The following is a 245,529-nucleotide window of genomic DNA, read 5'->3' as shown; positions in this document are numbered from 1 at the left end:
CCTCCTATTAAAACTCACATCAAGTCTTGCTGGGATGTCTTCACTAGCCAACAGTCTCAGCATTTAGCTCAGTCCATTCACACAGCCACCCTAGACACAGCGCTCTTGTAATCCCCATTTTACAGACTCAGAAACGGACACTCGGAGACGCCGAGTAACAGGCTCAAGGTCACACAACTACGCGGTGGACCTGGAACGTGAGCTCAAGACTGCCTGAACCCCTAAGCCCGTGGGGGCTTCGCCTCACATCCTGGCCTCAAACTGTGTTCCGTGACCTAAGGAAACTGCGCACAGTTCTAAGTCACCATGTTCCCCTCATGACAGGAGATGTTTCTTTTGTCCTCAGGATGGTGCTGCGAGTTCTTCCGTGAACTGTTCCCACTAAAGGAGAAATGAACTCACTGTGGCCTTATGCAGCAGAGCTCTACCGTGGAGTTTCTTCTACGCCTTGGGAAGAATGTTCCATTATGGCGTCATGGTTACCACGGCATCTCTCAGCAAACATTTAGACTTAAGAGAAAGAGCATGAAATGTGTGTTGCTACCTGGCCTTGACGAGGTTATTCTGGGAGATGCCTTTTGGGTATAGCTAAGAAGACTCTCCCTTTGCAAGATGACAAGGTCCTTGGTTGTAGCCACAGGCTACCTCCTGCTTACCTCCTGCCTCCCCTGATACAAGCTGCCTGACAGAGTGAGGTGTCTCCAGTCCCTCATACTGCCAGGATGGTGTCCTGGAGACTGCGCCTACTTTTCTTCCCCCATGTGCTCAGCTTGTGGGTCCAAGCTAAACCACTGGACAGGTTCTAGGAAACCATGTGGCCAGGCGGGAGCTGCTCTCCAGTTGCTGAGAGCAGCCTTGGCTTCATAAAACTCCCTGACTTGATGAGCGCTGACAACATCATGGTAAGATATAACTCCATAGAAATGCAGAGGGTTCACGGGCTGCTGCCATGGGCTCTCGGAAGAGATTCACCTGGTGGATCATGGTGACCAAAGAGAGGCAGTTTGGGGAAACGGAGTGTGGATCCTAAGAAACTAGTGGCCCCTGATGGTTCGGGCTGTGAGAACCCATCTGTCCATTGTTTGATGTTGAAAGTCCCACGATCTTTCCTGTGCATTTTCTTATTCTCAACCTATAGCCTCCCTGGAAGAACAAAGGAAATGTTTCCCAGATAAGGACACAATGGCCCAGATTGGTCACTTCCCTAGAGTCACCCACCTGGGGATTGGCAGGGGAAGGGCGAACCCAGATGCTTCCAGCCCGGAGGTGGTGAGCCATCTCCATGAGTTTCCCTGCCAGGCCATGACTGGTTTTTATCAGGGGCAGGAGCAGAGCTAGGAACTGGACAAAGCTATGGCTGCTCTCGACGGGGAGGGGACTGTTAAGTGACCTTTTCTTGAGGAGTCTGTTTCTAGTCACCCCAGAGAGAGAACACAGCAGCAGACAGAAGAAATGATTTCATCCAAGTCTAGCCTGGTGAACCAGTGATTTATTGGGGGTTTTAGTTGAGGGGTTACTTGTAAAACCATGAACTTTTAACAAAAATGTTAACTTTTCTTTTTGAAAAGTCCAATACTTTTGAAGGAAATCTCATCGATTCCTCTTTGATTATGTTTATGAAGCCAAGAGACTGCTTACCACCCCCAAAGATGAGGTGTTTGGGAAATCTGTTATTTCCTTCACTCTCCACGATATCCGATAAAAGAAAATATTAATTGACTGACCTTGCAAATAATCAGCTCTCCAGTGCCACGCTCAAAGCAGACATCACTAATCTAACCCTGCACCCTTCCCCTGAGCCTGAACTCCCTCCTTAGAATACTTCTCAGAATAGGCAGTCGTTACCAATCAATCAGTCATTTCACAAGAAAAATCCCATTTGTCATCTTAGGTCACAGAATAAAATCAAAGACCACTTTCTCCTTCAAAGAAAAGACAGATTTATTCAGCAGCTTCCAGCACTTAAAATGAGAATATATAGCATACTAGTCCAACTAACTCAAACTATCAATTTCCAAACTAAACACTGTAAATTATTTGCAAAAAAAGAAAAAATTATGGTTATGATTTATGGCTTAAAGTAGATAACATACTGATACTTGAACAAATATCAAGTTTGTTAGTTTGACTTTGGAATTAAACAGCTTGGAATTTTTTGCTGAAATATTTCAAGATTTTTCAGGCTATTAACAATCCCATTCCCCCTGTTTCTCTGGCCTGGCAACCTCCAGTCTACCTTGCATCCCTATGCATTTCCTTACATTGAATGTTCATCTACGCTAGATCATGTACTTCTATGTCTGATATATTTTATGTGGCATGATGATTTCAAGGCTATCTGTATTCCTGTGTGTATCAGTGCTTCGTTCCTTTATAAGACTGGCTAATATTACATGTATGGACATACATGTATAAACATAGATATATGGACATACATGTACTATTACCCACATTCATTCTCCTCTTATGAGAGGGCAGTTTCTACTTTGGGGCTATGGTGAATAATGAGACTATTCCTATCTATCTGACTTGGTTGTTGGGCCTCTTGTCTCTATGGAGTCACGTTTTCATCATATATGAGCTTTTCTGGCCATTGTTACCATGACTATCTTTACACCTTTATCTCTCTCTTTGCATTACACATATGCTGATTGCTTTGGTATCCTAGCTCATGTATCTTTGTTTCTCAGCCCTGACGATCTTGATTGATGTAAGTCAGCCAATCTTTTCCCTCGATATTCTGATCTGCTACCAAAATGATCTATGGAATTTTTTGGGTGGTGACTATGATTTTCTGCTCCAAATTCTTATGTGGGCCTTTTTTATGTTCTAGCTATTTATTAATATTATCTATCTGTTCATTCACTGTTCCCATAATTTCCTTTTCTATATTTAGTTCTTTGACTATTCTGAAAATAGCTAGTTGGTCTGGGGACTGTGGCTCAGTGGTTGAGCCTGGGTTCATCCCTAGCACTGTGTGTAGCCCCCCACCCACCCGCAGACCGTCCTTTCTTGGCTCTTTGTATGCCCCATAATTCTTTGAAAGTAGGGGCGGACTCAAATCAACTAAGACACCACAGAGCTGACCTTCCTGTGGGCTGGCTGGTTTTCTTTCTAGGCATTCTTCTGGTTCCTTTAAGACCTTGGTTTCCAGAGTTTTGAAAAACTTGATCCTAATGATTTTTACTATATTTTCCACTGGTTTTTATGTAAGGACAGACTTTAAAAATTTTTTTTTAAATTTATTCTATGTGATCTTTTAAAATTTTCTTAAAATTTATTCTATGTGTGGACAGACTTTTAAAGTTCCTTACACTGCATTTTTACTAGTTTGCTTTATTCACTGATTTATTTATATTGTGATAAATATACATAGAACCCCCTCATCAATTAAACCTTTTAAGTGGCAATTCAGCGGTGTAAACGTATCAGTGTTGGGGAATCATCACCACTGTTCTTCTCCAGAACATCCTTTTTCTGGAGCAGGATGTATGTATGTACCCTATGCAGTAGTCCCAGAGGGCTGGCCTGGAGCTCATGTAGACCAGGCTGGCCTCAAACTCGTGGTAATCCTCCTGCCTCTGTCTCTTATATGCCAAAATTACAGGTGTGCATCACCACACCTGGTTCCAGAGGTTCTTCATCTTTTAAAATGGAATTTCACCTATCAAACTGTAACCCCCAGCCCCTCTGTCAACAGGCGCCATTCTGTTTTCTGTTTCTAAGAATCTGGTTACTTGTGATCCTGCATATATGTAGATCCACACAGTATTTGTCCCTTTGTGTCTGATATTCCATTTAACACACTGTCTTTACTGTTCATTTGTGTTGTGCCATTTATCAGAATTTCATTCTCTCTCTTTTTTTAAAAATGTATTTGCATTGATGTTTTGCCTCCATGTCTGTCTGCGTGAGGAAGTCAGATCCCCTAGAACTGGAGTTACAGACAGTTGTGAGCTGCCATGTGGGTGCTGGGAATTGAACCCGAGTCCTCTGGCAGAGAAGCCAGTGCTCTTAACCGCTGAGCCATCTGTCCAGGCCCAGAATTTCATTCTTTATGTGTGTGGGGTGGGGGATGGTTGAGGTTCACATCTGGGGTCTTCCTCAATCATTCTCCACAGTATTCATGAGGCAGAGTCTCTCAGTCAAATCCAGAGACTACCCATGAGGCTAGTGCCCACAGTCAGCTTGCTCCAGGGATTGCCTTTCTCTACCTTCTGAGCCTTGGAAGCAAATGTGGGTCACCACAGCCACCAGGCATTATGTGGGCTTTGGACCTCAGGTTTGCACTTTATCCCCTGAACCATCAACCTCGGTGCCTCGTTCCTTTCTAGAGACCACATTTTATCCATTCATCACTGGGTGCATTATGGGATGTTTCCAGCCTTTGCCTATTGTGAATAATGCTGCTATAACTTTGGTGTATCGCTTTCTCTCCAAATTCTAGATTTTAATTTTGTTAGACATGTACCCAGTTACAGTTTATTTGCCAGCTTGCTTTGGAGGGAGAGTCTCATAATTCCAGGATGACCTTAAGCTTGCTATGTAGCAGCAGATGGCCTTGAACTCCTGATCCTATTGCTTCCTGACCCTTGCCACATTTATGCAGTGCTGGGGATTGAACTCAGGACTTTGTGTTCACTAGGCAGGAACCCTACCAACAGAGCTACATTCCCCAGCCCTCTGGCACATTCACAGACATATACACTGATATACACAGACATATATACATAAAGAAATAATAAAATAAATCTTTTTTTTAAAAAAAAAGATTCAAAAGCTGATAAGCCAATTCAGTAAAGTTGCAAGATCCTAAATCCAACATACAAGATGTATGGCTGCAGCTTTGGCTCGGTAGCTAAAGTGTTTCCTGTGTGAGCGTGGGTGCCTGAGTGTGGATCCCTAACGCCCTCATAAGACGTGGGTGTGCTGGTGCAGCCTGTCGTTCCAGCACTGGGGAGACAGAGACAAGAAGATCCCAGGGCTTGCTGCTCGGTCACTCTAGCCAAATCAGTGAGCTCTAGGTTCAATGGGGGACCCTGTCCCCAAAATTAATGTGGGGATCATTTGAGAAATACACCTGACACCAACCTCTGGCCTCCACATGCACACACAGACATGCGTGCATGTGTCTACACACACATTTTGACACACATGAATACACATACAAAGAGAAAACCAGCAGCATTTCTGTACAGTAACAGCAAACAATTGAACAAGGGAATCAAGAAAACAATCCCATCACAGTAGCACAGAGATACTCAGGGATACATTTAATCAAGAAGGCAAACTTTTGCCGACTAAAAGCCATGAAACCCTAATGAAAGAAGACACAAATAAGTGAAGAAATAGTCTCTGTTTGGGGGTTCAAAAAATTAATAATGTCACTAAAATGTCTGTGAGTCTTAATCTATAGATTGCAACTCTTATAAAAAAAATTAATGGATGCAGGTACGGCAACACACACCTTTAATCCCAACACTTGTGAGGCAGAGGCAGATGGACCTCTGTGTTTGAGACTGGCCTTGTCTTTAGAGTGAGACCCTATCTCAGAAAAAAAAATCAGTGTCATTTCTCATAGAAATAGAAAAAATCCTAATATTCAAATAGAACCACAGAAAATCCTACATAAAGCATTTTTTTTGCCCCAAAATAACAAAGCTAGAGGCCTTTCACTATTTGATTTCAAAGTATGCCACAAAGCTGTAGCAATCAAAACAATGTGGTGCTGCTGCAAGAGCAAGTATTTAGAATAGAATAGAGTCCACATGCATTTGTGGACCGTTGATCTTCAACAAAGCTGCCGAGGGAACACAGCGAGGAAACGATCCCCTCAATACACAGTGTGGGGAAACCTGGATATCCACATGCAGAAGAATCAAATCAGACCTTTTTCTCCCACTGTATTCAAAGGTAATTCAAAATAGATTAAAGCTTAAACATAAGACCTGAAACCATAGACCATAGTTTATAGAGAAAACATAAAGGACAGCTCACAGTTTAGGACTTTATGACACAGCTCCAAAGTATAACAACAAAAGCAAAAGTAGATGGATGGGCTGTGAGTTTTGAACAGTGCCAGCCTGTGGAGAAAGCAAGCGAGCTAAGAACTCTTGCAAAGGAAAAAAAAAAATAACAAACGCCGCCCCCCCCCCCCCCCCCCCCCCCCCCCCCCGGGGTGTGGGAGTGTCTGTTTGCAGGTGTGCATCTAGCAAGGCGCTAGCATTCAGGACACCTATGGAAGTCAACTCAATAGTCAGAAAAAATCATATTATTCAAAACAAATGGACTAAGAGCTGGGGCCATGGTGCATACCCGTAATCCCACCAAGCACGCAGGAGGCTGACTGCAAGCTTGACCTCAGCCTGGACTACATTGAAAGACCCTGTCTTTTTGTTTGTTTGTTTGTTTGTTTTTTGAGACAAGGTTTCTCGTGTAGTTTTGGTACCTGTCCTGGAACTCGCTCTGTAGACCAGGCTAGCCTCGAACTCACAGAGATCCGCCTGCCTCTGCCTCCCGAGTGCTGGGATTAAAGGCGTGTGCCACCACCGCCCAGCAAAAGACCCTGTCTTAAAAAGGGATAATACAATCTTAGCATTTTTGAAATGGTCAAAGGAGCTGGGTAGATATTTCTCAAAAGAAGGCACCCAAGTGGCTGGGGAGTATACAGAAACCACACCCAGCATCAACCATCTGTTAGGACAGCTGATTAAAAAAAAAAAAAACCAGAAGACAAGCATTGGTGAGATGAAGAGACAGACACCCATGTGCAGAGATGGAAGGGTTTAAAACGATGTTGCTATTTTGGAGAACAGTATGTAGGTCCCTCAAGAAAGACTTAAAAATAGAACTGTGCCAAAGAGGATGAAATCTGAATATCAAAGAGGTACATGCATTCCCCTCTTCTTGCAATGTTGTCCAGAATAGCTGCAATACGGAATCAACCTGTACCCATTTACAGATAAGTGGGCAATGGAAACATGGTATTCACCCACCCTGGAATATTACTCAGCCTTAAAGAAGGAAATCCTGCCATTTGTGACTGTGGATGAATCTGTAGGCCATTCTCTCAGAAATAAACCAGGCACAGAAAGACAGTTATGTCCTAACATTTATGTATGGGATTGGAAAAACTCACAGAAGCAAGGAACAGAATGGTGGATGCCAGGGGCTGGGGGTAGATGCCAGGGGCTGGGGAGAAAAGATAGGGAAATGCGGCACATGGGGATCAAAGCTTCAGCTGGGCAGGATGAGTGAGTTCTGAGATCCACAACGTGGTGGCTGTCACAAGCAGCAGTGAGTCCTGCACTTGAAAGTTGCTACGAGAACAGATTGTCAGCGCTTTAGCAAGTGAAATAAAGGATAACGATGCAGAATTAGGGACATGGTAACTAGCTTGTGACAATCCTTTTATAGCAGATATGTATAATAAAATATCATGTTAAGCTGGCTCAGTGGGGAAGTGCTTGCTGGGCAAACATGAGGCCCTAAGTCAGACTGTAGTACCCATGTAACAGCTGGGCGCAGCAGTGTGTGTCCTTAAACTCAATACCAAAGGAGAGAAACGGGGGCGCCCAGGGGCTCACTGGCCGGCCAGCCTAGGCTAAGCAGTGATCTCCAAGTTCCATGACAGATGCTGTCTCAAAAAGTAAGTTTGAGAGCAATAGCAGAAGACACCCAGTGTGGAGCTCTGGCCTCCACAGATGCACGCACAGGTGAGCACACCTGCACACATGCATACACAATACACACACACCACACACACTGCGGTGGTTTGAATGAGAATGGCCCACATGAGCTCATCTGTTTCAATGCTTGGCCCCCAGTTAGTGGAACGGTTTGGGAAGGATTAGTAGGTGTGGCCTTGTTGGAGGAAGGTGTGTCACTGCAGGTGAGCTTTGAGGTTTCAAAAGCCCCCACAACCCCCTCACTCTCTCCCTGCAACTTGTGGATCAGGTACCAGGTGTGAGCTCTCAGCTACTGCTCCAGCACCGTGCCTGCCTGCCTATCGCCGCACTTCCTGCCATGACAATAATGGACTAACCCTCTGAAACTGTAAGCCAGCCCCCAATTAAATGCTGTATTTTATGTTTCATTGGTCACAGTGTCTCTTCACAGCAATAGAAGAGTAACTAAGACACAGACGAAAAAAGAAACAACTTCTTGTCCACTATATATACACCCAGTGTGTGTGTGTGTGTGTGTGTGTGTGTGTGTGTGTGTGTGTGTGTGTGTGTAGATACATACATATGCAATTTTGTCACCTTCAAGCTGAGTGAAAAACAAAACAGAAGAGGAAAAAGGGATGGCTCTAAGTTAAAGAAAGGAAGGAGAAAAGGAAGGAAAGAAGAAAGAAAAAAGAAAGTTCACAGATGAAGGTGACGATCCCAATATGGCCCAATGAGGAAGTCCTTCCCCTTCTTATTGCTCTGAAGTTATCAGTAATAGAATTCTGGTGATTTTGCTACCAGTTCCGTGGATCTAACACTTTGTAGGTCCTTACGTGGCCTCACACCACACTTATTAATCTGTTCTTCTGTCAACCGTGACTTAAGATCCACCCGCTCCTTTCCGGTGCCACCACGTGGCCCGCCCTGTCAGAGAGCCTCCACTCATCCTCTTGCCGCCTTAGTTACTTCTCGTCGCTGTGATAAAGGACCTGAAAAATGCCTCTTTGAGGGAGGAAGGATTCTGGCTTGTGGGTCAAGAGGGTACAGTACATCATGCTGTGAGGTAGGGATGGCTCACGGCTGGGCAGCGGGAACATGTGACACTGGTCCTGTCACACGGGCAATGGGGAAGCAGGGCTTCGGATGGAAGCAGGCCCAGGTTATACCCCATAACCTCCTTCCCCATCCATCCACTTCCTCCAGAGAGGCTCAGCCTGCTGAAGGGGCCACAACCTTCCCTAACAGCCCCACCAACAGAGGACTAAGGGTTCAAACGCATGAGCTTCTGCAGAGCATTTCAAGCAAAAACACTTGTCCATGGAAATCTGAATTGTTGCCAATCCAAAAAAAAAAAAAAATACTAACGAATAATCCTGCAGCACATATGATCCCACAGGTCTTGGTGGGACCTCCATGTTCCATGTGATGGCATTGTTTTACTGGAGAGACACTACAACTGGTCTGTACCGGGAGTCTGTCTTCCTAGGTGGAGCTCTTTCCAGACACACACCAGCTTGTGTTCTGTTTTTCATTGTTAACAACCAAAGGCCTGAAGGAAATGGAACCCCCATGCTCTGCTGGGGCTGTGGGCTGCCCTACAGCAAGACTCCGATCTAGCTGCCCCTCTGCTGCTCCGGGTCTCTGGGACTGGCCATCGTCCAGTTCCACGTGGGACCTCATTGTTCCCAGAGGAGGTTTAGCGTTCCCTTAAGGGAGAGGCACATGGCACCTGGCCACCAGCTGGTGCTTTACAAAGGACACAAACTGCTACCCGCCCTCCCCATCAACTCCCACCCCGCAAGGATCCCTTTGCAAATTAAGTTGATGGCTTTGTGGCTAAGTTTTTCGTATTAAGGGTAGTAGGGCCAAAGACCATAGTCCCTGGAGGAGCCTTGCACAGTGCTGCATAGAGAGGAAATCTGCAGCCATAGAACAGGGTGCAGTTCAATGCCTGGGCCTCCAAAAGGCCATCCACTGTGGAGACAAGGACAGGAAGTAGAGCTGACTTTTTTTTTCTAAATACATTATGAAAAGATCACTTTAGAAAATGTCTGACGGTCTATACATAGCCGCACCTCCCATGGCAGCGAGTTAAGGATGTGGGGGTGGTGGGAAGGAGAAAGGGCTCTTTTATTTTTGGCTTTATTCAATTTTGTACTTTTCCTTTAATAAGCTCGTGTTGCTTTTTTATAGCAAGGGACATTTACAGGACACAAGCTGTCATCCTGCCAGCCTAGTGTCCAAAGCAGCCTAGATAATTTTAAGAACATTCTAGTATAAATAATTAGTAACAAAGATTAGTTCATGATTCAGAAAATCCATGCTGTCTTTAGCATTGATCAGTCAATAAAAATTTATGAATAAAAGAGTCAGGGGCCGGAGAGATGGTCCAGCAGTTAAGAGTGCATACTGATCTTGCAGAGGACCTGGGTTCAGTTCCCAGCACCCCCACATCAGGCAGCTCCCAACCCTGAGAACTCCAGCTCCAGGGGATCTGACACTTCAGGCCTCCACGGGCACCTGTGGACGTGCACACACCCACACACAGACACACACCTACATACAATCGAAAATAAAAATAGCCCAAGAAAAGAGAGAGAAGATACTTTAGGGAAGGCAAGAGTGATGCCAGGATGCCACAGGTCCCTCCGTGGGTCCCTTGTAGAATAAAGCCATGCAGGAAACATGCAGAGCTGCTGCCGGTCTAGCTGTTGAGATGCTGTGCCTTGCTGAAGACAGCCATCTTGGACCGCCTACCTCACCTCACTGAGACCAACAGAGATGACAGGAAATCAGGGATGCCTACACCTCACCCAACAGTTGCAAGAAATGAGGAAAGGCGAGAGGAGTGTTAGAATTCAGCTACTCTCAGTCAGGCACCACAGGCCTCTTCCTCTGCCTCCTTGCCTGCCACTCCCGCCTCTGCGCCCAGGACACCCCAAGACTTTCTGCAGGTCCTTACCTGCTCACTGTGCTCTGCCTCTGCAGTGTTCTGTCTCCTCCAGCCACCTTCCTCCCTGCTGCCAGGCACCTGCCATGGGCATCATGGTCTAGGACTTCCCTCCCCACCCACAGGCAAGAAGCAACTCAGAAGAGTCACCAAGTCCCCTGCCATCAGCAACTGCTAGCCTGCCCAGTATCACCCTGACCGCTCCCCTCCTCAGTCACCCATCTTGCCACACATCACACATCACCAAGTCAGAAGTGCCCGACATGGCCTCACATTCCTTCCCTTCTGGATGGCTCCCTACCTCTGTCCCCAACTCTCTAGTAATTCTGTATATTTCTTCAAGTCGTTAAGAATCAAATTCCATCACCACCATCTAAAAATAGCTGCCACTGATAATCAATACGCAAAAATGTCTTTTTCATTCAATTTCCACAGCAAACCCGAGAGCCATAGATACTATTATTACTGACATTTTATTAATGAGGAAACTGAGGCACAGGAAGGTTGAGATCCGGGATTGGGATCCAGGTCTCCTCACTTGAGTCTGGATGCAGACAGTGAACAGCGTCCGAACTGTGCACGTGTCTCTCATGTTGAAATAGGACAGTCCTGAAGAAAGGGCCGTGTATGTGGCCAAGAGCACAAGGAAAGGACAGAAAAGGAGCCGGAAAGGGACAGCAACAGGAAGTCTCCTGGGGATCATTTCAGGGGTTGGGTTGGGCACTGACACCCCCAAGCAGCCACACTTTCTTTCCTCCAACACGTGTTAATTGAGGGGCCGCTACATGTTGACCTAGCTCCGGATGAAGGAATCAAATAGTTTCCACCTGGGAACTTCCAATAGTCAAGACAGATTTAAAATATGCATGCTGTGCCTGGGGACATGCTGTAATTCCAGTCACTCTGGAAGCTGGGGCTGGACCCCTGGCTCAGTGGTTAGGAGCACCTGTTGCCCTTGCAGAGGACCGGGGTTTGGTTCCCACCACCTACATGGTGGCTCACAACTGCCTGTAGGTCCAGTTCCAGGGGACTGGAGAGCCTCATCTGAGGGTTCTGTGCACATATGCTGCATGTAAACTCAAGCAGACACATGAATGCACATCAAAAACATTTGAGGCCGGGCAGTGGTGGCGCACGCCTTTAATCCCAGCACTCGGGAGGCAGAGGCAGGCGGATCTCTGTGAGTTCGAGGCCAGCCTGGTCTACAGCACAAGATCCAGGAAAGGCGCAAAGCTACACAGAGAAACCCTGTCTCGAAAAACCAAAAAAAAAAAAAAAAAAAAAAAAAACCAAAAAAAACATTTGAGGGTTGGAGAGATGGCTCAGTGGTTAAGAGCATTTGTTGCTCTTGCAGAGGACCTGGGTTTGGTTTCCAGTACTCATATCAGGTAACTAACAACGGTCTGCAATCCCAACTCCAGAGGATCCAATACTCTCTTCTGGCATCTGTGGGAACTGCATGTACGTGGTACATAGACATGTAGCCCAAACACCCATATACATAAAAAAAACCCTTGAAAAAATAATGAAAACTGTTTTTAAAAGTTAATAGAGGGGGTACTGGAGAGAAGGCTCCACGCTTAAGAGTGCTTGCTGCTTTTCTAGAGAACCTGTTTGGTTCCATACACTTGTATAAATAAAAAGTAAATAGGAGGTTGCTGACACAGCTCAATCAGTGATGGAGCACCTACCTGGTAAGTACAGGCCCTAGGTTCAATCCTCAGTGCGGCAAAAACAAGACCCCACCCGCATACAGGTCCACTCCGATGTCCATGATAAGTGCTAGGAAGAAAAACAAAGCCCAGCCAAGGATGGGCTACATACAAGCCATTTTAGATTGCGGTGGGCAGCAGGGAGAGGCTGTGGGAACAGTCCCAAATCGATGACTTAATCTCTGGAGTAATTAGGTGATGGTGGCGGCTCCGACTTCAGAGGTCAGGGTGGGATTTATTGAGATGTGAAACATATTGGAAAGAAAAGCAGAAGAGAGAGGACCCAAGGACTCCAAAGGCAGAGCTGTCCTGACTCTGTTTTCTCTGTCTCGCCTTGTGACACCAAACCTGGCCTCCCGGTGCTGCGTACCTGAGGCTGACCTTGGACTTGGGTTGGTCTGCCTCTGCTTCCCAAGTGCTGAGATTACAGGTGTGTGCCACCATGCCTGGGTCGTGAAGTGCTGGGGACAAACCCAGGCCTTCGGACACTGGGTAATGAACGGCTCTAACTACATCCCAGATAGTAACTGGATGATGACTCTAGCTAGCTACATCCTGGCTCCTGGCCTGGTTCTTCACCACAGCACACTCATGCTGTGTGTGTGTGTGTGTGTGTGTGTGTGTGTGTGTGTGTGTGCGCGTTTCACTTAATAAGGTCTTGGATGATACCATTGAAATTATTTTTAATTTTTTAGGTTAGCATACAAAGTAGCAGTTCCAGCATGGCTTGCTCATATGTGTCATACTCTGTTCTCATTCATTCCCCTCCCCTTTCACCCCTCCCCCACCTCCATTCCTTTCCCAGTTAATTCCTGCTTCTACTCTCCTTCTGCGTATTGTCCATTACCCTCCTTGTTCCCCACCTTCCTTAAGACCTCTTCCTCTCCACTCACGATCTCTTTTCTAGCTTTCAACTGACAAACACACACATATAAACACACACGTGAGCTGGTGAAATCACGTGGTGTCTTTCTTTCTGAGTCTGACATGTTTTGTTAGAAGATGTCACGCAAGCTTCCAAAGGAAGGGCAACCAGATGTCATATCCAGATGTGACGCCTATGAATCATATTAAGAAGCGGCATGGCATGATAGCCCTAAGGCTGCAGCAGTGGCATGCATAGCTTGGCAGTAACCAACAGGTCTCAGGATTTAGACCTGATTAACGAAAGGGAAAGCATGCCCTGGTGCTGAAAACCTAGTTACCTACTCAGTGCTAGTTGAAATGGTTATTGGAAGAGAACCCAAAACCATTAGTAAACCATCATAATCCCTAACAACAACTATAAAAATTTATCCTTATATCCACAGATAAGTATAGTCTTCATGCCCCATTGAGGAAATTTCTCTTTGCAACAAATGGAGACCACTACAGAATACCACAACCAATCAGAACACGGAGTTGTGAAGCCCAGTCCCAATAGACACACATACAAAACACTCCTGCACCCAAGGCTCGGCAAACAGTGTGGAAGAGGGGGCAGAAAGACTGTAAGAGTCTGAGGATGCGAGAGTGTGCTGTGAGATTGTTGTCTTCTCGTAACATCAGAAGCTACACCCATAGAGTCTCACCAACGTGACTGCCCAAACATGAGCGGAACAAGGACACCAATGAATATGTTAAACGGGGGGTGGGTGGGTGGGGGTGGGGGTGGGGGATGGGGTAGGGTGGGGTAGGGTGGGGGGGACCCCATGAGGCCTCAACTCTACACAAACTACAGGCGACTGAGAAAAGGTAGGAGCAGGCGATGTGGTCTCCCCCAAGAAGAGCACACCAATTGTCCAGCACCAAATGGTCAACCCTGAAAACATACATACAAGTAACATTATGTAGACTGAACAGATTATATTTAGGAATATGTATATACATGTACAAATATGCATGCAGCAACAATTAGTGAAAAAATTGGCCATGAATTTGAAGGAGAGTGGGGAGGGGTATAAGGAAGGATTTGGAGAGAGAAAAGAAGAGAGAAATGTTGTAATTAAATTATAGTCTCAAAAAAATAAAAAGAAAAGCTGGGAAAAAAACCCCAACTCACCTATGAGGGCAAAAACATCAGAACTAACAGATCTCACATCAGCGTTCCTTCAGGCCAAGAAAGCATGGAATGGTATTTTTTCAGTCATCGAAAGCAAATAGCTGCCAGCCAAGATTGCTAGATCCTGAAAAGCAATCGGAAGTCAGGACATTTTAAGACAAGCACTGTCGGAAGCCACTCATGACCACTCGCCAGAACTGCAGAAGACTCTTAAATAATGTCACTGCAGAAAGGGGACGGCACGACCGGACGATGTGACCTACAGAGGTGCTTGCGTTTTATTTTTATTTTTCAAGATTTATGATGTATACAGTGCTCTGCCTGCACTGCAGGGCAGAGGAGGGCACCAGATCACATGACAGATGGTTGTGAGCCACCACGTGGGGGCTGGGAACTGAACTCAGAGCCTCTGGAAGTACAGCCAGTGCGCTTCACCTCCGAGTCATCTCTCCAGTCCCGGTGCTTGCATTTTAAATCAGGTTTCATTACGGAGTCCATTTTTCAGCTGAGTACGGTGTCTGTAATCCCAGAACTTGGGAGGCTGAGGCAGGAGGATCAAGGTCAGCCTGGGCTATGCCGTGAGACACTGTCTCAAAAACACAACTAGAAACCACTCTGCAGAGGACAAGTGAAATAAGACCCTGCTATAGAGAAGGAGGTGTAGGGGTGCAGTCACTGCTGTGGTGAGGGAGGTGAAGGTGTAGTGTGCCCACGATCAGTTCAGTCTTCACCCCTCCCGCCTTTTGTCTCTGTTGGGCTCTCCACTGAGGGAGAGGTACTGGGGGAGGGGATCACAGAGAAGGCCCTGGGGTCACTTTCTTCCTGGGGCCCCCTTTTGAGGAGGCCAGTGAAGGAGGGGGTGCTGAGAAGATGTCTTCCTCCTTCCTGAGGTGAAAGTGGGGTGCAAAGAAGTTTTTTTTTGTTTGTTTTGTTTTTTGTTTTTTTAACCTTGTATGGTTTTGGAAACTACAATTTGGAGAGGCCCAGTACACATCCCAGGGCAGTTCCAGAAAATAAGTTTTAAAGATGATTGTCAAAGCATGAGTTCATTCGACATGATCCCTGGGGCCCTGTTTTGGCAGGAAAGATAATTAAGCCTCTGTTTTAAAAGGTCACTTTTAGCAGGATCTGGTGGTGCACGCCTTTAATCCCAGTACTCAGGAGGAAGACAGGCGGATCCCTGAGTTCAAGCCCATCTTGGGCTACAGGGAGTTCTGGGACAGCCAGGGCTACACAGAGAAACCCTGTCTGGAAATAAAACAACAAAAGGTCACTTGTAACCAGCCCATGAAGTGAATGGCAACAGTCACATCAGCCTCATCCCGTGTCTATGGCAACAGACATCCTGAGCCGTGATTAAACATGAGTCAGGAACCACTGCTCTAGTCCCAGCAACAGCTACAAGTGCACTTGAGAACCCAGCAGCAAACCACATGTCCTTTCGGGACTTTACAGGGAACACAATCCAGTCAAAGCTGCTGTCAATCAAACCTGTCTGCTAAGGGAGTGGTCCCCAGAGGAGGTCGGCTCTCCACCCCGACTGCTTTCCATTCATGTGCTGCTTGTAAACTACAGCAAAGACGTGAAAGGAAATGATGGAATTGGCTTTGGGATCCTGTTTTTAATTCATTACTTCACTTTTGGGCATCTGTGTGTGTGTGTGTGTGTGTGTGTGTGTGTGTGTGTGTGTGTGTGTGTGCGCGTGCGCGCGCGCATGCATGTGCTCGGGTGTTGCCTGCACGCGGAAGTCAGAGGTCACCTTGTAGTTCTCTCCTACCATGTGGGGCCCAGGGGTGGAATTTAGGTCCTCATGGTTGGCAGCAGGTGCCTTTACCAACTAAATCATCTCTCTAGCCCCACATTTGGCATTTTGCTTGGGCTCTGGGGGCCAAATTAAGGGCATGGGACTTGTGCCACACTTTTACCTACCGAGCCATTTCCTCAGCCCATAGTTATGTATTTTTATTTTTCAATGATATATTTTCAAAAGCAATGTTTTTTTTTTTTTTTTTTTCAATTAGAACTTTTCTAAAATTCAGGGCAGGGAAGGGGTGGCTCAGCTGGGGTAAAGAACTTGCTTTACAAGATGAGGGTTTCACTTGGATCTTCATAACCCAAATGAAAATGCTGGGCATGGTGCCCTGGGCTTATGGGCTAGGGAGATGGAGACAGGAGGATCCCAGAGGCTTGCTGGCCTTTCAATCTAGCCTAATTGGTGAGCTCCAGCCAATGAGCAACCCCATCTCAGAAAGTGAATTGTGTTCCGGAGGATAATGCCTGAGGTTGTCCTCTGGCCTCCATGTGCACACACACACATGCATACACACTCACAGTACAGGCATGCACTACATACACACTCACAGTACAGGCATGCACCTGCATATACACTCACAATACAGGCATGCACCTGCATGAATACACATATGTAAAAAAGAAAATTTCTGAAATTCAGACAAATATCAAGAAGTACCTGAAATCCTAGCTGGGTTCTTTGCTGTTCATATATCCATATTATATAAATAACATTATATATATTATAACATTCAACTTAAGCATATAGTTTTATATTCTTTCTTAATCATCTGCTCTGAACTTTATTCCCTGTCATTATTCTTCAAAACTACATCTTTTTTTTTTTTTTTTTTTTCAAGACAGGGTTTCTTTGTGTAGCTTTGCGCCTTTCCTGGAACTCACTTGGTAGCCCAGGCTGGCCTCGAACTCACAGAGATCCGCCTGTCTCTGCCTCCTGAGTGCTGGGATTAAAGGCGTGCGCCACCACCGCCCGGCCAAAACTACATCTTTTAACAATGAGAATCCACTCTAAGTTATTCTTACACTTTAACTGCATGTAATGCTAACCCAGGGTTTTGTGCCTGCTAAGCACATGCTTAATCTCTGAGCTACATCCCAGCCCCCAGGTCAGTCACTGTTTGCTTTCTCTGCTGCATGGCTTCTCCTGCAGAGATGTGAGCAAATGTCTCTTCACCTCAGATAAGGCCCCCAAAACAGACCAAAGAGACGATGCCACAGGAGTCTAGTTCGATGAGCCACAGAGTTTACTGAGCCTGCTTCCATCTCCACAGGTGCAGGTTACTTACAGGAGCATGGCTTACAGGATGACTGGGAAGGCCCACCCCAGCATGGGTGATGACCCCCAGGAAGCCACAGATGGTTACCCTGGTCTGTGTGACTGGTACCTCCCAAGCCACATGACAGCTGAGAGAATTACACACAGCTAGGGAACAGGATAAGGGTGTGGGGAGGGGAACATGGGAGTGGCTGGAATCTCAAAAGTCTAATGACCTTCCTACCACCTCCTATGAGGGTCTGTCAACAGGCCCTATCTTGTGAGGGTCATGTCAGGGTCACTGGCACTCTAAGATTGTAACAGCTGAACTATGCTTGGAAAGCATTTCACGGCAGCCTCTTATCATGTCTCACATAAGAGGCCATTTATTTTTAGCCCCCAACTTTAGGAGGTGGGGCTCTTGGCATCTGCATTGTTGATCATACCCATTTAGAGCCTCAGCTGAAGCATGAAAGTCCACCTTATCTGGCTGTACGTGTAAAGATATTAATACACGGCAGGGAGTAACCAAGAGAAGGCCATGGGCACGCAACAGTGGTGGCAGCTTCCATCCACCTATTTTAGTCTTTTTTGGACCAGATAGAAAAAAGGAATAAGGCTATTAAAGATAAGAACAGACCAGGTGTGGTGTGGTGGCACATGACTTTATCCCACACTCAGGAGGCAGCGGCAGGTGGCTCTCTGTGAGTTTGAGGCCAGCCCAGCCTACATGTCCAGTGCCAGGACAGTCAGAGCTACATAGTGAGACCTTGTTTTGAAAAACAAAACAAATAAGGAGAAGGAAAAAAGAAAAAGAAAGAGAGAAAAAGATAGACAGAAAGAAAGAAAAGAAAGATAGAAAGACAGACAGACGGAAAGAAAAAGGAAGAAAGAAAGAAAGAGAAAAGAGAAAGGAAGGAAGACAAGGAGAATATAATTACTACATATTCTGTGCCCTGAACTGTCTTCTGGAAAGGATGGGCTTATTTTAAAGTATAAATGGAAAAAGTTCTAAGTGTCCATCAGTGGATCAATGGGTATGCCTACAATGAACTGTTACTTAACTTTTTTGAAAGAAAGAAATCTGACCATATACTACAACATGGATGAATCTGGAAGTCACTCTATAAAACAAGACAATCCTAGCTGGTATAGTGGTTCACACCTATGTTTGAAGCACTCAGGAGGCAGAGGCAGGATGAGTACCTAAATTCAAGGCCAGCCTGAGCTGAAGAATGAGATCCTGTCTCAAAAAACAAAACAACACTAAAAAGATAAATAAACCAAACAAATAATTTAAAATAAGGCAAAAGGGGGTGCTGGAGAGATAGCTCAGTGGTTAAGAGCACAGGCTGCTCTTCCTAAGTACCCAGATTCAATTTCCAGCACCCACATGGCAGCTCACATCCTTCTATAACTCCAGTTCCAGGGAATCTGACATCCTCTTCTGGTTTCCAAGGGCATCAAGCATTGTACATGGTGCGTAGACATAAATGCCTGAAGCTTTACTTAATCTTATCAATAAAAAACTGGGAGTCAGATATGGGGTAAAAACCTGAAAGATCAGAGAAGCAGGGGGACAGCCACAGTTGCTTTCTACCTCTACCATTCCTCATCCAAAAGAGAACGAGATTCTCTTTCAGCCCCGCCTTACCACTTCCTGTCTCCTCTCTCTACAGTCTCCAGACCCCTATGGGCTAATGTCTAGCTCTGCCCTCTGACTCCAAGCAAGCTTTATTTGTCAGAACACAATCAAAATATCCCACAACATTTCCCCCTTTTTGTCTAATAAAAAGTGAAAGTTTTAGCTAACATAGTAAAACTATATACAATAAGTACAATAACTATATGCAAATAAATACAGGCAATAATGACGTTAACAATGTTCAGTCCATTAGCATTTCACAAATTCTGAGAAAATACTCCATTATCTATCTTACCTTGGTGAGTCCAAAGTGTTGTACCTAATTCACTTCCTATCCTAACTTGCATTACCAACCCAAAACTATCTTTTTATGTCTCTCAACCTTATATACTTTATATATCTTTTGTGAGTTTTCTTTTCTGAATTCAGTAACAAGGAAAACTATAACTATTTAGTCTTCAACTCCATCAGAGACCTGAGAAGGATACAATATTACCTGATTACACAGGAACTGCAGAGCAAGTAACTTCTAAATCTAAGAAATGACAGAGACATTTGGCTGCCTGGACAGTCACCCAAGGTTCCTCTGCAATATTGAGGCATCCATTTTCAGCCTACAAGCCTAGAATATCTGACAGACTTTTCTGTGAAGCAGGAATTTTGAAGGACTGTCCTACCTTGTCTTGGCAAAGTTTGGCTGTCACTTTCTTTTGTGTCCTGCTTGTCTAGTTTGGACAGCATACTGTCAGCAATTGAGGCAAGGGCAGTTTCTTTCCCAGTGGCTAACTTTGCTACAATGAAAGCAAACTCCATATGGAGGTTCTTCAATGCTCATCATCCTTTTTGGGGGTAGACTGGTGCTGCCAGGAGCAGACATGTCTCACTGTTGTGAAAAGCCTTATGTTATTAAAATATCTTAAATGCTATATTCTGTAGATCTCTGAAGTGTTTGAAGACCTCCTGTCTATCTAAACTATATCTCTGTTTGACCTTGAAAACATACCTAACATGACTACAAGTTTGATTGTAATAGGTGACTATTAACCTGCATTTCTATATTATCCTAAATAGTTTGGAGTAATAACTTTCAAGGACTAGAAATTTACATTACATTGTTAAATGAGCTGTATAGGCACAATACCTTGAACAAGAGTAGAAACATATATACAGTATGTTCTAACAAAAATAACCTTAAGTTTGTATCAATATACAAAAATATCTTAAACAAGAGTAGAAACATATAATACAGTACAACAAAAAATATCCTCAAATTTGTATCAATATACAAAAATCCAAACCAATTATAAAATATTTAAAACTAGTAGTTGCATTTTTGGTCTAAAAGTAGATTCAATAATCTACCCTTTCATCCTATAATTTCTACACCCGCCCCACTTTATCTTTTCAGAACAAGATCCCTGAGTCTAATCACCTTTGTTCAGCTTTTTTCCTGACCATAACCAATAGCAACTTGTAACCAACCCCCTTAAACAATGACAAATATTCATAATCCACTGAATGACCCAAACCATCCCACCATACCTCTTGGGAATGTGGGCATTGTGTTCTTAAAATTACTTCCTGTTGTCTAGAGGCAACTGCATCTTTAGGGGACCCTGAAAAAAAAATTGGGATAATTGTCAAGTCCTGGGAAGCTAGCTGTATTATTTGTATTTCCCATTACAGTCTCTGTTTAATGGGAAAATGCAGATTTTATCTCAGGTCCTGGCTAGAGTAGTCTGTGAGGCTGGACTGTCTCAGCCACCTTGAAATTGTCCTGAGTAGTTTGTAGTTCAAAGCTGATCTTTGGGAGGTGTTTGTTAGCTTAGTGGTGTTACCATAGTCCCAGTGGAATCATTGTTGTGGGGCCCTGTTAGGCATGGTCTCTGTTATGCATGGTCATGGTTCACTGCAGAAAACTTAAATATTTTAAATGCCATATGCAGCAGATCATGAAGAGGTTAAAGAACCATAATTTGTTAAGTATATCCAGAGTACAAAAACTTAATTCCTAGTTACCTGATCGAGACTCAAACATGAAATCATGTACAGGAAGCTAGATGAAGCCTTTTTTCTAAAGATAGTTAGTACTCTATATATCATTAATATCATGACAAAAAGTTTAATATATATGTATATTAATCTTATAAATTTTGAGATAATATTTGTACCTTAAGAAAAGTTTTAAAGAGTCAAAATAAATACAAAGGATTATGAGATTAGTAGCAATCTCATAATTGGTAGCAATTAAATAGTCCTTTAATTTTGGTTTTTCTTCTGTCCCATATCAGATAGCTCTTTGGACATGAGACAGATTTTGGATTTTCCTTTGAACAAGCATGCTTGGGTTTAGAGAAGAAGAGCGCCACATTCCAACTCCAAAACCAGCTTTAATTTTTAACTGAACTGGGACTACAAAAAGACCATCTGCCTTATATGTCTGTAGAGAACAGAAGAAACAAACATTTGGGAAGATTTGTGAAATTTTATCCTGCTGGAGATGTGATATACCAATAGGCCAATTTACTCTTTTTCTTGGAACATTTTCTCTGAATGATTTATCCTTTTTCTTCAGATGTCTCATTTGTCCAGTGGTCTTCAGAGTCCTTAGCTGGACGCCTTCATTCTCCTGGAAAGACAAAAACAAAACCCTGCCCCAACCCTAACTTTGGGGAGTTCCCTTTTGGCAGGCTATATCTGATCGAATGAGAAGCATTTGTTAGTTTTATAAGTTAGTTTAGATTGAATGGTCACACTGTTAGATGAACTATTGCCTCTTCTAATCAAGAGGTCTCTGTTGTTCGAATCTAATCTTTATCAATTTCGATGGTATCCATAGCTTTTCTTCTCCTGTACAATGTCATTTATTCCGATTTTTAGTTTTGGTCTTTGATCATTTATAGAAGTTTGCCAAAATATTTGCTTTATGGTTTCTCCCAAAATTTTTGTTTTATCTTCTAAAGCTGTTCTATCATCCAGAGCAGTATGTTTTTTTTTTACAATAGTTTAAAATTTTTTACAATAATTTTTACATTACATCCTTTAATTGCTCTGAGGAGGAGTTTCCCCCATGGTGACAGGGAATGATTGAACCAAATTTGACATGGGGTCCTGCAAGAGGCCCCCCAAGGCATTTCCCAATGGCAAAGGGTTACCTCGTCTGTCCCTTGTTGATCTGCATTTGTTGACCCAATGTTGGCCTTTGCCGCACGTCTGAGTACTCCAGAAGGCAGAGGCCGTCAGTTTGGATTATAACTTGGAAAAAAACATCGTTTCTAGGAACGCCCTGCCTATAATCTTTTTGTAGGTGACCTGTTTACCACAATGAAAACATCTGACATTTTGGCTATAAATATGGGTGTCTTTTAGATTTTAACAAACGTATCTGGGTATCTCGGTGAAGCATGGAATGTCAAGTCATGAGGCTAGCCTATCTCCCTCTTTTGCTTACTCACAAACTAGGAAAGAAGAGGAATATTCAGCATTTCAAAGTCCCTAAAATGCCTCATTTCCGGGGCACTAGGCTACATAGCTTAGCGAAGAAGGAATTGCTTCCAGGGCCGCTGAATCTCCTGCCTCTTTCTCCCATGGACAGGTTAGAATGCTATCTCCTCCAGGGCCTGGAAGAAGCTGTAGGCGGTGGCACCCAGGAAATAAAGCAGATTATTGGCTATATCTGTCATAGTTGTTCTAAACATGGTATTCCCAAGTGAGCAGACGTGGAAAATCAGACTCAAGAATATAGCACCCATCTGAGCACGGTAGCACAGGCCTTTAATCCCAGCACTGGGGAGCCAGAGACAGGTGTGTTTCAGTGAGTTTGAGGCCAGCCTCATCTATGTAGAGAGTTCCAGGACAGCCATAGCTACATAGTGAAACTCTGACTCCAAACGAACAAAAAACAGTAACAACAAACCCGAGACAGAGCCCCGAGCTCAACAGCTGTGTTTTGTGACCCGCACATTAAAGTCATCAATGTTGGGTGTGAGGCTGAACATCTGGTTTCCATATTCTGCAGGTGTCTCCCGTGTTCGGAGTTCCCAGCGTGAAGCTGGATTAAGAGGCTGGAAACACTGTCCATCCGCACCGGCAGAGCAGAAAAGATGTTGCAAGCGAAGAGTCCTGCTCACCCCCAAATCCTACTCAGGTTGTTACCAAAGCGCTGGGCAAACAACGAAGAAGACGAAGAAGACGGAAGAAACACGGTTGGAGACAGAGGAACTTCTTTCACCTGCTCACCCCAGTCGGCGGGCGCTTGCCGCAATGATCATTTTGGACGGTAGGAGGCGATGTTGCCCACAACATTCCACACTCAGGCTTTCTCCAAGGTGCAGCCTGGCTTCTACCTTGATAATCCATAGCAGAGAAGCTATTTGCAGCTAGAGAGAGAGAACGTGCTCAAAAACAAACGTGCACTAGCTCCTGGTCCCCGTTTTTCGGAGGAACCATGAAAAGGAGACGGAAGGGGAGCTTACTGACTTCTCTTTTTTTTTCTCCCCTTCCCTCATGTCAAGCGATTTTCCATTTGCCTCCTCCCCAGTGACTGATACTGGGAGAAAGCCTGTGGCTATGACCATCCCTAGATGGCAGAGCCTAGAACGTGATTCTCCTGGCCTGGGTTGGGGTGGCGCTTCCAGCCACGTGGCTTCCCTTGCTACCTCTTGTAGACCAGAGTGAGCCGCTGCGTATTGACCAGACCCTATTTCAGTCCCGGCGTCTACTTGTGTATTGGGCTCAAAGGTTAAGAGTTCATTTAGTGGGGATTCTCTGTTGGTATATAAACAAACCCTCTAAAAATTAGACACCCCGGTGGCACAGAAAGGCAGCAGAAGATTATGCCAGTCTCTAGAGAAACTAATTAAGTTGGCAAAGAAAACCCTTGGCAGACACGGCATTTAAGCCTGGCTCTGTTCATTTGATTCTCCAAAATTAATGTTTGTAAGCGTGTATTCTCAGTGAAATTCGAGGACATTCAAGATATTTCTCCTTTGGGGCCCTCCTCCACTCTGGAGTTCTTGTTTTTCTTTATGTTTACTCTGGGGGGAAAGAGAAATTAAAAAGTCAGGTGTGGTGGCATTTCACAGGAGCCCTGGCACACAGAGGCAAGGTGGGAAGATTCTTCAATTCAAGGCCATCTTGAGCTAACAGACTGAGTCCCTATCTGAAAAATAAAATAAATGAATAAAATTGGAATTCAACATAATAATTCCTCCATATTTATTAAACTCTGGGGCTAGAGAGATGGCTCAGTGGTTATGAATGCCTTACTGGTCTTGCAGAGGATCTGACTTAGTTCCCAGCACCCACTTCTGGTGGTGCACAACCCCATGTAGTTCTAGCTTCAGGGAGATCTGATGGTTCAGGCTTCCATGGGCACCTGGACTCATGTGCACATACCACGCCCCCCCCCCCACACATACTCACACATCCACATACCCCCTGCCCCTCCACTCACACATGCACATACCTCCCTCCCACACATGTGCACATAATTTAAAAATAAAAATATTTTTAAATCTACCTTGTAAAATAAAATATTTAATTTTTAATAATCCAGCATTTCCCGAGCATAGTAGTACACACTTTTAATCCCAGCACTGGGGAGACAGAGGCTGGGAGATTTTTGTGAGTTCTAGGCCAGCCAGGGCTACAAAGTGAGACCCTGCCTCAAACAAATTAAAACACAAAACTACCTTTCTTTCCTCCACTGATCTGAAATGCCAATGTTAATCTAAAAACCAATTGTGTATATTTGGGAAAAAGAAAAATCACCTCCGGGTTCTCTGTATTTCACACCCAAGATTCCCATGTTCAATCAAGTGCCAGCATTTATCTGCTTGATTCTTTCTTGCTTATTCTTTTTTTTTTTTTTGGTTTTTCGAGACAGGGTTTCTCTGTGTAGCTTTGCGCCTTTCCTGGAACTCGCTTTGGAGACCAGGCTGGCCTCAAACTCACAGAGATCCACCTGGCTCTGCCTCCCGAGTGCTGGGATTAAAGGCGTGCGCCACCACCGCCCGGCTATCTTGCTTATTCTTAACATGCCTCACAGTCTCATCCCTTGCATGCACACCTTGCTCTATTAAATTAGAAGCACTCTGAGGGAGGGGGGATGCTTTTTTTTTTTTAAATAACTTTTTAGTTCTGCAAGCTTTTCCTTATGGGGAGTTGGCATCCGGTCGGTATTTGTTCCTTGATTAAACTTGGAATGAATCGAAGGCTGGGTTGGTAAATTCACGACAGAGGTAAGCCTCTCCTTTCCAGCCCCACCCTCACCACCCACCAACGTGAAACTCCTCTCTTAGAGTTCTCTGTGTCATCCCTTTGGAGTCCAGGCTCCCGTAGCCTGCTCCCATTGCTTACCGGTTTCACTCCCATCCAACCTTCCAAGCATGGCTGTCTAGGTGACACTTATCTGCCGTGTCCCTACAGTGCCCATGGCCATCTCTCTAACAGTGACACATGGGGAGACACTCCACACACTGCTGAGAACAGCCTGAGGCGTGGGAGGAATTCACAGAATGCTTTTTAATTTTTGAAGCTGTTTTAAAACTCATCCTGTTTGGCCATCTGAACTTTTTTAATTTGTAAATTTTATTCAGATTTATTTTTAATTGTAATAAACATGTATGGATGGTGGTGAAGGGTGCAGAGCACATGTGTTTTTGTTATAGTTACAATCCGCAGCATCCCCAGACTCATGTTTTTGAACAGTTGGCCCTTAGATACATAGCATAAAAATTATCATCTAGATCATTTTATATGTATGATTCAGTGTCATTAAGAATGTATCAATGAGCCGGGCATTGGTGGCACACACTTTTAATCCCAGCACTTGGGAGGCAAAGCCAGGCGGATCTCTGAGTTTGAGGCCAACCTGGTCTACAGAGCGAGATCCAGGACAGGCACCAAAGCTACACAGAGAAACCCTGTCTCAAAAAAAAAAAAAAAGAAGAATGTATCAGTATCTTCTGTTTGTGACCAAAATACTTAACAGGAACAACTTAAGGGAGTAAGGTTTGTTTTGGCTCACGGCTTCAGGTGTGTTTCAGTTTATCGAGGCAAGGAAGGCAAATGGCAGGAGCATCCATAGTGGTGTGAGTGTGAAGCGGGTCTGGAAGCAAAGAATGGCCAGACTGAGGGGCAGGACTATTAATTTTCAAAGTCTACCCCTCGTGTCCTACTTCCTAAGTTAGGCTCCACCTCCTCAAGGGTCACAGCTTTCAAAATAGCCAAACACTGAAAACGCAGGTCTGTGGGGCATCCCAGATTCAAACCAGGATAATGAGTGCTCACATGCTGTGTGACTGTTCACACCCTCCACCTTCAGAACTCTTCTCTTCTTACAAAAATGAAGGCAGCTGGGCATAGTGTCTCACACCTGCAGCATTTTGGAGGTGGAGCGGGAAGATTAGGAGTTCAAAATGACATAATCAGCTACATGCAGAGTTTGAGGCCACCTAGGCTACATGAGCCCATGCCACAAACAAACCAAGAAAACCCGAAAGGCATACCAATAAAAAGAAAAAAGTCTCTCTATTCTTTATCTCCCCCAGTCCCTGACAACCAATATTTTTAATCTTTATTTTTATTTATTTATTTATTCATTCATTTATTCATTTATTTATTCTTTTTTTTTTTTTTTGGGTTTTTCGAGACAGGGTTTCTCCATGTAGCTTTGTACCTTTCCTGGAACTCACTTGGTAGCCCAGGCTGGCCTCGAACTCACAGAGATCCGCCTGGCTCTGCCTCCCAAGTGCTGGGATTAAAGGCGTGAGCCACCACCGCCCGGCCAGTCTTTTTTTTTTTTTTTTTTTTTTTTATTTTATTTATTTTAATTGTTGGAGACAGAGCCTTGTTAAGAAGCCCATGTTGGTCCTGGGTTCTCCCTTCCTCAGCCTCCACCATGCCTGTGTCTACTATTTATATTTTTGTGGCTGCCAATCACACTGCCCTCCTTTTCTAACCTCACATCAGCCATGGGGTTCCAATTTCTCCTTGGCCTCTCCTGTCTTTTACATTACAGTTTATCAAGAAAATAAGTGTAATATATTTCCTACCTGTAGGTGGCAGTACTTTAACACTCTGCATCATCATTAAAAGATTTTCAGAAATCATTTGCAAAATTATAAAACGTTTTATTATTAAAAAAGTCAGCCGGGCGGTGGTGGCGCACGCCTTTAATCCCAGCACTCGGGAGGCAGAGCCAGGCGGATCTCTGTGAGTTCGAGGCCAGCCTGGGCTACCAAGTGAGTTCCAGGAGAGGCGCAAAGCTACACAGAGAAACCCTGTCTCGAAAAACCAAAAAAAAAAAAAGAAAAGAAAAAAGTCAACTACACACAAAGGTGGGGGGTGTCACAAGGGGCCCCACTGTCTCCAACGGCCGCTTCAACCTTTGCTACCCTAAGCAGGCTGTTTCCTTAGCTTACTTCCCCTTCCATTCATCTAGGTTATTTTGAAGCAAATCTCAAACTACTATGAAATTCAAACAGAAGAAGTCATGACATCACTTTACAAGCGCCTAAAAAAAATTCCGGTGGCATCCACGGGACTCTGACACATAAAAGGACAAATAAGAAACCAACAAAACGCAATTGTCCTGCCACGAAGAGGAAAAGCATCGAACTCTATGTGCTTGTTTGATAACACTCGACCATCTATCACACGCAGTTGGAGGTTTATACAGACAGAGTGTGTGCAGATGATAGAAAGTGTGTTACTTTGATTTCCTTAAGTGATTGCTAAGTTAGAAGTGGAAGGGTAAGAAATGGCTGCAGAGAGGACGCATAAAAGAACAAGAACAAGTTAGAAGTTTCTGCAGAGCGAGCGCCAGGGTAGAGAAAGGGAATAGGAACAAGCCAGGGGAATGGAAAATTACTGACTTGTTAGAACAAAGCCGTGACAGCTGCTGGCTCTAAAATTAGGAACAGAGGCGAATTTCCAGAGCACCCCCAAACAACTCACAAAGGTTCAGTTCACCCAGCACCTTCCAGAGCAATGTTAACTCTCAAAAAGCGTGCAGGGAGCTACCGATGGGTCTCTCGGTCTGCAATACCTCCCTTGTCCAGTGCTTGCTGCCCGCTGAGTGCAGGACTATACCTCTCCAAAGGGGCCGCCCTGAAAGTTCACAGCAAGATGATTTCATCTCTAAAGATGTTTGTGTTTTCTGTGCTTTCCTCGGGCTTCTGTTTTCACAGACAATCCAAAAAAGCCACAGGTATTACTTGTCGTTATCCCAAAGTGAGGTGCGCTGTGACGACCACGGCGCCCTGGTTGCACCACCAGGACCATGAACTTTCAGGCAACTGGGTGATGTGTTTTTTAACTGTCTGATACAGAAATTTAGTCAGATAAAGGAAGAAAGAGAGCAGAAAAGAGAAAACAAGGAAGAAAAATTTAAAAGGAACCTTACATAAAGTTCTGTACCCAGGGCACATTTGTCTTTCGATAGCTAGAGGGTAACTGGAGGAGCCCATCAGTGTCTTGGTATACAGCATCCCACTGGGAAGTCAGCTGCATCACTGAGCATCTAACTCAAACTCTGGGATTCATTTGGTCACTGTCTAGCTCATAGATTCAGGAGCTGTTCTGGATTCCTTCCAAGTTAGAGATTTTAAATAATGTCTACAAGTCCTGCTTTACCCCCTCATCTAGACGTTACAGATGCCCCTGACCTAATAATGGGGTTGTGTCCGTAAACCTATCAGGAGTTGAAAATGCATTTAATGTACCAACCCCACGGGACACCCCAGCTTAGTGATGGGGTGTAGCATATCAGTTGACTGGGAGTTGCCATTCTCTGCCAACCCTTGGCATCGCAAGAGAACGCCATCGGCCCAGGAAAATTTCCTAATTCAAAATACAGTTTCCACTAAGGCATAACACTAATATATTTGTAAAGCCAGAAACTGGTAAGTCGTCTGAGGGTGGTTCTCGCCATCAATACTTAGAAGACCGAAGGAGAAAGGACATGCACTCACGTTCGGTCACACAGCAAGCTCAGGGCCAACCTGGGCTTCAGAGTGAGACCCTGTCTCAGAAATCCCCCAACCACCCAAAATCAATAGTCAGGAACCAGGAATTTTGAATGTTTGTAGAATATTAGCTTTCAAGTGGACAGAATTATCCTGGCACTCCAGAGTTCTCAATAACTGCTACATGGTAGCCTTAGTATAGAGATAGTTGGTGCAAGAAAACTAGATAAATCCGTGGATTTCATCCACTTATAGACCACCCAGGAGCCAGGAAGCTGAAGGTGCTCTTCCCTAACTGAAAGGAGTCATGACAGGAAGCAGAAGACCGTGATCTGTGCTTGGGGCTGTCAAATGATAAGAGGGAGAAGGTTCTAGAAGCACCACGGAAGGGCGGGTTTGAGAATCACCAAGCAGGAAGGGATGGCTCAGAAATGGTTTTGGTGGTGGTGAATGAAAGCAGTTAGAACACTCAGTTTCTCTTCAGGGGACAAAACACTTGTCAACCCCAATGTGTTAAGAAAGGTTCATTTCTCGATTAGAAAACTGTGGTTAGTGAAGACCAGGGAAAGAAAGGTTAAGCCTGGTCAAGGGAGAGCTTTTCAACTCTGACGCTGGGGACACCTGGGTCCAAGTGATTCTGTGTTGTGTTCTTCATAGTGGAAAGTTTCCCAGCACCCCTGACCTCTGCCCCCTGCCCCTGACCCCTAGGTGCCAGGGGCACCAGCTTCCTAGCTGTGACAGGCAGAAATGTCTCCACATATTTGCACATGGCTCCTGTTAGGGCCACTTCACCTGATGGAGAAACAGCGGTGTGCGTGTTCAGCCACCGAAGCGGGCACCACTCAAAACAGCTGGTTACATGAAGCAGAATCTGGGGCAGCATCCGAAACAGATGTTACAGAGATCAGTGAATAAGCATCTACCATGGCTCATTGGGGGAATTCCAAAAAGTGATCTGGGAGCTAATCATTCTTCAGTGGCCTAAAGAACGCAACGGCAACCGATCCAGGGCTTTGTAAGCAATGCCAGTCGAGCAAGGCTTTTTCTCTAAACCATACGGCAGTATAAACGAAACATCTTACAGGACTCCACGCAAAAAGTCAAAGTGCTGCAGACAACAGAAAGTGGGATGGTGGTGCCAGCAGCCGAAGACAGAAAATGCGGCAGTGATTTGGTGAGTAGGGTTTCTGTTTTGTGATATGGGAAGGGTGTGGCGGGTTGTTCACGTAACACTAGAATGTGCTGAACACTCCTGAACTGTACAATTAAAAAGACTAAGATGCTGAGTTTCATGGTCCATGTATTTTCTAAAAACAGCATATTGAGGTCACCCCGTTGGTCGTGGGAGGAGCGCACAGTCTCCAGACATTTAACCCCAGAGAAGGGCTCTGATTGGCCTGGCTTTAGATCCATCTGTACCTGGAGTAGTCAGCGGTGAACAGGATGGAGGGGCCATGATTTTCAGAGGCTGCAGGAGAGCAGGAAAGGCCAGATTCACACATCTGACCTGATTACTCTAGCCAGGAGTACGGAGCCCGTGATGCCAGCTCTCATGTAAATCACATGGCAGGTGTGGACAGAGAAGCATAATCCAGAAAAATGGAGGAGAGGGACAGGCAGACAGGACAGTGGTGGTGGCCCAACAACCATCACCGTCAATATGATGCAGCACTTCGTCTTCATTGTCCCCTGTTGTCACCGTCACCAAACTGGAATGGAATTGGCTACGTCCACCCAGGGCTTAGCAAGCCATATGCACAGTCACTGTGAAGTTTGCTGACTAGCTCGGGCTTCTGCAAAGGCAAGCCTGTGATTGAGAGAAGCAAAACGTATTCTAGGTAAGCCTGCACGTCATGAGCCGGGGAAGGGCTGGGGCTGGCGCAGTTGGCTTTGTTCATCACCCTATTAATAACGGCATTAGACATTAGGACACCACGGGCAGAATCACACCCCCATGGTCTTTGCAACTGATGAGTGAGACTGAGTTCACAACCAACACAGCTCCATTTTGCGGGGTCATCCCACCTCTGGGTGTCTCCAATGCCTTGCAAAAATGAATGCAGATGCCAAGTTCAGGATCTGTGTCTGGTAGAGGAGCAGACACAGGTGACTGAGAGGGAGAGAGAGCTCTCCCCTCCATCCCTCTCTCATCTCCTTCTCTCTCTCCTCTCCTTCTCTCCTTCTCTCACTTTTGGAGACAGAGTCTCACTATGTAGTCTAGGCTGGCCTCAAACTCATGATTCTCCTGCTTCAGTCTCCTGAATACTGGGTTTGTAGGAGTGCACCAAAGAAACAATGGCCTTCTGAGTGTGTGTGCACACGTGTGTTCGTTTGTGTGTGTGTGTGTGTACTCATATGGAGCCACAAGTCACCCCTAAGTATCATTCTTCCAGAGCCATCCAGCTTGGTTTTTTTAACACTGGGTCTCACTTGGCCTGGAACTTGCCAGTGTGGCTAGGCTGACTAGCCGGGGAGGATCCATGTGTCTCTACCTCCCCGGCACTGGGATTACAAGCACAAGTCACTACACTTGGCTTTCTACATGAGCTCTGGGGATTGAACTCAGGTCCTCACTCTTGCAAGGCAAGGACTCTACTGACCGAGCTACCTCCCTGTCCTGACTACCACCCACACCCTGCCGTCGTCGTCGTCATCATCATCTTCTTCCTCCTCCTCCTCCTGCTCCTCCTTTTCTTCCTCCTCCTCCTCTTCATGAAGGCATCTCCAGCAGGGCAATGAGACTCAGCCAAGCAGCCCCAGCTGCCAGATGTCACAGAAACAGCCACAGCTGAGCACGATGACGAAAGCCGCAACTGGTCCCTGCAATGAGATCCTCTGTGGTGGATGTTCCTTCTTCCTCAGCATTACTGGCTCCTCTCTGTCTCCGGCTTTCTGGGGTCACCTCCCACCCCATCTCCCCCACTGGCCTGCTTTCCGTCACGTGTCTCTTTTCTACCTCTCTCTACTGCTCACTTGCCGCCGTCAGTGCCTGATCGCTTCTTGCCATATATCTTCCAGCCTCTGCTTTTGCTATTGAGCTGCCCTTGAACTTTCCTGCTACATTCCCAGAAGCGAATCTGACAGGGCCTGCTAATCAACCCTGCTAAAGGGTGCATTTCTGTGGGTTCCTCTCAGGCTTCTGATGCTCTGTGGGTGGGCTGATCTCCAGTCAGCTCCTCCTTAGAATTTAGGCACCAGCAGGCCAGGGGTGGGATCTCATGGTGCAGAAAGGGGCCACCCATGGCTGCTGCCGCTGCCTGACTGGGACAGAGCTGCTTTCTGGAGGGATCAGCAGATGTGGAGGTGGGAAGGTTGCTGGAACCCATGAAAAAGTTCTTAGCCCTAAAACTTCCCTGTGCTGTGTTGTAGCCACTGTGCTGGGCACTTCAGGGACCCAGATGGGAAAGAGTCAGTTCCTACCTCCCTGAGCACACTGTGCACTAGGGGAACACATTATTATTCTACACAATGAAAGCAGGGGTGGAAAGAGATGATCTGAAGGGCTGGCAGGATGGGCCACAGACTAAAGAAAGCACGAGATGGCTTGCCTGTGGCGCACAGCCTTATGTATTCACATAAAAATAAATCTTTTGCTTAAAGTAGTAGGTGGGGCAGAGCAAGGTTACAGACGACCTTGAAAGTGTCTCCGCGTGGACACCAGAGGGTTTTCAAGGCGTGCCATTCTAGTGTCACTGGGACCATGTGGAGCCAGATCCCAGCAACTGTGGCTTTAGGGGCGTGCAGCTCACTGGTAAAGATCAAAAGAATCAGGGCAGAGGACGCAGAACCGGAGGAGAACCCCTGTCCGTCCGTGTGGGTGGGGGGTAGTGGACAATGACCGGGAAGGTGGAAAGACATGTTATAGGTCTAAGCCCCTCCCACCACGGCTGTTCCCAAAGCCATCTTTGCGTTGTTCCTGGGTCTGGCTTCCCATTAACTCTAGCAGTCTTCCCCGCCCTGCCCCCAACTCTGGCGGCTTTCTCACCAGAGCCCTAAACTCCTGTTCAGCTACTGCCGGGTCAGATGAAGGCGTGGACACCAGCTTCAAGATCACCACCAAGGACTTGGAGGAGAAGGCGACGTCGTGGAGGAGGCAGAGAGTGGAAGGGGCGCCCCTGCCGATGGGGACGCTAATGAGGAAGTGGGGAGCAGGAGGCTGAGGTGAGATAGGTGAGGGGGGCCTGGAGAGGACAGAAGGCTGAGGCAGCCACAGGCCAGCAGGCGGCTGAAGAGGAGGAGGAGGATGCGGACAGCGTGAAGCTGGAGATGAGGAGGATGGTCGGACAGCGAAGAAGGAAAGGTTAAACTTAAAAGGCCGCCATGGCTTCTTCACCCTCCACTCTCCGGTCCAGCATCCAAATGCTTTTGCCTGTGGGTGGAGACGCTGCCTACAGTGGGCAGTCCCACTGGGAGATCACACACACACACACACACACACACACACACACACACACACACACACACACACACACACACACACACACGCGCGCGCGCGCGTGCGCGATCCACCACCGCACCAAAACCACAACGCACATTTGCAACAGGGAGGGGAAAGGATCCCAAACCTCAAAGGTCCCGCATTTCTCCTCTCAAGCACCTTAAAGGGGAAATTGTATTTTTATTTACATTTTATGTTTTTATAATATTGTTAGAATTTGGCTATTATTTATGGTAACAGTGACCAAGCTAGCCTTCAGAGCATTCTCTGTCCTAATTCTGACTTTACTTGTCATGTGACCATATATAGTTTCAAAGGACAAAAAAAGTCTTGCTTTTTTTTAAAAGGAAAATCAACAACAAAACTAGCCTTATGGTAAACATTCTAATAACTTTTTAATAAAAGATTTTTTGTTTGTTTGTTTGTTTTTGTTTTTCGAGACAGGTTTTCTCTGTGTAGCTTTGCGCCTTTCCTGGAACTCGCTTTGGAGACCAGGCTGGCCTCGAACTCACAGAGATCCGCCTGGCTCTGCCCCCCGAGTGCTGGGATTAAAGGCGTGCGCCACCACCGCCCGGCTTAATAAAAGATTTTTAAAAACTGTGTGTGTGCACATGCATATAGGTATGTACACATGAGTGCAGGTGCCTGCTGAGGCCAAAGGTGTTAGATTCCCTGGAACTGGAGTTAGAGGTTGTGAGACTCAGGAACCGAACTCAGGTCCTCTGCAGGAGCAACATGCTCTTAACCACTGAGCCATCTCTCCAGCTCCGTGTGTGTGTGTGTGTGTGTGTGTGTGTGTGTGTGTGTGTGTGTGTGTGTGTTTACTTAGCTTTACCAAAAGTAGTTAGTTTGTATGAGATGAAAGATCTCTTTCTTTCCCTGTTTTCTTCATCTATGAAGTTGCTCTTTACCTATTTATTTTTTTGTCCTGCTTGATGCATGCATGAAGCAATGTCCAACAATAAACCATAGTTTTATTTTGCCAAGTTGTTCTAATAAAAAACAGATTTTTATCTCATTAGAACAGTTTTTGTTTCATGGCAAAGCTGAATGGAAAGTGCAGCTTTTTCCCATAAACTCCCACCCCCACATGCAAACAGCGATTATTGAAATCTCACAACAGAGCGCCTGTTTCTTCCAGGAGATGATCCTCCAGTAACACGTCTCTGTTGCCTACAGTCCATTGTTGCCAACAGGATCAACTTGGCTTCTGGACCATCTGAGGCTTTTGATAGCATCATCCCAAGTGGTTTCACTGCCCTGAACCCCGCTGTGCTCAGTCTCAGACTCCTCCAACCTATGGAAACACTACTGATTTGGGTCCTGTTTTCACAGTTCTGCCTCTCCTACCCCAAATATCAACTGCAATCACAAACTCTGGCTATTTTGCCCTGGGTTGGCTATTTTTACTTGGTTATACGTGTTTAAGGCTCTGTTGTGTCTCCTCATGATTCCATAGTTATCTCTTCAGAGCATAAACCATAACTACAGTCTCCTGCATTATTGGAATTTGAGTATAAATGCAAAAGGAATTAAGCTGGGGGGGGTGTCACAGCACGTAGAACCTGGCGGAGACCCTGGTGGAGACCCTGGCGGTGACTCTGGTGGAGACCCTGGTGGAGACCCTGGTGGAGACCCTGGCGGTGACCCTGGCAGAGACCCTGGTGGAGACCCTGGTGGTGACCCTGGCGGAGACCCTGGTGGTAGGCAGGGTCACCAGGGATGATACATGAACTAGAAAGGGAAGTGGGGGCAAGGGAAACTTTTACCTCCCCAGAAAGAGAAGGAACCAAACCCGGCTCAACAGGAGTGGAAGGCAGTGGAAAAGGTGAGGAAGGACACAGGGAGAATGCTCTCCCCTAACTCCGCAAGAGGAAATATCAAGAAAAACAGGCCGACAAACAGCATCAAAGGCTACAGAGAAGCCAGCCCTGGCTATATCTGTAAAGGCTGGTGAGATCATAGGTGACATAGTGACATGCGGGGACTGAGGCCAGAGAGCACACTGCAGCATGCAGACATGTCAGTGTGAAGCAGGAGGTGGGCATGGCCGGGGAAGGCTCCACATCTGAGTACTCCACTCATGGTGAAAGACGAGGGGAAGCAATGGTTAAGGCCATATGGGGTCACAGGGATAATTCTGAACTTGCTGCTAAACAGAGAGATGGAAAAAAAAATCAAAATTCAGAGCATCCTCTTCAATTTTATAACACGAAAGCTGTCAAGTTAATGGAGCTTCCACAAATGAGTCAGACCTCTCTAGAGCATATGTTATTTGGCTCTTAGGTACGGGCCATGCCTCAGAAATACTGACAAAGAGCCACGTGGAGCCGTGTATTATTACTAAGCAGCACCTATGCATTGTCAGACAGTGACTAAGAGATTACTTGGGGGTGCACAGCTGGCAGAACAGCCGGAATTATGGAAGTAACGTCTCCCTTCGTGGAACTTCGCAAACCTGCATCTTAAAATGCAATGAGATTGTGAATGTGACCTAGCAGATTTATATATACCTTCCTTTGTAAAACCAGGGTAGGGGGGAAAACAGTATTGGTTCAATTACACAAATTCTTTAGCTCGTGAAATTGATTTTAAAAATTGGCATGCAGAGTGGCCAGAGTAGAGAAAACGGGACTATCAAGATGGCTTTGTGGATGAAAGTACTTCCACTCAAGCTTGATGACCCAAGCTCCATCCCCAGCATCTACATGGTGGAAAGACAACAGAATCTCCAAAGTTGTCTTCTGACCTCTACACATGCGCAATGGCATGTTCTCTCTCTCTCTCTCTCTCTCTCTCTCTGTCTCTCTCTGTCTCTGTCTCTCTCTCCTCTCTCACACACTAATAATAATAATAATAATAATAATAATGATGATGATGATGATGATGATGATGATGATGTTTTTAAAAGAGCGAGCCAGTGGGGGTGTACCTTGGTGGTAGAGCATTTGCCCAGTGTGCATAAGTCCCTGGTTTGATTCCCAAAGCGGGGTGGGGGGCAGAGACACTGAAACAGAACCTGCTTGAATTTTAGATCCTCTGCCGACCTCTCAGGAGCTGGGGAATCTCGGGTGGGTCACTTTATCATAAATGAGAAAGCAGCACCGAGCACAGCGGATACTAACACAGATACAGTAAGTTCACGAATACGTGGTGCTTGGCTCAGAGCGTGGAGGCATGGCCTACATAGCAAGATTGTCTTACAAACCAAAGCAAAAGAAACAGAAAGAATGGGGACGTGATCCTATCCTAAGCTAAAATCCAACTGTTAACAGACGCCAAGGAAGCGAATCTGTACACATCCTCCATCCCCTACACCAGAAGTTGGAAATACTTTTAAATGTTTTGGACTTAGGAAATCAAGTGCTTGGCTAAAGCCTTTTGCATAGTTTTTAAAGCTTTGATTCCTCACAGCAGGGTTTCCAAATACAACTGACATTCTGAGATGGGATTCCTCCTTATGGCTGACGCCATCTTCAACATCATCCTTCACCTCTGCCCACAAGTGCTGGTGACTGCGACCCACTTCCTCCTGTTTGACAATCAAATTTCAGCAAGCCCCTCCTCGGGGGAACAAGGTCGCCCCCTGTTGAGAACCACTTGCTAGGGTGGGTGATTTCCCAGGTTTTATTTGGTTAGTTGGCAAGTCTCAGTTTCATTTTTTTTTTTTCTTTTTGATTTTGCTTTGTTTTTGAGACAAGGTCTCTGCTAGCCCAGGCTGGCCTTGAACTCACAATATAGACAACCAACCCTGGTCTTAAACTCTTTATTCTCCTGCCCCAGCCTTCCAAGTGCCAGGATTACCAGTGTGCATGTCCACACCTAGTTCTAAGTTTGCTTTTTATACTATACATAGAATCCAGTTTTACTGAGCAATTCTGACTACAGAAGGTTTTTCAAACGTCTAAGTGGCTTTGGGAAGTCGAGGCAGGGGAATATCTGCAAAGCAGCTCTAGTCAAAGGAGAATGTTCCCAAAACATAATCTCTCACAACCCAGACATTTTTGAATTGGCAGGGCCTGAGACAGGGTGCCCCTCAGCTGGCCTCAACACGATCTGTTTCTATTTCTCCATACCCGTGTCCAGGGCCAGCTGCATCTGTGCTTGGTATCAATTACGGCAAATATTCAAGAGAGGAACCTGATGGGTCCAGCTCACTGTCCCAAACCACTCTCACGAATCATGTTTTCCTTTGGAGAAAGGATGGACCATCCAACCAGCTGTATCCAAGGCTAACAGATAACAGAAAAACAGGAGAAGCAAACGGGCACTCAGATGCATGGGACCCCACTCTGAGAGGCGTGATCTGAGCCATCTCCAAGTACACCTGTGTGATGGAGCGGCTGAGAGAAAAAGGCACACAGGCGTGAGGCATGAGTGACAATTGTCCCATTAGGCTCCACTGGGTTTGTTATTATTAAGGTTTTTGTTTAGTTTTAGATTTTAAGATTTTTTTGTTGATTTTTATGGTACTGAAGTTTGAACCCAAACTTTGTACTGTGTATGCAGTGCAGGCGCCCTACCACTGGCCTAAACACGAGTCCGAGGATTTTTAAATCCTTACACAGGTAAAATTTACCATTTCTGCCATTTTCATGCAGACAGCTCCGTGACTTGGTTGTATAACCTTTGCCACCCTCCACCTCCGGTACTGTTTTGTCTTTCCACACCGAAGGGTACCACCCACCAAACAGCAGCCCGCCCTCCCTTCTTGCCTCAGACCTGAAACCACTATTTTTTTTCTGTCTCCATGAACCCCACTGCTCTGAATACCTCATATAATGGGGGATCTTAAGCTATCTGACTTGTTTGTTTAAATCTGTGGTCTCATTCTGTCCTTGAGTTCACCAGGTAGCCCAGGTTGGCCTCAAACATGAGCAGATGCTCCTGCCTCAACCTCTCAAGTGCTCATTAGAAGTATTTATTCCTTTCAACTGCATATTTCACCCAATGCAGGGCCCTCAAAGTCAGTCATGTAGCATGTGCCAGAATATTCTTCTGGAAAATGCAGGAACATTCCATATTTTGTTTATTCATTTCATATGTCTATGAAAACTTGAGTGATTTCTACATTTTGGCTATTAGGAATTGAACTGGGTCATTTTTTTTTTAACACTAAAATTCCATGCCTTGAGGAACTCCTAAGTCCTGGACAGACTGGGACAGTTGGCCACCCTAGACATGGATCCAGCTATCAAACCTGAAGAAAGCTAGAAAACAGTGCAAGAGGGCAAAGATATCCAGCAGGCCAGCCCACCTTCACAGAACATGATTGTGCTGTTCCGGGAAAGGTGGCTCTTTCTGTAGAACCCGTGAGGACAGAGCAGGTTGGAAGGAGGCAGATGTCAGAGGTCTCCATGGGACCATCCAACTCTCAGTGACAGAATGATAGTATCTATTGTCCCAATGGGGTATCAAAGATAAGCCTGCCCTCTCATTGTCTGTCTGTCTGTCTGTCTTGCTCACACACACACACACACACACACACACACACACACACACACACACGGGATGGGGGGGGCACTCCCCCAAAGCATTCATTTTGCTCAAACCTAGCCTTACTCATAAATACCAAGGTATGTCAGAGATCAAACCCCTACAAAACAGAAGGGCTTTCTGGTACAGACAACCTTATTAAAAAGTCCTGCATACTCAGGAAATATGAGATCTGTTTCTTCTCCCATGTTCTTGTGCATTATTTCTTAAACACGCTTGCTGCTAAAGGTTCTACATTTTTAACGTGGTTTTGTTTTTGCTTGTTTGCACTGGATCATTTGGAAGCAAACAAAGCTCAGATTCTGGCCTTCAGTGTAGGGATTTTGGTTTCACCAGAGTCTGCCAGGCCAGGCTTGTTTTCCAGTCTGTGGTTGTGCGGCAGATTGGGGCCGGCAGGTTTTGGGGAGGTGTAATGTTCTATTTGTATTGGTTTCCTAACTGCCAGTGCTGGCAGATTTGGACATTGGTGGCACCAGGAATGGGTGGAGGGAAGGGGAGTATTTTTAAGGCACTTGATCTGTTTATTATGGAATTATACCACTTTTTTAACCTTGGAGTTGAAAATTCTTTTAAAAATTTTGTCATTAAATTTGTTTGTGTTATTTTGTGTGTGGGTGTTTTGCCTGCATGTGTGTATGTGCACCACATGCATGCTTGGTGCCCACAGAGGTCAGAAGAGGGCGTCAGATCCCACAGAACTGGAGTTACAGATGGTTGCGACCCACCATGTGGGTGCTGGGAATCGAACCTGCGTTCTCTGAGTAAACAAGTGCCCTTAACCACTGAGCCATGCCTCCAGTCCCAAGTTTTAAATATCAACTTTGACACATTGTCTTTGGTTTGCTGGCAGTGTTAGTTTCAAGTATTATTATTATTTTATTTATTATTATTATTATTATTATTATTGGGTTTTTGAGATAGGGTTAGTTTTGGTGCCTGTCTTGGATCTTGCCCTGTAGACCAGGCTGACCTCGAACTCACAGAGATCCACCTGCCTCTGCCTCCCGAGTGCCGGGATTAAAGGTGTGCGGCACCACCACCCGGCTCAAGTATTATTATTATTTTTTAAAGATTTATTTATTTATTATCTATACACAGTGTTCTGCTTGGTTGCATGTACCTGAACACCAGAAGAGGGCACCAGATCTCATTATGGATGGTTGTGAGCCACCATGTGGTTGCTGGGAATCAAACTCATGACCTCTGGAAGATCAGCCAGTGCTCTTAACCTCTGAGCCACCTCTCCAGCCCCCAAGTATTATTTTTTTAAATAGACTTTTCAGTTAATTTTTTTTTTAGTTTGTTTGTTTCCATTAGATTAAAAAAAAAAACACCTTTATCTTCTACAGAGGTCTCACCAAGAACTATCAGGTGAGCAGGGGAGGCATAAAAAGCCAGAACGTGGTGATGATGACTCAGTCTGACTGCTGTAAACACCAGTGAGGTCCACATTTCCAAAGATGCAGCAGCTCTCGGTAGGCTTGCTTCGAGGCTTGGATTAGTCAAACAGGTGTTCCTGGGTCCCTTCTGGAAGCAAGGATTGGCCTTCCCTTCAGCACACCCTCCAGCTCAGGGTGTTAATCCACAAGAATACCGACATGGCTGAGGCTGAGGCTGACTTAAACGGTCAAGTTATATGTGATGATATTTTAGAAGATAAAGGCTCCCTGGGGCTGCACCGCCTGGGTAGCTTGAAGTGGAGTCATGGGGCTATTTATCAGCATCAGAAAGTGGGCAAATGCACCTCATCAGTTCATGGGGTCTGGTGAGGCCAAAATACACAGGGAAGTTATAAACTAAGAGACTCAGGCAGCCCCCTTTTTCTCCAGCCCCTTTTGAGGGGTCTTGCTATGTAGCTCAGTTGTCCTTTTTTTCATGATCCTCCTGCCTCAGTCTAGGGTTACAGAAGCACACCACCATGCCCATTACTCAGGTGACCTTTTGAGGGTCATGCACAAGACTGGCACCTGCCCAGGATTCTTTCCCTTCCTCAAAGTCAAAGGCCCGATTTTCCTGAATGGGAAGAGCATGTTCTTTTTGGTACATGAATAAACTGGTGGTTTATGTGTTCCCCTTTTGGCTGATACAACTCCGCCCCCCCAAAACCCTTCAAATTTCACATTTGCTTTATTTTTAAATTTCATAGGATTTTAAAAGTATAAAAAAAAGTGGAGACACAAATTAAAAGTTCAAATCTTATAAAAATGTATATGGTTAAAAGGAAGTCCTCTTCCCTTTTGCCCATATTCTCTAGAGGAAACTATGGCTTCCATTTTTGCTAATATCTTCCCAGAAGTATAACGTGCAAATACAGGCATATTTATATATACAACTGCCATTTTCATTGTTTTGTACCTTTACTTTTTAACTAATATTTTAAAAAACATTTTTTGTTTACATACAAGAAAAAGCACAGATTTTGTTCTACTTCTGAAACATATCCCTTTTCAACTTTATTTTGAGATAGGTCTCACTAAGTTACCCAGATAGACCTTACACTTGAAGTCCTCCTGCCTCAGCCTCCTGAGTAGTTAGGATTACAGGTCTGCATCACCAGGCACATTATAACAGCTTACAGAGCTTCATACATCATAAGCAAGATGTTAACACTGATACATACAATTCATCCATCTTGTGAGAAACATTCACAAGAAACATTGTCCTATTCACGGATGCTTGGGAAATTGTCTATTTGAAGCTATTTTCAATAGTGCTTACGAATGCCTTTGGATGAGGACATAGATGGACCACTTTGGGAAGGCGAACTGCTGAATCCCAGGGTGGGTGGTGGCTTTGGGAGATACAGCTGACAGTTTTCCACAGTGGTTGACCACCCTATGCTCCCATGAGCTGTGGAGGAGTTCCGCTTGCTTCACGGCTGTGCCAGCTTTTCTGGCCTCCTCACCTTAATCCTTTAACTATCCTGTGGGTGGAGCTGCCTCTCCTCTCCTCTTTTTCAGTGCGTGGTCTCAAACCCAGCCCCCACACAGACAAGGCAAGTGCCATATCCCTTACTACGTCCCCAGCCTAGGATTTTGACTTCACTTGCATTGCCTTGGTGACTAATGATGCTGAAGATGTTTTTATAGGTTTATTTTCCCTGACTTTATTCTACACTCTTTACTGTGAACAATTTCACATACCAAATGTTGAAAGGATTATATAGTGAGCCTCCATCTGCCCAGATCCTAGTCGTTGATAACCTTTTGCAATATTCTCTCCCCTCTTCCCTCTCGATCAATCTTGATCATTCTGTTGACCACTGTTAAGTAAGTTTCAGTCATGATGACACTTGATTCATCATTGTCCTGGGAAGTTCTCCTAGAAAGAGGCCCTGTTCTCCATAACTACAAAATCATGAGTGCATCGAACACAATTAACAATAAATTCCTTTAAATGTCATGTGCTAGTCCATGTTCAAATCTCCCAAAGTATGAAAACTATTGATAATCATTTTTTTTCTTGAAGCAAAGAGGGTTGGTTGGTTCATTGTATTTGTTACACACCCACCCACACACATATCTTTAAACAGACACCACCAACACCACCCATAACGTTGACTTTCTTAAGGGCCAAACTCTACCCCAGTTGTCTATAAACAGATTTTTATTTTGAGACACTGTCTTATGCTATATTCAGATTATCCTCAAACTGAAACTTGCAAGCTACCTGCCTTAAAGTCCCAAGTACTCTATCACTAAGACTGGCTTAGGAATTTTAAAACATACATGTTCTAGAACTTTGGTGGCTTAAAATAGTGATATTTTTGGCCGGGCGGTGGTGGCGCACGCCTTTAATCCCAGCACTCGGGAGGCAGAGCCAGGCGGATCTCTGTGAGTTCGAGGCCAGCCTGGGCTACCAAGTGAGTTCCAGGAGAGGCGCAAAGCTACACAGAGAAACCCTGTCTCGAAAAACCAAAAAAAAAAAAAAAAAAAAAAAAAATAGTGATATTTTATTTCATGCTTGGTGGATCAAGAATTTTGGCAGGGTTCAGGCAAGCCGTTCTTCTTTTTCCAAGACATGATGAGAATTAGTTGTCAGACGGATGGGTCTGGAGGTGTAAAACAGCTTCCCTCCTGTCTGCCACCTAAGTTGTGATGGAAGGAAGCATGGGATTGGCGGACGCTGCTCAATGGAATATGTCTTTGCGGCCTCTCTAGCATATGGCATCCTAGATGACAACTCACAACTTCAGGGAAGAGCCTGTCTGGGACATGACAGAAGATGCATTACATCTTATATTTACCTCGCCTTAGAATCCACATCACCCCTATCACTCTCCATGTTCAAAGGTAGCACAAAGCTCATCCTAATGCAAATGACTGACAGCTTTGTTAAACTTCCATGTGACCATAAATGATCTGTCTTTCACTCATATGCAAAATTCACATTCTCTTGACTGGAGAGATGGCGTAACAGTTAGGAGCATTTGCTGCCCTTATAGAGGACCCAGGTTTTGTATCCAGTATCCATATGGTGGCTCTGGTTCCAGGGAATCTGACACCTTCTTCTGACCTCAGGGACTAGGCATGCATGTGGCACACGTACAAAACATGCAGGCAAAACTTTCATACACAAAAAATATAAATATGAATCTTTAAAAATCCACAGCTTCTTTCATGAGGATAAGTGACCTGCAAAAGCCCATGTGTTGAATGTTTGGTCCCTGCCTGGGGCACTAGTGAGAGGTGCTGCAGCCTATAAGAGGTAGGATCTGCCGAGGCATCTTAGATTAGTGGGGTATATCCAACACAAATAACAATTTATGATGAATTTCTTAATGATGTCTTAAGGAGATAGTGAGACCCCAGCCCCTCTTCTCCCTCTTGTCCATGTCTTGACCATGAAGACAGCAGCTTGTCTCACTATGGACTGCTGTCATGATGCACTGCCACCACTGCTCAAAGGAACAAGGCCAACTTGCCGTGGACTGAAATCTCTAAACTGTAAGCCAAAATAAACCTCCTCTCTTTGGAAGTTGATTATCTCTGACATTTAAAAAATGGTAATGGGAAGCTGACTGGTTCATAAGTCCTGTAAAATCTCATCCCTTGGCAACATCAAGCTCATGCTTTGGGACAGTCCTTTCCTCACAGGGTCCTCTGCAAAGTTGCTATAGGAGCACATCCTTAGGAATCTCAAGAGCACTGTGGTTGAGCTGAGAAGCTGGTATAATAAAAAGCCGAATGGCCAATAGCTAAGCAGGAAGTATAGGTGGAATTTCCCAGGAGAGAAAGGAAGAGGAGGAGGAATCTAGACACGCAGGAGATGCCAAGAGACACGGAGAGGAAACAGGAGGTGTAAGATAGAAGAGAGGTAATGTCACATAATAGAATGTAGGTTAGTATTAATGGGTTAATTTAAGTTATAAGAGCTAGCTAGAAACAAGCCTAAGCTATAGACCGAGTTTTCATAATTAATAGGAAGTCTCCACATCATTATTTGGGAGCTGGCTAGTGGGACAGAAAAAGACTCAGTACTGTGTGCATGGGTATACACACACACACACACACACACCAGCACACATGGGCAGGTCGGAGGACAACTTGTAGGAGTTGGTTCTCTCCTTCTATCACGTGGGATCCCAGGGCTGAACTTAATCATGAGCTGTGGTGACAGGTGCCTTTACCTACTGAGACATCTCACCCATGCCGATGGTTCTTCCTTAAAGCTTTCATAAGCACTTGCCCATCTAGGGTAGAATTCACATTGCCTTCTGAGCCTCCACATCATTTTGGACATGACTTTCACTGTCACGCTCCCCTTGGATACTGACAGATTCCTTCACAGTCCAGAACTGTCACACCCATCCTTGTGCCCACGTTTGCAGCCTCAGGGCATGTAACAAGCAACTGAACATCTTGATGAGCGAAGGCATCATTTTCTTCTCAGAGAAACAAATCTGCTTACCACCCTTCCCATTTAAGAAAGTCTGGCCATCCCATAGATTAAACTGTAACATAGATAACCACAATAAGATCGAACTATAGGAATGGGGAGAGGTACTTTTGTGAAACTATAAACAGAGAAAAAGGAAAGTAGGATTAACATGTGCCTCTATTATAGTGATAGCAATAGATGCTTCTTTGCCAAGTGAAGAGGGTGACGCACAAGATCTCTCTGAATAAATAAGATGGGTTCACAATTTCATTAGTACTGCTGAAGACCGTGGGAAGAATCTAAAATCAGCACTACCCACACAGAAGGTCGCATCATGCCCATCAATTTATTCTGATCTTGTGGAAGGCGTTTTGGAGCAGGGCTTAAGAAATAGCTCAACCAAAAGAACATTCACATTATGTAAAAATGAGCCCCGCTGATTTTAATCTATTAACCTTACATAATAAGATTTCAAACATAGCACTCTCATTTCATGATACAAAAAAAAAAAATACCTTAATACAGTAATTTGTTCTAATAGGTGATAAACTCTACCTGATAATTTGCAGGGGGATAAAGTTGAACAGCAACTTCTCACCTTTAAATGCATTGAGAAACCTGAGTTGGAGAGGAAGCCAAGAGAGTAGCCAAGTCCAGAGCAATGACAGTCACAGATGATGGCGGCTTTTAAACAAGCATTCAGTGAGTGCTTGCTGTATGCCAGAAGTCATTTGCGGCGCTGAGGATACAGGCGTGAACAGACACGGTTAATGATCAGTTTTTGAGCACTTCCTGTGGGCCTGGGCCTGGCAGCAGAGCTCTGTGCAAACAGGCTCATTTGCTCTGTCTTCCCCGAGCTACTTCATTAAGCCCAATCTTACAGACACTGACGGAAGCCGCTTCCTGGCAGTCACAAAGGTGTCTCAAGTGGTCGAGGTTAGACACCAGCTGGTACTGATGAGTTCAGAGGTCACACAGCAATCCAGTGGAAATGGACCGTCTCACGGGAGGGAAAGAGCCATTTACACATGTAGTCACTGTTGGCTGAAGCGCTCTGTTTTCACAGTTACTGCAAAACCGACATTCAGCATGGCCGTGTCTCAGCTTCAACTCTATAGAAGTTAATGGAGCCCAATCAGTGGACTGTTTCATGGCTTGTGGGTCTAGAGAAACACTCGGGACTTAGCCTGTACCTTGGCAAAATATTTTTTAACTCCTGATTTCCACATCATTTCTTGCTGTAGGAGTCACTAATAGTAAATGCCTAAAATACACTTGGCAGTAGGGATACTGGGATGGGGAGAGACTAAAAACCTTCCTGCCCCTACCGCTATGGAGCTAACACTGTGAGAAGGGTAACTGATTGAAGCACTAAGATATAGAAAATATACAGTGTATTGAGAGTGATGGGGTGGTGGGGAAAAGGGAGTTTTCAGTACATTTTGCAGCGCTGCAGCAGAATACCACAGACTGGGTAATTTGTAAGGAACAGAAATGTATCCTTTCACAGCTCTGGATCCTGTGGGGTCCAGTTCAAGGCCTCAGGGGCTGATGAGAGCCTTCTTGCTATGTCCTCACATGGAAGAAGGCAGAGGAGAAAGAAGTCATGCCCATAATCCTTCTTATTCACTCATGAATCCATTCATGGGGACCGGGCCCTTGTGACCTACACACCTCCCAACAGTGTTGCATTGGGATTAAGTTCCAACCTATGCATTCTGAGGACACATTTAAAACATAGCAGGTAAATATGAAACATGAGCGAAAAGTAATTAGAACTGTAGCTGGAGAAGGCTTCATTGAGGCAGTGGAGTTTGAAGAAAAACCTGAGAAGAAACCAATCTTGTGGGAACGCAAGAGAAAGACAGTCCACACAGTAAAACAGACGACTGCAGAGTCCCGGGGAGTGAATGTCTTCGGCCTCTCAACAACAAAGTGGAGGTTATGGACAGAAACAAGACAAGACAGACAGCTAATGCTTGGACTAGGTTTGCAAGTATGTTCAACCTGCAACCTGAGGCCCACGTACAATCACTATAGCTACAAATGTGGCCCAACACATCATAAACTTAATTAAAACTTTATGAGGTTCTGGCCACTACTTTTGTGACTCAAAATGTGAGGTCCTTGGGTGTAACTATTGAAGCTAATGATGACTTTTTGCAGCATCAAAGGTTGGACACACCTGCCGGAGTGATGGGAAATGACCAGCTACTAGACCTTCTGTGACGGCGAAGGCAACTTCTGTGGGTGGGCCAGTGCCCACCTGGGAATAAGAATTAGGAAGGGATCAGGAAACCCTGCCAAACTCTAAGGATGGAGCCCCGTGCGTTTCTCTTTCTTCCTGCCCCCTGGGTCCTCCATACCCCTTGGATTTGGGTTTTTTTTTCACCTGCAGTACAACTTCCCCACTCAATGAGAGAACTGTAGACAGCTCTGGCATTCAAAAGAGCCGACTTAGCGGAGTCTAGTAATGAGATCTCTAATCCTAGCACTCTAGAGACAAGGCAGGAGGATCATGAATTCATCAGCCTTGGATACATAAAAAGAAACCTGTCTCAGAAAAAATAATAAGGCAGAAACAAAATACAGACAAAAAGCAAATTTAGAGTCAGGGAATGTGGCTCAGTAATAGAGTGCTTGCCTAGCATGCATGAGTTCCCGAGTTCAATCCTCAGTATGGGACGCACACACACTTGCACGCATGCACACATACATACACACTCACCAGGATGATACAAACACTTGAAAACTGCTTGTGGTTTGCAAATCTAAAGGCTCTGCCTCCTGAGGTTAGGCCATGACCACTAAGGCAGCTCCTATCACGTCCACTGTGTTCTAAAGCACTGCTGCCCCCAGAGTCTGCGATTCTCAAATGGCTGGTCTGTTCTCAGGACCAGCAGACTCTGTCAGAATGCAGCACTGCAGTTCAGTGCGTCACTAACACCGCGAACACAATGTGCAGTTCATGCAGATCGAGGTCTTCTCGGCGCACTTCCGGTCTATTGATTAGTTGGCTTAAGAGCTTTCTTGGCTCTTAGGACATAAACCATAGACAGACTCGTTTTCAATAAACCATGTGCCACTCCATCGAAGGACTGGCTGTTTTTAGCATCACAAACTCAAACCTTCACTCTTTTCACTTTTCTGGTTTCTTCACGTGTTTACTAGTTTAGGAGAAGAGAGATTAAACGGAGTAACAGTACACAGCAGTGGATAGTTTCATCAGAAGCCAAGACATTAAGTGAGAAAAACAAGACCATCTGATTTCATCTTAATCCTTTCAGTATTAACATGGTGTTTGTATTTAAAGTCAATATTCTGGTCTCTGCACAAAAGTGATACTCTTGTGATGTGGTTAACTCATTGAGGGTTTTTTTTTATTTCTATGTAAAAGTAGCTTACAGTCCTCAGCAGTAAATGACCTATATTGCTTTCAAATAAACAAGTTCATATTTCTATCCCAAGCCATATCTGCTGCCATATCTCCCTCTCAGCAGAAAAGTATACATTATCACTATGGATTATGTTTACTTAACTTTAAAATTATATTCATTTGTGTGTGCAGCATGTGTGTGTGCAAGTGTGCATGTATGTGTGCATATGTGTCCCATGCAGAGGGGGTCCCTGCATGTGTCATATGGGGAAGTGAACTGCAAGAAGAAATAAGAATGGAAACACGGTGCAGATTGAAGATTCCGGAAGTCTAATACCAGGTGATCCATTGTCAGCATATTTAAAACACAGTACAATTTGGGGAAAGTTTCCAGGCCACAATCAGTCCAATCAGTCCAATTCCAGATGCACAATAAAGCCTAAGGTATGACTACATAGAGACTCTTTTACAGAGTACATGTAACCATGAGGGTTGGTTCTACAGCTGAAAGGCCTAGAATCTAGTGTGGTCTCTGACGACAGCACAAAGGTCAGAAGCCATAAAGTACATGTGACATCTCCCCTAAAGATGGGCTACGGTCTAGGGAAGGAAGAGTCTGGGATGATCAGTCTGAGGAATTTGGGTGAGGTCTGTCCCTTCAGAGAGCAGAAAGGTCACCAGGTCATTAACAAGATCCACTCTCAGCTTTCTGAATGGAATGCAGGCATTTGATTTTTATCTCCTCCATTGAGGAGATTAGCATTACTGATTCACTTAGTGCTTCTCTGTGAGTATCAGGACCCTCTGTGTTCCCAACACCATGATGAGGCATGTGTACAGGAAACATTGGCTTTGTGTATGTGTTAGATAAACTGCCTTGGGACATAGGCTTGGAATGGCTGATTTATAAACTAAAGGAATGTTCACAGGTACCTTGTTTGCTATCTCTAGGAATTAGCTAACTCTGAAGGGGTAATTCCTCCCCATGTTCCCAAGGGTCAAGATATCATAAAATACTGATGGTGGTAGCAGCAGAGTTGGCAATGGTTGGACTGTGTGACTGTTAATGCAGGAAGTAAATGTGACTTTGTTGTGTAAGAGAAGCATGGAGGGAAGCTAAGGATGATGATTCCATTCATACGATGTTTATGGAGACCAGCACTGAAAAACAGGGGGAGATGAATGTAAATTTCCCTGGTTTCTTATTACCACTGCCAATGAGAATTTTAAATATGGTAGGCACAATAGCAGTAACCCTAGTACCTGGAAGCCTGAGGCAGAAGACTCCTGAGTTTAGTGTCAGCCTAGGCTGCATACAAGATGTTGTTTCAAAAATATGGTAGGATATTATAAGTGAAGGGAAGGCAAGTATTATTTGAGGTTAAAATGGTTCATTTATAGGACTGATGAAAACAATTTTATTGCTGCCATCTCTAATACACTTTTCATTAAATACAGATATTCTTTGATCTACAGCAGGGGGACTTCTCAATAAACTTATCCTACATTGAAAACATTAAGTGAAAATATATTTTATCCTTTACCCTACAAGATATCGTAGTTTAACTCAGTCTGCCTCAAATGTCCTCAGGACACATTTGGACAAAATCATCTAACACAAAGCCCATTTTAAAACAAAACACTGAATAGCTCATGTTATTTATCAAATACTGTATTGAAAATAAAAACAGAATGGCTATATGAATAAGCTTTTGTACCATTGTAAAGTAAAGGTTGTTAGTGGGACCATTGTGAATTGGGAAGCAGCTGTACCTAAGATCTGGAGACATGCAGGAAATTGCCAACAGTGTCAGCACATGCCTAGCTCATGCGGAGTTTGCTTCTGATCCTGTCATGTCAGCAAGAATATTATTCATAATTGTTCTTAAAGATAAGGTCTTGCCATGTAACTCAGGCTGGCCTCAAGCCTGAGATCCTCTTCCCTCAGCTTCCCCGTTGATGGGATTCTAGGCATGTGCCACCATGCTTGACACTACCGGGATCTTTTAAACTAGCTGCCTAGAATAAATTATTTTAAACTGACTAGCAATGATTGCTAAAAGAAGAGGAAAAAAAGTAAAGAAAGTGGTGTAAATATTTTAAACATTCATTTAACTCAAGTATTTTGGCAAGAAAAAACAAGCGACTGTTGCTTAGCATATGTAAAGTTCTAGTCCGTATTTAGAAGGCTATTGCTTAAATATAGTGAATTATGTGAATACATTAACAAATTGTTTCATTCAAAACTAAAAAGGGATGCAAAAGATGAAAGTCATGCACACCCCCTTTCCTGTGTACACATTGCTCACAAACTCCACTACCCCAGGAATGCCCTTCCACAGTCGGAATAAGTTCTGCAGCACACCTCTCAACAATCCCCCTCAACATGCATCCTCGTGTGAGTAGTGCCACAAACCCTAGCACCAAGCAACCATGACCTTTCCTTGTTCTGGACCCATGATAACACTTGGCACTGGAAATCTCGCGGGTAGGTGGCTGTCAAAAGACTAACGGGACTAGTCTAATTTCATCTTTTAGGAACTTAAACTAAGAGCCACAAGAGGAATTTGTCAGTTGACAGCAAAGCAAGCTGGAAGGTCCTGGAAAGGACTTAAGATTTTGTCACTTTTACGTAAATCTACCACTCCATCCAAGTTCCCACCCCACCTGAACCCATACCCCACCAAAACACTACAAATACTTTGTAACTCCGCACACAGTTAAACATTCGGGCTAGTGCTTGTGTTTTCGTTTCTTTAGTTGTTTTCAAAGACAAAAATTAACCTATCAGTGAAAAGGTTGTAATAAAAGCAGATTTAATGAGGACTGGAGTGGATAGTATATAATGGTTTTATTTGAAGCCCCCAAAGATGTTCTTAAATTTTATGTATCTATTTAAAGGGCTGCATGAATACAGTCCAGTTAGTACAAATGCACACGGTCCCTTCAACGAAGTTCAAGCTTCTACACACGTCTCCCAGCCTAGGCTACCAGTTGCGGGAGAACTTCCGGCCGACTCAGCCAGGGTTTCCGCTCAGGGCGGTGACTCGGGACCAGAGCTGTGACTTCATCGATTGCTTCCGCCTGAGCAGCCGCAGGCCCGCAGGGATCGACTGCTCGGGTCTGGCGAGTCAGGCGCGGGAAAGCCGAGTTTGAAGCCGGTGGGTTCGGTGAGGCGGGCGGCTTCCTCACCCCTTGACGCTGCCGCGAGCAGCCATGTCGGAGGCGTATTCACCGGTGGAGTCCGGCGCCCTGGGACCCGAGGAGAACTTCCTGTCCTTGGACGACATCCTGATGTCCCAGGAGAAGCTGCCGGTGCGCGTCGAGACGTCCATGCCGCGCCTGGGCGCCTTCTTCCTGGAGCGGGGCGCGGACGCCGAGTCGGACCACGCGCTGCCGCAGGTGAGGCGCCCCGGGGAGGCCGCGGGGACCCCGGAGAGCTGCACAGCGCTCGGGCTGGTCCCCCGCCACCGCTGGATTTGTTTTTAAAATACCCCCCGAAGGTCTTGGCTTTCCGAACGCTGGAGGATTGGCCCCAGCTGAGCATCTCGGGGTCTTGGTTCTCTTCATGTTTTCCCTAAACAACTTATTTGAGGTTTGTAAGTCTGGGAACTGCAAATGGCCTTGTGCATTCTGCAAACTGATGGCAGTGTCAGCCGCCTGTTCCCAAGGGCCGATTATCCAGTGTGGGCGGAAGCGGGGCATGGTGGGGTGGAGGAGGTGGGTGTAACTTAACTGTGTGCTAAGTTACATCCTCTCACTTCGGCAACTTCACAAAGATTGAGGGGCTTGGCCAGGGTCCCACCGCAGTCCGTGGTGGCTTAACCAAGTCAGTCCTCGGTAAAAGGTTGCTCATTGTTCGGAATGAATGTGGCAGCTCCGTGCACTAGCCCCTTACCCTCCCATAAACCTACCAAAGACTGGGTGACAAGGCTAGGGGCCTCCAGTAAGTGGTAAAGTAGAATTCAACTAGGAGATTTCTTTTGATTTCTGGCCGGTCATTTCATCTTGTCATGTTTTCCAATTCTTAAGGCTTTGAAAACCGTAGACATTGGCCCTTTCTGCCACCTCTGAAGCCACCTGACTTCAGATTGATTTCACTTTGTTCTCTTCTACCAGCATCCAGATTGGTACTTACATATACATACCATAGATGGAGAATATTCAAAGAAAGTAAAAAAGTATATTCATTTACTCTGGAAGACTTCCACTTCTGTTTTTGTTCTTTGTCGTGTTTTTGTTATACTCTGTTTTCTGTCTTTATTGCCTCATGACATGAAACCTCAGCCTAAGCTGATCTCACAGAAATTGAGAGTAGCAGAATGATAGCAGAGGCTGGGAAAGTGGGGGCGGGAACTTGATTAGCAGATGTCACTCTGGTGTTAATTAAGGCGTCCCGGTGTGCTGCTGAGCAGGAGGGTGACTGTAGATTACAGTGAGGCACTTGCCCTTTTGAACAACTGGAGAAAGGATTTTGAATGTGCTCGCTCTAAAGAAATGCTGTTTGAGGTGGGTGGTTAACTTGATTTAGAGATTATACAATATGAAAGTGAATTGCAGCAGCATCTCGTACCCCTTAAACGTACCAGTTAAGAATATGTGAGTAAGGGCTGGAGGCGTGGCCAAGTGAGTAAGGTTCTTGCTGCACTGGCATGAGAACCTGAGTCTAGAGCCACAGGACCCACATGAAAAGCCAGGCATGCCTGTGTCTCTAACTCGGGCAGTGGCAGGGTAGGGGCTGAGGTTGACTGCTGTATCCCCAGAGCCCACTGACCAGCCAGTTTGACTGAAATAGGTAGTGTGGGGTCGGCAAGAGAGCGAACTGTCTCAAAGTGAAGATGGAGAAGTGAGCACAGAGAACACTGTGACAGCAGTCTCCGGCCTCCACACATGCCGTGTGTACCAGGTAGACAGTGTGCGTCTACCTGCCTACACTGACAGACACAGACACACACACACACACACACAGACACACACACACACACACACACAGACACACACACACACACACACACACAGACACAGACACACACACACACACACACACACACACACACACACACACACACACACAGACACAGACACACACACACACACACACACACACACACACACACAGACACAGACACACACACACACACACACACACACACACACACAGACACAGACACACACACACACACACACACACACACAGACACACACACAGACACACACACACACACACACACACACACACAGACACACACACACACACACACACACACACACACACACACACACACACAGCTAAAAAAGGTAAATGACAATGCAAGTCTGTGGTTCGCTTCTTCATGTCACTTCTCGGTCACCAGTAGAAGAGGCGGTATTTCCCAGAAAACAGGAATTTTCATTTTTTCCCCACATATACTGACTGTACCTTCGTTTCTCAACTCTGTGTTCTTGCCTGATGCAGGGCACAAAGCTTGAGCTTCCCTTGTGGCTGGCTAAAGGACTCTTTGACACCAAGCGGCGCATCCTTTCTGTGGAACTTCCCAAGATGTACCAAGAGGGATGGAGGACTGTGTTCAGTGCAGACGCTAATGTCGTGGACCTCCACAAAATGGGGCCCCATTTCTATGGGTTTGGCTCCCAACTTCTGCACTTTGACAGTCCAGAGAATGCAGATATCTCCCAGTCTCTGCTGCAGGTAAGTAGTGTGAAGTTTTGGGCTGTGCATATCTTAGCAGCCAGTGATGGCAGCTACCAGACATCGTTTTTTACCCCTTGTAGTAGTCAGGGTTCTCTAAAGGAGAGAGAGAGAGAGACAGACAGAGAGACAGAGAGACTGTGTCTATCTGTACATGGGAACTTAGAGCTGGAGAGTTGGCCCAGTGGTTAAGAGTACATACTGCTCTTTCAAAGGACCCAAGTTCAGTTCCTAGTACCCATATCAGGCAGCTCATAACCACCTGTAGCTCCAGCTCTAGGGTATCTGACACCCTTTTCTGGTCTCCATACACATCATGTACTCAGACATAGACACACATACATAAAAATAAATCTTAAAGTGCTGAGGCATTAAAAAAATTTTTTTAAGATTATAATCTAGTTACAACATTTCTCCCTTCCCTTTCCTCCCTCCACTCCCTCCCATATGATCCTCCCCATTCTCCTCCAAATTCATGGTCTTTTTTTCCACTAATTGTTATTGCATGCATATATGTATCTGTATATACATATATATTCCTAAATATAACCTGCTAAGTCTATATGATGTTTCTTGTATGTATGTTTTCAGGGCTGACTGTTTCAAAAAAATAAAAAATAAATTGAAAGAGTATCTGTGGGCTCTCAGATCAATAAAAAGCTTTTAACTGGAGAAGAAAAAACAACTATTAAGGCGATTTATTAGATTGGCTTACATGATGTGGTCTCAGAAGTCCAACAATGGCCGTGTCACACCAAAGAGACTAAGAATCAGTAGTTGCTCAGTCCACAAAACTGGATGTCTTAGCAGTCCCAATCTGGTGCTAAAGACCTGAGGATTCTCAGAGAGCTGCTGGTTCTAATATCAGCTAAGGAATGCCACCCCAACAGGGTAGGCAACCTTGCAAGAGTGAGGGCAAGCAGACAGAAAGCATTTTCCTTCTTCATGTCATTTCATCTGAGTTGCCCCCAGAAGGTGCTGTCTACATTCAGGGTGGGTCTTCCCATCTCAGATGAAGCCAGTCCCTCATAGGAGTCCCTAGCAGCTTGTAGCTCAGTTGACTCCCGATCCAGTCAAGTTGACAACTAAGAGTAGTCATCACACTTGGGGAGACGTGTGATCCATAAACCTGGTTTGTGGGTGTTCTAGGGTGGCCTGCACTTCCGTTGTGTCTGCCAGTTTTTTTTGATTGATCCAGGGATGTAGACCAGTGGTCCAGTGCCTGCCTCTTATAATGTGAAATAAAACCTATAAAGGTTTTACATGATATATCCTGGAGGAGTGAGAAGAGGACTTAGGGATGGATATGATCAAGACACATGTATAAATTATCGAAGAATAAATAAAAGATACTGTATTGTTAAAAAGAAAACAACAGTTAATCTGACTGCTGTCAGTCACCTGACCAGGAGTCCACCCCAGAGGAAAGCTTGTTCACCTGAGGACCTGCTGAGGAAAAGGGAAGGACAGTTGCTCCTTAATAAGTTAATACATATACACCTTTCCCAGATGGTCTTCCTGTCCTAGAGCTTTGCCTTTTGGACACTGGCCAAAAAGCCACAGCATGTTTTCTCTAGCGCCCTGGGGTCTCTGACTCATCTGGAGTCCTTTCTACTTCTGCCATGCAGCTGCTTGCCAACTTCCATCGCAGAAGGCATGGCTTTCTCTCTTCCTCTTCTCCATCTTGCTTCCTTAGGCAGCTGCCAGGATCCACAGCTTGTTCTCCCTTTTGTTTTTCTCAGACTTTAATAAAATTGTCTCCAGCTTCAAAACAAGTGTTTTACACAATTACAGGGGCCTGTATAATGTTTCAATACCTGTATCTATTATATAATGTTTATGTCAGTTAAATATATGTATCTCTTCATTATTCATTCTTTTGTGTGTGTCTGGTGTGTTTACGTGTGTGCTCATGTTAAATGTGTGAGTGCAGGTGCATTCTTGTCCCGACACACATGGAGTGGTTAGAAGACAACTTTGGGTGTCAGTCCTCTCCTTCCAAGGTCTCTTTTGCTATCGACTACGCCAGTCTGACTAGTCGGTGAGCTTCCCGGAGTCTCGTCTCCCCTTCCATCTGACTATCAGTGAGCTTCCCGGAGTCTCGTCTCCACTTCCATCTGACTAGTCAGTGAGCTTCCCGGAGTCTCGTCTCCACTTCCCATCTGACTATCAGTGAGCTTCCCGGAGTCTCGTCTCCACTTCCATGTCACCACCGAAGCAATGACATTGCAGATGTGCAGTGCTGTGCCCGGCTTTTACATGGGTTCTGGGAATTCAGACTTGGGGCCTCACGTTTGCATGGCAGGTGCTTTCCCCAGTGACCTTCCTCCCCAGCCCCTTAATCATTTCTTCTTTAGCGTTTTGAAACGCACAGTTCATTATAGCCATCTGTAGGCACTTTATTGTGTGGTAGCACTCCAGAACTTCTTGTTCTTATCTGATACATTTAAAAAATGTATGACCTGCCTCTTCCTTTTTGTATTTACTTCCTAGGTAGGACCTAGGTTTGATTCCCAACACCATATGGTGGCTCACAGCCTTCTGTAATCCAGTTCCAGGGGGATCCAACACCCTTTTGTGGCCCCCACAGGTACTGCGCATATGTGGTTCACAGACATACATGCAGGCAATACACTCATACACCTAAAATCAATATAAAGGGAAAAAATTTTAAGTCTTACTTATTCTGTGGCTGTCTGATACCACAAAATTAAAGAAAGAAAACATTGCTATCCATTCAGTAAAAGCAGTTCATACACATACTGTAGACCAGAGGTTGAATTAAAAAACTGTAGAATGGCCGGGCGGTGGTGGCGCACGCCTTTAATCCCAGCACTCGGGAGGCAGAGCCAGGCGGATCTCTGTGAGTTCGAGGCCAGCCTGGGCTACCAAGTGAGTCCCAGGAAAGGCGCAAAGCTACACAGAGAAACCCTGTCTCGAAAAACCAAAAAAAAAAAAAAAAAAACAAAAAAAAAAAAAAAAAAAAAACTGTAGAATGGAAAGCTAAAAAAGAGGGAAGCATGCTTGTTTTCCCGAGACTTGGACCTTCTGTTGCTGGTTGTTTGAGACGGAGTCTCACGAAGTTACTCAGTGGCCTCTAACTTGCTCCGCATTCTAGACTGGCCTGTACTTAGGGTCCTCGGCCTCCGAGTAGCTGGGATTACATTCTGGGCCAATAGGCCCAACCCCCAGGACTTGTTCTTGAATAAAGTTGTCTTTTTTAAAATGAGTTGTGTGTTTTCTTTTTCTATCACTGCTTTCAAGTGTTTTAGAGTTGCTTCTAGATTAAATGATTTTTGCTGTGAGGCAGATGGAAACACTGGATCGGGGCTTGTGGTTTTTCCTCAGAGCTTTTTGATCTTACACATCTCCATCCTGCTCTTTGACTGAGAAAAATAGAAACTGAATCCAGTTGATTCCAAATCCCATCTGGTTGAAAGCTGTTCATTTTCATTTCTGTAGTCATTGTTACCAGTAAGGATGGGCCGTGCTTTTCCAGAGGCTTCTGTGTCCAGCCTCTTGCTGTGTCCAGCCCCTTGCTGTGTCCAGCCTCTTGCTGTGTCCAGCCTCTTGCTGTGTGCCTCACATATATTACTTCGCTGGTTTTAGTAACAATCCATTGGATTTCCATAACAACCTTTTTACTATAAAAGAAACAAAGGCTTTCTTAAGTAGCAGAGGGCACCCAAGCCTCCTGGGTGAGTCCTGAGACCAAATTCTTTGAAGCCATCTAAATGTTCCAGTATAGGGGCGGGATAGAAGGCTTAGTGGTAAGAGCACACATTGCTCTTGCAGAGGACCCGAGTTCAATTCCCAGCGCCCACTTCAGGTGGCTCACAGCTGCCTGCAACTCCAGCAACGTGAGGGCATGTGCAATCACATCAATATACACATATCCACATAATTGAAAAAATAACAATAATGCCATATATGGTGGTGCACACTTTTAATTCTAGCACTTGGGAGGCAGAAACAGGTAGATCTCTGAGTTCCAGGCCAGCTGAGGCTACATAGTGAGACCCTGCCCAATAAACAAGTAAATAAATGAACCTTTAACTGCTTCAGTAAAGCCAATACATGTGAGGGCCAGCAAGGCGGCTTAGCAGGATAAAGGCACTTGCAGCTGAACCCGATGGCCTGTGTTAGGTTGGGGGAAGGACTGTCTCCCACAAGTTGTCCTCTAACCTCTACTCACATACATGGTATCGCATGTGTGCTCCGTCTCCCCCTAAAAATAAGTTAACGGAAGGTTTTCAGTGTGTCTGGCTTTATGGGATGTGATATTGCCCCTGATTCTCTTACTCTTCTTCAGACTTTTATTGGACGGTTCCGCCGCATCATGGACTCCTCCCAGAATTCTTACAATGAAGACACTTCAGCACTGGTAGCCAGGCTAGATGAGATGGAGAGAGGCTTATTTCAAATAGGGCAGAAAGGGCTGAATGACTTTCAGAGCTGGGAAAAGGGTCAGGCTTCTCAGATCACAGCGTCCAATCTCGTTCAGAACTATAAGAAGAGAAAATTCACTAATATGGAAGACTGAACACGGAACAGCACTGCAACTTGTGGATTTATCTGTGTCCCTGATAAGACCTAGTTAACTTCATGGGTGACCCAAATGTGTGCTGCTTTTGACCTTCAGCAGGCTCCAAGCTTGGAACTACCTGGTTGGGGGCAGATGTGCATGCCCTTGATCCTGTTTGTCTTCCTGGACTTCAGTTACCTGCTATTCCACAGCAAGGCCTTTTGACCCAAGAATGCCACTGAGGAGGAGCCAGAGTCCATCTTAAATAAGGATCTTGGACATATACATGGTCAAGTTGGAACTGGGATTCCTCAGGTGTCTGGTCTTGTTGGCTGCAAAGGACAAGTACAAAGTGGGTCATCTCTGCCTGTTCATAAATTTCTCTTAAACTTGTTTGCCTTACCTTCCTCATGGTTGGACAAAGGACATCGTCCCCTCCATGCTGCCCTCCTGCTGGGACTTACCCCAATTTCCAAAACAGGAAATTGGGAGGGAAAGGGAAAGTCAGATGATGGCAGAGCAGAAAGGAGAAGACGTTGAGCTCTTGGGCCTGTAATCAGGGCTTTTGAACCAGAGTCACATCCTTCAGTCCAGCAGAGGGGCCGTGGTGTGTTTGTCAGTGGTCTCTGGAACACTGGCACGCTTGTTCCATTCCCCGTCTAGAAAGGCTGTCAGGGGGGTGTTAGGAGTTGGAAAGTAGTTGTTAAAGGGTGTTCACCAGCCTTTGTAATATCTGCATCAGGGGCTGACGCGTGAAGAGCCTCAGCTGAACAACAGCCTGGTAAGTGTTAGTCGGGAAGACTCCTTCTTTACATTTTTTTCTCTCCAGGGTTAACTACTGCACCATTAATGTAAGGAGGACTCCTGACCACTTACTGTTTAAAATTGCACCAGAGGGATGAGTTCTCCAGACCCTAGGCTATCACTGTCAAAAGCCTCATTTCCTAGGCCATTTGGATTGTCTAGTGGGCAGTTTCTCCATACCACTGGCCACCCCTGGTGTCCTGTAGCTACTGGAAAATATGTTCATTGTTATTACGGAGGGCTTTGGGTGCCCAGATCACACAGATATTGTAGCGGATACTTAAAATGACAGAGATGCGTGTAAGTGCCTGTCTTAGCACGGAATTGTTTTCATCATTTGACTTCATTTTAATTAAGTGATGGGCTTTGCATTTTGTATATGTGCTGTCTAGCTGCCAGGCTGCCGGGAATCAGCAAATCATCTAAGGATGTGTTCTTTGATCTTATTTGACTGTAATGCTCAAATCTGTGTTTCCACAGCTGCATTCCTGTTTGTACAATAGGCATAAATACCAGGAACATTTTCTGTAGGGAGTGTGCTCTGCCCTAGCAAAGTGACACTTCATTCCTACCACAGCTTTTATGCACATTCAGGGCCCAGGAACCAGGGGCAAAGAGTGTGTTAGCCTCCATTCTGGCGACTCTGCTTTCGCAGGTAGCTTTGTTTTTAAAGAGAATACTGAGACCGTTGATATATCTTTCCTTTTAAAAAAGCATAAAACAAGTTTCCTCAGAGGCCACGTATTCAGAACTTGTTTTAAATTTTGATCAGATTATATCATATACAGTTTTCAAACCCATGTTCAGTTACAGTATCCTTCAAGTCTGTCGGACTATTCGTCATCCCAGAAACCACCCCTCCCCAGTTCAGGTTTCCAGGTAATTGTTTAATTCATTCAAAGAATTGATTTTTTTTCCTCAAAAAGAATGAATTGTCTCAAATAATAAAGTGCTTCTTAAATTCAGAGAGTGAATGTGTGCCTTTTCTCCTTAGGGCTCTCTTCAGGTACCTGACCGTATTATAGACAGAAAACTTGGTTCACTCTGTAGGTTTCCCCAGGGACACATTGGGCTGTGAGAGGAGTGAGGCAAGGCTGTTTCTGAGTTCTTTCTGCTGTCCCTGACAGCTCCAGGCTTAGGCTGTGGATCTTTGTCTACCTTCTGATGACTCCCAAGTTCAGAGCTCTGGTTCAGCTCTCACCCTCTAATCCTAGACTCGTACCCAGCCACCTGTGTGGTGTTCACTAGCATCTGACAGATGGAATCATGGTCAGGACTGCGTTCCCAGTCTTAGCCCAATCCACCCTTGTGCCCTTTTCCTCTCTGTTGGTGACAGCTTATCTTTCCTTGTCCTTTGGCTCGGGACAAAAAAAGTGAGTACTAGGCTAGCCCTTCCTATCATTCTCCATCTCTTTTAGGCCTACCTTTAAGTAACTGACCGTCTTTCCTACCTCACCTGCCTGCTCCCAGATGGTCTGGTCCAAACATCAGATCCAATCGGCGTCTTTCCCACCTGAGTGGAAATGGCCACCCCGTCATCCTAGCAGTATTTGTTAAAAACTCTGCCTTTAGTCCACTGACCAATCATCACCTTTCTCACTGCTTCTGTGGCAGGAATAGTCTTTCTTATTTTACATAAAGATTCCACTCTCTCCCTAAGAATGATGAGGCTCTTGCACAGCTGCTCATTTCACATCGGCATCACGGAACCAGGGAACTGCTGTGTCCGAGGTAGTCACAGTCACACAGGAATGGGAAATATTAAGATCTCCGAGAGCTCGTTTAGGAGATGGTTTCAGAGCTGCAGAAATGTGGCTTGTCCTTAGTAGTCAGGAGCCCTGGGCTCAGTCCTCAACACTATTAAATCCTACATGGAATTTCTTGTTCCATCACCAATCTTCATGGAACTTCAAGAGGGCTTTTTAATCTGTATTCTTGAAACGATGGTGTTTGAGGCCAAGACTGTCCTTTGCAAAGAAAACTGGAAACTTATGTGTGTTTCTAGAAGTATTTTTGGTTTAAAGAGGAAAATATGTACTTCAGGGGTTTTATAGAACAAAATGTAGACTATATGATTATGAAATGACTCTGGATAAAAGTGCTTGCTGCCCAGGGTGACAGCTTGAGTCCAGTCCCCAGGGTCCACATGGTTGAAGGAGAGAACTCATGTCCTTAGACTGTCCTCTGACCTCCGCATATGCACCAAAGCCCATGTGTGTACAGCACACAAAATACATTTTAAATTTTTCAATGTAATAAAAAATTACTCTATGCACCATAGTTTCAACATTAGTTGTCTAGAAAGGTGAACCTTTTAACACGGACTACACGAACAGTTTTCTAAACGATGGTTAGGTGGGACCGGGGAGATAGCTCAGGCAGTAAAGCTCAGGCCTTGCCAACATTAGGACCTGAGTTTGATCCCCAGAAACCATGTGCAAATACCAGGCACAGTGGTTACACACTTGTAACCCTGGCATTGGGGGGGCAAAGATAGGCAGATCCTTGGGGCTCACCTACCAGGCAGCCTCGCCTACTTAGCCAGCTATAGGCAGTCTAAAGCCGAGTAGGAGGCCGGGCGGTGGTGGCGCACGCCTTTAATCCCAGCACTCGGGAGGCAGAGCCAGGCGGATCTTTGTGAGTTGAAGGCCAGCCTGGGCTACAGAGCGAGATCCAGGAAAGGAGCAAAGCTACACAGAGAAACCCTGTCTCGAAAAAACAAAAAATAAAAAAAAAAAGTACAGTATCTGAGGAATGACACCCGATGTTAACCTCTGGTTTTCATACTTATGTACACATATGCACATGTATCTGTATACACAAACATACACATAGAAAAACAGTGGAATTCTCTATTCCTAAAGAAAGGTCTCTAAAAGTTGGAATTCTATTGCTAACTATTGATATGCCCTCTTGAGTGACCTTCCTTTATAAATAGTGGATAAAATGTACCGTGAAGGGAGGGCCAGTCAGGAGAGCCACTGTGCTGGTTCCTCTTCTCATTGCTATGCAGGGTCGATTTTGACTTGGTTTAAGGGGACTGGGTGTGGACATGGCAGCAGGCAGCTCTCTGGCCATGGGGACATGCAGCTGGAACTCCCCTGGAAATGGAGCCTGACATAAAGCTCCTGCCAGCCCTCATTGACTGGCTTCCTCCAGTGAGTCCTGAAGATTCCGTACGCCCCCAAACAGCACCACCAAATGGGGACCCTCAGTGACCAGCTTCCTCCAGTGAGTCCCCACCTCCTGAAGATTCCGTACGCCCCCAAACAGCACCACCAAATGGGGACCCTCAGTGACCAGCTTCCTCCAGTGAGTCCCCACCTCCTGAAGATTCCATATGCCCCAAAACAGCACCACCAAATGGGGACCAAGAGTCCAAAGACGTGGGGCAGGTCACACTGAAGTGATACCATCTTACTAGAAGCAAGGGACGGACGGACAGACAGACAGAGCAGGAGGGCGGGCCTGCTTTGGTTTGGTCATTTCATGGGTTTTTTTGGCCTGCTGCTTGTCTGCCTAGTGAATCCAGCAGACAGTGTAAACCAAATGGTTTGCTTGGCAAGTGGCAGCATCCTCCATCCGGCCCTGAAGGCAGGAGAAGACAAGGAAACTTCAGGGGATGCAAGAAGAGAAAGGAGCCCCTTCTCCTGGAGTTGGATGAAGTCCTTCATCCACTGAGCCAAGAACTAAGGTACAACCAACAAACCTGCTTTGAAGATTGCCTGCAGAGATGAGATTCCCTTTCCTAAGATAGAACCTCAGACAAGGATGTTAGAAACAGTAAATAAAAAAGGTTACTTGGGGTTAGAGTATTTACGACTTTAGTTTTTTTTAAACCTAAGCAACACACCTCAAAACTGCCTTACAATTTCTTTTACAAAAAGGAAATGCTTAAAGAAAAATAAACCAGCTTGTATTTTTGTACTTGTTTTTAAGAAATCGCTTAATTTTCAAATCTTGTTTAAATTATTTGAGCAATGTAACTTCCAAAGCACAGAACTATAGACACGTGAATGTGGCTTTCTTAGGTGTTTGCCCATGTATCGGGTGTGTACTGCCTTTCTTTGTCTTCAGGAGTCTGCTCTGTGTCTAGGATACATACGGATGTCATTTTCCCTGGTGTCACGCTCTCAAATGTCCTCACTTAGATTTAAGCATGCACGTTGTTCCTTATCTCTTCTTAATAAACTCACTGACTCTGCTTCCCTCCGACTCATCCTGAAGTTCTTTCCTGTGCATGGTCAAGGATCCAGCATCATTTGGGTGGTGGTCCCCTAGGAGGAAACTCCAGAGTCTGGCAGCCATCCTGGCCTGTGTCTCCCTGCTACTGCTGATAGTTCCGCTCTCTATCCTGTTGCCTCCCTCCTCGTCCAGGGCAGGTACATGGTCTTTACTGTCCCCAGAAGGTCTCTACCTGCCTGCTTTTCCAAGATCAGAGTCGGAACAATTAAAGGTCATCATTTCATTAAACTACTTGGAAATAATTTTGAATTTATAGAATAATTGTAAACACAGAACAAAGAGTTTTCCTGTATTCTTTCCAGAATGTCTTTAATCATGGTACATTTTCAGACAAAGATGTTAACATTGGTACATGTTAAACCCCAGGCTTAATGCAGACTTCAACAAATATTCCACTAATGTCTTTTCTTATTTCAGAATCTGATCCAAAATCCTATGTTACACTTAGGGATCCATCATTTTAAAAGGTAAAATAGCATCAACATTAGGTCTATATTTTGGAAGTTCAGCTTACGGGAGTAGTTAAATTGCATAAGGCGGAGAAGGGAGGGTATCCAGGCCAGCTAACCCTATTTATTAGCTTATGGAACCCAGTGAACTCACCATGAAGGCGAAAAATACTCTTCACTTTTACTCCTAGTGCTTACATCTGACAGAAAAGGATAGCTGATTCTACTTAAAAGTTCTAGCAGTCTGCCTCCGACAGTTAGTAACTTAATTGTCTCTCCCTTTCTCTGCTGGCTCCTCGATAATTTTCTTGTGTCTAAATGAGTTTAGAATGAGCACGATTTTATATACCAACATTATTAACAAGTGTCGGCACAGCTCTGAAAATAGTGCCTGGGAGTCACTTGTTTCAGAACTCAGAACAGAGAGCCAGCTTCTGCTAGCTCCCACCCTCAGCTAATTACAAAAAAAAAAAAAAAGTTCCAAGCCCACATGACAACTTCAGCCCCAGTTTCATCCTGGGAAAAAAGCTAGCTCCACCACACAATTTGCACGACAAACTAAAGCTACCCCAAGACACTCTCTTTGGACACAAAAGAGTAACTGAGTAGCTAAGAAGCACAGGTTCAAATGCAGCAAAGGCGCACTGAAGGGAAATGGGGTTCGTTTTGAGTCCTGGAGACGCCTCTCTCTCTCTCCAAGAGCAGAACAGTTTTTAAACTTTCAAAGAACAGTCATTTTCTCAGCTCTTCGTGGTCACTCTTGCTAAGAAGGTAGCCCCAGATCCTCCGTTCATACTTTTCAATTCAAGATACCAGGTTTTAGTAAGATGCTTCTTTACAAGTAATGGCCAGTCCAGGAAATATTAGCTGAAGCTAATTAGCTCAGGCTTTGATTGATTTTTCAGAAGGTCCTACCAGCTGAATTCCTCAAATCATTCCAAATATTTTTAGTGGGCAAAAGAGCCATATGCCAATGATAAATTATGTTGCTGGATGGCCAGCCATGACTATCAAGTCCTTTGATTTTTAAAGGCTTTTTTAAAAACCAATAAAAATTAAAAACCTTATTTCATTGAGATGCTGTTGTTTCCATAGACCATTGCGATTTTAAAAGGCTTTTCTACCAACTGCAGATAAAACAAACCACGTAAAAACCATTTGCCTTGGGTTATTGTGTGTGCATCTGTAGAGAGAACAGAGTGTTCCGCTGAGCTAAATGGGGAAGAATGTATCACTGTGGAATTACAGCTAACACATACCCACCTCCTCCTTGTCATCCAAATGGGTATGGTGAGGTCCCTTGTGGTCCCACACTGCCATGCCAGTCTCCTGGGAGAGATGTTCTGTCTTTAGGACATCAAGAAAAAGAACTAATGTGTGGAGGCTGTGGAGGGCTTAACCCTTCCCAAACTGAGAGCTGAAGGGCCACTGGGAGGAGCTAGTGCAGACTGGTGAAAACACTTCTTGTTGGCTGGGTGGGATGACGCATGTCTGTAACCCCAGCGTTCAGGAAGCCGAGGCTGGCTGGAGGTTTGTAAGTTCGAGGCCAATTTGGGCTACCCTGTTTCAAAGAAGAAAATAGTAGTTTTTGTGTTTGATGCGTGCAAAAGAATATATGTAACTTATTTTTATGTTATGACATGTTATAATACAGTGGATACCCAGAAGTTTCCATTCCTTTCTAATACAATCATGCTCCGCCCCCCATTGCCCACCATGTTCTCCAGAGGAACTGTTCTTCTGGACTGTATGTTTCTCCTTGATTTTTCTAGTTGTTGAATATATTGTTTATACGGTCTGTGAAGATAATATACTCCCAGATGCGTCACAGATGGTGGGCTGGGGGCTCTTTTGCTCGGTCTAGATGGGAACGAAGGCTACATAAGGGGCAGCTCTCTCTGCTCTACTAGCCAAGTTCCAGAGGCTCAGGCCTCGGTCTTCACAGACATAGGCTTATGGCTTATACTGTCAGATTTTGGAAGCTGGAAGTGTATTGCTCCAGGAGCTCAAGGCAGAGGCTTATTGCTTTGCACTTTAGAGTGTCAATGTCCAGAGGCTGGAGTTCCAGCTCAGAGGCGTTTGTGTGTTGGGAGCGTGGCTCTTCAAACGGTGGCAGCCCTCTCAGTTCCCTGAGGGACCTGCTGCCCTCCTAGTCCCCGCCCCCCCCCCCCCCCCCCTCTGGTTCTTTACAGCCTCTTTCCCACAGTCTCAGCTTCTGGTAGACTCACCCTTGCTCACTTGCTGGAACTCTTCAGCTGCCTCCCTAGCATTACAGTTCAGGTACTGGACCAGTCCCGTATCAGGAAGTCCAGCTTGAGTATTGGCCCTCTTGGCCTCCACGGCACTTCCGTACCTGTAGCTGTCTCTTGCTGTTACTAGTTCTAAGCTCTGGGTAGCGGGACCCTCAGTGGCTGCTGCTTGTCCAGAACTCTGCCACCTTCTCTCGGCAGCTGTCACTACCAGGGCTGATAGCTCCAGGCTTTTGTCTGATCTTTGTGCCCCTACTCGGCCGTCTCTATGCATGAGAAGGACCATTTGTAGGAAAAGCCTACTTGAGAGAAGTTTTTTTATTGGAACCTGAGGTTGGCACACAGGGGGCAGAGCAAAGAGAGAAACCTCAGATTAACAGAGACTGGTGTGTTAGTTACGTCCTCATTGTTGTGAGGCTACCCAACAGAAGCATTGCGTTTTTGACATTTTAAAGTCTTTTTAAATTTCATTTTATGTGTATGAGTGTTTTGTGTGTATGTGCACCGCACGCATGCCTGGAGGTCAGAAGACACCATCAGATCCCCTGGAACTGGAGTTACAGATGGTTGGGAGTCACTGGTTTGGGTACTTGGAAATGAACCCAGGTCTTCTGCTAGGGCAACCAGTACTTTGAACGGCAGAGCCATCTCCCAGCCCCGATAGAAGCAAGTTACAGGAAGGACTTGCTTGGGCTTACAGTTAGTTTCATCATGGTAAAGAGGGCATGTGGAATTCTTGGCGGTGGGAGTGAGCAGCAGAGGCTCCTCGCATCTTCGTAGATCAAAAAGTAGAGAGGCGGGCCTTACCCAGGGCCATGTGGGGGTTCAAGGGCCACGCTGCTATTGGGTCCACACCAATCTAAGTGACCTGCGCTGCCACCCGGGGCCATGGTGTGGTCCAGGCCTGGGCTGCTGCTGGGGTCCATGCCTGGGTCCATGACCTTACTGCAGCTGAGGTCTGTGTTGATGTCCATGGCTCCTGTTACCACTGAAAGCAGTAAGGATAGGGCTGCACAGAGTTGGCTCTGTCCCTCACCAATCGCACCCCTCTGGAGAGTGGGCCCTGCACCTCCCCAGGCTAGCACAGTAGAGCTGTCCCTGCTGGTAGGGCTGTGGGTGAGCTGGCCTTGAATATGCGAGAGTGGGAGAGCTAGCCCCACGATCTGGCACACAGTGGCATGGGCGAAGGAGAGATACCCCCCTTGTTCCTTGTCCTTTGCCACCTACTGCAGGCCGGAAAAGCTGGTCCTGGGGTCACGAAAGTGGGAGAGCTGATCCTGCCCCTCACCAGCTGCAGCACTTAGGACAGTGGGCCCTGCACCTAACCTGGGCAGCGTAATAGAGCTGACCCCATTGATGGAGGCGTGGGTAATCCGGCACCATGGATATGCGTGGGAGATCTGGCCCCACCCTTCGTCTGCCATATGGTGGAGGGGGCGAGGGAGAGATGACCTCCCCCTCCCCCACCCTTCACTGCCTATGGCGGCTGTGAGAGCTAGCTGGCCCTGAGGTCATGAGAGTGGGGGGATGGGCTCTGTCCCCCACCCACAGCAGTACTAGGGAGAGAGGGCCCTGCTCCTTGCTGCCTACTGCATTGGGTAAGCTAGCCGGGTGGGCCAGTACTGGAGAAGCCAGAGGCCTGGAACCAGACCAATGACTCCCTGCAATGAACACTTGCAAGTAAAGATGTATAAACTAAAGGGTGAACTGTGTGACTCCCTGGGCCACACCACATCTTCCATGCCGAGACTTATTTTTATTTGTTTTTGTTGTTGGTGGTGGTCTGTTTTTTGTTTTGTTTTGTTTTGAGTTTTACTTTCAAATTTTGTTTTGGGGGTAGGTTGCAAAGGCAGAGGGCGGAAGCAGAGGATGGGCTGGGGGATGAGTGGGATCGGGAAGCATGAAGTGCAGTCCACCAAGAATCAACAAAACGTTAGAGAGGAAGAGGAAGCAGAGAGGGAGACGACAAGTGGAGCTGGACTATACATTTCAGGACTCACCCACCTGCTGGTCCCTAAATCCACCAGCAGGGACCAAGTCTTCAGACACAGGCGTGTGTGCAGGCCACTTCCGGTCACCCTAGAGTAAGTGCACACCCTGTCCATGTGGTGAGAAGAAGCTGTGTGTGTGTCACACTAGTGCACACCCTGTCCATGTGGTGAGAAGAAGCTGTGTGTGTGTCACACTAGTGCGCACCCTGTCCATGTGGTGAGAAGAAGCTGTGCATGTGTCACACTAGTGCACACCCTGTCCATGTGGTGAGAAGAAGCTGTGTGTGTGTCACACTAGTGCACACCCTGTCCATGTGGTGAGAAGAAGCTGTGTGTGTGTCACACTAGTGCACACCCTGTCCATGTGGTGAGAAGAAGCTGTGTGTGTCACACTAGTGCACACCCTGTCCATGTGGTGAGAAGAAGCTGTGTGTGTGTCACACTAGTGCACACCCTGTCCATGTGGTGAGAAGAAGCTGTGCGTGTGTCACACTAGTGCACACCCTGTCCATGTGGTGAGAAGAAGCTGTGTGTGTCACACTAGTGCACACCCTGTCCATGTGGTGAGAAGAAGCTGTGTGTGTGTCACACTAGTGCACACCCTGTCCATGTGGTGAGAAGAAGCTGTGTGTGTCACACTAGTGCACACCCTGTCCATGTGGTGAGAAGCTGTGTGTGTCACACTAGTGCACACCCTGTCCATGTGGTGAGAAGAAGCTGTGTGTGTATCACACTAGTGCACACCCTGTCCATGTGGTGAGAAGCTGTGTGTGTCACACTAGTGCACACCCTGTCCATGTGGTGAGAAGAAGCTGTGTGTGTCACACTAGTGCGCACCCTGTCCATGTGGTGAGAAGAAGCTGTGTGTGTCACACTAGTGCACAGACTGGAGCTCTGCCAGTCACAGGCTTGCTCGTGGATGTTTTCAGTCCCCTCGTCACTCGGTTCACACCAGGACCAATCACAAGCCTTGCGTTTCACCAACCACAGGCTTGAGTCACTGGGAGGTCCCCTTCCTGTCGAGGTCAGTGCACCTGGGGCAGAGCCTTCCAAAGCTGCGGCAGGGCCGGAAGGAGCCGGGACTTCTGCGAGGCCTGAAGCGCAGTGGAGGTTTGAGCAGCAGGGGTGACGGTGGTGGTGGTGACGGTGGTGACGGTGACGGTGGTGGTGGAATGGTAGTGATGGTGGTGATGGTGATGGTGATGGTGGAGTGGTGACGGTGATGACAGTGACGGTGATGGTGACGGTGTGATGGTGATGGTGATGGTGATGGTGGTGACGGTGGAGTGATGACAGTGACGGTGGTGACAGTGATGACAGTGACGGTGGTGATGGTGATGGTGACGGTGGTGACAGTGGTGACAGTGACGGTGTGATGGTGACAATGGTGATGGTGGTGATGGTGATAATGACGATGGTGACGGTGGAGTGGTGACAATGGTGATGGTGACGGTGGTGGAGTCCATTTCAGCTGACAGCTCCCTCCAGAGCAGCAGACACAAGAGCAGGTCCGTCAGGTCCGCACAGAGAGAAACTGAGGCCCCCAGCAGTTCCCAGCCAGAAAGCTTCGCTCACTTAAAACACGGGAAGGTGCTGACCCCACTGCAGAGCTCTTGCGTGACATGCACTAAGCCCTGGGTTTGAGTCCCAGCACCGCATAAAGCCAGGCATGGCGGTGAACACCTGAAATCCAGACCTCGGAAGGCACAGGACCAGAAGCTCAGCAACTACCAAAAGCTAAAGACAAATCTGCATCGTCTGGTTTTGTCTTTTTTGAGACAGGGTCTCACCTGTGGAGCTCAGCCTAGCCTTGAACCGGGATCTTCCTGCCTCAGCCTCCCATGTTGCCGAGAGTGCAGACCTGTGCCTGCAGGCCTGGCTTGTAGCTTGTCTTTTCATTTTCTTTGTCATATCTTTCGATAATAGACAAGTGTCTTAAAGAACAACTTTAGGAAACAGGAGGAAGAGAAGGAGGAGGGAGGCACAGAGTTTAGGGGAACCCCTAAGTATCAGGGTTGCTGATAATGGCGAGTGTTTATGGAGAGCTTATCCTGTGCCTGGCATTGCTCAACTGCTATAAATGTTTTCTCTTTACAACAACCCCAAGTTGTAAATTACTGTTTGAACCGGGCGGTTAAGTGACTGCCAGAGGTCTCAGCGACTGCGGCTAGACCTGGCTGACAGCTGGACTGGCCTGTGCGCTGGGCGTTTGCAGTAGCTCCAGGCCAGGGCAGCCCTTTCTCCTGACACCACAAACGTCTCCTGCTGGGCTCCTCCCAGCACAGCTCTCCAGGGACCACCACACTCGTTCTTAGTGGGACTCTTGCCGGGCAGTGGTGGCGCCCCCCTTTAATCCCAGCACTCGGGAGGCAGAGGCAGAATCTCTATGAGTTCAAGGCCAGCCTGGTCTACAGAGTTCCAGGACAGCCAGGGCTACACAGAGAAACCCTGTCTCAAAAAACAAAAAACAAAATATGGAAATCCTGGCCCAAGCTACATCCATCACATAGCCATTACCTGCGGTATAAATAGGGCTCCATTTCTGTTTTAAAACACTGCTCATGCTATTGACAATTCAGGCTCGTTCCTGAGACTGCACGTTGCTATTTTTGAAATGTTATTATGCGTGGCATTTTACCTCTGAGGTCTCTGGCCTATTTAATCTGATATCTCAATTGGCAGAACACTGAGGAGCCTCTGGATTTGATTGTATGTGTCTAATCTGCAGTCCTGGCTGTTACCAGAACTCCCCTGCCTACCTCTGCCTCCATGCTCACTCCCTAGTCCCAGCACAGTGAGGGAAGGCTCGCTATTGTGAGGAATGTGGTGCAGAGGAAGCAGGGCCCAGGCTCCGCTAGCTCCCTTCAGACGGACAGACAGACAGGGCCCAGGCTCAGCTAGCTCCCTTCAGACAGACAGACAGGGCCCAGGCTCGGCTAGCTCCCTTCGGACAGACAGACAGGGCCCAGGCTCGGCTAGCTCCCTTCAGACAGACAGACAGACAGGGCCCACCCAGGCTTGGCTAGCTCCCTTCAGACAGACAGACAGGGCCCAGGCTCAGCTAGCTCCCTTCAGACAGACAGACAGGGCCCAGGCTCGGCTAGCTCCCTTCGGACAGACAGACAGGGCCCAGGCTCGGCTAGCTCCCTTCGGACAGACAGACAGGGCCCAGGCTCGGCTAGCTCCCTTCAGACAGACAGACAGGGCCCAGGCTCCGCTAGCTCCCTTCAGACGGACAGACAGGGCCCAGGCTCCGCTAGCTCCCTTCAGACGGACAGACAGGGCCCAGGCTCAGCTAGCTCCCTTCAGACAGACGGACAGGGCCCAGGCTCGGCTAGCTCCCTTCAGACAGAGGGCTGACTGATTTCTTGCATCTTGTATGGCTTCTACTGGGAATAGACTAACAAGTCCTATTCAGTCACTCATCCATCTATCTATCCCCCCAGGCAGGGGCTTCTCTGCCTTGTGCCAGGGGTAGGTGTGGGGTCCACAGCTGGGGGGTGAAGTGGGGAATGGGTGCCTGGCCATCCCTCCTGTGTAACATGAACCTTAAAAGGTCTTATTAATAGAAAACCCGGAGCCAGATATTGGGGTGAAAGCTGAAAGATCAGAGAAACAGACCAAACCAGCCACGTTCTTACCTCTACAAAATCCTCAGCCTCCAGAGTGTGAGTTCCTGTTTCCTCACGCCTTATATACCTTTCTGTGTCCCGCCCTATTACTTCCTGGGGTTAAAGGCGTGTGTCTGTCCCGAGCAAAGACATGAGATCTCAAGTGCTGGGATTAAAGGTGTGTGTCACCACACCTGGCTCTGTTCCCATTGTGGCCTTGAACTCACTGAGAGCCAAACCGATCTCTGCCACCCAAGTGATAGGATTAAGGGTGTGAGCCACCACTGCCTGACCTCTATGTCTAATTTGGTGGCTGGCTCTGTCCTCTGATCCCCAAATTTACTAGGGTACACAATGTATCACCACACTCCTGCCCTTGTGCAGTTTACATTCTGTGGGGTGAGAAAGATGGTAAACCAGAGTGCAGTAAGGGGTATGAAGTGAATTAAATATGTGTGAAGGCAAACAGCTGGAGACATTCTTTAGATGATGAGTCGAGGGAGCAGTCCTCCAGGAAAGATGCAGGTCTGGCTGTATGTAAAGTCCCGTGGAAGACAGTCCAAGCAGAAAGAGTAGCCAGTGTCCGTTCTGGAACAAGAAAACAAGAGTCTGTGGTGTGGCCTGTTCTTGAGAAGGGGTAAATCAGGCCTGAGAGGTAGGGTGTGGATGGTGGTGACAGGTGAGGTAGTGGAAAGGCTGGATCCCTGAGGGATGAACAGGGAAGACGGGACCCTGCACCATTAGCTGTCATTTGGGAAGATGGGAGTGTTCCATTATCAAAAGCATGAGCCTGGCAGCAGCCAGATCATGGGTCCTGAGGACCTATGGCTAGAGCACCCTTCCAAACCAAGGCTAGGACGTGGGGGTAAAACATTTAAGCAAGCCGGGCGGTGGTGGCGCACGCCTTTAATCCCAGCACTCGGGAGGCAGAGGCCGGCGGATCTCTGTGAGTTCGAGGCCAGCCTGGGCTACCAAGTGAGTTCCAGGAAAGGCACAAAACTACACAGAGAAACCCTGTCTCGAAAAAACCAAAAAAAAAAAAAAAAAAAAAAAAAAATTTAAGCAAAAGCCACAGCCACGGTTCTCAAAGTGTCCCTAGCTCCATGCTACCTGTGAATGTACTGGAACTATAAAGCCTAGTGCTCTGGCCTAGACCTGCTGGCTGCCCAGAGCACACAGCCTCCTACCAGGAAATCAGAATTGCAAGATGTATCACTCCAAATGTGCCTTGCAGTCAGGAGGCAGATTCAGCTGGCGGGGCAGTCACCACAGAACGAGGACAGGACCCAGCTCACATGGGTTGAGCTGACCTCAAGCTGTAGAGACCAGACTGTGTCTCCACAGCTCTGGCAAAATGTCACACTTGACTTCTGTGTGCCTGGCACGGTGTGAGAGAAATACCCTGAAGCAGGTTGAAGGCTTCCAACCAATTTTGAACAAATCAGGCAAAGAAGGAGAGCGAGGTTATTTTCAACCACAGACTGGCTGCAGAGGGTGTTATCAAATTATGTGCTAAGAAAACCTGCCTTGGGGCTAAGACTAACCCCCGCCTTGTGTGTGTGTGTGTGTGTGTGTGTGTGTGTGTGTGTGTGTGTGTGTGTGCAGTCCTTTGAAAACAGTTCTGTGCCTTCCTAGCTAACAATGCAGCCCTCCTTCACAGCCTGCAGAACAACAGGCTTTGACACTTCCATTGTTCTAACAGAAACCCGTTAATGGGGTTTTAGTAAAAATAGAACTCAAATAGGCTTCGAGTTCCCTGTCTTTTGCAGCCAGAGGCACTGGCTAGAGATTCATCTCCACTGTGGCATAGCTGAGAGTTACCTGTGGGAATATGGTTAAGGATTCAGTATTGGAGAGTATCAATAAAACACAGGAAAGGGTGACTGTCCGCAGCAAGGCCTGTCCCAGACCCACCCACCTGCCTCCTTCATCCTGGGCATATTCTTGTCTGGCAGGAAGCCTAGAAGTAATTGGTTTCCCTCCTGATCTTTTTGTTCTACTTATTGATTGATTGAGATAGGGCCTCACTTTGTGATCTAGGCAGACCTGGAACTCACGGTTGTGCCTCAGTTCCCCCCTAGTGCTAGGAGTGCGGACATGTCTCCCCACACCAACCTCTCCTGATTTCTATCACTTGCCATTCTTGCTGTTCCAAGCTCTCACAGTGACTGTTGTTTGGGACACATTAATGCAGTGTGCCATAAGGTTGCACCAGTGTTTACATACCACATGTCCTCTCACGAGGGACTGAGCCTGTGTCTAATTCTGCCAGTGACCCAGATAAAGGCAGCCCATTTGCAGGCCAATGAGGGGACATTTTGGAGTTTGAGGGCTGGTTTTGGAATGTTGGGAATCATGCTAAGCAAGAGCTCTCTTCCTGAGCTGCACCCCAGCCCTGAGGGTGGCTTTCTTATTTTAAAACTCTATCATACTTATACTGCATACTTCAAATTGATTACATAAATAATACTTGTTTCTTCTTCTAAGGATTTATAAGACATCTCAAAAATCCAGAGTGAAAAAGAGGCCCCTTTGCCACCACCTCCTACCCCCCACACCCTCTTCTTAGTGCCTCTCTTGGGGTGATTGCCACTTCCTTCCAATCCCTCCCAATGCCTTTGCACTTGCACACACAAGCCTCCTGCCTGTGTAAGAGCCTGTCCTGTAGCCTCGATATGATACTCAGAGATCTCACTATCTTGTTTTGGATTTCGTTAAAACAGCTCCAGGGTTTGTCGTGGTAAGGTCACTTTATGGTCCTCTTACCTTCTATGAAGGGTTTGGACTCTGCATAAAATTCCACAATGCCACAGTAACTGCGGCTAGACTCACAGCAGATTCACATGCAAGGCTCTCTGCAGAACACACTTTTGGAAATAGAACTGATTGATGCTCAAAGGAAGTATGCATAACATTTGGATGGCTACCACCAAATGATCTTCTCAAAGGCTAGCTTCTTCTACTAAAACAAGTTCCTTTAATTACAAAAGTAATTCATCTTCTTAAAAATATGCAAGGAACACAAAGGCCAGAAGTTTTAAGATATCTGTAATTGCAAGTCAGATATGGTGGTACACACTATAATGTCAACAGGTAGAGGCAGGAGGATCAGGAGTTCACGAGGTCATCTTTGGCTAGATGACCAGTTTGAGGCCAGCAACCACGTGACTTCATCACCTAGAAATGGTAACTGCCAACACATAGTCTATTAAGCCTTTAAATGTAGCCTTAATGTAATGTAATTCTTTTTAGTACTAATATTTTGCAGTTAATATGTATCACAAAGATTTCCCAAGTCATTAACAACTCTTCCATCTTGATGGTTTCGGCTCCCAACATACTTTGGGACAAAGAGAGAAGTTTATGTGGAAAGAAGGAAGCTTTGTAGATTATTTTCAAAGGGACTAGAGAGATGGCTCCGAGGTTCAGAAAACTGGCTGATCTTCCAGAGGATCCAGGCTCTATTCCCAGCATCCACACAGAGGCGGCGTAACTTAACTCCAATTCCAGGGGATCTGCTGACTTCTGGCCTATGAGAGCACCAGGCACACCACAAGCATACAGGCAGGTAAAACACACGTTAAATAAAATGCTTAAAGATAGCTTTAAATAATTTAAAAAGACTGCAGAAGGCAACATTAATCCCTTCTTGGCTTATCAAAACCAACAGAGAGCACTGAAAATCCACGTACTTTTGTCTGTGGAGTATTCTGCAATCCTGGTTCCTGGGCATCTTTGGAGTTTGATAAAGCTGATGTCTTCCCAGCAATACCTATCAACATAATAAATGTACTTGGGGGGTGTAATTTCAGAATACACACAAGATATTTCGGGTCATAATCTCTTGTCCATACCGACACTTCAAACAGTTTTGCTGAAGGCCTCCATGGGGATGACACACAGCAAGTATGACCCACAGAACTTTGGAACGTGTGCGGGGTGGGTTTTTTTGTTTGTTGGTTTGTTTTGTTTTGAGACAGAGCCTTTCTATGCCATTCATGCTGATTCCAGACTCACAGCAATCCACTAGCGCTGGGATTACAGGTGTGAGCGCCATGCTGGGCAAGCCTGTCCTCTCGACTCAGTCCTAGGACTTGAGTCCTGGCTCCGGTTCTGGCTTCAGTCCCGCTGCCTGTTTCTGCATTTGGGAAACACAGACACTAATAAGAGGTTTCAGGGTTGTTGTGAAGTTCAGTGTGTTCATATGCATAAAGTGTTTGGGAGTGAGGCTGGCACAGGGTAAGTGGTAATTAAACGTCAGCTCTTATTATTTCCAGCATTTTGCCTTTGTAACATCTCTAACACTCATCTGATTACTTCTGAGGGATAAATTCCTAGAGGCGGAAATAGCAAGGTTAAATTGTTAGCCTACTTATAAGATTTTGAACATATATTATAAAACTTCTCCCTGAAGATTCAGATGCAGTAATATCCCAGGTCTGGGTTCCCAGTGGTCACCAAGTCGGTAAAGCGCGCCCTTGTAGAGTCTTGGCCATGTTTTCATTACCCAGTGCTAAGGATGGGAGCCAGCGTGCATGCAGAGCTGGCCAAGCGCTACCACGAAGTCCTAGCCTCAGCCCCTCGGAACTGTCACCGGGAAGGGAAGACAGTAAGCAAATTAAGTAAGTGACCCATGAGGTGGCCAGCGTTGGAGGGAAAACAGAAGCATGTTAGGTGGGGTGGCTGGGAGAAGGTGGTGGTTGTGGTTACTAAAGGACATGTGCAAAGGGTCTGGGGCAATGCTGGCCTGTGTGGGGGGTGGGGGGGCAGTGAGAGGACAGGGGGCAGTGAGAGGACAGGGGGGCAGTGAGAGGACAGGGGGGCAGTGAGAGGACAGGGGGGCAGAGCACCTACTGGGGTGAGGCCAGGCCCAGGGGAGCCTGAATGACTGAATCGAACTGCTATGGGAGCTGTCTGGAGTTTCCTAACTTCAGCCCTAGGAAAGATGTGGCAGGTACTCAGGACATGGGACACCCTGAATTTGTGTCTTCTGTGGTTAATCTGTTTATGAGCCCTAAGAGGAAGGGGCAGCTGTCACTGTCCTCCAGGAAAACCTGACATTCCCTGTTTTCTCAGGGAAGCGAGACTATTCAGATTCTTGCACCCCTTCTTTTTTTGCTTAGGACAGTAGGAGGGTAAAAATGAGCTGTTTGTTAGTCCCTGGGCTGTGTTCCCAGACAGCACGAGACAGTAACTCTCAAGCATTTGGGTCTGAGATGACAGCATCCAGATGAGGAAGGGCCCCTGAGCATGGCTCTTCTCCCCGGGCCTTCAGCCCCCGAGGTGTGTGAGTTGGCGTGGAGCTCAGGGGCCACAGTGCAGGCTGGCAGCTTGAGCACCATCACGGCCGATATAGGCAGCCTGGAATCTCCACTAATCACTCCAAATGGAGTGCCTGTGCCTTGAATAAGCTCGGGTGTGCCAGGGGCCTGTGAAGGATGAGACATAGAACTCAAATGGCTAAAATGAGGGGAGGGGAGGAGGGGAAAGAGTTGAGGCAGGGGGATGTACCTGTTGACACGGGGGTCAAAACCCAGCCCTAGCATGACAAAGTTCATCTACCTCTTGCCCAGTAGTCCTGTTTGTGGCTTCCCTTGGTGATATGTAATGGCTCACCCACTGTGTGGGTGTGGGTGCCCAAATGGAGGGTATACAGAAACTACCAAGAGGGGCTGCCACTTCCTGTGGAGAAGGAGGAGCGTTCTGCCTCCCAGGAGCCTGGCTAAGTGCCCCCAGCCTCCGGCTTCTTCACTGTTTGGGACTTCTAACCTCCAGGGCTGTAGCATTGTTGTCATAACCCACTTAATTTGTGGTTACTAGTTACAGACCCAACAAGAAGTGAGTACAAAAAATGGGAGGGGGTATGAAATTGGAGATTTTCTTAGTTCATTCAGGCTGCAGTAGCAAATATTACAGACTGGTAGTTTATACACACAGTTCGGCCGGCAAGATGGTTAGGTGGGTCAAAGTGCGTGTTGCCAAGTCCAACAACTTCAGTTCAATCCCCAGGCCCCACACAGTGGAACAAGATAACTGACTGCCACAAGTTATCCTCTGACCTCCATACATGTGTGTGGCATACCTAACCACAAAAATGGATAAATTAAATGTAGTTTAAGAACTACAAACCGCTGGGCATGGTGGCGCACACCTTTAATCCCAGCACTCAGGAGGCAGAGGCAGGCAGATCTGTGATTCAAGGCCAGCCTGGTCTATAGAGCAAGTTCAGGACATCTAGGGTTATAAAGTGAGACTCTCTCAAAAATAAAAACAAAGCAAAACAAAAACCAAAAAAAAAAAAAAAAAAAGAACAAACAAAAAACAAAACTAAATAGTATAAACCCCAGAAATTTACTTCTGTCTGTTCTGAAGCCTGACAAGTCCAAGGCCAAGGCGCTGACTGATTTAGTGTCTGGAGAGGGCCCAGCTCCTCATTCATTCCTCCTCACACAGTGGATATGAAATGCCCCCATGGGCTCATGTGTTTGAACACGAGGTCCGTAGCTAGTAGTGCTGTTTTGGAATAGTGTAGAACTTTTAGGAGGTGGAGTCTCGCTAGGGAAGTAAGTCACTGGGGGCGGGTCCTCCGGTCTTCAGCCCCACTTCCTGTCTGCTGCCTCCTGACTGCTGGCTGTGTGACATCCTCATTTCCTGCTGCCATGCATTTCCCCACCATGCTGAGATGGAGCCCTTTGAACTGTAAGCCCAAATAAACCCCGCCCTTAAGTGACCTCTTGTCACATGTGGGTCACAGCATAAATGAAAGGAACAAATAGATCTTTCACAGGTGCTGTGGGATGGTCTGTATGTCAAATTGCTCTGATTGGTCAATAAATAAAACACTGATTGGCCAGTGGCCAGGCAGGAAGTACAGGCGGGACTAACAGAGAGGAGAATTGAGAGAACAGGAAGGCAGAGGGAGACACTGCCAGCTGCTGCCAGGACAAGCAGCATGTGAAGATGCCGGTAAGCCACGCGCCATGTGGCAAGGTATAGATTTATAGAAATGGATTAATTTAAGATATAAGAACAGTTAGCAAGAAGCCATTAGGCCAAACAGTTTAAATAATATAAGCGTCTGTGTGTTTATTTTATAAGTAGGCTGTCGGACTGCCGGGGCTTGGCAGGATCCCGGAGAAAAAACTCCAGCTACACACAGGGGTGTTAATCCCGATCATGAGGTGAGTAGGTTTCAACGTGAGTGGGCGCAGGGCAGAGGCCACAGTCCATAGCACTGACTCCAGGGAAACTTGTTTCTCCATGGCTGTCTCCTACATGCCGTGTCCGCTCTGGTCACCTCGCTCCGGACAGTTTCTATGGGCCCACAACCATCTCAAATATCAGTCCCATCTTGCCCTGCACCACCAGCCCTTGGTGGTCCAGGCAGAGGAAGCATTCGGTTGAGTCTGGGGACCTCAGAGTAATCTGTGCTCACTCAGTCAGAAACAAACAGAACACCTACACCTCCACTCTGTCCTCACGCCATTGGCCCACGCCCGCTATCGTGGCTGGACTTGACTTTGGTCCCTCCTGCACCTCACCTATCTGAGTAGGTGTGAGAGGCTGGGACCGCCACAAGCCCCAGCCGGGTTCCGTCACCGGTTCACCTCTGCACTCTTGAAGATGGATGAAGAGGGTAGTTTTGAGCTCTTACATCTGTCAAGAAAGAGGCAGATAAAGACAGCATCATAAATAATGCAGAAAGTGAAAGCCTTTGAGTCAGAAATGGCTTGACGTCAGGGCTTTAATGAGTGACTGGGGCACTTTTAGTGACCTCTCCACAGGAGTGCTGGCTCAGCTCAAGGACGGGATTTATGACGGGATTTTCCTTAGTCATGGGTGCTGGGATGATCAAGCCAGTGAAGAGTCAACCTGGGTTGAAAGAGGTGGTGTCCTATGAGCCCACAGCCTTTGGGCTGATGCCTCTGCCAATCTCCTTGGACCCTGCCCGGCACACTGAGATCAAGCTCTCCAGGGTCAGTGATTCCTCAACACCCCAAAAAGAATAGAGTTGAGAATACGTGACAAAGCAGTGGTCAGTCACATCTGCCTTAGAGCTTTTGACTCTGTACAGCTCTGCATTCCTCTCCTAGCACGTTTAGAAGTCTCGCCAAGTCCCAAACTCACCACACCCTGTAGTTTACATGGTGGTCTCTGTTAGACAGGACCATTGCCACCCTATCGAGCGCCGTCTGTCGGCTTGTGTAACTCTGCACAGCCTACCTCGCTGGTCTAAGAGCTGCTCAAGCCTGAGGTTCCGTCTGCCTTCCTTCCTGCATCCCATGAACTTAGAGCTCAACTCAGCGTTGCCCAGAACTTGGTCCGCATCTGCTGCATGGAGAGCACACAGACCCTCTCTGCTCTGCAGTCCACTTGGGAAATATCAACAAACCATAAAGTCAACAGTTTTCAAAATCTCTCTCCATATGTGTGTGTGTGTGTGTGTGTGTGTGTGTGTGTGGTTTGAATAGGAGGTACAGCCTTCATATGTTTGAATACTTGGCCTATAGGGAGTAGCACGATTAGGAGGTAAGGCCTTGTTGGAGTAGTTGTGGCCTCGTTGGAGGAAGTGTGTCACTGTGGGGTTAGGCTTTGAGGCCTCATATGCTCAAGCTACACCCAGTGTGGCTCACAGTCTCCTGCTGCCTGTGGATCAAGATGTAGGTAGGGTTCTCAGGCCTTCTCCAGCACCATGTCTGCCTGTGCACTGCCATGCTATGTCACTACTTTATTACAGCTGTTAGCCCAAATTTTCTTCTCTCTTACCACTGAGTTCTGTTTTATTTTCAGGAGAGCCTTTTGGGCGTGATGTTAAATTTGTAACAGGTTCATAAAACAAGGCTTGCCTGAGGCTTTGCCTAAAGCACTAGATTTCTCTTTATGAATTATCCTTCTTTTTAATTTCAAATTACAGGAATTAAAATTATGCACCCCCTCTGCATGTTGGGGAGCAGAGCCAGGGCCTTGTATGTGCTAGACAAGTGATGCCCCGCTGAGCTGCATCCCCAACCCTTTATACATTGTTATAAATTTAAAACACTAGAAAATGAACAGTAAGAGAAATACAAGGAAGAAACTAAACATCTTTCAAGTCTAGCACCTGGGTGGAGTTGCTGTCGGCCTCTGGAGACACATTCCCCCAGCTGAAGCCAGCTGCCTCTTCAAATTTTTTTTGATCTGTTTATTATTTTCTCATACAGCACAGCCTGACCACAGCCTCCCATCCCTCCTTCTGCCAGTCACCACCGCCACCCCTGCTCCCCTCTCCCCCAGATCCACTCCTCCTCTGTTTCCCTTCAGAAAAGAGCAGGCCTCCCAGTGATATCAAGTGAACACGGCATAACAAGACGCAATAAGACTAGGCATAAGTCCTTTTATCAAGGCTGGATGAGGCGACCCTGTAGGAGGAAAAGGGTCCTGAGAGCTGGCAAAAGAGTCAGAGACAGCCCCTACTCCTACTGTTAGGAGTCCCACAAAACCCCCAAGCTACCTAACCGTAAGATATATGTAGAGGATCTAGTACACACCCATGCAGGTCTGTGACTGCCGCTTCAGACTCTGTGAGCCTCTGTGAGCCCTGCCTAGTTAATTCTGTGGGCCATGTTCTACGCCTCATTTTTTAAGATTTATTTTTTATTTGTGTGTGTGTGTGTGTGTGTGTGTGTGTGTGTGTGTGTGTGTGTGTGTGCGCGCCCATACGCATTAACCAAACGTGTATGAGTACAGAGGCCAGAAGAGGGTGTCAGATCCCCTAGAACTGGGGTTACAGTCTGTTGCCTGACGTGGTGCTGGGAACTGAACTTGAGTCCTCAGGAACAGCAGCAAGTGCTGTTAACCACTGAGCTCTCCAGCTGCCCAAGCTGCCTCTTCTGACAAGCATCTGATATAGTTTCTCAGGACTCGAGACGGGCCTCCATGCCCCACCTGGCTGCTGAGCCCAGGCACGTGGTCAGCCAAGGCCTCATATCTGTTGAGCTGATGCCACACCCCTGTTCCACCACCCTGGGTTCAAAGAAGAAAACAAAGATGGAAAACTACAGGCAATCAGTCCGGCGAGCAAGTTTTCAAAGCACACCCATTTTTGAAAACAGAGCTATTAAATTAGCCAAAAGGAACACACCAGACCCAGCAGAGTGAGTTCCAAATGGCTTTTTGAAATAATTAACTCAGACAGCAGAGTCCAGTACATTCACTATCAGCAGGAAGTGGTACAGGGCTGCAGACTTGAGGTGGCCCGAGGCTGTGCAGAAAAGGTGCTGGGAAGTCAGACATGGTGGCACATACCTGTAATCCCAGCATACAGGAGGCAGAGGTAGAGTCATCAATCCAAAGCCAACTCAGACTACACAGCAAGGCCCCATATCTCTGCCTGCTCCCCCACCAAAAAAAAAAGCTGGGGGAGTAGCTCGGTGGCAGAATGCTTACCCAGCGTGTACAAGGCCCTGGGACTGATTTCCAATACAAAAAAAAAAAAAAAAAAAAGGAAGAGGAGGAAGACGTACTGGCAGAGTATGAGGAAGGCTGTCCCATGAAGTCAGGCATCTCTCCGGGGGCTATTCAGTGTCAAGAGTGTGGACTTAGGCATCGAGCCTGTCTTTGCTCCATCACAGACCTCTCCAAAACTTTCTCACTCCTCTATGCCTTGGGTTTCTCATCTCTAAAATGGTGGTAGCGGCTTTGCGCAGGCGCACTCACCGTCCCATAGCCAACGAGGTTTATCTGGGGCACAATTATTACAGATTAAAATGGGGACAAGCTAAATAACTGCTTCATAGGATTGTGGCAACAAGCACATAAAACACTTGAGCTGATTATCACCCCAGTGAGTTTGTCGTGATGATTGTGGTTGCTCCGATGGAGAATGGTGTGGAAGGGGCTGACAGGATGGCTCAGCTGGGAAAAGGTGCCCGAGTTTGAGTCACGGGACCCACACGGTGGAAGAGGAGAGCTAACTCCTGCAAGCTGCCCTCCAACCACACACAGACCACGGCACACACGTGTCCGCACACATACATACACTCAATAAATTAATTAAGTCTAATAAAAATATTCAAGAGTGGGGTGGAAGATGAGTGGGTGTGTGTTTGTGGTCGCACAGCTTGATTTTAGCACCGCCAACATCACTGAAATGATCGGGACCTCACAACAAGGCAGAGACAGAGACAAAGCAAACCCAGCTGGCCTTACGCGCCTCACAGTCACAGCGGCTCCTGAAGGAACCAGATCTGAGCACTGTTTGCCTCTCACCTGGGAGGAGAAAGTGATCCCCATTACACTCCCAGCTGCAAGACCCGAAGAGGCAACACATTCAACCTTGAATGTTCAAACTCACCTCCACACATACGGCATGCACACTCCTTCCGAATGCACACACATACACACACACACTCATCTGCACACGGCCTACCCTCCACACACTGAGATGAGAGGACTTCCCTGTGGCCATGGCTTTGAAGGGAAGTGGGAGCTTGCCCACTGCGCCAGCTGGCTTGACAAAGGAGGAACTGTGTATCTTGTGTGTAGGAAAAGGGGCAGGTTGTACCATACATCAGCAGAGGAGGGGTCATGGAGGGCAGGGGAGGATGGCAGGGAAGGAGCTGCCCCTGATCCTCTCCAGAGGACACAGAGAGGTCACAGCTTTGGCAGGCAGCATCTGGTATCAGCAGGAGGCGAATAATTGGCCATAAATAATGTATGGGGTAAGCAGGGGTGGCTGGTGGAGCAAGCGGCAGCTTAGGCTCGGATGCAGGAGACCCCTGAGGGAATTCCCACTTTGGCCTTGGAGGCATAGTGCCTCCAAAAGACAACTGGACCATTCATCCTAGTGACCAGTCACTGTGAGGATGGCCAGACTCAGGGAGCTCTTGTCAACGGGAAGGCCTAGCTCAAAGTGAGGTGGTATTGTGGAGGAGAAAGAAATTTACTTTTCCTCTGCCCCTTGCCCCGAGTTCCCTGGCTGGGGTCCTGTAGATGATGCTTACCGAAGACGGAAGCCAGATTAGAGTGCACCATGGGAGGACTTGCAAATTCAGGTGGGTAGACTCGGGCTCACAGAGCATCTGACATGTTTTTAGGGAGTGATGAGACAAAGGGATAGGATTCTGGGAGACACAGTGGGAAGGCAGGTGTATGGAAGCATCAAGGGAAGATAATGCTACTTAGATTCACCATGATGCCTTGGTGGCCCCACTGTGCTCCGCTGTCTCCCTGATGGGAACTTTCACAAATGCAGGTCCTTACTGGCCGTGGTGCTACACCGTTCTGATCCCGGCACTCACAGACTGAAGCAATAAGATGTCAAGTTCCAGGCCAGTCTGCCTCTACATACCCAGACCCTGAAAAAACAAAGACAGACAGACAGACAGACAGAAAGGTCACAAATGTATGTCCTGCTTTAGGCAAACAGGAGGAACCAGAAAGCTTTCTATGCATTTGGTTCTTCGCAATCGTCAGCTCAAACTGATCAATACGCCAAAGCATATGTGTGTTGGTGGCGAATTTTGCTGTTACTGTGGTACCACTCGAAGATTGACATTGTCATGACTCTCGCACGATGGGCCTGACTGGAAGAAATGGAGACTCAGTTTGTGCTGGCTGTGACTGTGAAGACAGGAGGTGTGACACCCAGAGATGGCATACAGACCGGAGCCCAGGAAGTGACAACGTGCTGGCGCCCACCTGCTGGACCTTACTTTTTCACTTACCAGCAAGTTTCTGACCCTGTGTCCTCCTCCTTTGTGATCCACCTAACCCAACCCAATCCACTAGACTAATGGGTTTGCACAAAGACAAAACTATGGCCCTCCTTGAAACCTCTCAGTAGGCCCTTGATATAAAAAAATGTGGGCGGGGATGATCACTTTTTCTTATGTGTCTTTCTCGCTAGCAGTAACCCACTTCAAGTCAACCGTTATTTAATAAGTGGCCATTAAGTGATGAGAATTATGGTCCTTGGCATACAAGAGATGAGACACTATCTTAATTGTTTTTTATCATGGCTGTAAAAGAAATTACCACTTAAGAAGCTTAAAACAGCACACATTAGAATTTTTTTTATGTGGGGGCTGGAGAGATGGCTCAGAAGTTAAGAGTACTGGCTGCTTTTCCAAAGGACCTGGGTTCAATTCCCAGCACCCACATGGCAGCTCACAACTGTCTATAACTCCTGTTCCAGGGGATCCAATACCCTCACACAGACAATTATGCAGACAAAACACCAATGCACATAAAATACAAATAAATTATTTAAATTTTTTATGTGTATCAGTATTTTGTCTGCATGCATGTCTGTGTACCATAAGCACACAGTGCTGGGCAGGGCCAGAAAGGACACCCAGTCCACTGGGACTAGAGCTATAGACAACTGTAAGCTGCCATGTGGGTGCTGGGACCTGAACATGGAGCCTCTGTAAAAAGCCACTAGTGCTCTTAACTGCGGAGCCATCTCTCCAGACCCTGAGCACACATTTCTAAAGATCGTTTTGGGGGTCCTACATCTGAAATGTGTTTCTTCAAGCTGAAAGCATAGTGCCCCCTCATCACTTCCCTTTTGGAACGCCAGGAAAGGGTCCACACTTCAGCCCTCTCAGCTTCCAGTCTGCCCGCCCGCTTGGGCTCACGGCCCTGTCCTCCACCTTGAAAGCCAACGACTTTGTCGAACCAAAGCCCCCCAAGCTTCCCTCTTGTCCCACTCTTGCCTCTCTCTTCTGCTTTCAAGGACCCCTGTGATTCCACGGGCCACCCCGAGAACCCAGGATCATCTCCATAGTTTACATTCTTCCTCATGTGTTCACGTATGTTGGGGGGAGGCATGTGCCACTGTGCACATGAGGAAGTCAGAGGACAGCTGTGACGTCCCATTCCACCACGTGTGTCCTGGGGACTGGCCTCAGGTTGTCAGACTTGGTGACAGGTGCCTGTCTGCTGGGTCATCCATCTCCCCGGCTCCCTGTTTGGAAGCCTGCTGAGCTGGGAATATAGGCATGAAAGAAGTCCTGTGTTCGATTTCCCAGCACCATATAAACCAGATATGGCGGCCCACTCCTGTAATTCCGGCACTTGGGAGGAGGTGGACGCAGGAGGATCAGAAATTCAGTCATCCTCATTTACACAGCAAGTTTAAGGCCAGCCCAGAATACAAGAGACCCCATTTCAAAAATAAATAAACAAACCAGCTGACTGACATTTTCTTCTAGAACCTTCATTCCCTGGTGCCAACTAACACACAGCCACAATCCCGGGGGTCAGGCATAGATTGTGAGAGTGGTACCTCCCTCACACGGGTATTTTGTTTACTGCAATGGTAGCAAGCCTGCATGCCTCTTTACTCACTTATTCATTCTTCGATTTACTGAACAAACATTGGTGGAAGTCTCCCTGCAGGCAGGACTTTCCTTTGCTTCCTGTAAAGCCCCGAGCCATGAAGCCTGAACTGGTTGTTGATGGCTTGGCCCCTTGGATGCAGGCTGGGCAATGAGGAAAACTGAAAGGGATGGGACCTGAAGAGAACAGCTGGTCTACCCCAGAGTCAGCTTAGGGGACGGACCCAAGGCTCAGGGCAAGGACTTAGCCAGAGCCAGCGTACCAGTTAAACAGACTGCACAATGGCAGGGCCCAAGGGAAAAAAGGACACTGGCTTAGAAGAGGCTTCCCGAACTCATGGTGGGGCTGCGTCCCCAGAGACTGGAGAGCTGAAGATCACTTACTCGAGAATCCCCCGAAAACAGCAATGCTGCTCACTGCAATGCCTCTCTGTTCCCCGGGAAATCGTGAGCCTGACTTGGAGCTGCTCCCAGCACCTCACGAGAGCCTCGAACTGCCTACAGCCTGCCTAGGGAAACACAAACTCCAAAGCTCAGTGTTTACCAAACACACACTCTTTCTCAACACTTAAAAAAATCCCCATCACACTCTCCCAAAGAAGGGGACTCTGCAGAGATCTCTGACTCCACCCACCTCTGCTCTGCCATGTGCTGAGAACATTGGGGATCACTGTAGCCCTGAGAACACGTGTCCTTGGCTGATCCAGCCACAGGACTGAATGGATCCCAAGTCAGAGAAGTGGATTTGGCCGAAGCTCAGAGCAGGGTGGGGCTGTGACAGTGACAGCCCAAGAAGCCTGAGCCGTGGGAAGGGGCTCCAGCTCCTCGTGCCTCAAAACAGAGATTCTGCTGGGTGTGTTTTCTCATCGGGAAGGGGAGTAGCGTTGCTCTTCTCCATGGCTCACCCCTTCATCTTCCTTCTGCCTGATTCTCATCTGCTGGGCACAGGTGTCTTCCTAGAGTCACAGGGAGGCCATGGGAGCTGTGCTTCCGGTCAGTCCTGCAAGCTTATGCTCCAGCCAGTGGGCACGAAGGTGCAGGGAAGCCACCAGCAATGAGGGGTGCCTTTCTTTGACCCTGTCCTGCCTTCCAAAGGAAGCTAAGGCAAGGACACCTCTGCTCTGCTCCCTGTGACAAAGTACAGACTCATAAACATCAACTTATTTGACTCGGGTAAACGGGTCATGCCCAGGTCTGCACCGGTGTTGTTTTTAATATTTATTTGAAGGGATTAACAGGAAGCTGCAATAATAGAAGAGAAGCCTGGTGGTCTTACTCCTCATTCAGTGTCTTCCAGTGTTAATACTCTACATAACCATAGAACACGACCAAAGCCCTGGGCTTTTACACCAGGCTCTTTCCCTTGGATTCTCCCCAGAACCCACACAGGTGTGGAGACAGTCATGCTTTGAGCACACACTGGCTTTCAGATGGGGATGAGCTGGCGCTGACAGGTGGCCAGAGAACACATAACCAGACGAGGGAGGCTGCCGAGTGGCTCGCCAGACGTGTGCGCAAAGGCTTGGGTGGCGGGAGCTACTTGCAATATCGCTTGCAGTGATGAAAAACGAACGCAGCCTAAATGTTCAAGTACCAGGGGGTGGGCTAAGAAAATCAGGTGCACCCAAAGAAAAAGGAACAGTGCCAGCTGTTATAATTATATTAGAGGAGAATTTCTGTTATTGAGATAGGCTCTCACTTGGTAGTCTAGGCTGGCCTGGAAACCACGATCTAGTCCAGGCTGGCCTTGAACTTCTTTCTTGGCTTCCCAAAAGAGTAATTTATATTAAGATAAACATAAAATGGTAATGGTTATGCCCTGAAATGTTAATGCTGGCTTATACAAAAATTTTTAGACAAGGTCTCACTATCTATGTGTGTGTGTGTGTGTGTGTGTGTGTGTGTGTGTGTGTGTGGTGTGTGTGTGTTTGTGTGTGTGTGTGTGTGTGTGTGTGTGTGTGTGTGTGTGTGTGTGTGTAGATGGACGGAGGAGTGGACAGAGCTCTTCTCCATCACCCCCATCTGCTGACCTTCCATTTATCTGCAGGTTCAGCTGTCTCTCCTCCAGGAAGACCTTCCTGAGGGCCACAGCCCTTCCACGCACTCCAAGGTAACTTCAATTATACATCTGGACTGTGTCTTCCTGGTCCCCAGACTGTGAGCTGTCTGCTGGCTTCTTCCATCAGTTCATGAAGTTTAAAGGAAAGATCAGGGTTGGGTCAACTCTTATTTCCGGTGGACTCTGTAGCTAGCACAGGGCTTGGCACCAAGGGGTAAGAAGCCGATGTCACGAAAGGTGCCTGGCCACTGAGTATCCCGGGAGGGGAGGGGCACCTCTGCCTCCCCGCTCCCTGCTAAAAGATGACGTTTCTTGGGCCCCAGGCTCATCTGTGCCCTGCCCATCCCCATTACTTGAGTTCTTCCACTTGCTCCCAGTCATGGTCACGAGGGGACCAGAGAGGGATGGTGACTCAGCCCAATTCATCACCACAATGGAAAAACCCAGTCACCTGTCCTCCTGGCAGCAGGCAGGCACGGCGGCCAGCAGCAGCTTCTGCATCTGGAAGGGCAGCAAGCCACACTGCTTTGAAGGTCCTTTTGTCTTTCACCTGCTGGAAACAAGAATCAAGATGAGAAAACATGAGAGCACCACTGGGGGACACTTGGGGCTCACAGTGCAGAGCAAGTCTCGGGGACCGGGGACAACATGTAACTCTGCACCAGGATCCAAGTTACATGGCAGAGCCCACTTCCCTCTTCCTGGCTTCCCTTGCAGCTTTATCAGAGGGCCTGATCTGGGCTCCACCAACCAGATGTGCTCCGGGCTGTGAATTAGAAACGGAAACACAGCATCCATCCACCTGGTGAGGATGGCAGCCGCCTTCACTCTGCTTCCAAGGCAGCTGTAGTCCAGATGGCAGTATCCAGTGTCTGTGTCCACAGGTACTACTAGTCAAAATACCCAGGCCTGGGGACAGCCCTGACAGTGTTAGCACCAGATCAAGGCTGCCTGCTGATCAAGCCTGGCTCCTGCCATCCTGAGTGGCCAAATCTTTTACCTAAGTCCCCTTGTGCCCCACTTAACCAGAATAGATAGCTTCCTGCAGCAAACACCCTGTCTGACATTTCAGTCTGCTTTCACAAGAGAAAAATGGGAGCTTTCTTCTCCAGCCTGGGCATGGCACAGCCAGTCTTTTGCTTATTCTGCAGAGCAGTGACTGTTGAGGCATCTTCCAAGGAACTAGGAAGAAGGCCAAGGACACTTCTTAGGGGCACCCTGTCCCTGCACAAGCTTGGCCCTCTGCTGTGTTCTGCTCCCCTCTGTTAAAACCCCTGCTATCAAGCAGCCTTCAAGCGGCAGGCAGCCTCCACGGGGAACTGAAGATGAAGGACGCCGCTCAGCACAGGGACTGACTGTGGGTTCTCCTCTCCTGGCTCAGCACTAACATCCTGACAGTGTCTCGTCCAGAGCATCTGCTCCCACAGCACCCATGCTTGACTCAACAGTCTCCTGGGGCCTTCTACAATCACCTTTTTTCATCATCTAGCAACTTGCCACACTCTGGGGGTAAATGCAAATCCTGACCCAACAGAATGCTCACTTGAAGTTAACAGGTCATGGGAGCCAAGCAGATTGTATGTATCAGTTCAAGGCCATTACAGGTACTGTGCCTCACACAGACAGACATACCGGAGCTCTTGCCAGGAAGCCTTTTACAACCTCTAGGTCCTGTTTTCCTCCATCTCTAGGCAAGAACTTCAACACACTGGGCACGACTAGCCATTCAAGGGCCAGTGCAACACACACAATTATCGATCTAGGTCAGGGGGATCTTTCTCACGTTAACAACAGTTATACCTCCTGCTGATAGAATTCTGTGTGGCTGCTCGATGGCCTTCACCGTGTCAAGGGCCCACTGGGACTTGCTGAACATGTTTCTATCAGTCTGTGGACTTCTTTCTCTGAGAAATGCCCAGAAGAGAATGCATCCAAAACAAAGGAGGTGACACTAAGGGCTGTGTTCAGGAGGTATTCCCTAGGGTCCCCGTGTCAGGGCTCAGAACTTCAGGGGGACGACAGGCCAGTACTCGGGCTGCTTCCTGTCATATTTCTTGTCAAAACTCAACTGTATGGAAGCCTCGATCTTGGGAGCACTCATCCCGGCCTGGCTCTGTGCACCGGGCTTCTCTGATGGGGGCTTCACTGACGGGTGGTCGTTGTGGTACAGATCACAGTCGGTGTTCACAGAGCCACCCAGGCGCTCCACACCCAGATTTTGCTGTTGCCTTCGCTCTTCTCTGCGCTCCTCAGTCTCCGAAAAGTACTGGCGCTGCTCCTCGGTGATTTCCATATTGCTCAGGTCATCTGACTCTGCCTCCTGCGCTTCCTCTTCACACAGTGCTCCGTCTTCTCTTGTGGATGCCTGGGTCCTACTGCTGTCATACAGAGGCTGCCCAGAGCTTTCGGAATGTGAAGACATGTAGGGCGACGACTGCCAGGCCACGTGCTGGGCTTGGAAGGCTGAAAGACACCCAGCTTCAAAAGCACGAGGGCTCCAGGGAAGAACTGCTTGAGGCAAGAACCATGGGAGAATGAAATAGGAGACCCTGGATTTTCTGTAGGCATCTGGTGGCGGTGCATCCAAGCCATTGCATGATAATAATGTTGCCAGTCTTGTGCATATACTGGGTGAGAACATGGCTCTCCATCTTGATGTCATTATTGATATCTCTGATTGGAAAATCCAAGTAGGCATCTGTGGGCACAAGGCTCACACATGTCAGGCAGTGGAATGTCAGGCAGTGGGTATTTTATCCTGTGACTTGTTCTGAAATTCTCCAGAAGGGTAGACTTTGGAAAGTCTGACTCTATGAGGCAGTCATGATAATTTTATTATCATCATCCATAATAGCAGCCACTTATTGAACACTAAAACCATGTATCTGGCAAGACACTAACCATGTTCTTCATAGTCTATCATTTACTTTGGGGTGGTATGTATGTGTGTGGTACATCACCCGGCCCTGCTTGCCTCGAGTTGACACGGGGTGTCTCCGTTTTACTTACTGAGGCAATCTCGCTCAGTGAACCTGTAGCTCATCATCCAGCTAGCCTAGCCAGCAGGCCCCCACGGATGCAAGCCTTTGCCTCCTGAATGCTGGGAGTACAGATGGCCACTGAAGGGACTCTGGCCAGCTGGAGCAGGACAAGCATGGCTCCGGCAGGCCTTGTCCTTCTCCCTGATTCCTTCTGCCTTGCTAAAAACCATTGGAGTACATTCCTAAAGCTAGCCCCCAAGGTCTGTTCCCTTATTTGGCCACTTCCTCCTCCTGAGGCTGACCACCAAGGTCCAGCTATCAAAGTATTGAGGTCATAATCAATCAAAAACCCCCTCCCTTTGACTACCCTAATTAACATGTCCAATCAAAATTAAACACCTCATCCTAACACGGGGTTTCCCCTTGTACCTTTATAGACCGCCATTTTCCTGTGAGCCATGTCTCTCTCCTCTCTACCCAGAGGCAGTCCTTTGTTCCTCTGGGACAAATTCCCCTGCCCCCTCTCCCTCATTCCTGTCTCCTTCTCCCTCATCCTCTATCGCCTGTCTTTGTCTGTTATTCCTGCCCTCTGTCCCTCTGGGGCAAATAAATCTCCTTTGTGCCGAGAATTTGGTCTTGGGGGTCCTAAGCCACTACTTTCCCTGTCAGTCACCATGGCTGCTGGGCTTTATGTGAATTCTGGGGACCTTAATTCCGTTAGCAGGGCAAGCGCTTTATCCTGAGCCATGTCCTCTGTAGCCCCTGCCCCATCATTTAATTCTTACAGGAGTCTTCTGAGGTCAATTCCATCCCTGTTTCAGAGTATGAAGAGGCTGGAAGAGAGTAATAAGCCAGAAATCACAGGGGTGAAAATAACTAAATGAGCATACAGTGCTTCAAAGTGCGGACCCCTACTTCTACCTACAGAAAGAACCACAGCCCAAGGAATGAAGGACATTTCAGAGATGGTTCATTCTGTCACCAGACTGCCCCACCCCAGCTCTTTAACAAAGGAAGACACTAAGAGGGAGGGATTTCCCAAACCTGCAGAAACCAAGCTTGCTGCATTGGTCTCAATGCTTATCCAAAGCACCACAAGCTGTGAACAGGGATATGTGCCCCACCTGCAGCCATCAAAATCTCAGCAGCTTCTCCAGCGGGCAGTGCAGTTAATTCACTGACACTTCAGGTGCTGGCCACCTGGAGCCAAGGCCAGCGTCTCAGTAGTCCACGCTGTGCAGACACGGGACCCTCTCTCGGAGCCCGCCCGAGGTGAGGAGGTGAGGAGGTGAGCCGTGGCCGGGACGCTGCAGACTGCCTGGGTCTGGGCCAGGCTGTCGGTCTTCCCGCCGGGGCTCCCGCCCACTCCCACAGCCGGTGACAGCCCCGGTCCAGCCACCAAGCGGGACTCGCGGTTCGGCCCACGCCCACCCACCCACGTGGGCACGCCCCCGCGGCGCGGCGCCCCGCCCCCAGCTCCGGGGCTCGCTTGTGCGGGGGATCCTGCACCGCTCGTGGGCGGCGGCGTCCAGGCCCGGCTCCCGCCTGCGCGGCCGTGTCGCTCGGCAGCCTGGGTGAGTCGCCGCGCCCTCACCCCTGTCCTCCCTCTCTCGGTGCAGCCACACTGCAGCCCCGCACCTTCTTCCGCGGCCACCTCCCGCCCACGCGAGGGCGACGCCCTGTCTTCCCAGCCATCCATCCCTCGCCGGCTTGGCTGGGACCCCCGGAGACCGCGGGCACTTGTCCTGCCGGGGGCGGCAGGCGTCTTTATTCGCGCGGGGCCCCTCCCGCGGTGCCACACTCCCCCCCTTTCGGCGCTCACCCCGGCCAGGTGGCGGCGGGTGCCTTTTGGGGTGCGCGGCTGTGCCATTGGTGGATTTTTTTAAACCCTGCTGGAGGGGGCGGTGAGCGCTCCGCTCTCCCGGCTGCTGCTCCCGCCGCTCCGGCTCTCCCGCCGCTCCTCTCTGCGGCTGCCGCGCGCCTCGCCCCGGGCGGCCCAGCGCGCTCCTCCCCGGACGCCGAGATGAAGGTGCTGGGACACAGGCTCCAACTGCTGACAGGTACCCAGCCCGCCGCCGATCGATCGCCGCTGCCGCTTTCCGACTGGGAGCGGGCTCGAGGCGCGGTGGCCCGGGTTGGAAGGGACACTCCCGGGTGCGCGTTCCCAGTGGAGCGAAACCTGAGGCACACCGGGCTCTACCGAGTCCCCCGCGCCGGCGTCTGGGAGGGTGGAGCGCCTGCGCCGCGGGATCGCAGACCGCGGGAGAGGCCCCCGAGGTGTCCCGCCAGCGGAGCTCCCAGCAGCATCCCCCAAGGAGCTCCGGAGTCTGTCTTCCAATCAACTCTGGCGTGTCCCCCGAGAAAGCAGCCCTGGGCCTCCTGGGGGAGCGGGGAGAACCTGTGAAGGGCCTCTTCCTGCTCTCCTGTGATGGTCAGAACCACCTTTCTCTCTGGGGAGAAGTTTCTTGCTGGAAGTAGAGTCAAGTGGCCTGGGAAGGTGGAAGCTAGGTTAAATCGTGATGGCTGGGGCCATCCACCTTGGGGCCACCGGGGAGAAGAAACCAGATGTCCTGCTGAGGGCATCCTGGGGCCAGTGGCTGGAATGTCTTGGAGAAGATAGATGCCTAGAGGAGATGGGAAAGGGAGGAAGGACAGGGGCCAGGTGTCTGAACGGTAGATGCTCCTCACACGTGAAGCCCAGCAGCACTGGAGGCTTCTGTGTTCAGGGTGGAGGTGGACACCTGGGCTGGAGGTGACAGCCCCTGTCCAGACCCCATTGGACCCAGCTGGGCCTTTGTCAGGTGCTCCACCCATGTGTACCTGATGAACATATTCCAAGAGATGCCTTCCGACACCTGGGGTCCTGGTAGAACACAGGACCCTTGCTGTAAGGTGAGGAAGGGGCCGCAGCCCTGCGTGTGTACTCAGGAAACGGGATGAGATCAGGGGCAGGGAGCAGAAGGGTTCCAAGATTAGAGCAGGCGGCTGCTTTGAAAAGCACTGAAAGTAGAACTTTCTGTTCATGGAAAGGGAGGTCACATTTCAAGCTGAAGAGTCAAGGGGTGGTCTGTGTGTACCCTAGGGTGTGAGTGACTTGATCTGGGAGTGGCGTAGCACTGGAGGGCCTGTGTGTGTGTGTGTGTGTGTGTGTGTGTGTGTGTGTGTGTGTGTGAGCGTGTGTGTGGTAGGGATGGTGGTGGATGGAGTTACAGGAGGGAAGTAGGTGAAAATTTGGTCTGTGTGTGTGTGTGTGCGTGTGCGCGCGCGCGCGTGCATGTGTGTGTGGTGGGGTGTTAGAAGAGGAAAGTAGGCCAGATGAGGGTTTGGGCTGTATGCTAAACCACAGTGGGCCGTGCTGGGCTCATAGAGAAGGGCAGGTGGAGATTTCCTGGGGCCTTGAGAAGGGCAGGTGGAGATTTCCTGGGGCCTTGGAACCCCTGGCTGGGTGTTTTTGGCGCCCACCACCTCCTTCCAGCTTTTCCTTATGGCACTCACTGAGACAGACCTGGCCATTCACCTTGAAGAGAGCTGTAGCCACATTAACTTCCCCAAAACACTCAGACTGGAGGAGAGGGTCTGTGAAGCCTGGGGTTCAGAGTCCTGCTTCAGGGCAGAACCAGGTCCTCTCATCCCCATCTGGCCCTCAGAGGGAGTGGATAATATAATGATGGCCCCACAGTGGGGGTCTGGACATTGGTTCCGTGTGCAGGGTGCTCTCAGGCTCTCGGTGAGCTGGGGCAGGCTTTCTGAACCCTGGCCAGGTTTCCACAGGACTCTTACTGTCGTAAGCCCCCCAATGTGCTCGGCCCAGCAGTGGCCAGGTGTGGTGGCACACCTGTAGTCTTGTCACCCGGAGGCTGAAGCATGAGGATGGTGCGTTTAGGGCCAGCCTGGGCTATGCCATAAGTTCTGCGTCCCTTCTTGTTATCTCCCTCAACACCTCCCCTCCCCCAGCCCCCTTTGGTCTTCTTCCTGTCTCATAGGTTTGGATTCAAACTCTAGCCACAGATAGTAGTGATCTCAAACAGGCTGTTTAACCTCCAGCTTTTTTTTTTTTAAGACAGGGTTTCTCTGTGTAGCTTTGGTGCCTGTCCTGGATCTCGCTCTGTAGACCAGGCTGTCCTCGAACTCACAGAGATCTGCCTGGCTCTGCCTCTCGAGTGCCAGGATTAAAGGTGTGCGCCGCCACCACCTCGATACCTCCAGCTTATTGTCTCATAGAGACACCTAAGAGATGTCATGAGGTCTTCTGAGACAGAGAAGCATCTGGCAGGTGATCTACCTTGGTCTCTGAGCTCACTCCTCAGTGCCCTGAGGTCTCCTGTCCCCTCTTCTCCACAGTATCCAGTCCCCTCCAGGGTCTCCTAATCCCCTCATGGGCTCTCTGTACAGTAGGCCTCTGAGGACCAGGAAATCCCACTCCCTCACTACAGCCCAGCACCCCAGTGAAGCAGTGGTGTGTACTGAGATGAATGAGCTGGAGAAGGAAGAGTCGGGGTCCCAATTCCAGTCCCCAAAGGCAGTTCTGTGCCTCAGTTTCCCCTCAACAGGCCCACCAATGATCAGGCACTATTTAAATGTATCCTGTAAAACTGTGGGAGACACTCCATGACTATGGTGGTTTGAATGAGAACGGTCCCATAGCCTCATATACTTGAAAACTTAGTCCCCAGCTGGGAGGAGTGGGGTCAGGAAGTGGGGTTTCCAGGTCCTCAGATGTGGGGAGATGGACACTCTGTCCCACTGTATGGAAGAGAAGCTGGTACCACTCTCATGAAGAGCAAAATTGGTAGTGGTGTATCAGGTCGTAACAATGTGTGATTGTGCCCCTGCAGTTGAAGTTTTAGGAACAAATCAGGGTGAGCACAGAGGTGTCCACTGAGGACGCCTGTCATTATTCATTGGAGAAAGTGGCCAGAGCCAGTTTGAAGCAGCTGTGGACACATGCACTGCCAGAGGTGGTTTACCCGCCACACAGGTGTCCCCTGCAGACTGTGTGATGACAGGTATGTGGTGACAGGTATGTGGTGACAGTGGTGGTGACGGCTGGCAGGTATGTGGCATTCTCCGCTTGTTCGGGCGCAGTCTGAGGTGCCATCACGTGAGCAGCGTCCTTCCCCTTTTAAGGGAACTGAGGCACAAAACAGAAAAATCACTTCCAGGAGGTTACGTAGAGGACTGGCTGGACTTCAGCCAGGAGAGCTACTCTAGAGTCAGAGACGTTTCCTTAGAACCCCATTTCCTGTGTTAAAAAGTAGCATTTTCATTTTCAAGGCTGGAGCTCTTTAGCCCCAAAACAAAGCTTTTTCGGGGTGGTTATGGGCATTGAAAAAGCCATGGTGAGTAGATGGCAGAAATCACGGCGCCTTTCCTCTGTCTCCCAGGACGTACACAGTTTTTACTACTTCTTTCCTCATTTTTCTGGTGAATGCATGTTACATGAACATCAAGTTTACCTTTTTTTTTAAAGGCAGACTCTTTTGTAGCTCAGGTTGGCCTTGAACTTAGTATAAACTGAAGATGACCTTGATATTCGGATCCTCCTGCCTCCACTTCCCAAGTGCTGGAGTTATGAGAGTGTGCCACCATGTCCCGTTGGTATGGTGCTGGGGATTGAACCCATGATTTAAATTCACACCAGGCAAGCCCTGTACCAACCGAGCAGCATCCCCAGCACTTAAGTTCTGCTCTTGCAAACTGAGAACTAGCCAGGCATGACCGTTCACACCTGTGATCCTAACACTTAGGAGGCTGAGGGAAGATGGTAGGTTTGGGCTAGCCTGGGTTACAGAGGGAGATAGCCTCAACAAAAATAAAAATACAGATAAATAAAACTGAAAACTCGCAGATTCAGGAGAGAAGTGTGAGGGCTGTGGTTCCAAGGAAGCTCGTCCGGCAAGCTCAGAGAGAGTGCTAGATCTGTCTTGCTGAGGGGGAGATCTAGGGATGAAGTCGGTCTAAGGGCATGTGTGAGCTGGCCTTCCAGAACTGAGGGGGAAAAGATTCTGCAGCCAAGTGAGCATCCCAGGCAGAGGTAGAGCTACAGTATGCATTTTCCTACTTTCCGCCTCATAGCATAAATACATACCTCAGTTTCCCCTTTATGTATTCAGGGTGTACTAGCCAGAAGAATGGCCCTAAGCGGGTATTTTGACCTTAGTCCTTCGAACCTAGGAAGGTTAGCATACATACTAAAGGGACCATGCTGATGAGATTGAAGATTTCATCTGGAGAAAGTTCCTGGATTAGCAGGTGGGCCCTCTGTGTACCTACTCCCCCCTACCCCCCGTAAGAGGTGGGCAGAAACTGTCCTAATACAGAAACAGAGGCCCAGAGCAAGCTGCTCTGCTGTTGGCCAGGTGATAGGGAGGGCCACCGAGCCAAGATGGGAGGAGCACTGCCTGGAGGAAGGGAGGAGTCTGCCTCCCAGACCCCTTGACTTCACCCAGCAGTGCTGATTGCAGGGCTTCAGCCCTCCAGAACTGTGAGGGAGTCAAGTTCAGGTCATGAAAATTCATCTTGATGACGCCACCAAGATAATGAAGATTTATCAGACCTGGTACTGGAAAGTGACCTTCTGCGGAGAAGGTGGGCAGGTCCCTCAGGGTTGGGGACTGCCGGGATGCTTCCCATCAGCCCTGGCTGTATGACCTGGAGCTGAGCTTGACTGTACCCCGATGTAGTCCTCGGCTCAGCTGAGAAAGCTCCATGGAAGCCTGAATTGGCTGTGTGCATCCACCCTGTCTGCCACACCCTAGTCCCCTCAGGTACAGAAGAATGTGTACACACACACACACACACACACACACACACACACACACACACACACACAGAGAGAGAGAGAGAGAGAGAGAGAGAGACAGACAGACAGACAGACAGACAGACAGAGACAGAGAGACAGACAGACAGAGATAGAGAGACCCACACTCTTCCTGGCTCTTAAGCCTTTGAAGTCCAATCTTTGGATGAAATGTCTGCTGCAGAGTGACTGATGGAACACACATCTTTGGGACATACCAGCTTCTTCAGCCCACTTCAGGCAGGTAGCAGGGTTGGTACTATGCCTGTGGGTGTGCCCCATCCAAGGCAGGTGGGAAGAGACAGGGGCCTCAGTCACTTTGGAGGACACAGAGGAAATACTGGGTGTCTTTCTCCAGAGTATGGGCATGGCCCCATAGCTGAGTCTAGTGTTTGTAACCTTCAGGCCATACTCTGTATCCAACATTGTTTCCCCATGACTCTGGTGGCCAGACCTTGGGTACCAGAAATGGCTTTTAGCAGTGTTAACCCCTTGATACGCTGTGGTGGATGTGCCTGGTAGGCTGGGGTGGGGCCAGGACCCTTCCCGTGGTGAGGTGATCCTTGTAGATAATGCCCAAGCCTGCTCCTCACCCACATGGCAGGGTGCTAGGCTGTTGATGCCAAAGCCTTCCCAGCTGTGGGGTGCTCTCTGGCACATGACGGGGGTCAAAGTTGACTTGGGGGTTCACCACCATGGCTCAGGAGGCACCTTTGGCAATTCCTGTATTTGAAGAGCCCTGTACTGTCCTAGAGTGGATGGTGGTGTGCCCATTGGAATGTGGGGAGAACAGCCTCTCTCCAGGCCGGAAAGACCCCCTGAGCCCACTGTATGACTGTGTGTGTGGTTTCCGTAGGGACAGATGCTGAGCTTCACTTGGCCCTTTGAGCCCAGGACAGGGGGGACTTGGAAAGGCAAGTTGGGCTCCACTCTTGTTCATTTGGTTGTTGGGACCGGCAGATTCCTTAGGCCCTTCCTCATGACGGATCATCCTCTGATGCGCCCAGCAAGGAACTCTTCCCTGAGGATTCCAACAAAAGCCTGCTCTGAGTGGAGGTCCGGCCTCACCCTGAGCCCTCTCTAAGACGTGGCCGTGTGCCCCATCCACTTGGCTTCCATAGAACATCACTCTGGTCCTCATACTCACCTGTGGACTCTGTCTGGTCTCCGAGTTCATGTTGGAAGCGCCAGCCTCCCGAAGACCTGGGTACACACTCCACTCTTCTTCATTTTTCTGCCCTGTCTCTCCTCCACCTGGCCCATGTCTGAAAACAGACACCTTCCCCTTCCCCTGGCCTCTTCTCCCCAAGATTTTCCCAGTGACCCAGAACAAGTGTCAAGCCACCCTGCCCTCTGCCTACCCCCCCCCCCCCCCCCCCGTGTCTTTCATATCTGAAGGCCCTGCTGTTTCTGCTTAAAGCACCCGGCTCAGAGGGCTTCTTTCATCCCATCTGGTCTCATACTTTCTGTGTAGCTGAGGATGATCTTGAACTTCTGAACTTCGGCCTCTACCTCCCAAGTGCTGGGGTTATAGGAGCCACCTCGGGGCCCTGCCTCAGTTTCTCTATCAGCTTTCAAGGCTGATGTGACTGGCTCTACTCCGCCTTTTCTGCTCATGCCCTGTCCTCTCCCCCACTGCTCTGCTCCAATTGCCTGTTTCCTTTCCTTGAACCCACCAAGCAGACAAGCACTCACCTTTGACCTTGGTTGTTCCTCTATCTTGGATGCTCTTCCCAGACTCCCAGGCCTTCTTCTTGCCTTCCTCAAGCCTTTGCTTATGTCTCTTCAGCAAGGTGACACCTCTAACCACCCTGATTTAAACTGCAACCCCCAGTCCGCACTCTGTCCCTTCCGTGGCCTCCATCTGCAAAAGCACACAGATCTGACAGTTGTTTGCTCTGCTCCAGCCCCACACAGGTTGGAATCTGTTGTCAGTGTTTTCTCCCTAGTTCCTGAGACAGGGCCTGAAGCCTACAGGTCTCGTATCTCTTACATGACTGAGACCAAAGATGGTTCAGATTTCAGAGTTCTTAGAATTGGGGATGTTTGACTGTTCTCATGGAGCATCCCTGGCCACCGAACCCAGGGTCTGCAATGCTCAGATTAAAACTTTGAGTGTGGGGTGGGGTGATCGTGTGTGTGTGTGTGTGTGTGTGTGTGTGTGTGTGTGTGTGTGTGTGTGTGTGTATCACACGCCTTTAACCCTAGTGCTCGGGAGGCAGAGGCAAGCAGATCTCTGTGAGTTGGAGGCCAGCCTAGTCTACAGAGCGAGTGCCAGGACAGCCAGAGTTACACAGAGAAACCCTGTCTCGGAGAGAGGGAAAAAAAACTTAAAAACAAAACCTTGACTGTCATGTGGATGTTCAGAGAACAATAGACCTCAAATGATGCCCTCCAAAGTTTCCAAGTTTAACTGGATGAGGTGGCACACACATGTGACCGTCCCTGGGCAGCCGAGGCAGGATGGAGAGGTCAAGGTCATATCTCAGAGCATTGCAGGCCTTCACATTTGTGAGGTCCACCAGTGACCTGTGCCCAGATTATGTCTGGCCGGTGAATGGCTTGGGTCACCTGCTCACCACTGGGCCACCATCATCCCTACCTAAAGCACGTAGATTAAGGATTTCAGACCCTCCAAGGGAGGCATGGATGCTGCCACATGAGGAGATGACACAGGTGGCATCCTCCTACAGACCGGGCACTTGAGAGGAGGAGGCTGGCAGGTGGTTGGCGCCGTGCGGTCCTTTTCCGTGGGACATCGATTTCTAAAGTGCTAATTAAACAGGTGGTTTGGAGAGGCCTTGGTGAGGAAAATGCCCTTAGGAAGGTGTGTGTCAGCCTCTGTCCTGAGAGCGTGTTACAGAATCTGGGCTAGGGGAGGTCTGCTGCCTCAGCTTATCACCTTTCTGAATCCTGCACCAGGATCCGGGACAAGTGTGTCTTGGTTTCTGGGAAATTCGCCAGGCCGGGCAGACACAGCTGAGTTGAGTGGGATGCCTGTGCTGAGGAACTTTGAGAATCTGTGACGAAAGCGCCAAACGAAGCTTTGAACTCGGGTAGGTCGCGGTTACCCGTGCGGGTGCCAACCAGTGCAGTCCTGTGAGCTGTGGGCCAGGGATGGGAGCTCAAGACCCCCGGAGAGAATGTCAGCAGGGGACTGTTGTTGCTGTGGGGATGTAGTGGGTGGGAGACTGCCGTGGGCTGACTGCAGGACCAGGAGCATGGGCACTTCCTGTGTGCATGTGGAAAAGGCCCGCCCGTTCCCTCCCTGTGACCTCTTTGTGCATGTAGGGTGGGTCTCTTCGCCAAGAAAAATTGTCTCAAACGTACATTAGTGTCAACTGTATGTGACAGAAACCCGATGACAGTCACAGATGAAGCAGATTGTCCCCCTCTTCCACACGGGGCCTGGATTCCTAGTTACCTGTGTTGCTTGGGTGCTGCTCTATCTATTGCCCCTGTCATTCCTCGCATCCTGCCTCTGCATCCAAGGTGGCTGCTCAAGCTCCTGCCATCATATCTGCGTTCTAGCCAACCGGCAGAAAGAGCCAAAGCCCGGTTTATCTCGGGCCAGTGAGATGATGGTTCACTGGATAAAGGCATTTGTCGCGGGGCCCGATAACCTGAGTTCCAGCCACCGAAACCCGAGAACTGACTCCCACAAAGTGTCCTCTGACCTTCACAAGCAGGTTATAGCACGTGCACACCCATCCATGCACACACCAAAACAAAACAACGATATACCTCATCCTTAAAGAATGCTACGCCCAAGTCGCATGCTACACACTCAGATGTTACATCTCACGGTCATGAGTATCAGTCCCATTGCCCACCTGCTCATCTAAAATTCTGGGACCTCTCAGTGAGGAAAGGGGGACAACGGGTATCGGGTTGGCATCATCTCTGCTGAAGCGGGACCCTGCTTGGGCTCCACACAGTTGCTGCCAGTGGATGTGGTTAGGATTTCTGTTCCCTGTGCCCTGGGTCTAGGGACTAGAAGGTTCCTGCCTGGAGCTGTGTTGTCTAGAGGAACGGAGTCACACAGTGGTGCTGTGCCTCCACTTCCAGCTTCAGAGAGAGCCGCTGGCCATCTTGAGCGCATGCTTGAAATCTGGCCACCTCTGAGGCTGGGAGCACCCCACAGTTCATGGCAAGTTGGCAGCACAGCTCGGCTGCCCTTGCTGTCTCAGGAGCCTGGAGATAGTAGAGCGGTGTCAGCAGCACAGTGTGCTCTGGAGAATGCTGCTGCAGAGACCGGGATGGCAGGCGGGGACCAGCAGCAGTGAGAGGACCCGAGGCAGGGATTGGAGGGCAAGGAAGCTGAAGCCATTTATGTCCCCGTTTTCTTCGGAGGCCTGTGAGGGAGCTGGATTGTTTGTTTGGTTTGCTTTGGTCTCTCTATGTGGCTCTAGCTGTCCTGGAGTTCACTCTGTAGACCCGGCTGGCCTCAAATTTGCAGAGATCCTCCGGCCCCTGCTTCTGAGTGCTGGGATTAAAGGCAGGCACCACGCCCAGCCGAGGGAGCTGTTATTAAAAGTCAATCTTAAAGTTCCAAACAGTCCGCTGTGATTTCAAAGACAAATCCATGAGTGGTGAGAACTCACAATGGACTGGGAGACACCCCACAAGTGAGGACCAGAGTTCAGCCCCCCAGAACCCGTGGAAATGCTGCCATCTGTAATCCTAAGGAAGCAAAAAGATTTGCAGAGTAAGCTGCATGACTGAGATGGGAACTCCAAGTTTAGGGGAGACCCTACCTTGATGTGTGAGGTGGAGCACCATCAAAGAGAACACCTGATGTCACCTTGATCCTACACACACACACACACACACACACACACACACACACACACACACACACACACACACACGTCCCTCATCTTGTAGGCGACAATTCTAAATCTTTTTGTACCTGATGAAATAAAACATGATGGATCCCCCAGCATGCACAGGCCCCAAGTTTGATTTTCAGCACTGACAAAGAAAAGGATAATATAAGCCAGATTTCTCACCATTTGATAAAGGAAAGAAGCTCGATTAAATCTGTGGTGGTGTCCAACTGTACTTAAAGGAGTTAGAAGTCTAGTTCCAGGCTCCTTGTATGGTCACAGGAGGATGGATGTAGAGCAAACGTTCATGTTAGTACCGTACATCCCCTGGCTCTGGGCAGATAGGACCTGGAGCAGTGATACTTGTTTCCACATCCTGCTTCCTAAACCGCATCCTCTGTAACAACAGCCTGGGACCCTGGAGAAGAAGGTGCCATGGGGCATGCAGAGAACCCTAGAGAAGTATGTGCAGTGCCAAATGCAGCCGGACAGTTAGTGGTTGCTCAAAACGTGATGGGTTCGTGTTGAAAGGACAAAGTGCCAACTGAGAAGGGATGCGAGGTGGCCAAACAGAATTTATGTTCTGTGGAATCAATCTCTAAGAGTCTGTTGTGGTATGGTGAAATGATGGGATGGATAGCTACATGGAGGAGAAAGGGTAGCCCTTTCTCACAGACTCCCAGCTAGCAACTGGACAGAAGGATGGAAATAGAAAATTATCATTTGACCAACGCCACAGTAAGAATTGTGGACAAGAGTCATCAAGGGCTACTAAAATTAGCCTGGGAAAGCATGAGAAGAAAGGGGGTGTTGGCGGAGTACCTTCCTGTGTGATAACCAGTTACAAAGAGAGATAGTTCCAGCAGCAGAGAAGCCCAGCAGGTGACACCTCCCATCCACGATCAAGGTCGCCAGCCCCTGTGGCGGCGGCTCGGAGCAGCACCATGAGTCCACTGGCCAGGCAGGTCTGAGCCCGCACGCGGTTTCGCCTCTGTCCTTGCCCCAAATGCCTGACATTGAACCTAATCAAGATCGAGCACAGACTGAGGGCATTGTTCAAGTTCACTGACCAGACTTTCTTCCAGAGTGTCACAGTTAGGAAAAACCAAGGATGGGGCCTGTGCCAGCTGGAGAGTGAGGAGCCGTGACAGCCAAGTGTTACTAGGTCCTGAACCCCCGCACCCCAGCATCAGGCCTGCTGACAGCGCGGTACCCATGCTGTCTTTCATATCTCTTCCAACTATATTTGTGCCTCCATAGCATGAGACCATTGTGGGAAGCTGGGCCAAAGGTGTGCATGGGAAGTTCTGGAGTGTGTGTGTGTGTGTGTGTGTGTGTGTGTGTGTGTGTGTGTGTGTGTGTGTTATAGTTTATCTGTAAGATAAAGTGGGGGAAACACTATGGTTTATTGCAAGTGGTTTTTGTCCTCATCGATGTGTAAAATGTGTTGCCTATGATCCAGTGGTGTCTTAGAGGAGATGAAATTTGATATATGGAATAGAAACCTGTTTGATCACCTCCAAACCAACACCCTTCCTGACAGGTGAATTGTTACTTTACCTGGAGTCATGTGCGGATTTCGTTTTGATTTTGCTGACACAGGCACCTGCTTGGTGCATATTTCTTACATAAATGGGATTTTTTTTTTTTTTTGGTTTTTCGAGACAGGGTAAATGGGATTTTTTTTTTATACTTACTGTGTGGCACATCCTTGTCCCTAACTGTGTGTTTCAGAGTGACGCTGTCTTTTTTAGGGTTGCATGACATCCTAAGCGTGGGTGCTCTCTATGTAAGTGGTCTTCCGTTCTCGTGAACTGCTTGAGCATTTTCATTCTTCTAGCAGAGTTTGGGGGTCCTCAGATACGTCTCTCAGCACACCTATGGCATTTCCTTTAGGCTTTGTACCCAGCCGCAGAATTACAGCGTTGGCAGGCTACCAGGCTGCCCCCAGCAGTCCCCTCCCCGCCCTGGAGGCCTCACTGACAGGAACTAACATCGTCTTCCAGTTTGTAGCCAATGAAGAACATGATAATGGCTGGGGTCGGGGAGCAGACACTTGTAGGAACCCCGTGAGAAAGCAGGAGAGCAGGTCTCTTTCAGGTCTAGAACAAACCCAGGGGCAGCAGTTAGAGGGGAAACTGGAAAGCCAGCCAGAGAAGAAGCATCCTATGTCCTCAGGTCCAGCCTGCATCTCCCCAGGGAGGTGGAACCCCTGCTGCATGGGGACGTTCCCGGACCCTCCCCGGGTTCACAGCACCTTCCCTGGAGCACGCCTCTCCTTCCATGCTGTCTTCATTAGTGAGATGGAGACACTGAAGAAGGGTTCCCACCCTCTGTGGTCAGGATAGGGAAAAGGGGCAGGCAGCATCCAGGGGGGATGGCTCCGCCCCCTAATGAGAAGAAAGGGGGTGGTTCTGGGGTTCAGGGTCAGGTGTGGTTGGAGCAGTGGGGGACCCTGGACCAGCCACATCTGGAAGGGTGTTGGGATGTGCAGGTTTGGTGGCTGTCCTTGTGACCTCCTTCCCTGTGCTGGGGACCCCTCCCCCGAGGGCTGTTGGCCTTCTGGTGTTTGTTCATTTGGCTATTCTTGTGATGATAGGCCTTGTAACTGTCAGGAATGCAGCACAGCTGGGCAGCAGGGACTGGCCTTGATCTTGACTGGCCAGGTGCCCTCGTAGGTGGAAAACAGACGCCTCCCTCAGTCCTCTCTTCCGCCTTGGCGTCCCTGGAACACCTGGACGTCGTTTGTCGTTTGTCGCCTTGACGCTGCTCAGGTCTTGTGACTCCCTTCTAGTGTTTCTGGGTGGGCAGTTAATGGGCTCTCGGGGGGCAAGGAACACCCCAGGACAATGAATGTTGGAAGGAGTCCCACTGGGGAGACACTCTAAAATCCCCATATGTATCTCCAGCATCCTTCCCCTGCCTGTCCTACACTGACTGACAGGTCCACCTAGAAATAGCAGGGTGGGGCCTGACTAGTACTTGAGCGGGAGACAAAAGTCTAACGTTTCAGTTTTTCTTTCTTCCATGTGGTGCTGGAGACAGGAAGTAGAGATCCCCTCCGGATGGGCACCGCACAGCTACAGCCCAGCCCAGCATGGCCTCATGCAGCTGCGGTCTCTGCAGCCCCACCCCACCCCCTAAGCTTTCCATGGTGGGCAATGGAGGCCACAGCTCCTCTGCATGACAGCGGCCTCCTTGTGATCTGTCCACACAAAGCCGGGCAGTGAGTGATGGCGGACACTGCCCAGCACTGTAGGGACCATGGCGTGGCCTGACCACTGTAAGTGGGAGGGTTGGGGGCCACCCCAGCCCTGTTTCGATTGAAGGCTCCACAAGCCTCTAGGGAATGAGTGGTCTAGAGGAAAAAGAGCAGAGGGGAGAGAATATGGTGGCATTTTCAGGCCCCAGGGCTGCCTGTCATCCACCTGCTTCACTCAGATCTCAACCGGGCTCCACCAGGAAGACATACTTCCTCCACCACCCAGCTGCTGGGGGGGGGGGGGATGTAACCTCCTGAGGAAGAATGTCCTTTGCTGCCCTCAGGGAAATGTCACTCTAGCCTCTGCCGGACAGCGCCCCCTCCATCGTCCCCCCCCCCCCCCCCCCCCCCCCCCGCATTCTCCCCCAGCAGGCTGAACTGACCATCTCCCTAGGGCGGAGGCAGTCTGGGTTCTCTCATTATCTCTCCCCACCCCTTCCCTGCCACTCCCCCATCACAGACCATCTGTCCTTGCACTGCCCACCCTCAGCCCTTTTAATAGCACGGTCCCTAGAGAGACGGGCCTCCAGGTGGCTTCACAGCGGGTGGGGGAGGGCGGGACATCCCGGTGCCTTGAGATGAGGTGGGTGTCAGGGAGGCAGGTGGCTAGGAAAGTCCTAATGAGGGAGGTTTCTCTGAGGTGGGCGCCTTGCTGAGCTCCCACTGGGGTGGATGGATGAGTGCGCACACAGCAGACAGGAGGGGAGGAAAGGGCAGAGGGAGAAGAGAGGACGCCATTCTAAAAATACAGCCCATCTGCGTCGTGTGAGCTAGTTTCCCGGGAAACCTCTGGGAACACAAAGCTCAGCAGGGTGGCAGGGTGTGATCCTGTGGGGACCGAGGACTTAGGGCGGCAGGTCCTCCTGCCTCCTGGGCTGAGGGTTAGGACGAAGGCTCAGAGCTGCCACCTGGCCAGACATGGGCTCCATCCAGGCCTGGGACCCTCGACATCGTCGTTGTTCTGTAGGAGGGGCAAACAGGACAGGGTGGCTTCTGACCAGCCAGCTGCTGGGGACCCGCTGCAGCGGGGGAGGGGGAGGCTAGAGACACATTCATCCCTTCACCCTTTAGGTGACCCGGCATTAGAGTGTGAGCGCTAAGCACTAGGCATCCGGTCCGGGGCCTCATTTAGCCTCAGTCTCCTCACCTGACTTCCGGTCAGGGTGAAGTGTGATAGCGCAAGGAAAACTTTACCAACCTTGTAAGGAGGAATTGGGCCGGGCGGTGGTGGCACATGCCTTTAAACCCAGCACTCAGGAGGTAGAGGCAGGCCAAGCTCTGTGAGTTCTAGGCTAGCCTGGTCTACACAGTGAGTTCCAGGACAGCCAGGACTGTTACACAGAGAAACAGTGTCTCAAAAACAAACAAACAAAAAAACAAAAAAAACCTAAGCCAGCTTGGTCTACATGGTAGACCTGTAACTAGTTACAGATTAGCCCACACTACACAGTGTGAGACTCTGTCTCAAAAATTAATTACATTCTTTTAAAAAATGTCTCCCCCCTACACTTCAGAGTGGACACCATATTTTCTTTTTCTCTCATAAATTACATCCTGACTGCAGTTTCCCCACCCTCCCCTTCCCCTGATCCCCCCCTTTACCTCCCCTCTCCCCCAGATCCACGCCCCCTGCCTCCCCTCAGAAAAGAGCAGGCCTCCCAGGGGTATCAACCAAACACGGCATAACAAGATGCAATAAGACCAGGCACATAACACCACCTCAAGACTGGACAAGGCAGCCCAGCAGGAGGAAAAGGGTCCCATAAGTAGGCAAAAGAATCAGAGACAGCCTCCCCTCACCCCCTTAGGAATCCCACAAGAACACCAAGGTACTCAGCCACAGCATATATGCAGAGGACCTAGGTCAGACCCCTACAGGCTCCCTGGTCTCTGCAAGCACCTGTGAATCCTGGTTGGTTGATTCTGTGGGCCGTGTTCTCATGGTGGACACCGTATTTTCAGTCCTCACCAATCCCTCCAGAAGCAAGCCTGAAACTAGTTGTTTATTATGAATATTTTGTCAGGGTTTTACTGGGTATCTCAGAACTCACACCCCACCCCACTCCAACCCCCTGCCGTAGCTCACCCTCCACCCTGCTCCCTTTTGGGAACTGTGGATGTGATGTACAGCTTTCAGGATCTTCTTGTGGGACCATTTGAATCTCTCATACATGGTATGATACCGAATGCTTTTGGAGCTGCTTTTTAAAAGTCCTTACCTTTGTTGTACATGTGTGACAACATGCATGCAGAGGTCAGAGGACACTTGTGGGACCCGGTTCTGTCCTTTCACTGTGTGGGTTCTGGGAATTGAACCCAGTTGTCAGGTCTGGTGGCAAATGACTACCTGCTGAGCCATGTCACCAGCCCTGTGAGCTGCATTTTATTAATTGTTACACAGCATTTCCCTGTGATTTAAAGTCATCGTAGTCAGATCACCAAAGCGATGTGTGACTCTAGTGGCCCACTGGTGGGCTTTTGGCTTCTTCCAGCTTCTCTGTTGATGGTGACACTGTGAGCATTCCTAAGACTAAGCTATTAGTTACCTCCCTGGCTTTCTTCAGAAGTCTCCCCCAGTGAGGGGACTTGCTGAATCTGACAGTGTGAGTCTTTAGGATATATATATTTTTTTCTTTTTGGTAATCCATATTGGCTATACCCCAGCTGTATCCCCAGCCCATGGCTTGAGCCTTTTGAGGAATTTTCATTCATTTTTGCAAAACTGACCTCCAGGGTGGGGGAAAGTGTCAGTGTTTTTGTGGCATGCAAATTCAGAAAGTGCCAGTCTGGGGCTGGACATGTAGCTCAGTGGTATCATGCTGTGTGGTGTGTGGGGCTCTGGGTCCCATCCCCAGTGCCACCCAAATCCAGAAAGTGCTGCTCTGTGCTTCTGAGCGAGCACTGCCGACTTGTCCATGGTCATAAAGGGGGACAAATGAGTGTCTTAGTATTTATTCATTTGTTTGAGACAGGGTCTTAGTATAAAGTCCTGTGCAGACCAGGCTGGCCTCAAACTCACAGAGATCCACCTGCCTCCGCCGCCATGCTGTCTGAATTATCTCATTTTAATCTGAATTTCTTTTAGTATCTCTCTGTGTCTTGATGAGTGTCTAGTGCCAATCCTTGACTCTTTTCCCTCCTGGGTGTACTCTGGCCTCTGCCGTTATACCCAGGTGAGCCTCATCCTGGGTTGTCACTGTCCAGTGTTTGCTGCTGCACCCCCACACAAAGACACAGAGGGCAGATGTGTACCCACTGTATAAGGGTGACCCTTTCTTCCACCAAAGGTCAAAAGTTTCTACCTTGGGGCTGGAGAGATGGCTCAGAGGTTAAGAACACTGGTTGCTCATCCAGAAGTCCCGAGTTCAATTCCCAGCAACCCACATGGCGGCTCACAACCATCTATAATGAGATCTGGTGCCTACACATAATAAATAAATCTTAAAAAAAAAAAGTTTCTGCCTCTGCCTGAGTCACCCAGAAATCAGGGTGTGGGACCTTCTGATGTCTATAGGCTGAGATCACATGTGTCGTCTGTCCTGACCCACGCTGTGTTCAAGTCCCAGGAAAGAGCTCTCACTTCCCATCCTCTCCAGCTTCAGTCACTTTGAGCCCACTCTTCTGCCTCACAATAACCACAGAGTTTTGTTTGAAACTTACAGGAATCCTCTTGTGCTGCTTAGTTTTGCAAAACACGATTTTATTTGAAAAGAGCAAATACAATATACTATTCCTTGACATGAGCAGGTCTTGGAGAGAGATCAGTTGTGGTCACCTGGGGGCAGCAGCCCTGGCCTGTGATATCCTCACTGGGCAGCTTCAGAACAAGGCCCAACCTCATGTTCCCTTCTTTCTAGGGCTTCTGCTCCACGACATGACCATGGCCGGGCTGCAGGAGCTGCGATTCCCTGAGGAGAAGCCCCTGCTCCGGGGCCAGGATGTGACAGAGCTGGTGAGTCGCCCCTTCCAGGTCCTGGGGCCGTGTGCCACCTTGTGGTGGAGAGGGAAATTGCGTGTTTTCCCACAGTCTTGCCGGTGGTGATGGGGAAAACCTCCCCGTGAGCTCAGAGCCACCCAGAACTGATGGGTTCGTTTCTTGAGAAAGTTGCAGGGTCAGCCTGAGTGTCCATCCAGTGTGGCTGGGTGTGCACCCCGCCCACCTTGTTTTGCAGCTGGGATAGGCAGGAGCCCAGCACTTAGCACCTTCAGCTCTGTGTTTTATTTCCACCTACCTTCCCAGCCCCGGGGCAGAAGGAGCAGTGAGGATTGGGATCAGATGATTTAGCAGGGGCTCTGGGGAGTCCAACCGCGTGAGGCCACAGCCCTGCCCCTGAACAGGGCGTCGTTGGTCATTCAATGCATAACCTCGAGCAAAGCGCCCACTCCTGGGTTTTTTGAGGGTGGTAGCCTGTAGGGCCAGAGGTGAGCTGCATATTTGGTAAGCTCTTCATCCTCGGTTCCATTGCTCCTGGTCCACAGCCGATCCCCCTGCGAGGTTACCTGCAGGAGCCTCCTCCCCATGTCCTCATTTTTCTTTGTGCAGTACAACCCTTTAAAAATGCACACGACAGTCCTGTGCATAAACTTCCCAGTGGTTGCCGTCTCCCGCAGACTGCCATGGCCATTCCTGAGGCTAGGGGTATAGCCTCCTCTTTCCCCTGCCTCCCTCCTTCCCAGTCTCCTTGAGTGTTTCTGTCATTTCCCAGCTGCTTCTCTGCTGGAAGACATTAGCCCCAGATGACAGGGCCGGCTTCCTATTTTATTCTGGCCTCTGCTCAAGTGCTCCCCGGAAGCCTTTGCTGACCACACGCTTGTGACTGGCACCCCTCCACACTCTTTTCACTCCCAGCATGTGTCATCAGACCCTCACCCTGAAGCACGGGTCTGTCTCGTGCCCAGGTCTCTCCAGCCTCCTAGCTGCAATACCTAGCTGCCCCTTTCTCCTGACTCATGGTTCTTTCCTTCCTGCCCCTGGCAGCCTACCGCCTCCTCCTGCTGCTCCCGGTCTCTCATTTCATGCCAGGGGCCACCAGGGCCATAGTTTGCCACTCTGGCGTTTGGGATCTGTGTTTCAGACTCACGCAGAGCCTCGATCCTGAGTCAGCAAGAGGCTCTTGCTGGATACCTGGTCACCTCTGCTTCTGCTTTTTCCAAAGGGGTATTAAAAAAAAAAAAAAAAAGCCCAGTGTCGCCTCCTCGTGACGCCCAGTGAAGTCCTTGCGGTGTCGGTGGCTGCACGTTTGTCCTCAGTAGCTGCCCTTTCTCAGGCCGTGATGCTGGCGAGTTCTCAGCATCCTGAGGGCAGTGCCTGCCTGACCGCTTCAGTTTCTGAACGGCTGTACTTTGCCAGGTACACACTTTTGTATCCAGAGAGCAGTGAATACAGCAGGCCCTCCGTGTCCATGGTGTCCACACCCAGGCCTCCAGTTAGTCAGACAGAAGTAGCCGGAGAAAAATCACCTGTACATGCATTTTTCTTGTCCTATTCCCTTAACAGCAGAGTGTAGCAGCTATTTCCATGACATACGCATATATTCTAGGAAGGGTGTCTTAGGAAATCTAAAGCTGATTGAAATTGTTTGAGAGGAGAATCGTGGGTTCTGGGCAGATATAATGCCATCTTAGAGAAGTAGAGTTTGATACCTACAGAAGGTTCTGGAACCAATGCAGAGGCAGGGGGATGACTATATTGTATGTGCCTTTCCACCTCCATAAGCCACTTAAGACTGGCTTTTCCTGAAGACTGCAGGGTCTGGGGAGTCCCAGGTTCTATGGGACACTGGCTGCCCCCTCTCTGCACCTCCTGGGCCTCCCTGCCCCTCCTGGGCTTCTCTGTTCGTCCAGACCCTCTCCTGCCCTTTGCTCTGACCTCAGACACCTCCTGTGGTTCCCAGGGATTCCTATTGGCTCATTTTTCTGCCATATCTTGGCTAGTGGATCCCATCTCTCCCACGCGCCTATTTCCTGGGCCCCTAACTTCCCGAGAGCATATAGCACACCCTACCATTATCTGCCTCATCCTTTCTGTCAGATTTTGTTTTTTAACAGAACTGCCTCCCTCCTTCCCTGAGGTAATTACCTTCCCACACTTGCTTTTCAGTCCTCTCACTGAAGGCACTTTGGTGAAAGGCTCCGTCAGTGACCAGCCCTACCCCTTTCTGCCGGCAGCCCCCTTCCTAAGGGATTCCAGAAGTGGCCACCCTCCCTCCCTAGCTCCCCTAGGCTTTGGAAGAATCAGTAGGTCTCACTACATAGCTGAGGCTGGCCTTGAACTCCCGACCTTCTGAGTGCTGAACTGCTGGCACTTGCTACCATGCCCAGCTATGGGTGTCTTCTGAGCCACATGCCCCTCATTTGTGATGTCAGATTGTCCGCCCAAATTGGCCTGTGTCTGGGAGCCCACTCTAGTCCAGGCTCTACGTGGCCTGATAGGGTCCCCCTATCATGGCATCTGGAGTCCAGAGGCAGGACAGGCACTGTTGGAAGATGCTACTGCCAGTTTCACATAGACCCAAGAAGTTTGAGAGAGTCAGATGGGCCTTGACAATCCCTAATGTGCGTAGGTCAGGACACTGAACAGGCCTCAGCTACCCTCCCTGCCCTGGGGGGTGACAATCATGGCGCCTCTCTGCTCCTTCATCATCCTCTGCCCTTGTGTGCAGGGATCCAAAGCGGGCGCTCAGGCAGAGATCCCGGTGCATTCTGCCTGTGGAGCAGTTCCCAGTCTCCCTGAGACCCTACAAGATAGAAATCCTTGCACTGTTCATACCCTGACCCCCAGCACTGGGTGAGCCCGTGGGCCACTTGTGTTAGCCTGAACGTGACTGGGAGTCCGAAGACCAGTCTCCCCCAGGGAAGAGCCCTGGGGGCTGGGCTAACGTGTCCCCTTTGTTTGCTCTCCTTAGGACAACCCCGACACAATCCTCTCAGTTGTGGACACGGACTGGAAGGTAGGTGAAGGCTCCGCCTCTCCAAATGTGGGACCCGGATCTGTGTGGGACCTCATTCCTACTGGGCTGGGTCTCAGAGGAGAGTCAGCCTGCCGGCATGTCCCCGTCTCTGGTGGCGAGGACAGGCCACCTCATGGTCTGATGACCACCCCCACTGCTCACAGCCCCCACTGCTCACACCACCTCCACCTGCTTCCTGCTGTAGCCGCTCCCCCTGCCCAGTGTGGGGGGGTGGGGTAGGGGGCTGGACCCTCTGTGAACAGGACAGTTGGGGAAGAAGCAGAGGCCTCAGGCAGTGAGTGTGCAGAAGGGAGCGAGAGATGCTGTCACCTGAATCAGCATTTCCCTCCAGTGGAAGCTCGGCTGGCTGTGAAATAACTCCGGTTTCCATACCAGCTGTTGCCTGGACAACCATGTCCTCTTTAGTTAGATGCCAAAGGTACCATGAAAATGGAACTTGCTCTTTGTTATATTCCTTCACATGATGATTTTTGCTCACCTGGCCAGCCGTTTCTTCCCTCTGAGTCCCCTCGAAACTGTTTATTTCCAGGTGTACGTCTAACAGCGGCACAGGATGGAGAGAGAAATAGGTTTATAGGGTTCCCAGACTCCACTGGCCGTCCAGATATGACAAACCAATTCAGCCCCCCCCCCCCCCCCCCCCCCCCCCCCCCCCCCGCTGGATGGAAGTCACCCCCAGGCCACTTTCTTTTCTCCCCCTGACCTCTCCTTGGGTCAGTCTGTATGGAACAGTCTTGTAGTCTGGATACAGGAGGTGGGGCTCCCTGATGGCTCCTCCCCCTGAAGCAGCTAGCCAATGAGAATGAGGAGCTGGGCCTGCGCTGGTCCCTTGGTCATGTGCCTTTTCAAGGACATGAAGGGAGGCTATAGGCAGACCATGTGCCCATGGCCATACCCCCTGAGGTCACGGGCCTCAGCTGAGAGGAAAGCACAGGACTCGGTAGTTGGGGCCAATCGGAGTCCCTGAGAAGGAATGGGAGGGATGTGGCTGTGAGGTGGACCAGCCTGTTCAGAAGGGACAGCCAGAAATCCGAGCATGACAGGCCCTGGCATGGAAATCTCTGTTCTGTGTTACAAATGAGAGTGTGGGTGTGTGTGTGGGGGGGGGGGGGTGAGTAGACAAGCCTAGGACCACTGTGCATGGTGGGACCCTGGTTCTCAAGACCCTTTGCTTGGTGAAGGGCATCGCCTTCCTGTCACCCTGGGAATACTACATAGAGGCCGGTTTGGTTTGGGTTTTCTTTTTTAAAGAAAAACACCCACAAAGATGGCTGGTATCTGGGCCACAGCTGGGGAGCCGCCTTCATCCCCAGCTCCACAGTGGCAGGCTGTCTCTGGCTTTGCGGGGTCAGCTGCAGGAGAAAGAAGCGAGACAGAGAAACCAGGAAGTACAAGAGATCCCATCTAGGTCCATCCGTGTCCACTGCCCCCCCCCCCCAATGCTGCTCTCAACCTGTTCTAGTCTGGGTCCGTCTATGTCCACTCCCAACACACACACACACACACACACACACACACACACACACACACACACACGCACGCACGCACACACGCACACACACACGCTACTCTCAGCCTGCTCCAGCCAACCCTCCGCCCTGCCCCACGCCGCTCCCAGCCTGCTCATTCTATATAGGGAGGCAAGTGATGAAGCTTCAGTGCCTGTGAGGGAAACTTCAGTGCCTGTGAGGGAATGGTGTCGGGGGGGGGGGGGGGGGGGGGGGGGGGGGGGCGGGCAGTGTTCGGACATCTTCCGCCACCCACCCCTGTGACCGTGACGAGGCACAGCCAACCATAGCACACAGGCACAACAGACCGCCTGGCTTCTAGCCGTGTGAGGTAGGGCAGCTTACCACATGTCTGAAAAGTGGGTACTGAGTGAGAGAATGTATAAAGCACTTAGGTAGGGTCTGGCACGCGGGGGCCTTCTAATGTAAGTGTCTGCTCTCCTCGATGGGCGTACCCCGGGCCTAGAATGCTGAGCGGCAGAGAAGTCCCGCTGGCCCTTACTTGAGTGAGAAAACCACGTGACTCCTCCTGGGCCTTGGGCTCCCCGAATTTCTGTCAGGCTTCTGTGTCTCAGAAGCAGAGGATTAAAAACGTGGCCCCAGGACTCCGCAGAGAGCTGGTCGAGCAGACCTGGCCTTGGTCTGTGGGTTTGTAGCCAGCGAGCTGAGCAGAAACCGGTAGCTTGGAAGGGGTCAGTATTGGGTCAGCCTCGCTCTTGGGAGCCAGGGAGAGGGCCACCCCTCCGTAGCTAGTCAGGGAGTGGGCATGGGTTGGTCAGGGACCGCAGGGAGCGGGAATCGGCGGCAGGACCTTCCTGCTTCCTGGAGAGACCCATGAGAAGACTTTAGGGGCAGACCAGGACAGGAGGGCTGGCTGGGGCACTGTTCCATGTCTCTGTTTGGGGGTGGCCTGGTCAGAGGTGGCACGGGCAAAGCTGTCGGTACCCAAGACAGAGGCTGTTCCTAGGAAGGGTGCAAAGCAGGTCACCAGGCACCTGGGTGGGGAGCTGGCCACCCTCCCCTGGGACCCTCCAGGGTGCGGGGCATCAGTGCAGACAGGGACCAGAAGTGCTTTCCTCTTCCATGGAGACGGAATGGGGGCACAGGTACCCAGCCCCCACCATGTGCCCTGTTACTTTTCTTCTCTCAGCCCTGGGGCTCCTTCTCTGTCACCTCCCTGGCCTACTTCTTCTCCCTTGCTCTCCTTGGCTTCCTGCTCGTCTGTGTACCCCATCTGTGTGCCTCTGTAGTAGGACAGGCCCATAGGGTCGAGGACCAGCTTGTCACCCTGAGCCTCACTGCACTGATGGATAAAGCAGGCAGCCTGATGTGTGTCCTCCAGAGACCCAGGAGCTGGACTTCATACCGACTGGCTTCAGAGGACAGGGCTTGGGTTGAGTGCTTGTGTGGGATGCAAGCATGTCGGCCTGCCCCCCCCCCCTCCACCTCTGCTCCTCCTCCTCCTCCTCTGGTTGCTTTATCCTCTTGCAGGAATGTGAGGTCAGAGAGGACCAGGCCTTTTCTATTGCTCCTCTGCTCCTGCCCAGCACCCCCAAACCAGACCCCTAAACTCCACACTCTCAGGCCTGTGGGTCAGTCCTGGGTGTCTGTGCAGGTAGGGTGGGAGATACCCAAGGGGAGAGACACCCAGTGGCAGACCCTGAAGCAATGGGTAAACCGAGGTGCTCCCCAAATCAGTGATGTCCTCCTCCTCCTCCTCCTCCACCAGTAGCTGTCCTCAAGGTGATGTGACCTAGGCTGTCATCTTGCTGGGATGGCTGGGCCTGGGAGTCAAACCATCCAGATACTGGGTCTCTCAGGACCTCCGTGATCCCAGGGGATGGGTCCAAGTGCTGAGGCAGGTCTGCAAGTCCAGCTTTTCAGGCCACCCTGCATTGGCATGCACATCCGTGAGATGCGTCTGTATGCATGATGCAGGGGCACCTGTGAGGCCCTGGCGGCTGCTTCCCAGAAGCCACATACAGCTGTACCCGATGGAGGGTGCCTGGGTGTCAAGCACCCTTGAGCTACAGGGGCTGGGGACCATCGGGGGTGTTGGGTCGCTGGGGCGGGAGGGGCTGAAGCAAGGCAGAGTGAGCGAGGCTCTCAGAAGCCAATAGGAGCCAGGCTTGTCTCCTAACAGCCAATGTGGGAGCAAGGACTCGGAGTGAACAAGTAGCTGCTCAGAAACCCTTCAGGGAGGAGGGACCAGCCTGGGCAGGGCCGGGATCTGTGTATAAAATCACTCGGAGCTGTGCCCCATCACAGAGCCGAAGTCTTCCACCTAGGCTGCCCCCCCACCCTCCAGACCGAGTGACTCAGGTTTTTGTCTGCCCTTTCTGGTTCAGCGAATTCCCTTCCTCGGCAAGATGCCGGAGTGCTGGGATGGGGTGAGTGAGGGTCCTGGGGGGCTGCGGGATGGGCAGGGAGGATGGGGCATCCTTGTGACCTACAGAGGACGAGGTGTCCTCCTGCCCTGACTGGTGACAGCTCTGTCCGGATGCCTGTCTTCCTGGTCTATTCGGGCCCTGGATGGAGGGCGGGGTAAGAAGGGTGATGCCTGGGAAATGCAGTGGGCGCACTGACCTCTGTTTGCTGGCTTGTGTTCTCTGCCTCCTGTGTGAACTCCTGGGGTCCCTTCAGCTTGGTGTGTGTTCTGTGAGCCTCTGGCCTGTTCCTAGCGTCTGTGGGGGATTGCCTTGATGCCGGATAGCTGCAGCAGGGCGTCATGTCTCCATGACGGTGTGTCCCCGGTGCACCGCAGTGCCAGGCAGAGGAGTGGGAGTCTGGGTCTTCGGGCAGGAGTATCGCAGAAGAGTCAAGGAGAGGCTGCTCTGCTTTATTTTACAGGGTGGGGGAGACAAGACGGGAGCCCTGAGCTGGCAGGGCGTGGAGCCTCAGGACACCTCCTCTTGCCCTGGGGGAGGAGCAACAGCTACCCAAGCCCTGTGCTCTTCTTCAAGGAGGGAGATGCGAGGGCAGGTTTACCCCGCACGCACGCATTCCATGCCCCGTCACTCATTCTCCTTTCCTGCCCGGTCGTAAATCAGCCTCCGCCCTCCCGTGCAGACCTTGTCTCCCGAATTACCCAGGAAGCCGCTGAAAACAAATCCCACCACATCCTCTGCCGTGGTGTGTCACAGCCCTGTTCTGTCCCTCTTCTCCCCAGCCCTCAAGGTCACTGGTGAGGGGAGACAGATCAGACCCAGAGGGGACCTCAAAGCCCGCTCCCTTGCCGCCTGCCGCAATGCATCCCTCTAGCGCCCACCTGGAGGGGGGAGGGAGGGCTGGGCTCTGACGTCACTGAGAGCCAATGGGAGCACTCTACCCTGGGAACTGAGGGGCTGACAGTCTGCTGGGCGGCGCCCCCTGAGGCATGTTCCCCTCACTCTAGTCAGCACCCTGAGGGGTGGGGATGCTCGGCTTCTGTCAGACAACCTGGGTCTGAGTTCTTGGCCCAGGGTTGAAGAGGATGAGGTAGGAAAGAAGTTGGTGGGAGCATTCAGTCAAGGTCACTATACCCTAGGACAAGAAATGTGGTTAGCATCACTCCCTTAGAGCCCCATGATCTGATCAAAGGCAGCGCTTCCCCACCTGGGAACTGAACCTTCCTTCACAAGGCCAATGCTGTGACTGATGGTATCTGCCTGGAGATAAGGACTTGGGCAGCCACGTCAGGGTTGGGAAGGGCCGTGCAGACTACCTTGGTAGAAGAGGGCAGATACCGCTCACACACCCCGAGGGTCTGATTTTGGAGAATTCCTAGGTCCCTGTGTCCTTGCAGAGCAAGATCGGACCCACCGCAGCAGAGAACTGCCCCTTTGCTGGCTGTGTGGTGTGTTTACACTGTGCACCTCACGCTCCATCCCTTCCTCTAGAGCTGAGAGAACAGTGGAGTGACCGTAGCAGGGACCCCAGAGGAGAAAAGCAGCTGGCTGGGGTGGGGAACAGCCTGCTTACGAGGTAGGCCCCTTGGGCGGACCTCAGTCTCCCCCTCAGAAAATGCTTTCGCTTGGTGCCAGGCCACAGCCCTGAGCTGGCATCTTGTCAGCCCTGGGCTCGACCTTGGGCAAGTCAGTTATCCTTTCTGGGCCTGTGTCTTCCTGGAGAGCAAGCTGTAGAGGGCTGGGGTCCAGTGAGGAATAAATGAGATGTCACGTGTCCAGCACCAGTGAGCAGGAAGCTTTTCTTGGTCAAATGTCCTTCCTGAGGGAGGACAGCCCTGGAAGGCTATGTTGGGCTTGGGCCTGACCGAGGGCCACAGGACGAGACTCGGGCCTCCCAGCAGAGTGTGAATCCAGAGTGCAGCCTGTGGTCATGGGCTTATCACCACATTTCCTTCTGAAGACCAGTCTGAACAGTAGACCTCTGATACCACACCCAAAAAAGCCAGTCTGTGGGAAACTGGCTTTGTCACGCACATCTCCCTTTTGGGAAACCAGTGTCCCTGGCTAGGTTCCCTCTGTCTTGAGTGGCAGATAGGAAGCTCGATACAGAGTCAGTGCCCAGTCACTTGCTGTTTCTCTCCTGTTGGGGACCGTAACACCAGCTCCATCTCTGGGCTACTGGCAGTGGTATCAGAACCCCTGTGGTAGAGGGCAGGGTATGTTCAACTCTGACCAGTATGTTGGATTTCCTCATTGAGAGCCCAGGAATGACTGTTTGCAAAGAGGCCAATCAACAGGGTATCCCCTCAAGGTTCGGGGTGCCAGCAGCAACAGCTCCCATCTCTGGGCCATGTCTACATACTGTAGCTCCCACAAAGCCTCTGTAGATGATTTGAGAAGCTGTCTGTCCTGCTCGGAGTCACATAGAACCAGGTCCCCTTGAAGGCCTGAGCAGCAAATCCAAGGGACCAAGGTGTGGCACCTGGGAATAGGGACTGCAGAAGACCTTGGAGGCAAGCATGGCTAGCCCAGTCCTGCCTGAAGAAGGCCGTGGAGATGTGTACCACAGGGCAGGGAATTTGAGGGAGCAGGAATGGGGACAGATGTGTAGATTGGGAGCAGGATGTAGCTGACGTGGAAACATTTGCTGTGGATTCTAGGTGGGGTGGCAGAGGCCATTCTGCAGGAAGGGGGAACACCTTGGTTGGTAATGGAGGAGGAGCTTGGGCTGGGGAGGCAGAGCCCTCTTGGGAGGGCTGTGTGAAATGGAGAAAGCTGACCTCCCAGGATCCTATGGTAGGCTGGATGTAGAGCAGGGGCAGGGCAGTGCAGGTTAGTTTGTAGAGGGAATCGGGATGTCCCTGTGCTGAGCATCTCTGAGGAGGAGGCTCCACCTGTCCCCTGTGGGGTGACTTAAGGGGATAGACACCTTGGCTAGGGGCTCTATCACCTCATTCCTTAAGAACCAGAGGTTCCAGCCGGGTGATGGCGGCGCACGCCTTTAATCACAGCACTCAAGAGGCAGAGCCAGGCGGATCTCTGTGAGTTCAAGGCCAGCCTGGTCTACAGAGTGAGATCCAGGACAGGCACCAAAAACTACACAAAGAAACCCTGTCTCGAAAACAACAACAACAACAACAAAAAAGAACCAGTGTTTCCAATGCCATCTGTCCCCTCTAGGAACATGACATCGAGACGCCTTATGGCCTTCTGCATGTGGTAATCCGGGGCTCTCCCAAAGGGAACCGCCCAGCCATCCTCACCTACCATGATGTGGGCCTCAATCGTAAGTGCAACTATGCCCTGATCCACCCTGCCTGGCCTTCAACTGCCGTGCAAGTGAAGACTCCTCCCCTCCATGCACGGTCCTGCAGATCCCAGTCCCCCCTCCCCACTGTGGCTTAGCCTCTGGCCTGGGATTCCCCACTGGGCTCTGAAGTCCTCCGACCCCTGACATCCTTAATGCCGGTCCTTTATTATTGCCCACTAAGAGCTGTGTCTTTGCAGACAAGCTGTGCTTCAACACCTTCTTCAACTTTGAGGACATGCAGGAGATCACCAAACACTTTGTGGTGTGCCATGTGGATGCCCCTGGGCAGCAGGTGGGGGCGTCACAGTTCCCTCAGGGGTAGGTACCCCAGAGTCTCTTCACTCACTCCAGCCCTGTGCCCTCACCGTACCCAGGTCCTGAACTTCCGCTCTGCCTACAGGTACCAGTTCCCTTCCATGGAGCAGCTGGCTGCCATGCTCCCAAGTGTGGTACAGCATTTTGGGTGAGTCCCTGCCAGCTCCTGACTCTGGGTTGGGGGATAGGAGTTGCCCACATCACTGCAGTGAGCCTGGCTTCAGCTAAGGGCTGAGGGTGGAGGGTGAGACCTGCTCTAGCTGAGGTTCATGGAAAATGACATCCTAGCCATAGAGTGACCTGCTCTACAACAGGTTCAAGTACGTGATCGGCATTGGAGTGGGAGCCGGAGCCTATGTGCTGGCCAAGTTTGCGGTGAGTTTCCCCACCCTCACAGAGAACCGCAGTCCAGACCAAGAGGGTGATCCCAGGGCCACAAAGGGCTTGCCCTGTTCTTCCTCCTCTTCTTCCTTCCCCTTTGCTCAGAAAAAGCCCTTTCTCCATTTTTCCCTCCAAGGAAATTAATAAAAGGAAGGAAGGAGGGAGGGAGGGAGGGAGGGAGGGAGGGAGGGAGGGAGGGAGGGAGCAAAGAGAGGTGCTGGGGTGTGGCTCCCTGATAGTGTTCACCTTGCACGTCTTGGGCTCTGGGTCCCATCCCTAGCATCACACAAAAACAAAATAGACGGGCTGGCGAGATAGTTTAGCAAGTAAAGCACTTGCTGCACCAGCCTGGAGACCTGAGTTCGATCCCTGGAGCCCACATAAAGGAGGAAGAAGAAGAGGGACTCCACAGAGTTGTGACATGCCACACACACACACACACACACACACACACACACACACACACACACACAAATCATAAATGAGTAATTAGCATAAATCAGAAAAGGGTGTTCTTTCCCCATACATTGCTTCAGAAGACTGTTAGCTGCTACTTGCTTACCCTTCTCCAAAGCCGAATTCCTGTTGGTGACTAACTTGTCCCTCTGCCCACCAGCACAGGTTGTCCCCAACGGATGAGGTACCATCCGGACAGACACAAATCGTCTTTTAACCCAACGCTGCACTTACACTCAGGTTCTGAGGTTTAAAGAGAACCTCATTTCAGAAATCGCAGGTTAGGCAGGAAAGCCTTCGTCTCTAAAGCCAGGAACTGTTTTAGGATTCAGACATTTATTAAAAAAGAAATAGAATTCTCACCTCCAGTTTCTGTCCCCACACTGAGCCATTTTGTTGGCTGCAGACTACCCCAGACCCTGCAGACAGACCGCAGGGCTCTGTATGTGTCTGTTACCTGTTCTCCCTCCGTGAGAGCCAATAGCAGAGCAGAAAACCGTCTGTCACAGTCAGCACAAGGCTGGCTTTGAAGAGGTCCGTGTCCTGATTTCTACCCCAGGGTCTTCAGCCATAACAAGCAAGGAAAGAAACAGCCTGTTTTAAGATTTTAAGATGGGGCCAGCAAGCTGGCTCAGCAGGTAGAGGGGCTTGCCACCAAGCCTGACAACCTGAATTTGATCCCCTGGACCCACATGGTGGAAGGAGAGAACCAACTCCCACTAGGGTCTTGCTTCATATGAGAATGTACACACACACACACAAATGAATGAATGAAGAAATGTAAAAAATTTACAAGATTAAAAGATGTTTAATATTCAGTTTTGCAACACCTTCAGAAACATACCAAAAGCATTGGAAGTATGGCTTCGTGGTAGAGCGCTTACCTGGCATGTGTTACGGTAGGGCTCTGGGTCCCTATCCCCAGAACCACACGTACAAACACAAATACATATCCATGTACTAAAAAGGGTAAAAAGCTGCTATAATGGATTCTACGTAAATCAAAGAACTTTTAGGGCAGAGAGGAGGAACCGCGAGGCCCCTGGCATGGGAACCATGTACGGACCTGGGTACACACTTGGCCCATCTGTGGTATCTATCTTGAAGACGTCCCCAGGCAAGAGTTTCATGACCTATTTTCCCTCACCCCGCAGCTCATTTTCCCTGACTTGGTGGAGGGGCTGGTGTTGATGAACATTGACCCCAACGGCAAGGGCTGGATCGACTGGGCCGCCACCAAGGTGAGCCTCGAGCCCACATGGCCTGGCTGTGAGAGCAGTGACCCGAGGCAGGCCTTACTCTGGCTTTCCCCCCCTCCTGCAGCTCTCTGGCTTGACCAGCACTTTACCAGACACGGTACTCTCCCATCTCTTCAGCCAGGTAAGGGCCGGATCGGATGGCATATGGGGCATCCTCAGGAGCAGGGGCTACAGGCTCAGCCGGCACGGTCGGGTGCTGCAGGTCGGGCCATAGTGCTGTGGGGCGTTGTGCCGTGTCTGAGGTGGCCAGTGGGAAGCCCTTCCACTCCCGAGGCCCCTCCTCTGCCTTCCAGACCACTCCTGCTGGGAGTGGGGCCAGGGCTCTTCAGTAGGTGACTCCCGTGTGCCCTCGTGTGCCCTCTCGGAGCCCTGAGTCCCTGCCTGTGTGTACCCCCTCCCCTCCTCCCCCGCCCAGGAGGAGCTGGTGAGCAATACAGAGCTTGTGCAGAGCTACCGGCAGCAGATCTCGAACGTGGTGAACCAGGCCAACCTGCAGCTCTTCTGGAACATGTACAACAGGTGTGGGGGGTCCCCATCCCCCGTGGGAGGGGGGCAGGGCGGGCAGCGCCATCCCCAGCTTGTAGAGGGGCTGCTGTTGAAGTCTGGGAGAGGGCAGCTTCTTGCCCAGGGTGCGGCCTCCTCTTCGGAGCTGAGGGGGAGCAGGGCCGTGGACTCTGGTCCCTGGGTTCTTGCTCTTCTCCGTTGCTGGGTGGAGAGAACGTCAGCAGCACCCCTGGTCCCCACTTGGGGACTAGGTGCTCAGCCCTGCTTCTGTGAACTTCTAGTAAGGAAGCTCCGGCTGGAAAAGACTTCAGTGAGGAAGAGAGTCAGATGCCGACATTGAGTAAGGGTTGTGTGTGTGGTCCTGGAGCAGCGGTGTGCAAGACGGAAATGTCACAGACACCGCAGCACATTCCTGGCACAGCTTGGGGGTTCTGGAAAGGAGTCATGATAAGGATAGCCCAAAGGGTCCCGTGCACGCAGAGCAAGTCCGGGACTCCCAGGTTTACCAGTTGGCGGTGTTGGGATCCGCCCCTGGGATGCCCCCTTTACTTTTGCCCCTGCCCTGCAGCCGCAGAGACCTTGACATTAACCGGCCTGGGACCGTGCCCAATGCCAAGACGCTCCGGTGAGTGACTCCTGCCCTCCAGCCTGTCCCTGCCTTTGCCCCTAAACCCAGGCCGGATGACCTTATCCTCTGTCTCATAGTTGCCCCGTGATGCTGGTAGTCGGAGATAATGCACCTGCTGAGGACGGGGTGGTGAGTGTGGCTCCCCTGAGCAGGGGTGGGGGGTTAGAGTCGGGGGGCAGGCCCTGAATGAGGGGTTCCCAGATACTCCCCTGCCATCTGGTCACACACCGGGGCCTGACCACCCCCACCGTGCAGGTGAATGGGCCTGGTGAGTGGATGGAGCTAAGACCAGGGCCATGCTGCCTGGTGGGCCCTCCTATCTCTCCCACCGTGTCACCCACCTCAGTCTCCACACACTTTCAGTTTAGGGCCCAAGGCCCACTTCTTCCAAAGTTTGACCCAGAAGTGACTCATAGACATCCGTACTCACCCTGGAGCCACCCAGGCACCCGCGGTGGGGCAGTGCCTGTTCCCATTCACATTAGAGTTCTGGCAGCACACAGTCCCAGGGTGGGTGCCTATCAGCCCAGGCGTGTTCAGACGATAGGAAGCTTTCAGGGGCTCCTGAGGAAGGTTGTAAGGGCAGAGTGTGAGCTGCACCGGCCATCTTGACCTAGGCAGGGCCCGTGTCCCCTGCTGTCCCTTACCTGCCCAGATCCTCTGGTCCCTCCTGCTAGAGGAACCTTCTGGCCCAAGCCTTGTCCCGTCCCTGCCCCACTCGCATTTGTGAGTGGGATTTCAGGCCTCCAGGGACTTAGCCCTAGCAGGAGAGAGCCTGGGAAGGAAACCCTTGGGCTTGTACCCTCCTCCTCCCCCCTCCCTCCCCTCCCTCCCCTCCCTCCCCTCCCTCCCCTCCCTCCCCTCCCTCCCCTCCCTGCTCTGGGCACAGAACCTGCCATGCTAGGTGGAGCATGGGTGTGGCTGCAGCTGGCTCCTTGTCCCCAGGTTGAGTGCAACTCCAAACTGGACCCAACCACCACAACCTTCCTGAAGGTGAGACACCCCACCCCAACCCCACCAGCCCCATGGCTCAGCTGCAGGGAGGGGGTCTGCTGGACAGCATGGGAGCAAGATGGTGCTTTTGAATAGCACAGTCTGTCCAGGTATTGGGAGGGGCTCCTCAGTCTGCTCTGCTCTTTTCCTTTCAGATGGCAGATTCTGGTGGCCTTCCTCAGGTGACGCAGGTAAGACCATGGCCCTGCTGTCTTTGTATCACCCAGCTTGTTGTGGTGGGGGGGGGGGGGAGCGGGGGGCGGTGATGGCATCTTCCCCATAGCTCCAGGTAGCCAATCAGAGCACGTTCCTGTCCATCTTATTGCAGCCAGGGAAGCTGACTGAGGCCTTCAAATACTTCCTGCAAGGCATGGGCTACAGTAAGTACACATCCACCCACCCTGGGCGAGGGACCGGGACACAGTGCCCATGTGCTGGGGAGTCTGTGGGTGAGTGTGCTCTGTCACCTGGACCCCAAAGGCTAGGCTACTCTCCGAAGACTCTGCATACTTTGTAAGGTGTGCATCCCAGGCCCAGACAGCTTCTGGGCTTGGGTAGAGCCTGAGGCATTATTCTGAGCCCGAAGTCAGGCCTGTTTGGGAGAGGACTCTTCTTCCAGCCCTTGAGAGTCCAGGGCCTAGGCTGGGTGCTGTTAGGGAAGCCTGTTTCAGATAAGTCACTCACACCCTATTGGGCTTAGGGTACCTCCAAAAGGCTCTTTCTCACAGTACAGGGTTAGTACCCAGGCCCATGGAGTCAAGAAGGGAAGTGGAACCTTCTGGATGTTAGTATGTCCAAACCTGTGGAAAATAAGCCTGAGGATCCGCTGGGAACAAGGGTTCTAAACCAGCTTTCTGGTCCCCATCCTTCCTGAAACATCCCCTCATGTAACAGTGATGAGACTCAGCCTACGTCCATGAGCACCCAACACACACACACACACACACACACACACACACACACACACACACACACACACGGGATTATGATGCTGGCGACTCCTGTGTGCCTCCTGGATCTCTGGAGACTGCCAGGAGACTTCAGCCTCTGGGGCTTGTACATCCTTGGGACAGAAATAGGATATCCCTCCACCCTGCCAGCCTCATGGGGAAATGGCAGAGAAAGTCACAGGCAGGGAGGACTAGCCAGAACTCCAAGCCGGGCCCCATGCACTCTTGGAGCATGGCAGACATCTGTGAGGCGAAGAAGGAGCAACACCCGTAGGCACTAGAGTGTGTCCCTGGGCTTCACGAGGAGTACACCAGGTGTCCCAGGAGTCAGAGGGGCTTGGGAAGATTGTACAGCCTCCTCCCCCTTTATGTGCAAGACTGAGGTCTGGTAGAGCCGTGAGGACACTGGGTCTAGGATGTGGCCTCCGTGGGCCTGAAGCCACAGCCTGGGCTGGAGAAGAGGGAGAGGTGAGAACCCTGAGACTGGTGTGTGGCTTCCACGAGCTGTCGTCTGGATGGGCTGCAGCAGCAGCAGCAGCAGCGGGCTCTCCGAGCCTCAGCCCTGCCCCGGTCCTCCCTCCCTCTTTTGCCGGTCTGTCTCCTCTTGGCCCATCTCGATGCCCTTGGCCTAGCCGATCTTCACCGTGTTCTGTGTCTCCCCTCCCCTCGCCCTCTCTGGCTGTCTTCTCTCTTAGTTGCACACTTGAAGGACCGAAGGCTGAGTGGAGGAGCAGGTAGCCCCGTGGCCCCTCTCCTGATGCATGGACACCCTGCCTAGTCCCCCACCCCCCCCACTCCTGCTCCCCCGCAGTGCTGCAGCCACACTCTGTCTTGCCGTGGTTTGGAATCTTCTTCTGTCCTGCTCAGCTCAAAGCCCCGGTGGCTCCCTGCTCCTCTGCAGACCCTGTCTCCTGCAGGCTCTGTCCCATGTGGGAACCTGATGCTGGCTGGTCTCGGAGCGGTTGTCTGGTTTTTAGGTTGCCGTGGGCTGTGGGGCTGCCAAAACTTTGGGAGTTAGAAGCACTAGGTTGGCCTTGGCAGGCATCACGTCTGTCCCTGGCCCAGCCTCCAGGAGTAGAAACAAGATTCGGGGTAGTTTGTGGCTGTTTGTGTCCTTCACAGAAGCAGTCCTGCCTCCTACCCAGTCACTCTCTGGATAAAGGTCTAGTTGGCCACACGGTGTCTTCCTATCCCAGTTCAGAGTGCTAATCAACACCTGCCCTACCCTGGCCGTAGCTCTGGGTAGCTGTTGGACCTAGGACCCTGCTGGCTGCAGCCCATTTGGCCTACTCACTGTTGCTGGCACTGCATGCCTCGGCCTGGCCTGACGGAACCAGTACCAGCACCCTGGCTTGGGATGGGCCTCTGTGTTGTGGCAGGGCTGGGTCTCACTGGCCGCTTTGCTTGCATCGCCCTTTTCCTGCCTGCTGGTACCCACCTTGCCTGTCCTCAGGACCCTTTGTCTTTGTCCACAGTGCCCTCAGCCAGCATGACCCGCCTTGCGCGCTCACGCACGGCCTCCCTCACCAGCGCCAGTTCTGTGGATGGCAGCCGCCCGCAGCCCTGCACCCACTCAGAGAGCAATGAGGGGATGGGCCAGGTCAACCACACCATGGAGGTATCCTGCTGAAGCCCTCGTCCTGCCCAAGACGCCTGCTTACCTGTCCCCAGGTCCCACTGCCGTCTCCGCACTGGCTCATCTTCCGTTTAGTTTATTTTTGTGAGAGTGAAGTGGAGGAAATGGGGTTACTTCTCTTTTATTTAAAAATTGAAGGGATCCACCTTAGTACAGCAGAAAAGTCTTGGGTGGTGTGAGGGGCTCGCCTCATCTACTCCCATTTCATTCAACATGTTCACTAGTTGATATGGCTCCTCTCATCTGCTCACCGTGGCCCTGGGGTGGGGCCAGAATATAGGATACAGTATTGAAGAAGGAATATGGCCCACCCCCCTGGGCCTGGCAGATGTGAAGACGCGTGGGGTTTGAAGATGGTGGGTGCTGTGCTTAGGCTCTGATGTGAGAGGGAGTCAGACCAATGGAGAGCCCTGAACCTCAAGGGGTCCACTTCCTTTTAACCTTTGCACCAAGCACACCTGTTCTGATAGTAGAGGTCACAGTCGTAAGGATGGAAACCACGAGAAGGCGCTCTAAGCAGCCAGACGTTTTCCTGGTGCTCTGTGGGCAGGACAGGTGCTGTAAGGCTAGCCAGGCAGAGCTATGGAGACAGCATATGGAGAACTCTGAGGGCAGGAACCCCCATACTCTACCACCCCAGGCCCAGGTCCCACCCTGAAGCAAAGGTCACGTGGTCTCCTGCCCCTGGTGGCAGAGGGAAAAGGTTAAGGTTGCTGTGTGTAGCCCCTGAGAACTTCATGATCCCTTTGGCAGTTGGAAGGTGCTTGAGTCCTGCAGACCCCTCTTGTCCCAGATTCCACCCAGAGTGTTCGTGACAGTGGCCTGGTCAGCTTGGGCCAGTGTGACACAGACATCACTGGAGAAGTGAGCTTGTTTGAGAGGTCTGGTCCAAGACAGAAAGACACCGTGCAAGGACTTCTGCCTGCTGGAGGGGCTGGAGCTTGCTTGGTCCTGGGGTGGGAGATGGGTGGCGGGTCCTTGATGTGAACAAAGGTGGTGTAGTGGCCAAAGGCTCTTGATGCACCCTAGCCCTCTGGAGCACACCGCTAAGCTGTCTTCCCGCCCATCATCTCACCAGGTAGACTCGCAGCCCAGAAACCAGAGCTACTGTTTCAGCCTGGTCACTGGTTTCACACGCTGTCACCCCCAAACGGGGAATAAAGCACTTAAAAAAAAAAAGAGAAGAGCTGTGTGTGTATGGGGGAGGGTGTTACGGTGCGGGTGTTCTGCACTGAGGACACCTACACCCCTGTATCTGTGCCACCCCCTTCTGTAACTGTAAGCCATTTCTAAGACTGCTCAGTCCGGTGGAGTGTATTCTGTCCCCAGTTCTGTTCACTCACGTGCTTCCGTGAATACTGAATGTGACTGTTTAAAGCTGGTAGAATTAATCCCTCACTGTAGATAGCACTTCGAGTATTGGACATCTTTTTGCTGTGTTCTCAGATATCTATAAATACCTATAATTATATATATATATATGTGTATATCAGGTCCTCCTGTGTGTGGTTTCCCTATTGGTGGTTGTCTCCTCTTGGTCAAGGGGAACTTTCGATGGAGTTCACTACTTTCCTCTCTGTACAAAATTAAGAGCCTAATTTTGTGTATTCCAGTGGCTGATAAAAGAGATTTTGAGACGACAAAATGTAAAACACAAACCCTTGTTGATGTAGAAAGTTAACTGTGCAGAAAAACTAATAAAGAACTTAAGACTAAAGAGTGAGTGTGGTGTTTGCTATCACCTGGAAACGGTTTAGGTTACCTCGGGCTCCCACGGGTGGAGGATAGTAATTGTTTCTGTGTGTCTCTATACCTTCAATGCCTATTACATACATTGGGGAGGGGGGAGTGAGGGTTGGCATGGTCTCATTCTGTGCCCCAGGCTGGTCTTGAACACTCAGAAATCCTGCTTCAGCTTCCTGGGTGTTGGGATTATGTAGGCCACCCTTTCTAGCTTTTTGTTTTTCCTTTGGGGGTGATGGGGCTTGAACCAGGGTGGTCACACATGATGGGCAAGGTTCTGCCATGAGGCTATATTACCCTGATCGAGACATGATTTTTACCGATCCTGACGCTACTTCTCAGTGTCACAGCTGAGCAAATAGCTTAGCCAGGCAGGCCTCTTCAAAGCAAGGGCACACCACGTTTTGCTTGTTTTTTGTTGCTTTGAGACACGGTCTCACTCTAGCCTAGGCTGGACAGGAACTCCCAGTAATCTTGTCTCAGTCTCCCAAGTACTGGAATTACACTGCCAACTTCTCCACGTTCAATCATTTGTTCCATCATTCATTCACCTGATAGTGACTCCTTCCAATGTATCAGGCTTTAAAATAGCTGTCAGAAGATGAAAAACAAGAGTAAATTAGCAACTGTGGATGGGGGTGTGTGTCCATCAGATGTAGAGAACCTTCAGGCCACTTCAAACCCACGTGCAAACTGTCTAATTGAACGGAGGTCAGTGAGAGAGATGCCTGTCGCTAACAAGGAAGGGGTCGGTCCCTACCGCTCAGCAGCTAAGACCCCAGGAAGAAACCGGATTTGGTTCCTGCACCCTGCTCTCGGGGACGCGCCCAGCACAGAACTCGCCTGTGTGCTCGCGCGGTGTCTGAACCCTCTGGAGGCCACGCCGGAGCCGCTGCGTGGAGGGAGGGAGGGAGGGAGGCGGGAGGGACGGAGGGAGGGAGGGAGGCGGGAGGCGCGGCGTGGGTGCGGGACCCGAGCTCCGCCCCGTCCGCTCGCGTCCAGCGACGCCGGAAGCGCAGGGAGGACGCGGCGCCACCCTCCCGGCATGGCGGCTCCGGCCAAGCGCGCGCGGACCGGCGACGGGCCGCCCCTCCCCGCGCCCTGCCGGGTCCCGAGAGTCGCCGGCGCGCCCCCGACGCCCCCGGATCCCGGGCGCGGCCACGCCACTTGCTTCTCCCCGCTGGCGGCGGGGCCCAGCGGTGACGCGCCGGACGGCGACGCGGTGGCCGGCTTCCTGCGCTGGTGCGCGGGAGTGGGGCTGGAGCTGAGTCCCAAGGTGGCGGTGAGCCGGCAGGGCACGGTGGCCGGCTATGGCATGGTGGCGCGGGAGAGCGTGCAGCCGGGGGAGCTGCTGTTCGCAGTGCCGCGCTCGGCGCTTCTGTCCCCCGACACCTGCTCCATCGGCGGCCTGCTGGAGCGAGGTGGGTAAGGGGCAGAGGGCTGGCTCCGAGGCTGGCTGCCGAGTCGCGCCCGGGCGACTTCTCCGGTGTCTTCCCTAGAGCGAGGCGCGCTGCAGAGCCTGTCCGGGTGGGTGCCGCTGCTGCTGGCGCTGCTCCACGAGCTGCAGGCCCCAGCCTCACCCTGGAGCCCCTACTTCGCGCTCTGGCCAGAGCTGGGGTGTTTGGAGCATCCCATGTTTTGGTGAGAGCCAAGGGAAGGGCAGGGGAGAACCTGTTTCAACCGTTTTGCTGAGGGGACTGGGTATCTGCTGGATCAGAGCGGCAGGTTGTGAAGGGCCCTGGGTGGGTTGTCCTTGCAGGCCAGAGGAGGAGCGGCTGCGCCTCCTCAAGGGTACAGGTGTCCCGGAGGCCGTTGAGAAGGATTTGGTGAACATCCGCAGCGAATACTATTCCATCGTCCTGCCCTTCATGGAGGCTCACTCCGATCTCTTCAGCCCCACTGTTCGCTCTCTAGAACTCTATCGCCAGCTCGTGGCCATTGTAATGGCTTATAGGTCAGTGATTACAGCCTGGAGGAGCAGACCCTCATCTTTAGAACATATTGAGGGCAAGGTGGGGAAGAACAGTGAACTCCAGGTAGGCCCCTCACCCAAGACCGGGCCTTAATTGAGTTTTCTCTGTGGCAGCTTTCAAGAACCACTGGAGGAAGAGGATGATGAAAAGGAGCCGAATTCCCCCTTGATGGTGCCTGCAGCAGACATACTAAACCACACAGCCAATCACAATGCCAATCTCGAGTACTCTGCAGTGAGTGAACCCCATGTCTAGTTATGTGCATTGGGAGTCAAATCATTGGGCTCCGTTTTCCTACGTACTGTGAAAATGAGTAGGTGAGATTACTCCCCCGTGTACTTTTGGTATCAAGTTACAATAAGATGGCGTGGACACACCTTAAAGCTACCAAAACCAAAACCAAAACCTGCCTGCTCTGCCATGTCACCTCAGGCCCTGTGGACAGCATCGCAGAACAGCAATAGTTCAGTACTTTTCAAGAGGTGGAATGTTCCTGGGCCAGAGGTATACTAAGACTCTACTTTAGTCCTGGTTCTGTATGGAAAATTAAGAAGACACGTTTTTTATGATAAAAAACTAGCAAATGAGCTGGGCGGTGGTGGCACACGCCTTTAATCCCAGCACTCGGGAGGCAGAGCCAGGCGGATCTCTGTGAGTTCGAGGCCAGCCTGGACAACCAAGTGAGTTCCAGGAAGGAAAGGCGCAAAGCTACACAGAGAAACCCTGTCTCGAAAAACCAAAAAAAAAAAAAAAAAAAAAAAAAACTAGCAAATGATCTGGGCCTGGTGGTTTCTACCTGTAGTCTGATGAGGTGAGGCAGGATTGAAGGTTCCAAGTCCACTCACTTGCAGCCATTTTTAGTTTATACATTAAGACCTTGTCCCCCAGATGTCAGCAGATAGGACTGTCACTTATTCCTACTTCTATTTTGACATGAAGTTTAACTTTTTTTTTTTTAAACTATGTAGCCCTGGCTAACCTGGACCTCAAGTGATTACCTCGTGAGCACTGGGTGTGCATCACCAGGCCTGACCTTAACATTTTTTTAAAAGGTAGTGACTTAAGTGCAGATAACTATGCATAGATGCACTTGGTACACTGCCCTGTAAAGTTGGTTTCACCCCCTTCTATAATACAGTAGACAGTGGGTACGTGGTCTCAGCCCATGGTCCAATAGGCTCTTCTAAGAGGGAAATAATCTTTATAGGGTGGGGTGTAAGGTGTAGCCCCAGCTTTTCCCTTTTATCCCAGGATTACCTCCGGATGGTAGCTCTTCAGCCCATTGCTAAAGGTCATGAGATTTTCAACACCTATGGGCAGATGGCTAACTGGCAGCTGATTCATATGTACGGTTTTGCTGAGCCCTATCCTGACAACACAGATGATACAGCCGATATTCAGATGGTGACTGTCCGAGACGCTGCACTCCAGGGTGCGTCTGCCCAGCCCAGGTTCCACAATACCTCTGCGGACAGCACTTGGCTTGTGGGGTTCTGTCCACTCACTCTCATCCATTACCTCACAGGAACAAAGGATGAAGCTGAAAGGCTGCTCTTGTGTGAACGCTGGGATTTCCTGTGCAAACTGGAGATGGTAGGGGAAGAGGGAGCCTTTGTGATTGGTCGTGAGGAGGTGTTGACGCAAGAGGAGCTAGCCACCACACTTAAGGTGCAGGGCTGACAGGGTATGGGATGTTGGCATTTAGAATAAGGCCAAACTAAAGACAAGGGTAATCTGTCATGAAGCTCACGGATAGTGGTACATCCTAACTAAAGGGCCCTATGTTCCTTCTAGGTACTGTGCATGCCTGCTGAGGAGTTCAGAGAATATAAAAACCAGGCTGGACAGGGAGGAGAAGAAGAAAGGGAAGAGGACAGTCTCACAATCACAAATATCCCCAAGCTCCAAGTATCATGGAGACGACTTCTTCGAGACAGTGTTCTGTTGACCCTAGAGACTTATGCCACGGACTTACAAACTGAGCAAGATTTACTTAGTAATAAGGAGGTCTATGCCAAGCTCAGCTGGCGGGAACAGCAAGCCTTACAAGTCCGCTATGGCCAGAAGATGATCTTACATCGGTTGTTGGAACTCACAAGTTAGCAGGTGCCCTGAATGACCAGCAGTGAGAATCTTTTAAGATCATGTTTTGCTTGGAAAGGAGGGAAATTTGGGACTTTTGCTATTAGGCAGTATCAAAAGAAAAGTAGCCCAAGGATAGGTTTTAATCTAAGGCAAGAGTTGTTGACATTTTAAGATTGAGATTAGCAGGTTGGGAATCTGCCAACTGGTAAGAACATTCTGTTTTTATTTTTACTAACGTCTTCAGGTTTTTAGTAGAATTTAATAAATATGGACCGAGCTAGACTTTGAGAAGTCCGACCTTTTTGAAGTCCATTTCCTGTAGAGAACTTAGCCTAACGGGGCTCTGCGGCTGCACTTTGCATCTGATCAGTAGTCTAAAGTTGGTTCTCAGGTCACCTTTCAAGGACATGAAGGGTATCCCAGCTTCATTTGGCAAGGTAAATTATAAGTGGAATTGTTTCAACTACTACCTATTCATACCAAAAAAACACCCGAAGAGTTTCTTGAATTCAGTTTAACCACACAGATTTTCTTGCTCCAACAGCTTCCTCCTGTTGAAGCAGAAATACCCTTGCTTGGCATGGTTGTAGTATACCAGTAATCCCAGCTTCCAGGAAGCAGAGGCTGGAAATGGATAATTTGGTCTACATAGTAGTAGGACCTTGACTTAAAAAAAAACAAAAAAACAACTGTAAGTAGTAATGGGAAACTCAGTCATTCATTAAGAAGGGATTGTTTCCAGGAGACTGGGCTATCCACTTTTCTTCCTCACCAGCACTGCTGCTGCCCCTGAGAAAGGCACAGTGGACTCCTATGCATGTTATGACTTTAATGTTTACTGTCTTCACACACAAGAAAGCTGAGTTAGGGCCCAGGAACTACAAAGGCTACAAAATATAACATGGACCTGGCTGCTCTCGGAACATTTAAGATCCTTACAAGAACCAACTGTATTATTGGTCCTTTGGACTCTTGTTATTTAACGAGGCTACAGCCTGAGCATGGTGATGGGCGCCCCTGGCCAGAAATGGTTTCCTCTTCAGGTAATGTCCCTCAGGACCAAAAAGCAGGTTCAGTTTTCCCTGCAGCCAGCTTTGGAGGAAGAAAAGGCAAGCAAACCTCATGGATCTCAACTGTGGACCTTCCTGTGTTCTCAGGCTATTCGAGTCTTGCATGCCTACATTTTTTAGTAACTTTAAAGTGCTGAATTTGTGGAATGCCACAAATGTCAAGAGGACTTAAGTTATGCTCAAGACAAGAGCATGCCATCACGGCCTCTACTGCAAGGTACCAGTTTATGTATTTTCCTTAGACACACTCGGCACAAACCCAAGAAGTTCAGACAAAGAGTTTTCTCTTTCATATATTTACACAAGTTCAAAATGATATTCACAGCATCTTCTAAATTTTGGCCAAGAGTCAAAAAAAAATGCATTTAAACTTTGGAACTTGCCCATATAGACAGGAGGCCAACCCCAGCAATTGATGGGGCAGACACCCAAGAACCAAAGGGCTGGGAAAGTCAGGAGGAGCTGAAAGGACTCTTCAGTTTATCAACTTGGTTCAGTGGGACCAAGGCCGATGCCTCGTCGAGGGCTATGCAGTTCATCTAACTGGCACCAGTCCCTTCCATCACTTGCTGAGCCTGCTTCTGTCCCATGCAGCATTGTGCGACAGACTGGAACAACCTGGAAAGTGAAGACAAGGACAAATTTACTTCACAATGGAGGCCTAAGATAGCTAATGTCCATCAGCTGTAACTGCCCTTGAACTCACAGCCCCAAATTAGAAGCATTCTTTTCTGTCACCCCGCTAGGTACATTTTCAACTCACTTTTCAATCTCTGGGGCACAGTGTACAAACTCATGGTTCCAGAACTTAAATGCTGGGTTTTTAATCAGCTCAATGAAGGTGATAAGAAGACCCCAAGGATGCGGCCTATTTACAATCAACCGTTCCAAGAGAACCCTAAAAAGGGAGAAGGGTTAGTTAATACACAGAGAAACAAATTCACAACTATACCTCCACTGCCTCTTTATTAATCCACTTGGAATTTTTTAACAATACTATAGCATATGTAAATGGGTGGAATTCTTCCTATGTGGCTGCAAGTGCTGGCTTAAACATTCATCTACTGTGACCTGCTAGTTGCAATGCTTTGTTCTCATTTTGTTTCCTGGGGGCAAAGATTTAGACCTAATTACAAGCAAAATGGTACATCGTCATCCAAGCATGCAATAAACACAGTTCAGATGTTTATGAGAACCCTGAGCAGCACCAGTATTTAGTCAGGTGAATAGGTAAATTAAAAGGTTTTTGTTCTTTTTCTTTTTTCCCCTCCCAAGAGGGTTTCTCTGTGTAGCCCTGGCTGTCCTTGAACTCAGCAATCCACCTGCCTCTGCCTCCTCAGTGCTGGGATTAAAGGTGTGTGCCACCACACCTGGTGTAAATTAAAGTCTTTAAGGTATGTGTACTTAGTGAAGTACTATGTACCAATTTCCAATCCTATACATATTTAAACAGAAAACAGGGTACATACAAAGAAGTCTGTGTTATTCAAGATTCTGGATACAAATGCTGTTGCCACTGCCACCACCAAGAAACAAGTATGTTGCTTTTACTGTAAACTATTCCCCAGTATTGCAAAACAAACTACTGTCAGTATCAACTTGTTTTGTAATTCTGCAGATGTGGTTAGTATAAGATAGCTAAACTGGGAATACACACAACTCCATTCAGAGTACAGGGGAGAAGGGCCCTTTTAAGGCATCTTGACAATAAATCTCTCTCTCACCTTGTGATCTGTTCCTGGATTGCCTCGGTGTTTGCCTCAGCAAACAGGTACAGCATGGTGCAGCTGAAGTAGTGAGTGTGGCTGTTTGGGTACCGCAGCTGGTTTGCAATTGCATTTAAGAAGAGATACCGGCCTAAAGATTGAGGAGACTGGATTTAGGGTTCACTCTGAAAGCCAATATGGGAGACAAATGCTTGTTTCTGAGGGGGACTGATACGTAAGGGAGCTCACTTTTAACAACACAGAATTAGCATGGCCCTTGTGCAAGGATGACATGAAAATCTATGAAGGTTATTCAATAGGTTTTTTTGAAATACTTTCCATGTTATGAATTAGCAAAATTCTTACATATTGGTTGTGTTTTTTTTTTTAACATTGTGTTTAACCTACATGTTAATAAAAATATTTTACTAAAAATCTTAAGGGGCCAGAGAGATGGCTCAGAGGTTAAGAGCACTGGCTGCCCTCCCAGAGGACCTAGGTTCAGTTCCCAGCAACCAATTCACAGCTCACAACTGTTTGTAATTCCAGGGGATCCAATACTTCACAGATACACATGTAGGCAAACATCAATGCAAGCAAATAAATCATTTAAAAAAAACCATAAGTGAAGGCCACTGTTCTTTATTCTACAGATCTCCTTTAATGTCTCAACAGTGGAGACCTAGTTCTGCAGTTTCACCTCCTGTCAGATAAAACACTATCTCATCTAGCACTTGGAAAATTGCTGTGTATACTTTGAAGTAAGCACAATGAAAGAAATGTCTTCCTATGATGGAAACAGTCCTGGCCTCAAAGCCCTTATCTTCAGGGGCTTGCCCCTAAAGATCCTTATACTTTGAAAAGCAATGGTATATTGGTAGAATAATGGGGGAAGGGAGTATCAAATCCAGAATCTTTCACCATGTACAGATGGCAATAGATCTCTTATTCAGATTTGATTATCTTGTTTGTACAGCTATCACAAGGACCCTTAAACACCAAAGGATGTAACAAAATTCGATTGTTAAACTTTGCTTTTATGCTCAAATATCTTCTGAAAATAGGTAAGTACAATACCAATCTATATATCAAATACAGTTATCCTTTCAGGATATGTAGCAAAGTTAAAAGTAACAGTCCTAAAGTACACTGTAAAAATAAATCGGTCATATGCCCCAAACCCACAACATCCTATTCCCAGCACTTGCTCAGCCATGTTCACTGCTGCTCTATTCCTAACAACTAAGAACTGGAAACAATAATGGGAATGCACATTTACACTACGGACCACTTATTCAGGCTGACAATGCTCCCCGGAGCCAAAGAAAGAATCGTCAACTCTGCAGGTAAACTGATCTAGTAGAAATGATCTGAGGTGAGCAATGACAAACATCTCATGTTCTCTTTCTCTCACTGCAGGATCTTGGTTCCAAATCTTCAGATGTGAGTACACATCCTGGAGTAATTGGGGAAAGAATAAAAGCAAGGGATGCCTGAAAAAGTCATAAGGAACCATACTATTAACTATTTCTTAAAAAAAAAACTATAATACATATAAATCTGTGTTTAATATAGTTTAATGAAATTTTCTCATCGAGGGTTGACACCAAAAACCACCTAATCAAAAAAACCTCAACACCAGAATGAAACGCCCTTGAGTTGTTGGTCAGTGCTATCCAAGAGACTTCCAAAACATAGATTGTTGCTATATTGCCTTTGGTTGGCCCCAGAGATCAAAGGTAAGTTCCTCCACCTTTTGCTGAAGACACCATGCATGCACTTCCGACACCGGGCCCTGAGTTCTCTAAGCCTGGAACTGACCTGAATGCCTCTTCCCTGAAGACTAGCTTTCAAGATACCAGAAGGCATCATGCAAGCTTCCAGAGGGAGGAAACCAGCAGTCCTACCCAGCTGTGATGCCTATGAACCACACCAGTGACCAGCATGGCACGATAGATATCCCTAAAGGTGCAGTAGTGGTACAAACACCTTGGTGGTAACCAACAGCTCTTCCATTGAACTTAAGACCCACTCAACAAGGGTAACCATGCCTGGTACTGGAAACCTAGCCAAGTACCCAGGGCTAGTGAAGTCATGGATCTTGGAGGAGAAGCTACAACACTACTGCACTAAACCAGCACAATCCCTAATTACACTCTAAATATCTGAAATAGTTGTCCACATACCCACAGTAAGTCTAATTCTAACCCTTCATCAAGGAAACTTATCTTTGCAACAGAGGCAACCACAACCAGTCAAAATGCTGAGTTGTGAAAGCAATGGCTGCATCTACAGAGTACTCCCACGCCTAGGGTCCAGGAGACACTGAACAAGAAGGAGGTGGAGACACTGTAAGAGCCAAAGGATCAAACAGTTTGCTGTGAGATCGTGCTTCCTAGGAATGTCAGGAACTACACTCAAAGTCTCACCAACTGCCTAAACACGAGCTGACCAAGGACAACAACAACAGACATGCCACAGAACAACTACAGGCAACTAAGGAAGGCTGAGAGTGGGAGAAATTGTCTTCCCCAGGGAAGAGCAGTTTCTCCAAAACCAAATGGTCAGCCCTTAAAACACACACAGGTAACATTATACAGACTCAGCAGGTGATAAATATTTAAGACTATCTACGTAGTCTGAAGTAACCCAGTGGTTCTGCCTGAACCGCCCCACTTATGACACCATGGTGGCACACTGGCAAAAGGCTGGACTCCGCTACGTCCAGTTGTCCTAGATCTGTGCAAAAGCAGCAGCATAAAAAACCGTGAAAGTAAAGGAGTACCACTCAACCCTGACTGAAGCATGAACTGCTAAGTCCTCAAGATGAAGACATGTTATAGCAGACTGATACCAAACTATCAAACTCACCTCCTGGGGACCAAATTACCTATCTTGTTAATACACTGACTATGCCAATAAATTGACATGGTTCACTCTCCCAAAAAAAGGGGGGAAGAGGGGAAGAATATATATCTATATACATATATGAATGCACTAACAATGACAAAGATGTCATGAATTTGAAAGACAACAAAATGAGCAGTGCTTAGTAAGCACCTAAGCTGGGGATAACTAAACATTGACCACCAAAAGAAATGAAGCTGAACCAAGAGACAGACTACTGTGATTTATATCGTACACTTCTTACAGTAACAGGAAGTTCTAGTCCTTCACTTTCTTATACATTTAATAACATGTTCTGCTCCCTGGCAAGTAGACATAATAAATGATAGAAAAGACAGGCAAATAAACAATGTAGTGTGAGCCTCTGTTGTAGGCTACTAAAAACATTTATTTTTACACATTTTACTGCAATCAGACATACCAACATATTTACTGAGATAGGAGAGATTTGGGGCAATTTTCTTCACATTTTATGAAAAGAGCATTCATCAGTGTGGCTAAAAGAAATGTTCTGGATTCTTGTGATTTTCATCTGTGGCAAAGTACAGAGACCTGACAATGTAAATTGGCCAACTTCACTCACCCTCAGTGTCTAAGTCCACAGCCAGATTCTGGAAGATATCCATGTGTGCTGAGTGGGTGATGGTGCTCATTGATGGCGTGCTGCCCTTGTTGTGGATGTGTGCGATGGCCTGAGTCCCTACATAGAGCACCAGTGCATTGATAAGCTGGAGGTTGTAGCGATTGCCAGGCTCGTTAGATACCTAAACGGGCAAAAGAGGAAACTTTACCAGAAAACTGACTAGTTTTCTTTTTTCCACAGACAGGATCTCACAATGTAGCTCTGGCTGGGCTCGAACTAAGATCCACCTGCCTCTGCCTCCCAGTGCTGAGATTAAAGGCGTGCGCTACTATTTCTCAATCCTTCTTAAGGCTCTCTAGAAGGGATGCATTCTTGATATTTTTTGTGATTTAAATAAAAGAAATCTGCTCAGCATTGTGAGCTGCACAAATGGACCGCTGCCCTAAGAGTGATTCAACCAGCAAATGTGAGTTCCTTTGGGAAACCAAATACTATCACTTTTCACACGACATAGCTACAAAATAAGATTTATCCATTCAAAACAAGCATAACCTCAATTATATACATTTGGAAAAAGTTGTTGCTGCATAGTGTGCTAACATTGGAAAGCCGATAACACTTCAAGTCACTCTATAAAGCAAATTTAACTGCAATCCCTTTATTTAGTAATATCTTTTCCCTAGTAGTCTCATCTATAACTGGGTCAATGATAAAATATTAGCAAAGTATATAACCCAGTTAAGCTCACCCAATGAACACAGATGACAATGTTTTGGTGTGTATATGGGAGTGGGTGTATTTCTGGGGATAAGGTCTTGCCACTGTAGTTCGGGTTGGCCACAAACTCGTGATCTGTCTGCTTCAGTTTCCTCAGTACCAAAGAAACAGGTGTGCATTCCACATCCAAATTCAACCATGTTTCTAAATGTATAAATCAGGTTGGAAATACTAACTGCGAAAATGAGACATACAATAGACAGTGCACACAAAGTGCCCTGTACAGAAGACTCAGCAGAGAACAACTTAAGTCAAACCAATTAACCTGTAGGTTACTGCGAAGATCCGACAGAAAAGTGACAGGAGATCGAGTTTTAAGATATGAATCCAAGTCTTTTTTGAACTGAGGTGGCATCACTCCAGTGAAATTGGTGAGGATTCGAGGTGCAATGTTAATTTCACTCAACATGTCCACCTGTTAAATATCAAGAATCAGAATCAAGCACAGAAGTTAGCAAATCATACCAAAGACAGAAGAGTTAGGACAGCTTTCTAAAACTATATACACGCACATGCAGACTGTGACTATTACATGTTAGACATTTCTCATTATTAGGAAAGAAACTAAAGAATATTTCTGTGAAGGTCTAATTTGCACTATTAATCAATTTCTTCCAAACTAAGATTTCCAATCAGTACAGAAGGAGACTCCACAACTCACCACCAAAAATTCCAGCCACCAAAAGCAGCCCCAGCCAAATAAGAGAATGTTATATGCTTTTTAAGATGTACTTGAAAGGGGCTTAAAAAAGAGCTGAGAGCAAATTAAAAAGGCTAATATTTCTAGATATAAAGCAAAGGACAATCAGACTGCAACCCACAGATCCAGGGAGGCTACCTAGCAGGGAGGAACCTAGATGACTGTGGCTTATAATAAGTTTTGGTTTTGCCCAATCACTGGGCAAGCTTTAGTGAAACATTTCACTATTAGGATAAGAATTTGTACCGTATCAAGCTGATGAAAGAATATGCTGGCTGTATTTTCAGGAGGGGAGGCTAAAATCTTTTTACGTTATGGATTAGCTTATAGAAAAATGTCTGCCATAAATCAAACAGTGAAGGAGAAGATGAATAGGAATCTCACACAACTTAAGTAAAACATAGCTCTCTGAACAGATGAAGATAGGTTTCTTGTGTATCCCAGAATCTAATCAATATTTACATGTATAATTCAGCTATTATTTGACTTAAAAGGGCTTATTGGGAAATACTATAGAATTGTATTACATGAAATATATAGAATATACAAATTCATAGAGACAGAAAGATTAGATGTTATCTCAAGATGGAGAAGAAAGGAAAATAGAGCAATGATTTCCTAAGTACAAAGTTTTTGTTTTATGTGATGGAAAAGCCCTACAAACGGACAGTAGTATCAGGACATAATATCATGAATGTAATAAATCAACACAATTAATGTAATTAATATCATAAAATATAGTTGTTGCATGAATACTGCAAATGTAATCAACGAATACCACAAGTGTAATGAATATCATGAATGTATGTATGAATGCATATGTAATGAATATGTAATGAATATCATGAATGTATTAGTGAATATCATGATTGTAATTAATATCTTGAATTCATGCCACTGAATTATGAAGTTAAAAATAGTTATAATTGAAAAAAAAAGCTAGTATTTATGTTAATGGTGGTATGATTTTTAAGTGGTTTCTTTCCTTAAAACAACTTAAACACATGCACATTGAAACCTGTAAACTATAGACACTGCAAAGACTAGTTTGTTCTTCAATTATGCAGCAAGGGACCAGCAATTGCCCAACATTTAGTCTGGGGTCCAATAATTATACCTCAATTCAATGTCAAAATTATGAGAGACAGTAAGCAGAAAAATAGTATGAACCAATATTCAGGGATAATATCTCACCCATCAAGACTAATAACAATTAGCTACCCTAACAGAACCATTACCTAAAGCACACATGTGTTGGAGAGGGGGGCATTAAATACAGTGATTTTAAACAGGCTGATCAGAGAAAGGGCTGAAATATTAAAATAAAACAAACAAACAAAAAAAAAAAAACACCCTTCCTTTAGGAGCTGCAAAGATAGCCCAGTGGTTAAGAGCACTGCTTTTCTTGCAGAGGACCTAATTTCAGTTCCCATTACCTACATGGCAGCTCACAATCTCTGATTCTACTTCAAAGGGTCCACTTCCGGCCTCTACAGACTTCTACATGCACATGGTACACATAAACTCACACACACACATACATAGATTAGAACTAAAGTCGAAAAGAAAAAAAAAAGCAAAACATGTTAAAACTTTACCTTCAGATTAGGAGTGAATGGGTCTGGGAGCCTCATATTTCTTGGGAAGGCACTCAGGATCAAATTTCTTAACTGGATACAATTAGGAGGGATCACATCACAGAACCCATAATGGTAATCACAAAGGAACTCTGGGAAATCATGCAAAAGAACTAGCAGCACTCTTAGAGTACCCTACATAAAAAGGAAAAATGTTCCACACTAAGAAAGCAGTATTTTTTCCTCTATCATGAATTTTAACTCAGGTCAAAAATGCCAAAAGTACATGTTAGTAACGAAAACAAACAAACAAAAAATCTATAGGCTTTAATCAACAAATATAGTTAAGATTATAAAAATAATTACAAGTAGAAAATGAAACCATGAAAAATTAGCTTTGAGGCTGGGTGGTGATGGCGCACGCCTTTAATCCTAGCACTCGGGAGACAGAGGCAGGTGGATCTCTGTGAGTTCGAGGCCAGCCTGGTCTACAAAGTGAGTTCCAGGAAAGGTGCAAAGTTACACAGAGAAACCTTGTCTTGAAAAGAAAAATTAGCTTTGGGAGCTGGAGCCTTAAATAAAGTGCAACAATATATTCTGCACAAAAACAATACAACGATGCAGCATCTATCCTCAGAAGCTAGAAAGAGAACAAAATCTAGCAAAGTTTAAAGGGAGTTGGGACGGGACATACATCAACTGAAAATGCGGTGAGATCAAAGCTAGCTTTTGATAGTTCTTGAGAAGTTTAGGAAATTCAACAATTCTGATACACAGGTGGCAAGAACTCCTTAGCAACCTGAGATAGCCTACTATGTGTAAGAAGGCCCTAAGTTTGATCCCCAGTGCCATAGAAAAGCAATTAAAACTCCAAGATGCGAACAATCCCAGGGGAACACGGGCAAACTACTGGAAGGAACATCACAGAAAGGGTACATTCATACACGAAAATCTCATTAAGAAATCATTAAAGTCATCAGGTGGTAGGTACATGCCTTTAATTCCAGCAGGAGAGACAGGAGGCTCTCTAAGTTTTAGGGAAACTAGGGCTAAATAATGAGGCTCTGCCTCAAGAAATAAGCATCTGTGGAGAGATGGCTCAGCAGTTAAGAACACCTGCTGCTCTTGCAGAGAACCAGGGTTTGATTCCTAGCACCCACATGGTGGCTCATAACCATCTGTTACACCAGTCCAGGGGCTCCAACATCCTCTTCTGCATTCGTTGAGCCCCAGGAACACACATGCTGCATATACATGCATGCATGCAAAAGTCACACCTAAAATAAATCTAAGGAAAAATGTTAAAAAAAACAAACATAAAAAAACATTAAGGAAATAAAAGTTGAATTCCCAGTGAGACTGTACCAATTGCTAAACTGGTTGGGGGGGGGGGGGGGGGGAAGCAGAGGAGATTTATATAAAGGATGGGGGAAAACCAACTTTCCACCAAAACCCTAAACTGAGAGAGGCACTTCTAACACTGGAGTATCCTTACATAAGGCCTCTGAGCATCCTGTGTTCTGTAAAAGCTTAATAACAACAGACCACATTAAAAAAAAAAAAAATTCAGTTATTTGTAAATAAAAAAATTACCTTGTAGAGGATTTGCATAGGTTTAGTGAGTTCCACATTTCTAAGGAAAGGCGCTAAATACTTGAATAAATCAATCAACAGCTGTGCATACATAGGCCACCCCTGAAATAAAGAAACGTGTATGAGTTGTAGTGACATGTAGAAGTTGTTCAGCTACCAAAAAGTTGCCCAAGTCACTACACTGTGTTAAATGGAGAACACTGATGTGTCAGGACCTCTCATAGTATTAGCTCAGTGTGGTGGGGAACATGTCTGTAACTCTCATACACAGGAACACAAACATTCAACAAAATAAAAAGACTAAGGATTAAGGTAGTGGATGATGTTTTCTGGAATAAGAGGATCCCAGAGATTGTGGGCCGTATTTATCTTTGTGCCTGCAAGAAAACTAAGAGAGTCAGGCTGTGGAGGCGCACGACTTTAACCCCAGAACTTGGGAGGCAGAGTCAGGCAAATCTCTGTGAGTTCGAGGCCAGCCTGGTCTACAGAGCGAGATCCAGGACAGGCATCAAAACTACACAGAGAAACCCTGTCTCAAAAAACAAACAAACAAAACAAAACAAAAACCTAAGAGAAAGGAGACCACCTTGAGGAAATTTAATTTCACATAAAATACCAAATCAACTGCAGGCTGGTTTCTATAATTCCTTCTTTCAAGTTCTGGAGCTCAACTATTTCTTTTCTTATTCCCAACTCCTAGTAAATAACCTTGCTGAATTTACAGCATCAATTCTATACTTTCAGCCAGAAGTGGCCTGCTTACTATGTATGTCCCAACCACACCAATTGTATTTCATCTTCTTGTGTGCACACCATGCATGTGTCTGTGTGCCTTGGTTTGCATATGGAAATCACAGGACAAAATCAAGTTCATTAAGTGATTATTTCACTTTCTTGCCCAGTTTACTTCAACACATAGTAGTTACATTTCCTTCTGGTCTCAAGGGCCAAATGAAGGTACTATATGTAGTACTCTTTTGCCATTTAATTGCAAAATGAGAAACTTCTCATATTAAGTATTGTTAACAATGCAAAGCAGTAAGAGACCAAAAGAGACAGTCCACAACAAAGCTAGAGAAGCATATCTGGTCACCCAAGAAAGCCTTTAGATGTAGTCAAGTACTTGATATGCCTCTTTACATGCTGTGACGGGACATTTAATAATTACCAAGTAACACACTTGGAAAAATTAAACTACTACTAAGTAACTAATAGAAATCGACACAAACAGTGCTAGTAAGCCCCAGGTAGTTACAGGCTTCATCTGTAGGAGATAAACTGCAGCCACACCTTCTGCTGTGGCGTATGTGCCAACATTCTTGCAATAAAGATCCGATGGGAGATCAATTCAAGCCAAGCATATACAAAGCCAGGAGCTTTGGTAGGCCTTAAGATGTGGAATGTATTGCTGAAAGAAAAATTTCAGAAGCTCAAACTTAAATATAGTAAACACATGAATGTAGACAACATGCAAGTTACTTTACAAAATACCAATTTGTTCCCAAACATACCAATGTTCTACCTGATTTTTACTACACTAAACCAATAAATAGTCCTTAAATCTTAGCAAGGCACACGGCAAAGCCTGTGCTACCCAGTGAGAACCACCATCAAAAAACAAAGACTAACAATCAAGTTGAGTGTGGGGGCACATGCCTGTAATTCCAGCCTTAGCAGCATAGGAACTCTGGAGGGCAATCTGAGTTCTAAGACACTGTGTCAAACAACAATAAATGGAAATCTCTACTAACCCACCACTCACCAGAAAGCTGTAAGAGTCTGGAAATTAATGGTTTCCAACACATGCTCAGGTGCATTGAGCTCCAACAGCAGCATAATAAAAATCCTATGGTAGGGAAGCTGCTGAAATTCACTCTGCCGCACATCATGATCCTGTAGGAGAACTCCCACTACTATACCGAGAACCTAGACAAAATACACAGATTATAGCTCATCAGTCACAGACATAAACCACCTGGTGCTTTCAATTTATGATTTTTAATTTTACTTATTTATTTAGATTGGTTTTTTGAGACAGGGTTTTCTCTGTGTGTTCCTGGCTGTCTTGGAACTCACTGTGTAGATCAGGCTGCCCTCAAACTCACAGAAATCTGCCTGCCTCTGCCTCCCAAGTGATGGGATTAAAGGTGGGTGTCACCACCACCCAGCTAAATCATGACTCTTTGATCTTGTATTCTTGAATTGAACCTAGGCCCTCACAAACACTAGGTTAAGTATTCTATCACTTGAGTGCTATCTTCAGGCTTTTCTTTACTTTTGCGACAAGGTCTCACTAAGATGCCCAAAAGTAGACTCTGAACTTGCAAGCTTCATTTTGTGATGTTCCGGCCTCACCCAATCTTCCAAATACTTACAAGACTGCACCAAAGGACAGGCTTACCCTGCACTCTATCAACAATGAAGGAAAAGATACATGCTACTTGAACACAAATTTCTATGCTGGCAGTCAAAGGGACATTTGTTTGACTTTGAATTTGATTATCACTGGACCAATATTGAAAACTTCTATATTCTCCACAAATGCCACTGATTTTTCTGAAGCTATAGAAACCTGAATGTCTCTCCCATTTCATCATATTGAAATCCAACAATGTTAAATCTTCTAATGTGACTTAATGTCAACAAGGAGAAAATGGTTTTCACCCTCTCTTGACATGAAGTAGGTCTGCATTCCACTCAGTCTGCACACTGACTGGGGGTGGGGGTGGGGTGGGGAGTAAGGACCTACTTGTATTTCTGCAAGAGCACAATCTACGGTCAAGGTTTACCCATTCCTGCACTAGTTTAATATCCAACTTTTTAAGAATCCCACTGTACAAATCAGGTCAGTAATAAATGTCACTCCTGGCATTGGTCTTGCCATCCAGACAGAATTGGGGGTGGGAAGATGCCACATACCTGCTAGCTCCTGATGGGATCATCACCATCATCATCAAAGCACCAACACACCAAAATACATTATGATTCTCTCACTTTTTAATTCTGTTAAACACTATTTTCTCTTAACTATGGTGGGTATTATCTCTTATATTTCATTTTTGGATGGAAAAAAGCTACTACAAAAGGTTTTGGGGGCTGGGGGTGATGATGCATGCCCCTTAATCACAACACTTGGAAGGCAGAGGCAGGCAGACTGAGATTTGAGGCCAGCCCTGTCTACATAATGACAGCCAGCCAGGGCTACACAGTGAGACCCTGTCTCAAACAATAACAAAGGGTGTGTGGTGTTTATGTGTGTGTGTCTGGGGGTGGGGTGGGGGAACGACACATAATACAATGGAGCAGAAAAAAAGAACACAAAAATCTAAGGGTCAAGAAAGGACTCCAGACAGACCTTGTTCAGCAGATTGATCTTTGTGACAGTGTTGGTGGCCTCCCCAGAGTGCTTCACCAACAGTGCAATGAGGCGGACAAAGGCATCGAGGTTGTGATAGCACTTGGCTCGGATCATGGTGGGATTGGCAGCAGGATTGTGCTGCTGCTCCGCTTGAGCACGGTAACTGATTTCAACACACATTTCAGTGCAAAGACGAAAAAACCTTGTTATGAGGTCATCGGTCTTAAGTATTCCTTGTTGGTGCATCTGCAGTGGGAACAAGCAACCAGCGCGGTGAGTCCACACTCAAAATCACTTTACACGTCAGCTCTCAAACAGCCACACGCTAGCTTATTTCCACTTCTAATTCTTACTCTGTCAAAGGATGCCATCAGAAAAATGACTCCCCTATTATTAAGGAGCCATGGCAGAGTTCCTTCCAGTTTTAATTCATGGAGAAGACTGAACAAAGAGATACCATTAAGCTTGAACAAGAGGGTATCTACAAATAATCTGGAAAATTACATAAATAAAGCTAACTTTTAGAAACTCTCAAGGTGTTAATATATTGTTCTCCCAGGGAGACTCAGTTGCTTGTACATTTAACTTCACATAAGTAACACTTCTCAGACACCCGCCTCTTATTTAACCAGTGGCAAAGCTTTTGAAACTCCAGCCATCTGCAGAGAAATCATTAATTTATTGAATAAATACTCAAAATTATGTTATTTAATATAATGATCTTTTATACTGTTATAATTCCTGGAAAAGGCGAGTTTCAGATTAGGCAGAGCTACACAGCAACACTGTCTCAATAAATAAATAAATAAATAAATTTTAAAAAAGAAAGCAACAGGGGAAGTAACATTGAAGCAGCAGAACTATGGGGTGAGTGCTTACTAAACAATCTAAGACCCAATTGGGGGGCAGGAGTGTCCTATAAGGTCATCTTGGAAATCTTAAACTATTATCTTGATAAACAATAGAACAGCTAAACAGGTTGAATTATGAAAACAATGTACCCAAGCCAAGACGGAAGGCCAACAAAAGGATCTTATTCCACACTGAAATGTGAAAACTTTGCAGTGGAAGAAAGAACATGTGCATGGCAAAGCACAAGAAGTAAAAAGAAATTCCCCAGAAGGTCTATTGCAGCAGCTCCCCAAGAGAAACAGGTGACAGCAAACGAGAAGCTAGACAAGAACCACATCCATAACCACGACACAGCAATGCCACAAACTCCCACGCATTTGAATTTCTTCCAATGGAATGAGAAATCAAACTATAAACATAAGATGATACCTTTTCAATGGACCTATGTTTTAGAATTTCCTGGATTCTTTTAGCGAAGAAATTTACATGACATAGTTTACTAGTCTCATTCATGCTGAAAAGTGAATTCAATTCTTAACAAGTTCACTTAATTGTCAGGTATTTAAAAACAGAACTAATTAATCTTTCTTTGGCAAACAACCAACTTTTGGTTTCAATTTGAGGAAACAAAAAAAAATAGTCAAGTGTTATAGTTTACTGAACAATATTGTATAGTTTTATTAAAGAAATTCTAAGGCCAGTTCAAGAAACTACTTTTCCTGACAAGTTCTAGGAAACTAATTCCTCCTCTTTGTTCCCGTATCACTGAAAACAGCCAGTAATGAACAAAAACACAATACAAAATGGACCATGACTATTTTTTTCCACTTTATTCTGTAAACTGCTTATTTTTTTAAATATTTACTTTTATTATGTTTGAGAGCTCACGCATGCTTGTTGGTGTGCACTTGTGTTCAATGGTGCAGATGTGTGCACATGAGTGCAGATGTCTGCCAAGACCAGAGATGTGACGTGTCCCTGGAGCTGGAGTTAGCTACCCAATGTCAGCACAAGGAACTAAACTTCAGTCCTCTGCAAGAACAGTACAAAGCATGTGCTCTGAACTGCCTAGTCATCTCTCTAGGCCACCAAAACCACTTAATTCGCCATGGACTCATATATTTGGATGCTTAGTACTATTTGAGAAGGATTAGAGGTTTGGCCTTGTTGGAGGAGGTGTGTCACTAGGGGTGGGTTTTTTTTTTTTGAGACAGTGTTGCAGGATGGCACTGCTGCTCCCGTTTCAAAAGTCTATGCCAGGCCCAGGATGTCTCTCTCAGCTACTGCTCCACCAGTGCCATGCATGCCACCATACTCCAACATCTGTAAGCAAGTTCCCAATTAACTGCTTTAATTTCTAAGAGTTGCCTTAGTTGTCTGTCTCTTATTAAGACACTTGATAAGCCTGATTTTTAGAAAGCAGCTCCATTCCCAACACTTTCAAACTTCAATTTGCATCAGATTCAATAAATATACTAGAAAAAAATGTAATAAAAACTCTATGACTAAATAGGGATTTGTTGTATCTTGTTTTCAAAATGTGCTAGCCTGGGTGTGGTGGCACAGGCCTTTAATCCCAGCACTTGGGAGGCAGAAGCAGGGGGATCTCTGTGAGTTCAAAGCTATCCTGCTCTACAGAGTGAGTTCTAGGACAGCCAAGGTTACACACAGAAACTCTGTCTCGTAAAACCACACCCACAGAGAGAGTGAGAGTGAGATAGAGAGAGACAGAGACAGAGATAGACAGACACACACACACACGATATTCTAAAATTTTAATGTATTGGCTCAAAATCCATCCCTGGTGACTATTAGTAAAATAATATTTTGTAGCTCATTATTCATTTTCTAACCCACCACACATTGTAGCTATGACAACTAGAATGGGATAAATAGGACTAAAGGAGTAGGAATGCTGTATTTACAGTAGCTATGATCGATAATGAGGAAATACACATAGGCCATATTAATTTAACAGAGCACGGTCGTGATATTTTTGTTTGCATGAATATGGAGATAATTCTGACCACAGGAATACAATACTGAACTTTAATATTGGAGTTATCACACCCTACTTATGTTGAATAAAAAGCACCTTTCTTTCCAAAAGCTCTACCTGTCCAACAAACGCAGAGAAAGCTTTGGTACTGTCACGGCCAGCTGCTGCTGAATGGTATAGATTCACCCATTCCCTCAGAAGATACTCTGCCTTCTCCCTCAGGCCTGGAGGGTCATCATATTCTGAGGCTTGAGAGATCCCAGAATGCATCATAAAGTTAGGGCCTCCATGAGCACGATCAATCATTGCTTCATAGTTGGATCGCACTACTTCCATCAGCTGGGGTAATCTAGTATGATAAATTCAGATTGAAAATCAGTTAACCCACTGTTCTTTATTTTATAGATACACAACTGGACCATTTATCAGAACTTGGGAAACTCAGGTACGCTAGGCTGGCTGGTCAATGAGTCCTAAGACCTGCCTGTCTCTGCCTCCCCAGTGCTGACCTTACCAGTGTGCACAGCTACACTTTGCTTTGTGTCGTGTACATTCCTGCGTGTACACACAAATGCATGTGCACATTCTTGTGGAGGCTGGAGGACAACCTTCGGTTATTATTGCTGCAGGATTTGTCCATGTTGTTTTTTGAAAAAGTTTCTTACTGGGACCGGACTTGCTGATTAGGTTATACCACCTTTATGTCTAGCCCAGAATTCCAAGTGTGTATCAATACACTTTGCTTTAAGGTTGGGAGCTTGCTAGGGACTGGACTTAGATCTTCCTGCAAGCATTTCACTGACTGAAATTGATCTCCAGGTGCCCACTCATCAATCACTGTATACACAGCTCTGTTATCAAGAAGGCAAGTGATTAAGCATTCACACTTTCAGGACATTAGGCCTAATTAAAATTGTTTTAGGTGAAACAGTCACAAAATAATGTTAGTGTGTACATTAATTTCTAAAGCTCTTAGAGACCGCTGAGTGCACAAGGAAAGCAAAGCATTTCATTCTTACCCTTCTGGAGCATTGCCTCTGGAATGAGCATTAATCCTCATGAGGGTTTCAATGGTATGGAATAGATCTGCCTCAGTAATATGGGCAACACTCCTTTCATCCACCAGCAGAATTTTTACCAATTGCATAGCAAATGCCACGGCCATGTAGTTTAAGCCATTCTCCATTGACTGGCAACACAGCAAATTTGAGAGAGATAACAATTAAGATAAAAGCACTCCCTAAATCCTTTAGTCCACTCAAGTTAAATTTCTTCCATACCTGAGCGAGATGAAGATCATATTGCTGCATGTTAACCAAATGATTTCGAATTAACAACTCCACAGCTTCTACATTATATTTATATTCATCTCGACATTCAATTAGGCACCTAAAAAAGACAGTATTTTACCCATACTAACCATATTGGCAATGTGTTCTACACAAAGATGTCTTAAGCAACAACTGCAAAAACCAAACAAAAAAACCCACACAAAAAACAAACTCAAAACAAAAAAGACCACCAAAACAAAACAAAACACCCAACAACTAACCAACTAACTAAAAGAGTAAAAGCAGGCTAGGGATATTGAAATACAACCTAGGCTTAGCACTTATGAGGTACTCAGTAAACAGCTCCAGCCAATGCAATTAAGTCTTAATGTTAAGACAGCTGAGGCGAGCCAGGCAGCAGTGGCACAGCCTTTAATCCCAGCACTCAGGAGGCAGAGCCAGGTGAATCTCTGTGAGTTCAAGGCCAGCCTGGTCTACAGAGTGAGAGCCAGGACAGGCACCCAAACTACACAGAAAAACCCTGTCTCAAAAAACACACAAACAAACAAACAAAAAGACAGCCCAGGCTTTGCTTTCAAATTTTGAGAAGTAGGAGGGATTTCATTCAAGGCACTAAAGTATTTACCATAAATGCCACTAACTGTGAAATGAAAAGAGATGACTTAAAATGTATTCCTGAAAGGCACATATTGGAACCACTCAACAATTCTTACCCCTTAGAATCAGGAAACTGAAAGCCCCATTTATCTTGTAGGCAAAAGAAAAACATCTAGAAATAAATAGGCTATGTATATTAAAAGCCAGTCCATGGGGATTAGAGATGGCTCAGTGGTTTAGAATACTTTTTGTTCTTGCAAAAGACCCAGGTTCAATTATCCAGCACCCACACGGTGGCTCACAAATCACCCTTCATGCCAATTTCAGGGGCTCTGGAGTCCTCTGCAGGCTCCAGGCACACACATAGTAGTACACATGCAAGCATGCAATGCATAATGCATGCAAGCAAAACATTCATGTATGTAAAATAAAAATTAAAAACCTAAAATAATGATAAAATTAGCCCAGTAATGATTGGTTTACTAAGGTTACCCACCTTGTGATCTGTTTGTTGCACCATGGTGATCCGTATGCCCTGCCATCCTGCAAAGCTTTTAGTACCAAGAGGTGGCACTCCCTGTATCGCAGCAATAGGTCAGCATCAGCACCACTTGTGGCATCTAATAAACCCTCTACAGCCTATGAACAGAAGAAAGTATTCACAACCATGGAAAATACAGGACTCGACTAACTATGCAAGCTGGAAATCAAACACAAACAATTACATAATTTCTGAAGCTTCAAAATTCTTATCTCCACTCTCAACTTCTATCTAGTTTAAACTTAATCATTATTATTTGCTGTCTTAAGTCTCTATGCAGTCAAAAGTTTATTAAGGTCTTCCTAATCTAACATGCCCATTCCCCAAACACTTCTATCAATTTACTTAAAATCAAAAGGTATGTCTTCTTATAGTTTTTCCATTCATCATACTTCCAAGAAAATATTATCATATGGAAAAGATGTCCCACCTAGCCACTTCTAACTGCCATAAATAACTACATTCTACAGCGCTGAGGAGTGTCAACAAAACTTGGTTTATATTAATCTTTAAAACTCAATTTCAAGAATATAGATTTAGGTACAGGTCAAAGTCTATAAACCTAGTTGTTTCTACAAGCAATAGCTTAAAACAAACCTTCTGCAGTAATCCAAGAGCAGCTATCGCATCTCGAGAATTCCGAGACAACACTACAACCTCCAAAAGGCTTCGTAGAGCTTGGGCTTGAGGATTCATGGCCAAAGTTGGTGGAATGGCATGTAGGTGCTGTTCCAGCTCTGTAATACACTTATCATAAATCTGAGCTACATCATCTGTTGCCCAAGCTTGCTGTTTTAGAAAAAGAAATAACCAGAGATAAGCAAACATTTTTAAGGTTGTTCACTGACACAATGTACCAATGAAATAGAAGTCAGTCCTTGGCATATTTCTCCAGCTTATGTTTTTCATTCAAATATACAAGCCCCTTCCTGATCTATTCAGTCTTTGTATTCTAAGTGGGGGTAATGCAAGGCTGGAGCAGAGATGTTTCAGAGTGCAAAGAATAGATAGCACTGACATAATTAAGTGACCAGAGAATATAATATCATTAATGCAAAAGACTGATCACAGCACGTGTGTCATCCAGTAAGCGTTCTGCAACTTCAAAGTCTTCCAAGTTATAATGCATGACTGGACAGAGGAAAAATACAGCATCACTGTTCTTTTCCTTTTTTCATCTTTCAAAACAGGGTTTCCCTGTGTGACTGTCCTGAACTCGCTTTATATACCAGACAGGCTCTCTAACTCAGAGATTGGCCTACCTTTGCCTCAAGAGTGCTGAGATTAAAGGCATGCATGCAACACCATGCCCAGCAATGTGCTTTTCCTATTAAAAACATACTACTGGCCTGGAAAAGATAGCCTAGTGTATCAAGAGCGTGCCCTGCAACCACAAAGACCTGAGTTCAAATCTCTAGAAGCCTGTAAAGATGGGTGCAGTAGCATGTGTCTGTAATCCCAGGGTTCTGTTAAAGGGAGGGGAAAGCAGGAGTGGTCATGGAAGCACACTTCCTCCAAGGCTCAGAGAATATTTAAACTGGGTTTAATATTTAACTTTTATATATTTATATAAATATATATACTTAAATAATAAAAGTTTAAGAGGCAGATTTTTAACAAGTGTGCTACAAAAGTCTTTTGGATATGATAAGAAGTCACAGAGGCTCTGGTCACAGGCACAAGATGGAGCTCATCAACATTACTGTACCACGGATGGGAGAGAAGTACATGGGGCCCCTCCCCTACTTAATGGCTCTGGGGAGAGGGAACAGTTGTTCTTTAGGGGTGTAGTTTATATTGCCTGATCCAGTGAAAACTCTACCCATACCCATGCAAACATGCAAGTCTCCCTTCTTAAATTAAGTGGATCATTCACTTATTTTGTGAGAATGTGGATGGATGTGGAGGTCAGAAACTAATTCGTGGGAATCTGTTTTCTCCATCCTGAGGAAAATGCAGGTTTTCAAGTTTGTTGGCAAATGCCTTATTACACCACTGAGCCATTTCTCTGGCCCATCAGCAGGTTATTTAAAATAAATAAATAGAAAAGAGGTATGAAAATGGAGAGATTGAGGAAATTCAGCTCCAGAGGAAATAGAGGAAGATAAATGGGGGGCACAATAGAGGTGAATATACTCCAAATATTCACATGCATGAAATTAATAATGAATACATTTTCAATTATTTTAAAAAAGAGAAGAGAACATTCAGAAAACACATACTCAGTACAAGCACTTTATATCATTCTTTCTAAAAGAGAAAAGAAAACTAACAGAAACAAAGAAGGCAACAGGTCACAACTTCTCAAGGGGGAAAATGTTTTCCTGATATTTTCAACTTCTGTTAAATCTCTTTAAAACTCTCCCTTCAAATGTAATTAAGTATAAAATAAACAAAAAAATTACAAAGGAAATCAAGAGTTAAGATATTCTGAGCTAAATAATAACAGTTAAGCTAATGCCAGAATTTAGTACAATGCCTATATGCCATGCTGACTTAACAAAGATCATCTAAAACTCAATTGCTCCATTCCCTTATACCCAGTAACAAGCTCCCAAGCAGAAAATGATACATTTTAAAATTGTATTTCATACTATAAACACTTAATTTAATCCAAGTGAGGTATTTACCTTCATGGGCTGAGCTAAAAATCCTGTAGGCTGACTTAAGTCATTTGTAGGTAAGAAGCCAGGCACATTTCGTGCAAACTCTTCATAAACAGCTAGCTGCTTTGGGTCCACACCGCCAACCTTAGGAGAAGAAAGCCTTTTTTTGGTAGAATCCACTCCACAATCAAAAGACACTTATTTTTACTTTTTATTTTGGATTGGAGAGAGTTGAGACAGGGTCTCTCTATTTAGAACTAGAACTCACTATGTAGACGGGGCAGGCTGGTCTCCAACTGAGAATTAATCCTCTGCTAGAATTAAAGGCATGTACCACCATGCCCAGCTGAAACTTATTTTTTGAAAGTTTGCATTAGGAGTTTGATAGAACCATTAATATAACATATGCCAGCATTCATGCCCATAGGCCATACAGAAGATGTTTCCTCATTTTCCTGGTAGAATCATTGTCACTTAAAGTCATTAGCAATTGTTTCATAGAGCAACATATGTTGGCACACCTTGCAATCCCAGTACTTGAGAAGCAGAGATCAGATGCTTACAATACTAAAACGGTCTGGGTTGTATATGGAAGCCCCATCTCAACAATAATCACTAAGAAATCCCTCAGGTGGGACTGTGCCATGCAATTTTCCCTTGATGCTGTCTTAGACCCTCACCATCATGTTGGGACCAAAAAGGAACTATCAATAAAAGGATTAATACCAGAAAATGTGAAAAACCAAGCCCATGTTGGGAAAGAAAAACTAAGAAGTATATGAACTTTTTATACCAACACTGAGCAACTCTGGGGATGGGAAGAAGTTCCATACCTGCTCCAGGAAATTTTAAAGTGAATTGCTACTAGAGATGCTTTCTTCAGAAGCAGTATTTAGACACATTCCCCTAGTTCTGAGGAGGCACTCATGCAACAGTAACACAGAGAAAGCAAAGGTGAAGCAAGGAGACAAGAGCCTCAATTCTCACTTTCAGTCTGATTTGCTCCGGCATCCGTTCCGCTTGGTATGTTAACACAACAGGATCACAGTATCTCCGTCCCTCTTGCCGAGCATGTTTTCTCAGCTCAAATTCCTACAAACAAAAAAAGTCACTGAGGTTCTTGTTATGAGACACATCCTCAAATTGAAAGAAATCATAACTTTAAGATAGATGCTAGACACTTACAGTTGCCAATCTCTTGTCCATCTCAGGGCCTGCTTTCTCCACTGCAGTCTTCTGAATAAAACAACAAGCTAATTCACAATTGTCCTGAGCTAACTGAGCAGCAGCCTGATCCATCATTTCCCTTTGTTGTGGAGATGCAGTCTATTGAGAACACAAAACGAAAGAAAAAAGTAATCTTAAAATGTACTGCAGGGCCGGGCAGTGGTGGCGCATGCCTTTAATCCCAGCACTCGGGAGGCAGCGGCACACGGATCTCTGTGAGTTCGAGGCCAGCCTGGTCTACAAAGCGAGTTCCAGGAAAGGCACAAAGCTACACAGATAAACCCTGTCTCAAAAAAAAAGTACTGCAGGAAATGCAATACAATCAACAGTTCATTCCAAGTTCTGGTACTACTTATGTATCAGCCACTACCTACAAATATATGTAATTCATTCACCTGTGAGATAAAAATACTTTTAAACATTTTATCAATTTGTGGTTATCACACTAAACAATACTGTAACAATAAAGAAACAAGAATTCCTAAATCTGACACCTGAGACTTAAAAGAGTAACTTGAAGAGACAATGTATGGTGACAATATATACAAAGTAACTTTAAGTCACTTTATAATGCTCTACTCCAACTACTAGAATTTAATTCACCTATAACAATTTAGATTGTTTACTGTCTCTCAAAAATAAATAAATAGATAGATAGATAGATAAATAAATAAATAAATAAGTAAGTAAGTAAGTAAGTAAGTAAGTAAGTAAGTAAGTAAGTAAGTGTTCAGCCAGGCGGGTGACACATGCTTTGATCCCAGCACTGAAGAGGCAGAAGCAGGTGGATCTCTATAAATTGAAGGCTGGTCTCTCTCTATATAAGCTTCAGGATAGCCAAGGCTATATGTGATCATGACCCTGTTCAAAGAATCTTCCTTTCTTTAAGAAAATACTTGGGTAATGAGTATCTGCTAAATACCGCTGAGCACACAACTATGTACAAAAAAACAAAACAAAACAAAAACAAAAACAAAAGTGATCCTTGGCTTGACACAACTTGTAATCTAAAGACCAGGAACTGAAGTATACTTCAGTGCTAAAGTGTGCCCTAACATGAAAACAGCTATGGATTCCACCAAGAGGGGAAGAGGAAGACATTTAAAAAGAAAAAAAAAAAAAAATGGGTTATTTTAGGATCAAATAGTAACAGTCAATGCCACAGGCAAAAACTGACTCTGGCAGACAAGTAATGAATTTGATGGTACACAAAATAATCAACTTACACGAAGGGCTGAGGCAAAACTGTTTTTTAGGTTGGTAGATATGCTCATCAGTAAAGGCTCCCTGCAAGTAATCATAGCCATTCCAGCTGTCAAGTTCCGCATCATGTGATGAGCTGCTATCCGCATTCTAGATTCCTCAGAATCCAGGGCAAAATCCTTTCGGACTATCTGTTCACAAGTAGTCATGGCAATCTTAATTGACCGATCTACCACAGGATGGACCAGCTCCTGGACAGCCCGTTCAATTGCTTGCCGCACACACTGCTTCAATTGTGGGTGAGCCTGAAACAAAGGGATCTGGAAGGACAAAGAGAGGCACAAACCACATCATCAGCTTATTATTGAAATAAGACACCCAGATAGTGACTCGTATTCTTTCAATGCTATACAAATTACAGAGCAGCGGGCGGGGGCGGGGGCGGGGGGGGGGGGGGGGGCGGCGCTGTCAGTATAACCTGTAATCTGTTGTTTTGTTTTGTTTTTTTTTTTTGTTTTCTTTCTTTTTTTTTAAATTCCCTTCAATTTTAACAGGCAAACTGCTCTTTAAACACCTATTACTCACTTATAGACACATGACTTTCTAATTTAAAATTATGGCTAGATTAATTGTTAAAAAGGCAATTCCTTGCCAGCTGGCTCCTTGTGAGCTGGTGGCTTACGTCTTTAATCCCAGCACTCAGGAGGCAGAGGCAGGCAAATCTCTGTGAGTTTGAGGCCAGCCTGGTCTACAAAGCGAATTCCAGGACAGCCAGGGCTGTTTCAGAGAGAAACTGTCTCCAAAAACAAAAACAAAAAAACGCCAAACAACCAAAAAAAGTAAATTCTAAGGGACAGAAGACGGCTCATTGGTTGAGAGCACTTGCTTCTCTTGTGGAGGCCCCAGGATTTGGTTCCCAGCACCCACATGGCAGCTTTATAATGGTCTGTAATTCCAATTCCAGGGGATCTGGTGTCACCTTCTGATCCTCAGGCACACATGTGACATGCACAGAACACATGCAGACAAAACACTCATACATATCAAATAAAAATAAATGTGAAAGACTCGTGGCTTAGAAATTCTAATGTACAAACTGCAGTCTGCCAAAAGAAATGGTTTAATACTACGCCAAAGTAACATGACAATGAAACAAAAGAAAAACTACTACAGCATACATTAACAACAATCTTTTGACCTATGTATGGATTATACAAAATCGTGATTTTATTGCTGGTATAATTAAATCACTGTGGAGTAGGGTAAGAGGAACAAATAGGAATCCCAACCACTGAAAGACTATTTTTACAAGCAAGGGGATCCTACTTGTACTACATGCATTATAGATCCCTCAAAATACATACACACACACACACACACACACACACACACGCACACACACACACACACACACACACACACACACACACACACACACACACACACAGAGGATTTGTGTGAAACAAGCTGAAACAAGCTGGCCAACTCCCCAGAGATCAGCCCGCCTGTGCCTCCTGAGTGCTGGGATTAAAGACATTTGAAGAAGAAAAAAAAAAACAAACAAAAAAAAACAAAAAACCTCATAGGGGAAGATGGTGAACAGCGAAGGCCCAGTGGTTAGGCACTTGCTGCTCTTGTAGAAGACCAGGGTTCGATTCACAGAACCAATCTGGTAGCTCACAATCATCCACAACTCCAGTTCCAGGAAATCTGATGTACCTGACATGCATGTAGTACACATATATACATGCAGGTAAAGCAATCACACACACGATAAATCAATCTTTTCAACAAAGAAAGAAAGCAGGAAAGATCAGTTTTACTTACTGTAGGGTTTAGAGTAATGTGTGGTGCCAGGCCTGCAAGAGAATAGACATTGATGTCGTGGTAGCTGTACTGAGGCTGTGGTGGAACTGTGGCTGTACACGTAGTACTGGTAGCTGGTGTTGTTGAAGTTGCTAGGTGTAAAGAGATAAGAGCACATTTGTTGAATATATGCAAAAATCAGCTGGCCATTAAGTGGATTTTATCTACTTCAACTAACTGATTAGACTCTTGAGAAGGAGGCAGCTGAGGTCACATCTTTCCCATCCTGAAAAAGAAATTTTGCTACTACATGAACTATGAGCCAAGTATATAAATGTCCATCAGTGGCAGTGTTCCACAGCACAGAAACATTTTTTGTTTGTTTAAATGTTTTTTTTTCGAGACAGTTTTCTCCATGTAACAGATCTGGCTGTTCTGAAACTCATTCTGTAGAACAGGCTGGCCTCGAACACACAGAGATCTACCTTCCTGTCTCCCACGTGGTGGCATTAAAGGCATGCCCCACCACACCCGGCCGCACAGAAACACTTTAAGTGTAAATCTACACTAGCCGTGGGTACCTATCTTCACCGGTCTTTAACCTAGCTGTTACCAGATTCACCTGAAATCTGTCAGATGCCAAGAGCAAGGGAGAAAACGGTTCAGGGTGCTGGCTGGTCTAGTCTACCAATACCTCACTGTTTAACACAACTACATCACACACACACACACACACACACACACACACACACACACACACACACACACACACACACACGTTTACTTGTCAGGGTCCCAGGCTGGGTGAGAACTAAATATGTAGCTTAAGTTGGCCTCAAACTCACAATCCTCCTGGCTTTAGCTTTTCAAGTGCTAGGATTACAGACCTGTACCCCTAAACCCAGTCCTGATCGTCTTGATACAGGTAAAATAATGTTCTGCTAGCAGATGGGCCTGATCTGACAAACCCTAGATTTTAAGGAATAATGCAGGCTATTGTGCCATTCAAGTACTCTTGACACTTCAAATAATGTAAGAGATAAACTAGTCTGGTTATGATACAAAGACAATTAACTGACTCATATTTGCTTAAGATTATGTTGAGATGAGAGACAATCTGATAAGGTGACTACCCTTAGATGTTACTCTCACTTGATAATTAGAAGGCTCACCAAAAAGTAAGTAAAATTCTGCACAACGTGGGACATTTAATGGTTTGCTTATGTGGATATGTACCATTTGAGAAGGTTCTGGCTAACAAAGGCTGGACTTCTGCACTTACTTGTCGTCGTGATTGCAGGAAGCTCTTCCGGCTGTTTGACATCTTTCTTTGGAGCAGAGAGCTGTTCATCCAAGTTCTTCAGGCGATCTTTATCTTTCAGCAGGTTTCCAGGTTTGAGCTCATTGATGTCTAATGCAAGGTTCTTACAGAGCACCTCAATTTCAAACTTCAAGTTTAACTGAATAATTCCAGTATTTGATTAGAATTTTGAAGAGAAAATTTGAGCTTTCTTCATAATATATACTACCCCTCAATCCAATGGTACAATGCCCACTGCCCCGTTGTCTTTAATACAAAGTTTAATCATCTTAAGGCAGAGAATTCTCCAAGGGTGAAGCAACAATTTTACCTTTAAGTCATGTTCCTGGTGCAGCTCAGCCAATACATTCATAATTGCCATTGTCCAGGGGTTTGGTGGTCTAAAAACCTAAAGAAAAGTTATGGTATTAAGCTAGCTCTTAATCAAACCATTATTTAGTATTAGTTCAACACAAATTTATGGGACCCTGACAAAACCCCTACAATACATTCCAGAACAACATCAAAGTTGATCCATTCTGTCTTATAATTTCACCTAACTTTACAAATATCTAAGATCAACTAAGGAAGACCTATTGAAATAGCTCTATGTACACAAGAACAAAGCTATACTCTCTTGGGAATTGTGTTAACAGTCTCTCACAATTCACCATGAACAGCATTTACTCACCAGACTACGAATGCTGGACTCTAGAACTTTGGCAACAAAGGGCACTACGTAAAGCAACTCTTGTTGTCCTTTAACGTAAGCCTCTAGCAGCAAAGATTTCACATCCAAGTCCTAGAATTTTAAAACAAAACTTTTGAGAAGCTGAGAATCTGTTCCAGAAACCCTCAGGGAAAAAAATAGAAAATAAAAACCCAGGAAAAGTATCTCACTTACTAAGCTCATCTCTCAAAATCGCATCAATACATTATCTGACCCTTGCCTGAGAAAAAGGGGGTACGAGCAAGCATACCTCACTGGCTTTCCTCTATCCTAAAAGAGCCCATCGGACATAGAATTAAGAATCCTAACATGCTCAAAGTCTTGTAAAAGCCCAGTGATAATTAAAACATTCCTTCCAGCCAACCTTTTTTTTTTTTTGGTTTTTCGAGACAGGGTTTCTCTGTGTAGCTTTGCGCCTTTCCTGGAACTCACTTGGTAGCCCAGGCTGGCCTCGAACTCACAGAGATCCGCCTGGCTCTGCCTCCCGAGTGCTGGGATTAAAGGCGTGCGCCACCACCGCCCGGCCCCAGCCAACTTTTATACATGTATATCTATCTGAAAACTCACCGTGTGCAAGATGGGCTTATTTTTAGCTAATGTGATCATTCCCAGCCAATGTCCCAAATTCTTCAGCAAAGAACGATCTGAGAAATTGGCCGCAGCTTTATCAGAGGTCAGCAGCACCTACAATAGTTAAGGATTTATAAATATAAGAATAAGCTTATGAAAGAAATTCTCAATTTCATATTTGAGAATCCCATTACCCATTCTAAAAGTAAGCTATCAATTCTGAGAATATACCCAAAGATCAATTCCATGTATCATATTGATATTATCTTACTATGTTCACTAGCAAACGTTTGAAAATAAGTTTTAAGGAGTTCAATAGGTGGAATACTATCTATCATAAACAAGACTCTGAGTTGGAATCCCAGCATGACAGAATAACTAAACAAAAATGGTTATTATTGAAATTTGCCATAGACTACATGGGAACTTCCCAAGATTACAATAATCCTTACTATAAGATAACAAAATCTGAACATTATGTTCCTTAACTCCATAAAGCAACAGCCAAATAACACAAGTCAGCTGTGCAAGAAGGAGCCAGGAATTCTTTTTGCACTACAGCGTAACCAAGAATGGGGAAAATTCCCATCCACAGGTTTAAATATAGTGCTACTTCCTAAGCCAGACCCAAGTTACTCAACAATGGATGATCTCAGCTCTATCCGATTTTACTGTTTCTTGAAATAGTTTCATTTTCAAATATAAATGGTACTTTAAAAACGAAACAGTCAAACTTTATGGAACAAGTATAATAAGAGTCTGACTTTATACTGCAAAGAATCCCAGAACCAAAGCTATTTCACAAATAGGTCTGGAATCTAGATAGCCAACACTTGACCAGCAGAATGGTTTTCTCTAAGGCTATTTCTAGTTCTTAAAAACCAAAATAGAGAACTGTGAACATGTTCCACACACCCTCCAAAGAGATGAGGGAGAAGTGGATGTGTGTGACCAGGTCAACAAGACAATATGCCACAAATACACTGAATAGTTCCATGTAACAGAAAGCAAACTTCTGAAGTCACCACACATGGAAAGATGAAAACAAATTTTAAAAGGGCATTACACTTAAACAATACACAAGGTTAAAAGATTAAATTCTTGGGCCAGCTAGAGGATTCAGCAAGTTAAAGTGTTGGCCACCAAACCAGATATTCTGAGTTTGAGCCAGAGATCCATATTATAGAGAACCACGTCCTGAAAGCTATCCCCCGAGCACAAGCATGTGCATGAGTAATTTAAAATTAAGTTTATAGAACCCAGTAGTTAAACATCATAAAACCTACAGCACTTTCCATGGGTATCTAACAGATAACAAAGGGAAAAAGAACAAATGATCCTAAGTTCTATCTGCTAAAATAAACTTAAAGCAATTACTAAAAGACATGTAAGAACTCTTACCTTAATGTTTCTGTAGGTCTCATTCAGAACCATCTTGTTAAATTCTGGATTTTTCAATGTGTCAAGAAAGTTTGAATACAGGCTATGAAAGTTTGGCTCAATACTGACTCTTTTCATAACTAGATACTGAGAAACCCAAGGCATAAATTCTTCCTTCACAGTTTCTTTAAGCTCTTCAACCTAGCCAATCAATATGACACAGGCAATAAAGAATTAGTACAAATAGAAAAAGAGATAAAATGAAGCCTGGGTTCTATGAATCACACCACACAGCATCCAGCTCCATAAACTTTAGCATGCTACTGAACTACTAAGTTGGTTCTTTCCGTGATATTTTGACAAGTACTCCTCAGATTTTAAAAGATCCCCAAGTGCTGGTATTACAAGCTTATACCCCAAGGGCCAGCATATTAAACTTCCCTTTTTTTTTTTTTGAGGCAGAGTCTGTTGCTCGGATCTCACACTGGAGCCCGGGCTGGCTTCAAATTCAGATGTCCTCTACCACTATGTCACCACGTGCCATCACTCTCAGCCCAGAGCCCACTTCCTACGATAATCCTCAAGACTGTCATCTCAAAGCACTATCTTAATCATTCCTCTCAGAAGGCAAGCACCGTCCGTATGCTTGTCAAAGCTCTAACTCACAGTACTTATTGTGGGTCTAATAAACACTTAACATAGTTTCTGGAAGAAGATTAAAACAAAAAGCAAAAAAACCTTCCATCAAGCTTGGGCATGGTGGCGCAGACCTTTAAGCTTGGGTGGCAGATAGAATTTAGAGGCCATCGTGGTTAACAAAGTGAGCTCCAGGCTGGCCAAGGCTACTTAATGAGACCCAGTCTCAAACAAAAACCTGCCATCAAAAATAACACTTCTCTTATCAGGAGAGCATAACATTATTTCAAACAGGCTACAACTGCAAAATAATACATCTAAAATGGATACTGTTTAATTCCTACAAAAATACTTTTCTCTTTTTTAAAGACATGTGCCACCAGCTAAAATTATACCTTTTAAATTGAGATTGGCGGGGCGGTGGTGGCGCATGCCTTTAATCCCAGCACTTGGGAGGCAGAGCCAGGCAGATCTCCGTGAGTTCAAGGCCAGCTTGGGCTACCAAGTGAGTTCCAGGAAAGGCCAAAGCTACACAGGGAAACCCTATCTCGAAAAACAAAACAGAAAAAAAAATTGAGATTGTTCACTTTTGTTTTTAGACAGGCTCTCTATCACTACATGATAGAAAAAGCTGGTCTTAAATTCCTTGTGTTTAAGTTAATTGTCTCACTTTGGCCTCCTCAGCAGCTCAGACTGCTGACTCATACCATGTACCTGACTTACTGAACTAAAAAGGTTTTTAAAAAATCCCTCTATCCATTAAGGAAAAAGAGAGGGCATTTCATAAGCTATTATAGCATGCTTACCTTCTGGGTCATATTTGACTGTGAGAGATTGTTGAAGATAAAAGCAATTTTCTCTTGGATATTTTCTGGGGGCTCGACAATCCTCTCAGTTTGATCTGTGGCCACAAGCAATGTATCTATATTTGTTGTATTTATAGAAGGCTAGAAGTAATAAAATACACTGGTTAAAATAGTGGAGCTGCTTCACTGGAAAAGCAGACAACAGAAGCGCTGGAAGACAGCAGCTCCGAGGACAAAAGCACGTGCCCCAAGCCTGAAGGCCTGAGTTTACTGCCTGGGACCACATGCGAGGAGACCTCCACATACACATCACAAACACACGAACTAAGTGCCAAAACATAAAGGTAGTGAAACATTTTTTAAAAGATTATAGAGAGATTCCATTAGCATGAAAACACACATGGTATAACTACATTGGTAAGATACTTAAGCCCATTGTTAAACTATTACACAGGGGTCTCTGGGGGAAGACAGGAAGAAATGCTCATCTTTATGCTTACAATAAAATAACGTACAAATTCTCTACTACATATTTATACCTGGAAAAGCAAAAAGACCTACTTACTGGCACATCTTTCTTAAAGCTAACTCCCGTTGGCTTGGTGACTGTAACCGTTTTAGCAACAGTGGTGGTTGTTGAGGTGGTTACCATTGTGTTAACCTGACCCGCAAGAGGAGCTTTGGCTGGAGCCTGGGCCTGGGCCTGGGCCTGAGCCAGTGCAATACTTCCAGGGGTCGTGATAGAGCCCTGCATTTTCACAGGAGGGTCTCGAGACTGCTGTCCATATTCGATGTACTGTATGGGTACAAAAGCAAACACATTGAGGCTTCTTAACAGAAATGGGGGCAAATTTTTCTTTTCTTTTTTCATTTTTTTGAGAGAGGGTTTCTCTGTGTAACAGCCCTGGCTTGTCCTAGAGCTCACTCTGTAGACCAGGTTGGCCTCGAACTCAGAGAACCACCTGCCTCTTCCTCCCAAGTGCTGGGATTAAAGGCGTGTACCACCACTGCCCAACTGAAATGAAAAAATTTGTCTTATATGTCCTTCACTTATGAAAGGATAAAAATAATTTCAAAGTTTTCTTTTAGTCCATCTCACTTAATCCTTGCCCCTTACTGACACCAATATGTAAGTAGACACCGTGAACTCCTGTTAAGATAAAATATTAGTATGTTAAAGTGCTTTAAACTAGACTGGCAACTTTTAACAACTTTAAAAAGTAGTCTCAGGGGCTGGGCAGCGGTGGCATAAGCCTTTAATCCCAGCATTCGGAGGCAGAGCCAGATGGATCTCTGTGAGTTCAAGGCTACCCTGGTCTACAGTGAGATCCAGGACAGGCACCAAAAACTACACAGAGAAACCCTGTCTCGAGGGGAAAAAAAGAAAGAAAAAAGAAAAAGTAGTCTCAGGGGGCTGGAGAGATGGCTCAGCAGTTGAGAGCACTGACTGCTCTTTTAGAGTATCCAGGTTCAGTTCCCAGCACCCACATGGCAGCTCTCAACTGTCTGTAACCCCAGTCCCAGAGGATCCAACACCCTCACACAGACATACATGCAGGCAAAACATCAATGCACATAACAAATAATAATAAAAATGATTAAAAAGTAGTCTCAGATATCTATAAATAAAATTCCTTAAATCCCTAAAAATTCAAACTTTATGTCAAGCGTTTTTATTGAACACTGGCTTCAAACATACCACAGTGTGTGTTGTATTGCAGTAACAATACTTGCCCAGGAAGCCCAAGGAACTGCAGCTGAATCCCAAGAACATATATGAACATGAAAGAGGAAAAAATGACACAGAAGTTGTCCTCTGACCTCCATACAGGCCATGAAAAGTGCATGTTTTTATACATATACATGCAGTAATAAAAAAAATTATATAAAAAAAAATCATCTCAGTAGTATTCCTCACAAATCTCCAAACAGATCAAAGGAGATAAAGCCTCTGCCCACCCAACAAGTGTTACAGACCAGGGCACTTACCTCCTGCAAATGATGTGGAAACTGCATAAAGTGACTAATAGAAGCCAAATGCTGACAATACTGAGGATAGTCCTTCAATCTGCCAAAACAAACCAAACTTGTTTGTTCATTCATCATTTTATGTGAGAACAGAAAGAAAATGTTTTTTTTCCCCAGACACTACTATAAGATCATTTCTCCACTGTTATTTGGACAAGTATGTCAAAGGGAAGACCACCAGCCAGGAACAGTGCATGCACACAACCCCAGAACTAACAGAGCACCAGCTCAAGCCAACCTAGCTGTGTCTCAAAAAGGGGAAAAAACAAACAAACCTATTCATTACAAAGAGATGAACATCAAAATGGGGGGAGGAGGAAGGCGGCAGTCATGAACATCAATCCACATTAGAAAACAAAACACTGCCCAGGTATGGTCACACAGGCCCGTAATCCCGGCACTTGGGTCAGTGAGGGAAGAGAATTGTGATTTCCAGGCCAGAATAAGCTTATATAAAACAGATCCAATTAAAACTTTTAAAAAGTGATTTAAAATTAAGTAACATAAAATAAATAAAGCCATTACTCTGCAGATCACATTTTATCATCCCCCACAAACAATGGACTGAGGGAACAGCTCAGTATACACTTAATGTGGAAGTATGTACATGTGTGTATGTAATGCTCCACACAGTGAAGATACTTCCAAGAACTACGAAGGCTGAGAACGGAAGATACCAAGGTTCAGATGAGGGTTGGGGAAGAAGGGAGAAAGAAGTATGCCAGTCTATCTACTTACCTATTTTTAAATCTATCTAGTGCAGCAATACCAAAATAATACATTTTTGATCCGAAAGGCTTCCGTAAGGCTTCAAGAACATATCTCAGGGCCAGACCCAATGCCATGTAAGTGACCAGTCCTTTTTCAATTATGCCACCAAACAGGCAGGCTGTTATATGTAATTCTTTATCAGGATACTGGGGGAAAAACCGATACTCTTCAAACAAGTTCCTCAGCATACAGTTAAACACTTCTCGCTCCCTTTTTATAGTAGAGTCTTTAAATCTCTGTAGCATTTCTAGTACCTAGGAAAGCAAGATAAATATATCACAAACACACAAACTTTACCAAGAGTCTTCCTCATACATCTTAAGAGCAGACTTGCTAAGGAAAGTATTTATCAATTAAAAAAAAAAAACAGAGCTTAAGACAAACATTAGGATTTCAAAAGATACACAGAAATACTACAACACTTAAGAGAATTTCTAAAAACCTTGAAAGGGTACACTTACTTCCAGTTTATGAAAACACAATTAGGAATCCTAGACACTCACCTCATCAACAGACATGGTTGGATGTGGTGGGTGATTATATATTCGCTGGAAATAGCTGTTTGCTTCATCATCTATCTCTTTACTGAAGTGTTGATTGGCCTCTGGCCACACCTGAGATAAGTCGGCTGTTTGGGGCAGGGGGGAAAGGCTATCAGTAAACATATTTAAGTCTTTCTTCAACTCCCCCAGAGAATTACAGACTGATATGGTTCTAACCTTTTTTCGGGGGGGGGGGGGGGGGGGGGCCAGCAACACCTGAAGGTTCAAGTATCTAATAATCAATTTTACTACTAGAGTTGTCCAGGCAGACAAAAGACTTGTAAACAAATTGCTTTACTTACTCCTACTACAGGATTTTCTAAGTCATACTGCAGTAAAAAGTTCACTAGGCTACAACTCCTAACGTAATTACCATTAACACAGCCCACTCATTAGTAAATCTTTACTGCTTTGTAATAAAAACATGATTCAACATAAAGCATGACACATAAACACAAAGCAAGCTACAAAACATTAACATTCAGACAAACCTTTCACACTAACATTTTTAAGCCAGTTCATATTTTATGATTATTATTACTATTACTATGATAAAGATGTTATTGGGAGACAAGGTCTCAACTATGTACCTTTCTGGATGGCCTTGAACTCAAGAGATCCATTTGCCTCTGCTAGAATTAACGGATTGTACCACTATCACCTGGCCTGCTTTTTCCTGAAAAACTATTTTATGTATATGGGTGTTTTGCCTGCAAATATGTCTGTGCACCGTGTAAATGCCTCAGAGACCAGAAGAGTGTGTCAGATTCCCTGGAACTAGAGTTACAGACAGTTGTGAGCTGCTGCCATATGGGTGCTGTGAATTGAACCAAGGTCCTCTAAGAGTACCCAGTGCTCTTAACCACCTTTGTTTTTTGAGAAAAAAATAGAATTAGTGTGTACACAGTAAGTTAGTTCAGGCTAGCTAAAACCTGCTTCTGCTGCTCAGATGCAGGAATCACATGTTTACACCACCATGCTGCTCTTTAAATTCTTCTATCATCAATATTTAGTCCCAGTAATAAGACAGGCATAGGAGTGAGTCATTCATCTATCCTGATGGGTGTATAAAAAATGTTTTTTTCTTTAAGGTAATATTACTAAGGAAGTGAGCCTTAAAAATGGCTCTTAAATTTGATCATATATATTAGACAGTGACATTTATGAGGTAAATAAAATTACATATACTAGGAAGTTAATATGTAATTTACTTCATAACCTTGACTAACTGAAACAGAAATCTGAAATTTTCTTGACTGTTCCTCCATTCATTCTGTTCCTGATTTCTTTCCCCAACTTGAGAAAGGGTTTCTCTATGTAGCTCTGGAAGGGCTGGAATTCACTCTGAAGACCAGTCTGGCCTCCAACTCAGAGATCCACCTTCCTCAAAGGCTGGGGATAAAAGGCATGTTACACCATGCCTGGGGCTTCTGACTTCCTGAAAGCCACACGAATACATCTGTATGCGACATGTAAGATTTGTATGCAAAACCGGCAAACTCCAAGTCTTTCCCTTTCCCATACCAACTCTTACTGTTATGCTAACACCCTAAGGACACCACCTCTTATTAACTATCATTTTGTTCTGGCAATCCAGAGTACAAATAGTGATAGCTCTAGTTTTATTTTATTAATTCAAATTTGTGTATTCCCACAGATCTAAAGACATACATCATCCAGTGATGACTATTATCAACATGTAAGTAAATGTTTTTGTCTACCTAATACTAAGGACAACACACAAGACATTTTTACATATATCAGTCACACCTCACAATCACGGACAACACTACCACTTACAAGGTTTCATCTTACTCTGCTGGAATGTAGGCTGGTTGAGTCCAGAGGTGCCCAGTTTCCTCTGTACAAAAGGGTCGTTGTTCACTGCAGGAAGTCCAAGAGCCCCAGTTCCTATACCAGTCAGGCTTCCTGTGCCAAGACCACCTACTAAAGAGAATGAAGGCAGCCACAAGTTCAGTCAGTACTTATGTTCTTCACTTCAAAGAAAAATTTACTTCCTGTGTGCACAGGATGTATATACAAAGACAGGTGCAATGCACAAGTGTGGCAGTAAGCGGACAAACTGGAATTGCTTTTCTCCTTCACCATTACATGGGCTCAGAAGATTCAAGAGCCTTTTCCACTGAGTCATTTCATTGGCCCCATCATTTACAGTATTAAATACATTATTTTAAAGTGTACTCTCAAAGAATATATACCAACTTACTCAAGATTACAATGATTAAAGAATTTTTACGTAACCATTTCAAAGCTATCATGAACCAGGATTTCTCTACTTATTCCTCAACTCCAAAACTAAGCAAAGAACAACAAGAAGTACAAAGTCTAACAGCTCCATCTTTGCTAGGAAGGCTTTAACAAGCCCAGTGGTCTCAGCTGAAGTAAATTAATCATCAGGTCTACAACATATAGCAGCAATTAGGTTAGGTCACTTCTTCAAGACACTTCATCCCTTGGGTTTGGGTGTCCTACCTTACAACCTGCACAAGAGAAGTATGTATAAGGAGAAAGACATAAACTTTACTTTATTGTCAAATTACAAATCAGTAATACAGAGAAGGAATTAAAAACAGACCAGTATTTTCTATGTGGATATAGTCCAAGTTAGGCAGAAGAAAAGCTTGAACTGGTATGTATAGTCTTTTCTGCCTGTGATTCATAAAACTGAATTCACCATTACCATGTGACTGGTCCAGTAGTAAATCCCCAGCAGCAAAAAGTAACAAAAACCTAAGTGAGCACCATGCTACACATACCATGATTTGGTAATACAAAATTCTTCTCGCACTGAATTTACTGTCATAAAATCCTAATTATTTATTTCCATTAAGAGGAACTAAATTAAACAGTATGTTTCCTTCTCCCTAACTTGAGATGTTGACATCTTGCTTGAGTACTTTTCTTTTCCCATTCACTCCAAACCCTTTAGCATACACTAACTAGGGCATACTAAAATTTACAACTAATTCCACCACCACCCCCAACTTCCCCTTACCTGGAAGCTGTGATGAAAGTCCTCCAATACCACTGAACGCCGTTGTTTGATTTGGGGTTGAGAGAGGTGGAAATGCTTTTGCTGGTGACTGAGGGGTACTGAATGCAGAACCCAAATTTGGAGGAAAACCCTGCATACTCTGGGTGTGAGGGGCAGCTGAACCACCTATACTAAGAGATGCCATTCCAGCAAGAGGGTCAATCTAAAGAAAAACATAACAATGTATTATATATGTTTTGACGAAAGGCAGATATGGTATAAATGTAGTAATTCTTAGTAATCTTTACACTTTAACACCCACAAATTATAATAATTTAGCAGTATCAAATCTGCTAGTCATTTTTCATACTACTTAAGTAATAGGTTTAAAGAGTTAAGTCCTGCCATAAAATATCAGAGCCATAGGAAGAGACTACAAATCTTACAAGATAATTGCCCTATCGCTCGACTACTCAACTTTTAGTAATAATGTTGGGCAGATATTACATTATTAAATCAAAACTAATTTCAACCTGTTGTTTTATTTACAACACAGTAAAAATATTAGAATTATCTTTCAGTTAAAACACATTGTCAGATTTTATAATTTTTAAGGTCAAAATAGATCACCTCTGATTTTTAAAAGAAGCAACAAAAACAAGATGTGCTATTCACAGAGATTTAAAAAAAATCTAGTTAACTACTATCTGAGTTGTAGCACTACTTCACACTTCATGAGTATGGGAAATGACAAGCAGTGTCTTTTCTAAAGTAGACACTGAAGAGTCACTAAGTGCCTTTCCTTCCCTAAACCCCAACCTGCCATTCAGTGCATCTGAAACAGAAGTGGAATATGTTGCTCCCGAAGAGAATGGGGTGGGCGATGTCAGGGAGTGACTTAAATGTACCTTGTCTTTAAAAGAGCAGTTCAGTTGAGAGCTGAAGAGCCCAGTTATAACAAGTCGTTATGCTCTAGTACTGTTGCTTGGCCGTGAAGCTACAAACAAGACACATCAGATTCAAAGGCAGTGCTTATTTTCTCAAGAGTGTAACTCTAATTTTAAAAAGAAACCTTCTTCATTTACCTAAATCAGTGGTTTTGTATCTTTCCTCTCATTCATGAGCTATTTGATTATTAAAGTCTATTCTCAGTTATAATGCCTGTGGAAGGAGCTCCTTTAAAATACGCTACACATGCAGGTATCTAAAGTATAATAAACTCAAACGGTTACTGGAGATGCAGAAGCTTGGTCTATTCTGAACCTATGAACAATGCAGACAAGAACTGCTTCATTCCATTACCTGAACAGGAGAAATGGCATCCAGACTGCTAGCACTAGGAGGGCGACCTTTTGGCATCACTCCAGGTGGTGGCTGTCTGGCCTTAGTCATTACATTACTGCAATTGGCTACCATGGTGAGGATGGTCTCTGATAACTCCTGAGAAACACTCCTACAAGGAGAAGAAAAATCAAATATATGCCTGTTATTTCCCAGACTACCTAAAGATATCAATCTGGTATCTAGTAAGATGTTCTGGAGCACATGGCTACAACTGTATCTCATCTCTTGCACCTGCTATTTACCACTGGGATTTTCTGAACTCTGGGTTATCTTCAAAACTTTTGGTAAAAACTGCACTTGAACAAAGATATATTTTACTAGTGGCATTAGGAAATGGGGGACAGCACACAAAGGGGGGCATGTCTATAATCTCAGCAGTCAGGAGGCTCTAACAGAAATACTGCTTAAATCTGGGAATTCAGGACTAGCCCAGCTGACAGAGTAAGATCTTGTTTACGGTAATAAACACCAATACTCCGAAAACTTAAGAAAGCACTGATCAATTGATGTCAAGAGTACTACACAAATACAGCAGAAACCACAAAAAAGAAATCAACATAAAATCCCTCAATTAAATACTAGTGAATATAACTCAATAGCATATTAAGCATATATATACACAATTACCATGTGAGATTTAATAAGATAAAGTCTAACCTCCAAAATCTTACTAGCATACAAGATCACATACCAAGAGAATAAAAAACAAAACTCAAACGATAATTTTACAAATAGCACAAAGGACTTTGACAAAACCCTTTCATAATAACCACCCACTCAAGCTAGAACTAGAAGCTGGGCTAACCATTGTAATCCCCAGACTCAGGAGGCTGAGTCAAGAAGGTCACTTTAATGGTTAAAGGCCAGCCCTGTGAATATAATGAGTTCTAGGCCAGCCTGTGCAACACAGTGAGACGTATCAAAAATGACAAAAAAAAAAAAAAAAAAAAAAAAAAAAAAAGACGCAAAATCAAAAAGGCAGAGGGAATTCAACTTGAAAAAGGAAGCCTATGAAAACCCATAGGTATCAACATGGCAAAGCACTTTATACTTTGCCCAAAATCAGAACAAAACAATGCTTCATTCCCATCATGTGAGACAAGAATAAGAAATAAAAAAAACACCCGGATTAGAAAACCAGAACGTCAGCCAGTTGGTGGTGGTAGGAGGCAGAGGCAGGCGGATCTCTGCGAGTTCAAGGCCAGCCTGGTCTGTATAGTGAGTTCCATGACAGTCAGGGCTATATAGAGAAACCTTGTCACAGAAAAGAAAGAAAGAAAAAGAAAAGGAAATCAGAAAGATGCCTACATTTATAGATGTTATCTTTTACAAAATACCCAGCAATAAATGTAAACAAGGGGGCCAGTGATATGGCACTTGCTGCAAAGCCAAGCCAATGTCCGAGTTTGATCCCTGGACCCGACATGGTAGAAGGAAAGAACTGACTCCATAAAGTTGTCCTCTGACCTCCACCCCTTAGCACACAAGTGCACTCACACAAACAAGATGTGTGCACACAAGATAAATTTTTAGTAAATTTTTTTTTTTTTTTTGTTTTTCGAGACAGGGTTTCTCTGTGTAGCTTTGCGCCTTTCCTGGAACTCGCTTTGGAGACCAGGCTGGCCTCGAACTCACAGAGATCCGCCTGGCTCTGCCTCCCGAGTGCTGGGATTAAAGGCGTCCGCCCGGCGAGTAAAATTGTTTTAATCAGCAAAGACAGACAAGTTTTGTATACTGAAAATACCATAGAACAAAACAGTCAAAGAACTAAAATACAAAGACATCCCAGTTCATGGACTGGAAGTCTTCATTTTATTAGGATGGCAATTTATCGATGCACCTCCTTTGTACAAAATCTTATCTCATACATTACTGCTGGTCTAATGTCAATCATTTGTTCTAAAACAGGCCTGCAAGACCTAATTATGAGCTGAAGATGAAACACATGAATTGTGACCCCACAGCTGCTTTGCAATCTGCAGAAATGTACCAAGTGACCTTGAAAGGCACACAGAAATTCAAGGAACTTCAAAAAGAAAACTGGAAGGTTCTTAATTACTACTACTCTCAATTTCAACATTTACTAAAAGGATGGTTTAATTAAGACAGTATGACATAGCAATAAGTCACATATGTATTTCAAGACAGAATTAAGAAACAAAATAGCCGGGTGGTGGTGGCGCACGCCTTTAATCCCAGTACTCAGGAAGTAGAGCCAGGCGGATCTCTGTGAGTTCGAGGCCAGCCTGTTCTACAGAGCGAGATCTAGGACAGGCACTAAAACTACACAGTGAAACCCTGTCTCGAAACAAAACAAAACAAAAAATCATAAATAAAAACATACACCACGAGAAGACAAGCCAAAACAATGATATTTTCATTCATCAGGGGTGCTAAGAAACACTGTTATTGGTGTAGTAACTTGGTACTAAAAACCAACAATTTCCTCTTCCTTTATTCCTTCCTCCCCACCCCCACTTCTTTCCAGACTAGGTCTCACTATTCTCCCTGGCTGGCCAGGAACGCACAGACCCACCTGCCCTCGGCACCCAGTGTCATTCCTTCAAACCTCACTTTCTCCAACTCAACGTCATTAGACACAGTTTTTTGATTGGTTGCACTGGCTTATACAGGGTCTTTCCACAAAGCCCTGGCAGGTCAGGAATTCAATCATGAAGACTAAGTTGGCCTCAAACTCATAATGATCCACCATCTACCTCCTGAGTTACGGGCATACACCACCCCAAGCCTGGCCCAATACAGTCATTTCCAAGTATATTCTTCTTACCCTGCACAAGCCTGTAGACAAGCCAACATTGTTGCTAGAGTTTCAGCAGGAAGTTGAGCACTTTTGGGCTGATCTTTCTCTGGGGCAAGTCCACCCAAAATAGAAGGGCACCTTCTCTTTAAAAAAGTCATGCAAGCTTGTATAAAAGGCTCCTTTAAAAAAAAAAAAAAAGAAAAGAAAATGCTTCAGTGTATTTTACATTTATCTTAAATGCTTTCAAACTGAAGAACTAAATAATGTAACTACCATCTACAACAAACGACAAATAAGATTTTATATGTCATCTTAAAAAGGGGCTTTTTGGGATAGGGATGTGGCTCAGAGGTAAAGCAATGGCCTAGCATGTGCCAGGTCCTGGGTTCAACATCTTTTCTTGGTTTTTTTTTTTTTTTTTAATGTGTCTTTAGACATTTTAGTAACCAAATTTTTAAGAATGAGCAATTCCTGCTTACTGCTTACCCCATGTTCTCTTATTTTATCTGTTAGCCACTTGTCAAGTTTGAGGTATTCACGCCGTGAAGCAAGTGCAGCAAGGTCAATAACAAAGGCAAATGGAGTGCCATTTAGCAGCATTGACAAGGCCTAAGGCAGAACATTTACAAAGTCAAGTAATAACCATTTCTTTGTACTATTTTCTACTTCCTGTTTTTAATAGACAAGTCTATTACATCTATTTCCTTCATCAGTTTTTTTTTAGTACTCTATTTAGAATTAAGGCCCCGTTTTAATAATTTAACTACTTGTCTCTTTTTCAAATAACAATATCAAAAGCACAGTAAGAGTATAATGACCCTTTCCCAATTATTATAACTTATATTAACAAAGTGATAAATGATACTTAGTCAACTAGCAGAAGACTATAACAAATTTGCTAGAGTTGAAATTAACCTACTTTCTACAAAATTCTCTCTCTCAGATTACTCATGACTGAAGTTCAGTCATCACTTGCTTTTAAAATAGTCGTGCAAGGCTGGTTACACAGCTGTGGTAGCTTGCCTACCATGTCTAAGTCCCTGATATTCCATTCTGAACGCCACATAAAAAAAAAAAAAAAAAAAAGAAAGAGAAGAAAAATCAATCAAACCACCAGCCTTTATCTGAGTCAGACCAACCAAAAGTAAATGTTGTGTTTACCTATCTAAAACTATTGTTACCTTTCAATGTACAAAGCAAAATTCTAAATCTTAATTAAAATGAGCTAGTTATATGTAAAATATTCCTAACACATGTATATTACATAAAAATGTATTAATCATTAGTAAACCACTGCTGCTGTATTCCTCGGAAGTCACCTTCAAGTCCTGGGCCACGTCAAGTATTCGAGACAATTTGGCCTGATCATACTGTTCCCCTCTCATGTACCATTCTGCCATTGCATGCATTATAAGTTGGCGAATTGATGGAGACTGTCCCTAAGAAAAAGAGAAGGGAAGGTTAAGTGACAACCCTGCCAGCCATCTGCTAAGTACTATTACAAATGCTTAGCTAACTGTCCATGTTCTATTTATGAAAAAGAAGTACCACTACAGAGACTAAGCTCAGGCTCAAGCACTATGTAATTATGGTAACATTTTTTACATCTTCCCAAATCTAAATTATGTTTTTCTATGAGCAGGTAAGTCTGCTTACTCATTTTCAAACATGAAATACAAGACATAATAAGCTAACTGCACTGGTGTGTGCCTATAACCTCAGCATGAAGTATGTTAAGTCAAGAGTCTGTGATAACTCTGAGCTTAGTGTTTTGTATTTGATGCATCAAGAGACCCTGTATCAAAAAACTAAAAACAAAACATTAAGGCAGACTCTTGGAATCCTAGCACTCAAGAGTTCCAAGCCAGGCAGCCGTGTTTTTGGGGGGTGGGGGTGGGGAGGGTGTAAGGGTATAAGGAGAGATTTACTTGTCAAGTAGAGGCTATAAAATCAGAGGTGAAGGCATAGAGAAAGAGGTGTAAATGCTTGCTTTGCAAGCATGAGTACATAAATTCGGATCCCAACATTTGCATGACTATAACCATGTAATGTGAAAGTGGAAACAGGAAGTTTGCTGGGCTTGCTGGCTGCCAGCATAGCTCTAGGTTGAAGGAAGAGAAAAACAAAGCAGGGTAGGACAGCCTAACCCTCTGAATGCATGTACACTAACTAACACACACACACACACCAAAAACAAGAGACTATGTCTCAAAAAACTAGTAATAATAAAAAAAAGTTTTACCTCAGAAAAGATAAAAAAAAATACCATTTAAAGCTATCTTTGGGGTGAGGAAAGAGCTAATCTGCGTGAGTGCTTCCTTAGCACACTCAAAGCCCTGGGTTAAATCCCCAGCACCACAGAACCTGGGGATCCTAAATTCAAAATTATCATTTGACTACATAGTGATTTCCAGTCCAGTCTGGGATACATGTGACTCTTGACTCCAAAACAAAATAAAGACTCATGTGCGACTTTCCTAATTTATTTTTGAAAACAACATCAAGATCTCTTGCTTTCACAGTAAATATATAAGCTCTTCATCAATGTCAAAATGTGTCACAGCAAGTAGCAAGTTTTAAGGATGCAGAATTTTAATATCTAACATCCTTGCTCTCTGGCACTTTTATGGAATTGACAACAGGATCCTAAAAGATAAAAACCGATGACAATAAATTTGTCTATTGGAACTTGAGGATTTTTTTCTTTAATTTGTCTTATGTGGTGTTTACACTTATTAATGTATAAATGGTGTGCCTGCAGGCACATCTTGTGCACCATGTGCATTCCTGGTAACACCAGAGGTCAGAGGAGGACTTTTGGCTCCCCTAGAACTGGAGTCATGGATGGTTGTGAGCAGCCATGTGGGATGCTGGGACTGAACCCAGGTCCTCTGCAAGAGGAGCAAGTACTCTTTAACTGCTGAACCACCACTCCAGCCTCGGAACACTGAGGTTTTAAAGGATGTCAATAAATGCAATAAAGAACTGATAAGCAAATTAGCTGTCTTACCTGACCATGCCATGCATAGTGCAAAATAATGGCAGAGTTAGGATGGTTTCCAAGGAAAATTGGCATCAAAGTAGAGATGAGTTCATGGCGTAAGGTGTGCCAGGAGGTGTTGATTTGAAGTAAGGCCAATACCAACATGTCTGGACAGTGTTTGATAGGGAAGCTGAAGAGCTGTTTCACTTGTTCATACTGCCCAACTTCTGCAAGCCTCAGCAGAGATTCAATCAAATCCAAGCTTTTCCTAACAAGAATGAATAAAGAAAGACGCTCGGTCATTGAAAATATAAAAAAATGCTGCTTTCCTTCAGTCACTGGGCACTGAAACCATGTCCTTATAAGCACTTTACCATTGAGCTGTATCGCTAGCCTTCAAATTCACTCCCAATTAAGCAATATCAGCCAGAATAAAACTACATAAATCACATTCCTACCATATCCTAGAATTAGAGATTATTCCTAAGTGGCTGCTATGAATTCTAAAATCTACACACATGCTGCTGGGGTTACAGCAAGGCAGGAAAGCACTTGCCAGAATGTGTAAAGCCCTTCATTTCATGAATACTTTGTGTTGGAGGGAAGGACTGCTATGTCTATAGATTTAAAAGGAAATTAAAATTAAGACTCAATAACTGGTTTGCATAATCATAGATCCTCATTACCAAGATTTTTATGACTAGGATGAGAACCAAATAATAGTTAAAAATCCAAAATATACATATTAATAAGATAATTTTCATGATAAAATTTCTACCAAAATATACAGTCTTAGCACTTACTATGACATGCAAAGTTTATATAGCTGTCTTCTGATGTGCTGCAAGTGTGGAGTGTATAACACTAATTAGTCAGAACCTGTTGGGCTGCAATTACATCTAAAAATCTAACTCTATACTTAGTCCTTGAGAAAAAGGATAAAGCCGTAACATGAAATGATGTATCAATGGCAAAAAACAAAAAAAAAAAAAAAAAGAGTTGAGAAAACTTATACAACTGAAGTGTTTGGCTTATGCTGCAGTCTGTCCCAGAAAAGAGAGATACACTTTTTGAGCCAATTAGACTTAAATGTAGAATATACCTAAATATCAGACCTCACAAAAACAAACATTTAACTAGGGACAATATAACTAAAAATGAATTTTTTTTTTCATCAACATCGTTTATAAAAACCTTTATTAAGTCAACCTCATTAAAAAAAAAAAAAATTCTGGGCTGGAGAGATGGCTCAGAGAGGTTAAGAGTACTGGCTGATTTTCCAAAGGTCCTGAGTTCACTTCCCAGTACCCACATGGCAACTCACAACCATCTACAGTAAAATCTGGTGCCCTCCTCTGGCATGTAGGCAGAACACTATATACATAATAAATAAAGTTTCCTTTAAATATATTAACAGTGTTACTTGCTCAATATGAGCTTTGTATTTCTAGGGTGCAGGAGTGTTTACCATGTGGCAATTTCTCGATTGTCATCCTCTGGTGGTGCTTTCAAAATGTCAGTGGCAACAGTATGACAAGGATAGTCGGCAAAACAGAAGACCTCTGGGTTTATCAGGGAATGCTGGATGAAGGAAAGCTGCAACAAGAAGACAAAGTTCTTACTGCCATAAGCGACTAGGAATGCTGCAGAAAGATGACCACTGTCATGGGGCTAACCGTGAGGGTGTTAGATAACTGCCCTTTAAAAAACAAAACTATTAACCCTTTGGAAACCAGACAATTCAGAAGATGGACAGTGACAATAAGATGGTGTTAGAGATAAACATATCAAATTGGAAGAGCTTTGCTGCTTCAAGTTCTAAAACTGTGAAAATAAAATATAATTGACAGCAAACCACAATTTCCCAAGCTGTGCAAACTAAGTTAAGGATAACATTGTAATCAATGGATAAACCGGCCTAATGAAAGAAGTGATTACTACTTCTTTGTTCTATACCTAAGCATAACTCTCACCTGGCCTTCTGCATGTTTCCAAGGCCGATATATGAAATCCACTGGAAACACGTCCATGCCCAGGCCCCTCTGAATACCATAAACCACATTGTGAAGTCCTTTGCTGTCACGAATTTGAAATCCAGGATGGTCCAGTTCATAAGTTACTTCCTTGAAATTCAAACTCGGATTCTAAAAAGATGAAAACATTTCAAAGTTAAAGGAACAAATATGGGCAAATACTGATGCTTTGGCCAAGTCAAAATAAATTTCAAATTCAAAGTATTCCATTTAACATATCCACCAATATCAAAGATTTTTAGCAGCTTCAACAAGTTTCATATAAAGTTTTTTTCATTCCTCCCTCTCCCCAAACTGGGCCTTACTTTATAAAACTGTCAACACTGGCCAGCCTAGAACTCACTGTGTAGACCAGGCTGGCCTTGAACTCAGAGAGATCAGCCAGATGTGTTGAGTCTAAAGGCGTGTAACACCACCACCTGGTCCTTATAAGGTTTGGATGCACGGACATAAAAAAAACATAGGTTTTCAGTAACAGGATAGCACTAATGATGCGTTACCTGTTTCTAAACTAAAATAAAATGAAAAGCAAGTAAAACACCACAAACCTACTTCTGGTAAGGCTGCCAATTTCTCACGAATAGCCTTCCTAAAGGCATATACAACTGCATTATGTATTTTTTAAATAAAATATTTACATACCTTTTACATACCAACCCGTTCCCCATTTCCCCTTCTGCTCCCCCATCTCACGCCCATCCCCTTATTATGTATGTATTTTAAATTCAGTGTTATCACAAGTCTACATGAATGAAAATAAACAAGATATTAAAAATTAGCTAGGTATGGCAACACATCTTTACAATTTCAGCCCTCAGGAGGCCGACTCAGGAAGATTCTGAGTTCCTACTCAGCCTGTGCTACACAGTGAGATCCTGTCTCAAAATAATACCCCTTAATAAAGTCAAAGCTATAATGCACTGAAATGTAGTTATTTGTAGAGCTAGAAAGTGAATCCAGGGCCTCCTTTATGCTAGGCATGTATTCTATCACTGCATTTTATCACCAGTCCTATTAAAGATCTTTTAAAATAAAAAGGATTTTTTTCGTAAGATTTTTACTTTCTGTGTATTTTGCTTGCATGTATGTGTATGTACTGTATTTATGTACCATGTATATGCTCAATTCCCATCAAGGTCAGAAGAGGGTATCAGATACTCTTGAATTGAAGTTACAGACATTTGTGAGCCATCACATGAGTGCTGGGAACCCAATGCAGATCCTCTGAAGGAGCAGCAAGTGCTCTGAACCTCTAAGCCATCTCTCAGGCTCCCTTTGAAAATAAAACAACCTACGTACATTCCCTTTAAGAAGTCTTAACAAGCCAGGTGTGGTGGTACGCATCTGTATAATCCTACCACTCTGGAGGCAGAAACAAGCCATCTCTATGAGTTCTAGGCCAGTCTGATCTTTCAAAGAGAAACTCTGTCTTTTAATAAAAAAAGGAAAACAACAACAAAAACCCCAACAACAAAAGTCTAATAAATAATACACACTTACAACCTGGGCCTTTGCAATTAAAGTCCCAGTCCCTTGAGATCCATTATTTTTTGCATTTTCTTCTTTGCAGTGCTAGGTAGGGATCCAACCAGGGGCTTTGCTTCTCTTACACTAACATATACCCAAAGACACACTGTTTTTCATAGTGCAATCTTACTATGTTTAGGTAAACAAATGCATACCATTGTATTACAACTATCTACCGTACTCAGTACAGTAATATGCTACACAGTTTAGGTGGGGTAAAAGGACAAGTATTCAGTAGTACACTATTCCTCCTAGATTTTTGTTAGAACACACTATTCTGATGGCACAGTGAAAAAATTACCTAATAAAACACTTCTCAGAATGATATTCCTTGTTAAGTAACACGCTGTATTACTAAGAAATGTAACAAAGGCCATTATGAGCAAAACCAGTTTTAAAAAATAAAAAGAAGCAACAACAAAATACCTAGGCCATATCAGACACTATCTCAGAAAAGGGGAGGGGGGGAGCAAGAAACAAGTAACAAAAGATATACACAATCCCACAAGTAACTAGAGCAGTGGTTCTCAACCTGTGGGTCACGAACCCTCGGGAGGGGGGAGGACAAGTGGCCCTTTTACAGGTGTCGCCAAAGACCATCAGAAAACACAGATGACAACATTATAGTAGCAAAATTACAGTTATGAAGTAGCGCTGAAAATAATTTTATGGCTGGGGGTCACCACAACATGAGGAGCTGTATTAAATTGTTGAAGGATTAGGAAGGTTGAGAACCACTGACTGGACTAAGGAGATATCTCAGTTGCCAGTGAAAATTCACGAGTTATGCCTAGAATCCATGTTTGAAAAAGCAACAAAGATGGACATAACTTTAATCCCAGCACTTTGGAGGCAGAGGCAGGTGGACCCTGTCTCAAACAAACACAAACCATCACATATCTGTAATCTCAGTGCTGAGAAAACAGTCCCTAGAGATCACTGACCAGGTAACCTAGCCAAGTTGATGAGATCCAGGCAGACTAGAGACCATCTCAAAAAAATATGGTGAAAGACTAGGAAAATGGCTCAGGAGATAAGGCACTTGATGTGTTATTGATGGAGTTTGAAGCCCCAGAACCAATGTTACAATGTGGGTGCTCCTGTCATCCCAGTGCTCCTCCAGCAAAATGAGAAGCACAGGTAGAAGAATCCCTACAAGACTGAGCTGACCAGACTGGAATAGGCAGCAGCAAAACAAGACAAATGTGAGACGCTGTCTCAGTCAAGATGGAAAACAACAAATAAGGTTGTCCTCTGACTTTTTTTGTGCCAAGTGACACACACACAAAGGTGGAGAGTGATTTAGGAAGTCAACAAACATCAACCCTGACTACCAAACAGACACACACATGCCTATCAACACACAAAAACCAAGGCATTGGCTTTGATCCTTGAAGCTATTAGAAAATAGAGTAAAGCCCACTAATTCTGTTAATAGTGAAGTTATGAGAGAACGCAAGGGTTCTGTGCAACTAGGTCTTGGTAGTAAGTTGTAAACATGAAAACTAAAAATGAGAACTGGGATAAATACCTCGCTGTTTGCTAAGAGTCATGAGCTGGGTATAACAGCTCAGGCAGAATGCCTAACATGTACCGAGGTCCTAGATTCTATTCCAATCACCCACCAAAAGTCTACTCAGATCTTGCCAGGGTTGGTGGTACATGTCTGTGGTCATAACATTCTGGAGGTAGAGGATGTGAGTTCAATCAAATTCATGGCCACACTGTGCTACCTAGCTCCAGCTCCAAGACAGAGGATTTTGGTTTGTCTTTTCTGTTGTGCTAAGACTGAACATAGCTTTCAGCATGCTGGGCAAGCCCTCTACCACTGATCCATGTTTCCAATCTCATGTAAATAACTCTAAAAAATATTACTATCTGTTGTTTTTTTAAGGTAGTCTCACAGGCATGCATCACCACTCCAACCTGTGTTAAGTAATTTTTTAATTACTTTTATTTTATGTGCACTGGTCTTTTGCCTGCATGTATGTCTGTGTGAGGATGTCAATTACCCTGGAACTGGAGTCAGACAGTCGTGAGCTGCCATGTGGGTGCTGGGAATTGAACCTGGATCCTCTGGAACAGCAGCCAGTACTCGAAACTGCTGAGCTTTCTCTCCAGCCCTATAATTCTTGTATTTTGTTCTCTGATATTTTATCAAGAAATTACATGTGAATTTACTATTCTCCTGCTGCATAAATTTCATCAATCCCTCTTACTATCCAATTTGTCATTTGTTTTATTTAAGTATTTTCATATTTCATCCAGGTATTTTCTTTACATGGAGGGCCAATTAGTTTCTGAATAATCAGAAAATAAAGAAAGACCAATGTGTAATAAAGATGTACTTTTGCTACACACACACACACACACACACACACACACACACACACACACACACACACACACACACCATTCAGGATCACCTTCTCAATAATTCTTTAGTTATTACTTTGCAACCAGTTAGCTCATCCCAGAACCTGACCAAAGACTACACTTAACAATTCACCATTTTGCCAGGTAGTGGTATGCACGCCTTAAATCCCAGCATGTGGGAGGTAGAGGCAGATGGGGATCTCCGAGTTTGAGGCCAGCATAGTCTACAAATCAAGTTCCAGGACAGCAAGAGCTGTTATACAGAGAAACCCTGTCGTGAAAAAAACCCAAATCCAAATCGCCATTTAGCTCCAACCTGTAAAATAGGAACTACAGAGACAGCTTACTTGTGCCAGTCTCCAGAACACTGAGTCCAATACCTAGCACATCAAAACAAAAGCTGGGAAGGTGACATGGGGACAGCACAACAGATGGACCTGTGGCGGTCACTGGCCAGACAACCTAGCTGAATCAATGACACTAGATTAAGTGTGATATTGTTTCAAAACTAAGAGGAAAACTGGCAGGAAGAAGACATCCATTCAGCTGGCCCCAGAACTTACAAAACAAACAACAAAAATCCTCGGGGGACATAATGAACCCAAAGCCCTGGCCACATGTACTCACCAGTTCTTTAAGAACATCAATCAAAACCTCTACATTCCAGGTGTGTGCCTGTGCGCCTTCACTTTTATCTTTTCCATCACTCCAGATCCCACTGCCAGGAGCAGAGATGCTCTGTAAAAGTAAAACTACAATTAAGCAAATGCAACTAATGGATGTTTTCATCTCATCTTTAGATCAATCAATCATACTTCAATTTAATAAGCAAGAGAGGACAGAATTTTAAGTCTTTTGAGTAACAGTTGAAGTCAACAAACCTGTAATGGAATACCGTCTGTTAATCCTGAATGAGTTCGAGCCATCATTCCCAAAACCCTGGCAACCTGGGCAGCTGTGACCTCCCGAACACCAAACTGCATGATTATATTGCGACATTCTTCAATACTGAAACAAAAATATAACTTTAAAAACATGCTTACTTCCACCTCATACACCAAGACTAAAATGGGCTACTAATAAATGAGCTGTGGTGTGACATCCTTAACATAGTAAAATTAATGTTTTATGTTATTTTATGCAACTAGAAACATAAAAATCACTAGCTTAAAAAAGTTATTTCCTGCTGGGCAGTGGTGGAACACGGCTTTAATCCCAGCACTCGGGAGGCAGAGGCAGGGAGATCTCTGAGTTCAAGGCCAGCCTGGTCTAGAGTGGGTTCCAGGACAGTCAGAGCTAGAGAGGAAACTCTGTCTAGAAAAAAAACAAAAACAAAAACAAAAAAACTAAAACTAAAACCAGCATCTTTAATTTTCAGTGTGACTCAACTTCCCTTTCTAAGTTACACTGTGCGCGTGCCTGCGCATGTGTGGCATTTGTTCAGATACCCAAGGACAACTGGGGTGGAATCTGTCCTTTCTTGCCATCAAAAAGGTCCCAGAGACTGAACCCAAGTCATCAACACCTTTACCAGCTGAGCTCTCTCACCAGCACAAAAATGGGTCTAATCACACACTCAAAGGTCAATCTGATTACCCAAATATTTAGAAAACCTTGAAAATGTATCCTATCCCTTTCATGTTACTTCTAGAAGTTTAATTCAAAATAGCAAAGTGAGTGCATATGCTAAAATATGAATATCCTGGTGATTAAGAACTTGGTTCCTGCCGGGCGGTGGTGGCGCACGCCTTTAATCCCAGCACTCGGGAGGCAGAGCCAGGCGGATTTCTGTGAGTTCGAGGCCAGCCTGGGCTACCAAGTGAGTTCCAGGAAAAGGCGCAAAGCTACACAGAGAAACCCTGTCTCGAAAAACCAAAAAAAAAAAAAAAAAAAAAAAAGAACTTGGTTCCTAAATTTTAGAAACTGGTAGGCATGAGAAGTCACAAGTTCAAGCCCTAGCATATTTATAGCTGACACCAACACTAGACTAGTGTGTGGAAAATTAAAATTCAGAAACGACGATCCCAATGCACACAATAACTTAACAATTTTGCATCTTGTTTTCAATAATTATGCTTAAGAACAGCCAAAATTTTGTCATGTCTTACTACCAACCTTGCACAAAAGCCATAGCCTACTTCTTGCATGAAATCAGCCAGAGAGCTCTCCATCATGGTTTTAGCTACCCCTCCAGAATCAGGCAAGATCCTGTCCATTAGAATGTCCCGTTTTTCAGGGTATAAAAGTGGTGCAAGCACCACAGGACAACGCTCTTGGGGAAAATCTGAAGACAGAGAGGGAATACAGCTGTTACCAACAACTAAAGACAACAACCTAGAACGCAGCACATTAAGAGTCTGTGTGGCATGCCTGAGGTCCTGGGTTCAATGCCCAGCAACACATAAATGTGTATCTCTCCTTATGCTGCTGCTCTAAAATCTCTTCAAACCCAATTCTTCTGCAAGTTCATATTCAAATTCAAGCAGTTTATGACTGAGTGTGGTCATGCACACCTTTAATCCCAGCACTCAGAAAACAGAGGCATGTTGGTAGAACAGCCAGGACCACATAAAATGACCCTGTCTCAAAAAAAAAAAAAAAGAAAGAAAGAAAAAGTATTGACCCAACCTAGCCCAGTGTGACCTCAAACCAACCCTAGAATTTGAATTTGGGTATCTCAAAACAACTGCTCACATGTATACTTTTTAACTTTTCCTGTGTAGATTCCAGCAGCTGTTTATCAATTCATGCTACATATTAAACTTTTAGAGCAAAATTCCCATATGAAGGGCAGAATTCATTACAGGGGAACAGAATTCATTACATCTATAAACGTTTCTTGTGACTGAAAAATTTGATGCAGCTTAAATTAAACTACACAAACAACAACAGGAAGTAAAGAAGTCCTATTTCTCATTTTTGAGGATAAAAGGATGGAATTTATTGAGCTTGAATTACAAAGCAAACTGCTGAGGAAATAATACATTATCAAAACGGCCTAGTAACCTAGCTGGACGCGGTGGCACAAAGCCTTAATCCCAGCACTCGGGAGGCAGATTTCTGAGTTCCAGGCCAGGCTGGTCTATAAAGTGAGTTCCAGGATAGCCAGGGCTACATAAAGAAACCCTGTCTTAAAAAACAAAAAACAGGGCTGGAGAGATGGTTCAGCGGTTAAGAGCACTGGCTGCTCTTCCAGAGGTCCTGAGTTCAATTCCCAGCAACCACATGGTGGCTCACAACCATCTGTAATGAGATTTGGTGCCCTCTTCTGGCCTTCAAGCAGAACACTGTATACATAATAAATAAATCTTTAAAAAAGAAAGAAAAAAGAAAAAAATGTGGCCAACCATTCAAATTAAAAGCAGCATGTTACTATATTGTAGTCTCCCTCCCTAAAGTGGAGAAAAGACAGGAGAGAAATATGCTTAGTCTTACCTGTGATTGTACTTTTTTTTTTCCCAGAGCTGAGGACCGAACCCACAAGCGCTCTACCACTGAGCTAAATCCCCAACCCGTGATTGTACTTATATAACAAAAACATCACAGATGAAATTAGGTTCACTTTATACTTATTCTTTAACAAAGTTCTATTATAACTTTTATATTTAAAATGGTATTATTGTCTTTTGTTTATAAGACTAAAAAGAAACAGAAAATCACCATCTTCATTTATATCCCAATATGCTTTTCTATCATGGTTTTGCGACCACCTGTGATAGGCTATACCTTACCTCTGCGCAGTGTCTTGAGGAAAGCGTCTATCTGTTCCTGTCCAACTCCAAAGGCTCCCTTCTGCCCAAAGAGGAGATGGGAGAGGAGGAGATGTAGGACCTCTATTGCTATATCTTGGAAGCCACCTTCTTGATTTCCACTGACGTCTGCGTCTATATAAGAACGCAGAAGATCTGGAAGCTTCTGTTTGATAAACTGGGCAGCTAAAAGTCAAACAAACCAAGTTACTTTTATACAATAGTTAAAAAATATTCAAATGGTCACCCCTGTATTCACCAACATACATTTTTACCTCTCTCATGCTTTCGCATAGCTCTATCTGAGGGGTACACTCAAACAGTGGCTGGTGAAATGAGAAAATTTTTACAAGATGGTTCTGGCCAGGCATGGTGTGGGGTTGTACACTTTTAATCCCAGTACTCAGGAGGCAGAGGCAGGTGGATTTCTGTAAATTTGAGACCAGTCTGGTCTACAGAGTGAGTTCCAGGACAGTTAAGGCTATTACAACAGAGAAACCTTGTCTCAAAAAAAAAGTCTTCAATCCCAACACTCATGAGGCAGAGACAGGTGGATCTCTGAGTTTTGAAGCCTGCCTGGTGTACACAGGGAGTTACAGGACAGCCAGAGCACAAGCATCATAGCACATGGCTGCAATCTCAGCACTTAAGGGAAACTAGTGAGTGTGAGGCCAGCCTGGGCTATACAAGCCCAACTTTGTCTTAAAAACAAGAACAAAAGCTGGAGAGATAGCAGTTAAAAGCTCTTGTTACTCTTGCAGAGGACACAGGTTCAGTTCCCAACGTGCATGTGGCATCTCACAAGTTCCAGGGGACATGACACTTTTTTCTAGCCTCCTCAAGCACCAGGTACACACATGATGCACTTACAGATACAAAAAACATTCATACAGGCATAAATATAATTTTAAAACAACAAAAACTACTTAAGAACCCAGGGACATAGCTAAGAGGTAGAGATTTTGTCTAACATTCCAAAGCCCTGGATTTGACCCCTAATACCACACAAACATGAATTAAAGAAGCAACCAAGAAAGAATCTTGTACTCAGTATAAAATAACTTACCAAAACCCCTGAGATCTGAGCTAGAAGAATTCAAAAGGGCAAGACCAAAAATGACCTGGAACAAGAAGGAGTTAGATTAACAAGATCAAACAGTTTTAACTTTCATTTCTGCCTACATCTCTTTGCTCAAGACACACACTCACCTCTTGTACTTTACTTAACTTGAGAACTTTACTCAGCTGGGCAAATAAATGGGGTGCAGGCTTTAAACTCTGAAACATAAATTTTTTTTTTAAGATTTAACTTTTGTTTTCTTTTAGTGATGTAATTCTTTAACCAAGTTTTTAAAGTGTTAGTTCATCCAATTATGGCACAATATACACATGACATAATTCTGAGCTACTATAAGCAATACACTATATTCTAGAACTGTAGACTGACAAACTTAAACCTTGACCTAATCTGGTCATAGTAAGTTTCCATTTACTACCAAGCAACTACCTTGATTCTCTCAGAAAGTTACAAAAGAAAGTCAATCCTTCAAATTTTAAGATATGGCACTACTTAAAAAAAAAAAAAAAAGTACAGGTGTGGTAGCACATGCCTTTAATCCCAACACTCATGAGCCACAGTCAGATGGCTCTCTCTGAGTTCAAAGCAGCCTGGTCTACACAGTGACTTCCAGGACAGCTAAGGCTACATGGAGACCAAGTCATTAAAAGGCAAAGCAAAACACACAAACACCAAAACCCCAGAAGTAAAAGTTCGGAGTCATTTTAAATAACTCAATATTAGACCATTTTAAATAACTCAGTATTAGAGCATATTCAAATTGGGTGTGGTGTTTCATGTCTACAATAGCCCAGCACTGAGAAGACTGAGACAGAAGAATAGCCTGGATTACACAGAAAGACTCTGCCTCAAAAATGAAAGGGAGAGATAGATATTATCATAATCTTACTAGAGATAAAATTGTACTAACCTTCTGGTAATGCAATGGATTATCAATGGCATATGACAACGTCGAGATAAAATTTGGCTTTGTAATCAGCGAGGCACACTCCTGAATCAGAAACTGTGTCTTCAAAAAAAGATAAAAATAAAAAAAGAACTTCCATTAACATTAACCATCATCTGACATAAAGAAAGGAAAAGAGAACCTATGAACATTAGATGCTGTATAGTTTTACTATCAAAACCAGCTCTTTAGTGCCGGACAGTGGTGGCATACACCTTTAATCCCAGCACTCAGGAGGCAGAGGCAGGCAGAGCTCTGTGAGTTCAAGGACAGCCTGGTCTACAGAGTAAGTTTTAGGTCAGCCAGGGCTGTTATACAGAGAAACAATGTCTTGAAGAAAACAAAACAAAACAAGACAAAAAATCTTTAAAAATCCCACTTTATCAGTAACTAGTGTTAAACCAAAATGTCCACATTAAAGTCCATTAGTGAGTCACAAACACTATCATAATTAACTCTGACAAGACTGAAAATCAAGCCAAAGAGATACCTTTCAGAATATGAGATAGCCTATCTGCCTTGTCAAGCGGGCCCTCCCCCATTCCTGCTTCCTTCATCAGGCAGATCCAACAGGAGTTCCATAATCCTAAATTAGATTGTCTTCAGTATATAGTCAGGCAGAAAAGAGAATACAAAAAATTATACCCAGTATCTCTTAACTACCCTTGTAAGATTATGATCTGGACGTTATCTTGTACACAGTGTCCATATATTACGCCCTAAACTTACAAAATGATTGGGGATAATAGACATCAACTCTATAGTCCCCAAATACCTGATGGAAATCTTTGCCACTGCTTTTACCATCGCCACTGAAATCCACATGTGAAAATAGACAGCGTAATAAATGCCTGTCTGCCTCAGGACCGTGCCGATTCACAATCTGAAACACAAAAACATTAAGTTTAAAGGAGAGTTTGGAAAAAAATAAGGACTAGGGATATAGGTCAATGGTAGCACTTGTCTAATATGCATGACACTTTGGATCTTATAAATACAGCTCTAGGAAAGTGAGCCTCTGGGGTAAAATTCACCTTGTAGCAATAGTTATAGGAATTACTGCTGAGCATAGTGGCAAAGTCCTATAATCCTAGCTCTTGGGATTCAAAGAATGGTAGGTCAGGATTTCAAGGCCAGCCTCAAGCTACAGAGAAAGTTTAAGCCAGTCTAGGTGGCAGAAGACCCTGTTCTCAAAAACAAAAGTAAATTACATGAATCACAGAAGTAGAAGTACCTATATGCAATGATTACTTTTACATTTACTCTTTTTGAACTGGCTAAAAGAACATAAAACCTACCATCAATTAACCCACATAACTTGGCACGATGGCCAACATTTACACCAAAAATAAGTAACATATATTTTTACTAAATGTCATCAAATAGGGGTTTTCTGTTCAAGTTTTACAGCATCAGCTTCCTAACTCAAATTGCCTTTACCAAACAACTCTTGACAAATACTGTGCACGACTAGACCTAAATGAAGCTGCAGACAGCTAGATAGCTACATTCAACTTCAGTGATTGAAATGCTGACCTTGAACTTTCCAACTTTTGTTTGTTTTTGTTTTTGAAGACAGGGTTTCTCTGTGTAGTTTTGGAGCCTGTCCTGTATCTCACTCTGTAGACCAGTCTAGCCTAGAACTCACAGAGATCCGTCTGCCTCTGCCTCCCGAGTGCTGGGATTAAAGGCGAGCACCACCACCACCCGGCTGAACTTCCCAACTTCTTGTTCCTCAAACTTGCCGATGGCTGTACCTGCCACCTCTAACTGGAAAAGTTCAGGCGAGCCTCTTCTCTTCTCTTCGAACTACAGACCCGCTCCCCACCCCCAATTACCCCTTATTTGGCTTTGCTTTTCTCCACAGCATTTACTCTTACCTGAAAATTTCTTTTAATTTGCAGGAGATCAGGGAATTTGCAGTTCAGAAAGGAGCCTAGCAAACTTTGTGGGTAAATAGTTACATTTATTAAATGCTGCTATTAAGTTATCAAAAATCCCCCAGGAAGGAATTACTGGCAGTTGGTGGCTAAGAGACGAAGAGTTACTCTCCATTGAGGAGAGGCCACTCATGCCCTAGTGCACTGGTTCTCAACCTTCCTAACGCTGTGACCCTTTATTACAGTTCCTGTTGTCCTGACCCCAACATAAAATTATTTTCATTGCTACTTCATAACTAATTTTGCTGTTATGAATCATAATCTTTTTTAGAGACAGAGGATTGGTGTCAAAGGGGTCACAACACAAAGGTTGAGGACCACCTCAACTTTTTAGTTAGTAGATGGCCACACTGATTGGACTCTGAAAGTTATTAATAACAACAACTACTACAAAATAAACCACCATGATTCTGGGAGGAAGATGGGGTAGGGGGACTAAGGGCAGTTGGAGGGAGGTGGATGGAAATGATCAATATACATTATTTAAATGAAACCCAAAGAATAAAAAAATACTATTTAAGGGCTGGAGAGACAGCTTAGCAGTTAAGAGCATACACTGCTCTTTTAGAGGACCAAGTTCTCTTACCAGCACCCACACCAGGTGGGCTCAGGACTGCCTGTAACTCTAGCTTAAGGGATCTGACATTCTCATCTGGCCTCCAAAAGTCTATACATATACCAACAAGTAAATAAGTCTTTAATATATGATGTATATACTACAAACATTAAAACTAAGTCAAACATGGTGGCACGTATCTATAACCCTAGTAACTAGGGAGGCAGATGCAGAAATACTGAAAATTTAAGACCATCCTCAGGTACATAGCAAGCTTAAGGCCAGTGAGGACTACATAAGACTCTGCCTAAAACAACAAAAGGGCACACCAGTTGGTTATCCAATATCAAATGGTCAGTCATGAAAACATACATGCAAGTAACATACAGACCGAGCAGGTTGTATTTTTAGAAATTATGTTATGTATACACATATACGCATATGTATATAACAACAACTAAGGAGAAAAAGAGGCCATGAATTTGAAAGAGAGCAAGGAAGGGTATTTGGCAGGGTTTGTAGGGGAAATGATGTAATTATATTATCTCAAAAAATAATAAAATTAATTTCAAACAAGGTATTACAGTATCTGGGCATGGCACATATGCTTCTATTGACAGCACTAGGAAGCCGAAGCAGGAGGACTTCAAGTTCTAGGCTACAAAAGGAAACTCTGACTCAAACTAAGTAAGTGATCAATCAAATACATAGCTACCTACTTTGGGTTAGGAATTTTATCGACTTTTGGATTAAATATCATATTGAACTGCCTTAGGTTATCTTCAAAAATTGACAAAATGCATTCCTGGATAAAGCAGGTACTTAAAACAGACTGCAAGAAATTAAAATTCAACAGTCCACCTATAGAACAACCTAGATTTATAGTTCAAGTCTATTATTTTCCTCTGTCACAGTAAAGTTTATGACAGTTTGCTGAATTGTTTTGACTGACCTCCATTTCCATTTTCCTTATTCTCAAAAGGTAAACATCAAAAAGACTGCCCTAGGCCAATGAGATGGCTCAGTGGGTAAAGCACTCGCCACCAACCCAACCAATCTGAGTGCATTCCCAGGAGCCACATGGGGGAAGTGGAGAAATGACCCCCTTGAGCTGTCCTCCAACTGTTGCCAGCACCATGGTATGCTGTTTGGGGGCTACAGAACATTTAGGTGGCACAGCTTCTTGCTAAAGGAAATGTTCTCTGGGGTACAGGCTTTGAGTCTGTAATAGCCTCAAAGGTCCCCATTTCCAGTACACTTTCTGTGTCCCGTGTGTGGATGGAAATGCAATCTCAGCTTCCTGCTCAGGCCACTTGCTGCCGTGTTTCCCCCACCATTATGGACTCTCCCTCTAGAACACACACATTCAATCCCAGAACTTGGGAAGCAGCTCTGTGAATTCGAGGCCACCCCGGCATACATAGTGAGTTCCTGAGAACTAAATGGAGATCCAGTCTCAAAAAACAAAACAAAAAAACCTTCACAATAAAGTCCATAGGGATGTTTCAGTTTAAGAGTAGAGCTAACAGAAAGTTCAACAAGCCACTTAAAATGTAGCATAGGCAGACAAGCTTTGGGCAATTTTTTTCTTCCTGGTTTTTCGAGACAGGGTTTCTCTGTGTAGCTTTGCGCCTTTCCTGGAACTCTGTAGCCCAGGCTGGCCTCGAACTCACAGAGATCCACCTGCCTCTGCCTCCCGAGTGCTGGGATTAAAGGCGTGCGCCACCACCGTCCGGCGCTTTGGGCAATTTTTAACAGCAGATACACATCCTTTTGTATTGGGGGGGGGGGGATGAGTGGGTACGGGTGAACCAGTGTGCGTTTGGCAGTTGGTTCTCTCCTCCTACTCTGTAGGATTCTAGGGACCCAACTCAGGTTTATCAGGTTTGGCAGCAAGCACTTTGCTCAGCCATTTTGCTGCTGGCCCTCTTTTCTTTGTGTATGTGTGATTATGCATGAAGGGATGCGTGTGTGCATACCAGTGTACACCATTTGTGTAGAGTCCAGAGAGCTCTACAGCACCCACCTGTCTCCAGCTCCTCGGTGCCAGGGTTATAAAAGCATGTACCTGTATACCAAGCCTGACTCTTTACATAGATGCGAGAATTCTAACTCAGGTCTTTATATGTTACGCAATGACCACTTAATCCACCAACACCTGCTATAGGCATTTCAGATTGACAAAGAATAACAATAATTACAGAACTACAAGAAAACAAATATCTGGTAGGAACTGGATCTCAAACAAAAAGTCAGAGTACTTGAGAAGCAAAGGTGAGCAAATCTCTATTGAGTTCCCTATCAGCCAGGGCTACACAGTGAGACACTGTCTCAAAACACACATGCACAAGGCAGCTGGGACTATGGCTCAGTGGCTGCACACTTGTCTGGCAAGTACAAACTCCTAGATTCTATCCTAGCCAAAAACTAACCCAAGCTGGGCGGTGGTGGCGCACGCCTTTAATCCCAGCACTCGGGAGGCAGAGCCAGGTGGATCTCTGTGAGTTCGAGGCCAGCCTGGGCTACCAAGTGAGTTCCAGGAAAGGCGCAAAGCTACACAGAGAAACCCTGTTTCAAAAAAACCAAAAAAAAAAAAAAAAAAAACTAACCCAAACCCCTCATCACCCACATTTTACATAAAGCAAAGAGAAGAAATGTAAATGTTAAATGACCATGATGATTAAAGATCATTGCTATTTGGGGTTGGCAAAATGGGTCTGCAGGTAAGATGCTTGCTACCAAGCTTGACAACCCAAGTTCTGTCCTCTGACCACCATAATCATCCTGTGGCACATAAAACCAGCCTCCACAGAAACAATGATATAAAAGTCATAAATAAATGTAATTTTTTTTTTTTTTTGGAGACAAGTGCCTCACTATGTAGCTCTGGCTGTCCTGGAACTCTAGAGATCTGTCTGCCTCTGCTGCCTCCAGGTGGATCCAAGGCCAGCCTGGCCTACAGAGTAAGTTCCAGGACAAGCTACCCAGAGAAACCCAGTCTCGAAAAAAACAACAACAAAAGAGATACAATATTGATACTGAGGTTAAGTTTACACCACCACAAACAGATGAAACTATGAATGAAATCTGCTTTAAACAAATAGGGCAAATGGGCTAAGTGAAAATAGGTTATGTCTTGAAATAAATAATAGGTAAGTATAGGTTTGTTTTGTTATACTCTGACTATCCTTCAAATCAGTTGAAGGTGAGACAGGAGTGCTGTGAGTTCAAGACCAGCCTGGTCATAAAATCCCCCCACATCAAAATAAAGTGCTAATATTATTTTAAAAGCATGACCATAAATCAGCATTTTAAAAGAGAAACCGAGATTTCAGTGTGAGACTTGCAGGGATGGTGGCTACGGAGGCCATGCTGAGTGAGCTGCTGTCTGTGAAGGATCTGAAGAATTCTGAAAGGAAATTTCAGTTTGACAAGCAGCTGGCTCAGTCTCCAAGAGCACACAGTTTGAGTATGCCTGGTGCCTGGTGCGAAGCAAATACAATGACGACATACACAGAGGCATCGTGCTGCTGGAAGAGCTGTTGCTCAAAGGGAGCCAAGAGGAACCCGTGGGATTGTCTTCTACTTGGCCGTGGGCAACTACTGGCTCAAGGAATAGGAAAAGGCTCTAAAGCAGCAGTTCTCAACCTGTGGGTCTCAACTCCCTTGGGGTCGCATATCAGATATCCTGTATATCAGACATTTCCATTACGATTCATAACTGTAGCAAAATTACAGCTATGAAGTAGCAACAAAATGATTTTATGGTGGGGGGGGTCACCACAATGTGAGGAAATGTAATAAAGGGTTGCAACATTAGAAAGGTTAACAACTACTGCTCTAAAGTATGTGTAAGGACTGCTGCAGACTGAGCCCCAAAATGCTGGGAACACAGCACAAAGGTCCTTGCACCCATAGAACTCCAGAGAAACCACCAATGTTAAGCATACAGGATTGTCTTTCCAATGGGAAAGATGAAAAACCTGTTCTTCCACTCAGAAAGCTGAGAATTGGAAGTGATTAACAGCCTGGTGATGTGTGTTATTTGTTGGGCAAGGCCACAGCAATCTCTTACAACCAAGCCTTGAAGTGGCTAGTAATCTAAATGACCCTAATAACCAGAGGTTCCCCCAAGCACCCACAACCAGGACCAGAGGTGGCCAATAGCCCAAATTATGTCTAAAGCTATCTGTATGACAGAGACCAGGCCAGACCTTTAGGCCCTTAAGGTAGTACACATAGCCTATCTCTAGAACTCATTTTCGTGAAGGAAATGGCATGTACCCTGAGTCAAGTTTCAATGTAATTATGCTTCCTTGTGTAATGGGGATTGTATAATACCAGAAGACTTTTTCCAAATGACACTGGGTTTAAATACACTGGGAATAAACCACCTGTTCTTAGACTCCCCGAAGTCAATGTGCACTGGGGTTACTGGGGTTTCATTCTTATCTCTTTAGGGCTCACTTCCCTGCATGATACCTGCAGGGACCCCCTCACACAGAAAGGAGCTGGAATGTCTCATTGACAAAGCCATGAAGTAAGATGGACTAGTAGACATGGTCATTGTTGGTGGCCTGGCCCTGGGTGTGGTGGGTGTGATGGGGCTGGCCGGTCTCATTTCAAGTCCCAATCCTGAAGGCAGCCTCACCTGTCCTCTGCCCCAGCGCACCCGAGGGAGAGGATGGGATGGAACGACAGGATACTGGAAGAGGGTCTTGCCCATCCTCCCCATCCCTTCCTTCTTTCCCAACCCTTGTCGTCCACCTCTTCAATCTCCATCACCTTCAACCTCCTATTCCCACACCTATTATTTAACCCAAAGTCATGATTTGCAAAGAGTGTAAATAAAATTGGGCTGTGGCTTGGGGAAAAAGAAAAGAAAAGCCCAGCCAGGTGTGGTGGAAACACCTATAATCCTAGCAGGAGGCTGATAAAGCCCAGAGGAAGGGAGAACAAAAGAGAAAAACTAAAAACAGTAACATATTGAGGATACAACTCAATGGCAGTGTGCTGTTTGCCTAGCATGCTGCAGGCTCTATATTTAAACCCAATTACTGAATAGGGGGAAAAGCTCAATAGGAAAAATGAGTTTATTTCAAGTTTTGTCTTAAATAGTTTTGTTATAATCACAACCAGTATTTTTTTTTACTTATTCTGTGGTACAGGGGATCTTCTAACCCAGGGCCTCAAACCATGTTAGCTAAAAAGTACGTATCACTGAGCTATCCCTTAGTCCCATCCATTTTTTAAAAAAAAATTTATTATTATTGTGCTGTGCCCGTATTATTGGGGGTAGGCATGCAAAAGGGCACATGTAGGTCAGAAGACAACTTTGTGGAATTAGCTCTCTCCTCCTACACGTAGTGAATTCCAGGGACGACCACATTTTTACAAGCACTTTTACCTACTGTGCCATCAGACTGCCTCCCCACCCAATTTTTGGGAATTAAATGATTTTTTAAGTGCTTCCCCTGCATGGATATATGTAGAGAATGCTGATGCCCTCAGATATTAAGAGGGTGTGGGGTCCCCTGGAAATGGAGTTATATATAGATGGCTGTGAAGCACCTTGTGGGTATTAGGAACCTTACTCAGGTACTTTGTAAGTGTCTACAAGTGTTCTTAACTACTGAACCACCATGCCAGGCCCCCAGACAGTAATTTTAAAAGAATGATTATAATGTTAATATAATCTTTGAATAATGTCACAGAAATCTCACCTAAGAGGCAAGTCTTTTTTTTCATCTCTAAGATGTTGAAGTACTAGTTAGTTGACATCAATACATGTATCTAACAAATTCAATAAAATCTCCTCTTTCCATCTGTCAGTAGATAAAACCACATAAAGAAAACATCCTAGCCAAGTTATAAAGCCTGACTTAACGACAGGAAAACAGAGCAATAAACAATATACCTGACCTCCTTGTATAGTAGGGAGAGCATCAGTTTCATAAAATGGCACTAAGTGTCTCAGGATTTGCCCTTTTTTTGGTTTGTTTTTTCGAGACAGGGTTTCTCTGTATAGCTTTGCACCTTTCCTGGAACTCACTCTATAGCCCAGGCTGACCTCGAACTCAGAGATCTGCCTGGCTCTACAGGAGTGTGTCATTGCCACCCAGCCCAGGTCTAAATTCTTAAACTCCAGGTGTTAAAAGAGGTTATATGCAAGGGCACAAAGGCACTATTGAAGCCACAGAATTTATGTATCTTAATACCTGTGTACACTGTAAAACCTCAGCCATCAAATGAAGCAATTTTTACATTTTATCTTCAAGATTAATTACTAGACCTAGACATGGTGATATGCCAGAATCCCAGTTCAAGGCCATCTTAGTTAAACTACATAGAAAAACTTTATCTAAAAAACATAAAACAAAAACAAACAAAAATTATTAAATAATTTGTTCATTCAGGGCTGAGAAAATGGATCAGCGGTTAAGAGTGTTTACTGCTCTTGTAGAGAACTTGGGTTCAGTTCCCAGCACCCACATTACAGCTCAGAACCACTTGTAACTCTAGTTCCAGGACATCTGATCTCCTCTTATGGCCTCAATGGGCTACTGCATACACATGGTGCACATAAAACTCATGCAGACAAACACACATATACATAAAAAATAAACTTAAAAAATAATTTCTTCCTTCTTTCATCACAGATTTATTTGACCACCTAACTAAATGTCAGGCATAGGAGACACAGATATTCTTAGTCCTCAAGAACTTATAAGGAAAAATGAATAAATCAATCATGTTGGGCACTACTGGTGTCACTAGATTCTGACCTCCAAACAATTTCTGGTAGCCAACAATCGGCTTCTCCAGGATTTGCCTCAGTTGCAGAATTTCAACACCTAAGAACATACCCTCCTGGGGCAGCCTTCATCCAGCAGGGATATAAACATGGTCTAGCCTTTTGAGCCAACTGTGGTACACCTTTGATATATGACTTAGAAGTTAACACACAATGTTAACCTAGGTATTTGTTTATTTGGTTGGTTGGTTGGTTGGTTTTTCAAGACAGAGTTTCTTTTTTGCGTAGCCTTGGCTGTCCAAGGAACACAATCTGTAGACCAAGCTGGCCTCAAACACAGAAATCTGCCTGCCTCTGCCTCCTGAGTGCTGGGATTAAAGGCATGCACCACCAGTACCTAAGCATTAACTCAGGTTTTATTGGGGCTGAACCACAGTTCCTCAGCAAAACTGTAGATCCCAGTCTCATCTTATCCTGTTTTCATTCCTCCCTAACCTGTACAGAGTTGATGCATTAGTTTGATTGTACTTTCCAAATTCTCATACCTGTTTCCAGAGAATACAACCTCAACCTGCATCACAGGCCCAGTGTAAGGTGTCCGTACAAGGGTTGTGGAGTAGGCATCATGGGTGCATATGAATAACCAGCTTGAGACTACAATGAGACTATCTCAAGAAAGCCAAGTGGGGCTAGAAAGATGGATGGCTCATCAGCTAAGAGCACTGGATATTCTGGCAGAGGATCCAGGTTCAATTCCCAGCATCCACAGCAGCTAACAGCCATCTGTTACTCAAGTTCCAAGAGTTCCTGTGACCTCTCTTCTAGCCTCCATAGGCCCAGGCATGCACAGTACAACAGAAATACAAGCAGGAAATATACTCACATACATAAAATTTTTAAAAATTAAAAAAAAGTGTGCCAGACACAGTGGTGCACATCTTTAATCCCAGCACTCAGGAGGCAGAGGCAGGCAGATCTGTGAGTTTGAAGCCAGCCTGGTCTACAAAGCAAGTTCCAGGACAGCCAGGGCTGTTACAGAGAAACGTGGAACTAAGATACCTTGCAATGCGGAGACTAATTTTTTACTTGTCGCCTATGAACAAATATAAAATGATTCACTATAGAGGTAGTGTATACTTAAATCTCCTATCTGCAATTTTCAGAATACAATGAACAAAATAACATCTTTGAACTTCCAACATAAAACAAGACAGAACTCAGTGGTAGTGCTTATACACAGTCTGGAGAGGCATTGTCCCTGTCACCAAAAACAATGGGACAATACTAACTACCCTAGTAAGACTGCCCTAAGTGTAAGAACTGGGGCCGGGGGAAAAATATGATCAACATGGATTGTATGAAGGGGTTTAAGAAATGGCTCAGCAGTTAAGAGCCCTTGTTCTTGTAGAAGGCAGGATTCAATTCCCAGAACCCACCTGGTGGCTCACAACCATCCATACCTCTAGTTCCAGGGGATCTGATGCTTTCTGGTCTCCATAGGCACTAGGCACATAATGTGGTACACAGACAAACATGTAAGCAAAACACTTATAAACACAAAAGAAATATAAATTTTTAAAAAAATATATTGTATGAAAATATTTAATTCAAAAAACAATAAATTTTTAAAAGAATGTGAGAACTGCCATTAAATCACATCAAAAGCAATACCTAGAGCAATACAAATGCTTAAACATGTTCTGAAGACAGGTAAACTGAACTTTACACACAGAATGACTCAAATGCCAGAATGCTTAGCATTTTCTCATCCAACCTTCTGAGAGTCACCTATGCTGTTCAGAACAAGAGTTTTGATGCTTACAGAATATCACTGATGGATTCTTAGGTTGTTTCCAATATGGAGATATTAAGATACATGTCTTGTGATAAAGCCAAAACACACCCCTAAAAATGGAGAACTGAGCCATAGCTGCCATGTTCAGTAACTGAGGCCCAAGAGCTTGAGTTCAATGTCTGAGACCCACATGGTGGAAGAACAGAACTATCTCTTTCAAGTTGTCCTCTGACCTCCCCAGATGAGCTGGGGTGCTACCTCCCCCTAAAAAGGAAATGGCAAAGCAGATGCTAGGGACAAAGAGCTTAGATGCAGAAGACCTACATTTAAGAGGCCCAAAATAGATGCTTAATGGGTTGGACTCTTTTTCTTTGATGGGGAGGTAGTTTTCCAGACAGAGTTGATCAGTTTAACCCTGGCTGTCCTGAACTCCCTCTGTAGACTAGGCTAGCCTGGTCAGAGATCCTCCTGCCTCTGCCTCCTAAGAGCTGGGATTAAAAGCATGTGCCACTATGCTCAGGGCATATTAATCCAAAGCAAGGAAAGTAGGGCTGAGGGCTGAGTCTTCTCTGAATGGTTGTTAGAAGATCTGACTATTCACAGCTGGAGAGAGAACTGGGTGGTTAAGAGCATTTACTGCTCTTGCAGAGGACCCAGAGTTGGTTCCCAGCACCCCATGGAGGGACACAACCAACTGTAGCACCAGTTCTAGGGGGTCTAAGGCTCTTTTCTGGCCTCCAAAGGCCTCAGGTAAGCACACATGTATGCTACAGGCAAAACATTCATAAATAAAATTTGCTTGGTGTGGTGGCGCAGACCTTTAATGCCAGCATTTGAAAGACAAGGCCAACTTGATCTATGTAGAAGTTCGGGCCAGCTAGAGTTACATGGTGAAACTGTCCCAAAAAGGGGAAGGAAAAAAAAAGAGAGAGAAAGGACATCATTCATATTTAAAAAGGCTAACATATCCATCTCCATCACCTATATATGCAGACATACTATCTTTGGAAAGATAGTTAAAATAGAAAAAAACTTAATACCCATTGCCTGAATAGGCAGGCTAACTAGTTCATGTCTTACATATTTTTTAAAATTAAGCAAACCTACAATTGTTGCACACATACCAAAAACAAAAGACCAAATCTGAATAGTGCTGCATAAATTCTTTCTTAGATTTGGCTAAGATAATCAGGTACATATTTCACTTATGTTACCTACCTATGAATCAACTACAATTTCTATTATAGAAAGGAGAGAACTGCCAGACAGTGGGGTGCACACCTTTAATCCCAGCATTTGAGAGGCAGAGGCAGGTAGATCTCTTGTGAGTTTGAGGCCAGCCTGGTCTACAGGGTGATTACACAGAGAAACCCTGTCTGAAGGGGGGTGGGGGAAAGAGAATTAAGTTTTTGTTTTGTTTTTTAAGACAAAGTTACAGGATGCCCAGGCTGGCCTCAAACTCATAGCAATCTTTTTGCTTTAATATTTAGCATTCTGCTTCAATCTCCAAGGGGGACTACACCATACTCAGCTACTTTTCATAAAGACTGAAGGAAATACTAACACATGTAAAATATACACTAGAGAAAGCAAAGATTTAAAGATTTGTTTTTTTATGTTTGTGTGTGTAAACACAAAAAAGACACTGGATCGTCTGGAACTGGGGAAGTTGTAAGTCACCCAATGTGGGTGCTAGAAACCAAATTCCAGTCCTCTGAAAGAAAAGCAGCAAGGTCCTAACTGCAAAGTCATCTCTCCAGCAGGGTGGGGGGATGATGATGATGATGATGATGATGATGATGATGATTTAACGGGTACTTCTCCAAAGATATAAATATCAATACATGGAACACAAATGCTCAGCATCTTTACTTGTGGATCAAAACTATTTCATACCCAGGATGATGGCTAAAAGCCCAAGGATAACCATTCGTGAACTCGGGACCTCACTCATGCTAAGCAAGCGCTCCACCACTGAGCATCTTATACTTCCAGTGCAATTTCAACCTTTTGTATGTGTGCTGTGAACATGTATTTGTTAGCACGTGGGACCATGTACCACAAAGAACATGAATGTGAGGGTGCCTATGGAGGCCCAAGGCTGACATCAGATGTCCTCCCTCATCACCCTCCACTTTACTGATTGAGGGAGGGTCTGTGGCTGAACAGAGTTCATCAATTATAGCTAATCTGGCTAGTCTTCATTGCCCTGGGATCCTGTCTCTGCCTCCAGAGAGCTGAAATTACAGGCAGGCTACCACACTTTCCCAACTTTTATGTGGGCTTAAGGAAGCCTATCACCCATCTCATACTTAAAACATAGTAAGCACCTTATCTGCTAAGCTGTTCCATCTTAATGCCAAAGGCGGAAAAAAAGGTAGAACTAGACCAAATCATGTCAGATCATGCTTTTTTTACTAGGTTTTTTTGTCATTGTTGTTTGTTTTTGAGACAGGGTTTCTTTATGTAGCCAGGGCTGGCCAAGAACCTGGTATGTAGACCAAACTGGCCTCAAGCACAGAGATACACCTGCCTCTCTCTGCTTCTCAAGTGCTGGGATTAAAGGCATGTGCCACTATACCTGGCTTCATGTTCATTTATAAAACAGAAAAGTAAAGAATAAAGAGAATACTCATAGGTTGGTATAAGGTCTTTGATGTACTGTACTAAAGCAAAATAACACAGAGAAGCAAAGTTATAACCTCTCACACAACATCTTCACAGAGATTGCCGACTTATTATCAATTGGCTATTTGTTTCTGCTTCAATGGTACTCATATTCTGAGTAGAATACTTACATGCTGTATTTCCTGCTGGCTGGCTCGGTAGTTTTTCTTGGTTAAATTGTCCACCAGGTAGCTGATTTGAGACAAGGCCAGCGAGAGCGAGTCAAGATTCATTGCTGGTCGGGGCGGAAGCAGGCGGCCGAGCCCGGCGCAAAATCACCATTATTCCCCTTTAGTCACCTCGGCGGCAGGCTAACGCTTCTTTGTAATCAGACCCTCTGTTATCTGTAAGACGTCTTCAGTTCTTCCTTAACAAGTGTCTTACTCTGTTCGGAAACATGGCACCTGTTCAAAAAGAAAATTCCAGAATTCAGTGGGGGGGGGGGGGAGTTAACTACCTTTTATCGCTATCGCTCTCATTACTTAAAATGTTATTAAAGGCACTTTTGAAAAAAAAATTATGATGTCTCAACCACTATGGATTAAAAACAAAAAGCCATGCTTTTAAGTTAAAAGACAACATCTTCTAAGAGTTTAAATTTAATAAAACAACCTGCGACTTTTGAGATATCCATTTTATCAATTTTAATTAACTTCAGAACCAACAGGAGCACACTTGGTTGGAATTTGGGTTTGACACTGCTTCTCATTCAGCCTTTCAGCTGAGTTCAGGTGTAAATTAGGGTCTAAGCAAGTATAAGTCCTCTTACACTTTCAGCTCCCCTCTCCACAGTACCCACTGGTTCCCAAGACTCCATTTATTCACTTTATTCCCATACTACTGCTTCAGAATCAGATGGTTTGATCTTAAAACTGTACTTCTGGGTGTGTATTGTAGGTATTTAAATGGCTAATTGAAAGCCAAGTAAGAACCCCAGGAGCCAAAGTTGAAAAAGCTCCCAAGAATAATTTAGATGCTCAGGAGGCAGGGGCAGGAGGATCTCTGTGATTTCAAGGCCAGCTTGGTCTACATATTGAGTTCCAGGCCAGCAAAGGCTAAATAGTGAGTGAGACTCTGTCTCAAAAAAGTTAAGTAAAACAAAATAAAAATAATAATTTAGAAAATCCCAAACTGTTGTAAAGCTAAAAAAGGCAGGTTGTTCATTAGTTTATCCCCAACCACTCTAGTCAGCTAACAGAAACAAAAAAATAAGCACACTCTTTTCTCCACTGCAAATTAAAAACTTGTACCATTTAAGGCATAAATTAAGGTAGTTTTGTTTTCTACAAGATTTATTTTCATACATGCATGCGGAGGCCAGAAAAAGCACTGGAACCCTTGAGCTGGAGTTATGGGCTGTTCAAAGTAGTCTCAATTAGTCATTGGAGACCAAACTCCAGTCTTCTACAAGAGCAGCACGTGCTCTTTACCACTGGGCCACCTCTCCAAGCCCAAATTCACGAAGATTAAATCTTTGTCTTTAAATTTCTTAACGGTAATGAAGTGTTTATCGCACTAATAACCCTGAACCTTGAAAGTTGATAAAGACTGTACTCCTACTAAGTGTAGTACATATGCCTGTAAATCCTAAAGCAGGGAAATCAGTTCAAGACTATCCTTGGCTATATGAGGTTAAGGCCAATGTGGCCTACATGAGACCTTGTCTCAAAAAATTCAAAAAGGACCCAGGTGGTGGTGGTGGTGGTGGTGGGGTGGGGGTGGACGCCTTTGATCCCAGCACTTGGGAGGCAGAGCCAGGTGGATCTCTTTTAGTGTGCACGCGTGTGTGTGTGTGCGTGCGCACACGCACGCACACACACACACACACACACACACACACACACACACACACACAAATAAATAAATCTTTTAGAAAATTAGAACCATATGTGAAGTAGGCTTATCTCTGTGAGCTCTATGGCTGGTCTACAGACAGTTTGAGACACCATGTGGGTGAATGGAATTGAACCCAGGTCATATAGAAGAGCAGCAGCCATCTCTCCAGACACCACATAATTTTTAAAAAGTTTTTTAATTATTTCTGCAAGTTACAGTCAGCCAAAATAATATTCAATGTACTCATTCATAAGTGGATACTAGATATAAAGCAAAGGACAATCAGACTGCAACCCACAGATCCAGGGAGGCTACCTAGCAGGGAGGAACCTAGATGACTGTGGCTTATAATAAGTTTTGGTTTTGTCCAATCACTGGGCAAGCTTTAGTGAAACATTTCACTATTAGGATAAGAATTTGTACCGTATCAAGCTGATGAAGGAATATGCTGGCTGTACTTTCAGGAGGGGAGGCTAAAATCTTTTTAGATTATGGATTAGCCTATAGAAAAATGTCCGGGCGGTGGTGGCGCATGCCTTTAATCCCAGCACTCGGAGGCAGAGCCAGGCGAATCTTTGTGAGTTCAAGTCCAACCTGGTCTACAAAGTGAGATCCAGGACAGGCTCCAAAGTTACACAGAGAAACCCTGTCTCGAAAAAAAACAAAAAAAAAAACAAAACAAAAAACAAAAAATGAAAAAGAAAAAGAATGTCTGCCATAAACCAAACAGTGAAGGGGAAGATGAATAGGAATCTCACTTACACAACTTAAGTAAAACATAGCTCTCTAAACAGATGAAGATAGGTTTCTTCTGTATCCCAGAATCTAATCAATATTTGTATGTATAATTCAGCTATTATTTGGCTTAAAGGGGCTTATTGAAAAATGTTATCATTTTTACTATTTTCTACCGAGAAAATATTTTCCAGTTTCAAATAACCCTGGACTCTTGAATTATAACCTGTTTTTATGTTCAAGCTATCTGTGTATTATTTCTCCTCCAGTTATACATGTTTTTACATGTAAAAAAAATGACAAATACTATAGAATTATATTACATGAAATATATAGAATATACAAATTCATAGAGACAGAAAGATTAGACGTTATCTGAAGATGGAGAAGAAAGGAATATAGAGCAATGATTTCCTAAACAGAGTTTGTTTTGTGTGATGGAAAAGCCCCACCAATGGACAGTAGTATCGGGACTTATCATGAATGTGATAAATCAATACAATGAATGTAATTAATGAACATCATAAATATAGTTACTGAACAAATACTGTGAATGTAATCAATGAATACCACAAATGTAATTAATATCATGAGTGTAATTAATGAATATGAGTATAATTAATATCTTGAATGTAATTCATGCCACTGAATTATGAACTCAAAAATGGTTACAATTGTAAATATTATGTTCATTTAAAAAAAATAAGGTGGAATGTAATCACCATACATTATATGTGTGTATGAAATTGAAGACAGAGATGTTCTAAAATAGAAAATGGTGATGGTGTCATGGGCCTATGAGGATGCTGGACTAAAGTCTATCAAATTGTGCAAACAGGCAAATTGTATACTATGTGAATTATTTGTCAATAAAGATTTTACAAAATGTAAAAAATAGTAATATTCAAAGCACATTTTACATGAATAGTATTATTTGACAGATTATAAATATCTGGGGGTGTTTATAGGTGTTTGTCACTCATAGAACACTTGGCAGTATGTGCATGGCCCTGGAGTCTATCCCCAGCTCCATAAAATACTACCAACCACAACTCCACCTATCCCCATCTCCTACATACATCCTGGCACAAACCAAGAAATGTGATCTATGTCACCTAAAACAAAACTGACCACTCCCCTCCCTCCAAGATGATGGCTATACTTTTTTATTCTGGTGATTCCACATAATTTCTCTTTGGGCCTCTTACTAGCTTTTGGTCTCACATAAGAAACCTTAGCCTTTCCCTCTCTATATTTACTTTCTTAGTAATCCATTTCAGTTCATGATTTTAAAAACCATCTATAGCATTAGCATTAACTGTCCAATTCTACTACCAGCTCAAGCCTCTCCACAGTATGTTTAAAAAAACAAAAACAAAGCCGGGCGGTGGTGGCGCACGCCTTTAATCCCAGCACTCAGGAGGCAGAGCCAGGCGGATCTCTGTGAGTTCGAGGCCAGCCTGGGCTACCAAGTGAGTTCCAGGACAGGCGCAAAGCTACACAGAGAAACCCTGTCTCGAAAAACCAAAAAAAAAAAAAAACAAAAACAAAAACAAAACTGGTCTTCCCACTCACTGTTTTATTTACACGATTGCAAAGTCTTCCCAATCTCAAGTGATACTATTATCTTTTAAATTACTCATACCACGATCTTAAACTCCCTCCCACTCCCTACCCCATGCTCCTCTTACCATCTTTAAATCTACTAATCTAAAGACCATTTGTCTCTCCCACAATTGCTATGCTACACTTCTAACCTCTCAGATCCTATCTACTCTTGTTCTCTGTAGTCTATGATCAATAGAAGAAAGGTTTTGTGTGGGTATGTGTGGAAGTCAGGGGTGAAGACAAGATGTCTTGGGATTGGGAGTCTCTCATGGAACCTGGAACTTGAGTTCCGCTAACTTTGTTGGCCAGCAAGCCTCCCAGGTCTATCTGCTTTCCCTCAACTCTGGGTTGCAGATCAAATGCCTACCTTGGGAATCCACACGCATCATTATGCTTACACAGCAGCACTTACTCACTAAGTCATCTTCTGATCCCCAAAAAACTTGAAAACACATGACCATGAAAAACTAAATGTTACCCTGTACCAAATGTGGTGGCACATACTGCTAATCCCAGAATTCAGAGGCAGAGGCAGGAGGATCTCTGTGAGCTCAAGTCCAGATTTGTGGGAGTTATCATGTAGAAGGGTCCGAAGTGGATCTCGGGATCAAACTCAGATTGCAAGACTTGGTATCAGGTACCTTCAGCAACTAAGCCCTCTCACTGGCCCATGAATTTTAATTACTGTAATTTTTAACTTACCAGTTTCTATAACATACACTAACATGTTAAGAAAGACCCTTCCAATTAAGCTCTAGTCCCATAAATGTATACATAGTTTAGGTCACATTATCTGCTATAGACTATATCTGCTCTAAATACGTAATACAAAGCTACAAAACCAATGCTAACATGCTCTCCACTAAACATTTTCTTCAGATGTTTTTTGTTGTTGTTGTTGTTTTGGTTTGGTTTTTTGGTTTGAGGCTGCAGGTGTTTGGTTTGGAGGTTGTTTTTTTTTTTTTTTTTTTTTTTTTTTGCTTTGTTGTAATTTTTTAAATTTATCTTTATTTTATGCATGAGTGTTTTGCCTGCTTGTATGTCTTGGCAGCACATGCATGCAATGCCCTTAGAAGCCAAAAGGTATCAGATCCCCTAGATTGGAGTTACAGGAGGCTGCAGAGTTGCCATGTGAGGGCTGGGAATTGAACCCAGGCCCTCTGGAACCTTAATCACTGAACCATCTCTCCAGCCCTGCTGTAAAAAAATTTAATGAGTGACTAGAGTTCCTTATTTTCATTCCACCATAGTCTCTTTTTTCCCTTTTCAGCAGATTTTTATTTTAAAAAAATTTCCAGCCGGGCGGTGGTGGCGCACGCCTTTAATCCCAGCACTCGGGAGGCAGAGCCAGGCGGATCTCTGTGAGTTCGAGGCCAGCCTGGGCTACCAAGTGAGTCCCAGGAAAGGCGCAAAGCTACACAGAGAAACCCTGTCTCGAAAAACCAAAAAAAAAAAAAAAAATTTCCAGAATATTTTGATCATATTCTTTATCCTCCCAACTCCTTCAAAGTCCTCCCCACCTCCCTACTCACTCAATCTCTCAAAAGAAAGAAAAAAGAAAATTAGTAATACAAAACTCAAAAGGTACATAAAAAAATAGTGGGTTTTGTGTTGGCCAACTACTCCTAGGCACAGTGCTTGTCCTAGAATGTGGCTGATATAGAGTGATACTCCACTGGAGAAAATCTATTTTCCTTTCCAAGCAGTTATCAACTACAAGTAACTTCTTGTTTGGGGGGGGACTGTGTGTTCACTCACCTTCCTCTGCTGAGATTTTGTCTGGTTTGAACCTGCAAGTCTTATCCCTGCCAGTCAGTCTGAGTTCATGTGTGTGTGTTATTTTTTTTATTTTTATTTTTCAGACAGAATCTCCCAATGTAGCTCTGTTTGTCCTTGAATTCTCTTGTTCCTACCACTGAGCTGCCTAAATTATCTCAAGATTACTAAATGCTTAGCCCAGTATAGTGGTACATGCCTATGATCCCAGTTATCAGGAGGTTGAGGCAGGATTAAAATTTCAAAGCCTGTCTAGGCTACAAAACAAGACCCTATCAAATAACAACAAATATCAAGACTGCCAAATGATTATCTATAGTAACTTCATGTAATTGATAGGACAGGATCATTCTGTTTTTATACCCAGCATCTAATACACCTACACAGATGACTGAAATGTTTTAACAATTTTATTTGAAAACCAAAGCCTTGGGCTGGTGAAGTGGCTCAGCAGGTAAAAGCACCTGCTGCTGACAACCTGAGTTCACTCCCCTGAACAGAGGGCAGGAGAAAACCAACTCCTGAAGGTTGTCCTAACTTCCACAAACAGGCCATGTACACATCAATATTTTAAAAATGAACAAAACCAAAACCTTAAGAACACGCATAGCTCTTCAGGAGAACCTTACTTCAATTCCCAGCACCCTCATCAGACAGCTCACAATTCTAATTTTAGTCCCAGGGGGAATCTGACACCTCTGACCTCTACAGGCATCTGCGGGAGTGGGGGAGTGTTGTATGCTCACATCCCACACACACCTCATTCCTCAAAACCATCCATAAACTCCACTTCCAGAGGACCCAACATCCTCTTCTGACCTGAAGGCACTAGGCACACATGTGGTACAGATACATACATGCAAGTAAAACATTCATACAAATAAAATACATACATCTTAAAGAAGGAAAACAATGTAGTCAAAAGTTTGAGAAATGTTTTGTCTTCTCTGTCCATTAAGAGATGATGATACAAGGGGCTGGAGAGATGGTTCAGCGGTTAAGAGCACTGGCTGCTCTTCCAAAGGTTCTCAGTTCAATTCCCAGCACCCACATGGTGGCTCAAAAACATTTGTAATGAGATCTGGTGCCCTCTTCTGGCCTGCAGGTATACATATGGGCAGAACACTGTATACATAATAAATAAATCTTAAGGGGGGGGGTGATGCAAACCAAACATTAGGCAGAGCTCGAGGAGTCCTGCAGAGAAAGGGGAGGAAGAAGGAACCAGAGGGGTCAAGGGACACCACCAGAACAGGGTCCACACAATCAACTGACCAGGACTCATGGGTGTTTGTAGACCAGGAAGCCTGTAGGGGTCTGACCTAGGTCCTCTGCATATATGCTGTGGCTGAGTAGCTTGGTGTTCTTGTGGGATTCCTAATGGGAGTGATGGTGGGGGGCTGTCTCTGACTCTTTTGCCTACTTGTGGGACCCTTTTCCTCCTACTGGGCTGCCTCATCCAAATCCATACCCCCACTTCACCTCCCCTCAGAAAAGAGGTCTCCCAGGGATATCAATCAAACACGGCATAACAAACTACAGTAAGACCAAGCACATAACACCATATCAAGGCCCCAGAGGTACTAGCACCCACATGTACATACCCACACTAATATGCATATACATATCTTTTTTATTTAGTATTTAATACTTTCAAGTAACTAGGATGTATATCTGCTTGAAAAGGAAAAAGGCATATTCTCAGAACTATCTAGAACATAACAATGGGTACATGCGCACTGCATATGTACCTCTGCTATCCCAGCTAAAAAGAATTATACAAATTGAAAAAGCATAAACCATATGCACCCCAAAAACCGTTAGCCTTTTCTGACAGTAGATCCATCACTGGCCTTGAACTCACATATCCCATTAATCCACGCACAGCTCAGCCTCTCAAGTAGCTAAGATTATGGCCATCTATCATCATATTCGGCTCCCAAAATTAAGTATTCTAGTCAGATAAGATGCATCAGCAGGTAAAAGTACTTGCCACCCAGTCTGACCACCAGAGTTCAATCCCTGGGACTCACACTGTGCAATGAGAGAACAAACTCTCTTAAGTGGTTCTCTGACATGCATTTCAGGGCAAATGCATGCGCACACACGCGCGCGCACACACACTCTCTTTAATTATATGTTCTTGAACCTGTAAGATGGCTCAGTAAGTACTTGCCACCAAGCATGAAGACCTAAATTTGATTCCTGGGAGCCACATGGTGAAGAGAACCAATTCCCACGTGCTAGCGCTCATCTCCACAAGGACACTGGGGCACACGGAGTCCCCTCAAAAAATAAATTTAATTTTTTTTTTGCATGTTTAAAAATTCTATTCTTGGGCTTAGAAATGCTCAATGTCAGAATGCTTTTAGGAGGGCTGGGAAGATAGCTCAGTGATTGAAAGCACTTGTTTATCTCAAAACGGATCCAAGTTCAGTTCCCATGTCAAGTGGCTCACAACCACCTGTAAGTCCAGCTCTAGGAATCAAATGTCTCTAGCCTCGACAGACAGACAGACAACACACACACACCTTTAAAAAACAAAAACAGAGCTGGAAAAATGACTATGTGGGCAAAACACTTGCTGCTTAAGCATTAGGACCTGAGTTTAAATCCCCAGAACCCACATAAAGCTGGACACGGTAGCAGGTGTCTGTAATGCCAGTGGTCCTACAGCAAGATGGGAGGCCGAGACCAGGAAAATCCCCTGAAGCTCCAAGGTCAGCTAGCCTGGCATACTGTAACAGCAAACATAGAGAAGTGAAAGGAAGGACTGACACCCACTTTTCTTCCCTGACCTACATTACCTTCAAGTGCACTCATGCATGCACACACTCAGACAGAGACAGTCAGACAGACAGACACTCTCTGTCTCTCCCTCCCTCCCAAACCCAGGATGCCACACTTTTCTCAGGCTGTTGGGAAGATAGCAGATACTCAGAACAAGTGTGCTTACCCAAAGCAGCCCATGTACTTTCAAAACAAGAGGGCCTTGCTGAGAGAGTGGCTCCCTCAGTACAACCAAAATACTGCTCTAAGCTTCAAGACACCCTTTCACTGGTAACATCGCCACGTGAGGGCCGAGCCTGTTGGGTATAGTGACCAATATGAAGATGCAGAGAACTATTGTCATCCACCAGGACTACCTCAACTACATCTGAAAATACAATTCAAGAAGTGCCACAAGAACAGGTGTCTCCTTGCTTCAAGAATATGCAGATAGGGGCCTGGAGAGAGCTCAGTGATTAAGAGCACTGGCTGCTCTTCCAGAGGACCTTGAGTTTTATTCCCAGCACCCACATGGCACCTCTCAACTGATTAACTCCAGTACTGATCTGATGCCCTCTTCTGGCCTCCACAGGTACCAGACACACATGGTGCACAGACATACATGTAGGCAAAACACTCATACACATAAATATAAATATCACATAATTTTTTGTTTAAGAATATGCAGATAGGTGATATCATCATTATGGGCGAAGGTAGACAGACCCCTGAGCAAGAGAATGCATTTCAATCTGTTCAAGATCACCAAGACTGCTGGCATTAAGAAGCAATTCTATACAGCTGGTGCTGTGGAATAATGCTTTTGTACACTGGTTTAATAAAACGTTGATTGGCCAGTAGCAAGGCAGGAAGTATAGGCGGGATAAGCAGACAAGGAAAATTCTGGGAAGAGGAAGGCTGAGTCAGGAGACACCAGCCCGCCATCCAGGGAGCAGCATGTAATAACACACAGCCACGGAACATGTGGCAACATATAGATTAACAGAAATGGGCTGAGTTTAAGTGTAAGAGCTAGCCAGTAGTGAGCATGAGCTAATGGCCAAGCAGTTTTAATTAATATAAGCCTGTGTGTGTTTACTTGGGTCTGAGTGGCTGAGGACCAAGTGGGACACAGAAAAACTTCTAGCTACAGCTGGGTGTGGTGGCATACACCTTTAATCCCAAAAGGGTTCTCTGAGTTCGAGGCCAGCCTGGTCTACAAAGTTCCAGAACAGCCAGGGCTACAGGGAGAGAAGAAATCCTGTCTTGAAAAACAGGAAAGAGGGGTTGGGGATTTAGCTCAATGGTAGAGCGCTTGCCTAGCAAGCGCAAGGCCCTGGGTTCGATCCTCAGCTCCAAAAAAAAAAAAAAAGAAAAAGAAAGAAAAACAAAACAAAACAAAAAAAGAAGCAGCAGCAGCAATCCTGTAAGTTCTGAGAAGACTATGGCTAACTCCCCAAAGCACACACACTCACACACACATTGTCTGTGTGTGTGAGTGTGTGTGTTTGTGTGTGTGTCCTTAAAAAAAAAATCAGAAACAAGGACCCAAGGGTATTCCTCTGGAGCCCCCACCCCCACCCCCACCCCCACCCTCAAGAGTTCTTAACAAACACCTTAGAAGCAAACATAGTACTCAAAAGGCAAAGGCAGGTGGGCATCTGCCTGGTCTACTTAAACTCCAAGCCAGCCAGGGATGCAGGAGTCTCTAACCACTCCCCACCCCAACAGACTGGAGGGAAACATGGTAGTGCAGGCTTGCACCCATATGCCCAGGCAGCCTAAGACAGTAAGGTTCCAGTTCCCCAGGCCCAGGCCAGCAGAAGCTAAATCACAGCGAGACTATCTCAAACAAGAAGGAAGAGGGAAGAAGGAAAGCAGAGACTGGCTGGAGGGAGATAAAGGTTATGAGCACATTCAGCTCTAATGGAGGACTCAGACTCGGTTCCCAACACCCACCCACATAAGCAGCTCACCTACTCCAGCTCCAGGGGCTTTCTAACCCTTCTTCGGGTCGTACACATACACATACACATACACTACACATACACATACACTACACATACACATACACTACACATACACTACACATACACTACATATACACATACACTACACATACACTACACATACACATACACTACACATACACATACACTACACATACACTACACATACACATACACATACACTACACATATAATCTTCAAAACAAAAAATGAGACAGAGGGAGGAAGAGCACTGCAACCTCGAGGTCAGCTTGGTTCATACCACAAATTTCAAGTTAGCCGGAGCTATACAATGAGGCTGTTTCAACAAAGAAAATGTACACAGTGGGCCGGGTATGAGATAGTTCAACTGTTCAAAGTGCTTCCCACCTACACATGAGGACTTGAGTTTGAATCTCCAGAACCCCCATTAAAAACCAGGAGCTGTGGTGCCTGTCATAATCTTGGTGGAGATAGGAGAATCCCAAAAGCTCCAGGGTCACCTGGTCTGGCCAAAACAACAACAACAAAACAAAAAAACTGTGAGCCAAAGAACATGGGCCAGTGAGACAGCTCAATGGGAAAATGTTCTTTCAATCATGCCTGATAACCTGAGTTCAATCCCCAGAACTGCCAGGTGAGAAGAACTAACTCCTACAAGTCTTCTGGCTTCCAAACCTGCATATATATACATATACATAAATGTAACAAAAACTATGAGCCAACAGAAAAGGACTTTTGGACTTTCTATATACAAAATCTTAACATAATAATTCAATGAGAGTGTAGTTTGGCAGATGATTGCCCAGTATATGCTAGATCCCAAGTATCACACCCAGAACCATAAAACAAAACAACCTCATTTGGATGTCACTTTGAAACAGAAAATTTATTCAGGGTCATTTAAAAAGTGTTTCAGCTAATTTTTCCCCCTTGAGACAGGATCTTATTATACCAAGGCTAACTGTGAGTTGAAGCTGGCTTTGAACTCCTGATCCTCCTGCCTGAGCCTCATGTACAGGCCTGAGTCACTAGGCCCATCTTTTCGGCTAATTCTTTTGTATAAACGAAAAGTTCTGTTCTTGGGGCTCAGTGGTTAAGCGCATGTACTGCATTTGCAGAAGACCCAGTTTCAATTCCCAGCACCCATGTGGGACCCCTCACAACTGCTCCTAGTTAACTCCAGTTCCAGAGGATTCAACGCCCCTTTCGAGGGTCATCTAGCACCCAGAACACACGGTGCACATACAACAAGAAGGCACATTTACATACACATAAAATTTAACATTTTTAAGTTTTGTTCTTTTATTAAAAATATACCAAACAGAAGTGATGGCATACAGCTGTAATTTCAGCATCTGGGAAGCTGGGGCAGGAGATTGACAAGTCCAAGACTAGCCTGTGCTCCATATTGAGTCCTTGTCACAAAAAAGCAAAGGGGCAAGTCGTGTATCTCAGGGGTAGAGCACCTGCCCAGCATGTGTTGTTAAGGTCTTGTGCCCAAGCCCCAACACCACATACACAGTGAGTGAGTGACACCAAACAAAGCATTTCAAAAAGGCAGGTACTATTCTTGTTAACGCAAAAGTGTCAAGTGGTGGCAAGCGCAGTGCATCAGTTGATAAAGGCACCTGCCACCATGCCGGACAACCTGCACTCATTCTATCACTCGAACTCCAACAGCAAAGGGAGACAACTCTTGAAAGTTGTCCTCTAATCTTTAGGAGTACTGTGGCATGCAAATAGACACTCACACAATAAATGAATTATTTTCTAAAGAAACACAACAGGACTAGGTTACATGGTGATGAATCTATGATTACCTATAATTGAACAGTAGGAGGATTCTGAACTGAACTACAACAGCAATCTCTGATCAAAACAAACAAGATGCTGGAGAGATGGCTCAGCAAATCAAGACAACACTTGATGCTCTTGCAGAGGTCCCGGTACAGTGGCTCAAACCACACATAACCCAGTTCCAAGGGATCCAACGCCCTCTTCTGACACCAGGCACACACATGGTGCACATACATATGAACAAAACATACGCAAAAGTAAATCTGAAATAACTTTCAAAATCAACAACAAAAAAATAAAGCCAACTTCTAAGATTACACTCCTAAGGGCCTCAAGATGGCTCAGCAGGTAGAAGCATTTGTCACACAAGCCTGAGGACCTGAGTTCCACCCTTGAAATTCCCGTAAGAGTGAGAATACTGACTCTTCACAGCGTTTCTCTGTGTAACCCTCACTGTCCTGGAAACTGCTCTGTAGACCAGGCTGCTTGGTCTGGGATTTAAATTTTTTCTCTGACCTTCACACATGAGCTGTCTCAAACAAGAATTCAAAAGTCACTCACATACACACATACATATTTTTTAATCTTAGGCTAAAAAACAAAAACAAAAACTTTCAGGTATTCATTAGAGGTGCCCACCCTCTTTGGTTCTCCCCCCTGGTTTTGTTGTTGTTTTCTGAGAAAGGTTTTTGATATGTAGCCTTGGCTGTTGACAAAAGAAATTGCTGAGCTCCTCATGTCTGACTCTGTAGTACTGGGATTACAAGCAGCCAGTACCACCACACCCTGCTAAAGGTCAGGATTTTTTTTTTTTTTTTTTTGGCCTCACTTCTAGACTTACTTCCACTAAATATCCAGGACCAGGTGAACATGAAACAAATTTCCAAGAAAGTCACTCTCCCTACAAAAAGAACCTTACTAACACACGTGAATTCACGTGAAGGCACTGCTTGCTACTCTGAAATCCAGCACCATCAGTCCACTTTCCTGCAAACAAGATAATGATCTGTGGTGTCCTCATGCATCACTTTAACGGATACCATTTATACCTCCGCCATTTTCACACATGCATCCCTACTCCTTTTCAAAGGAGGTCATGAGGGAAATGTTTGGTTTTTTTTTTTTTTTATTAAGAGGGGTACATTTATTCACTTAATTATTGACTGTTTTTAAAAAAGTCTCCATTGTAATCACAAGGGGGTCGAACTGCAACAAAACATGTAGGGAAACTCAAGTACTGTTGCTCAAGTTTTGAAGAAAAAAAAAAATGGGCTTTTTACTCAAGTCCCAAAGAAACGCGACATCCGGGGCTCAGTAGTACAAGGCTTGCTTGGATTATTAAATGCTCAAGGAAGGAGGGAGTGTGACATATGATGGGATGACTTCAGAGGGATGTTTACCTCTCATAAAGTCTTATTTTACATACACACTTTCAGAAGCACTCTTTAAACCTACGAAGCACACTCCTGCAAGCAACGTCTGTGAGCACAGGTGGGTGAAGCCTCAGAGCCGGTGGCATGGCCAAAAGATAGTTTGTTCAGCCTTAGGTTTTAAATCTCTCCAAGACCTGCACCCACTCCAAGACCTACAAGTGTTCGGCTCACTAGTAGGCACTTGCCAGGGGTTAGGGGTTTGGGGGGAGGGAAGGCAGGACAGGCAGCACCGCCACTACCCGACCCCACAGGTACCGAGGTGACTAAGTGGGGACCGACTTGGGAGAAAGTGCGAGCGCCGGGGCGCGCGAGTGGAACAAAAAAAACCTGTGGCGAGAAGTAACACGGAAGTGCTCGCTCCCGCCCGCCCGCCCCTCCCACCGCCAGGCATCCGCGAGCGGGGGGCTTGACAACGTGCTGGCCGCGGAGGAGGAGGGGACGGAGTCCCCGGAAAGCGCTGGAGTCGGCAACAACTCCAAAGCCGTCCCCGCCCGCCGGGGGACCTAGGCCGCGGGCGCCTCTGCCCGCCCGCCCCCCGGCCGGGAGCCCGGGAGCAAGGAGCAGTTGAGGATCCTGCTCGTGCGCTCCGAGGAGGGCGCGGGCTGCGCGCGGGGAGGAGGCGAGGGCCTGGGACCCGAACTGCCGCCTCCGCCGCCATCCGCGAAGCCTCCAGGCCCCGGGGCCGAGCCGCTCCGGGGCTCCCCCGCGCCCGGCGCTCCGCTCCCCGGAACCTCCACGCCGGGCTCCCCTCTGGGAGCAGAGCCTCGGCGAGCGGCCCGACTCCGTCCCCTGCCGCCTCGCCCCACGGCTCCGTCCAGGCTGCCCCCTCGGTCCCGACGCTCCGGGAGAGGCTTCCAATGGTCCGGGTCCACCCCCGGCACCGCTCCCCCCCACCCCCCGCACCCGCGTCCCGGGATTGACACCGCCAGCCCCCGCCACTCCCTACTCCGGCCCGCCTCACCTCGGGCGGCTCCGGCAGCGCTGGACACAGGAAACTCCTGGGTCCTCGACTCCGGCTCTCCTCGACCCCCCTCTTCGGTTAACTCCGCTTGTTTCTCGACAAAATGGCGCCCGAGGTCGCGCGCTCACGTCGCGGCCTTTCCCCTCCCCGTTCCCATTTCTTCATTCGCTGCCCGCCGATGGAGGGATGGCCCTAGCGCCAGCCAATGGCCGCGGGCCGTCCGCAGACGCTGCCCAATCGCTGGCAGGTACCCGCGGATTTAAACCAATCACACACTATCACTCGCAGAAGTCAAGGAAGAAACCAGGCTCCTGCTAGCAACTACCAATCCAGACTCCTATGTCGCGGGCTTGGGCCAATTGCCGCTCACTAGCCCTGTGGGACCGGGTCCGAGCCCGAGCGCCTGCGCACCAAGTGTGGGCCAATGAGTAGACACTGAGAACTTGGATTCGGGGCTCCAAACATCTGCCTTCGAGGTGTTCGACCTATGGGGACTGGCTGGTCACTGCATCCGAGAAACAATACATACGGAAGGAAGCCCGCAACGTGCTGCCACCCTGAGCACAAACTACACTAACTTAAAGATAGGGTGATGCAGCCTTCATCTACTTTCCTTCGTCTTTCGAAATGCCACGGTCCGAGAGGCTGCGCGGGTTCTCAGCGGAAGCATTGTCCACCCTGGGGTCTCTTTAGCAAGGAGCATCAGCCCATGAGAAAGCACCAGACACGGGCCAAAGTTGAGGGGCTTTGCATCCTGGGTTTTGTAGTCGCTCGCCCCGCCCATTCCTGTCGCAAAAGCAACGTGATTGTGCCCATCACTGTCTGCGCCCAGGAGGAGCAATGCATGCTGGAGAATGTAGTCTCCCAGATATCCACCTAGTCTTAGCTCTTTTCTATTAAAGTTTTCCTATACCGTCTGTTGAAGCAGGGATGCTTTACAGAGATACAGAAGCTGAAATTCTCATCCTGTTCCTGGATATGCTCAAGGATGATAATGCCCTTTGCTTCTTTGATAAAAGAGTGTTATCCATGTGTCCTCCTATCTTGTAGGGTTTTGGTTTGGTTTGGTTTAGTTTGGTTTGGATTTTGAGAAAAGGTCTCATTCAGTTAGTCCAACTGTAGTCCAAACTGGCCTGGAACACACTATGTAGCATAAATTAACCTTAAGCTCCTTGCAATCTTCCCAACTACTGAGATAATAATAGGCATGACCTCTCACACCAGGACTATTTGAACTTTAAAGAGATTTGTTAAAGACTTTATTTTATTTTGTGTGTATAGGTGTTTGCCTGCCTGTAAATCTGTGCACCACGTGTGTAGAGTGTCCTCAGAGGTCAGAGAAGGTGTCGGATCCTCTGGAAGTGGAGTTACAGACAGTTGTGAGCCACCGTGTGGGTGCTGAGAATCAAACCTGGGTCCTCTGAAAGAGCAGTCAATGCTTGTAATCTCTGAGCCATCTTCCAGCCTCTAGATTTTTAAAAAAATGAGTCTTTGCCTGCATATATGTATATATGTTCCCCATGTGAGTGTGTGCCTGGTACACAGGAAGGCATTGGATCCCCTGGGACTGGGATGAGAGCTATAGCTGTAAGATTGGAAGATGTCTTGTGAGTGCTAGGAACCCATCTCTGCTCCTCTGCAAAAGCAGCAAGTGCTCGAACATTGAGCTATCTATCCAGCCCCCATTTTGAACCTTTAATCCATGTTTTATTTGTGTGATTTAACAGTTTGGGGATTGTTTTGTTTTGTGGGTTTTGTTTTCTTTTGTTGTTAAAGAAAAAGAGGAACAATAATGAACATAACGGTATACAAGGAGGCTGGAGGTCAAGAGACCCGGGCCATCCTGAATTACATAGTGAAAGACTGTTGTGGGGGGGAGAATGAGGGGGGGGGAGCCATACAAATTAACTACCTAAGGTCAACTTGGTAATTCTACAACCAGTTTTAGTTTCTAGCATAGATTCGTCCCAAACTGAAGGTAAGTTGAAATAAATCTGAATTGTTTTTCCCTGCCTTTGCCAAGATGATGGTTTGCTGATTTAAACCGAAGTTCCTACCAAAGATGCTTAAACCCACTGCCTGTCTCTCCCCTTAAAATCTGACAGCCATGGAGACTGAGCCAAGATTTCCACAATACCCTGAAGATCAGAGTCCCTTGACTGTGTGTCTAAGCTGGGTAGCTCCTGTCTTTAGTAGAAAGCCAAGAAGAACTTCATCAAGGATCTATTAAGTGTTGCCGTCTAACTCAGCAATTATGAATGCTTGCTTTCAAATGTATTTAAGATGTCTTAACCAGCAGATGAACTCACCTGGCCTCTTCTCAGCCTTCTTCCCATCCTTCCTGCTCCAATTGCTATACGCCCCAGCATATGGAGGAATTTTGCAAAACTTTCACAACATATCCTGGAGATAAAGTAAAATACAACAGGAAAATTTTGTGTTAAAAGTAAAATACAAAAAAAATTAATTCCATCACTTCAGAGACAGAGGCAGGCAGAGCTCTGTGAGTTCGAGGTCAGCCTGTTCTACAGAGCTAGTTCCAGGACAACCAAGGCTACGCAGAGAAACCCTGTCTCAAAAAAAAAAAAAAACCACTATTTTTTGAAAATCCTGAAGAGAAAAATGTGTGTCAGCAAACTTTTGTTGTTTTATGGGTTTGAAAGGGTGGAGAACAAAACACAATATGACAAAGAATTTTTATATCTGTGCAAACTGTAAAAAAAAAATAAGTGGAGGTACTTTGAAGAAAGCAGAACAGAAATCAATGGCCTTGTTTCTCTATGATGGTATTTTCAGTCCCATTTTTTTTTTCATATAATTGAGTAACTTTAAGTTCTGGCAGTTTTGACCCCCTCTGGACTCTTTCCTATCTAAAGCTTCGACTTACTGGGCCAAAGGATGTCCAAGAAACACACTGCAAAATCCCCCTGAGAGCATAGAGGGTGAGGGACTCATAAGCTCCTACCCTTGCTTGGGGAGCTCTTGGCAGTTGATGGCTGCTGGAGGAGGAGAGAGTTTTCTTTAATGGTGTGCCCCAATGGAGGACCCTCATCCATGCAGAAGGGTGTGCCCCTGGTAGGTTCACTGTGCCCCCATGGAGGGCCCTAATCCATGTAGAAGGGTGTGACCCTGGTAGATCCACTATGCCCCAATGGAGGACCCTCATCCATGTAGAAGGGTGTGCCCCTGGTAGGTTCATTGTGCCCCCATGGAGGGCCCTAATCCATGTAGAAGGGTGTGACCCTGGTAGATCCACTATGCTCCAATGGAAGGCCCTCATCCATGTAGAAGGATGTGCCCCTGGTAGGTCCACTGTGCTCCAATGGAGGGCCCTCATCCATGTAGAAGGATGTGCCCCTGGTAGGTCCACTGTGCTCCAATGGAGGGCCCTCATCCATGTAGAAAGGTGTGCCCCTGGTAGGTCCACTGTGATCCAATGGAAGGCCCTCATCCTTGAGTACATGGGCAGATCACACTGGGCTCAGTGACTCAGGGTTAGACAGAGACAGGCGGATTTCTGTGAGTTCAAGGGTAGCCAGGTCTATGTAGTGAGTTCCAGGACAGTCAGAGCTACATAGTGAGACTCTGTCTCAAAAAGTGGGGAAAGGGCCATAAAGTTGGGAGGGAGGCTAGGAAGTGGGATGAATGTAATCCAAATATATCACATACATGTATGAAATTCTCAAAGAAGTAATTGCAATATTGCGTTTCTTTAAAAAAAGCCCTCTGAGACATTCAGAAACCCACATCCTACCTGGACTATACCACTAAGTTCCTGTGCTAAACTGGATGAGTTACTTCCCCTCCCTAGAGGGGATTCAACACAGAGCCTCATGTGTGCCAGCCAAGTGTTCTAGCCCATGTTTTGCTTTGTTGGCTTCATACAGAGTTGTACTGTGTTGCCCAGGATGAACTCAATTTCTTATTTCTGCCTCAGCTTCCCAAGGGCTGGAAATCCAGGCACAAAGCACCACACTGGGATGGGGTGGTATACTTGCTAGCCTAGATCTGTATCACCATGCTCAACCAACGGCTATGTTTTTGTTCTTAATTGGACAATTTCTTCTAAAGGTACAATGCAATCTCATCCACACCTTGGGTCCCAGTGAGGTAGGGACTGAGTTATTCACCACATTTTCTTAATTATAAAACTGAGGCTTGAGGTAGAGCTCATGCCTGGGATGCAAGCTATCGCAAACGGAAACTTGATTTTTGTTGGCTGATTTTTAAAAAACAATTTTTTTTTCCTGAGCTGAGGACTGAACCCATGGCCTTACTTGCGAATCATGTGCTCTATCTCTGAGCTAAAGCCTCTTTAAATCATGTTTTAAGGACTTCTTTATTTTATGTTTGTGGGTGTTGTGCCTGCATGCATGGATGTGTGCCACAGCATGCATGGTGCCCACAGATAGAGGGCTCTTGTGAGCATGAGAAGAAGGTGTCAGGTACCACCACCCAGAACTGGAGTTACTCTGTGTGGATACTGGGAACCCAGGTCCCTCCAACAGCAGCAAGTGCTCTTACGTGCTGAGCCATCTCTCCAGGCCCTGTTTGTTTGTTTGTTTGTTTGTTTGTTTGTTTTGTTTTGTTTTGTTTTGTTTTAATACAGTCTCATGTAGCTCAGGGTGGCCTTACTCTGTACCTGAGGCTGGCCATGAACTCTTGATATTCCTTTCTCTTCTTCCCAAATGCTGAGATTACAGGCACATGCCACCACATCCAGCAGTAAACTGAAATGTAAAGAGGTTAAATTCTTGTCCAAAGTCACGTATTTGGTATTGGAACACAAGTTTTGTGGGGCTTGCTTTGGCTTTGTTGCAGATTTGCAGAAGCATGTTGCCACTGGGCTGCAAATCCATCACTGTTTGGAAGCCTTGCTGACTGGGTGATCTCTGAGGGACCAACTGTAATGTGCAAAGGTCCATGGCCTATAACTAAGCAGATAGTTCCCAAACTACAAAAACTGAGAAGGATGGGGCGTGAACCCAGATGTGGATCACTTGCTCAGTTTGTCTATGTGTGAAGCTTGAGTTTAACCCTCAACAAAGACACACATACACACACACACACACACACACACACACACACACACACAGACAAACTTCCACTTGGCACTTCTTCTGGGTAACTTCATATCCAAATTCTTAGACTCTGCTGCGATATGGAAAAAGGATTGGTACCTCACCAGAGGACTATGCTGTGATGTGGAGTAAGAATTGGTACTCTACCAGAGGACTCTGCTGTGACGTGGAGTAAGGAGGATTGGTACTCTACCAGAGGACTCTACTGTGATGTGGAGTAAGGAGGATTGGTACTCTACCAGAGGACTCTACTGTGATGTGGAGTAAGGAGGATTGGTACTCTACCAGAGGCACTGTGGGAAGAACATAGGACAAGCTGGAGTTACAGGTGAAGAGAGAATCATCAGAATTCAACAGCTGATGGAGAGACAGTGAAAGATGAGAGAAAAGGTTCGAGTCTCTCTATGCAGCCCACCCTGGCCTGGGGCTTGCTGTGTAGACCAAGCTGGCCTTGAGTGAGCAGTCTTCCTGCCTTAGCCTCCCGAGGGCCAGGCTTGCGGCAGATGCAGGCATGCCCCACTGAAGTGACGGCGCTTACTGCTGCCTTTCCACCAATGAGTCTAGGGACAGGCTGGGGTAGTGTGATGGCTATTCTTGGTTGTCAGTGTGCCTATATCTGGAATTAACTAAAACCCAAGCAGCTGGGTACACCTATGAAGGATTTTTTTTTAAATTAAATCCTCTGAAGAGGGAAGGTCCACTTTTAATCTGGATCTTTTGAGGTGGGAAGATCCATCTTCAGTCTGGGCCACACCTATTGGCAGCCTATATAAAGGACATGGAAGAAGGAAGCTTGCTTACTTTGCCTGCTTGCTCTCACTCTTGCTGGCAAGTCTACTCCTTCACTGGCATTAAAGCCTACTTCTTTGGCATTCTAGCACACGTATGTATGTATGTATGTATGTATGTGAATATATATATCCACATATATATATATATCCATATATATTCTCTCACACATACACACATATGTATATATATATACATATATATCAGATATATATATATACATTTATGTATATATCAGTTCTGTTCCTCTAGAGAACCCTAATAGAGATACTAAGTTCTATTTGGCAGTGGAAGGTACCCATGATTCACCCAGGTAAAGATGTCCAATGGTCCCCATTGAGCTGAAGCACCAAGAGATTTTGGAAACTGGGGACAGCATTACTGATGGCTGAGGGAACTGCTGCCTTAGGGGAGGTGGCAAAGAGCTGAAGCCAGAACTAGGAAAAAGCTTCCCCTGAGCTCTAGGCTAGAGCTGGAAGAGGAGCAGCCCAGCTTTAGGGGAAGGGCTAGGACTTCTGGAAGCTGAGCATTTGGAGGGTTGTGGTCTTTGTGAGCAGTCAAGCAAGAAAGGAATGCACAAGGTCTTCGGGCTGTCACAGTGACCTTGGAGAATGCTGTTTCTGTGGTATAAGAGGCCACCAGCCAGAGCTAAATAAGTCCACAAAACTTAGCAACAGCTAGAGGAAGGAGGAGTTCCAGAGAGACCTACATGTGCTTAAATGTCGTTGCGTTCTTTTGGAAAGACCTTATCTGTAGATTGGGGATCTGCATGAGGTCCTGGGTTCAGTTCCCCTCACCCATCTATAAGCCCTGGGAGGAGCTCCGCTTTAGATAGCTGGAGGAACAATGCATTCCTCATTGTTGTCTGATCATCTCAGGGGCCCTCCTCCTCTTCTTGACGTGTCTTCGCTGGTGTAGAATGCTTTGGGAGAGTGTATCCTTTTGGAGCACGCCAAATTCCAGCTGGTCACCACTGTAAGAATGAAAGGCCGTGACATGTCACCCTATTAGCGTTGACTGTCAACTTGACACAGCCCAGAGTCACCTGGGAAGAGCGTCTCAACTGAGGGATTGCCCACATCAGACTGACCTGAAGACATGTATGGGGGAGGTTTTCTTGATTGTTGGCAGAGGGTTCGTGCCACTGCACGGCACCCTTCCGTGGGTGGGTGGTCCTGGGCTGTGGAAGAAAGCGACTTAAGCATGAGCTTGGGAGCCAGCTATCAAGCAGCAGCCCCCATGCTTCCTGCTGTAATTCTTTGGCTGGGCGTTCCTTGGTTAAAGGCAGTGCTATGTGCAATAGCAAGCAGGCCTACCTGCAAGTTTCTGCTTGAATTCTTGTCCTAACCGCCCTCAATGACCGTGATCCAGAAGTATCAGCCAGATCCATCCTTTCCTAAGTTGCTTTTGGTCAGAGCATTTTATCACAGCAACAGAAAGCAACAGAAGTTGCAGGAATTATGACATCCTTGCTCCCTAGCAAGACATCCCCAGAACTTACCTTCCCCCTCCTCAGGGGGTATAGGGCCTCTAAACACTGTCTCTTCCAATAAATTGCAAGCCAGATCAGCATCTTCCTGCAAACAAGAGCTCAGAGGTCATGCTGCAGAAGCTCCTGGGGCTGCCAGCCCAAGGCAAGGCAAGGAAACCCATCTGAAGATGGTATTGTCCACTGTGGACTCAAGGAAACTGGTCATCCTGGGGTTGCTTTTTCAATCCTGCCTTCAAATCAGCCAAGAGCGCCTCCTTGGTTGAGCCTGTCCCACTCCGAGGGTCACAGCTGTTTGCCCAACCCTCTCCCTGGATCCGAAGACCCTCCCCTCCATCTTCTCTCCAACTGAGCATGTGTCTCTCTCTTCTTAAACTGTTTACATGAGACCAGGTCTCCCTATGTAACCTTGTGCGATCATGCCTGGCTCATCTTTGTAAGTTATTTTACAATTTTGTTTGGTGTATGTGTGTGCACGTCAAAGTCTGAGGACAACTTTCTGTAGTTGGACCTCTCCTTCCACCTTGTTGAGGGAGGAGCTCTCTTGTTTCTGCCACTCTGCATACTCCAAGCTATACCTCCTTCCTGGCCCAGGAGTTCCCAGGTGATTCTCCTGCCTTTGTTGTCTTTTATTACAGATGTGAGCCACTTCCATCCAGCTTTTTGTGGATACCAAGGATTAAACTCATGTTGCCTTGCTTGCTTGGCAAGAATTTTCACACACTGAGCCACCATGCACTGAGCCCCGCTCCCACACACTTTTTCTTTTGAGACAGTACCTCATCAGGTTTGCCCAGGCTCATTTTGAATTCAGGCTTCAAACCTGGACTGTCTTGCCCCAGACAAACCTGGCTTTCAATTTCTCATTTGAGTGTTTATTGTGTCTAGGCACTGTTCAGTGGCAGGAATTATGATCAGGAGCAAGCTTCCTTGCTTTATTCTGCATCTCAATAACTGCTGTGTCTGCCCTACATCTCTTCCATGGAAGTTCCTCGGTCCTGTAGAAAGATGCAACCTGGCTGCCATGCCTTTATCAGTGGCTACTCAGATCTTGAACTCACACATTCAGTTCCCAGGCAGAGGGATATTCTGATGAGAGAGGGCCTGCCCACTCATCCTTTGGCTGAACCATATGTGCCTGAAGTGACACACCGATATTCAAGAACCCCAGGGACGGGGCCAAAAGGAGGCTATAGGTAGAGAGTGGAGTAAGAGGTTGTGAGGTTCAATACCACAGGCATTCCTTCCCTACATCTAAATATTCTATGTCCTGCCCTCATTCCCAACTTGGGGACTCCCATAGAGATGCTTCTGTTGAACCTCACATTCCCTTTCCATGTCCAATGTCCCTAATCTGTGATCTCTTTCTCATGAAGAGCAACTCCTTCCCCCTCACTAACACTAAATATCCCCTCCTGTAAGAGAGAATTGGCCATGATGTCTCTAAACCCTTTCCTTCTGGAACTCTTCTGAATTCCCCATGTTCATGGTCTACACTGTGCCCCCAGGGAAAGCAACCCACAACCCACGGTAGCGAGAGCAGACCAGTACAGCCATTCTACCTCTTGCCTCTCTGTCTCTCACCCCGAGAGACACCCGTCATGGATTGAACCAGGGAAAAGGATTATCTCTTTCATATGCCCACCACGCTAGGCACCCCACCATCTTGACCCTTTTCGGGCTCAGGTCTTGCTGTTCCCAAGCCTATGTTGCCCTGGCACAGAAAACACCTAGCAGATAGCTGGGCGTGTAGGTCAATGGTAGGCAGAGTGCTCACCTATTGTGTGTGAAGCCCCAGGCCTGACTTGAGGGATTGAAATCTCACCAATCCCTGAGGTCTCTGAGCTCTAAATCCCACCAATCCCTGAGCACAAAAACCCACCAATCCCAAACCACCCTGGAAAGCTCCGCCCCCTCCCCACCCTATATACGCTCCCCACCTTATTCAATTTGCTGCCACCTTGCCCTAGAGGCAGCCATCCTCCTGGATTCTTCCTTCCCAATAAATCTCTTGAATGAGATTTAAGTGACGACTTTCCCCAGAGTGGAACGGAGCAGAGAAGTAACAATTTTTGCGGAAGCCGAGAGGAGCAGAACTGTAACACTTTCACAGGGGAAACCTTCCCCTTGCAGAGCAGAGTTGTTACACTGAGCGGGGACCTAAGCAGAGCTGGAACACTTTTGCTAGGGAAACTTTCCCTTAAGTGGAGGAGAGCTGTAATACTTCACCAGACCTGAGCAGAGCTGTAACAACTTTGCGGGGAAACCCTCCCCTGTCAGGGCAGAGTTGTTACAATGGAAAAACCTTTCCCTGGAGCAGAGTAATGAGTCAATTCCACGGGAGTCTGTCTGATAATCAAAGAGATTTATTTTGGGTTAACTCACAACAAGCATGAGGGAGCTGGTCACGGGATCCAGGAGGGGTGGGGCGCGGTCCAACGAGGTTCTCTAGAGAACTCTGTCTTGATCCGCAGCACCAGCATCCAGCATCCAAGACCACAGCGAGCACATAAGCATCCCAGGTCTTAAGGGGGACCTCCTCAGCCACGCCCCCAGAGGGTGAGCAGGTACCTAGCTGTTACCTGCTGCTTACTAGGGACGGTGCTTCACGGGTAAGGCACACACAACCATTCCTACAGCAGAGCTGTAAGCTACTACCCTTACGGTGACTTTGTGGTATTCCTTGGCTCCCGACTGCCAGGATACCTTTCCATCTGAGCTGCAATGCTTACACCCAGCTGTGCAAAAATAAACCAAACTTGTTTCCAGGGGAATCAGAGCAAAGGCCCTTGGGTTGCTGGGACCTGGGCTCTGGAATCAGAACTCCAAACGTCACATTCTGTCTTTATGTGGTTATTTTATACTAGGACCCCACTCTCTGAGCTTCATTTCATCATCTGTGAATGGGAACAGCAACATCCATTTCACTTTCTCTCACTATCCCTCACTAACTCCCTCTGGAGGTAGTGAGATAAAGTGAAATACTCAGTGCCTGCCGTACAGGAAGACGTGCGTTCTGTCATTCAGCAAATAGACCTTGAAGTGCCTCTGATGTGCCGGGCCTTGGAGATTGAGCAGCTAAAAGCAGACTTCCTGTATTCATGCATCTTGTGGCTAATTTGGGGGCTGAAACAGATAAAACTCAGTAAATAATGAAGGCAAAGTAAATACTAGATGCTACAAAAAGAAGAGAGAAGGCTGGGAAGTGGTTGGTCTTATTTTGTTTGGTGAGATTTCTCTCAGCTAAGGATCTGAAGAAATCCTAGTGAAGTGAAAAAGGAGGCTTGCAGACATTGAACTCGGAGAGTTACAGGCAGGGGAACCAGGACCCGATGATTTTAGGGTTTCAGTTTGAGACCTAGGTCTCCTTATACTACTTTTGTCTGTTTGTCTGTATGGTTGTTTTTTGTTTGTTTTTGTTTTTTGTTTTGAGACAGGATTTCTCTGTGGAACAGTCCTAGCTGTCCTGGGACTGGCTTTGTAGCCCAGGCTGGCCTCGAACTCACAGAGATCCACCTGCCTCTGCCTCCCAAGTGCTGGGATCAAAGGCGTGTGCCACCACCGCCGGGCTTGTCTGTATGTTTTTTAAGACAGGGTCCCATGTAGCCCTGGCTGTCCTGGAACTCTCTATGTAGCCCAGGCTGGCCTCAGACTCACAGAGACCTGCCTGCCTCTGCCTCTTGAGTGCTTTGCTGGCCTCTTCTCCCCATGCGTAGTTCTTCAGCTTTCAGGAGAGTATAACCCATTATTCTTTCTTATTCACCCTCCCTGTTCCTTTAGACCTCCTCAGGCCTCCTCATAGCCCTATTTCTTATTTGCATGAGTGTAAAATATGAGTATGTGTGTGTTTGTGCATATGTACAGGTAGAAACGAGAGCTGTTTGATATCAGACGTCTTCCCCTATTGATCTCCACTTTTTTTTTTTTTAAAGACGGGGTCTCTCACTGAACTTAGGGCTCACAGAAGCTAGACTAGATGGCCAACTTAGCTCTTGAGATCTGCTTGTTTCTACCCTCTCCTCCGTCCATTCTCCAGCACGAGGGATATAGGCACACACCACAGCACACACGAGAGTCTTGGTTTTTATGGTCTTTTTGTGGGTGTTGGAGATCTCAGCTCGGGTCTTCATGCTTGTGTGACAAACACATTCCTAGCTGAGCCATCTCCCCAGCTCTTCTTAGTCTCCTCTCTGCTTTCATGTTTGCACACTCACTCACCTTTAAATCTAGTTTTCACATATGAGAGAAAGCATGCACTATACCTCTGAGTTTGCCTTATTGCACTTAACTGATCTCCACCCAGATTCATCCATTTCCCTCTGGATGTCATCATTTAATTCTTCTTTACAGCTGAATAAAATTCCCTTGTATGCACACAAAAATCCCACTATGTATGCGTATCCTGTAGTCACCCATCTGTTGATGGGTACCTGGGCTGACTGCTTATCTTGGGGACTGTGTAGAGTGCATCAATAAACACACATGTGCAAGTATCTCTGTGGTGTTCTGACATGGAATCCTTGGACTGGGCATGGGACCACAAGCCTTTAACCCCAGCTCTCAAGAGGCAGAAAGGCAGGTGGATCTCTGTGAGTTTGAGGCCAGCCTGGTCTAAATAGTGAGTTCCAGGACAGCCAGGACGACACAGGAAGACCCTGTCTCAAACAAACAAACATTTGTTGGCCGTCTGTATTTCTTCCTTTGAGAACTGTCCCTTCGTTGGTCCATTTATTGATTGGATAGTTTAATTCTGGCATTTAATTCCTGGAGGTTTTTTTTTATAGACTCTAGATACTAATCTCCTGTCAGATACATAGTTGGCAAATCCTTTTCTCCCGTTCAGTAGGCTATCTGTTCATTCTGCTGATTGTTTCCTGTGCTGTGGGGAAAAAAAAAAGCTTTTAATGTCATGCAGTCCAATTCAACAATTCTTAGGCTTATTTCGTGAGATTTGGAGTCTTTTTCAGAAAGTCCTTTCATATGCCTGTATCTTCTGGTGATGTGGTTAACCAGTGAGTTTAATTAGGGTTACTTGGAAGGGCATAGGTAAAGATAGTTACCGAAGCTTGAGCAACTTATCAGGACTATACCACTGAAATATATACATATAATACAATATAGGTATATAATACATAACATAATATAATATAAACAATATATAATAATACCAATGAAGAAAATGTCTTTCCCTCCCCCAACAGCCATTAGCTGCCTATGGATCCTCAGGGAAGGGTGTGGCCCTGTTAGTTCCTCACCCTTAGCAACTGTGGCACTATTTGAAAGGATGAGAAGGATTGTTGGAGGAAGTATGTCTCTGAGGGTGAGCTTTGAGGTTTCAAAAGCCCAAGCCAGCCCCAGGCACTCTCTCTCACTCTCTCTCTCTCTTTTCTCTCTCTCTCTCTCTCTCTCTCTCTCTCTCTCTCTCTCTCTCTCTTTCTTTGTCTATGGATCAGGATGTTGAGCTTAAGCTCCTACTCTAGCGCCATGCTCCCTGCCGTGATAATAATGGACTAAACCTCTGAAACTGTAAGTGAGGCCCCAGTTAAATGCTTTCTTTTATAAGAGTTACCTTGGTCATGGCGTCCCTTCACAGCCATAGAACAGTGACTAAGACACTCAGGAGAGGTCACGTGAGTCCCCACTCCCTCCATGAAAGAATTTTAATGGGCTCTGTCTTTCCCCCTGTTTTTCTTTTATGTGTGTGATGTTTTGCTTGCTTGTATGCTTGTGCAGCCAGCTCCTTTGAGGCGTCACTATTCCTTGTGAAAAACACCCTGAAGTTTTTACTTTTACTTATTTACTTGCCCTAAATCAAATCCACCCTACTCATTTTAAAAATAGAATCAGCCGGACTACAAAACCAGTTCCAGAACAGCCAGGCCTGTTACACAGGGAAATCTTGTCTCGAAAAACTAAAAATAAATGAATAAAAATTGACTCAGAGCCAAGCATGGTGGTGCATATCTGTAATCCTAACATTCGGGGGGGCCTAAGACAAGGCAGAGGCCAGCCTGGGCTGCTACGAAGTCCAGCGTCATAAGAAAGAGGCCACCACCCAGCTGAAAGTGTCTCGACAAGGCGAAACTTTACTCTTAGTCAAGAGGGTGTGCTGCTCACAAAGGCAAAGGAACAAGCACTCAGGGCAGGAAGCACTTTTCGTTGTAGTGTGGGTGGTCACTGTGTCTTTTGCCAATCCTCCCCCACCCCCCGACTTCACAATCATTCACGATCGGCTGGTTTCTAAAAAATCAGCACAAAGGAAATGAAGAAAAGCCGGAAGGGGTCAGTCACTTACTTCACCGAAGTTAGGGAAACGCAGCAGGGCTTTTGTGGAACAAAGATTTAGCCTGGTGGGGTGCAATAAGAGAATTGCGTAGAAGTCTTGTGTGGCGAGGGAGATAAGAACACTTTAACTATTTGTTGTAAACACACAAGTTTTACAGTGTTTGATAGGAAAGACTAATGTGGGCTGGAGAGGTGGCTTAGTGGCACTTGTTCTTCCAGGGGACCCAGGTTTGATCCCCAGCACCCACATGGCTGTTCACAACCATCTGTAACTCCAGTTGCAGGGCACCTAATACCCTCTTCTGACCTCCTTGAACACCAATCACGTGTGGTACCCATATATACATTCAGGCAAAACACTCATATATAAAATGAATAATACTTACCTGGCAGGGGAGATACCATGATCATGAAGGTGGTTTTCCCAGGGCGAGGCTTATCCATTGCACTCTGGATGTGTTGACCCCTGCGATTTCCCCAAATGCGGGAAACTCGACTGCATAATTTGTGGTAGTGGGGGACTGCGTTCGCGCTCTCCCCTGAAAAAAAAAAAAAGAAAAAAAAAGGAAAAAAAAAAAAAAAAGAAAAAAAATGAATAAATCTAATACATTTAAAAAAAAGACTAATGCTTAATATTTCTTACAGGATCACACCAAAACACGATACCTCAAAATAGCAGAAAACAAACAGACAAACAATAACAATGGGGATGGAGAGGTAGCTGAGTGGCAGTCACTTCCCAGAGGTCCCAGGTTCCATTCCCAGTACCCACACAGTGGGTTACAACTGTCTGTAACTCCAGTTCCAGAGATCCCAACTCTCTTCTGGCCTCTTTGGGGACCAGGCATGAAAGTCATGGAGAGACATACTGTGAGGGCCTAGACTTGACTTTACAGGCTCCATCTTAGGGAAAGGGCCACCATCTCAGACCACCTGCTGTACTTAGTTCCAGGAAGGACCTCAGGAATGTGCCATGACAACTTAGAACAGATACAGAGCAGTATCCTCCTGCAGATATCCTGTCTGTGGTTTATGGTCCTTGAAGATATCTAGATAATCCTGCTGAGAAGTCCAGATAATCCTGTTCAGCAGGTTGTGGTTCCCCACCAAAAGTCTAACCTAATGGTTTCAAATGTGGTTTCACACCCAAAGTCTAAACCAATAGTTTCAAAAAATCACTTTGCCCCATATCCCTTCTACCCAATCCCAATTTGCCAATTTCTGGCTTGTGGTTTTTCCCTCTACACCGGGGCTCGTGGCCACTGCCACATTTCCTTTCATCTGCCGGGTGGTGGCCCAGGTTGAACCTGAATAAAAGGACCCTTGTGTGCTTGCATCGGAAACTGGCTCCTTGGTGGTCTCTGGGGGTTTCCGCAAAACAGGTACAACAATACATAAAGTAAAACACCCATATACATAAAACAAAATATGAAAAATACCTACAATAACAAAACACCCGCCCAAAACAAATACACACACATAAAAACTAACCTAATTGCTACCGGACAGTAGTGGTGCATGCCTTTAACCCTAGCATGCAGGATGCAGAGGCAGGAGGATCTCTGTGAGTCCAAGGCCAACCTGGTCTACAGAGTGAGTTCCAGGACAACCAGGGCTACACAGAGAAACCCTATCTTGAAACAGACAACAAACAAACAAACACAATAACAACAAAACAACAAACAAAAAACAAACAAACAAACTAAACTAATTGAATAATGCTGAATTTTGCAGGAATCCCACCTGTCTATCTGTCTGTCTGTCTGTCTGTCTGTCTGTCTGTCTCTCTCTCTCTCTCTCTCTCTCTCTCTCTCTCTCTCTCTCTCTCCTGAGGCAGGATCTCAAATGATCTAGGCTGGTCTCATTTTTGCTATGCAGCTGAGGATGACCTTAAGTTTGTGATGCTCATGTGTCAACCACAAGTGCAAGAACACAGGGGTCTGGTGACACAGACACACCTGGTTTGTGCTATGCCGGGTACAGACAGAGCCCAGGGCTTCCTGCAAGCACTCTGCCAACTGTGCTTCACTGTTGACCCAGGCATCCCTTTTGTAATGAACCCAAAGCCAATTCAGTGAGCTTCCAGACAGATTCCTGGTCGTTAGTATTCAGATAGTTTGGGGGTGGGAGAGAGGAGGTCCATGACAGATGGAGGAGTTGGGGACATTCTATCTCTCCTGGCAGAGTGAATGTTCTTTCTGACATACAGCAAGGCCTGCAACCCTCCCTTCCTGTCAGGCCAAGGCCTTTGACCGAAGGAAGCACAGTGGGAGTGTCTGGCATGGGGGAGGCTACATCTCCACTGGGTTACCCTTCCTCAGGCCCCAGGTGATATATATTGCTGAGATTGCTGTCCCCTACTTCCCCTAGAGCTCCTTCCTCCCTTTCCCATCCCTTTTCTTCCCACATAGAAAAAGGGGAAATACTAAAACCGACTCCAACCTATTGCATTACCGTGTTTCTGTTAATATTAAAAATTGCTAAGATACAACTAAAAAGACCTATGAGGGGTTGGGGAGATGACCCAATAGGTGGAGTGTCTGTGCACAAGTATAGGACTCGAATTTGGATCCTCCTCTACACCCACATCAAGGCTAGATATGGCTTGGGTCTGTAACTTCAGAACCGGGGGCATGGAGAGGAAACAGGAATGTTCCCAAGGATTCCAGAGTTTACTAGCCAGCCAGTCTAACTGACCAGTGAGGTTTGGGTTCATTGAGAAACCTGTCTAAAATGATAAGGTGAGGAGTGACAAAGGAAGACGTCTAACATTGACCTCTGCCTTCCACTTGAATGTATGCAGGTGTGTGCACACCCCCCCCACACACACACACAACTGTGCAGCACACTCAGATTTCTAGCTACATTAAAATAACTTTAACTCCATTAACACTTTTTAGGAATAAAAATAACCAAAGATAGTTAACTCTTCTTATTCAAATTATAAAAGCAAACAGATAAACAAAAACAATCAATAACAACCTCCATGGTGTTTATGTTTTATAATTTAAGAACCCATGTTCCTTTCTTTATATAAAATTTGATTTAGTCCAAGCACAGGTCTGGGTCCAATCTAGGAATGTCTGAGCTGTGGCCTTCTGAACTGCCTGAGCATCCAGATTTGCATTTCTGTGTCTGGTAGCATTTTGATTTATCATGGCTAATCTATGATCAGAAGAAATTCAGCTAAGGGCTCAGCAGGTTACTGACAAGTGTCTGGAAAGTGTGAGGAGAAGCCTGGGTTTAGCCATCGAGTCTCAGGGTTCAGGAATCAACACCATCACTATGCTGGATGAACAAGGGGAACAACTAAACCACACAGAAGGCACAGACCAAATAAAGACACAAGAAAGGCAGAGAAGCTGGGCAGTGGTGGCACACACCTTTAATCCCAGCACTCGGAAGGCAGAGGCAGGCGAATCTCTGTGAGTTCGAGGCCAGCCTGGGCTACAGAGTAGTGAGTTCCAGGACAGAGAACACAGAGAAACCCTGTCTCGAAGAACCAAAAAAAAAAAAAAAAAAAAAAAAAGAAGAAGAAGAAGAAGAAGAAGAAGAAGAAGAAGAAGAAGAAGAAGAAAGAAAGAAAGGCGGAGAAGACTCTAACGCAACTCTCCAAATGCTGCGGCCTCTGCGTTGGTTTGTCCTTGTAATAGGGCAAAGAATTTTGAGTCTGGAAAGACCTATGAGGCAGCATGGGGAGATGGTGGAGACAACTCACCTCGCAGTGTGGTATCTAAGCAACCAGGCCGGTAACAATGATCAGTTTCAGCAAAGCACAGAAGCCAGTGGTGGAGACATTAAGTGTACAGCTACTGATGCCAGAGAAGATGAGATGGAAAAGAACCTGACTCAAGTGGGCAGTATCCTGGGCAACCTCAACAACATGGCCCTGGGGGGCTGGAGAGATGGCCCAGTGGTTAAGAGCACGGGCTGCTCTTCCAGGGCACTGGGGTTCAATTCTTTTTTTTTTTTTTTTTTTGGTTTTTCGAGACAGGGTTTCTCTGTGTAGCTTTGCGCCTTTCCTGGAACTCACTTGGTAGTCCAGGCTGGCCTCGAACTCACAGAGATCCGCCTGGCTCTGCCTCCCGAGTGCTGGGATTAAAGGCATGCGCCACCACCGCCCGGCTTGGGGTTCAATTCTTAGCACCTACGTGGAGGCTTACTACTATCTGTAACTCCAGTCACAGAGTACCTGAAGCTTCTGTGTGAAGACATACACATAAAATATAGTTTTAGAGGAGGAGGAGGAGGAGGAGACAAAGCAGGAGGAGGAGGAGGAAGAAAGAAAAGAAGAGAAGAGAAGAGGAGGAGAGGAGAGGAGGGGAGAAAAGAGAAGAGAAGAAGAGAAGAGAAGAGAAAAGAGAAGAAAAGAAAAAAGAAAAGAAAAGAAAAGAAAAGAAAAGAAAAGAAAGAAAAGAAAAGAAAAAGAAGGGGTGGTGGCGGTGGTGGTGGCGGCGGCGGCGGCGGCGGCAGCGGCAGCAGCCCTGGATATGAGCAATGAAGCTGATGCTCTCAGCCAGCAAATGCAGAGGATCACAGAAAAAGGTGACACCAATGAAGATGGTGTTGACACTGCCAATACAAGAACAAAGAAACTCATTGACACCTAAAGCTACTGCCATACTTCTTTATCAGTTCCTCAGTCCTCTAGCTCTTCCTAAGTCATTACCTGTTCAGAGTCTGAAAGTTTGGCCCCACACCCTTGGAAGTGGAGATATTGAGAAAGAAGGACCAGACACCTCCCTACTTTTTTATTTTCTGTCCTTCAAGGGTAGGTTCCTGCTCAGGCTTCCTTCCAGCCTTTTCTTCAGTTCACACTCTTGGGCTGCCTTTCATACATCTCACATAGTCTCTTCATCTGCTTCCCTTAGCTTCTTCTGCATTCAAGATTTGGAAACATGGCCACAGACAGCCGTGAAAGAGGCAGTTGTTCAAGTAGCTTTTTGGTGGTGGTGGTTTGTTTGTTTGGTTTGGTTTTGCGGTTAAAGAGCGAGAGGAAGGAACAAGAAATGAAGTTGAGCAGTAAAAACTCATCACACACAGACACACACACACACATGTACGCACGCACGCACACATACACAGCCACTACTTGGGGTGGGAGCTTTTATACATGGTGGGTTTGCTCTACATCATTATTTTGAAGCTTCTACTCCAAAGAGAAGAATACAGTGAGTTTCTTAAAGTAAGCTTAACTTCTGAAAGCATAGTGATTTGTGCATGTATCTAGATTCCAGGATCCCATTTCATATTGCTCACTCAGGAACACTATGGAAAACACCTTTTAATTTCATATATGAGTAGTCTCACCATCCCATTATAGCCCTATTAGCCTCATCAATGTGTCACTAGTTTTTAAAGAAAAATATGCAGATATATAGGTGAAACAATTTAAGCAGGGGTTAAAATTTGGGGGCAAGTTTGACAAACTGTATCATGTGAATTCAGATTTACCTCAGTATCAAGAATTATGTTTAGATTGGAAAAGAGAAGTCTGTTCTTATCTCAGGTGGAAAAATAGATTGCTTTGAGTTCTATGTAGTTTCAGACATTGAAAAAGTTAGAATTTGTTCCTAAAAGTTGTTTGGCAAATGACATCTTTGGATTGGTTCTTGGTGAGTCCACTGCCACCCTCTCTGCTTAGGTACAGAACCAGGTTCATATAGATCCTGGACAGTGTTAGGAAAACCGAATTGATATTTGTCACCTGCATTTGAAAATTAGCATCTGTACATTTCAAAACTATCAAAGTAGATTGGTTTGACCAATAACCACGGCTTGATTCTTGTAATTAAATTTTGTAACTAATGGTATTGTTCTTTCAAACAGGTGACATGTTTCTATGACTTCTTTGTGGAAGCAATAATTTCACCAACTTTTGTTTAACAAACTGAATAAAGCAAATGTCCATACATTAAGCACTTCAAAAATTTATCATATATATATTATATATATGCACATATATATCCCTGTGTGTAATATGTAAGGATGTTTTGCCTCCATGTACGTCTGTGCACCATGTGGTGCCTGGTACTCTAAGAAGTGTTCTAGTTTATGTTTGGAGGATTTGAAATACTTGTTTAAGATTTATTTATTTATTATGTATACAGTGTTCTGTCTGCATGTGTGCCTTCACACCAGAAGAGGACACCAAATCTCATCATAGGTGGTAAAGAGCCACAATTGTGGTGGCATTGTGTTCCCCAAAATATTGTGCACCCTAATAAATTTTTCTGGGGTCAGAGAACAGACAGCCACTAAATACAAAGGCTAGAAAATGGTGGCACTCAACCTTTAATTCTAGCATTCCAGAGACAGAAATCCCTCTGGATCTCTGTGAGTTCAAGGCCACATTGGAAACAGCCAGGCATCATGACTCACGCCTTTAATCCCAGGGAGTGGTGGTAGAAAGTAGAAAGGTTTATAAGGCGTGAGGACCAGAAACTTAACCATTTGGCTGGTTAAGCATTTGGCTGGTTAAGCTTTCAGGCTTCTAGCAGCACAGTTCAGCTGAGAGCCATTTGGATGAGGACTCAGAGGCCTCCAGTCTGAGGAAACAAGACCAGCTGAGGATCCGGTGAGGTGAGATAGCTGTGACTTGTTCTGATTCTCTGACCTTCCAGCGTTCACCCCAATAACTGGCCTCGGGTTTGATTTTATTAATAAGAACTTTTAAGATTCATGCTACACACAATGGAGTTGCTGGGAATTGAACTCAGGACGGTTGGAAGAGCAGTCAATGCTCTTAACCTCTGAACCATCTTGCCAGCCCTGAAATAACTTTTTAATCATTTAATTTCTTTTTTTTTTCTGAATAGTTTGCTCCTATAGCTATAACTTCATGAAGATCAGCTACTTCTAATTTTAGGAAAGATTGTTTTTTAATGTCTAAATTAATATAACTCATCTGTAGATAATAATTGGATCTGTTTTATTCTTTGATATTGTACAAGATTTTAGATTGGGGAAGTAAATGGAAAGTTATATTATAAAAGAAATTTTACTGCAATATAGTGCTCCTTTCATCCTCTCTTTACAAAATTATCATCTTTCATAAGTCAAATATGAATGATAAGAATAGAAATAGATCAGATTTGTGAGAATTTGAGACTATAGGTTTTGTAGAGATGGCTATTTTAGACATTTATTAGATCTTGGTTAGATCTTCTTCTAGATCTTCCAATTGTATTTATTTCTTTCGTGTACGTGGGGAAGGGATGCACAGGTGGAGGTCAGAGGACAACTTGGTGGGAATCACTTCTCTTCTTCCACCATGTAGGGCCTGGGGATCGAACTCAGGATTATCAGGCTTGGTGGCAAGTGCCTTTTCCCGACTAAGTCCTCTCACCTGCCCTATTTCTTATTTAATAATCAGAAAGGGAAGTGAACTCCAGTAGGAGTCTCTTTGTTTATTACATATTTAACTTTCATTGGCAAAATGTGGATGTGGTTCAATTGTGTAAGTGCCAGCTAACTAGCCTAGAGGACATCTGAAATATTTAACCAAAAGATAGGGAGTGGCGTGCTGTGAGATCACTCAGCAAGAAGGTTCTTTTTGTACAAGCCTGGTGGCCTAAGTTTGACCCCTGGGCCCTATGTAAAGTTAGAAGGAGAGAATCCTCCGCAAAAGCTGGCCTCTGACCTCCACGTGCACGATATGGCGTGTGCACACCCTTCCCCCACCTATCAAATGCACACAATAATAATAAATAAAGTATGGGTTAAAGGGGTGGCTCTGAGGTTAAGAGCACTGACTGCTCTTCCAGAGGACCTGAGTTCAATTCCCAGCACCCATATCAGATGGCTCACAACTGCCAGAACTCTGGCACACATATCTTTTTTGTTTGATGTTGTTTTTGTGTTTCAAGACAGGGTTTTTCTCTTTGTAGCCCTCCCTGGCTGTCCTGGACTTTGTAGACTAGGTTGGCCTCGAACTCACAGATATCTTCCTGCCTCTGCCTCCCAAGTGCTGGGATTAAAGGTGTACACAACCATGTTTGGCCTGCCTTTACTTCTTTAGGTCACATGGTGTTCTTGTTTGTTTTAACTTATATATAATACTTCTATCATATATCATATGTAAATGTTTTCTCAGATTCAGAGAGTGGAAAAAAAAGTCAAACCTGGACCATGATGGCTAGCATGTTTGACACTGTAATCCAAGAATCTCTTCCTGTGTGGCTTGACCAACTGTTCCCCTCTCCTGGAGACAGCTTGGCAACTTACTCAGCCTCATCTATACTAGATCCCAGGAATGAGCCTTTCTGACACTGTGGACATGAAATGATACTTGGCTTCTGCATGCACAAAATGTGATGCTTGGCTAACAGGGGAACTGAAGGTTGGCGGGGGAGGGGAGCCACACATATGTTAAATAATTTATAAAGCTGATTAACTGATAGTGGAGAGCTAGAATGTTATAGACTCGGAGCCAAAATGACCTTGGGCTGTCTCGACCTGTTGATCTCCCACCTCTGTGTGTGACCTAACACCCTCGTGACTATTCTTAAATCCTTTGGAATGTACAAACATACCTCTAGATTCCATCAGCCCAAAGGCCAACAATGTCATCAGATAACATCTGAGGCCTATAGCAGAGATTTCCCTGCTTTGCTGAAATCTACCTATCTGATGTTCCCATCAATGTATTTGAAAAGTGTCTTGATGTATAGTTTTCATGAAATTGTTACCACATTGGAACATGGTGTTTGTGATAACCTGAGTCCATGTTCTTGGATCATCATCATTGATATTTGGATTCAGAATAAACTATCTCTTTTTCATCATCATTGATATTTGGATTCAGAATAAACTATCTCTTTTTCTCTAGGAGGTGAAAGCTGTTTTTTTTTCTAAAGATTTATTTTATTTATTTATTTGTGCGTGTGCGTGTGCGTGTGCGTGTGCGTGTGCGTGTGCGTGTGCGTGTGCGTGTGCGTGTGCGTGTGTGTGTGTGTGTGTGTGTGTGTCCATGGAGGGGAGAAGAGGGTGTCAGATACCCTGAAGCTAGAATTACAGGCAACTGTGAGCTGCTAGATGTGGACGCTGGGTATTGAACTCTGGTTCTTTGAAATGGCAGCAAGTGCTCTTAATGGCTGAGCCATTTCCTTAGCCCTTTAAATTCCTTTTTGATTAATTAATTAATTAATTAATTAATTAATTAATTAAAAGCTTTTTTTGAGAGCCTGATATGTAGTGGCCTCAAATTTGTGATTCTCCTGCCTCAGGATCCTGAGTGCCTTGGATGACAAGGCATATGCCACATTACTGACTTCTTTTTTCTCCCCCCACCCACCCCGAACACACACACAGTCATGTTCACTTCAATTCATAAATACATTACTTCAACTGAAGAGATTTGTAAGTTATATTACAAAGTTTTAAGAATTTTTAAAGAAATTTTCTAAAATCTATTATTTTGTCTGTATCATATGTATGCCTTTAGCAATTCTCCACACTAATTAAGGGATCACAAATCAAGTATTAGGTCAATAGCTCCCCTCCTCTTCGTGGTAAGAGTTACTTGAATCATGAGTAAATTCAAAGAGACCAGCAACTACCTTTCTTTCAAAGCTTAAAAATCTTAACCTTTGAACAAGGGCCAGCAGGTCATCCTGTCCTGCGGTCAGGAAACGGTCAGCTGCATGGGACTGGACCTTCCCTGCATTGGAGGGGAGTCTGGCTTTGTTTTTTGAGGTTCTCACTGAGGCCTTCCACTGCCCCTCACAGTTGTTGAAGCTGGAGTCTTACCTGCTTTCAGCTACATGGCGGGTGGGAGTGGAGGTGTCTGCAGGACCGTTAGTGCAGAACTTCAGCGAGAGCCACAGAGCTGAGCCGTCACCTGCTGTACCCTCCCCCTGTAGAGGACACTTTCAGCTCCGAGAAGGAAAGAGACCCACGCAAGATTGCAGAGCAAATGCATGTTTAGATAACAGGGTGGTTCTTTCCTGAGCATGTGCATCCTTCTAAGGGCAGGCAAGCCGTGCAGAGAAGGAAGGGTCACACTGCTCCGGGCTTGGTCTGGAGAAATTCCTGTTCCTGTCACTACACCATGTGAAGTTATGTTTAACAGCTGGCGGATGGAATCCTTGAAGTCTCACAGCAGCTATGCCTGGAATCAACAAAGTAGCCAGGCTCAGCCAAACTAGAGTGTCAATTCCTTTTGAAATGAAAAGGGAGCCAAGCATGGTGGCACACGCCTTTGATCCCAGCAATGGGGAGGCAAGGCAGAGGTGGATCTCTGTGAGTTGGAGGCCAGCCTGGTCTCCATAGTAAGCTTCAAGCCAGTCAGGGCTACAAAATGAGACCTTGTCTTTCATATATATATTCTTAATAAAATAATAACACATATATATGTTATACTTTTGTGTGCCATATATATATATCATATATATATATATATACATGTTAAGTGCACACACACACAAACACACACACACACACACACACACACACACACACACACACACACACACACGGAAGGAAGAAAAGAAAATAAGAAAATGAAAGGGGAAGCAGGAGATGTAGTTCCGTAGTACAGAGTCTGCCTAACATGTGCTATACCCTGGGTCCAACCTTCAGCACAACAAAATAAACAGAGAAGAAAATGTTGGTAAAGTACTCATGAACAGTACAGACTCTCAGTTTCATCCCTAGCAAGAAAGAGAGTATGTGTGAGAGAGCAAGGATGAGAGAGAGAGAATGCACACGAGGCTGGATTACACACCAGAGTGCCTCGTCTTGGCACGTAGGTAGGGTGATGTGCTCTGGCAGTCACTCATGCTGTGGGCATGCCCTGGGTCAAACCTAGTGCCCAGGGCTTTCCCTCGCTGAGGTCTCTTAATTTACCCAGACAACCTATCAGATGTTTTCCTCTTTGCAGATGTAGAAACTCAGATTGGGGATGTAAAATGCTTTTCCTGGAGCTCACGAAATGCCTTTGGAGCTGAGGAGTCAGCTGAGACAACGCATGAAAGTGTTCTACAGTACCAAGTGCATAGTGAGTGCTTCGGAAAGGCCAGTTACATAAGATGCCACAGACCGGAAATGGCAAAAACCCAAGGCTCAGATTCAAGCCTGTCCACCTCATGTTCTCTGGTCTATATGTATAATCTATTTATAATAGTGAATTTTTTCTGCAGCTTCCAGTATTCAAAAGAGACCAAAGCTGGCTTGTTCAGATGGCTCAGCAGGGCAAACCTGATGCCAAACCTGTCAACTAGAGTTTGATTTCCAGGGCCCAAGGGATGGAAAGAGGGAATTTCCATGAATTGTCTTCTGACCTCCACACATGTGCCAGGACACACAATAACAAATACTTTTAAATTTTAAAAAGAGAGAAAAAAGCAACTACCCAATGTTGCATGAATCCTAAGTGGTCTTAATAAAAACCTGGAGCCAGATATTGGAGTAAATGCTGAAAGATCGGAGAAACAAGCCACAGCCACTTCTTACCTCCCCAACTCCACCAATCCTCAGACTGAATGCCTCTGAGTCCTCAGCCAAAAGAGCTTAATTCCTGTCTCTACCAGCCTTATATTCCTCTCTCTGCCCAGCCATATCACTTCCTGTTTCAACCTTCCTAGTGCTGGGATTAAAGGCATGTGACTCCCAAGTGCTGGAATTAAAGGTGTGTGCCACCACTGCCTGGCTGTTTCTCTTTTAAACAGGATTAATCTTATGTCCAGGGCGGCTTTGAACTTGCAGAGATCCAGACAGATCTCTGCCTCCTGAGTGCTAGGATTAAAAGTGTGTGCCACCACTGCCTGACCTCTGTGGCTAACTCTATGGCTGGCTCTGTCCTCTGATCTTCAGGAAAGTTTTATTAGAGTACAACAAAATATCACCACAACCCAAAAACATGCAGCACTAGGCATGTTGGCACATGCCTGTGTTCTGTAAGATTGAAAGGCATCAGGCAGCTAGCAAAGCATCATCCAATCAGGAGTTTACAACATCCAGCAGAGGGGTATCCCAATTCAGGGAGCCAACCCAGGTAACATCATCAAATCAAGGTATAACGTGTAGCAGAAATTAACTGGGGAAGTTTAGGCAGTCATCTGATGTCCACAACTGAGCTTTCTTTCCATAGAGGAGCTTACCATGGCTAAACTTCCAGTTTCCCACCCCATTGCTGGCATTTTTTTACATCATGAGATTAAACAACAATGACCTCTGTTGGAAATCACTTACTGTCCAGCTATTCTCAAGGACAGCATGTTTTTTACTCCTGGGCTGTTTACTGTTCCCTTTCCTCCCTGTAACAGAGGTCAATGAGCCCACTCAATCCCCAGACAAGGGCCTGGAAGAACATTTTGAGAGAACTTGCTTGGGTCTGAAGTGGGGAGGCCAACCCCACAGGAAAGCCAGGTTCCCAGTGAGCTCAAACAACACATGATGATTTAATGGATGATTTAACCAATATAATGGACATTATAGCTTATCATCCCAGCACCCCAGAAGCTGGAGCAGGAAGATCACTGCACATTTGAGGCCAGTCTATGCTGCACAGCGAGTTGGAAGCCAGCTTGGGCCTGATAGTAAGACCTTAGTCCATGAAGCAATTTCTTAGGCATATTCTCACTCTGGCCACCACCTGCACCTTCTGTCCTGAAGCCTAGACAGGAGGCTGACATAGAAAAGCTTGCGGAGTCGCCAGGCGGTGGTGGCGCACGCCTTTAATCCCAGCACTCAGGAGGCAGAGCCAGGCGGATCTCTGTGAGTTCGAGGCCAGCCAAGGCTACCAAGTGAGTCCCAGGAAAGGCGCAAAGCTACACAGAGAAACCCTGTCTCAAAAAACCAAAAAAAAAAAAAAAAAAAAAAAAAAAAAAAAAAAAAAAAAGAAGAAGAAAGAAAGAAAAAGAAAAGAAAAAAGAAAGAAAAGCTTGTGGAGGAAAGAAAAGACAAGCAAGGAGGGAGGGAAGGAAGAAGGAAAGACAGAAGTCCTACCCCTAGGCAAAATCCCTGCCAGACCTTACTTAAGTCAGTGTGGCTCAGTCCTGTTCCTGAATTGCTTTTGAGTCAAGAAGAAAAGACTTCTAACACATTTTAGAATTATTAATTTTAGGGCTAAGGATGTAGCGTAGTTGCTAAAGTGCTTGCTTGCCTAGCAACCATGAATCCCTGGGTTCGATCCCCAGCACTGCATAAACCAACTATG

The 245,529-nt window shown here is 45.8% G+C and overlaps 4 protein-coding genes, 1 long non-coding RNA gene, 3 other non-coding genes and 2 pseudogenes across 21 annotated transcripts; 6 read left to right on the top strand and 4 right to left on the bottom strand.

Moving 5' to 3' along the window:
- The first annotated feature begins 48,327 nt into the window (after positions 1-48,327).
- Positions 48,328-60,229, top strand: Gins3 (GINS complex subunit 3). The gene is made up of 3 exons (XM_052728608.1): positions 48,328-51,648; positions 53,702-53,935; positions 58,248-60,229. The coding sequence occupies exons 1-3, from the start codon at positions 51,463-51,465 to the stop codon at positions 58,476-58,478; spliced, it is 651 nt and encodes a 216-aa protein (XP_052584568.1). The 5' UTR covers positions 48,328-51,462; the 3' UTR covers positions 58,479-60,229.
- A 17,928-nt stretch (positions 60,230-78,157) lies between these two features.
- LOC128104671 (gem-associated protein 8-like) lies at positions 78,158-92,937 on the bottom strand (annotated as a pseudogene).
- Positions 92,634-129,075, top strand: Ndrg4 (NDRG family member 4). Of its 7 annotated transcripts, none has more exons than XM_052729634.1 (17): positions 92,634-92,744; positions 109,918-110,012; positions 112,966-113,010; positions 120,107-120,212; positions 120,434-120,554; positions 120,637-120,699; positions 120,866-120,926; positions 122,543-122,629; positions 122,712-122,768; positions 123,063-123,166; positions 123,720-123,776; positions 123,857-123,908; positions 124,725-124,772; positions 124,928-124,963; positions 125,101-125,152; positions 126,355-126,456; positions 127,198-129,075. In XM_052729634.1, the coding sequence occupies exons 2-17, from the start codon at positions 109,935-109,937 to the stop codon at positions 127,350-127,352; spliced, it is 1,224 nt and encodes a 407-aa protein (XP_052585594.1). In that variant the 5' UTR covers positions 92,634-92,744; positions 109,918-109,934; the 3' UTR covers positions 127,353-129,075. The 7 variants fall into 7 exon arrangements, with proteins under 7 accessions (XP_052585594.1, XP_052585593.1, XP_052585595.1 ...); XM_052729633.1 differs by lacking the exon at positions 92,634-92,744 and adding an exon at positions 93,072-93,230; XM_052729635.1 differs by lacking the exon at positions 92,634-92,744 and adding an exon at positions 93,073-93,230 and having other exon boundaries at positions 126,418-126,456.
- Positions 93,237-106,379, top strand: LOC128104672 (uncharacterized). Its single transcript, XR_008216046.1, has 3 exons — positions 93,237-94,547; positions 94,580-105,572; positions 105,844-106,379. It is a non-coding gene; the product is annotated as an uncharacterized LOC128104672 (long non-coding RNA).
- A 1,056-nt stretch (positions 129,076-130,131) lies between the features above and the next one.
- Setd6 (SET domain containing 6, protein lysine methyltransferase) lies at positions 130,132-133,441 on the top strand. 2 transcript variants are annotated; one of them, XM_052727050.1, is made up of 7 exons: positions 130,132-130,522; positions 130,601-130,742; positions 130,861-131,055; positions 131,188-131,308; positions 132,326-132,506; positions 132,600-132,667; positions 132,869-133,441. In XM_052727050.1, the coding sequence occupies exons 1-7, from the start codon at positions 130,147-130,149 to the stop codon at positions 133,175-133,177; spliced, it is 1,392 nt and encodes a 463-aa protein (XP_052583010.1). In that variant the 5' UTR covers positions 130,132-130,146; the 3' UTR covers positions 133,178-133,441. The 2 variants fall into 2 exon arrangements, with proteins under 2 accessions (XP_052583010.1, XP_052583009.1); XM_052727049.1 differs by having other exon boundaries at positions 132,600-132,742.
- A 390-nt stretch (positions 133,442-133,831) lies between these two features.
- Cnot1 (CCR4-NOT transcription complex subunit 1) lies at positions 133,832-218,864 on the bottom strand. 7 transcript variants are annotated; one of them, XM_052727044.1, is made up of 49 exons: positions 218,727-218,864; positions 203,952-204,224; positions 190,884-190,991; positions 190,073-190,171; positions 189,294-189,362; positions 189,151-189,205; positions 188,067-188,270; positions 186,451-186,619; positions 185,217-185,343; positions 184,963-185,073; positions 180,373-180,543; positions 179,868-179,995; positions 178,427-178,667; positions 176,736-176,855; positions 175,903-176,025; positions 175,444-175,595; positions 172,614-172,764; positions 171,333-171,534; positions 170,132-170,260; positions 168,278-168,402; positions 167,742-168,028; positions 166,965-167,043; positions 165,541-165,771; positions 164,976-165,116; positions 163,555-163,734; positions 162,151-162,267; positions 161,545-161,655; positions 161,185-161,262; positions 160,836-161,013; positions 159,575-159,705; positions 157,771-158,067; positions 156,503-156,643; positions 156,305-156,409; positions 155,342-155,461; positions 153,309-153,500; positions 152,667-152,809; positions 151,562-151,670; positions 151,301-151,470; positions 150,378-150,630; positions 147,428-147,676; positions 145,835-145,998; positions 145,363-145,480; positions 144,073-144,174; positions 142,501-142,674; positions 140,468-140,617; positions 139,426-139,606; positions 135,954-136,086; positions 134,993-135,127; positions 133,832-134,847 (listed from the first exon to the last, which is right to left on the bottom strand). In XM_052727044.1, the coding sequence occupies exons 2-49, from the start codon at positions 204,051-204,053 to the stop codon at positions 134,769-134,771; spliced, it is 7,134 nt and encodes a 2,377-aa protein (XP_052583004.1). In that variant the 5' UTR covers positions 204,054-204,224; positions 218,727-218,864; the 3' UTR covers positions 133,832-134,768. The 7 variants fall into 7 exon arrangements, with proteins under 7 accessions (XP_052583004.1, XP_052583002.1, XP_052583001.1 ...); XM_052727042.1 differs by having other exon boundaries at positions 170,117-170,260; positions 218,727-218,863; XM_052727041.1 differs by having other exon boundaries at positions 170,117-170,263; positions 218,727-218,860.
- Positions 162,629-162,764, bottom strand: LOC128104845 (small nucleolar RNA SNORA46). Its single transcript, XR_008216140.1, has one exon. It is a non-coding gene; the product is annotated as a small nucleolar RNA SNORA46 (small nucleolar RNA).
- LOC128104846 (small nucleolar RNA SNORA50) lies at positions 172,212-172,345 on the bottom strand. The gene has a single exon (XR_008216141.1). It is a non-coding gene; the product is annotated as a small nucleolar RNA SNORA50 (small nucleolar RNA).
- A 13,884-nt stretch (positions 218,865-232,748) lies between the features above and the next one.
- Positions 232,749-232,912, top strand: LOC128104870 (U1 spliceosomal RNA). Its single transcript, XR_008216161.1, has one exon. It is a non-coding gene; the product is annotated as a U1 spliceosomal RNA (small nuclear RNA).
- Positions 232,913-235,526: 2,614 nt separating this feature from the next.
- On the top strand, positions 235,527-236,980 carry LOC128104586 (synaptosomal-associated protein 23-like; annotated as a pseudogene).
- The last annotated feature ends 8,549 nt before the right edge of the window (positions 236,981-245,529 follow it).

The sequence above is a fragment of the Peromyscus californicus genome, unplaced genomic scaffold, assembly GCF_007827085.1.
Source record: "Peromyscus californicus insignis strain IS unplaced genomic scaffold, ASM782708v3 Scaffold_8__1_contigs__length_139910024, whole genome shotgun sequence".
Taxonomy (NCBI): Eukaryota; Metazoa; Chordata; class Mammalia; order Rodentia; family Cricetidae; genus Peromyscus; species Peromyscus californicus.
Note: the sequence above shows the minus strand (reverse complement) of the source record. Positions and strands in the feature narration are given on the sequence as shown.

Bases quoted from the DNA above. Each gene is read 5' to 3' on its own strand.
- Setd6 (XM_052727049.1), top strand. From the start codon at position 130,147: ATGGCGGCTCCGGCCAAGCGCGCGCGGACCGGCGACGGGCCGCCCCTC. The intron at 131,056-131,187 runs GTCAGTGATTAC...TCTCTGTGGCAG, and splicing joins GCCATTGTAATGGCTTATAG to CTTTCAAGAACCACTGGAGG. The intron at 131,309-132,325 runs GTGAGTGAACCC...CTTTTATCCCAG, and splicing joins CCAATCTCGAGTACTCTGCA to GATTACCTCCGGATGGTAGC.
- Ndrg4 (XM_052729633.1), top strand. From the start codon at position 93,194: ATGAAGGTGCTGGGACACAGGCTCCAACTGCTGACAG. The intron at 120,213-120,433 runs GTAAGTGCAACT...GTGTCTTTGCAG, and splicing joins CCATGATGTGGGCCTCAATC to ACAAGCTGTGCTTCAACACC. The intron at 120,555-120,636 runs GTAGGTACCCCA...CTCTGCCTACAG, and splicing joins GCGTCACAGTTCCCTCAGGG to GTACCAGTTCCCTTCCATGG.
- Cnot1 (XM_052727041.1), bottom strand. From the start codon at position 204,053: ATGAATCTTGACTCGCTCTCGCTGGCCTTGTCTCAAATCAGCTACCTG. The intron at 171,535-172,613 runs GTAATGGAATGA...GTTTTTCTTTAG, and splicing joins ATGCCATTTCTCCTGTTCAG to ATTGACCCTCTTGCTGGAAT. The intron at 165,772-166,964 runs GTAAGTGCCCTG...GTACCCATACAG, and splicing joins TTCCACATCATTTGCAGGAG to TACATCGAATATGGACAGCA.
- Gins3 (XM_052728608.1), top strand. From the start codon at position 51,463: ATGTCGGAGGCGTATTCACCGGTGGAGTCCGGCGCCCTGGGACCCGAG. The intron at 51,649-53,701 runs GTGAGGCGCCCC...TGCCTGATGCAG, and splicing joins CGGACCACGCGCTGCCGCAG to GGCACAAAGCTTGAGCTTCC. The intron at 53,936-58,247 runs GTAAGTAGTGTG...ACTCTTCTTCAG, and splicing joins TCTCCCAGTCTCTGCTGCAG to ACTTTTATTGGACGGTTCCG.